This window comes from Daldinia childiae (genome assembly GCF_008694065.1).
Source record: "Daldinia childiae strain JS-1345 chromosome Unknown Scaffold3, whole genome shotgun sequence".
Taxonomy (NCBI): Eukaryota; Fungi; Ascomycota; class Sordariomycetes; order Xylariales; family Hypoxylaceae; genus Daldinia; species Daldinia childiae.
The window spans coordinates 278,606-547,308 of record NW_022984644.1 but is presented as its reverse complement, the minus strand read 5'-3'; the positions used below and the strand labels follow the sequence as shown (position 1 = coordinate 547,308).

Sequence of the window (268,703 nt, the reverse complement as noted above, 5' to 3'; positions counted from 1 at the left end):
GGGACGTCCGAGAGCTTGGTGAAGCATATTTATGACCAATCAGCGGTCATCTCGGTGGTCTGGTAGTCCTCAAATGGGTAAGTCTGACAGCTTTCCGGTCCCGAAACCACGCGGGCTTCCTTTGCTTACCATTCTCTTGTACTCTCAGCTTTCTACCAATTCCCCTGCTTCGCATTTAAGTTTAGAGATTCCTAAATATAATTAGACAAGATTTAACCTTGTCTATTTCATGACGAACGTTTTCTCTTTCAAAGCTCGACTTGAATCTCTTAGTAAACAGTATTGTACAATCGAGCTTTTACACATCTGAAAGCAAGCTTCTTCATTATAGAAAGCCTGGAATACCCATATCAAAGACTGACGTGTAGTCTGCCGATCACATTCGACGTTTCAATATTGAAGACGTAAGCATATGCTCATCGGGAAAGAAAATTTACAGGGCAACAAAGATGGTACATAGTAGGCTATACCTGAGGCTGAAATAAAAGCAGTCTATTGCGACACTGTTGTACACGACTGGTGCTACTCCCCTGCCTCTCGACGTCGAAGCCCTATGGCTTCCCTCGGAACAACCGTGCCGGGATTAGACGCGTATACCCTCCATTAAACCCCCTCAGTAAAACTCCTAATATAATATGCATGAGACCTGAAAACGCCCTTGTTGGAATTAATAAATAGCTCTTCGAGGAGCCACTGACCGAAAAACAAAGAAAAGGTGGCATTAACCACGTTATCGTGTGACGATATCTCGGGTATCGTCTAAAAACTACCCATCACCATCAAATCATGTGGATATTATGTGGCGGCGAACAACAAAACTGTCAACCTAAAACGAGGTGGGTCACCGCCTCTTGAATTTAGACAGCGAACGCCTACCCTAGAGCATCGTGCCAAACGTCTCGTCAGTCTGGATCCGCTTCCGTGGGCTGCCGTCCTCCGTGGTAGGCTTTCGATGACGGAACGTAAATCCAACGAAGAGGCCCTTGCCCATTTGCTCTTCTCGATCGGCCATGGTTTCAAGAGCCTGTTGTTTATCGTGGACTTCTTTGTACTTGGCCATGTCAGCTTCATTGGTGAAATCATCGAAGTACCCTGCATCCGTCTCGGAATCCAGCTCGGGTACAAACGGGGCTTTCGACTCTCGAAGGGTGTTCCAATCTACTTCGGCAAAATAATGATGCTCGAAGATATCCTTAATATTGGAAAATCGCTTGGATCTCGAATTGATACACCTAGAACCAGTTAGCCTTATTTTTCATCCCAATACTCGCGCGAAACTTACGTAGTGATAAAGTTCCAGGTACGAGTACTTAAGAAATAGTTCGGATCCTCCCAGACCGGTCGCTTAAGCACTTCTTTCCAATGCTTTAGATTATGCCACGTCTCATCGGCCGTAGAGCCTGCGAAGGGAGGAAATCCGGTGAGGGCTTCGAATAGCATGCATCCCAGGCTCCAATAGTCGACAGTGTAGTCGTACTCCTCGCCGCGGAGTACCTCCGGAGCCATGTAATCTGGTGATCCTACTATGGATTTCGCATAATTCGTGTCCCTCTCACGCATGGTTTGATAACCCTCTCGGCGCTCTGCCACGGTTCGTTTATCCATAGCTTTACCAAACGGCACAGTAGTCTCAGAAGCCTTCTCGAGTCTGATACGCATCGAATTGATCTTTGACGATGCAACATTGCCAGCCGCCAAGCCGAAGTCGGTTAGTTTGACGTGACCAGTGGAATCAATAAGGAAGTTTTCTGGTTTCAAATCTCGGTGGATATAACCCAGTTTGTGAAGTGCATCCACAGAGCAGAACATCTCAGCGATATAGAAGCGAGCATGACGGTTGGATAAGACGCCCGTGTTGTTGAGGAGAGTTCTAAAGTCTCCACCAGGTACGTATTCCATGGCAAGATAAATATTCTTGTCATCTTGGAACGAGTATAAGAGGCGGACGAGCCACTCGCTGTTGGCAGTGGTAAGGATATCTCTTTCCGTGAGGACATGGCGGATCTCGTCCAACTTAAAGAGCAGCTTCTTGCTCATGACTTTCAAGGCGCATACCTCCTTGGTATCCTTTTTTTGGGCTAAGAACACTTGCCCGTACCCTCCTTGACCAACCTGGGTTAGGATTTGGAAATCACCTTGTCGAAGGCGTATGCGACGCTTGCGGAGATTTGCCCGCTCTCTACCAGTGTACCTCTGCCACAACTGGTTGTATTCTTCTTGATCAGTTTCCGGAGGCGCTGGTACCTCAGCCTTAAAGGCGTTTAGCCGTGATTGTCTGGCACCGACATAAGTGAGCAGGTCGAAATAGTAGTCTAGGAAGTCTTCAAGCGGTCAGTAGTGTAAACATGGTTAACTAGGCAAGATAATCTTACACAATTGCGTGACATTAACTAGACGGCGGACGTTGGGCTTCTTCAGAAGCTCCATTTCTTCAGGAGTAAGACCGCGAGATGTGTTAAATCTCTTAGTCGTAGGCGTTATTGGCCGAGAATCTCGAAGCTGGTAGAGTTCTGCACGTGATATCGCAGCTTGGTTGTGCTGATAGACGGAGTCTCGTACCGGGATTCTAGACGGTGGCGTGTTCTCCTGTCCCTGCTTCTTTAAGGGAGTTCCCGCGGGCTCCCCTGTCTTATGAACGATACTGTTATCCACAGTGGGGGATGCAGTCGGAAAGTATCCATCATCAGCTGGTTGGATGTTGCTTTTGGCTGGCGATAGAGGGCTAGCTCCGTTCTGAGGTCTTCCAAGTCGGACAGGGCTATCGAGAGAAACAGGGTTGAGTTTCAATGCATCAAATGTAGTAGGAAGTTCGTTGGCTCCTGGAGGTATCGTCTTTTTGCTCGGGCTACCCTGAGGTGTCGAGACGGGAGTGATGAATGTATTCTTGGTCGGCGTACCTGGAAGGTCTGAAATGGGTGACTTTGCGTCTTTTGGACCTGGAGAGGGAAACATGGTGGAAAGGAAGCTTGCCATAGCTGAGGACACCAATGAAAAAGATTATAGTAAGTTCTGGTGTTGAAGCGTCGAAAGACAATCGAATAAACACGAAGCCCGGGGCAAGGGAGGGGCTCACTGTGGGAGCAGTTAACAGAAAGATGAAGATGGATCCAATTGATAAAGTATAAGACCAATTCTCATTCGAGGGATTATGCAAGATGCAAGAAGAAAGATCCAAACTCCATGCACGATGGTTGATCACTAACAACCAAATGATGCTTGTTTTTATTACATGCCGGTTGGAAGAATGAAAGGTGGGATACGTTCGCAATTGGGCTGCAATGAGAGGATGGCGGGGTCTTGAATTCTTGGGGAACAATAATAATAACTAGACACAATAATAGATCAAATTATGTAAATCGAGATATGTACTATGTAATTGTCAAAAGTCAACATTGTCACCCCGGCAGCCGCTAAACTACGAAACGCACCTGGTTGCTGAGATCTTTCCTTCCCTTAACCCCCTTGCTTAGTGCACCGTGCTACGGCTACGTGCCACGGTTGGCTACCCAGTATGTACGTACCGTATGCACCTAACCTAGAATAGACTCGGCTGCCCTGGCGCTATCCCCTGTCAATTTCAAGCCACCCTGTTGGAATCGTCCTGATTGCCCGGCTATCTGCTTATCGTTTAGTTCGTCTTATCATCGATGGGGAATAGTAATACCGTTTAAATTATTCGAATATCACACTGTGCATTGATGTGATGCAATAGCGCTGCACAAGGCTGAAATATCCTGCAAGAACCCATATTTCATAACTACCTCCGTACCTACTTCAATGTTCCCTGTCCCAAACGGCGCGTTTCCACTCGATTTATGCTGAAATGTAACGCAGTTTCTAACGACCATCAATCTTTCCGCAGTAGCTGTATATACCTTGTTGTCTGACTACCATGCCGAAGGAGAAGAATTTCAACCCGGTGCAGGCCCAGCGCAAAGCTGACAAGGCTAAAGCACTCAAGAAAGGTAATTGCGTATCGCCATCATGACTTTTGACGATATTGAACACCTACTAACTGTCTACTTGTAGGCAAGGCAGAAGCCGCCACCCGCCGAAATGAGAAGCTTGCAAAGCGAAACCCCGAGAGATTACAGAAGCAGATCGATGACCTAAAGAAGATTACCTCTAGCGGCGGCAAACTCACCAAGTACGAAGAATCGGTACTAGAAGGATTGGAACGCGACCTGAAATCGGTTAATAAGGCTAGGGAAGCACTGGGTGACAAGGCGCCATCTTTTGGCCGTAGCAGTGGCTTCAGAGGCGACGGTCAAGGGAACAATAATGTGCTGGGCAAGCGAAGAAGAGGCGGTGATGACGGTCTAAGCAGCGATAGCGACGTGCCAGACGATGTCAAAAGTATCCCTATGCCGCGAGACACGCCGCCACCAATTCCGAAGGAGATACTAGACAAATGGTATGCGAAACGCAGGGCGGCACGAAATGCAAACGATACACCGCTGGGCGGTCAAGACAGGCAACCGCCGCCAACCGCGCCGGTAGAATCTAAGACGGTATATGAATCGAAACCGATAGTACGCGATTTGCGTAAGGAAGCCGTTAGCGCATTCGTGCCCACGGCAGTTCGGATGAAGATGGAAAAGAGCAAAGGCCACGGTGGTCTAATGGAGCCTGAAGAAGCAGACCGTTTAGAGAAAGAAGGCTACCTCAAAACTACTCTAACCCAAAATGACGCGTCAGAATTCACCACAACGACAGGGCCCCAAAAAGTTTCGATGGAGGAAGTGGAAGACGATCAAGATTGAGCCTATCGAAATTCAATAACCATCTAACTTATTCTCGCGGGTGGCCGTCAGAGTCGGGTCCGTTCCTATTAGTTGAAAGTGCGGCGGTTTTTTTTAGCTAAACGCTATGAGTGCTGATAAAGTGCAGAGCTTGATTGTTACGCTTTGGCTAAATCCAACCTAGGTAGTGTTCCCCTGCTTCATGAAGGAGGGTCGTGCCGTCCCTTCGTCGCTGGTGCCTGCAGCCAAAGACGATTCCTGGTAAGAATAATAGCTTATCAAAAGGTCTGTTGGTTCTAGATACCTAAGTCTGGAGCATTGGGTATCACTCCGGCCAGGGGTAGACCGGTAGTTTAAAGGTTTTGTGGAGGTGAATGGATCTCTAGCGGTTGTGTAGTACGAATTTTCGAGACGTAATCTATATGCAAAAAGAGTGCGATATCACGTCTTTCACACCTTGCCGCTCGACGACTGGCCAAAGTGGGTTCTAGCGGGGTTGGAAAAGTGCGGTCTGTTGCCTCCGAGGACGGATGGTAACCTTGATGTTCCTGGGCTTCGGTCGAGATCGAACGCTAATGTGGACCCAGATAGTCATCGATGTTAAAATGTGCCAACATTGGATCCCCGAGCACCTGGCTACTATAAAAAGCTTGTGGACGTGCCCAACTAAGAGAAATCATGATTCTTAATGGTTTTCAATGCCATTCGATAACACCAGTCTTGCCTATGTATAAGATAGAATCGGCGGCGCAATGGAAGATATAGAAAAAGCCAAACAATTCCCACAACAGACCCCTGCCACAGAAACCCCTGATTCGGCTTATCTTGAAAAGGATCAAGGATACTTCGATGCAAACCAGAAGCCTGATTTGTATGCACAGGGCTATGGGCAGACCGTCGACAAAACTAATACTAACACCGGGCGTGAGACCCTCCTCGGAGATGAAACATATCCAGAAGGAGGGCTAGAGGCATGGATTGTCGTCTTTGGATCATGGTGTGGTCTTCTTGCCTCGTTAGGGCTGATGAACAGCATTGCAACACTCCAGACGTACGTTGCGACGCACCAGCTCTCTAACTACGACGAGGGTATCGTTGGATGGATTTTTTCTTTGTATACAGCATTGTGTTTTCTCTGCGGCGTGTATATCGGACCGCTTTTTGATAAATACGGACCCAGATGGTTAGTTGGGCCAGGTGGTATAATCGTTGTCGCAAGTGTTATGCTGCTGAGCATCTGTACAGGTATGTTCCCCCTTTTCTTTCCATCTTACCTTATGGAGAATATGCATGCTGACTTCGTTTAGAATATTGGCATTTTATGCTTTGCTGGGGCATCCTTAATGGAATAGCGACATCATTTCTATTCACTCCGTGTCTCACAGCCATTGGTCACTTTTTCCATGAGCGCCGTGGGTTCGCCTCCGGGCTCGCAAGTACGGGCGGTGGACTAGGCGGCGTAATTTTCCCATTAATAATGCAAAGTCTCTTCGACAGGGTGGGATGGGGATGGACAATCCGCATCCTAGGTTTTATTTGCCTTTTCCTACTTACTTTTGCCGGTCTCTTAGTTAAGAGACGGTTGCCTCCGGCTCACAACGCAAGCCCGCATCCGGACTTTCGCATTCTAAAGGAAAAGTCATTTTTACTCCTTACCATCGGCGTTTTCTTCCTGGAGTTCGGGCTTCTTATCCCGCTCGCCTACATCTCGAGTTACGCACTCGCGAACGGCTTTAGTGAAAGCTTTTCATTCCAGATTTTGCCTATTCTCAATGCGGCGTCGGTGTTTGGACGTGCATTGCCCGGTTGGTGGGCGGATAAAATCGGTGCCTTCAACACGAATATGATCTCCCTTTGCGCCACAATATTCGCGTGTTATGTTGTGTGGTTGCCGTTCGGCCACACGACTCCTGGGCTCGTCATATTTGCCGTCATGTTTGGGTTTTCGACGGGCAACAACATCAGCATTACTCCAGTCTGCGTGGGAAAATTATGCCAAACGCAGAACTACGGTAGATATTATGCTACCTGTTACACTATTGTTTCTATTGCAGTCCTACTCGGCCTTCCTATTGCAGGTTCCATCGTCAAGGCCGCTGATGGTAACTACTGGGGTCTTATCGTGTTTACAGGGCTTACCCAGGTTATTTCTGTCGTCGCTATGTACGCGGCCAGGGCGGAGAAAGTGGGATGGTCACTTTGGGCTAACTTCTAGCTAAGGCGAATTTGGCTATCTAAGGTTTTCTATGACCTTGGGTAGCATGAAAGGCTGAGTACCTCGAAACAAATTCCTCGGTATCTGGTATCCGGCCGGTTTTGGGAATAAAAATTTGGGGTACGGCACAAATAAATATAGAGGGGAACCGGAAAAGTTATGGGATTATTAGAAAAATTGGTTAATGAACATTGTATGTATTTTGGTAGATACTTGGGGTTTCTGTATATTTGTCTATACATATGCGTATCTCCGCTACGAAGGGGGTTCTAAGGATTGGAGGTTAATGGGTAAGGTCATATTAGAATATCTAAGAGGTGGTCTTAGACAAGCGAGCGTCGGACTCGAGGATTAATAATTATGATTATCTCTACACAGACAAATAGAAGAAGAAAATTGGAATACAGAATTGAAGTGACAAGGTTGAAGCGATATATTAAGGTTAATATTTGCATATAAGTGAATGTTGAGAAAAATTATATTGATACATGTGAAGTGGAGCATAGGATATGTACCTTAGGTAGGTACGAATAGGTATACATAATAATAGAATAAGGTTCATAATAGCGTTAGTTAGCAAGGATGTACTTCGTACCTAAAGTAAAAATGAAAAGGGCTGCAGGGATCTCCGCACGAAACCCCATTCCTCTCTCTTGGGTTTCTCTTGGGGTCTAAGCTTCGATATTGATCTCCCTTCATCCGATGCATAACCCCACATAATTAACTCACGTCAGCGACGAAGACGAAGTCGAAGTTTAATTGTTGATGATTAAACTTGTTGACGACCCATACAACCAACCATACAGCCATACAGCCATACCATACTATACAATTATAATCTCTCATCCAAGACGGCTAGCTGGGGCTTACTATATTTATGTGTGGTTCATTGCTGCATGATCGTGCATATCTATCTCCGAAATATCATCCCAGAGATACGTATTAACAAGTCTCATCTCACCAAAAACCCTCAACCGATTTTTTTGCGGCAATTTCTACATTACCGATAAGACTCACTTCGGCTGTTCAGCCACGAGGTTATTCCTATAGTAAGTCTATCTTTATTTACTCGTGATATAGGGTTATAAGTTTGTAATGTAATCCGTAACCGGTGCTTTACGTTGTTTTCCTTTCTATTAATGCAATCAAGCCGGACAAGCGGCCCTCCACACGGCTGACCCGGGGGGGAGCCGGGGGCCGAGGTTTCGGTCTCACCTCATCTAAATCACCCGGAGTGCCGGTGATTACTACATGTATCAGTTGCCACATGCCGCGCCAGCTTCGGTAGCACATGCATGCTACGATTGTATCCCCTGTCCAGTAATTAGCTCACATATTCTTATCATAATAAGAGCCTGTGACTTCTATATCTACTCTACTTACCTACATATATTCATCCATAAACCTATACGTTCTTATACGTTGACGATTCGCTTCATTGCTGCATCACTCTACCATGATCGATCCTATTATTACTAACACAATGGCGTCACAGACCTTAGACTTAGATCACCAGAACAAACACTTATTTAGAAAAGAACAAGATTTATCACATCCTTTGAGTCTCGCATTTAATCTATCAGAATCTCGCTTTTCTACTAGGTCGCCATCTATATCCTCCACTTCAAGTCAGGACACCATGTCGAGCAGCACTACTAATACATCTGCTTCATCGGACCAAGTGGTTGAAAATGCCTACTTCAGCTCTAACCCACCCCCCAAGGCTTTACCGCAACATGTTGCGGCCGCTGAATCGTTTATAAATCAACATGCGGCGGCTAACAGGCGAGTCGTTCTCGTCACCTCAGGCGGGACTACCGTGCCCCTCGAAAAGCAAACAGTACGCTTTATTGATAACTTCAGCGCCGGAACAAGAGGTGCCACGTCGGCTGAGTATTTTCTAGAGTCTGGATATGCTGTTATTTTCATGCATAGACAGTTCAGTTTACTCCCATACAGTCGGCACTATAGTCATTCTACAGACTGCTTCCTAGACTTTCTGCATGAGGACCCAGATGGCAGTGTCGTCGCTAACCCGTCGCACCAAGACAAGATGCTGCGTGTGCTACGCAAATATAACGCTGCTAAGCGACAGAATCTCCTACTGATGCTCCCGTTCGTTACTATCACCGATTATTTACACGAGCTACGCGCAGTAGCACAGCTCATGCGCCCACTGGGTCCTAACGGCCTATTATATCTAGCCGCGGCAGTAAGCGATTTCTTTGTACCGGAAGATCGCATGTCGGAACATAAGATTCAAAGCACAGATGCCACAGACATGCTCAAGAAACAAGGGCCGACGACAGTCACAAAGGAGGCTAGGGACTCGTCGAACCAAGAAGAGGAAGCGTTCGACAACTTTGACTCATCACCAACCGTGCCGCGGAGCAAGCGTCTTATCGTCGATCTAGATCCTGTGCCTAAATTCCTCAAAAATCTCGTAGACGGCTGGGCGCCCGAGGGTATGATTGTCTCGTTCAAGCTAGAGACTAACCCAGCGATCCTCGTCCATAAGGCCAAGTACTCACTCGAGCGGTATCAGCACCATCTCGTTATCGGAAACCTGCTGTCGACGCGAAAGTGGGAGGTCGTCTTCGTAGCGCCCAACCAAAAGGATAAGTGGATCCGCGTCCCCATCAACCGGCGCAAGAAGACGTTGAGCGGCGTCGAGGAATTGATCGGCGCATCAGACCAAAAGAGTGGAGAGAATAAGCCGTTAGATCCGGCGACTCTACCAGAGGGCGAACCCGAAATGGAGATTGAAAGTTTGATTATACCTGCCGTCGAGGAGCTACACTCGAAGCACATCGGGTTAGCTGCTGAGAGGAATGGGCCCAAGTAATAAGTTATTCGTTCCAAGTGAGTTGCTTTGTTAAATCATAGGCGGCGTTTTGTGTATATATTCCCAATGTCGATGTCCCTGGTAGAATCCAGTAATTTTATTTTTCTTGTTATAGCGTATCTATAACAAGAAACGAATATTTTCCAAGATTCCCATAGCTTTCTCGAATGTGAGTTAAGTCATTTATATGCAGTTTAGAATGACGTGATGTTGCGTGAAATTATATGGTAGTGGTATAGTTACTACTCGCTCTCCGATCATCAATGACAGTCTTTATAAGGATAGACATGTCCAGAAGCTACGAGTAAACAAGATTTTACAAATTAAAAACTTGGATATATCTCCAATAATATAACTATTTTATAAGCACTTGACTGCTCCATTACTGTCCTGTAAATGATAGATACCTGTTACCCCTGATGAGAGGGACCCACGATTGTAACGGTAACGAACAAGGCACAAATCATCATAAGAGTTGACTAGGTGATACGCTATTATGCCACCTAGCTTGCTTAATATCACAAATAAATTCGATCGGACTGATTAGAATCAATAGGGCTAGTAGAAACTACGCGTTTCACTAGATATATTATCCATATATTATCCATATAAAAGGTCCCTAACTTATAAAGGATTGTGATCCAATTCGGGGCAACCTACCAGACATAAATATACCATTCTAGGGCTTTCAGACTAGAGGATCGTTTTCTATGCTACTTATACATACTACGTCCTCGATAGAAACGGGTTGTCCTCCGTTTTCGGTAGCCTAATAATGATGTGAAAGAAATCTACCGGATTTGAGAAGAGACTGGAGGTCGAGTCCAAGGGACGATATATTCCGCTTAATGTTATGCGCTGATAATTTAGCAAGCTGTTAAGCACTTGAATACACATAGAAATTCACATGGACACGTAGACAAAGCCATAATACCCAACACCGCCGGACGCAGACTTTTGATGCTGCCTTCTTTGTGTCGTAATACGAACAAAAGTCCTGCTAAACTCGGGCAAGCTTTCCACCCCGCCATGTGCACCCGTAAGTTTCCTATTTTGTTGTTTGAGAACATCACATAGCATCGCCATGGCGCAAGCAGCCGGACCTTCGTGGGACGCAGATCTCAAATCTGTTGCTGCACAGCTACATGATAGACTGCTTAAAAAAGAGAAAGCAGTTAGTTTTAATACCGATTTCGATAAAGCCAAAGTCGAGAGCATTATACATGAGTTGTTGAATAGCTTGGTACCCGACTTGGCTAAGGTGCGACACGATGCTCTGGAAGAATCTCTAAAAACCGCTCAAGAAAGGCTCCATTTCGCAGTAGAGGACAAAGAGAAAGCTGAAGAGACCACTTCGACGTTGAAAACCGAATTGCTCGACGTTGAAGAGAAATACGATCATGCAATGACCGAGACTAAAAAAGAACACCAAAATCAGTTAATCCTTGTTGAGACTGAAAAATTTAAAAAGGACGACATGATCCAAGCGTTGAAAACAAACATAAGAGATATAGAGAACGAGAATAAACTGTTCATAGCACGAAAAGACCGTGACTTTAACGAACTAGATAAAAACTTTAAAAAACTGGCCGAGCAAAAGAAGCTTGACGATAAAGAGCTCAAGCGAATACGGGAGCATATGCGGCTGAGAGATGTAGACTTGAAACAAGAAAAGAACTGGGGGGAAGAGCAGAAACGTCAACACGATGAAAAGGATGAGGAATTGAAAAAGGCAAATAAAATGTTAGGTTCTGTCCTTAGGGAACTGGAAAAGGCCGAAAAACAGGTTGCTGCAAATGAAGAGAAAGAAAAAGAACTCAAGAATGAGTTGGATGAGAGAGAAAGAAAGATAGGGACGCTCGAGACAAAAGTAGCCGAATTTACCAGACTTAGGAGCGGAAGCGTCAGGAGTACGAGGACCTCATCGGACGCATCACAAAGGGGGGCAGGTAACCTAGGCAATGAACTCGAGGCTGAAAAAGATAGAGAAAATATCTTGCAACTTGATGCGCAGATTGTGGATCTTAACGGGGAATTGGCCGGTGTGCGAATAGAAGTCAAGCAAGTCCAAAAAGAGCGCGACGACCTCCAGGCACAGTTAAAGAAGGCCAATGTTAAGATCGACGAACTCAACAAGGAAGTCACTCGCCTCAAGCCATTCGAGGACCAAGCAAATACCCTCGCAATACGCGAGAGGGAGCTTCAATCCCAAGCCAAGGCCAAGGGGCAAGAGCTCAAAAAGGCCGAGGACGACCTTAACAAGGCAAATGCCGAGATTAAGAGGCTTCAGCGAGGCCCTGGGAGTAAAGCAACCACCCCGACGGTCGTCCCGGCGGCCGGACTTGACGCCGCAGTCGAGGAGTGCGAGAAAGAAAAAGCTCAACTCGGAAAGCATATCGAACAACTCGAGCAAGAGCTCGAACAGTTGCAGGAAGACCTCAAGAAGAACCCATCAGAAGACGAAATCAACGAGCTCCGCCGCCGCCTCGCTGAAGCAGAAGAAGAATTGAAGAAAAAACCATCGGAAGACGAGATCAACGAACTGCGTCGTCTCCTCGATGAAGCGGAGGAAGAGCTCAAGAAAAAACCATCGGAAGACGAGATCATCGAACTACGCCGGCTCCTTGCTAAAGCACAGGAAGACCTTACGAAGAACCCATCAGCAGACGAAATCAACGAGCTCCGCCGGCTCCTCACACAAGCGGAAAGAGACCTCAAAGCCGAGCAAGAAGCCCGCGCCCAGCTCGAAGAAACGCTCAAAAACTTGAGGCGAGAGGCACTCGCCAAAACTGCAGAACACGAGCGCGAAACGCGCCGCATGATCGCCGATCACGCAGCCCGCATCAAGAAGCTTGCCGCCGACTTCAAAGCAAAGCAGGGCAACACCAACGATATCAGCTCGGCCCTCGCCACGTTCTGGGAGGAGCTAGCCGAGAAGATCAGCGCGCGAAGCCAAGAAGTACAGGATATGTTCGAGAAGGAGCTCGCGGTGAACCACACGATGCGCGACCAATACGCGGAACGTTTGGCCCGCATGAACGAGGACATCAACCGCAACCCGCTAGCCCCGGAGACAGCGCTCGCCAGGCGCCGCGTCGCCGGCGTCGAGCGCGAGATCGAGCGCATGAACGGCATCATCGACACCATCACCAAGGAGGCCACCTGGTTCGAAGACGTGATGCCCGAATTTGCCGTTGGCGCACAGCACGCCCGCGACGTACGGACGGCAGCCGGCCAAGTAGCCGCCGCAACCACAGCTGCCGCCGAAGCCGCCCAGGCCGAAGCCGCCGCGGCTGCTGCTGCGGCTACCGCGCGCGCCGAGGCCGAATCGGCTGTCCTGCGCGCCCAGGCTCAAGCCGCTGTTGCACGAGCGGAAGCAGAAACGGCAACCGCGACGCAGAACCGAGTCATAGCCGAAACCCGGCGCGCGATGTGGCGGGATGGATGGCAGGGACTAAGAGGGCTATTCTGGCGCGACAGGTGGAACGTGGTTGCGATTGCGAACCTCTGGGTCATGTTTCTGATGGTGTTGCTGATGTTGGCGCACGCGCGGGAGATGGCGATTTGGAAGTCGGCGAACGCGCCGTTGCAGAGAGCTTTCTACGTCAATACGGTAGACCAGTCTGCTCTTTGTTTCAGACGGCCGTCGTGGGCTCTGCTGTGGGAGTTTATTATTGCGCTTTTTACTGGTCAGTTTTTTATGAAGATAGGTAATTAGGATATATTACCTACCCAGGTATGTACCTAATGTTAGGTATGGGATAGGATGTATGTTTTTGTAAGGGGTTTGTGGTCATGTTTGGAGTATTAGTTGGGATGTTAAGAGCTAAACCGAGGTTCATTTTGTCAAGTTAGAACTACGGGATATGCGGTATATGTATGAATGGAGGTTTAATTTGATTTAGTTATTTCATCTAGCTAGGTACCTATCTTTGGCATAAAATACTTAACAGGATTATTTGTCAAAATTTTTATTTTTTTTGAAGACATATCATATTCTAAATACTAAAGATGCGAGCTGACAAATGGATCGTATTTTAAGCATAATATTGGAACCGATTTGGAATTGAGTTTTGAATTAAAACAAATCCACTCCCCGCCGGTGAAGCAATTTATACAGTGCATATCGTAATTTATACGCCATTTATACTATAACTTAACCATGTTTTACACTGTTGAGGGTCCCATGATGTCAACTGTACGTCGGTGACCAGTTTCAGGAGACTTTACTGAACAGGGGAGGGGTTTAGTAACACCTAAGATTAATCATGGGTTATTTACATAGGTAAGTATATTTAGAAATAGTATCATAAGGTTGAATTCCAAATACTCATTATACCTAGGTAATGACACCAACTTATGAGAATGAATATTTATCAACCTCGGCTGAGGATATTGAAACCCACTCTCGATTCCATTATTATAAGTAAACCATCAAGACAAACATTCTTTGTCACACAAGTTCCACGACGTCACCAAGAATTAATATATAGAGGTTATCTAACGATAATCAACACTAAACATACCTTATACCCACAAACGAGGCTACAACCAAGACAAATACAACTCAACCACTCTCTCAACATGTCTTCTAAATTAGTCCCTTCCAACCCAAGCGATGTGGCCGTCATTCGGAATATTACGCCAAATATCGTGACCGTCTCTGTACCATTCGCACGAGTCGGCATCTTCCGCGTCGGTGGTCGCGGCACCATAAGTAAGCAAATCTCCAACTCCGGCTCCGAGCCTAAAATATCCTAACCAATCCCAGTACGCCTCACATCCGGTACCCTAGCAGTCTACTCCCCCGTAGCCTTAACCCCCGAGACGCAAGCCAAAGTCGCCGAGCTAGGCGGCCGCGTCGGGTACATCATCGCGGGGGATATAGAGCATCACATCTTCCTATCCGAGTGGGCGCGCGCATATCCCGACGCCAAACTTCTCGGACCCAAGGGCTTACAGGAGAAGCGCGAAAAAGTACAGGATGACGCCCGCATCGGGCACGAACCCTTTGCTCTCACATGGGACGCGTCGAATCGGCGCGACGTCGCTGGCGTCAGCGACGAGTTCGCAGCGGACTTCGAGGTCGAGTTTGTAGACGCGCACCCGAACAAGGAGGTCGTGCTATTCTACAAGCCAGACCGCGCGCTGATACAAGCGGACTTGCTATTCAACCTACCTGCTATCGAGCAGTACTCACGGGTTCCCGAGGCCGAGAAGAGTTCGCACGGCTTATTAAACCGGATATTCCTATCTATTAACAGCACGGCGGGGGAAGCAAAGGGGCTGAAGCGGTTCCTGTGGTACGTGCTTAGCAACGCGGGGGGAGATCGTGCGGGCTTCAACGAGAGCGTGCGGAAGATCGACGCGTGGGAAGCCGAGATCATTGTGCCGTGCCACGGGGAGACTGTGGAGAAGAATGGCGGGGAGCTGTTTAGGAAGGTGTTCGACTGGCATCTGCAAGGTCATAAGTGAGACTGCAGCTAAATGTTGGTGGCTGCTGATCACAGGAACTGTTGGTGAAACATGCCGGTTGGAGCTGAGTCGCCACTCTAAGGGTATAGTATATTGGCGTATGAGGAGTATATGGGGTGAGATATGTTCAAGATGATACCAGTGTATGTATGTATGTATATCTGTTAAGAATGCGTAACCTAATGCGAATCATGTTCACATATAGAGATGAGTATTAGTATTGGTATAGTACCTACATCACCCCTGAATCTCGACCCCGACGCGGACATATTTGAGCTCCCGGTTATATGAACTATCTCAGTGGACTATCCAAATCTCCATCGCCATCCATCCCAGCCGAGACACCATATCATCATCGCTTACACAATACTTACCATAACGCGCTTACACAAGACCTCCGTCCCACCCACCACCCGTAACACCAAATCTCCACCATCCCAGTTACTAGGTACTCCTCACGCGCACACACATACATACATAGGTATATATATACATATACACATACACATACACAGAAATATATATACCTTAACATAGCACATACCTTACCTTCGGCACACAGCTCACGTCACAACACATGTGAATCGCAAAACTCCGACCTGATCTAAGACAGCGCAGAGAAGGAAAAAAAGAAGCAATGGTGGAATCTCATTAGAACGACTCAAGTCATTTTCCCCGTTTCTGTTACCAATCCCTCCCATCGAACATTCCATAGCTGATCTGTCTGCCCAACCTAGTACATGTATGTACGCCTATATGTTCACCCGTACAACCCAAAACGCCCATGATACCCAGCCCCGTACTATCGTAAGGAAGGATTTGAGACATTCGAGAACAGTTGCCCTATTCGGAGAACTGTCACCGCTGCGCGTGTCTCTACGTAGTTTTTGTGTTCAACTTCTATTATCCGTCGTCAACGCAGCGAAGGAGAGCACGGCTCAACCATTGCTCTCTCTCTCTCTATCTCTCCTGTTTTTCTCGAAGTTATTAGTTTTTTTTTTCCGTTGATCCCAGTCTTAGTCTGATGATTGGAAATTTCGTATTCGTCTCCGTTCATCGTAACACCGCATCAAAGCGTCTTAATGTAGTTTGATCGATCTGATTCGCTTCACTTCACTTCGAAGAGCTCTTGCTATGATCCCTCGTCCGCTCGTGTCCGTGTTCTTCTGGACTCGAGTCGTCCTCGTCTGCGGCTTCGCTGTCATATGCATAGTCGTTGGAAGTTATCTTGAATAGGTCTTGCTTTGCCGGATGACCCTCATTCAATACCTATTTTCAATCTTCAAGTTAAAAAATAGTCCATACAGTATACTAGTTAGCTTGGATATAAGAATAAAGACGTACTGTGCAGAGTTTACATCGCTGGCCGAAATGTGCGACTTTGTTCTGGCAATTGACCGATCCCTGTTTTGGCTGTGTCAACGACGACGTCATCTTTCACTAAGAGAAAATTTCGAGAACTACTGACATAGTAGTTTGCACAATAGCAATGCATCTTGATCAGTTTTTATATTCAACGTTCCAGCACTGGGATGAAGTTGGAGAAGTGTGTGTGTGTGTTGAAGTGAAGAAATGTGTATATGAAGAGCTAACTCGATGGATTCTAGAGTCGTCTAGGTAAAAGTACTGTCTGTATTCAATATTCAATTACAACTTGTAAATGTTTAAGTAAAGTTAAGTTTCTGGTATTTAGCATGTGAAGAAGAAGAAACTTCCGTAGAGCATAAAGCTTCTGACGTGGGAGAGAAGAAGCCCCTTCTTATAACCGGACAAACTAACCACGCGAGATAAGGTCACATATAATATCTACATAAATACTAGATGTATATAATAAGTAATGCGAGTACTTAAACGTACGTAGATATTAGATACATAGATGGATACCTAGATGGATACTTAGGTAGATAGCTAGGTCAAACCCCGGTGGCTCCGATCGTGATGGTTTGCTTCAGCTCTTCCCTGGAGAGTTCCACAACAGCACACTAGCACGAGCTCCCCCCCGATCCAAACGGACCCTGTCCCGTCGAAGTCAAAACCTGGGGGGCTTAAGGTCATAGCTCCACTAGTCAGTCCTTTCCGGGTTTCTGGACGAGTCCATATTCCCTCTTGCCCCTTCGTGCTATGTACGTACGCTGGCGCGAAAGGCCCCGACAGCTCGGTACCTTATATACGCTTGCTCGCCAAGCTTGCTTTTCTATAACTATACGAGCGAGTAGTCATCGTTGTACTACTATTTATTTTACGCAAGGGAAGCGGGAATGAATACCTAGTTTACTTAGGTACGATGTAGAAGAGCTAGGCCGATAACGCAGCCAAGCAGGCCAAGCTAGAACATGTACGTGTATCTATACAACTATACGCCTATACGCCTATACGCCTATATATGTAGATATGTATGCTTATAAATATACGTAGGTGTATTCATATTCTACGGACGAACCTAGGCCTTTACCCTCGCACGACACGACCAGTTCGTCTCATCATTTCTCTTCTAACTATAGGTAAACAACTCCTAAGAGGCAACCTATTCGACAACTAAGCGCAAATGCCGCAAGAACCCGTCTAGTTTTGCCCGGTTTCACCACGCGAGCTCTCGGAGTATTTAGATTTAGCCCCGTATTGCGATCTCATACCGGCTTGTCGCACGATCAGTGCACGTACTCGAAGCACTTATACACATATAACATATACACCTATACATATATACCTATACATATTTGCATATACGTAACGCAGTAAATGGCAACTAAATAATTCTTGCTGGCGACTATTGCATTACTCGGTCTGGGAGGAAATTCCCCGAAATATGTTCTAGAACACCGTAGCTTTGCGATTTAGGAGGAGAAGTCTTTGACCAACCTAACGATGATGTCAAGCGTAACATTGCACCATCAAATACAATGCCGCTCTAATATGTCAAGATAAGCTTCTAGCCTCTTATATGCCGGGACGCCCCTCTAAGTAGTCATCAGAGTAGTAGACACAACAGAAAACGGCAGAAAACTCAGATAAGTAGACCCAATGCGGCGGTTGCAGTGGGAAAGCAGAGTTTCAATGGCTCTTCTATAAGTAGGTATATGTGTAGCTATACATACATTACTTACATGTGCATACATATACATACACGTACCTGGCCTATACCCACAAGTCTAGCGATTCCCGCGTTGCATCGTACCTATTGCAACCCATCGACCTACGACCTAATTTAGCATAATCTTCAAAATCCCATATCTCCTGTACGACGATTCTAGACCCAGATCTTGGACGGGTGAGAAGGACCGGAGCGAACACAACATCGACACCAGACCAACGTACGAGGCTCTCCAGATCTGAAAAAAATAAATCTCATCTCCATAATATCTACGGTATAGGTAGGTCGGATAGGAGGGCATGTACCTAAGGTAGACAGATAATAGTTTGCGAAACTAACTACACTACGCTGCTGCTGCATACCGGCCGGATGAGGGAATGCTTGCGCTGCCGGCTTGCGTTACCGAAGCGAAAGACAGTTTTGACTCGGTGAGACGCGTGTATGCCACCATACCACCAAAAACCACCAAAAACAACCAACTATCCAAGCATGTGAAGCAAAGCCCAGAGCACTAATCCACAAATATTCCATGACTTACCCCGTCACTACGCACATATCCTACAGTTAGTGTACACATCAGCGGTAAGAGATAAATAATAATAAAAAATAAAAAATAAGTTATGGGCATCCATCCCTTAACCTTCCGCTAAACCTTAAGACTTGAACCTCGTCAAGCTTAAGCTGAAGATCGACGTCTCTATAGCGTGATCTTCGGAACTCACTTCCCGTAGACTAATATCATCGTCGGGTCGAGGGGCCCCTCTACCGCTTGAACCACCTATATATGAAATACTGGACACCTACTTATCTTGGCTCACCGTTCCCGGCAGATAGCTTTTAGTCTAGTCTCCCGGTGACCTGGTTGGCACTCGAGTCAGGAAATCAGCTAGAACGATTTCGATTTCGACTCCGTAGATAAACATTCCCTAGACATACCTCTCGGATAGGGAGTAAGGCATAGTTGGACAATTAAGAAACTCCAGTTAGTCAGTAGGCCAAAGCAAGGAATCCAGCCTTGCAAGCTTTGCACTTAGGTAGGACCAAACACGAACAACTCCACGAGCACAGATCTAGAACACGAGCGAAAGAGGTAGTAGCACTGTCTTCCTAAGCCTTGGGGTTGGGTCCATAGTCTTCGGGTATTGTTGTGATTACGGTAGGGATTTCCTACTAGGTAGTTTCTAGGCACATCCTCCCTCTCCCTCTCCATCTCCCTCCACAATCCTAGGCGAACGTCCCGAGTCGCCTCTTCTGTCTTTCCTCCTCTTTCTTTCTTATGTTACGACAAGATGCTCGTTATTACTTGTCATAACTTCAACTTCACCTAACGCAGCGCAGACTGTGGCATATAACGAGTCCCCCTTTCCGGATTCTTCTTCACCTCTAAGTACAAGTTAGAGAGTTAGTTGCTAAGGGCCCCAGCAAAATCCAAAGTCCGCAGCCGACCTGTAATCCGGAAGCTTAAGGCACAATTAAAAACTATTTCCTCGCTACTGAAGACATTCTCAAAAATGAGGTAGAAAGGAAAATGAAATATGCTGGCCAGATAGACGAGAAACCCCCGGCCGCATATATGAATTCGCATGCTTATCCAGTATCTCCTGGTCCTACACGGTCTGGGCCGAGCTAAAACCCCAAATGATCAGATGAGAGCTAGGCATGGCTTACGAGCAGGCATTTCGTCTGCTTTAGGGCCTTGATTAATAGATATAGTACGAAAATAGAGATCAAGGCGCGAGCATCTCAGACTTCCGATTGTTTTTCCAGAAGTCGAGAGCCGCGACTACATCGCCGCCGGCTTCATCTTCGTAGGCGAACAGGATCTACATAGGAGTTAGTAATTTCGTACCTCATTAAACTAATCGAGTTATAACTCACCTCATGTGTACTACTGTGTAGCATCCGGATGTTCTTATGTGGGACGATATGGACTGCTCCACTTTCAATGTTCCTGAGCTCAATGAAATTTGGCTCGAACGCCAAAATCCACGGGTAGGATAGTGCAAATGCTTGTGGCGTTCCCTCCCAATCAATACGCCATTCCGGTCTCGCTCTCCAACCGTTCCGGTTGACGAAGAACGAGAACTCTGAGTAGTTGAGAAGGAATTCTCCGTTGAGCCGTTCTATATGGATCGGTTTCACACCTTCCTTCCTTGCGACGAAGTCCAGCGACGTATCGGCCTGGTCTAGTAACGACTGCGTTTCAAGCGTTTCAAGAGAGACGACTTCGAACCCTCTCGCGCATGCCACACAGAGCTTGCTCTTTAGGAAGTGAACTGAAGACGATTCTGTCGGGATGTAAAACTCTTTAAACGCTTTCAACTCATCCTGACCGGCGTTGAACATCTTGCCGAACCCTTTCTGCTTCTTGCCCTTACTCATCGAGTCATTTGGTTCGTACACCTTGATCGTAGTCGAAAGTGCACTAGACTTGACACAACAGACCAGATGCCTACCTAGACAGATACCTGTTTTGAAGAAATTACAGTTGCTTTGGATCTTCTTAGGCCTCTTCGCAAGTGCTGGCTCGTTCGGATCCAATGCTGCAAGCGAGTATGATGATAATGTCTTGTTCGATAAGACCAGCAAAAGACCATACTCTTCCAATACATCAACCTGCGTGACGTGCTGCGCTTCGATGACGCGCTTAGGCACCTGGTCTTTAGCCTTACGATCAGACACGTAGATGCCATGATCAGTGCCGATAATTAGTTTGCGGCCACCATCTGTTAGTCTAGTTAGCAAAGGTCAAACATCTAGTGCATCATACACTCCTTACCGAAAGGCGTCACAGCGTTGACAAGGTTGCCAGCTTGGAAGAAATTAGAAGAGAGGGTGTTAACGTTGAAGAAGTCAGCTCGTGCTCGGAGACGCTGTTGAGCTGAGTCGATGAACTCGAGCCACTTTTTCCTCGCTGTCTGATTCGATGCGTACAAAACTTGCTCGTAGTAATTTTTGCCTAGATGTCGGAAGGTGATAGGCCAACCTTCCGTGGCCTTCTTATCGGAATCTTTGCCGCGGAAAGGCAAGTTCGAGGACGCTCGTTTTATTCCTGCCTGAGGAATGACTTCGTCCATTTCTTTAATAGAGAGCAGCTCTAGCGGGATTGGCTAGATAGTTAAGATTAGCCACTGAATTCTGACATATTAGAGATAGTTGATTACTTACCCTTCTGTAGGCTTTCACTTCTTCGCCCTTGCCAACTTGCTTTATCCGCACCAGGAGAACAGCATGGTCAAACAGGAAAGCCGTGATATCCGTAGGATCTGTAGGAGACTTCTTGAACTGGGTCTTGAATACTAGTTCACGGCCGGGTTCTGTCAACTTAAGGTCGACACGATCGGCAGGGCGGAACTTCAGTTGTTCGTGTAGACGGCGCAGGTTAAACCGGTTCTCAGCTTTACCAGACTCGGCATTGACTCTGCTCAGCAAGTCACGAATCGTAACAAGAACTTTCGGAATATCCTCCTTATCGGGGTTGCCATCTTCCGTATATTTCAAGACATTCTCAAGGAGCAAGGGATAACGAGCAAGACGTGTTGTAGGTTTAGTCAAGTAACCATTCAACTCCAACTTTCTCGACTCCTTTCTCCTTTCGATCTCCTCGACGAATTTGGCAAAATAGGGGTTGCTCGATCGCTCGTTTTCAAACTCAAACTTGGCTTCAAGTTGCTTCGAACCGTACAAGATGAATGGCTCGAACTGAGGAACGATTTCCAGGAAAATATCACCGAGGTTCTTGACTACAGGATTCTTTTGTTGCCTCTCTGTCAAAGCCTTGGCAAATCTTGAACTAACAGAGTGAATGCTAGGATGATCGATAATGTTGCTGAAAATATTCTGCACAACGTTTTCCCTCCTTGCAGCGGGAATAGGCGAGCCCTTCGAGCGCAATGGCAAAATCCAGAAATCTCTGAGATATTCGAGATCTTTGACAAAGTCTCTTTCGGTATAACAAATTTCGGAAATAACTTCTTGCCTCTTCTTTTCCCTATCACCGACACTCTCGGCGATCTCCTTGGGGACGGTATTAATCCAGAGCTTCTGTTCGTCTGTTTGGTCCACATCGTCGTTGATAGTAGCGTCCTGGTCTTTCCTAAGGCCAACCTGTGGCTTGAGGTTAAGTCGAGACACCTGTTCTAATCTTCGTGGACAGGCGATCGAATAGCAAAGCTGGTCCCTTGTGCATGTCGGAGAATAACATTCGGAGAGCAGGACGAATACACCATTGACTGGGTGCTTCTCTTCTGGCTCATCCATAAGAGTCTCCCTAAATTGATACATCTCAGACGATGAGTCTCGTAATCGGTGTTCGTAAGTGACATCGTGAAAAAATTTCTGCGCATCAAGAGCTCGACCAAGGAGTAACGCTAAGTTTCGATCTGTAGTTCTAATGATATACGACAGGACATCAACGGCCTCAGAACCGCTAAAGGCATTCTTGTAGGTCAACTCGTTCTTCGTCCGGTCGCCCGTGATTATCTTTTGGCGGAAACATTCGGCGACTCTCGAGAGAAGGGCAGGGTAAACCAACGGCGGTCGGATCTTGGCGGTAGGAGGTCGTTCACCCTCAATTGATTTCGATAGGGATGGCCGGTGAACTAGCTGCTGTGGCTGCTGCTGAAGCTGTTGTCGAGCTTGTTCGGAAGTCTCAGGGACAATGGTACTAGCCATTGACATGGTGCGACTGTGGTCTCCGGCAACAGTCGAAGATGCCATGCTCATTGTCCTCGTTGCAGTACCCGGCGCAGATGTGTATCCGTTAAACGTGGGGTATCCGCCCGCATTCCCATTCGTTGCGGGAGCCTCGTTCGAAGGCGCCCTCATACGGTTGGGAATAACTCGGCCGCTCATCATCTGATGAGCATCACGATCGGGAGGATAGCCAGTCATCGACATCGATCGATCGTCATGACGCTCGGGGACTACTCGACCTTGTGCGGTTGTGCGAGACGACATCGTAGTCTGCGGAGGAGCCCGGAAATTATTCGGTTGGTTTTGATAGGGGGCGGGCGATGGCTGATATGCCGGCTGCCGTGGCATGCTAGCGAGAGACTGAGATCTATACGGGTCATCACGCATAGCAGGGGCAGATCCGGCTCCTCCCTGATACATTCGGGGAGCTGGGTTTCGCGGAGGATATCCTGACGGGGCAGGTCCCCTCGAGTCGAATCGAGGCTGTCCTTGGGGCGGAGGGCCAGGATAAGGCCTTTGATTCGGTCCAGGAGGCGGCTGTCTTCCATACTGCCCTGGCATCGGGGGATAACCTCCAGAAGGGTTTCGCTGACTTTGATAGTAACCATTGGCCATACTCGTATCCATAGTCCTAGTTCGACCAGTGTCTTCATAGCCCCTTTGTTGCTGGGGTCGTGGAGGGGGCCGTCGCTGCATATCATGCTGCATGCTTGACACGGACGACATAGTCTGGGTTCTACCCTCTTGCGGCTGCACGTTCGGCGTGTAGCCTTGCGACGACGAGGTCATAGTCCCGGTTCGTCCTGGAGGGGGGGCGGAACCGAAAATGTTGGAGAATGCGGCATCTCGCTGATTATTCGAGGCCGGGCCATATCGCCGTTGGTCGTATGTGTAATCAGCCATTCTCGTAGTCCTAAAAAGGGTGAGGTTACGTAGTCAGCAACAGATTCGTCGTCCAGAGGTATAAGAACGAGGTTTAAAAAAAATTATCAAATTATACGGCGGTGCCGGTAAGGTTGTACAAACACCACTTCGCATACGCAGGTGCAGCTTCGTATCAATACAAGATCCAGGGGTGTAGCGTCACGTCACTTACTCTTACAAAAGCCTAGGCGGCCGGGAGCCTAGACAAGAGACTGGGATAGTCCGCAGATGGAGATAAAGGGGTGATTGCCGACACTGACGACGGACTCACCGCCGTGGGTGGACGGCCGTGATGTGCGAGCGATATCCTACTCCCTTTTAACTTATCCAGCCTTTTCGTTCTTCCAGAGGGTTTTTTTTTTCTTTCCCCCTTTCGTCTTTCGCCTAAAAATGTACAGGTTCCCGCTAAGTTAATAATTGGATGCAAATCGCTAGTGGAACGGGATAACAAGTGATTTGGAGGGGAGCGATGAGCAAGACGTCGGCATCGAATCGAATAGGTGGGTTTTAGGGACAGGAAGGGAGAGGTCGGGTTAGGTAGGATTTGAATGGGCGCTGTACGGTAATCTGTACAATATGTACAATCTGTACACTGATTGATATGATCAAGGATCAGAAGAGCAAGGACAATTGGTGTCTGCTTCAAACTGCTAAGAACTGGACCCCGGCACCTGGGCACCTGGGCAGGACTAACAATAGGCCCGGGTTATCATCGGCTAGGGATTTCCAGTTAGGTAAGGAGTTACAAACTTGGGTACCTCATAGGGTCGGTCAGTTGGTCACATGGAAGCGTTACTTATAGTCGTTAATTGAAATACCTAGGTACCTGTAGCAATTACCTTTTTTACAGGAGCGTTGAACATCGCCATATAAAAAATATAGGGACCTATATACCTATATATGTATATATATTACGTGTTCGCGACTATAGAAGGTGCGATAGCGTGTACGTCTTTTAGTTTGACCGAATTATAGTTCAACGGGAATTGAAATAATAGATCAATTGGCTACAAACTGTATTACAATATGTACTAGCGGAAAGTGAATCTACAGCCTGCATATCAACATATGCACTGGTGCAGCTAGATGACGACTTTAACATTTCGTTGCAACAGAAGGGACGCCACGGACCATCTTCTCCTGCGCATTCTAATTGAACGAATACGACAGACCCGTAAACCCGTGTAATATATTGACTCGACTCAAATCCTATTGTCAGCTAATTTGAGCCATTGAATCTGTTTCGGGATTCATCCATCAAAAATGAAAAATTAGGACCGTAACTACAGGTATCGTTAGTAGGTATCAAAGCTTATTTCTGGGCTAAAGAAGATAGCTCATGCATAATTCACTGGATGATGCGTAACAAATCCGCGTATATAAATATTATGGGGTAGTTATCAGCTAGTGAGCATTCATTGGTTCATTTGGGTAACATAGTTCATAGTTAGAACCGTTAGGTAATTAAACAATCACGTGGTCTCGGGTCAGTAAGGTTCCATGTTCGAAAGCCGCGTTTGGTTTCAAGGCAAGTTCAGCTGGTTTAGCTTCATATTCTATCGAGGCTCGACAGGTTCGGCAACGACAACTCTCTATATTCCCCGAGCCCAATTATTTCTCTTCCCTCAAACAGTTTGTGGAAATTCAAGAATAATATCCATCATGGTCGAATCAGAGATCGCGCCTAAGTTTGCCCCCTTCTTCGGCATGGTAAGCTCGAGATTCCATCAGTTCCGTTGATTTGAAGCTCCCTTAATTACCAGTCTTAATTACCAGTACTGACAACATCCTCGACAATGTAGGCCGGCATTGCGTCCGCCATGATCTTCGGATGTATGATCCCCGAATAGCGCATCGTTCCTTAATGATACCGTGTACTAAGACAATAATAATATAGGCATTGGGGCAGCATACGGAACAGCAAAGTCAGGAATCGGTATCGCAGGCGTGGGTACCTTCAGGCCAGACTTGATTATGAAGGTTTGTTAAAACCCTAGTCCAGCGCATTCCGTGCTGGTTTCCTTTGCCGTAGCAACTAGCTTTCTAATATGACGATTACTATAGTGTCTGATTCCCGTTGTCATGTCCGGAATTATCGCAGTTTACTCGCTTGTCATCGCCGTCCTAATCGCCGGTGACATGGACCCACCGTCACGACAGAGTTACAGCTTATTTACGTATGTCCCGAATACCATATTTTGAACGAATAGGAAAGCTCGGATGAAACTGATGTCTAAAATAGGGGCTTTATGCATCTAGGATGTGGACTCTCGGTCGGATTCACGGGCCTGGCTGCTGGATACTGCATCGGGATTGTTGGTGACAAGGGGGTCCGCGCGTACATGGAGCAGTCGAGAATATTTGTTGGCATGGTTCTGATTCTCATTTTCGGTGAAGTTTTGGGACTCTACGGGTAAGTCCAGACCTCTACAACATGACAAAATATCCTTACTCACCGCACATAGTCTCATCGTAGCACTTATCCTCAACACCAAGAGCAAGGGCTAAGCTATTCGAACTCGAGCGGTACCATATTTCATAATGGTCACTAAGTGTTCACATAAAGAAGCATCAACAAACTCAGTCTGTAAGGACAAAGTGTAATCAGTAGCTACATGGTCGATGGCGTTTTACGGGTATGTAGAACTAAGGGTAACCATTAGAATCGTTGACGGTTGGTAGGTCAATATTCGGTCAGATGTACGACCAAGGCCTCCATTGATGAATAAGATATTTTGAACTACAAGCTGGAGATTCATCACAAGCAAGGTTCTTCAAATATGTGTTAAATTGATGCTAAATAGGAGCTGGCTAGCTACTGCATAGCCCAAAGGAATGTGGAAAGAAATGGATAATCAATCCCCTCGCAACATATCTCATGACCTCATCCATTCATCCACATAGACATCCCGAATGTTGAAACCTAATCAGAAAAAGAATATGTCCCCTGAACCTGTCTAGCATGCCTAACCGACGCCAAAACGGTAGCGCCGCCCAAATGCGTATGATGAAGAGACGAAATAAAATAAGGCGCCAAAAGGAACGGAAAGAAGTGTAACGCAGCCATTACCAGTCCTGGCCGCAGTTTCCTCTCCAGGGGAGATGATCAGCCCAATATCGCAATCTCTATTGCGAGGGAAACAATTCTTATGTGACAGGTTCAGTAGGCTGTTCATCGACCAAAGCGGCGAGCGAGTCTCCCACGACTATCGATGTTAGTGCGGAAGCTGCTCCAACCTCGCTCGCGTTCCTCTGCACCTCTCGTCTGACCTAATGGTTAAAAGTGTTAGCACTCGGATCCTCGATATCGTGTTAACCAAAATATCCATGGGGCTCATCAGCCGAGGTTTCTATTATGTATAAAAAATTGCATCAAAGCTGAAAGTTTTGAAAAACCTACCCAGAAACCAATCCCAGTGTCTGTCCTCGCGAATCAGAACATCATCTCCATTCTGTCTTGCTAGTCTCTCGCTTCTCGCCTTCGCAGCCGCTTCCTCTCCAACCAGGTACGGATCTTCGAGAGGCCGCACTTTATAGGGGTCAGCATCGTCGGCCGCAGCCACAGCGTTCATGCGTTGGACTGCCGACCGCAAGGCGCTTTCGACTCCCCCCCAGTGAGACCCATTAGCAGCAGATACGCGACGGTGGGCAACCCTCTGATAGTGGCGAGCTGTCGGGTTGCTGCTCATTGAGGACCAGCTTGGGACTTGGAAATGGCCGAGGTGTGGTACCTCGCTACGACGGCGCGGAGAGGGTATCCGTGGTAAACCGGCTCCCGGTGCAAATGTTGAGGTCATGGGAGTTGGCGTCGGGGATGGGTTCAGCATGGACGTATACCGTGGCGGCGATGCCAACGGCGAGCCTCGCGGCTCCGGTGGTGTGTACTCGGGTACATTTTCGTTCGTAGGTATCGTTGAGTGATATGACGGCGCTTCGGACACTATTACAAATCTCTTTGTTAGCTCTTCCTACCATACGTCTAATATCGGTGAAAGAAGTGCCCTCACTATAAGAAGGGGCTGCTGAACGAACAGAAGCCGTCTCAAAATCCTCGGCGCTGAGAATTTCCAAACGGGATGGCCCGTTATAGATAACTGTTTCGGTTGCCATTGTATAGACTAGATATTTGAGCCTCACGAGTGAAGGCGACGGAGTGGTGAGCGTTAGGGGGGTAAGTTCGGTGAGAGCACTTCGCACATCTGGTCGAAGAGCCCCCTTATTATTCAGGCCTAACACTCAGTGCGAGAGCCAAAACATCAAAATTAAATGAATCAGAAAATCACAACCATGAAATTAAGCCAGATAACAACTTGAGACAAGATAACTTTCTCCGGAGGGTTAGGCTAGGAATGACAGCTTGACTTAAACAAAAGACCAATATAGGTAAGGGTTCACAATGAGGAAGACTAGTCACGACGAAAGCGAGCACACCACCACTCAGCTTCCTTCTCCAGGTACGTATGTAGGCAGGTAGGGTTCAAGCTAGAGAAAGCTTGAAGAGATAGATGAAGCGTGGTGTGAGGTGTGATATGAGGTGTGCTATGAGATGTATGCTGTGTATGCACACGTGAGAGTTGCAGAGAAGAACTGCTAAGATAGGGATGGTATGGAGGGACAAGAACGGGAACGGAGTGAAGCACACAACCATCCACCATCCACCACCCACCACGATGGATGGGGTTTACATATGCAAGATTCTACTGGCCCCGTTCCGTCTCACTCTTGGTCTCGCTGTCGTGCTACCTTCTATACAGGGCCGAGCTGCGTCACGAATATCTAACCCGTGGAACCTGCAAGCCCCGACTATGTTTCTCCGTACAGTAGTAGTATTAAAAGAGACAGTTCGTGGAGTTCGTGGAGAAGAGGATACCATCAATGGAGATAATTTATCTAAGTAATTTGCCGATACCCAAATACTATCGAGGGGATCAAGCATCCATCCTATGCGAGTGTTTGGGGGGGGGGAGAGGGGAATAAGTTAGGTAGGCTAGGTCCACTACATGCCGCTGGGTACATGTAAGTTGGACAACGGAGAGGAACAAGAGCCCGATACCTATTACGACTACAGTACAAAGGAATTACGACAGTTCAGCAGTCCCCACTATACCTATTTAAGTAGGCCACTATCCATCTGATTGGCTATACCTTATCTTATCAACCCCATGCTACCCCGGTCACAAGTAATGATTGGATGAGGGTTGGAGGGGGTATCGTGACTGAAGCTAAACGGAGTCTTAGAACGGTTAAGACTGTCTTATTATCTTGACCGCAACGAGAAAAGTCCCCTTCCCAGGGAGAGACCAGCGGGGTCTATCCGGCACAGATTGTCGCGATGTAGCGGGGTATTTGCCTAGGTAAGTAGGGCTATGTATGTATTTATAAGACAGGGGTATAAACATCATTGACACTTGGACAATAATACCGCATTTCTATTCAGGGCTGAGGATGACGATATCGTACGGGTTCGTGAGAATATTATTATTATTTACTGAACGGTTACATCAGTTGATCACCAATAAATTTCGTTATCTGTTTATAACCGTACAGTATGTATAAGGCTATATATAATATTATCCACTTCTGAGGATTGACGACTCGGAGCTTTGGTGTTCCTGGCTAGATCTTCGCCTGCATGTCCTAACAATGCATAACGGCCCGCTTAGAAACCTGCTCGGACATGATTGGGAAGGGAACCGAGAGAGACAGCTCAGCAATTCGTGATATCGACATCAGCACAAATCAACAATAAAATATTAACTAAGACACACATCTCTTCAGCTGTCTAATATTAAAACACGAGTCTTATAACACTTGATTATATAACCTAGCCGTTTCATTATAGGTAAACCCGGATTTATAGCCTACCGATACAGATATACACCCATCTTATGCACAAGAAACAAGAAAGTAACCGGGCTATGGACTTTATGGGGAACCACGTCTTATAGCTATTACATCATTTAAAGCCGAAGTATCACCACTCTTATTATACTATTACGTCGTTGTTATTCATTTATTTCTAAATCTACACACCGAATGTTCAACTCTTAGAATTAACACGGTCCATAACGGATTTCCCATATCTCCGAAAGACTTAGGTTAGTTGTCTTCGTTACGAAGCCGAGTATGCCGTAGTAGTTTAACCAGCTACATACTACTACCATTATGTTGGCGGGTCTGGGCTTTTAGATCAAGACGAACTATACGTCAAATGCATAAAAGAGTCCGCTTTTTTCACGTTCCTGAATACACGCATTTAACAACTCTCTTAGCTCGGCAGTAACCTTAAGAACGCCTACATGTGCATCTATTGGTGGTCGCCATCTGCCCTCGATCCTACCCGGAGTCGATGTCCTTATCTAGCAATCAATCATCTGCAGTCCTCGCGTGAGACTTAATTCGCAACCCTTAGAAATTCGAGGTTCTTAATCGGGTGCAGATGACACTGCTTCACTGTAACCTTGAAAGGCACGATTTAGACGAAATAGCGTTGAGCACTCAAGCTCATCTTTTCAACAAAATGATTCTCAGATTTACTATCACGCCGGCCTCAACACAATGTTTCTGTTATGCCATATCACTCAAAGATTCTGCTTGTTCATAAGGCAAAAAGATCCGCCAACATTCTAACCAAGTAGCCCTAACCGTTATCCCATAAACTATTCGTACAAATTCTACGCCACCGCCCCTTTGTCATTATATATCGTGTCTGAAATCCACTAACCTAGATCTTATCCAAAAACCAGCCCCCGGGTTTCCCAAAAGCCCCGTTCCCACCCAAACCCAATGCGTGCTTATATGCACAGTACCAAGTAGATAGTAACTTTTAGAGAATAGCAGAATAGTAAAGTAAAACTACCATAGTCGTCGTTGATAATATACTCGCTCCTGGCCTTCTGATAACCGTCGTATCTCTTCTTTAATCTTCTGCCTCCTCTCAGCTCTGCTGATTGGCTTCTCCTCGGACTTCTTCTTCTCCTTCGGTGTAGGTTCCTCCACGGCGTTCGGAGTTCCCACAAATGCCCCAGCAATATCGTCTTTCTCCGACGCAGCCGGCTCTTCCCACTCTGGCTTCTCTAACTCCTCCTCTGGCACAGTAGGCCGCACAATAACGATATCCTCCTCTTCTATACCATTTTTCTTACGACGGTGCCGCAGTCGTGAATCATTTATCGTATCCTCGAGCTGGCTAGGCGAGTTGTGGTGTTCTGGAAAGTAGACTTTGGGACTTGGTCGGGGTATCCGGTTGGGTTTGATAGCTGCTCGTAGGTCGCGCAGTGTTCGCTGCTGAATCACATAGCCGCTAACAAACAATGCTGCCGTGCATAAGACAACTAGAAAGAAAAAAATGCAGATCATTGTCAGTTTGACCGTTGCATCTGTTTTAGGCTGTTTGCCCATTTTGGAGGGGCTTATCCATACCAATTCCTGACGAAATTATAACCGAGACTTGCGACGATGTCAAAAGCATTCTTGTTTGAAATTGTAAAAGATCAATATATAAGGTATATATATAATATAGAAATTCAGAAGTACAGATATAGGTAAAGATAGCAGCTTATGAAGCGATATACAATAGGTTGAACGATTCCAAAATGTTGGCTAAGAACCACCTTTTGAGAACCGATTTCCTGTTTTGTCTCGAATCTCGTGTTTCCCGGGCAACGCACATCAACACTCTCGGCCGGGGTGCCGGCTTGGCGATCTGATCCGATCCCGATCGCAGATCATACGGGTAACACCCTTACGACGAACTTTTTAAACACGTCGGGTACGTTGATAATTAGGTATTATTTATCATGTAGGAGCTTGATAAATTATATTTTATATATTTTATTCTTAGTACGCCCCAAATACTATTATGCCAGCCCCTTTTTTCATATAAGAGTTTGATAGTCACTCAACCGTAAGCATGTGTCTATACAGTCAGTCTCCTAAGAAAAAAAAGTCTCTTCTAAATAGGATACATCGATTCAAGTCAAGTCCTTACACGTCTTATTTCCCTTTGTATTGATCTTTGTACAGGGGGTTGCACTTAATACGGTCTGTCAAACTTCGTCAAGACATTGGATTCGCCGAACTCATACTCTTCGCGTACTCCGTTGGACAACAGTTCAGCCATGGCTGGCCTAGCGTATAGCATAGTGTCAAGTACAACTTTGCATATGCCGACTATCCGGCTTCCGGTATCATTCCATTATTAGACAGCTATCATTGGTAGGTACGCGGGGGAAAGATGTGTTAATTGATACTATCTAATCGGAACTAGCAAGTCGCATTGTAGTCTCCTGAAGCTGAAATCCCTCGTAGCATAACCGGAGCTGACTTCCATATTTTCTCTCCTACCTGAGGGAATAGATCACTTTCTCCATGCGGATCGGCAGCATGTAATCTTCAGTCCTAGTACTCCCTACCCGGCCGTTTACTAGCAATGAGCTAATAAGTTGAAATCCGTCCGACACAATGCTCTCGAGGCTACCTAGCATTATCCAAACGGGATTAAGCTCGAACATAACTTCACCCTTCTCGAAACCTGATCATAAGTACTGGAAGAACTTGTCTGCCAACTACCGCGCTCCCGGGCTTGCTGATGTTTTGAATCCTATATAATGCCATTCATTAGCAAGGCGGCTCAACGTAAGGCAAGAATGGGGGAATGGAAACAGTTATCAAAGAATTCTACATCAGCACCGAGATACTCCCATTAGCCACCGTAGAGTAGCTCAGCACGCATATTGCTCAAGCCTAAACCTCTAGTCTCTTCTAGGCGGAATATAGCAACTCTATAGCTCTTAAACGAATCCAGCAACACGAGTTCCAACCTTGAATCTTTTATTCACTATTCTTTAGGATCTCTCCGACTTCAACCATTATTCCTGCCAAATCTGAGTCTAGAACACACCTCTCTTGCGCTGCCGTGATTCGTTGGACGAATATGTAGTCGATTGGGTTGAGCGCTACTACGTCCACGCGAACCAAGGACGAGCGTGGAGATATCTTCGACTTAGACAAATCCATCTCGAGGAGGCAAGTTTAGCCGTCATTTGTCGGATTTTCTCAGATTACGCACATTTAGGGTCGTTCTTTACCATGCGCCTCACTACTGTTCTCAAGGACGAAATTATAACGTCATTCTCATGAGAAGCCTTGCGCAAGAAATATGAAGACTCTTGTGCTCCATCTTCATCATACCAGATACCGAAAGTATTAAAAGATCTGAACGGTGATGATCTGGTGAGTTTACGCTTTGAAGGTCTTGAACGTCCTTAGCGTTTTAGGGGGGTTACGCTTTATGGTATCGTGACTTATACAAGACTAGCAGGGACCTCATACGGCATTACAAAGCTATTATATGCTGATCAATGGACCGTCGTTAGGGAATCACATCCACAGGCAAACAGATAGCTTCAAACATAAACGTCTAACTGTTGGACATTAGTAACAATCTTATAAAGGTGGAACCAACATCTTGTCCAATTAAGGACTCTCCCAGCGCTCTGATTGGTTCGGAAACATAAGAGTTCACGAGTCCCTTGCATCGTCAACCTAGAAGGATAAGTTAAATGGAATCTATGGAGCTAGACTCCATGTTTGTCAATGCTCGGCAACTCCGAAGCTGGCGATCAGTTGGAAGAATTGAGATCTTGTTTGAGTAGCCAAGTTCCAACGCCCCCGTGTAGATTACAATTTACGACATTGCCAACACACTGGATATAACCCCCTTTTAAATCTGCTTAAACCCTAGTCAAACGGGGATATTGCCAGAATTATAATACATTTGAGATACATTTTAGTTTCCCTCTCTCTTGAGCCCCCTGTCATACAGCATCATACTTGACATCTATCTGTGTATCCTTCACGATTATTAGTTTGCGGCTCGAGGAGTCGTCAGAGTCGCTATTGTTATCCCGACACTCTGGGTGTGGCTGGGGTTCTGCTTGGCAAGTCGTTACCAGTGAATCACCTCGACCTGACCGCCTTATGCTTCCGAGCCGTACGGGGCGGGCTGCGGGATCAGGGGCTGCGGGAAGTGCTTGCCTGTCGTTGAAAACGTCGAAAGTAGAACCTCTTTTAGCTTGAAGCTCGTAGGTAGGATTATTGTCGCCTGCATTAGCCCCGAAGCCGTATCTTATGAGAAGCGGTCGTATCGGCGGGAGAGAGCCCGCGATAATGCCAACGCCGCACTCAATAATGGACCAAACCATTATGAGACACCCCTTATCTGCACAGTTGTTAGTTGTTAAAGTATAGGTATGGGGCGCGTAAAGAAATTAGATGTAGCATACAGAGACCATCGGCAGGATCTGCGTTAACGTGTACATATGTGCGTACGTATGGTAATCGAACACAGGTGCATATACTGGTCCTGTAGTATAAACTATGAGTTAGTCTGATTCTATGGTAAGGTAAAGACAGCTCTTGGGGGATAGGATGACATACAAAGCACCGAGAGATAGAACAAATATAAGTGATGCCTTGACTCTTGGCTTCATATTCAAGTTCCACAGAATAAGCGCAGGAAAAATCGCACATAGCCAGTCAGTTATGATGGTGATCGTTGCCATGGCGAGAGACATATTGCGGACTATTTCAATCCCGCTACAGTCTGCAGGTCCTCCCTCCCAGCTGACGTCAATAGGCTTGCATTGGCCTAACACAGTCCCAAAACCTATGGCAGACCCAATGACACCAACAATTATAGTAATCCATAGAGGGATAACGTAGCGCTTGTCTGAAGTGATCCGTAGGAGAGCGACGCAAATACTGGTTTTGATAAATGGAAGAGACACCATATAGGATGCCTCATAGATGAATATCCCTAGAAGGTAGAATACTGGTCAGTATTTTAGTTGTGAGATTATGTTGTAATATAGCTGAAAGTATTAGGGACGTACACCTCAGCCCGTTTTTCTTTATTTCGCCCGTTGGGTCTACCTTAGCAAAGACATCGTCTTTCGCGCCCCAGCCTGACAAGCAGCCCATAATGGCTACAACGCAGGAGAAAATATAGATAATCTGTAGTAAAAATTACACCATTCATCAGTATTGATATCCCCAGGATTATCCTTAGACACCACCCGGAAACTTACAAGGCTTATCGCCGTCAAATAGTCGTCGCAACCGATAGCCCCTTTCCTAACTCTGGCCCAGATTCTCAGAGAGACGGTGATGCAAGAGACGGTAAGTAGGACTATAGTACCGGCCAGCGCTCCAGAACCGAGTCCTTCTGATATGTAGATCAAAGAAGGGTTTGCCATGATGTCTTTAATTCTAAACCTAAGGCGTTGAAGCTGGCGAAACCTACAACCCTAAGAGGCGGGTTGGAGATTCTCTATATAGGAATATTTCAATGCCCCAATCCTGAACAAGTACTATGAACAGACCTAGTACTACGCATATTTTTAGTTGATACAATTACTCTTCTCTTGGAACACACAAACTACGAATAGGTAGCCATGATAACCTTGCTTACATTTGGTTGAGATTTTTTTTGGTTGCCGAAAAAGATCACACTTGGGCAATCTTATCGGCCTATAAGAAGCGAGAACGACGGTATTCAGAACCTGTTCTGCGGAAACAAGAGTAGTTCGGCGCATAAGCATAAGTTTTTTTATTGTCAAAAATAAACGTTGAGGAAGATACGATGACTTCAGAGGTCCTCAAGTTTAAGCATGGGACGGTAGAGATATGCTACCACTGTAACAGCCGCATGGACTCGGATCTTAGTCCCCGGGCTTGGATATTGCCAGTTTGTACAAATTGTCGTCGATACTGATTAGGGTTAACCGGCATGGGGCATGTTGGTTTGAAGATGTTCTACTATGGCCCTAGTTGTCTATCTCTTGTTTGCACACCCGAATGGGACACCGGATGCCCCATCCGGTCCCGGGACAGAGGATACGACAAGGTTCAGGCTGTTACTCGTGGTTAGCTCACCCCGACGCAGAATCAAACTATCGGACCGCTGTCTACCATGTTGATATTAACCCCGCGATCAGATTCCAACGCGCTCAGGGATATTACATATTTAAGCCGGGGCAAGAATGATTCCCTACGTTAGATCGACAATACCTATATGATACGCACTGACCTGAATGTAAGGGAAATAAGAGGAATGTGGAATATTGATTAAGCGAATTTAGTTTGGAAGATTAACTGTCATCTGAAGTCCAAGTAGTAATAAATCTTATCCGATAGAGTGGTAAATGGACGACGAATATCGATCCGGATGAGGGTTATGGCCCTGGGGTCGGAGTTTTACTATATGAAGAACGACTAGATTGGCTCCCACGATTTCCTCTAGATATCATGGCAATTGCTAAGCGACAATAGCTGCTGTCAAGTCTTCTAATCGAAGTTGCTATGGAACACTAGATAATTTATCTCATTCGCTTATATCCCGCGATAGCGACATTTTTTGGAGTATAGGGATAGTAATAATTCTTGGCCGCGATCAGATCTGGATCCTATCATGTATTCTCGTCCCTTGTTGATATATGAAAGGACCTTGGCCAATGCCTTAATTTTATATAGATAGGCATAGAAGATATCAAAGTTTCCCAGGACTCATGTAACATCTACAGGAGTTCGTAGGTGCTTCCTTACATAAAAGTTTCTTTCTCCGATTATGCTATAGCCTACGCCAAGGATATGCAAAAACCCAAATGACCTTACCTTAGAAGCAAGGCATAAGTCGATTTGCCATCCTGTGATACCCTGAGCAATGTAATGTGACCCGGTTCCCATTCTCAGAGCCTCTCTTGTGCCCCAACGAAGAATTCTCATGCTGCCCTATTAGCGGAGCCCCTTGACACGGGAATGAAAAAAATATTTTTTTCCATCTCTTTTTTGAACATCGATTCTGTGGATACAAGAGGGCCGAGTATGTTTGTGAGTGCTCCACATAGATGTTGTAACACAATGTTAAAGCGTGTACAATAGATCTAGGTCCGAGAACTCAACATGTCTACTTATATAAAACCACTAAAACGAGAGACCACTAGATCTTGATTGATGAGTACGTAATATCAGTCAAAGCGTTCGGTGGAGGGGGTTTTATACTAGGTATGGGGTTATAGTATGGAATAATTTCCTTAGCAGTGGAGGATTATTTGGTAGGGGAAATTCCACTAACATATCTTCTTACAAATAGCTTATGGTACAATCGAGCTAATTGCTTTCTAATATTATTACTATATTAACGTTAAAATATATCATTCTATGACGTAAATAAGTTAACGACATAGGAGTGAAGAGGGAATGAAACTAAGTTACATCTACCTGGCCTGTCCTTGAAAATTTCGAGTAGCATAGTCTTTACTATCTTAGAATTTCATATGAAGATTTTATTTCAACTTTGAATATAAACGATTATCCAATTATATTGTAAGCCTCTTGTCTTAGGTACTTAGCAAACTAGGTGAAATAACCTCCCTGATATTGGACAGGTGATGATATGTGCCATTGAACTTCTTGAATCTGGAATATGACAGGGAAAGATGGTTATCCCTTAAAAATTTTTTATTTCCCCTTTCTAAAATTTCCTCTTTTCCGCCTTGCACCCTTTTTATGAGAAAATTTCTTAGATAATGCTGCTTCGTTTTTGTGTTTTATAACATAACATGGATTTTTTGATAGTAAGGCTCTCTAGGAAGGTTAGCTCTTACGAAGCTTCATGCGAGAAGGCTGGTGTTGTAGTATAATGTCTATAAATTCAATTTGTCTGCTGGATTGTCTATCATTTTCAAAGGCCACAAGTTTACAAAGAGGTGACTAAATACACAGCAATAGTTTCTAAGAAAAGCGTCCAATCTTTTCCCTCGGATTACTACCTTATGATGAAAGTTCATTAAACCCGAGACCAGAGAGACATTAATTAGGGGTTTTAGCAAACTGTTCGTAGGGCTGAAAGCCGAGGCCCCTTACGGTGGACCATTATTACAACTGTGTCAAAATCAAGAAAATAGGTGGCATTATGTCTAATAAGGTAATAGTAAGGCAAAAATATAGTGTAAGCTCAATTAATATGCGTTATATACACAATTAACACCCCTTTTAACCTTATACTACAATAACTTTACGAATATATATTCAAATATTTTTCGAAATATACCAATATTTTAATTTAAAAATAGTAAAAATTACTATTTAAATTATATGTAATTTAACCTAATATTTGTAAAGATATTAAAATAGTTATATATTTAAATAGGTAGGTAGTTTTTTTTATTTTAAAAGTTTAAAAGATTAGTTAATTAAATATTGCTTTTATTTTAGTTTTATATATACAAAATATATAAATTTAATAATAATATTTATTTATACGTATATATATATTTAAATAATTTTATTAATATATTTTTTTAAAAAATATAATTAATATTATTTTATAGTTTTAATTAATACGAAAATAATGATATAAGTTATATGTATATATTTTTTAGCTGGCGTGTTATGTTAATATTAAATAAGTTTTATATAAAAAGGTTAGGTTAAATCTTATATAAATAGGTTAGTATGTAATATCTTTTATGATTATTTTAGAATTTTGTATATATATTATATATTATATATTATTTTTATAAAATAAATTAAAAATATTATAAAATAATTTTAATAATTTTTTTTATATTTTAATTAAAATAATAGTATTTTATTTAAACTTTTAGAAAAAATATTTAAAAGGTTATTAATAATATAAATAAGTAATAAGAAAACTTGTATATATTTTGTATAGTATATTGTGTACTTTTCATATTAGCCTTTTTTGGATAAATCTGACCTATTTTCTTGATTTTGGCATAATTGTAATAATGGTCCACTGTACCCCTGGAAGATTTACGTTAGCTCTCGTGCATAGGAGGTATCTTATCGATAAAAGCTATAAAGTACCAAGGTAACCGATAAGAGAATATTATCCAAGGTTGAAGCTGCAACAATAAGAATAGGAACAATTCAGCTTATTCAACTAAATTTCTTGCTGGCGTTACCTTAACTTCAACTACGCAAACAGTACTCTAGATCTAGAAAACAAACCATCCGACACTAAACTGCCCCCCTTAGCTACACCTTTCCGACAACAACCATGAGCTCCAACACCCACCGCGCCGACGAGCGGCGCTTCCTCGACGAGCGCGGCTCCAACGCCGCCCTCGCGCCCAACGGTCTCAACCCCGCCACTATCATGGAGAAAGCCGTACGCGAGCGCATCATCGACAGCTACTTCTGGAAGGAGCAATGTTTTGGCGTCAACGAAGCCGATATCATCGACCGCGTCGTCGACCACGTGTCCTTCATCGGTGGCACCTACGGCGGGAACCAGAAGCCGAGCCCCTTTCTATGCCTGGCCTTCAAATTACTACAATTAGCCCCTGATGATACCGTTCTCGGAGAATATCTACAGTATGGCGGGGACCGCTTCAAGTACCTGCGCGCTCTGGCTTGTTTCTACGTGCGGTTGACGCGACGCGCCGAGGCCGTGTATACGATTCTGGAACCGTTCCTCGAGGACAAGCGGAAGTTACGGCGGAAGGGGCGCGCGGGAACGAGTTTGACATATGTGGATCAGTTCGTTGACGACTTATTGACAAAGGACCGCGTCTGCGCTACGAGTTTGTGGCAGATGCCTAAGCGCGAAGTCCTCGAGGACTTGGAGTTACTGGAGCCGAGGACTAGCCCGCTTGGTGACATTGAGGACTTATTGGAGGATGAGGATGTCGATATGAATGGAGATACTAATGGAGACGCGAGAGCGGATAGTGATGAAGAGGGGTTAATTGAGGAGGGAGAGCAGCTTTCGGATAGGGGGCGTAGGAGATCGACTTCTGGGTCAAGCAGGAGAGGAGACTCGAGGTTCCGTGGTAGAGACCGATCGCGAAGTGGCATGGATGTTGATTCTAGTGGTGAATCTGGTAGGGATGACCGTTGAGAGAATACGACTACGAGGAGTTACGCGATTGGCCCTAGAGACAGGGCCGTACAAATTACTGCGAAATATCACGGCCACTTGACATGCAAATTTGCTCTATATTCATAATATGAGCAGATTGTAAGAGTTCGAAGAGATCTTGTCTTAAAGTCTATGGGGTATTGTATAGATACTCTATACGCTCATCAGCATTCTCTATGACTCCGAATCAGGGAGATGAGAGGTATCGTCTAGTCTAGTATTGAGTTGGTCGGAACTCAAAAGAGGGATTGTTGCAATATACGAGGTGCCAGAACGTCGGCCACAGAGAGCAGTCGCGCATCATCCCAATATTGCCCAACGAGCTGCATCCCTCCAAAGTTTAGCAGTTTTTGCTCCTCCTTTGTTGGATCGACGGGGATATCCATGGGAATACTGATGGCGGGCAATCCTGCAAGGCTAGCTGGAACCGTGAAGACATCGTTCATATAAGAATCCAGGGGCGTTTGCCTCATGACGTCCTCGAGTAAGGGTGGAGTCGTCGGCGCGGTGGGAGACAGAAGAAAATCGACTTGAGCGGGGCCGAATTTGTTTTCTAGCTGTATTGTATCTTCCATTTCACTGAGGTCGAAAGGTTGTTGATCCTCGAGAGGGTTTGATAGTTTGAAGACCCGGTCGAAATCTCTTCTGACAAGACGACGGACTTTCTGGGCTTGTATGAAATAGTTGTCTATGGCCTCTGAGCTGAGCGTGTACGACCCCAGCAAAATGCGACGCTTTACTTCGCTTCCGAAGCCGGTTTCCCTCGTCTTTGCATATAAGATGCCTTCGAAAGAGTCGCTAGCTTGTTCACTATTCCGTTGACCGTAGCGAATGCCATCGTACTTGGCAAGGTTAGATGCTGCCTCGGCCGGTGCTATCACGTAGTATGCAGAAAGTGCATTTTTCGTAGAAGGCAATGATACTGGCACGATACGCCCCCCTAATTCTTCGATCTTTTGGGCTGCCATCAACCAGCCTTGTCGTATGCGCGGGTCGAGCTCCTCGATGTTGTATTCTATCGGGATGCCGAAGGTTAAGCCCTGTATTGTGCCATCTCGGGATGGATCCCACGAGTCGTAGCCTCTTCGCTCCGCCGTGCATCTTTGGCGCACGTGAGAAGGTAGAGACGTTGGGTCATTAGGGTCATGTTCTAGGTGGAGCTTTTGCTCTACGATGGCCGCGCCTATGGGGTCTACGGTTCTAGCAAGTAGTCCGACCGTATCTAGGGAGTTTGCGTAGGGCACGACGCCCCAACGGGACAACATGCCATACGACGGTTTGAACCCCACAGTACCGGTATATGCAGCCGGCATGCGAACAGATCCTCCCGTGTCGGTGCCGAGAGCTAATTCGGCTTCTCCTTTCCTTACGGCAACAGCACTTCCTCCAGAGCTACCTCCAGCTGAGTACTTTTCTAGGCCGCAAACATTATGGATATCCTCAAATGCAGATGTTGTAGAGTGTGTGCCCATGCCAAATTCATCCATACCGGCTTTGGCCGTCACAGCTGCGCCCCTCTGCCTTATTTGTCTGACTATGGTGGCGTCGAAGGGAGTCTTGTTCCCATAGAGAATGTTAGACGCACATGTTGTCGAGAAACCTAGTGCAGAAATATTATCCTTGACTGCGAGGCGGACTGTCTGCCCGTTGCCTTCAATGGGTGGTTCATTTCTAATCGAGGGGTCCGTATTTGCAGTGGCTTGCTGGAGACAGCGGCGCTGCATAATGCCAACCCTCCATTGCGAAGAGATCACCCTACGGGCGGCTCTGATTTGGGAATGCCTAACATATGTAGACATGTGGTCTCAGAGATATTCGACATTCTAAGCTGGTGTTAGTTTTTATATTATTTGGGGGAGTTTGAACTGCGTTACTTGTACAGTGTTTGTTATCGATAAGGTAGTGTATGTATAATGCGGACAGGACGGGTACCTAGACTGGTTCAATACAGGTACTACATACCGTAGATCCGCTATCTTTAACGCTAAGGCAATAGACCCGTATAGAGCTCCAGCTATCACCGGTGACGCATCTTAAAGCTTGGCAGGTACCCGGACGGTCAACGGTCTCTTGACCTATCAGCCTATGAGGTTTTGGAGCTCTTCCGTCTCGTCCCATGTAGGTACCTATTTAGGTACTTACGTAGGTTGCGTTCCGGTACCTGGATGACAATTATTAAACTGACAACTCACATGTACTACCACTAAAACACATCCCCATATCCATACATCAATATATTTACACGGGCACCTATATACCTAAGTTAAGGTTGCCTTTTACATATGTCTATATCATATCCCTGAGGCTTGACGGCTATGGGCATAAATCATATCATTAAATAATCAAAATGATCTCAAGGATTATCCTCGTCGCGTCCCTGGCGACAGTCGTTAGATCCTCTCAGCCTGGAGCTCCTGCGCCGGTCGCTGCTCCGATGAGAGATCTCGAATGGGGACAGATCAATTTCATCCATACTACAGATATCCACGGCTGGCTTGGTGGTCATTTACAAGAGTGAGATACCTGCATAGATATTAGCTAGTTAACCTACTATCGCTGACTTTGTTTACCTCCAGACCGCAATATTCAGCCGACTGGGGTGACTACATTTCATTTACGAGTCATATGAAAAAGAAGGCCGATGAAAAGGGCGTAGATTTACTGGTCATCGATACGGGTGATAGGATCGAAGGAAACGGCTTATACGACGCTTCCAATCCGAAAGGCAAATACTCCTACGACATCTTCGGCGAACAAACTGTTGATGCCCTCTGTACCGGGAATCACGAGTTATACCACGAAGACTCGGTCGCGCGAGAGCACAATACGACCGTTCCGAAATTCAAGCACTCCTATATCGCCTCCAACCTCGATTACATCGAGCCCGAGACCGGCAACCAGATTCCACAGGCCCAGCGCTACATCAAGTTCACTACCAAGAACCTCGGCTACAATGTCGTCGCTTTGGGGTTCCTGTTCAATTTTGATCGTAATGCGAACAACAGCGTCGTACAACCTGTCGAAGAGACTATGAAGGAGGAATGGTTCCAGAACGCTATAAGAGAAAAGCCCGATCTATTCCTCGTTGTTGGCCACGTCGGCTTGCGCATGAAGGAATTCGAGCAGATCTTCAAAGTTATCAGAGACCAGAACTGGTACACTCCTATCGCATTCCTTGGTGGTCACGCCCACGTACGAGATGCGAGGAAGTTTGATGACAAGGCATACGCAATTGCCAGCGGTCGATATTTCGAAACTATCGGGTTCTTGTCTATCGACGGCATCAAGAAGAAGAGCGGAAGCGGTCCTTCGACCGAAGCAGCAACCGTCACCTTCAAGAGGCGCTACATCGACAACAACCTATTCGGTCTACACTACCACACCGGCCTAAACGAAACTACTTTCCCTACCGAACACGGCCGCAATGTCTCTAGACTCATCGCCGAGGGTCGCAAAACCCTCAACCTCGACGACTCATTCGGTTGTGCTCCGCAAGACCTGTGGATGAGCCGTTCTCCCTACCCTAGCGACTCTAGCATATTTAGCTGGCTCGAGACGCAAGTCATCCCCGGCACCATCGTCAACGAAGAGAGGAAGGACGTCCCGCGCCTGGCTATTGTCAACACGGGGGCTATTCGTTTTGATATCTTCAAGGGCGCGTTCACCAAGGACTCAACGTACCTTATTTCGCCCTTCATCAGCAGGTTCAACTACATTCCCGACGTGCCCTACACCATCGCTAGCAAGGTCCTCGAACTACTTAATAGCGGCGGTCAGGTATTTAGCGGCGCCCTCGACACCAAGTATCTGACAATCCCTGAGCAAGTAGTTCCGCACAGTCCGTTCTTTGAGATGGCGTCCGTAGCAACCGACGATGAAAGCAAACTCTCATTATTCATAGAGGAAGACACCCTGCAAAAACCGCTATCAGCCGCCAACCGCTTGTCTAAACAAGATGAGGGCAAAGGCGACGGCGACGACCCCGAGCTAGTAGGTGGCTATACAACGCGCGACGACCTAGGCGACGACGGTGATGATGCCGTACACTCGCCCATCAAGTTCTACGCCGTGCCCAACTGCATCCAATCTAAGATCTCGTTCCCCACCCCCGGTAACGACACAATACCTGCCCCGGACCCCGAAACCGTAGATCTGGTCTTCATCGACTACGTCCAGCCGTGGGTCATCACCGCGCTTAAATTCAGCGGTGGCGATTACAGCATCAGCGATGTTAAGGTATACTCGAACAGCACCCTGACGGATCTTATTGCGGGGTGGGTGAAAGAGCATTGGGAGAAGAATTGTTAGACTGATATGGAAATGTGAGAATGATATGATACGATACGATACAGCTTTGGGTTTCACTTTGGATTTCAGATTGCGTAGGTACTTGGTATTATTTATTTAGCTAGACATGGTTGGGTTTCGGTTCTGGGTTTGGATAGTTCGCTACATAACTGCGACTTTTAACAGGAATAAATACAATGAATAAATAATAAATGTCAAAGGACTTGAGAACGAGCTGAGATTGCTCATGTGGCAGAACACAAGTAGAGGAGTTCGTCTAACCTAGTTACCCCTAACTAGTAGTAATAGTCTTCTACAGTAAGAGGTATTTAAGGTAAGCAAGTAAACAGGTAATCCGCTACTAAATAAGGTATTGTATAACGATCTCCAAGTCTACCTTGACGCTAGCCATGTCATGATATTCTCCTAAAACAAAAACCGCTTTTGCAAAATCTAGTAATCGGGCCCCAAACCCAATAGCACATGCCTCTAGAGGTACTTCATTACCAGTACAATTCCCCACCGTCTCACAACAATTCATATAGGGTAACTAACTTAAGGAAGAAAGTAGAGCTGGGGTTGTTTAGTTGGTTAAGAAAAAAAAATCAATATTGAACGACGCTGGTGACAAACCAGAGAATGACTGGCATAGTGAGGATGAGCGTGGGGATGGCGAGGAATCCAATTCTTTCGCTGAGAGACAGGTGGAACCATATTCTGCAATATCTCGCCAGCATTTCCAACCACATCAGAGTTAATGGCCTGCGGGGCACTACCATTATGCCCTGCTCGACATCAGGGAGCGCTCGTATAATACCTTGCTCGGCATTAGGGGGTTGGTTCACATAAGGAACTGGCGGCTGGTTTGCGACACCTCTCTGTATCGGCTGGAGTTCTATATAGGGTTCCTGCTGGTACGCCGGCGGAGGCTCAAGCCCATGTCGTGCTTGCTGTCCCGGTGGCTGTCCCGGTACTATTGCAAGATCTAATTCCTGTTCGAAAAATGGCATCTCTTGGAAAACAGCTATCCAGTCCGCAGGTAGTGCCATGTTATCAGTCACGCCCTCTGTTTGCAGTTCCTGCTCAGGCGTCGATGTATCGGTACCATTTGAGTGTTCTTCCTCGCGCGAATTAGAGGTGTGAGCTTCGCGGCAGCGGTCGGCAGCTGACTCGTCAACTAAAGTCTCGGCAGACCCTAGTGAGTGATCGTTAGGTGGTTGATATTGATTATTTGTTACCGGATTTGGAAGGGATACATAGGCCCCCAATGCAGGACTAGTAGTGGATTCTCCAGTGGAACTAGAGGCTCCAGAATGAACTGGGGTTCTCGTAGGACTTGTGTTCTCTGTGTCATTAAGGGGTGTCGAAGGTGATGACGCTTCCGTAACGACCACATTCGGTGTTGACACATGTTCATCCACCGTAACCAAATGATTGGGAACGTCGAAGGCAGAGCATGCAACAGGAATGTTTCTCTTTCTATTGTTATTACTGCCCTGACGAACGGCGGTGAGGTTTTTAGTCATAGAACGTGTAGTTTCGATATCAGACCATCGGATATGACCACTAGGTGCTTGAGTAGAAATACCAACACTTTCTCTCACGCCCTCTCCAATAGCTAAAACAGTACCGCTAGTACGGCCATATATATTAGCTTGAACACCATCAATAGACACATTGGGGTCGCTGATGATATAGCTGTCATTGCTGTTGAATGGAGTGGTCTGAGTTGCAGCGTCAGTGGTGGTGATAAAGAATGCGTAAGCTTTACGAATAATCGACTTCATCAACCCGTAGAACGAGATATCCCTTGATTGACCGCGCGCATTACTGTTCACAAGCCTATTATCTTCTGCATGAACAGTATAGCTTGACGCTCCGTTGGCAAACACGACCGTCTCTACAGACGAAAGCGAGTCTGATCTATCGCGGCTATGACACAATTCACTGTTAGCTTAGGGGACAACCACGATGATTTTGGGGACGGAACAGAACGAACAGCGAGGGTGAGGGCGAATCGATAAATTCAAAGCGGTTTCGTTGTTTGCTGTATCGATATGGCCCGTGATATTCGCTTGATTCGTCTTTTCTTGCATACTTGCTCAAAAATGTTATCACCCCAAGGGGAATTTGTCCAGCTAGCAGCTTAAGAAGCTGGGACCAAACCAGCGCTGGGCTTAGTGGCTGTTGTGCAGTAGTAGATTGACCCAAGAGATGTTCATGATACCGATTCTGCTGCTCAGCTGTAGCTAAAGTTCCGGCCCCTCTGGTCATATCTTGACGGTTGCGAAGATGCCGAGCCCATCGCTCTTCCATAGATAGACCATCGAAAGCATTGTGGGGAGAGGGTGGAGGAGTGGGTGGCGGCGAGAAAGGCATCGCGCGTCCAATTTGCCCTCGAATACGCTAATGGCTATGCTATTTTACTTGGATTGGGTGTATAAAGGGGTATTTGATATATTAATGAATGAAATGCTGGAAGCCGTAACGAAAGACCCAAGAAAGATGCCGAAATGTGGTTGACGATGCTCTCTCTGATACCTCTTTAATCTGAACTTGGAAAAGTTGTTCAAATAAGTATAGCAAGAAGAAATGGGTAAGTACCTAGGTAGGTTACCTATTGGATCTGGTCGAGTAGCTTCCGCCTTCTCCTTTCTATGAGCTCTTGTTGCACTTCCTCTAGCGTGGGCAACTCCCACCCTTTACCATCTCCTACATCACCAGGTAGTGACTCCCATCCTGGGGGAGGTTCTGCCTTCCCTCGCTTTAATAGCTCCTCAAACGCCTCACGCTCCTTCTCGGCCTCATATTCGAGTAATGCATCGTCTTCTTCGTCGGGTGCATACCCGTAATATTTGGCGTCAACTGCTTTCCTTAGGTCCTCGCGAGATTCTAATGGCTTCTCCGAGTCTTGCAGCTTCTTCTGCGCAGCAGCCTCGAGCAGCTCTTTCACACCAGGTAATTCCTTCGCTCGCCCGAAATACCTATACCCTTTGCCTCCTCCTGGTATTTCCCTACCCATTTCATCGTAGACTTTGCCGCCGCCACGCATATAATTAGGGCCTCCTAAATTGCGTATTTGTACCTCCCACATGTGTTTCTCTCGCATAAGCTTATTTATTTCGTCATTGAGATCTCGGATCTGGTAGTCGCTGAGAGATGTCTCCTGTATTCGGGACATTTTCCGGCTGATTTCCTTGAGTGTTTGGCCTCTCCATTTCTCGCAAGCTGGAATCGAATCTACTTCTGTAATAACCTTGGGTCGCCGCGCTCGTCCCGCATCGATAATACCTAAATCCGCAGCTTGCGCCTCGCGGAAGCGAAAGAGCATCGACTGGGCTTTCTCCGAGTTACGCGCCTGTTTAAGGGTTAATTCTGGAATTCATCAACGAGAAAGATATATAAAATCGCATTTACTTACCATCTTGACTGTTATATCTTATGCAATTAGATCTTGGTATAGTTGGCCTGTAGATAAATTGCTAGTTACTTGAGAAAAGGTGGAATCTAGATATTTGTAGGTAGGTATTTATTGGGCACAGATGAGCACAGTGAAATTTCTCAGCCTCGTTTCCATTAAGGCTGATGACCCACATCATGGTGGAGACATCACAGCTGGTGTTGGTCTGCTCAGCCAATCATAGTGCTATAAAACGCGACGCGACCTTTCACAGCTCAGTGCACAGGGCTCTTTCTATTAATTAAAAGTACCTAGGTATCACTACGTATATCTATCTTGCGCTTTCAGCATGAACGCTCTGACTTCTAACCATTTCATCTTTTTTTCTAATAGACGCAAAAATACTGTTATTTATGTTGTCTGAATCTATTACTACATCCAAGTTGTTGATTGATATAGTTACATTATCGGATCTTTAACTATTATCTTATTAAGGAAATCATCTACATGCGCACTCAGAACAGCTTCTCGCAAGTTAAGTGTGCGATGGTCAGCTGTGCTTCATAATGGCAATCTAATATCACACATTTCCTATTTGCTACTTCATCGATATCACTTGATATTTTCGCTATTTTCTTTTTTGAACGCGCGTGGTTTTCTCAGTCATCTTAATGGCCTGATTCTTCTATGGAGTTTATGTCGACTTAAGTGGACAAGTGTCTAGCCTCGACCTACAAGCAATTCCCAACGATGTCTTTACATGAATTTAGTTCATAGCCTAGCAGTGAAGAAACTCGTCACAAAGACTGTTGGAGCCGTAGGACCTTCTCTTAGGCCTATGGCGAATGACAATACTCAAGAACAGAAATCTGAGCTAGGAGATACATGCCTTTAGCACGGCATCGGCTTCCCATCTCTAGGACCACTCAGTATTTTCAGACATTCAAGCACGGGGGCAATGACGACAAATAGCACATGGTGAGAATGACGTACATTCGATGAAGTCCATAGTTTTCAATCGGAGCCTTGCTGGGTGTCTGGAGGACTGCTTAATCTGACGATGATGGGTTAGTCTATCGTTGACGTTAATAGGTTCTCCTTTTTTTCTTTTTCTTAGCTGCAACTAGCAGCGATACAACTTAAGAATGCCCGGTGATGACCAATTCCAAAAAGCCAAATTTGCAGGCAGCCTGAACGAACCCTGTTTTCGTCATCGTGCGGAAATAGGGCGAGGGAATGGTTGTCAATGAGAACTTGAGAGCTAATCTGAGGGTATATATGTTGAACACTATCATTTCACTGCGCGTCTCAGTATACTCAATTATATTAAATATTCCAAATACTAAAACTAGGAAGTCCTAGTTACCAGTGGAAGGAGACGGTTAGGATATAGGCCAAGGATCGTTGTTGGGGATTAATAAGAAAAAGGATATGAAATACTAGAAGGCCTGTTTCTCTACAACTTCAAGATCTACTACGAGGTAGAGTACCCAAGTAGGGGAGCACATCTAACAAAGTGTACACTGGCAGATATTTCTAAGTTCTCTCTAAGATCATCGTTAATTATTATTCGAGGCCACTCATCTGTTAACCCCCGGCAGAGGTTGCTGAATGTTTAGCTTAATATATGGCGCATTTGCCATTGAGTTGGCCTACCATGTTCATGCCCACCCCGGTATACGCAGTATATGATTTACCTCTTGTGCAGACGAATAGACTGCCTCGTGAAGACTTCGGTCCATATGTCTAGTTTCTATGTTCCTTTTCCCTTCTGTCTGCCTCAACCTGTTCGATCTGCCATACCATATCATACCCCGAGTATAAGGGGCCTAGTGCTAGGTATCTATGACGATGAATAGGGCACACCCAGAAACGGTACTCCGGGAGACTAAATAAGAAGTCTTCTCCGTTCCTGCCGATGGGACTAAAGACTCTTAGTATGGCCCTGTTAGCGATGTTAGTGTTGAGAAGTCCTAAGACATTGGAGGCTTCACGCAAGGCCGGGCAATCCATAGGGGCAATAAGTTGACCGTTCGGACTTGGCCCGAGATAACGCGTCGGACAGAGCCATCCTTCGTGGTTGTAGCCCCCACGTACTGGGTCCTCGGTGCCAGGTTCAACTACTACGCAAGCTTCTGTGGATCGCCCAGTTATTATGCAGTCCCAGCAGGTGTAGATAAGGGTATACGACCAGCACATTGTGTCGTTTGTTCGGCTTTTGTTGGCTTAGTCCAAAGATGATGGTGGTTATAGTTGAGGGAGCAAAATAGATAGCTGCTTAGGTAGTCGAGGAGTTGGTTTATAAATTACCGATTATTGATGATTAGGGTTGTACCACTATGTGACTTTGTAGGTCGGCTAAGGTGAATTGTCATAGCATAATTTGGTACTACCACGGATGCAATATTAATATACTTGTGATTCAAATACCGATCCCATCTTACGATCTAGTAGCTACATTAATAGGTGCTATTCGGATAGCATCTTCAAAAGAGATGAGGTAGGTGTTGTCTCTTTCCTGGTCTCACAACAAATACATAATAGCTAATGTAAATTGTAGCCTTGAGTCTCCCATTTAGCCTGTGCCGCAACTATTAACTTGCCTACTACGAATTAGATTTGGTCATTACAAGAAGCAAACCAGCCAGCACTATATCCTTAGATAGTGGCACCGGTAATAATGCCAGCTAATAAAACTAGTGGCGTAAAATTAACTGTAACAGCTATCTATGTCAAAATACAGCTCGAGGATGATAGATAATTCAAGGGGTTGATAATACACAGTCAATACGCATGTACATTCTCACCAGTAAATTCCCATATGCGTTAGAAAATCAATATCGTATAACTTCCATGAACGGAATTTTATTAGCCGTTCATCACTAACAGCTTCTGACTAGATAGATCAACCCATCCTCTCTCTCAAAGGAAGAGGTGTTACTCTATATCAGACCGTTTTTATTGTGTCATGGTGATGCATCCACCATCCCCCCCATAACTCCTCCGAGCCCCTGGGTAATCGTATGGCTTAAAGCGCACATCACGTACCGTGCCCCATACCACTCGTTCCGCAAGTACATAATTACATATGTACCTAGTCAATCACGGGCCCCATAATTACATCAGTTGAATTTCATTCGTATCTGCCTTAGTGCCCATATATCTAAGACACCTACATCCCATCACATCGTAATATTCACTGCCTCTTCTTTTCCGAAGTGGTCGCAGGCTTGCTATATAACCAGAGAGCGCAGAAGCCCAACCATCCAGTAACAGTGACACTAATACCTGCGATCCAGGGCCAGGCGCCGCTGATGACGTAGCTGCGGGGCCATTCATCGTGGGCGAAGTGCCGGACCGAAACAGTGTTCTTCTCCTCGACGTTGCTGTAGAAAGGACGCTTGTAGTTGACCTTGAAGTTGAAGATACCGTGTTGGTCCGGCAGCTTGAATGATACTGAATATGTTGTGCTATCCTCGGATGAGATAGTGGGGTTTAGCTGGAGACGGTGGAAGGGGGATAGCATGCTAAATTCTAGCTGCAGGTCGTCGTTGTCCGGGACGGTAAAGGGTGTATACTTGTCCCAGGAGTACTCAGAGAGGGAGATAGAGTAGGTCTTGTTAATGTTAGTAAGGGGAAGCTACCTTAGAGGTCTAGAAGGAAACGTACCACGTCGTTCTTAATACGGTAGATTTTAGGGTTGCTGGCGTTGCTCTGGCCAACCTCGTTTAGGTGGTGCTCAATCCAGTTTACTCTTAGGACGCCAATCTCCTTGAAGGTCCAGCCCGCTACTCGCTTGGCGAATTCGCGATTGACAGTGCCAACCTCCTTCTTCTCGTCCACCTTCTTTACCTTAGCATCGAACCACTTGTCGCTCAACATCTCTGCGGAACCAATAACTGCGAACCGAGCCGAGTTGCGAGCTTGGAAGGTGCTCACAAGGGAGAGCTGGGAGCCGCTTGCGAAGAGCTCGTCAATGACTTCGGCTTGCTCTTTCGGATTGTAGCTGTAAGATGTGGAGGGAGCGCGCAGGATCGGCGTAAGGAGGGCACCTGAGCCGAGGGTCTGGCCTGTTCCGCTTGGGAAGGCGATGACCCCTCCGTCCGCAGAGACCGGGCTGAAGAAATCCTTAATATCCGGACGAAGAGGTCCCGGGGGCGGAAGCAAGAGCACGTCGTGCTTCTCTGGGGCAGACAACACATCGTAGTTGAAATGGTCAACAACAAGACCCTGTCGATCGGAAGGTAGGTGAATATCTAATTCGAGAAGTAGAGAGACAATAGATGTCGGGGCTGGTTGAGAAGCTGAGAGAGCTAGGAGGATGTTGCCATTTGCATTGATAAAATCAAGGAGGATCTTAGGTGTTAAGTTTGGGCCGAGTCCTTTCGCTCTGTCAGTCAATCATATTCCTTAAAAACACCATAGTGCGGTTGCTATGCAACAAGTATACCTTTTGACTTAGTCGGGAGGAATAGAACATGGTCGTAAGACTTCTCGCCTAGGTGGAATAAGCTTAGACCTTCGCTCTTGGGAGTTTCGTAGTTAATCTGAAATCCTCGACCTATTATAAATATTATGTTAGCATAAATGATGTGATAAAGTATTTACTTGAAGTATTAGCTTTGCTTACCCTCTAAATCACCTAGGAATTTAGAGTAGCCTTCCTTCTCAGCAACATCCTCGAGGAGGACCAGCAACCTATTCCCGCTAGAGCTGATCGCATGGGCGAGGGCGACAAAGAAGAGGACGACGAAGGATATTAACGACTTCATCTCGGCGGTATCTCAATGATCAATTGACTTCAAGGAGAACAGGAGAAGAAGAAAAGGAGTGCGACAGCAGAAATACCGCCGCGCATGGGACCTATATTTGTTAAATGTTTAGTTTTACTTTTATAAGTTTTGGATCGGACCAGCTGTCTGTACTTTGCTGCCGGATTTTTGGAGGTCTGGTATACGTAGCCCGTACCTGCCAAGCTCTAAATGAACATGGGTGCACAATTACGTCGTCCTATCAGTGCACTCCATAGCACCGGCAGAGAACACTCCGATTTTCCGAGTACCTAAGGTAACGTCTTTATAGATAGGTATCAATGTACATATGTACATTAGGTAAGCATTTTATTGTTCTCACTCAGGTTTGAGTCATTAGCAACACCCAAAATCCTAATAATTAACTTCACTTTGTGATTGGATACAATTATATTCAAAAAAGAAAAAAAAATACTATGTAGAATTGTAGATACGGTTTTTTATTTTTTAAATGGAGGCCGGCCCTTCCCGCAAACGCTTACGGCGGAGTACACGAAGTTGCTATCAATGTACGCATAACCACCTTGAATTATATCTGACTCTCATAATATGTTGACATATCATACCAGGTAGAAAGCGTAAAGTGAAATGTCAGCTCATTGATGAGAAGGTTGATACTTGTGCTGAATGCGTCAAGAGTGGGACGCAATGTATTATTCAACCGCCTGAGGCAGAGTTGAGCAACGAAGGCTCTCCTATTTTCGTTGATAAGGAGAGACAAGAAGCAAGACTCGAACGGATCGAATCTCTCTTAAAAAGGTTGATCGAGGCGCAAGAACAACCTCGACCGGCTCAGGCTTCATTTGAATGCGAATCTATAGCTCCAGCCTCTCTTTGGAATGATTTTGTAAGTTTTATCTAGCAGTTTCAATTGAAAGGCCCAAATCCTTAGACGATGTCAGTTGCTTCAATCAACGGCCGGCGGAACTTTTCCTCTCATCGACGATAATATCCTCCCCACCCATCAATTGGAAAACACATCAGATGAGAAGCAACTACTTGTAGCCCTTCTTCCGTCTGTGCAGGATGCAGTTACTATAGCCACAAACAGCACTGCTTGGCTATGGGGAGCAGAAACACCGCTTGGGAGTGTCCTTAGGCCAAACGATACGCTCCAGCTCTTAGACGTAGCCGCTATTTCGAACGGTAGTGCTATGCATGTTGCTAAAATACTGCTCTTATTTGCATTATACATGCAACAACTCCCGTCACGTTTTAACGTACAATTCTTAGGATCCGAAAACGTCGAAAAGACTATTGAATTGATCGTAGACCGAGTCAAACTATTCGTCATATCTCACGAAGACGAAGCTTCTTCGTTAGACGGCATAGAATGTCTCACTTTACTAAGCTCAATTTATCTTAACGATGGCGCAATTCGGAAAGCGTGGATGATCTTTAGAAGAGTTCTCGATATTGCCAGATTAAAGGGGTTTCAAAATAGCTTCTCCCTTTCCGCTCGCAGCTCATCTCGTAGCGAATTAGCCCTTCAACGGCGACTATGGCTTTCGACCATCTGCGGCGATTGCTACTGCAGTCTTCTCATCGGCCTTGAGCCTGGACTTGGTACAGCACCCTTTGGTCCTGACGACGATACCTGGGTGGATCCGCTTGCTGATGAAGACGCTAATGTCCAACGCCGTATTTGCATAAGTGTGTCGCGTATTGCGCAGAGGAATGCCGTTGGTCTTGGCGGAGACCATAGTATCCTTTGGGAAATAGATGAGGCACTGAACACATTACAAGACTCGATGCCTGCTTCTTGGTGGAGAGCCCCGTTATTCCGTCAGGATAGATCTCTTGACTCAGCCAGGGAGCCAAACCGCCTTATATGCCAGCTGTGGTTTTATCAAGCGCGAACATTTGCGCACTTACCTATCGCGTTTGGAAAAGCTACAAATGACTCGCTGAATAGCCTCGAAAGCTGTATAGAGGCATCCAGGTTTACAATTCATCGATACCTTGGATTGCAGCACATCAAAGACCAATTATCTCGTTGCAGAACCGTCGAGCAGTCTGCCTTTCTTGCTGCTGTGGTTCTTCTCCTCGCTAAAGTACAGCTCCAATATCTTGAAAAGCGTTCGGCAGCTTCCAGATACGATTCAGATCGGGCTCTGATTGAGCAAGTCATTAGCTCTTTCGAGGTTTCTAAAGAAACGGGAAGTAGGGAACGTGTAGCAAAGCAAATCTACGAGATCCTCTCCACCATGCTGGATATAATTATTAGCTCAGAGAATACCTTGTTCATGACGAGCTACTCCGGTCCTAACACCCCCTCGACACTTGGATTGTCTTTCGATCCTAACATCGTTGGGAATACTGAGGATACTTCCAGTACGTTTAAGTCTGGAATGGAAGATATAATTGCGTCTTCGATCCAACCAGCGCTTGACGTAGAAAGCCCAGCTTCGCACCTGATGAATCTATTATTTACGAAGTCTGACATAGCAAAACCCCTCAGAAATCACCACATGTAGCACTTACCGTTGGTGATTTAATAGATCAGACTATCCTTCAATGACACACTTCATAGAAATTACAGCATTGACAGTTGGTTTTCTACGGAGCAGCTAAATTTAATCTTTGCTTATGGCGCCAACTCGAAGGCATGAGACTAAAAATACAACAAGTATACAAGCCTTTAAATAACATCTACATCTATTGAGGGTTAGTGCCATTTCCCCGTAACTCCAAATCCTCTAATAACTCCCTCCCTTTTCTCGCTATACGCGTATTTTCAATGCTGGAGTCTTCCCCCTGACCATCAATAGCAAGATATGTCATAAATGCAGCCAATGTTTCAACTCTGACACTCAGATTCTCGCCTAACACTCCAGCGATTATGCCAGGAACCATCATCCCCTTAGTTACAACGGCTCCCGGCCTAACCATGAAAGTCTTCCATATGGTAGTGTGGTTCTCTGCGAATGCGAGGGTTTTAGTCTCGAGCCGGCCCTAGAAAGGTCAGACATGGAAAAGGCTTGACAGGTTGGACTCTGCATACCTTCATCTTGCGCGCTTCTTCCAGAAAGCATAACTTCTCTTCTTGGTTCTGACGGACGAATTTACCGCTTAGATGGACGTATTTAAAAAGGGGTCTATCGGGCTTCGTTTCCAGCACTCGTCCCATGCTTTCTACGAAGGCCAGGGGGTACTCCAAGTCAGGGGGTATGTTCCCTGTATTGGTTCCCATGTTCCTATAGGAACCGTATAAGTAGATAAATCATGTGTGCTCACTCTTTACGCTAAACTTACCAAAGCATACCTACAGCATCCGAGTGCGCCTGTAATATGTCTTCTGGCCATTTTAAGAAGTCTTTGATTATAACACATTCGAGCTTCGGGTGGCCAGATATGTCGGCAGGTAGATCCCGACGTACGAACGCGATTACGCTCGAGATGTCTGGGTGAGCGAGGCAGTGAAGGAGGACTTCACTTCCAATGGACCCGCTCGCGCCGACGATGAGGATCTTCATAATGGCGAAAAGGCTAAAGTTGATAATGAAGAGTAGGGAAACCAACGGATGGAAGTATGTGTCTGAAAAGCAAGACTTGGAGATTTACGCATACATATCGCGAAAATATATATGATTATAGTTGTCGCCCGAGTCGGCCGAGAAGGATGAGAACGTCGTCATCTACCAAACACTAGAGCTAGCGAAGTTTAAAATGAACTAGGGTGACTTGTTATTATTTTATAATAGAAAACAATAACACGCTGTTTTTATTTCTTCTTTTGAGGACGTCTGGTAAGTTAGTTGTATATCGAATCGGGTTGGACACTACCATCCTATTTACAAGGTACATATAGCTCTAGGTGAGATCATCAGGCATTTATGACGGTAAGACTAATGTATGATACAAAGGTGAGGATTAAAAAATAGGTATAAATAAATTCAAATTCTAGAAATATCAATAATGGTAGTAAATATGTACCACGTATGTCTCACATGAGAGTTGTGATGCTGGTGTAAACGGTCTTATACTTGGATGTACATGTAGTTATACCTACCTACCTAGGTACATAGGTAGGTACATCCATGTATCTGACTTAAAGAGGTTATGTACTTAAACACTTATATAAGCATAGACCACTTATGTCATTCTCGCAGGTCCAATCGCATCGGAGCTCATAACCTCATGTACCTAAACCTTTAAAACTACCTGTAGCATCGCCGGCCACTCTCAAAATCAGAGGTCAATTAAACCATCATTCAACCCACATCATGTATGTCCGCCTACCCACCTAATTAATACCTTATACTCACCTCTAAATTCTACCACTAATATTCCTCCATACGCTTCTACTAACAAACATTATCGTCAGATAGAGAGCAAAATGTCCGCCCCAACACCAGCCTTCTTCGCCGGCCCCCTACGATACTGCCGCTGGGCCGCCCGCGAGCGCCCCGCATACTTCTGGTCCGTCGTTATCGGCGCCGCTGGCCCCCTAATGCTGGCTACCGTCCCGCCCGCTATGAAGCGCTTGGGTTACGAGCGCACCCCGCCGATTCCGTTGACGTATCCTAGTACGTACTACCTGCTACTCAAATACCTACCTACCTGGGTCTTTGGAGAATAGAGATAGAGATAGGGTCTGATAAAGGGGGAGAAGAGAGGGGAGGTATAGATATTGAAGAAAATGCTAACGAACACCCGCAGTTCCTACCGGCCCGCGAAAGACATTAACCGGCTACGACGACTGAGCGCTATATCTATTAAGTATCTCTGGAGAACATACCTAGCAATGTGGCATAGGAGCATGGTCGTGGATCGATAGGCGGATTCTGCATGTATATATATATCAAAATCACACCCCAAGCACCTCAAGTCGTCGGATCTCGGAGCAAAGTATGAAGACGGGACTATACGAAAAGGCCTCGGGGGACATATTAAATGCTACCGCATACAAGAAGAATGTCTCTTCAAGTCTCACCAAAACCAACCAATCAAGTCAAAAAAAAAATATCATTCAGTTCAGTTCATTTTATTTTCGCACGACTAGTACCGTGTATTCATCATCTATTCGTTCACTCATTGGTTATCTGCGTCTAACCCGTCCGATCTAAGCGAATTATCCATATCATCTATCCTGGAGTCTGGGCTACCTAACAGAACAACCCTCCGCCCGCTGTATATCAAGAGTGCTAAAATCTCAAGCAAACGCCCGTCTATGCACCGATGCTTTGCGACCGCATCTTCCAGCGCACCACAGATAACCGTTTTCTTTGGGTCAGACTCTATCTTTCCCTTTGGATGAGATTCCATTCGTACTAGGTCACGTGTCAGTTCTAATTTGTGTTTCTATGCGGGATATATCGACTTACGACTCGTCCATCGTCGTCTCCGGTATACACCAGCTGCGGCATCGGGGTGATGCAAGTAATCGCCGCCTCCGTATTTGTCCCCGTCTCGCTGCGCGTGTCGATGTGGTCTAGCCGTCTTACCAACTCCAACCCCCACTTGCCACCCTTGATGATCCGTTTCCAGATATTTACCCTACCTCTCCTGTGCCCCGTAAAGATGAGATAATTCTCTAGCCACTCGTTCCCTGACCCTTCGTAGAAGGAACAAGAATATACGTAGTCATCAGGCTCGGAACATACGTTCTGGTCGAGTATCAAGTCGCCATTGATTGTGTATAATGTCACGTTCGGACCTGAGCATAGCATTATCTCCCCAGATACGTCGTTGATGCGAGCACATTCGACAGCTCGAGCGCTTGACAGCTTTCGCACAAACTCGAGACGATTCATATCCCAGAGAAACGCGTGTCCGTCTCCGGAAACCGTGACCAGCGTGCTAAAAGCCTTTGACACCGCGATCGTCGTGACTGGGGTCTTGTGCCCGAATAGCGAAGAACGATGCATGAGCTCCACGGCCTTACCTGAGGTGGTCTGTATGGTGAACACGGACACGACGCAATCCTCACCGGCAGTGATCAGCGTCTTCGAATCGGCGACGATGATACATGATACTTGGCCTGTGTGCAAGTTTTCGCTGACGCCCGCACTCTTCCGATTCTCAGTGTGATAGAAACGCACACTGTTATCCGCAAATCCCCATTCGAGATATTTGTCAAAGAAAGGGGGGAGGTTAAGGCGGAAGGGGGAGGAGCATAGGAGCCGATCCAGTTTGGGCGAATACACTAGGGATGCGACCCGCTCGCGACTTTCGAGAAGCGGGTGAGGTATCCTGGCAAGAGAATGGCTGGCCGTATCTAGTCTCTTCACTGGAAATGAGACGCTCTCTCGCGGCGGATGGGGCTTGGTGAAGACTTGATGTGGTGTTTGTCCGAAATTATGGATAATGCTTGTTGTAGCATGTCGTTCGTTTGAGTCCGTAATGTTGTCAAGATCTTTGGCACCATAGTACGAAAGATAATGGAACACATTCAAGTTTTCTACAGCTGCTTCGCCACGTTGCTTATGACCGAATACTAGGTCGATCCACAGATGAAGGTTTTGGCTCACGTAAGGACTCTCCAATGCCTCACGATGTTTCGCAACGAACATCTTCGGATCACCTTTGGCCCATGGAGGTAACTCAACGTGATTGACTCGGCCACCAGAACCTTGACGGTCGCCAAAGTTATACCCATTTACGTTCGTTAAAAAGTCTGGAAGGTAGAAGAATTCTGGTATTAGCTCTCGGACATCGGATCCGTTATCCTGCGATGCGGATTTCCACGACCCTTCGATCGAGAAGAAAAGTCGATCTGCATGGTCAAACGAGCCACCTTGAAGAAGGATGAAGGATTGCACAAACGGAGGCAACCGAATTAAATACGATGCAACAATCATGGCAGACGAGTAGTGCGTGCCATAGTGAAAAGGCGTCTCGCCAATCTCAGCTAGACTGGTGTATCTGGTCTGATAGTCAAGCTGACGTCGTGCGGTCTGCGCACCCATAGGCTTCGACAGATCTCGGAACGTGGCGGGATTGTTTAAGTCTAATTCTTCACTCGTGTAGTCTGCTAGGACCCAGGGGAAAACTGGATATTGGGTTAAGTCATTAAATGTCCGGCCTGCCATTGTATTCACGAGCATTAGGTAATGGAAGTTAGATATCTCGCCTCGTTGCCATCGTCGCATGAGAGGATTCCAGGGAGAAGAGTTGAAGATGCTGCCGAATTTTGATCCAAACGATTGAGGAGACTCTTCGAAGACTTTGAGCGACTCTAGACGCCAGGCATCCTCTGGATTGGGCAATGAGTTAGCTCCTGCGGTGTGCGGAGTCTTGTTAGCAAGCTTAGAAAATATTTCGTCTCTCATCGCCGGATTCATCGCAGTCAAAAGATAACTACGGCCGTCGGTAAAGAAGACTTCAATAGCCACATCTCGGAACAAGAACCGGCGCTTCGATATACTTATAACATCGTGCCACTTCCAACTGCGGGAGTCTTGGGAAGCGCGGCTTATAGCCTGACGGTTTTCACTAGACTTCGCACCAGTTATAATCTGAGAGAAAGGGTCACGCTCTTCTACGGGTGCCTCCCAAACGTTTACTATCTCTCCATCCGCACACTGGAAGAAACTGTCCATCAAATAAAGGGCGTTCTTTCCAACTAAAAGAATACCCTCAAATGCTTCAAGACCAATGACGCGGGAGACATTGTAAACTTGTTGGACCGTGTCGCCCTGCTGTAGGCGTCTCATCACTCTCCTATTCTTGTCTTCGAACCCGTCGTCGACATCGTTAGGATCGTTCGGGTCGTCTATCATCTCGAAGTCATCCTCGGGGATAGCTGTCTGCCCAGGTTTTGCTTCACCCTGAGTACCGGCCGGGGCATCATCAGCATCATCTTCAGCGACCTCATCCTGGCTGCTTATCTGCCCTTGGGGTATAGATGGAGGTGCAGGCTTTCTTGACGCAGGAATCGCAACAGGAGGATCAACTGACTCTCCTTTGGAAGTGGAATTTGCTAGTTGATCTATCGTTTTACGTTTGGGCTGGTACTGGTCGTGATCGGTAGACAGGTCTGGTAGAAGCCGGAGGCGCATACGATTCCGGCCTTCTGTCCTATCAAGTTTCCACTTAATAGGCTTAGGATCGTATAATACAGCTCCTGGTCGGTTAAGGTCCTTTTGCATCCGGGCAAACGAGGACGAAAAGAATATGACATCATCCTGCTGGTCCTGCATAAGACGCTGGTGTTTGAAATGCTCAGACGCGTAGATAGACTTCATCCACGCGGAATTGGCCATGTCATGACGTAGTAGGATATTGTCCCGTTCGACCATCTCCGAATGCCATCGTTTCAGAGTCTCTTTTCGTTTTGTCAATCGTGATTTAGCTGTCTCTGCCGTACGCTGGTTTTCCATATTGACGAATTCTTCCCAGGCTCGCGAGAGACCCCCCAGAAATAACGCATCGAGTGAAGGCCGATGTTCATCAACCCAGTCGATGAATGCGTCTGTATCAAGTTCGGTAAGTTTCTGGAAATCTGCTGCAAGCTGGGACTGGTCCGAGGCGGATGTCATGGATAATCGAAACAGCGACGTGCATTCGTTGGGTTTCTGTACGAGCATGATGCGCCAGAGATTGACAGCAGCGAGTCGTACGGCTCGCCTCGTATCCACTAACTTAGTATAGAGCTGATACCAGAAGAACTTCATATAGTCATCATCGGGCGATAAAGACTCTAATACAACCATTTGCCAGTAGAGTATCTTTTCCATTGAAAAATTTGCCTCCATCTCGGTGGTTTGTGGATCGTCCATTTCCGAGAGTCTAAGTAAGACTAATTTAAGAAACGAGCCTCGAATAGTCGTCACTGCTTGGCTGCATAATCTTACGGTTTTCATTTTTGCGACGTCTGGCTTCTGGAGATATTCCAACAAGAGTCCCGCAAAGTTTAACATTGATTCGGTACCGTTCATAAACCACCCTTCGAATATTGCTTCAACCATGTGGAGACTGAACCTAGCCATGTTGGTGAGCACTTTCGGCTCGCTTAGAGCTTTCCAGTTAAGCTTGATCGCCGTTGATATATGGACGATTGTGCTTTTCAATACGTAGGACTCGAAGTATGCTTGGTGTTCTTGGAATCCAGGAGGTACTTTAAGGAATAAGCCGAACCCCGGAAATTCCTTTCGTACTAAAAGTTGGTCTACGAAGACGTTGATAACAAGCTCGAGGAGACCCTCGACTAACCCATGACCGATATTTTGATCGGCAACTTTCTTCTTCGGAGACATGACATGAACCAGGCGAGCTGGACTGGATTGGGTAGACTTCTGGGATGTGAGAAGTATGAAAGATGAGGCCTTCCGTAATTGACTTCCCCGATGAGCATGAGTAATTCTACTAGCAGGTAGCGACGTATCGGTCGCGCTAGATGTTCTAATTACGGGTGCAGTACTTGCTGTCCCACCGATCGGGCGAATGATGACATCGCCGCCCTCGAAAGTGAGTGTTGAGTCTCTGGAGTTAAGTTCTATCTCTGGATTGACCGGGTCCGTGCTTACGATAGCCGGGTATAGGGCAGACAGAAGCAGCCTCACGTAGTCCGAGGATAGTGCAAAATCTCGGAAATCTGCCGATCGAGTATGTAGATCTGCCATGAACCGAATGACAGTCTGGAGTACCGCAGCGTTCCCGGCGTTACGTTCAGCTCGCGGTTCAATTGTTTCTTAAAGGGCATTTAGTTTAGATCTACAGAAATGGAAAGACACTCACCTCGTGATTCCAGCTCCTTTTGAAGTGACATTGATCGCGCTCGTAGTCTTGTCCCTACACTTTCGTGTTTAGTTATGGCCATGTTTAAATCAGGTGGAGGCGAAGCCGGATCCTCCTGGGCTTTAAGAATATCTTTTAGTGCATGCTGGATCATGGCCGTGATGATTGACAACGCATCTGGATTGGCGATTTTGCATTTCCCAAACGTTTCTAATAAACTGAAAAAATCGAAATTCTTCTCGAAGTCTATTTCTGCGACGTCATATCCAAAGAGGATACTGAAGCAAATGGGCCATAGAGTTGCAATATCCCACCACCGCTTAAGACGGTGAGCCATAATACAGAAGCCCCCAGTCTTCCCCGAAAACTTGTTAATATAGGCCGTCCCGTGGGTGACTAAAAGTCTAGCAAGTATCTTGCAGCCGTACGTTACGATTTCCGGGTCGTTTTCTGTGAGAAGATACAAAAGCCACTGGACCATCATCAGCTTGGAATTTTTTTGCAATGGCCATGCGTCAAGTACCTTGTTTGTCACTGTCTTAGCGAACTTCCGAATAATTGCCAAGTTCCCCTTTTCGCATAGTAGTTGGCTATACATATCTAGGAGACGTATGCCGACCTCTCTCTTCGTGAGCAACCGCACATCATTCCCGCCCGCTCCGTTTACAGGGACCAGCGGTCGTAATGGAACATTATGAGAGGGTCGACGATTTGCTGCTTTTGGAGTGCGTGGAAGGGATCTCGAAGTGGGATGAAACGCATAAGTAATGAATAGAGCGAGTGATTGGTGGACCTCAGTGTTATAGTTGCATTTGATGAGGCTTTTGATAGCGCTTATGAAATAGGGGAGTACAGCCTCCAGCAGAGGCTCCGACTTAATGGCATCGAGGAGCCTTTTCACAATTCCTAAAGCACGATAATGTTAGTGTAAATTGAGGCGCTTACTTGGATCCCAAGTAACTCACGCATTCGAAGCAGCCTGCGGTTGTTGTATTGATGATACTTGCTCATCACAGCGAAACTCACGAACTGTTTATAATACAGCTCTTGAACAAGAGGGCCGCATTTTCTCCAACCATCAAAATCGACTAGGAGAATGCGATATGCTAAGGGATTTATGATCACTGATTCAAGAGGATCGCGGTGTTTATAACCGACAAATTCCAGTACAAGGCTGAGGATCTGGACGCATAATTTGTCCTTTTCGATATTCGAAATCGCAAGCTTCTCAGTCAACCCCTCGCTTCCAGGTCCGCCGAACCCGAGCTTGGCTTTTAATAAAATTCCTAAGATTGCATACCCCCCGTCCTTCTCCATAGCCTCGCTATTTCGCCAACTCGAATTGATACACAGGAAGACCATCTCAATAGCACGTACTAGCGTGTCGGCCGAAGAAGCCCGCTCGATTAGCTTTAACGCAAGTGGCGTGAAGCCCGCCAATTGCCAGAGGGCATCGTCAAAGAACTGGGGAGTCGCAACAATGGGATTTCCAGTCAATACTGCCACTCCATTCGAACGGAGAAGCGCATCGTTAATCGAAGGCAATGCCGTATTAATAGCTATGCCCGTGCCATTTTTGAGTACCATTTGTACTAGAGTATGAGCAGGTCCGCGAGACAAAGAACGATATAGCTGTGACTCGCCAAAGTGTTCCTTTTCCCGAAAAATCGAAGAGGGTAGTACACTGAGAACAATTTTATGCTCTGGGACTACATGGCTAGCTTTATCCCTAATAACTTTCATGATATCAGAGTCATCTTTCCCGGTACTAACAAGATCATTACGGAGACCCAGGGCAGCGGATGCCGTGTAAGTTTGGAATCCGCCAAGGCAGTCCTGGAAGTTCCCTTGGTAATGAACTCCTAGCCGACTGGGAACCGATAGAAAATCGTCACTCAATACGTCATCGAAAAGGTGGGCTGTACCAAGAGACCATCTTGAATGTATTACTCCTGTACCCAGGTGAGAAGAAAGCTCACGCGGGGTCCCTAAAAACGCCTGGACTGGCATGACCTTGTTACTCGAAGAAGTAAACGATGCAAAACTCTCCGTGCTGCCGTTCGATAACGGCGGCTGAGCAGGATAAGAGGCCCGTATCTGCTCAACAAATTCACCATTCACATGTAAGGAAGCTTTGCTAGGTGTCATTGTTTTAGGTCGTCGGTGGGTCACCACGATATGATACCATTTCCCTTGTTTGAACGTGAAGGTTCTAAATCTGACACTCGGCCGCTGTGAAGTAACTGAAGTTTGTAAAATGAAGTTATGGGTATCTTTTTCGAGATATGCAAGAACAAAACAGGTTTGAGTTGAGTCAAACGCTCCAAAAAGTGTGGTGTGTGATTTCGGATCAAACTGATCGATCCGAACCCACGCAGCAAACGTATATCCAGCAGAAGACTGAGGGGGAAATGGACGCCCTAAACTTGGCAGTTCAATTGAAGAGTGTCCATTTTGGGACAAGTCGAATTGTATGTATGGAGGGCCACCATATTTATGCATTACTTCCAAGCAGAAATCTGATGAGTCCAAAGAGGGATTGAGTAGAAGTTCTTGTGCATCGACTAGCCGGTTCACACCGAAAGGCATCAGAGATCGACAAATAGATAGAACTGTCTCACGCTCGATATCGTTAAGAGGAGAATTTCCGTCGAAAGCAAATTTTAAGAATCGAGACAAAACGCCTGTCTCATGAACTAGGCACAAGTTGATGTTGGAAACGTCTAAAATCGAGGATAAGACCTTAAGTACCAACAAGGATGCTGTGTTTTCCGGGATTTGCTTATCGCGTGGTAGAGATTCCCAGAAGTCCACGATAGTACGAATGACCTCGGGGTTTTGTAAGGTTGACTTGGGGCCAACAGTCTTTTGGATCGCCGCCTCAATCGATGCTATATGGTCACCTAAACGAGCAACATCGTGAACCTCACTCCTTGCGCCATCTTCTCCAGTACCAAGTTCATCCGGCGCCACCAGAACCCAGGGCGCAGCATCATCCAACGTGACAGAGCAACATAGTTGATCCAGCGCCGCATCATTTACAGCCAAGGAAAAGAGCTTCCCAAATAACTGGCAGCTTGTCCACAGATCTGAATCGCTACCTCCAAGGCCAATGCTCGCTATAATTTGCTCCAAAGCATCCCAACCGCCACCCTCGACCCGCGTACGAAAATACCGTCGGTTACCAGGATGCGCACGGAAAGCGGCAGCGAGAGCACTAAATACGACATTGAGGAGCTTAAAGAAGCTTCTCTTCTCATCATCATCTCGCTTTTGGAGGTTATAGAAGCCGGAGAAGGACCGTAGTACGTCGAGTAGGTGGTGAAAGCCACGAAGATGTCTAAAGTCGTCTTGGATGGAGCTTGGTGGGGCAGTTGCGGATAGATATTGTTGAATTTGTCGTATTTGGGCTATTAAGGGCTCGAATTTCGGGTAGCCGTTATTTAGAGAAGCGGATATAATAGAGGATACGGCATCGAGGAGAGATTGGAGGACTTCGGAAGCTTTGGAGGTAGCTAGCGGTGTTGATGCGGAGGTGGACGATCGATAACGACCCGGGCGTGTGGACATGATAACGGTAACAGAACGACTAAAGTTTGGTGAGGGATGATAATTATTTGTTTCTTCATATTATAGAAACTGAAACTGCTACTGCTAGTACCCTATTGGGGTCTAGGCTGCCATTTACGCCAGAGAGCATCGAATAATTGGAGGGGAAATTCTCGCGACGAGGTTTGGAATACGCAATGCGGCAGGTTTTGATTTTGTGTAAGATAAGATTTTAGGTCTAGTTACTTGATCAGTTGTTGGCGTTGAGTAAAGGATCTGGGGCCGCTTTGATAAACCCCAAAGATCCGCGCCAATATGTTGGAGTTAATTGTTCTATGAATTCAAAGCTCTACAGCTAAGTTCAACTGTTGTTAGAAGTCGCTACCTAAGTTAGGCTGTCAGCCTCAACTAGACGTCTATTATGTACCTCATTCAGGAAGCAGGGAGCCTTACCTACTAAGGTACATGTAGTAGCTTAGATACAAGGTACGTGAGGCAGTATGTGTGTCAATATGTGTGGCGCTCGTACAATTGAATGCTTGGCGTTAAACAGCTTGAACACTTTGAACGCTGACATAATCATTTAGGTACGAAGGTACTTATTAGTATTGAATGAGCACTGACGAAATAGGGGTAATGTCACGGTTCAAAATGCATGAGCAAGGACAAATGAGGCAGCCAAATTGAAGACACTTATGCGTCAGTTTTTATGTAATTGCCTATGATTAAAAGCTAAGACAAAAAAGTTACCTCTTAATAGGAGATCCGATCGCCTAAGCGCTGAGCCTTGAAGTAGCACAATATCTACCTCCTCTCTAAATTATAAGTTAATTGTTAATATAAGCAACGGTCTTCGTATTAATATATTCTTACTTGAGTAGATCTAGAAGCCCAAAGAGCCAGTAATAAATTCCCAAGCTGCTTGATAGTTTTTGTCTGCCGGCGTCATGATTCGCAATAGCCAGGCCGTATCCCGGCCCCCTTCCCAAAAAGCCTCACACCTCGATAACGCTTTGAGCCATTCCCAATCGCTCGGGTACCATCCTGATTGGTGCCAGTCAATAATGGCGGCGACGCGAGGTGGAGATTCTCCATCCCTCGGAAAGATAAGTATGTTGCTCCTATCTAGATCGCTATGCGTAAATACCACTGGTCTGTCATCCGTCAAGCCGGCCAACTCGGGAAAGTCACGCCGCGGGTTCCAGTCCGGGTGCTGGCGGCAGGAATAACGCGCAAAAAAATCATGAAATTGTGTTATGTCATCAAACGGACCGGCCTGCGGGTCACCTGCGTCACTGAAGATAATGTCGCCTACTCCTTGACGTCCGATATGGCCTTAAACTGTTAGCATACTAGATTGTTTACGACATATTCATGATCTTACCGATATAGTACGGTTCCGTCTCTTGACGGAGATTGCGCCATGCCTCTACGGACGTACGGAGCTGCTCGCAAATTATATTTTGATCATCTTGATTAAGTGATGGCCACACATCTTCTAGTGTGTCGGCGTTGACAAACTCCATATAGATGAATGTCTCTCCGTTATCATGGCACCACCCGTACAATTCCGGCGTAGGCACTGCATCCTTCATGTGTTTGTTGAAATACCATAGGCACTGTGCTTCGGCTATCGTGATCTCTGAGCCATATTTGACGATAAGCCCCAGTTCTTCGAACGGGATTGGTGGAGGCCTTGGTGATCGTGCGCGAAAGCTATTGATCTTGATATCCTTTTCTCGGATCTCCTTGGGAGATGGAAGGTTATATCTGTTTTTCTTGAAAAATGAAGAATTAGGAAACATCATATTTTTTGCCCTAGGTAGTTCTACCACTCGCACTACACCGATGGAGTTTCTAATAGCCATGTCCAAGGAGCCGAGCAAGAATTAGAATCAACTAGTTCCTTTTTATGTAAAAAGGAAAAGAAAACCGTTAATACGAGTAGGTAGGTAGTTAGTCTGATATCGACCTTGGACCTTGGTGAACAGACAGCCTACCTATACTTCCTTGACTCCCTTGATAGTTGGCTTAGAGGCCCACAGCCACCCTTCTTCGCCCCAAACTGGTGCACATAATTGATGTTGGTCTGGCTAGCGAAACCTGGCCGTATGTTGGAGTATCTAACTTTATTAATGCTGTGGCAGGTTACTTACTCTTAAGATCGGGTTTTCCACTTCATTCTTTCCGTCTAATGGCAACAGAATTCCTATTTGAACTAAATGCAAAGCTGCTTCTTTCATCCACCACTGGCAATCTTTAACTTCTATCATCTTAGGAGACGTTCCAGCAGCACTGTCAGCCTCTCTGTTCACTTTATTAAGGCTAGGTCCCGGTGCCGGCACCTCCCTACAAGCCGCGTCAAATGCATTGAAAACGATATTCTCTGCATCACTCTGATCCTCCTCTTCGCTTGAGGTAACGGTTCCGTTCTTATTTGCTAGACTCAAATGTGTCTCTGACACCAACCCGATAGGGAAGGCATTAGGGTTCCTGTTGTCTTCGCAAACATCATAGTTACGGATATATTCATACTGAAACCCGTTGAGACGGTCGCCTGTTACATGAATACGGTCACCAATGTTTGATTGCTGATTTTCAGTGCCGATATAAGGTACCCAGAATGACCAATGCGCGGCGAATAAACGAGAAGGGTATACTAGAACGTAAATAGTCCGGGGCATGGCGTTTGTATCGTAACGGATGTATATAATAGTAGGTGATTGAGATGAATTTAAGATGATAATGATCATCGAAGATATGAGATAAACGGCAGTCCACCGTAGTACCAGCCACTTGTAATTTTGATTGGTTGAAATATGGTAACTGCATGCCAGCCTCATTCCTAAGCTAGCCCCTTCAAAGAGTTATACCATTACATAATCTTCAAGTAACTAACATATTCTAGAACCACAGTAAGAATGATAATACATATTAGTTGAAATAATGAAATTTCGAATAAAGAGTCTTAATTTACTTATACGGTTATGATAAAGGCATATCTCTAACCTAAGCTCTAACCTCTCGCCTGAGATATTGATAAAGCTGCTATTGGCTAAGATAAGCCTTTTTCTTATTGTCATACTCAAAGACTCATAATTATATTTAACAAAGGTAGTTATACCAATATAACCCTAATAGATAGTTTGGTAAATACCTGTTTATACTACATGTATGACTTCTAACTTAGAGTAGACTTTTACTAGGTAGTAAGTACCTTTGAACTCTATAAGAAAGTCATTACAGTTTGGAAACATCAACAAACTTTTCCTACATACTTCAAACCTATTGGCGTTGGGCTTTGTTAATAGATAGGTATCTGCACGTAGGTCACGGCTAATCTAGTAAGTATATATGCACTGTGCTATGCTATCATACTGAACTTGTCTAGTAAATTTGCATTGATAACATCTTGTTACCATACCCGTGTCCCGATAGGTAATACGGTGGAAGTGATAACAAGCGGTATCCGATTCATTCGAGTCAAGTGAGCATAGATGATGGAGGGAACGGATAGTCAGTATGGATTTAACTTGGGTCATTTTCGCGAGTGGGTGGGGAGAATGTTCCCCGGATGGGTAACACTAGAGTGGATAAGGTTTCACATGTAAGAAGTTCGGGATACTTTTTTAATGTGGCATATCCCAATTTCTAATAATGCGGTCTGCACTTCAATAAATCCAACTTTAGCATGATATGTAATAGTCTTAATGCTCCAGTCCCTAGAAAGGGGAAATAGTTGTTGAGTAGAGCAGGAGAGCACGTGTCGCCTCGCCAAGAATCTGTTTTGAGTCAAGTACACGCAGCTGATCCAGGGTGGCAGGGTGGCAGGCTGGTAAATTGAAGCTGCAGGGCTGGTGGGTTGAGTGGTCAGTAAGAGCCAGTAGAGCCAGTAGAGCTCGGGTGCTGAAAACAGATTCCAAGCCAATCAAGCTTGTACCTTACTACCCCTAGCTCGATTGTGTCATATCATCGCTATCTGAGGTGAATCTTACGAGCTAAGTCACCAAGTTATGTAGGTACATGTAACATACGTAGGTAACTAATTGTTACAAACAAAGTGCGTTCCAGGAGTCCGTCATAAAATCGGTTGTACGTTTCAAAAGGATGATGTAGCTAAAGAAAATGACAACTTGATCGATTTAGTCTAGTATCGCCGTCCTCGTGAGCCTTTGCACCTGTGGCAAATCTGTAGCACTTTCAGGGTCCAAAAGCTGCATAAAAGGTAGGGAATCCACGTATGCATGCTGATACCTATATGTAAGGTAACTCGGTCGATAAGATAGGGGAGAGAGCATTGATGGAAAGATGGTCATTCCTTATCACTGACCAATTGCCACTAGAACTCAACAGATTCAATTTGCCTATACCTGTTTAGGTGCTCATCGGCAACCGCGTGAGCCGGAACCGATTGGGATGGATCCTCTCCATTGCTGAATTGTATGTACATAGGTACCATGTATTGCTTAATTCCGATTCCGGCAGTTACATACCTATTTTCTCTATTTCTCTATGGTTACTACTAGGGACTCGAAGTATTTCCAATGAGAGTATTTGATAGAAATCACTTGCATCTTGAGCAAGTCGGAATTCAGCATCGAAGCAGGGGAAACACAAATTCCCGGTAGATGACGATTGAAGGATTGCTGTCCTCCAAGATATCCTCTAAGGTACGATGTACCCAAGACTCGGGGATTTCCACCAACAAGGGGGCCTAAACTCATTTAGGGTTAGTGTTAAGGTCAGCCTGCGCCGCTAGCCCCAGTGCGAGCTAGCATTTCCGCTCTTATCTGGTTGGCCCGGCGGCTGTGTGCGTCACCTGCACCACTCCAGGCTGGGGAAGGCAGCCATAGTGTAGGTTGGTACACGGTCGCAAGGTCGGTACCTTGTCACCGTAAGCTCGTGCTTCGGCTTGTGGCAGCCACCTTTATCTTTCTGGCTTTCGCTCGTCAACAACTTCCTTCTTCTTTTCTTCCTCTTCCTCCATCTCCTAATCATCTCATCTTTCCATCATCAACACAAAGTCATCTCATCTTTGTGTGAATACTACACCTACCGAGCACCATTGGCTTGGCCTCTCGGATTTCCCCTGGTATTTCTTCCCCCTTCAAGTCGCAGGCAGACTTATCATTCACTGGTGCATTGTTATCGGTCCGCAAACATCTATCATCCATCCATCCATCAATAAATCATCAATATGAGGGGCTTCATCGCTCTCTCTCTCGCCTGCGCTGCAGCTGCAGCGCCCTCGTTCAGCTACGAGACTATCCACGATGGAGCAGCTCCCATACTGTCCTCCGCTACCTCCGAAGAGGTTCCCAACTCATACATCATCAAGTTCAAGAGTCACGTTTCCGATTCTTCGGCCGCTGATCACCACTCGTGGGTTCAGAAGATCCATGGTGATAAAGAGGATGAACGATTAGAGCTCCGCAAGCGTGGTCAAATCCCGCTAGTCGGTGATGTCGTTGACAGCTTCAAGGGTTTGAAACACACCTTGAAGATTGGCTCCGAGTTCCTAGGATATTCTGGCCACTTCGATGACTCAACTATCGAAGAGGTCCGAAGGCATCCCGATGTAAGTACCAATCTATCATTGCAGTGTATGAGTTATTTAGAGTAGTCATACTAACTTGGGAACAATAGGTCGAATTCATCGAGAAAGACTCGGTTGTCTATGCTCTTGCAGACGAAGAGCCGGACCTAGAGAAGAACGCGCCATGGGGTTTGGCACGAATCTCGCACCGTAAACAACTTTCTTTCGGTTCATACAACAAGTACCTCTATGCCGCTGATGGTGGTGAGGGTGTCGACGTCTACGTCATTGACACTGGTATCAACACTGAACACGTTGACTTTGAAGGTCGTGCCTCTTGGGGCAAGACTATTCCTAGCGGCGATGAAGATGTTGATGGCAACGGTCACGGTACCCACTGCTCCGGCACTGTCGCTGGTAAGAAGTACGGTGTTGCTAAGAAGGCCAATGTGCACGCCGTCAAGGTCCTCCGATCTAACGGATCCGGTACTATGTCTGATGTCATGAAGGGCGTCGAGTGGGCTGCTGAAGCACACTTAGAGCAAGTTGCCAAGGCTAAGAAGGGCTCTCGCAAGGGTTTCAAGGGATCCACCGCCAACATGTCTCTGGGTGGAGGTAAATCTCCATCCTTGGATCAAGCTGTAAATGCTGCCGTTTCCGCTGGTCTCCACTTCGCCGTTGCTGCGGGCAATGACAACGCCGACGCTTGCAAGTACTCCCCTGCTGCTGCTGATAAGGCCGTTACTGTCGGTGCCAGCGCTCTCGATGACAGCCGTGCATACTTCTCCAACTGGGGCAAGTGTGTCGATATCTTTGGACCGGGTCTCAGCATTCAGTCGACTTGGATTGGCAGCAAGACTGCCATCAACACTATCTCTGGCACATCCATGGCCTCTCCTCATATCGCTGGTCTCCTTGCCTACTTCCTCTCTCTGCAACCTGGCAAGGATTCCGAGTACGGTCTCGCCGACATTACTCCTGAGAAGTTGAAGTCCAACATTGTCAGCATCGCCACTAAGGATGCTCTTTCCGACATTCCCAAGGACACCCCCAACCTACTTGCCTGGAACGGTGGTGGTTACTCCAACTACAGCAAGATTGTTGAGCAGGGTGGCTACACTGCCGAGACCCCCGCTGTTAAGACCATCAACATTGAGGATCTCGAGAAGGCTATCGAGCACGACCTCAACGTCGTTTCCGGCACCGTCGTCAAGGGTGTCTCTTCTCTCTCCGGCAAGGCTGAGGAACTTTCTCACAAGATCCACCAGGTCGTTGAGGAGGAGCTTAAGGAGTTTTTCGAGGAGCTCCGTGTATAAAGTAATGTAGCAAATGTCGTCCTTAGCTAGTAGAGCTTGCACGTACTGAATATTGGGCATCGGCAAGTATGGCATAGATCATTGAGGAGTAGTGTTTTTTTTTTGGGCATTCGGTCAACTCGGCCTATTTATATTTGTACACGCAGAAATGGTCTCGGTAGTATGGTTACGTCTTATTAGGCTTGTCTCGTTATGGCTGGAATAGCAAATTTGTCATTGCCATTCGCAATTCGAGTTGTATGTTTTTAGTAGTTAATGTGATGAAGTAATCTAGGTTCTCTAAATGACATTTGTAGAATATTTATCGCATATCTGGTAAGAACCTTATGTATTTAAGAATGTTCCTTTATAGCCTTGTACTCTGTTAATATTCGACCGTCCTGTCGAGATGCATGTGAGTTACATATATTGATAATCAGCCTACTTGTGATACAAGCCAGCGGGTGCCTACCTCTCAGATTAAGTACCTACCTAATCTATGTAATTAGAGGTAACCGAAGAGTAGAAGGTATAAGGCATGTACATAATGCATGTAACATGTAGGTACACTGCCGTATAAGTGCGGCTCCTATGTTGAAGCAACATCCATTGTATATTGTAGGTAGGGAAGGGTGGACTTTCCTCGATATCCTCGAGGTCCTTGAGGTTGCTGCCCTCCTCCTTTGTAGAGTCGAATGCGAAATGACCTTCACTGATTCTACCACATTTTTATCTTCACATATTCCCATCTTAGCACATACATTCATCCAACTTCAGCACTATCATCTCCAGTCGAGATCTTTCACGTTGAAAACGGTGACTTTTTGGTTAGTTTACATTTCAAACGTGCTCCTAAATTAGTTCAACTTCGCTGTTGGATTGCACCATTTTTTTTGGTTTCCACATGTGGACGCCATTAACATCCGTCTTTGGATCCTGTTCTCTGCCTTTATTATATCTAGATAATTTATTCTACCCGGGCCAGAATGCACCGTCGGAATAGCACAAAGTTCCATCACCTCGACCGTCGAAAATCGGCTTCCTCTGCGAAAAGCGTTCATCTGGAGCATATCCATCCTGAGACGGCTGAGCGCGATGCTCAAGCTGCTGCTTCGCAAGCATTTGCGAGGGCTAGGGAACGCTCTACTACAGACACAACTTTATGGCCACCACCGCGGAACAGCGATCCGATCAGGGTCGCTGGCTCTAGCAATATATACGATAGACGCAATAGTGACTCTCCCATCAAGCGCCAACAAAGCGTTCGGTTTGTACGAGAGAATACCACACGCGGTACACGAAGCAATACCGTAGTCGAAAGTATGACACCAACCTTCACAACCAATACATCCCAAGGTAAGACTGATGGAAACAATATTGAGCCTCGACTAGCAGGTAGTGCCTCGGCGGCAGGAATGGTCTCTGCAGCCAAAGGCGCAGCAGGTGACTATATTAATGCACTCTTTATAGGCGAGGAGTATTATACGCCTGAAGACGACATTGCCTCCGTCCCTTCATCCTATCGGAAACTTCGAAAATCCAGGTCGATGTTCACCTGCTCTGAAGCCAGTATAGCTTCACGAGGCGACGACCAAAGCCCATCATCCATAACAATAAATCAGCTCCCAACGATGTCCATGGGTTCCTTGAATAGGGGTATTGGCGAAAATATGCCTAGGACAAAACTCAAAGCACCCAAGTCCATGTCTTTCTTAAGGGGTCGCTATGACCAGTCGATGTTGTTCTCTAAGCGCCGTGGAAGTGTTCCTTTGGGGCTATCTAGTAACGGAAGCATTAAAACTCGGACTAATATAGAGATTCCCACGAAGTTACAACCATCAGTCTTCTCTCGTTCAAAGTCTATCAACGCCGAAAAGGTTCTCAGGAAGAGCATGAGAGATGGGAGTAATGATACCTTACCAATAGATGGGAAAATTCCCAAAGATGGTAGTCTAAGAAATCGCGCGCGGAAGGTCTCGAACAGCTTTAAGCATAAATTAAAAAGCTTCTTTAATTTGGTCAAAGGAGATACCGATGAAGCCGAGTTTCCCCCTCAGCAAATTGAAGCTTCAAAATCCCATATCATGGACCCTAACTCTATGGGTTATACAGGATATGACGAATTTCAGTTTGAGCCGACAAGTGACGAAGCGGCTATATCACGCGTTCCTTCAGGGGTTCCGTCATTACATGCCGTCCCATCATACCAGCAACTTCGTTCACGGCAAGGCAGTGTCGAGAGCCTAAGAAGCGAAAGAGGAGCCTCGGATGAAAGGTCTCGAGTAACAAGTTGGTCGAACTCAGACACCAACACACTTAACACGTTAACCAGTCAGAAAAATGAATGGGACCGACAGCGTCTATCAGTTATAAAAGAAAATGGGATGCATGTCTCTTCATCATCAGCAAGAACTCATGCCAATACCTACGGCGTCAGTCCAGACGCTAGCGTTCGTTCTGCTCGACCACCACTGCCACCGCAGCCGGTAAGCATTGACAGTCAAAGAATCTACTCTGCGCTTATGAAAAGGCTGAACGATACGAATAAACATTCGCGAAGAAGCGAACCTCAAAGGCAAGAAAATGTCGGTGGTTTCATTGATACAGATGCTGTACCTTTGAGAGGTAGCTCTCGGGATCATGACAAACAATTGTCTATCTCGCGAGCAACCATTCGCCACGTCCTTTCCGACGAATTCTCCGACATGTCTTCGGCGAGAACAACTAGAGAGAACCCGATTTCAAGTGGTCTGGAGCTTGACGCGAAACTAGACGAATCCCCTTTCCATTCTCCTAGTAAATTAAACACCAAGAGACAGGAGCTTTCATCCTTTACATCAATAACCAGAGGAGATGAAACCAGCGAGCTCACCAATGGAGATCTTTCACCACCCTCTGTACCACACGTCGATAAACTCTCACCTCAGGCGAGAACATTGTCGACTCGTAGCTCGGCTTTCTTTGCTAGTCCCACGTGTCATCTATTCCGCACTCGAAGCCCATACAGACGTGCACTCCAAGATTATATGAAAGCCGAGCCCCAGAACACACGTACCAGGTCCCCAGAGTTTAATCCTTGGATGCGTTCACTGACGAGCATACCCATCAGATGCCCGAGCACATGCGAGTCTGAAGTGGATAAGAAAATGTATTACGCGGAAAGTGTATACTCTTGTACAACAGAGGAGCCATCGACTGGGCCCTTGAACAACAATCTATCTCATACTGTAGATAATTTGCCAAGACATTCAATCACACATGGAGACGCCACAATATTTGTCAGTCCTCCTGTCTACCGGCCTACTCCGCCGCCGCCACCTAAACAGAGAGTCACATCTTCAGCAAGTTCCGTGGAATGGAAAACGTGGCTATCTGCTAATGTTTCAAAACTCGAGGGCACGTCTGGCCGTGCGGACACAAATGTCATGGAATATGCCGTACCATCGACTCATCCATCAGGTCATATTCGCGAAGAAGCCCAGATAAACGACGAGGACGAACATCTTCCATTAGAAGTATATAAGCCTACAAGACCGGACAGTGCTCTCGCAGCAATTGAGAACAATGCGAGAGCCTCTCCACAGACCCCACGACATGTTCCCAAGGGTTCATCGCCAGTTTATGACTGCGGAAAAGAAAATGAGGTTCCGGAACGACCTGCGGTCCTTTCTAAAAGTATATTACGTACTACACCATCATTAGCAAGTATGAAATCGGGTACCCAAGAAGTAAATACATCTACAAAGAAAGGCGTGTTCGATCCTAACCGCCGGAAGTCTCTCGCGCACGCGCCCTCGCTCAACGCGTTTACGGGCAATTCTACCCCAACTTCAACTAGGAAATTGGTAAGAAGACAGCTAGGACATAAGATTCATGCTACGCCCACAACAAGCTCAGGGCATGGATTAATAGTGGATAAAAGCTCGGGAAAGAACAGTAGCTCGACTAATTCGATGCGCGTATTTGGCACCACGGTATTGAAGAAAACGGAAAACGTTAGCCCAAAAAGCACTGTCGATGTTGATGTTGACCCATATGGTGTTCAAGGGTCCGGTATCCTTGGCCCAGGGGCTGATCTGAATCCAGAGTCGATAGGAAGCAAGAAGATAGTTGATCTCTTCCTTAGTAGCAGGCGTAAGCGCATAGCGAGCGGCGAAGATGGTGGTGTATTCTCATAATAGACGTATACAAGAGATATTGGTTGGGTAACCTTGAGTTGGTTGAAAGGAGAACGGGATACTTGCCTGAAGCACAGCACTTACGTGGCTGCGACTTTTCGAGCATCTTAGGTATCAGGAAAATTAACTCACAGCATTGTACGGTACGACTATAAAGACAGACGTATCGATAGAAGGAGTGTATAAAAACACTATACGACCATCGTTTAGTATGAATGAGGAAATGGCCACTTACGTCAAGACTTCCCGCTAGAGTAGCTATACAATTGTAATAGAAGCAAATTAATTCTGAACACTATTCTGGGCAAGTTTACTTTTGTTGAATTATCTGAAAATGGAAATATTTATATATTCGTATGAGGGTGTTTCCACGTCCTCGTAATCCCTCGGGATCCCTCGGGTAGAGATATTATCTCAGCAGCCCCTAACTATTCGACTTGGACACAACTAATATGTACATATTTTCAAACATCAAAACCATGGCAACTTCTTAGCCACTAGTAAAACCTCTAGACTGTACAATAACTGCCAGGAGTAGTGGGATCTTCTTCGAGCGAAGACTGTTCCAGCGTCATATTCTACATCGATCGTTATTGACTTGGCGAAACCGCTCCTCTGGCTTAATGTCAGAAGAATAATACCTGAACCTAATGGCTAGGTACCTACCTAAGTTGGTGTGGCCATATATTATGCTGGGTACGTATCACGTCGAAGGAGCGTGTGCGTCGATACGTCGTATTGCGGCTCCTTTGCGTAGCACCGCTAGCCAATCACAGATGACCCCGGGTTCTGACGTGCGTTCCGTAGTTTCAGAAGCTGGTAGTGGATGATAATGTGGTTGTGTATCACGGGAGGGGCTGTGATCCTCCGATGTAAAGCTTGGTGGTATGTTATGGCTTGTGGCGTCGCTTGGGAAAGCTTGTTATGGTTGCATTGGTAGCGAGCTTATTCCTGTCTGAAGAAAGGGAGGCGGATCGCCGAGATCTTTTGGTTTGGATCAAGATTTCGTGATGAAACGAAAGTTATACCCTGCCATGGCAGGTATATATATATATATATATATATATGGAACTAGGCATCCAATTGATGCATATCGCTCTGAATATTATTTATCACATAGATATGGACGTATGCATATAGTATACCCTAGGGCTTGCTTACTCTGTAAGCAAGCTAGTAGATACATATCTGCATGGTTTTGGTTGCGGCTTGTCAACGTCGTAATATCGTTTTCCGTGGCGGCTTACCAGACAGGACCAAATAGGAGCTATGATGGCTATTTTCAGCCACCTGTCTCAAACTAGAATAATATATTGAATCAAGAAACAAGTAGCGGCTGTATAAGCCAAGGATACTTTCTGGGACGGGGGATACCGTGTCTCTCTTTTATAAAAAAGGTGTAACGTAGATGCATAACAGGTAAGCATATAATAAGTATACAGTCTGCCCATAGTACTCTGCGTGATGAATTTTTAAGAGTTTACTTGAATTTTGGCTGTTTTCCCACGTGGGACCATGGATGTTGTCGACATAATTCTAATATCATATGATTACGAAGTACCCTAGTCGTGAGTCTCCATGGAGGACAATCATCGTTACCGCGTCGACTATAGCGAGAATGTCGCGCCGAAGTACCCGGCAGGGAACCACGATGGAATTGAGGTAGTTCCTAGCGATTCTCCTTTCTACCCTCATCCTATATATACTGCTCCTCCGGCAAAAGGAGGCGAAGAGTGGCCCTCGGTACCGAAGAGTTGGGCTGATGCACCGGTGTCAGCAATAGCGTCACCGGAGGAACATAATAAAGAAGAAAGACGACGGGTGTTAGGACTCACTATCCCGCTATTCTGGACAGTTGTCGTCATTATAGTTATTGTTCTTGCAGCAGCTATTGGAGGGGGGATAGGCGGAGGTTTAACAGCGCAACAGAGATCCAACACCAGTGCATTAAGGTTTGTAATACACGAATTATATCATATTCTATATTCCCTCGCTAAAACGAGTTTAAAAGTGATACGGAAAACGCGCCCCAAGCATCCTCGACGTCGGCCTCGCCGGCTTCTGCAACTACTACAACACCGGCCAACGGCCCTCTTCCCTCAGACGGCGGGTGCCCCCTAATCAACGGACAAAGGTATACGCCGTATGCTGTAGATGGTAAACCCATCCCACTCGCGCAAGGCCTTGAGGGACAACAGTTCCGACAGCAATGTTACACGAACTATGTCTCGTCGGGAACATCACAGACGCACGATATCCTGCGCATATTTATGCCGACTCTTGAGAACTGTATGATGGCTTGTGCCGAGGCAAGTTGTCTTTTTACTCTCTCCTGACTCCTCTGGCGATCGACGTGGGCGTGTCTCGGGGTTCAACAAGCAAAATTGTCTAGTTAGGTCTTACTAGAATATTACCCGAGACATTCCGCGCCCCTTCGGTTTTCTCAAATTCTGGTGCTGACTGATCATCGTATGCAGTACAACTCGGCATACTACGCCAACTTGGGGAACGGGACCGGTGTCGGAGGCGGCTTCTGTGTAGCTGTGACGATAGTTAAAGTCGATGCTGGATTTTGCTATTTGAAGAACGGTACCAATACGAATGATACTCTGGGCCATCCGGATATTTATTCGAGTGCTGTGTTGCTTACTAAGATCGATATACCGGATTCTTAAGGGATATCGCGACGACTGTCTTATGAAGTGATATCAATTATAGAGAAAGGCGGATTATAATACAGCTCCGTATTGCAATAGCTAAGTAAATATAATGTACTTATGAGATATGGAGGAGTACACTGTCAGGTTGTAATTAGATAGTGACATTTTGCCGCGAATTGGCCCATAAGCTGTCTAGGGGCTCATTAAAGGGGGGGAAGGGAGGGGGGCATTGTGTAAAATAGACATTTAATGCGGTATATTAAAATTTTTGTTTCTATTGTACAGCAGAAGACATGCCGTGAAGCTGTTTATACAGGTCATAAGTTCATAGCGCGTACTTTTCGACCTGTCCTTTTCCAAGCAAGTCGTCCAAATACTCAGAATCCGTAAATTCCGACCACACACCATCCTACATCCAGCAAGCCGTAACAGGCTAACTGCTGGACTACCAGATCATATCGTACACATGTCCGAGCTTAAGATCGACTTTTACCTAGTTCGCTCTGCGCCGTAGCAGTAGGGCCGCCTTTAACTCGCTGGCCCTCAGTAACCCGCTTTTCTCCCTCGGTAATGTCGTGGAGGTTCTGGCTGTTGATGGGCTCATTGGCGTGACTCTGGGCCTGTGCCGTAGGACCCCCCTCCACGGGCTGGTCTTGGCCCGTCAACTCTTTCTCCGCGTTGTGGATTGCGGATATGGTGTGTGAATCTAGCTTTCCGGTGTGTTGCGGGGCGGGATTGGCTGCCTATAATAAGGGAAGTTAGTTACGGGAGAGTTGTAGTTATCCGGTTTGAGGTTTGGGCAAGGACTTACAGAGGCGATGCTCTGAGCGAGAGCTGCGGGACCGCCTGATACGGGAACATCACGACCTGTTATTTTCTTCTCTCCCTGCGTGACATCGGAAACCACGTCGGAGGAGACGGGTTGGTTGGCGTGTTTTTGCGCTTGAGCTGTTGGGCCACCGGCTACGGGACGGTCTTGACCTGTGAGCTCCTTCTCCTTGGCTGTGATTTCGGAGATAGATTGCGAATTGAGAGTTCTGTTACTGGCCACGATGAATGTCTTCGGGACAGCTGGTCTAGGGGTCACGATGTGTGAGCTGATATTGGGTAGTCTAAAGAGGTTGGTGATTATGAATCGAGACATGATTTCAAGATGAGTTTGTATAAGTGATTGTTGTGAAAGCGGGGGGGAAGTTTCCTGGTAAAGGTTTAATATGTCCCTTTAACAATTAGACCGCTGGGAGAATGCTGAATTCGAGCTATATCTATATATTTAGATCTATGATGATTTGAACGTCATATAAGACCAAACAACCCCATATCTGACCTCATGGGTTGATCCCATCCGTTTGTACCTGCAGTAGCGCCATCGGGCAAGCCAGACACACCGGTTCTGCTTTGATGGATGCTTTATGGATTCGTAGTTTATTATTGTAGATAATTAATGTTAAATAAAATCTACTAATTTTCAAAGAATCTAACTCATGTATTTACAGGCCAGTTAGTTGTATATTTAGGTACCTAGGTAGTCTTCTCAATAGGGAGCAGAGATGGTAGCTTTAATAGATGACGTCAAGAACCGGTCTGGGACTTATCGCCGAAACTTTCTGGTGTAATGATTGACGGGGGGCAATGTCAGGCAGAGTTATCTTTAGGCTACTTGTCCGCAAAACCTTTCTTTTGTAATTATAACATACCATTTAGAAAATAGGCTCATATTGGAAGGTTTCCACGACACGATACTGAGTCGTGTATTACTCTCTACTGCATATCAAGTAGTTAAATACTATAAGGCTCAGCTGTTTTCATATAAAATATGAGGGATTAAGTACTTAAACTATAGTTAAAGGAAGTACAGTTATCGCTGTTTGAAATGGTTATAGAAGCGTTCGGTCAAGTCCTATGTTATAAGAGATAACCCTGATCTTAGTTAACCTTAAGTAAAGAGAATACGTGCGAATTATCTAGAACTTTACGACTTATTATATATTGTAGCGCTTTATTGGACTCTTACAGGTTTATAATATTACTATTTCAAGAGTATATGCACAATCTTAGTCTTCGATCGTAATGGGTTCGACCGCATCCTTCTACCTCGGTAGTGGCACCAAACAAGTCTCCGTATCAGTTCTAAGAGACTCTTCAGGCTAAAACTACGCAGGCTGGATTCGTTGGTTCCCCTATTTACCCCAATGTCTTCGACGATAGAAATAGCTACTCCCCGCAATATTCATCTCGTCCGCATATTGGGGTTGCATTGGCGATTTCCCATCTTAACCGCGATGATCTAGATTCCTCAGACAGTTATACTGGTACACCATATATAGCCACATGAGGACGACCCTGAACTGGTAGTCAGTGTTTAAATGGTCACAGAAGCAATTCTCCTTTGAGCAACAATGGCTTCTAGGGTGGTAGCGAGCGTTATCGCGCTCTTGACTATGAAAAGTGTAGTCGCTAGGGACTTTCCTAACTGCCAATCCGGTCCTGTAAGTGGATGAGAAACTCTTAACATTGTCATCGTGAAACGCTAATAGTTGTATAGCTTACTTCTAACCAAGTATGCAATACTACTCTTGACCCATGGTCAAGAGCGGCTGCTGTAAGAACATCAATCTTATTCGAATAACTAATTATGCCTTAACTCATCTCTCTATCTAGCTTGTAGCTCAGTTCAGTCACGATGAGAAGATATCTAACTCCTGGGACAATTCGCCAGGAGTCTCGCGTCTTGGTGTACCTTCCTACGAATGGTGGAACGAGGCACTCCACGGTGTCGCCCGCTCTCGTGGCGTACAGTTCGCCAACTCGGGGAATTTTAGTTACGCAACATCGTTCCCTCAGCCTATAACTATGGGCGCAGCTTTCGATATGCCATTGATACGGTCCGTGGCCGAGACCACGAGTACCGAGGCCCGCGCGTTCAGCAACGCTGGCCGGTGCGGTCTGAACTTCTGGACCCCAAATATTAACCCGTTCCGTGACCCCCGTTGGGGTCGAGGGCAGGAAGTACCTTCTGAAGATCCATATCATATGAGCCAGTATGTGATGCAACTCATACCGGGGCTCCAAGGGGGTCTGCATGGAGACCCATACTACAAGCTTGCGGCCACATGTAAGGTAATAAAAGAGCTTGTATCCCTCTACTAATAGCTAACGGTACGAAATTTAGGCAAACATTATGCTGGGTACGATATGGAGAATTGGAAGGGAAATCGGCGATATGCTTTCGACGCTAAGATCACCAGTCAGGACTTGCAGGACTACTATCTTGCTCCATTCCGCGCGTGTATACGTGATGCGAACGCCCAGTCGGCTATGTGTAGTTACAACGCTGTCAACGGTGTACCGACCTGTGCAGACCCCTGGCTACTCGAGGATGTATTGCGCGGCTTATACGGATTCAGCAGCGAGGACCGCTGGGTCACAGCCGATTGCGACGCTTTACAAAACGTCTGGACGGATCACCGCTACGGCTCCTCAGCTGCAGGTGCCGCCGCAGCCAGTTTGAATGCTGGCACGGATCTTGACTGTGGTCAATTTTGGCCTCAGAATTTGCCCCCAGCTTACAACTCTCGGCTCTTTAACGACACTGTTCTTGACCGCTCATTAATCCGACGCTACGCGTCTATGGTACGACTAGGTTGGTTCGACCCGCCAGCACAACAACCATACCGGCAACTCGCATGGGACTCCGTAGCGAAGCCGGAGGCTAAGGCACTTGCTCTACTAGCCGCACAGGAAGGTATTGTGTTATTGAAGAATAATGGTAGCGCACTACCACTAGCTAAGTCCATAAAGCGCGTGGCTGTTGTTGGACCCCTCGGAACCGCAACGACGCAAATGCAGGGAAACTATTACGGCATTGCGCAGAGCATTTCGACAGTAGTTTCAGCGTTTAAGGCTGCGGGATATGATACCTCTAATACGCAGGGATGTGCTATCACAGGGACTTCGACATCTGGGTTCTCCGCAGCGCTGAATGCAGCCAATGTCGCAGACGCGGTTGTATTCGTCGGTGGCATCGATACTAGTATCGAGGCTGAGGACCGCGATCGCGAGCAGATCACATGGCCAGGGCAGCAAATAAATCTGATCAAACAGTTGGCAGCAGCCAATACCAACAAGCCGTTTGTAGTTGTACAGATGGGTACTATGCTCGATAGTTCAGAGGTAAAGGCACAGACGGGCGTTGACTCGCTTTTGTGGGCTGGGTACCCGGGACAAGACGGCGGCGCGGCGGTGGTTAGTATTCTAACTGGTGAAAAGGCACCTGCGGGAAGGCTGCCGGTGACACAGTATCCGGGAGACTATGTAAACCAGGTTCCAATGACAAACATGAACTTGCAGTCCAGTACTGGAAGCCCTGGGTAAGTAGCCCCTTTATCCAATCATCTATCCGTGATGTTCAGTGAGAAATTTCAATTAACGAATATTACAGACGTACTTACAAATGGTACACTAAGGAACCTGTATTCCCCTTTGGCCACGGGCTGCACTACACCAACTTCAACGTATCACTACCAGCTGGCCTTCCCACTACATTCTCAACCGCGGATCTCATATCGAACATCTCCTTCACAGAGACCGGCCCCGTTGCTTCCGGCAACTACCCCGACCTGGCGCCATTCCTCTCGATCCCTATATCAGTAACTAACACGGGTAACATTACATCCGACTACGTCGCCCTCTCATTCCTCAAGGGCGAGTACGGCCCCGAGCCCTACCCACTTAAAAGCTTAGTAGGCTTTACCCGGATCCATGACATCAAGCCCGGCGAGACGGGGACAGCGACGCTTGACCTTAAACTTGGTGCTATATCGCGCAGCGATAAAGACGGTAGCTTGACGCTCTGGCCAGCGAAGTATAAGCTAGTGCTTGATATTGACGACCGTGCAGCGTGGGACTTTGAGATCACGGGAGATCAGGTGGTGTTGGAGAAATTACCGCCGAAGAGGTCGTAAAAAAAGATATGAAATAAAAAAGAGACGGGGAAGGGGGTCGCCACTTGTGAAATATGTAGTAAATAAAATCACAATCTAGGTAAATATTTACGAAAAAGTTGCACATGTGTTTAACATACCTATGTATTAATATTAGTGATACAACAGGGCTAGGCACCTATACAATCTGCGAAGCGAATAAGTCTACCTATTTCCCGAGTTAATCAACACGGCACAGTTGGTACCCAACCTCCTTCCAGCGATCGTTGCCTACACAAGGGTGGCACCAGAAGACATCATCTGGGTCTACAGCGCGCTTGATCTGGAGTAGGCGGTCATAGTTGTCTCCCCAAAAACTTTGTTGCCAGTTTGGCTCTCCGGGGTTGTTCTATATCTCTTGTTAGCTACTATGTTACTCATAAGGAGGTAAGTTAAGTACCTCGTTTAAGTATGATCCCATTTCAGGTGCTAAATTTCTGAGCGGTTCTATTTTAGCATTAATTTCGACAAGGGCCTCCTCCCTGGCGGTCTGATTTAATGGTTGAAAGCTCAACCCGGTGACTTGAGGTGAGATAGAGTGTTAGTCTTTGGCCAAGAAGGACTGGAATATGAGTTTAGCTCACCAGCGTGGATGATGGTCTTCCTCCACGACGGATTTACAGAGTCGCTGCCTCCCCTCGGCTTGGCATTCTTGGTACCCTGACCGGCTACAAGGAAGACTTCGCCGTTAAAGGTCTTAAAAGCCTCGCCTACAGCGGTTGCGTTCTTCGTCAAAGCTTCAGCGTCTAAGAGGTGAGAACCAAGCCAGAGATCGGTACCCGCACTGCCTTGATCATAATGGGTGCTGAACCAGTCCTGTAGTTGAGAATAGGTCTGAGGTATCACTGCTGGGGTTATTTCTGGCCAGGTCTTGTTCACATGCTCTATGATCGGTTTCCATATATCAAGCATGTCATTTACATCTTGCGTATCCAATAATAGGAAGAAGCCGCCCATACCGGCTCCAGTTGTTGGAACGCCGGGGTACGAGAAGTTGCCCGAAACAATGCTGTAACCCGATATACCTTTAGAGTCTAGGTAAGGGTATTGCGAGAGCAAATACCCCGCCACCTCCGCAAAGTACGGCGCATCGACCTCGGGACTCAATATGCTCACTGTGGCTGCTACAACTTTTGGCGAGGGATATGTGATAAGTGTAACCGAAGTCATAACTCCGAAGGTTGAACCACCTCCCTAAATTAGGCGATATCAATTAGTAGGCTTCATATGATCGGTAGGGGTGGACATACACCTCGCATAGCCCAGAACAAGTCCTCGTTCTGGCACTCGTTTGCCACAACGATGTCTCCTGCGGATGTCACGACTTCCATTTCCAAGATTTGGTCCGCACCAAGTCCATATCGGGGAGCGAGGATAGAGTGTCCACCGCCGGTCAGATATCCACCAACACTGACCGATCTAGCGTTACCACCAACTATGATCTGGCCTATCTTGCCGAGCTCCTCATAAATGTTTGCAAGTTGAGACCCGGGTCCTACGGTTGCAGCCGTGCTGTTGAGAGTGAAGTCGCACCCTTGTGGTTGGAATGACGTGTGCGTCTCCAGGGCTTGCATATGGTGCGTCCATATCGAGAGAGCTCCCGGAGCTTGTGATCTGCCCTGGTAATCATGGCCAGTGCTTTTCACTACTATTCTAATGTTATATGTGCGTGCTGCAATGCGCCATTAGACGGTCAAGTTCGTAACTGTGGCTCGCTTGGCCTGCGGAGAACGTACCAAAATCTAGACTCAACTTGACGTCTTGAGCGGTTGTCGCGTTCACGACATATGCAGGGTATCCGTCAGGACTACATGGGGCATTTGGGTCAGGAAGGCATGTGTCATTGTTGTACTGATTCCACATGCTTGAGATTGGATCATTCTGGGAGAAGTCGTAGGTAAGCCATTCTTGAGCGATAGCTGTGCACTGTTCGGTGTTGTAGGTGGGCTGTTTAGGATGGCAGACAGCTCCAGGAGGAACCGCTTGAAGAAGCTTTCCCCCGGTAGATTGGTTGAATTGGGTCCAGGTATCGGCGGACGGCCACTCGGCAGAACCGGGGGCGGCCTTGCAAGCTACTGCCGGGTGTTGTCCGCCGGCTGTTCTTGGCTGCCTTGAGAAGGCATCGCTATAAGCGAAGACGGACGTGAGAGCAAAAAGTCTCAGCGAAGCTACCATAACGATGTTAGTGAAACATACGACTAATTAAGAGGTGATAGTAAACTCACCCAGCAGTTAATATGAATGGATGTGACGAGCTTCATATATCAATTTGCAACTTCATTTTCAGCTCACCCATTCCGGCTTCAGCTTACGTATGTTGTGGATAGGTGACCAACAGCTACGCTGCGCCGCATACCCGATGTTCACTAATAGATGATAATAATGCATCGTTAAATAATCCTACCTATTCCGAATGAGGGTTGTTATTGGAGCTATGATATTTTTATGAGTTGTGGCTATGTAGACTCCTTGTATGTTGTATTGGCAGAAGCCGAGGCGCTGACCCCTTTTATAGGTATTAAGTACCTAAACCGAGGACAGTAAGTTAGACTGTGCTAATACACGGTACTATGAGCACATAATTCTTAAATTTTCGTTTGTTATTAGGTTCAAATTATATTCCCCAAAAGGATTAAGAAGACCCTGGCCTCGGATGGAACATGCAGCCAACCTTTAAATCCGGACTTTTCAGCCGTAAATTACGCATGAGCAAACAGCAACGGATAGTACGTACCGAAGGTTTATACCTTAGGTCCGAAATACTTAAACCCCCTATTCAACTATAAGACTAACTATAGATTATTATTAGGTAGGTAGTTATAGGGTTATGAGTGCCAAGTAACTATAAACCACCATGATATAATCGCAATAATATGGCACTTGGCCAAAGATAACCGTTAGTAATAAAAATGAGCTCATAAAAATATTGGAATTTTAACTCTACGTCTACAGGTACAAGAGCTATTTATCTAGGTACCTAACGTAGGTACCCGTAGACAAGTTGTATTGTAGGGTGGGTATATTGGATACCTGTTTAATTCATAGCGTGGTTGAGCAGTAAGACGGACGAAATAGCATTGACTCTCCCGTTCTCGCTCTCGTTAAGCATAGAAAGCTACGGAGTATCTCTGCGGGGTATTAGACTCCTATATTATACTAATTAACTACACTATATTATCTCCATCATAATTAAACCCAGCCAACTATGCGTCATAAACATATCTCAATTTCTAGGTAGTTAAGTAAACAGTTTGGAAGATACCTCCGCGCCGATTTCCCGTTTCAATTTCGGAGTTAGCAATTCTCTATAATGGGTCGCTATTGTTACGCAGGCTGATTCACGTCAGTAGTATCAGAACTACCTTCTAAGCCGTTGCACTTTTTCTTTTCCTCCAGGCCGAATTCTGTTTCTAGGTGTGTCCGTAACAATATCTCTTTCTCAAGAAAGCAGAGCAGGAATCCCAGTAGCGCGAAAGCTAGAGAGACCTGCCATATCAACTGCAAACTACGCGTGTAAACATCAATGACACGACCTTTCTGGGGTTATGGGAAGCTTCGTATGAAATCAACATTAGCATATTCGTATGCACTCCCACCAGATAGCCGGGTCTCTATCTGCGAGTCGTCAATGCGCCAGGACTCGGCTACGAACTTGGCATTGAAAATAGCCGCGGGGATTGAAACACCCCAAATCGAACCATAAGCGCGCACGAACGCAAACGCAGCAGTAGCGGCAGCTGTATCGGACTCTGGAAGATCAGCTTGAACAGCCGGGAGGTTGGTAGACATCATAATGCCAAGGCCGAAAGCCGCAATGATTTGAATAATAACCCATTCGGCGGTAGAGGTGTTTCGATCGAACCGTGAGAAGAGGCCAAAGCCTAAGGTTATCAGCGCAAAGGCGATGATATGCAGTGGTCGATATCTCCCAGTTTTCGTTAAGACAACACCAGCGATAGCCCCGGTGACTACCGATAGAAGAGCGGTAGGCAGCAACGCAAGACCGGATATAGTAGGCGACATCCCAAGAACGGCTTAAAAGTAGATGGGTAAAAAGTACAAGACCCAAAACAAATATACGAAGTTAATGAAGGCGATTATCAAAGCCGCAGCGGGTGTGCGACGCTTGAAGACTCTTTCAGGTAGTGTTGGATAATCCCTAACCCGCGGCGCCCCTTCGTATATGTGGAAAAGAACTAAGCCGAAGACACCTAGGAAAAGAGGGGCGAGGATTTGATATGATTTCCATTCATAGCGTGTTCCTCCCCAAGAAAGAGCGATAAGAACAGAGACGACACTGCCAATGAGAATAGCATTTCCGGCGTAGTCGATTTTCTTGAGCCTCTCGACGATGGATGTCTCTCTATCGTAATTTACTCGGAGGAAGAGTAGGTGCAATATCAAGGCCGTTCCGGAGACTGGGAGATTAATATAAAACACGTGAGTATTAAAGATCAATTAGTGATGCTGACTGGACTACCAAAGAGACTCGAGATAAACACTTACCCATCGCCACGTAGTGCTATCAACAATAGCACCACCCACCAAAGGCCCAACGGCGGTCCCCAGAGAGAAGACGCCAAACACGATACCCATATACGCACCGCGCTGACGCAGAGGAATAAGGTCGGACACAATCAATTCTATGAGGAGATTAGCACCGCCGCCCCCTATTCCCTGTACTGCGCGCCCAGCTATCATCATCGCAGCATTATTTGCTCCACCAGCGATGCCGCTACCTAGGGCAAAGAGACTAACGACTGCTATCATCATCCACCGGCGCCCGAAGAGGTCGCACATTTGGCCGATAAGGGGCAGAAACGCGGTACTATAGAATAAAGAAGGTCTAAGTTAGTAAAGGGCCGTATGATTCAAGAGGATATGAATATGGGTGACTTACCTTGTCAAGAAGTACGCATTAACAAACCAAACGTATAAGTCTCCAGCATTGAGTTCGCGGGCGATAAATAGGAGAGCTGTTGAGACTACGGTGGATTCGACGGCTGCTAGTAAAGTTGTGAAGCAGATAGCTGAGAACACTGCCCAGAACCGCCAACCTTTCGGAAGAGTAGTCAATGGGGTACCATCATCATGGTTAACCGAAAGTTGACCTTCAGGTGAAGAGCCCGGTTGGGCTTGCAAGGGCCTGCCTCCTAGACCTTCGCTTCCCATATCTTGAAATAACTCGATACAAGGTACACAATTCTATATATGAAATTTGTAGATAGGGTTGGTGAGAGTAGGAGATTCAAAGTAGACTTTATATAACACAATTAACATCAGCTAAAGGCAGTTTTGAAGTCCCACAAGAATATTTCTAAGACTTCTAACTTTCCCATGGCAATATTTACCAATATTTTCCCTGAAATAGGGGAAATAAGTTCTCAAAGATATTACGAAGGTTAGTAATACAGCCGTTCTGAGGCCTAATAGGGATTTCCTAATAAGGCAAGTCGCCGGCCGCGATCCACATTTACTTCTTATCGAATCTTTAATATACCTAGGTAAGGGACAAATTTACCTATAAGAACCTTAGAACTTTAGGTACCTACATTGGGAGGCCAGCTGAACCCCAAGGATGTACACCGCTTTCCTGGCAGTAAATATTAGACTCATCTCATGGTAAGGATTCATATCAACCCAACTAACCATCATAACCACCATGTCTTATTTAACAGAACTCTGTCCTGCATGCCGCAGTGTCTTATGTAGCGGAAACGAAATATGTGATGAGTGGTATGAAATAGTTGAACAAAATCCTGAAGCGTTTCGATCAGCCGTCAAACAAGACTGCGCTATCTGCTCTATTATATGGAATCTAATCAAACAACAGGTAAAAACCTGGTCCCAGACTTTACCTGAGGCTTGCATTGAACTTCGATTCAGTTGTTACTCTATCGAACCAAAGGGAATCCATCTTGATATCAATTATACTTATTCCATATCAAATTTATACGGTTTTCTGTCCTTTAACATTATTCCAGCTTGTGGTGCGCCTAAGATTGAACCAAACACCTCATCAACCAGCTCATTGACAGCCGCATACAATTGGTTTCAGGATTGCTGTTCCACCCACACGACATGTAATTTGAAATTATTTTCAAAGACCGGGTGGTACCCGACTCGTCTCATTGATATCGGCCAAAAGGAAAGTTTTCATTGGAGGCTTCTGGTTGTCTCCGAAGACGGGATCTCTCCGCAGTCAGCTCCGTATATGACACTGAGCTATCGATGGGCACCAAACCCTAAGCCGATCCTCTTGGCTTCTAATATCGACGAATTCCGTCATGGTAAACCAATTAAAGATCTTCCTCAAACATTTAGGGATTTTATTGTCGTCGCACGAAGATTCTCAATTCGGTATATCTGGATCGACGCACTTTGCATTATCCAAGACTCCAGGGGAGACTGGGAGATAGAAGCACCGACTATGAGATTTGTATATACTAATTCTATATGCAATGTTGCGGCATCAGTATCAAAATCTCCCAGTGAAGGACTTTTCCGCTCACGGGATACGGACAAACTAAAAATGAGAATAGTGCCCTGTTCACTATATTCCGGCAAAGAAGAACCGTCTTATATCTATGAGGACTTCTGGGACAAAGATATTCTTAAAGCACCGCTCCATAAGCGAGGATGGGTCCTCCAAGAACGTATACTTGCCCCCCGTGTCCTATATTTTGGAAAGGATCAAATCTTCTGGGAGTGTCTAACTCGACGGAAATGCGAGCTTCTCCCAAATGGTCTTCCTTTAGAAATACCATCCAGGAGAGATCTTCTGGACCAATTACATTGGGCGGGTGCCTCTAACTCGCGGAAGATGAGCGATACCCTATATAACCTTTGGATCAAGTATATTGAAGAATATTCTCAATGTATGTTAACGAACCCATCGGATAAATTGGCTGCAATAGCAGGCATTGCCCAATTATTCCAGGATTTCACAGGTGACGAATATATTGCTGGCTTATGGAAGTCAAGACTCGTTGAAATGCTGGGTTGGAACGTTTCTGCGCCGCGAAAACTTAAATCCCTAGACTATCGAGCGCCATCATGGTCCTGGGCTTCAACGGATGGAGATTTCACTCTTCGTCTCGACTATGAAGTTCACTTACCTAGTCTAGTTAATGTCTACCCGCATGAACTATCTGATGTGCGTTTGCCTAAACTACTTGATGCGCGCTTCCCTCAACTACTTGACCTCTATATCCGAGCGCGGGGTCCACACAATATGACAGGCATATTGGAAGCCTCTATTACGTTAAGAGCTAATATCCTTGTGGTCACATCTCGTGGTAAACAAGAGCATAATGGAAATTACTCTGCATCTGACGAAACTGGTCAAATTCTTTATATCTGTTTTCTCCCGGACAGACCGAATACCGACCTAGGAAAGGGAGATAAATTGACTTTAATGCTTCTTCGTCCTAAATTTAGGGAATTCTTGGGTTACCTTGTTTTAGTGGAAAATTTTGTTCCAGCTAGCTCAAAGGCTCAATATCAGCGTGTGGGATATGCTTTATTCGATAATAAGAATTATGGAGAGGAATATGAGGATGAGTATGATTATTTCAAGAGCCGCAGTTCAGTTGAAAACATTACTATTGTGTAGGTAAGTTTAAAAGGTAATAACTAGTTATTCCAGTTAACTACAATAGAATATACTTACTTTGAGATAGATAACTACAATTTAAGGATGACAGTCCCTTCCACTATGGATTCGAACTATGTCGACATATTGCAGGTAGCAAAACATACGAATTCCGAGAGTATTAGAATATCATTTTACCAGCTGCGTTACCCGTTTGTGCAAGTTCGTACGTATGTGGGAGCCCTTTTTTTATACCTCCGTAGCTGGGAGATGTTGCAGCTATTAAATGGTGGCTGAATATCGGAATAAAGTGTTTGATTGAAAATTATCGTAACATACATATCATAAGTTACGCTGCAGAATAGATTTCTTGAGATCTTCGAGCATGCCGATCAACGCATTCTCCCGAGTCCGAATCACATTTCGCGCTAGATCCGGCACAATAACCAATGACGTGCCACCAAATGACTGGAAATCGCCCCTGTACCCAGACGTCTGCTTAGGGAACGTTACTTCTGCGACTAGTTCCTTCGCCCGCGCCATCATCGCGTCCATAGAATTGACGAAGAAAATGGATTGGGTCTCCGGCTTTGAGGGCAAGGAGAACGAGCCCACGGTGAAGTTAGGCATTTTAAACGGATACAGGGTAGCAGAGTTAGGAGCTCTGTTCGTGATAAAAGTCTTTATAAGTCGAAGGATCCTGTCGTAAGTTTCGATCAAGCGTAGGTAGCATGAGTACATGAGTAGTTCCGAGGCGGCGTCTAAAGAAAATGGTTGGAGTTTATCTTCGAGCGTATTCTTAGCGGCGTTATTCTGAGGGGGTGGTAATCTCGAGCATATCTGATTTATAGTTTCTATAAATAGTTGCATTATGTGGAAAACGTCCTCTATATCGAACTGTTTGTCCCCTAATTGTGTCTGGGTATCAGGAGTGTTGACTTTGGGGTTCGTATTCAAGTAGCGCATTAAGCGAATATTAAGGCCCGATAACCTTTCAAGTAAAGATATGAGATCTAAATAAGGCTCCTCTATATTTGATGGGCCCTCTATCAAGCCTAATCGGCTGGCATCCAATCTCACTGCCACCAACGATGGCGATTCAGGGGTATGATATGGCAAGGTTGGGGGGCTTGGGATAAAATGCTGCTTATTAAACACGCCATTCGAATCAAACACATCTACATCCATCTGAGATGGCTCAGTATCAATTGATGGTGTTTGATCGCTGGCCTGAGGAGGCGAAATCCGAGTCCGACGTCGTGATGTTGCCGGAGGACCAGAAATGCATGTGGCGTTAGCGCGGATACAGCGCTGACACGGTTCATCGTCGTTATCCCTTTTGCATTTTGATTTAGATCGGTGGCATCGGTCACAAGCCCGTCGCAGCTGGTTCTGGCGTATAGGTTGAAAATGAATCATAATGCCGCCTGCTAGGTATTAATTAATGTCTTTAAAGTAGTGAGTTGATCATTGATGCATCCTTCATATTTTGGCGTTGGTCTGGATTTATTTAAGGGTATAGTGTTATGCACATATCAGTCATAATTATTTATTATTTATAACAACAATGTCAGGGGTCTTCTTCAGAGTGTCGTATACCAATTCTCAATTGGATATTCAACGGTTAGAAGATTGCTATGAGGTAGTTAATTAATATTTCATAAGATATAATCCGTGAATTTCCATGATAGCCAACACATTATTCAGAGTCTTGATGGTTAGTGTTTCTTCAACCCCTATTCGTTACTCCAACGCAATATTCGCATTCCCAACAACCATTAGACACTAAACTAACGTCAGGTAGAGTTGAATGCATGTCCAAGTCACTTTTATCTTTAAACTCTTTCTCTTTCCCATCTTGCCTCAGCTTTGTCAATGCGACAGCGAGTCTGCATATTTGTTCCGGGTCCTCGGACGCTTGTGTCCACAAGGTGTACACGTCATCCCCAATTCCAATCGCCTCCGCCGTCTTCAAGCTCCGCGGATCTATAAAAGGCGCCAAGCAGGCTCAGATATATTGTGCCGTATCGAAGAATATATTGATACCGACATCGCGTAATAGCATGAGAACCCTACCTGTAGTGTTTATAACCGCCTTTAGTCAGGACCTCAATTATCTCATCCCAACTACTTTTCAAGACATCAAGCTTGTGATATCCAATTGGCACACTCTCGCCGCCTTCATTTCCGTTTGCCTCAGTGCTGTTATGAGGCTCGGTTTTCTTCTACTTTGTCTCTAGCTCTTGTGCTTGCGTAGTTATTGTAGCCTCGCTCTGGGACCGCTTTTCGCCAGAGTTTAGCTCGTGGGTCTTGTTCTGCGAGCAAGTTATCACCATTGTCACTTGGGTTTTATCTAATTATAAGGCTATTCTACTATACAAAATGATAGATTCTAAAATATATAAGTTCGTTCTCAACTTCGATAGCGATGTCATAAATCATTACATACATTAAGCACGTAGAGAGATTCAAGGATTGGTGATTTATATCACATCACTATGATGGTATCAAATCCAAAGAAGACAAGTGAGGCAGAAGCTATCCCTATTACATTATATAATTATTTACAATATTTCCATCTTCTCCAATAGTGGCAGCATAAGACAGCTTTAGGGACTGGCTATCATCTTATTCGGGATTACTATAAAAGTGCCTCATAAATAAGGTCTTATACTTAAAGCTCAACATCCTGTAGAATCTATTAATCGGTTTAATGAACCTTTCCGCATTCGGGGTAATAGTCGATTGTCGTAGAACATCCGTCACCCCAGTACTTTTTTCCGCAGTGGTGGCAGCCGCTCTTCCGAATATCCTGGTAATCCCACCACATATCATTGCCAGACCTAGAACAACCCGGGTTTCCTGTGATGAGGATTCCGCAACCGAAGTCGGACCCTATACCGTGACAAACTCCTAGATGTGGCCTTCCGCTTCTGCAGGAACAGGTTAGCTAACGTTTTTTTCGAATGCTAGCAAACCTGATCAAGAGTAAAAGGTAACTTACCCAACAGCTCCATAGTTGATATCATCATTCCTGATAAGTATGGAATTGACGGCTTCATCGCAGGCTTGTACCTTCAGAGTAGCGCACATGATACTTCCCCAGCAATCGCATTTCGGCTTATCCGACCCCTCAAGAGTCCGGTTCTCATACTCATAAGCGAAGCTAAGGCCGTTGGGGATTGCAGAGGCATTGAGCGCGGCTACAAAGGCCGTTGAAACTAAGATGCTCAAACGCATATTTGTGATGATAAGACTTGATCTCTTTTTATGTGTTTTCTGGTTTGAAAATATTAGTCGGGATTGAATATGCCGTTGAAAAGATGTAGTAATTAGAGGATGGGAGCTTCGAGGCCTATTTATATGTCATTTCCTTCATGAGGCTTGCGGTGGCCTTCATTAGTAGGTACCTATAGGGTTAAAGTTATGACACGCCCTCACTAGATATATCCACCTAGGTACCTACCTAAGCCATCTATAAGGTTCGTAGAGACACTATCCTTACCCAAGTTTGATATTAGATCATAAAGTAGATAGGTATGCAGGTGTTATCTAAGATTCGCGGGCTCCTGATGGCTTGGTCCCTTTCTACTGCCGAGGAACTCAGAAGGGGGCTGGCTGGCACTGACTTCAATATAATATTCAAGCTAAAAATTAGCTCACGAGGAACTCTTCCTAAATCTTAAACGAGGAGGTAGCATTTATACGCATAGACCTCGACATGTTGGTGATCTTTGTCAATGTAGGCTTCTACAAGGTACTTCGAATTAGGATAAACTCGAACGACTTTTAAATCTTTTAACAGGTACGATCACTTCCTTGGCCCCAAACCCCAGTAACATAAGATAAGTATCTGATGGGACTTTTAATTTCAATTTTAGGAGGGTGGTTTTATGTTCTTCTATAGGTAATCAAAGTCGATTTTCGACCAAAACACCCCATATATATCAGTTAGTTATACAGGTCGCAGCTAGGTTACGAAGCTTCTTCAAGTTTATTAACCCACTCCTTCCAGACCGCGCCGATATCGTTTTTATAAATCCATGACATGTCTTTCCCACCATCCGTAATAATCTTGTTCTTAACGCGCTCATCAAACGTCGGATTCCCTAGCACCTTCAATTTTGTAGCACGTTTGTCGGCCTCGGAAGAAAGGTGCGTATACATCCGTGAGTAGTATGGTAATCTAATGGCGTCAAAGAGCGGTAGGGCTTTGGTAGTATCGTTCTTCCAGTGTGCCAGGGCCTGTGCTAAAACCCAACCATCCTCTATCGCAAACCCTGCTCCAGATCCGAACGCGCCGGACAAAGCGTGTGACGAGTCTCCAACAAGTACAACTTTGTTGTCCCACGCTGTGAGTCGAGCAAGCTCGGGACCAGCGAAAGCAGCAAACTCTCGCCAGCCGCCAGAAGGAACGCGCGCGAGCGCTTCTCTTATTTCGGGGAGATACTCCTGCATTGTGTTAGCGAGATTAGGCATAGTTAGAGGACGGACAATACCGTAAAATGCGACTCAACATGAGCATTCTCAACTGGAACACCCCAGCTTTTCTTATTTGCGCTATGGATTGCTGGATCTTGCCATGCCCTAGCAGCTATCTCCCATAGGCCTTCACCAACAGGAGAAAAATAGACATGCGTAGTCGGCGTATGCCACCACCCGGTAATCTCGAAGCGAGGATCTAAGTCTTTCACGTCGTCCCAGGATAGAAGAGTCCTCCATATTGTCGTTCCTGTGAACTTAATTTCGTAATTCGGCCAAGCCGTATCTCGGACCACCTATTTGTCTCCTATAAGAGACTCTCTTTTAGACTGGATAGTGAAGAGTGTCTTACAGATCTAATACCATCGGCACCAACTACTAGATCGGCTGTTACAACACTACCGTCTTCGAAATGTAGCTCAACACCCTCCTGACCTTTATCAATTATACGTATCAATCTCTTCGAGAGATGTATTACGCCAGGTTTCACGTGCGCCAAGAGAGCTGATTGAAGCTTCGTCCGCTGAGTTCGAACCGGAGGTCTCTGATCAAAATTCCTCGGCTTCTCACGGCGGTCAAGTTCTTCCCCAGAGCGTCCATTCCTTCCAAGGGTTTAGTAATGAGGTTTAACGAGTACACCGGTACTTACATATTCAAAACTACCCATGTCGGGTGGCCGCTGGTTAATGTATCGGCGACATCAAGGAGCTCCAGCACGTTCCACGTATTCGAACCAATACTTATACCAGCACCTACTTCCCGCAATACTGTAGCCTGCTCATAGATATTTACCGAGACATTTGGAAGCTTAGAGAGGGCGATAGCAGTTGCGAGGCCGCCGGGACCGCCACCGATAATGGCCACACGTAAGTGACGATTGGAAGAGTTCACAGTCATCTTAAAAATAAACAACTATCTAGGTGAACGAACACCTAGGTATAACCAGAGTCTTGGATATTTGTATAGTCCTTTTACTATACAACTCGGCCTCTATAAGTGACTTATAGAGAATAATTACAAACTTTTACAAAGCAGTATAACGTCAATTATCACGTGAATGACGTGCGAACGACTTACTCCTCTCCTGGAAGTTACTGATAAGACCGAGTTCATCAAGTGGCCTTATGGACGTACGACTTAGTGTATAGCTGGTTGAGTAAAGAGCGAATGCTATACTGAGGTCTATCAAGGACATTCGGTTTTCGCCGGTTTGTGTGATAAATCGTAATTACCCCTGTCTCGATATAAGCAACTCAGGCCGACCTTCAAATCCAACCCTAGATGTACAGAGGCTGAGATGATTGGCCACGGAAAATATTGAAGTTTTCTTGGCTTATGTTAAACAATTTTTTTTTGATCTTGGCAAACCTCTATAATAGTTTTGTCAACCACTGATAAATACCAAGTTCATCACATCGAATATCATCTTAGTATAAAATCCTAGGAATACGCCTTGACTTATCTAATGTGCGCAACGCTGCGCTAAATTTACTGGACTGGAAATATGCTTGGCACTTAACCTCTTACCTTTAGGTAGGTAATTAACCTTAAAAAACAAACCTAAGTCAATGAACAGGTATGTTGATGTTTTGTGTAGGTACCTACATTATAAACTATAATAAAAGTTGATGAATAAGAAGGAAGAGTAAAAATAGAACCTTGGTGGTCATCATGGCTATCGCATGTACAAACAGTTAGTAGCGAAAATTAAAGGCCCAGTTTTGACATCCCCCCTAAAATTAATAATAGTCTTTTTTTTGATTATCCTTTTTTAAATAATTACAATTATACGATTAAAATAATAATAAATTAATTAATTTTTATATTAATTTAATTGTAAAAGGTTATTGTATTTATTTATTATTTTTTAAATTTAATTATTGTAATAATGCGTTTAAAAAATAGTTTTAAATACGATATTTTTTAATGCGTTAAAATACGTGGTATAATTAAATTCTTTGAATTTTATTAATTTTTAAGTTACGGGATTATTTAAAAAATATTTAAAGAATTAATTTACGATTATTTTAAGGTTTTTTAACGATTGGTTTATTATATTTATATTTTTAAATTAAATTATATAAACGAATTTAAATTTATTTTTAATTATGAAAATTTATTTAAATATAAAATTTATAGCGACTTTAATTTTTAATAATTAGTTTACGATTTTTAATTTAATATAAATTGTGGCTGTAATTTTTTATTTACGTATAAAAATGTTAAAGTAATAAATAATTATATAAAAGATTTTATTAAACGAAATAATTTTTTTATATATGATATTATACAAATAAATTGGTATTTAATAGCTTTTAACGTTAAAATTGTTATTAAAACTTTAATAAAAATTATATTTAATTATATGGTTTAATGGTTTGGTTAATATAATTGTTTTAACGTTATAAAGTTTGGAAATAATGAATTTATTAAAAAATAACGTTAAAATAAAGTTTAAAAAAAAGTTGATTTAAGGTTATGGTGGTTATTTAATTGGTAATAAAAAATATTTTCGATTAACAAATGGTATTTTAACTTTTAATTTAAAATAAAAAGTTATTATTTACGTAAATTAAAGTATTATAAAATTTGGTAAATGGTATTTAAATTAAGTCAAAAGTGTTGTTTTATTATAAATAAACAAATAAATAAAAATATATATTATAATTTATTTATAATTAAATTTAACGGGATTTATAAATTACGTTATTTAAATAAAAATGGTATATTTTATAAAAAATAATTTTAGGAATAAATATTAATTTATTATGTAATTGTTATAAATATTAATTATAAATTAAAATTATATTAATATAAAATGTTTTTAAATAATAATAATAAAATAAATTTTTATATTTATAAAATTATAATAAAATTCGTTATATAAAATATTAAAGTTTTTTATAATTATAATAATATTATATTATAGGAAAATAATAACGGTGTTTATACGTTTATAAAAACTATAAATTAAAAATATAATATTAAAGTTATAAAACTATTAAATATTTATTATTATTTTAAAATAATTTTTATTAAAAACCGAATTATTGTTAAAATGGTAAAAGATTATATAAAAAAATAACCTTATTTAAATATTCGAAAATTATAAATAACCGTTAAAAAAAAGTGGTTTTATATAAAACAAAAAAATATTAATAAAATATATATAAATATACCTAACCGTTAAATTTAATTAAAAACTAATAGAAATAAAAGAATTAATAAATAAAAATTTCTTATTTTTTTTATATTTTTACAAATTTTTACGAATTTTTTAAATTGAATATATTGAATATATTATATAATGTTAAATTTGGGGGGAATGCCAAGATTGGGCCTTTAATTTTCGCTGGGGGCTGACAAACCAGCTGATATCTCCGAATTGTGGATACATTATCAAATTCTTGTAATTTGATTGGTCCGATCTAATTACCGGACCAAATCGATAGTGACTTGATCCCCTGTAACGGCTGTAAGTTGCTGAAGTTGGCTGCTGCAACCTCAGATTCTATATTCTGTAACCATCCTTAGAATAATTCGGCATCTTCGCAACAACTTGTCCACTGGCCATGAACGCGTTGAAACAGTTTTTTATGCGCGCAAGTATTCGCACAAAATGACTCTCAAACCTTTGAACGTCACAGACGTTGAGAGGGATGGATCTTTCCTTTCCCCCAGCCGTTACGACGATGATGCCTCATCGCTACACAGTCGAAGTGACCAGGATACTGATAGCGAGGATGACGAAATACTAGCTGCCGCACGAAATAGCAAGGAGTTACGCGCACGCGATCGCATGGTATTGATGGAGGAGGAAGAATTGGATAAGCTAATAATCGATTCGAGGGCCCGAAAGGAACGAGAAAGGAGAGGGAGCAGTCTTCAGAGACGGGGGAGCAATATTGCGCTACCGAACCCGATACGCTTACTGAGAAGTTATAATAATACTCGATCGACGAGTGCGATAGATGATAACGAGAGTTCGGTTGAAGATTTACACCATGAGAAAAGGAAGAACAGACGGACACGAAGGAAGGAAAAGAAGCATCGCTTACTCAAGGAAGCGCGCGACGGCGAGGATGGACAACTCATGTATGAGATGGAGCAAGGGGGACTTAAGGACGGGAGCTCTACCGGCGATAGTAGTGAGCGAGAGGATAGCGACGAACTAGATCGCAAGCGCTTAATAGGAGTATCTGACGCCAAGGCTGCAAGGACGAAAAAGTGGAAGAAATGGCTACTCATACATGCTACTATCATAGTTGGTGTCGCGTTTCTGACCCTCGTTATTTGGAAGCTTTCTATGGGCAAGAAAGCAGCTACTCTTCCTCCTCAGTTGGTTAGCAATGGTACAGCTTTGTTCTTACCGACTACCCTCATTATCAGTTTGGATGGGTTCAGGGCAGATTTTCTAACTCGGGGTCTGACGCCAAGGTTGAATGCTTTCATCAAAGAAGGCGTGTCGCCACTCTATATGACCCCGTCGTTCCCGTCTGTGACATTCCCTGTAAGTCGCCCTAGCCAAGGCTTGGCTATTGACTAATTGACTAATATACTTATAGAATCATTATACCCTTGCGACTGGCTTATACCCAGAATCCCATGGTGTAGTTGGCAACACGTTCTGGGATCCGGCCTTAGAGTCCGAGTTCTATTATACAGACCCTGATAGGAGTCTTGACGCCAAATGGTGGGGCGGTGAACCCTTTTGGGTGACTGCCGAGGAACAGGGTGTTCGCACCGCTGTGCATATGTGGCCAGGAAGTGAAGCTCACGTCCTAGGCAAGGATCCGAGCTTTTTGGACAAGTACAATGGTAAGGAGAAACTACCTAAAAAGGTCGACCGAATCCTCGAGTTTCTCGATAAGCCGGGCGTGGAGAACCCAGATGCGGATCCCACGGACATAAGGCCGCAAATCATAGCCGCGTATGTTCCTAATGTTGATGCCGATGGTCATCGCTTTGGCCCGAACAGTACTGAGATACGATCGACTATCAACGAAGTTGATACAATGCTTGATCAGCTCTTCCATGGGTTGGAGGCAAGAAATCTTACTGACATTGTAAATGTCATTATCGTGTCCGACCATGGCATGGCTACCACGGATATTAGCCGGATGATACAAATCGAGGACCTAGTGGACCTAGATAAAGTCGAGCACCTCGACGGATGGCCCCTAGTTGGCATTAGGCCTAAGAATCTAGACGACCTGCAGCTGCTGTACGAACAAGCTGCCGAAAAGGCCAAATCCAACCCCAACTTCGATGTGTACCTGAGAGATAAGAACATGCCGGAGCGGTATCACTTCAGCAATAATGACCGCATTGCGCCGCTGTGGATCGTTCCAAAGACCGGGTGGGCGATTGTTAAGCGGGAGGAATTTGACATTACGGACGCAAAAGCGAAGAATCTTGTTTACCACCCCAGAGGTCTACACGGTTACGACCATGAGCATCCTCTGATGAGAGCCATTTTCGTCGCCCGTGGGCCTGCTTTCCCACATCAACCCCACAGCAAAGTGGAGGTGTTCCGTACGTCACCCCTTTCCTTATTTTAGTTTGATTGGATACTAATTACGTGCAGAAAATATCAACGTGTACAATATCCTCTGCGACTCCATCGGTATGCAGGCCATGCCGAATAACGGGACACTACATCTACCCCTGAAAATCGTCGGCCTTCATGACCCGGAGACGGTCCTCGAGGAACCAGCTGATCCTGTTAAGCTCGAGACAGCTTCTACTACCGAGGCAACTTCTACCGTAGATGTTGCAACGGAAGCAACGTCTATTCTCCCGGCAGAAACTAGCTCTGAGGTTGGTCAGCCTTCTGCAACGGTCGGTGTAGATCCTATACCCGAACCCGTTGGTGATAAGCCACAGGAGGAAACTCCTCCGTCGAGTGAAGATAACAAGGACGAAGCCGACGACTCCGCCTGGTGGGAGAATGCCTGGGACTGGGTGAAGGATAAATTCGACGGACTGGTTGATGCGGTTAACAGAATCGGCGAATAGTTTTGATCGTTCTTAAAGCTACCTATATACCAGTTTCGGGCCTTGTTAGTCTTTTATTTGAGCGTGTCTGCTATTTAGCGATGGGCACATCCTATGCGTATGGGAGGTATTCATTTGGAAGGGCACTGGCGCTGGAGGCGTTTTATACCTGGTTTAACCCAGCGCGGGAGGATCTCCTCGGCTCGGATTTTTGTTGGTTTTCTTTATAGAAGCATTGTCTAGAACTGTATTCACACAGAAATACTGATATTAGCTTTCAATTCGAAATAGAAAAATGTGTGAGGTGATGTAATATGTAGTAATATTGTCTGTAGTTGACTAATAGGGGCTATATATCAATTCCGGTTATTTGACCATTAAGATCAAGCTATGCTTTATTTAATCTTAATGTTCTATATTTTAAGGCTGACTAGTTATACTTAAAATGTTGGTCTAGTTATCAGATTCTGACTGAAATAAAGGCAGCTAGCTAACATCTATATTTTTCAGCCTAATGACAATTATTAGCCCTATTAGGGATTCAGGAGTAATTAATGTAAATCATAAAGTGTCACTATCAATCCTCTTCAAGCCCCTCTAAATTCTCAACAAATACACAGAAGCTACACACGGTAAGAGGCTTCTTCTGTCTAGTTACGGTTAATGTCTGATAGATTTCCTGACCATCGGCATGCAACCGTGTGTAGAAGTAGCAATCCGTAGGTGGTCTAGTAGACTAGAAGGGCTGACTCGTAGTCTTGAAGAACAGAGATTCTTATAGGATTCGGTATTATAGACCGAGGATTGACAACAGCAATCCAAGCTATGTATATATTAAAGTGTCTTTTTATTGGTTGACAGGCGACATATCTTTGTCATATATAGGAAAAGTAGTTGCTTAGGGAAAAGAATATGGAAATCGTTCTATGTAATATACCTATTGCTTTTAAAATATGATGTGTATTAAATCTATTATATAGGTATATATCCCTATTTGCTCGTTTCTGGTCTCGTAACCGCAGAGTTTCAAAGGCTCTTGGATGATATAAAATTAGTATTAAATATATCTCGAGGAGTGAGTTCGTAAGAGCTAATAATCACCTAGGTATTTAGTAGAACGAGTCCATCGAGCGTAAAATAGGTATATTTTCTCGTTCCAACAATCATTGGAGTTTCCATTCTTACATTAGGTAAGGTATCAAATGTTAAAGTGTTGTTGCGGTCAGGAGATGATGCACTTATGCAACCCATGATGCAGATCAAGTGGACCTTCAGCCGCAAAGCGCCACAGCTCTGCACCATTGGCTGTCTCCACCTCCTCCAAGGACCCTCAATTCAACTTTATTTACGTCATGGCCCCTCCGGTCCCTGGACTTGGGAGCCCCACGTCGTACGAGGCTGATAGAGTTTTCCCCATATCATATCGCGATAAAACTTTAATCAGCTTAATTCAATCTCTAAACCCAAATTTCTCCAATACCTATTCAACCGTCGCCAACGGCAAACTCAATGGCGCGCAACTACTCCACATAATCCTGGCACACGCCGATAGGCGCGATCGCACGATGAAAATTGGGTTTGGGGTACATTTATTTCTTAAGCCGCCGTAAATCAGGTATATAAATACCTCCACAATGGCAGCGCCTCTGAAAGCCATCGGTGGATTTGTCCCTCGCGCCGTCTTTGAGGTCTCGCCCTCTATTACGCGCTCATATTTCTTGGGCCATCACGCCGGCGCGCTCACCTCCATGCGCAAGGTTCTCTCCAACATTAACCTGATCCTCGAGTGCCGCGACAGCCGCGTGCCCCTCACCTCGACGAATCCGCTCCTCGAGTCCGCGCTCGCCGGCCGCAACCGCATCGTCGTGTACACCAAAGCAGACCTGTGTGCGCCTGCCTCCGCGAACCGTTGGATTGACAAGCAGAAAGAATTGCTGACGAAATTCCACTCCGGCTCGCTTGGGATCGTCGCGGAAGAGGGAGAGAGTGGATATGGGGGGACAGAGGTAGTGTTCACAGACGCGGGCAGCCCACGATCGATTAAAAAGCTTATAGACACGGTTAAAGAGCGCGCCATAGCGTCAGATTCACTGACAGGCTTGCGCGCGCTCGTCGTCGGCATGCCGAACGCGGGTAAATCATCGCTACTCAACGCGCTACGCGCCGAGGGCGTGCAGCTCCCGAAAGCGGCGCGAACAGGCGCGCAACCCGGCATCACGCGCAAGCTTAGCACGCCCGTCCGCGTGATTGCTGAGGACACCGCTGCAGGGCTGGAAGGTGGTGTCTTCGTGGTCGATACCCCGGGTGTCTTCATCCCCTACGTCACCGACGTCGAGGCCATGCTCAAGCTATCGTTAGTCGGCTGCGTCAAGGACGGCCTAGTCCCCGCCGAGACCGTCGCCGATTACCTACTGTTCCGGCTGAACCTGCGGGACCCGGAAATGTACGGCGAGCTTAGTTCGCCGACGAACGATATCCGCGAGTTTCTTGATAATATCGCTGTGCGCACGGGCAAACTGCTGAAGGGCGGCGTGCCGAGTCAAGAACAGGCTGCGGACTGGATTGTACAGCAGTGGCGCAAGGGCAACCTGGGTCGCTTTGGGCTCGATGATGTTAGCGAGGAGACCTTAACTGCTTTGAGGGCGAAGGCGCTGGCTGGCGGCGAGCAACATTTGAGTATGAACCAAGCAAGGAAGAGGGAAAAGGAGGCTCGGAAGGTGAGAAATACCGCTAAGAGGCAGGCTGCTGAGGGAAGTTGATGATTCAGATGAAACATGAACTATAAATATATATTTAAAGTCAAATTATAAAATACATGTATTTGTCAAAGACGACATATGGAACCTAGGCGTCTACGCTACTATATTGATAATCCGTATCGTCATTGTACATAATGTACCTAAAGTTCTACAGCAAGGAAACGCTATTGAGATATAGCAAGGTATCAGAGGGGGTATATTGTAGATACAACACCGCGCCTGTAAAATAGCAAAAAAAGTCCCACACCCTCTCCTCGTACAGGTGCTCCGTGTCCTGAGACCTTGTCCCAAGTTCCTCAGAGCCCCCGACTCTCCCGATCAATCCATTTGAAAATTTGTTAGTACAGCTAGAAAAGTAGAAGCAGAACACCAGTGATAACCCTCCTTTTAATCCTCTGAAAATAACGCCTTGGTTTCCCATTTGCGCAAAACAACGCCGAGCAATGCAGATATAAAGCCTACCTAATGTACCTAGAAGCTAACCTTAGAACGCCAAGTTGACTGTTAAATGAAGCCGTCAATAACTTCAGGGCACAAACTCTTGCTGCCACTTGACCAAATCCCGTGTCAATATGTCCATCATCTCGATACAAGACATATCCTTAAATTCCTTTAGCGAGGAGAGACTGTGGCTGACTCCGTTGGTTACCGATCCGTTCGTAGTTATACCGATATTTTCGTGTTTTGTGCTGTCGCCGTTTACCTTAATTGAAGGTATTGTGGTGACGGATCCATTGCTGGCGCTGTTCTGTTGTGTACCAGCTCCTGAGTCTGATAACGGCTCGCTTGCGAGCTCGACCTGCGTTCTTGTGATGTATTCTAAAATGTTATTGGCGCGCCTCTTCATATCTGTCATAGTAATCCTCGAATTCATGCCGCCCTTTGATTTGCTCTGCTTCCCGGTAGGCTCGTGATTCGATTTTGTATGTGATATGCCGTTCTCGTCGGCGTTTCTTGTAATATCGCGCGACACCGACCTCGCTGGTGATTCGTCATGATCACGATTATCGCGGTCTTTAGTATATTGATTCCTGCCTTTCTTTTTCTGGTTGGTTGGCTTTTTCTTATGGGAATTTGTGGGAACCGGGACTGTAGGAGGCGTATCAGGAGGGGGCTGTGATGAAATCGGAGGATCTGGAGGTTGCGCGGATTCTGTTGCCCTATTTGCTGCTGCGCGAACTGCTAGAGGCATTTCTTCCGAGGGGTCGGAGTCTAGGTTTGGGTTAGCTAGTCACGTCTTTGATTCTGCCGTTGGGATGTTACCATCAGCTCGCCGACGTTCAGCCCGGCCTTTTCGCTTATTGGCAGCCTCGACCCGTCTCCGCTCTTGCTCTTCACGGCGTTCATCTCTTTCGGCCTTTTCGCGCTGATTCCTTGCTGCATTCCGAGACTTTTTTGACGATCCGTTTCGGATCGTTAGTTCATCCTCGGACTCTTCAGGGGCGGCGGATTGAAGCCTCTCAATTTTTGGGGAAGGAGATTTGGAAGTTGTTCGCTGTCGTTTAATACCCTCGACCTTCCTACGTACTTGTTAGCCAAAGCACTAAGCCTTGTTAATGTGTCAGGGACGTACTCTTCACTATCATCTCTACTTCGCTTGGGACGTCTTGATGGTGGTTCTGTGGTTTCGGGGATTGCATCTTCTTTGCTTGCTTCAATTGCTCGGCGTAGTTGCTCTTCTTCATCGTAAGCGGCATCTCGACTGTTCATAGTAGAACGCCGCTTCGATGTATGCGCAGCTGCTGAGGAGTGTGAGTTTTTAGTTGGATTGCTTTTAGGGGAAAGCGCACCATCTTTAGCTGTGGAGGTGGCTCGTGAAACAGCTCGTGAGGGTCGATGGATGGGAAGAAATATCGAGTATTTTTGCCTGGGTGCCATAATGTTAATGTGACGATTGTAATGGATTGGTGACAGGGAAGTCAATTTTGGAAGGGGGAAAGGGAGTTGGAGACCAAGATCGGCAGAGGCGCGACCGTCAGCACTCCGCCGCAGCTGAAGGGTCGCCCAATGCGACTGTCCTCAATTTGATTTTAGGATTTGGTGATGAGACTCACCCATTGCTTGCTGTAAATATCTTATGTAAATCTTTTCGGCATCTTTCACAAAAGTACTGGACATCTTCGAGATTGGACTCTTCGGCAAAACCGACACAAGCACCATGCTGCCATGTGTTGCAGAACTCGCATTGTACATAAAAGCCAGCCATATCATCCGTAACTTCGATAGCAAAAATTCGGTCATGGTCAATTGTATCTCTTGGATCATGCTTCAAGTTCTCGTCAAAGGGCGGTGGCCCTGGGTATTCATCATGACCGCAGATGCAACGTACGGCCTCGTCGTCCTCTTGAATCTCGTCACCAGCAGACGCCATATCGAGTAATTCTATCTTGGATTGCTTTTCTCGGTCGTCTTCTTTCCCGCGCGTACTCCGCCGACGGAGGATGGGGTCGTCGTTCGTTATAATTGTTGAATCCTCGGGGGGCTCTGAAGATAAAGATCCACTACCGGTCGACTTTTGAGGCGAACCGGTTTTAGTGAAGGCTCTTGTGCTCCGCTCGACACGGCCAGATGCACTAGACGCACTCGAGCTATTATGTGATTGTGATTGGGTTGTTCGCGCACGAGAAGAGCGTCTAGTCGGAGAAGTACCGGCCATAGCTTGTGGGCGTGGAGTATGGGCGACTGAGCGACAGGTCGGATTGAGATCGGGGGGGCTTAATGTAGAAAATAGGTTAAACGCGACGGCGATCTAAGCAGAGAATAGAATTGGGAAGTATTCTCTTTAGGTCTGAGCAAGGAATATGTGAGATTATAGGTGATTGGGTCGCGACAAAGACCGGATGTGGTTGGAAGAAGGTGAGGAGACAAGAGTTGCTCCAGGGCGACCGCGAAGGAGCTCTTGAAGGAATTCTGGCTACGCGAAGTCAGAGGAAACAGGATAAGGACCTTGCAAATATACCGTCAGGTCTATCATGACTGAATTCGATATTCGTATAAAAAAAACTGCGTCAGTTTGTAAAGGTAAAGAGTAATAGAGGGGGAGGGAATGTGTGTTGGTTAAGGCGAACAAGAGGGTCACTTTTTTGGAGGAGGTAGGTAGTAGGTAGAGCAACATTGTATTAGGTATTGTTCCTAGCTGGCCCTCGCTCGGGCGCGGGCAGACTCGCGCGACCAAGCGACTTAGCGACTTAGCGACCATCCAGCAGGGGACCCGGCAGCTCCTCAGGTGCTATGGATGGTAAGGTTTTTTTTTTCTTTTTCTTTTTCGGGTTAAGTTCTTAGCTTGGATCCCCAATTGATCCGGGCCCTCTTTCTCATCGGCCTTCCATCGGTCCGTCCAATCCATTGGTGGTGACTGTACAGGTGAGCGCGGGGCACCGTACTCATATGTTGCTGTTCACACCGTATTTTGCCCGATTAGCATTAGATATGCATGCATGTGTCGATACTCCCATACGCATATGTATGTACACGAAGGTGGGAGATTTACCTCATCTCATATGCCGGAGGAAGAAGAGTTATGCTAGGTACGCTTTGGTTGTGGCGATGCATTGTTCACATTGGTGCGCTCTGTTGTCTATTGGCATATGAGATAGATTGTAAGATACGTATGCATGTATCTAATATTGGTATTGGAAGATACTTCGATAAGTTTATGTTGGATGCATTTTGGCTTTTGGGTTTCGATGCTAGAAGAATGCGATTAGGTAGCGTTGATTGGAGATGGGGAAATTGATAGGAGGGGGATAATGGACGTCACTTTACCTGATGTTCCTGGTGTGGCGGGCAAGATGGAGGTGGGATTACCTGTCTTGCCTGTGTCGGGACGAAGTGGAACACAGTATTTAGGTAGGTAACAATTACTTTAATGTACCATTTATTATGTACCTTAGGTACTTGTGTTCCGACCAATCTGACTTCCAATACCAACCGCACTTCAGTTCGAACTCATTTACATAAAGTTCACTAAGATTACTAATGGGGTAATTTCAGGGTTGATTGGCCCTTGTACCTACGTATTTCGTGTATTTCGTACAGTACATCGATCCCTAAACCCTTTCGTGTGACAGTGTGGGCAGCCATCGCTCAGTCAATTACATATCGCCAGCACAACTGATCTCCTTACCTTGTAGGTACCTGCCACCTTACTCAACGTTGCCGAAACTTATTAGGAACTCCCACCTGATTCTTCCTCATACCAAAATCCCAACAACGAACAAACATATTTTTGCTCTTGCTTTTGCAACGTCTTTGCATACCATTGTCACGGCATCAAGATTTCTACTTGGCTTGTACGAATCGGTCGTTATCGTAAATCCATTCTATCAATCTTCCCCGCCAAAAGGGGGACCTTCTTGAATACGGAACACTACGGAGACTCGTCTTAGGTTGTATTGGTCATCTAAGCCCACCACCTCGACCAGCTTCCGTGGACTGTCATTTCTGTATGTACAAAAAAAAGCCTATTCGGGATCTTCTGCCTGCAAAAAGTAGCGGCATGCTTGCCAGAGGCTCAGTGGCACTTGCTGGCTAGGGTCTAGCAGCTGGCTCCGATAGAATCGTCTACCATTTACTTAGAGGTCCGGTATTAATTTTACCATAAATATATAGAAAAGGAGAAGGTCGCTGCAACGAACGCAACTACGAAATTGTGTATCCGCCGTCTTTAAACCTGTATCGATCGCTGTACGATAGCTTACCGCGCAAACCCTTTTCCCTTGCTCCAAGTAGAGGAGTTGAGCAAAGTAGGAATACATTGGAGGAGACAGCTGGGCTGTCGGTGCTACAATTGTAATAGCGGGATGTAATGGGTACGTCGTTTCCCCGGTGAGGGATATCCGCCATAGAAAAGAGATGATTGCTAGAGCCGACACGCTTGTCAGCCTGAAAACTGACTGGGCATGTTGATATGGTCTCGAAAGCTGCCACCTGCCCTTCCGCGTCACACTCCCGCGTCGCTGTTGGAGGAATGGCTAGAGACCCATATCTCAGCGAACCGAGCCTCTAACAAACCCCGCGTCGCATTCGACATATGACCGTCAAGGACGCCTCTAAATTTCTTTTACTACCATGTGTTTCTGCGTTGTATCTCCGTTGAAGGCCGTTTGGCTAACACTCTCGCGATTTGCTCGCGGAGCAGGGCCTTCAGAGAATATGTCTCCCGAGTCTTCCTCACTATTTCCTGACCGGCCTATTCGACCTCTTCCGAAACGTCGACTACGTGAAAGGCTTTCTCCAGATGTCGCCGACAGCATTCAATACCCTCCCGCACCTCAAACTTCAGCGCCCTTGTTTGTCTACCCATACAATGCCAAGGAAGATTTGGTGTCGTTAGGAGCTGAGCCTCCAGGTGTAGCACATCGAGAGAACGCAGCTGAATTAGGGCAAGAAACCGGTCTCCGTAGAAACGGCCTAGGTAATGAAAACGACGGTAATTCACTAATTGGACAAGCTCGGAGAGCTTTCGTATCACGACCCCTCCACGATTCGTCGGGACATGCGACTCGTGCCCCTCTACGACAGGGTCAATCTCGACAACCAAATCCGCAGCCACCACCTTCTACTGCATCCTCCGCAGACGGTTACGATTCCTTTGAGAACAGTAATAATAAGAAGAAGCGGAAGATTCCAACAGCTGGTGAGACAATTTTGAATGGGACGCACGTGTTGAATGATCTTGGAGCGCTAGGAGTATCGTCGCCCGTAGCAACAGGTGATGAGGGATCTTTAGATATCTCAGGATCAGCTTCTACAGCTTATTATCAATCCGGTGGTCTTGCAGCGGGCGGGCAAGGAATTTCCGGTCCTGGCAGAGGTAGGTACGGCCGGGTACGCAATGGTAGGAGCCCTTTAAGAACCCTGTCAGACCCGAATAGCAATTGGGGAAACCGGACCCCTAATAAACTCAGACCAGGTGGTGTACAATATTCATCGCCGCCTGCAGGTAAGCCTTGTTCCGTTGAATTTCTTCACTTTTGATCATCTTCGTCCAGCGAAAAGTCTACTTTTTTTTTGGGCAGCAATCTCTAGACAATAACATGATATTATTCAAAAACAATTAATCGCTAACATATCTTGTTTCGTTATAGGCGAGAATTCCGGAATTATCTCCAGTGCTATCGCCAGCGCAGAGAAGCTTCAGGTACCTCAAGGCCAAGAAAATATCAGTCTTTTACACCAAGAAACATCTACGAAGTCTAGTCCAACGTCATCAGCACAGTTTACTTTCACGTTTGATTCCCAAAACCCTGTTTCCTGGCCTGGCTCTGATCCAGCGCCGTCAAATATGGGACCCACAAATCATATGAACCAGTCTCATCCGGGCTCTCGAGACTCGTACAATGGTCATGGTGCTAGATCTCAAAATGGATCAGGTCCTCCGCCGAACAGGCCAGGAAGTATGCAGGGAGGAATCAACACAGCAACCAACGAAGCAGGCAAAGGAGCAGCCCAGGGTAATGTTCCACCGAAGAAATCGAAGCGTCGCGGTAACTCCCTCTTGCAGGCAGCTAAACAACGCCGTAAAGAAACAGAATTCCAGAATTTCCACCACCCACCAGCACCAGAGGATATTTGGATATGCGAATTCTGCGAGTACGAACGGATCTTTGGCCGTCCACCTGAAGCCTTGATTCGGCAGTACGAGATCAAAGACCGTCGGCGACGCCGGGAAGAAGCAGAGCGGCGTAGGTTATTGGAGAAGGCGAAAATGAAGTCGCGCAAAGGCAAGAAGGCAGGCAAAATGGCAGCGAAGAGTAACTCCAATGCTCCTGATCGCAATCTCACGTCTACGGCTGGACACGCTCCTCCTCCTCGACCTCATGATGAAGATCAAAGTCTGCATCAAGGTCAAATCCATGAAGAAGATCAAGAAAACGGTTATGATTTTGAGGATCACTACGAGGAAGAGGGGCTGGAAGTAGATATGCCTAGTCATCCACGAGCACGCGGTAGTAAGGGTGGTGGAGGAGTGGATAGTAATTGTTTCCAAGGCATCTACGTGAGCCAGTGACAAGCGTCCGACTCTTGTCTTCGATTGGTTGGACTATTCGGTATCTATCGTGTGCCACGGTCGCCTTCTCAACTCCTATTGCATTTTCGAAACACTTCTTTCGCATCAGTTCTCCAGGACCGCCAGCCTAGATACGTCACCTGCCTGGAGTTCAAATCCCAAGTGTCGTTTCTCACCTTACTATCGTTCGACTCGTATGTTTCTCGCAACTCAGGGCCATCTATCAACCGTAAAGTCTCGCTGTAGCGCTTCAATTCACCTTTTCCAAACTCGGAAGAATAGTAGTCACGCAGCGGAGGGTAAATTATTCTCATGAGCTAAACCAAGCAAGCATTCACGAGGTTGATGTCTACGGACGAGAATCGTTGTCAATATCTGTAGATCATCAAAAATGCACGTGTCGTGCTATGATCAGTACCCCTTTTAAGCGCTGTCATTAGAAATGCCTCAGGGCGTATAGACCAGATAGATCATAAGAGACTATCGATCACATGCATTGGCTTATTTTTGGCTCACTCTGTGCTCTTGCTCCTTGGGCATATGTAATATGTTTGGCTTCTGTAGTTCCAATGCCACAGATCTTTTGTCTAGGTACCTAGGTAAATACAATACCCATTAATATTGGTCAAACTCGGGTAATAGTCTATCCAAAGGGCAAGTAAGATGAATTAAAGGGCCAAACGTAGTGGAGCACGTGTGCGATGCTTCCATTTCACATCCATTGGGCTAGGTATATCACTACTATAATCTGTCTGACGCTTGGTAACGTCACCTGTGTGACATGGCTCTGGACCTACATAAATATACGTGTAGTCCGAATTTTGACGTCTATTCCTACCTAACTGTGGCATCTTTTAGTAGTAAATAGATTCAATGAATGTTTAAATATAAAGAATATAGCCCGGCTCTCCATTGAAAAGACAGCGCTAAACGATAGCTAATAAAGCATTTCTAAAATGCTTATATTATTATTCCGTATGGGTATTAGTAGTATATATATGTACCTAGGGTACATCTGCGTTAGTTAGTCAAATGACGTAATTTACCTAAAGTCAAATTAAAAGATGAGGACCCGCTATCCACCTTGCGGCAATGCGCATTGAAAAAGTAGTTCACTATAGTACCTCGGAATAATAACTTTAGGTACCTTAAACATTGAGGAATAAGGTGAGTATCTAGGTACCTATAGGTATTGATTTAGAAGCCTAAAAGGCACTTAGGTATACAAGTATATCGTGTACCTGCAGAGTTTTCAATTGGACTTTTGCATACCAATTAATATAAAAGTTACCCAGGTATATAATTTGAGAATGGTTCACGTAGAACCAGTAGTGTCAAAAAGACGTGGCCCCATGCTTAGAAATTAAGTATTGATTCGTTGGCTGTTGAGGCCAATGGTAAGATGGGTACCTATTAGGCTGAGTCTTTTTTTAGGGGTCTTGAGGGCTCCAGTATTAGCCACGAGTATCTAGATCCTCAATAGATAAAATTGTTATTGCAGCAATATAACTAACTACCTACATGTAGGTTAAGGGAATCTGGCAGTCTAAGTACATGTATGTAAGTGCCAGAGTGGAGTTTGATGCGTGGGAAGCAGCAGTAACCCCACGTAGATATTAGAATGACGGCACTGTACCTATTCCGTCTTAAGTTGAACAGCTAAAGAGGATAGCGCATAGTATCCACTACTTAGTGTGGCTTAAGGTGCCCTTTCCCTTTGTGTCATCATCATACCTCGACTTCCCAGGATTCCCGTTCCTGAGAGCTTCCCAAAGTCTCTTTTTTTTTGTTCCAACGCGCCGGGAAAATCCATTTCAGGTTTCGCTTACTTCCCGCGTTTCTTCCAACACAAAGCTGTTTTAAAAATTTTGGATTTATGATCGCGGCTTCATACAGATCAGATCTATCTACGCATTAGTTAATAATTGTATTCCCATGCAGCCTTTATTATAGTCGATTCAGACCAGGCCTTGAGCCTGCGGGTCGCTCAGTCAAGATGTTCGGCTCGTCGCGAAGGCATCGGCCGCCAAACCCTGTAAGTACCTCATCGACCTGTCTCTAGTTCATCTCGAGTCGTCGCATTCCATTGTCTTAGAGCGCCAAATATCAATTACAATATTGCACGACTCGTGCTTCTTTATCCTCTGAGGGCGCTAGCGTAGATGTCTCTCAGGTCGTTTCGTGGTTGGTTGATATGAAGGGGGTTTCCCCATTGGGTTGGATGGGACGATTCACTCATCATGACGACGTTCATAACTCATGCCATCGTTTTTTTATTTCCACTTGATTACATCGCAGATGCTAATATCCATTCCGAATTACATAGCCTCTGAATTCTAGAACCGCGGACCCAAACGCAGCATCGGCCGCCGCATCCGCCTTCATGTCTGCTTCAAACCACAAACCCAGCAGGTCACTCTCGTCGGCTGCTGCGGCCGCGGCGCTTCGAGCACGTCCTCATACGCCTACAAACGTAGGTGAAGTTCAAACAAAAAGGACGATACGTCGAAGTACCTCAATATCTTCAGCAGGAAGTGCCGCTGCAGCTGCCAATAGTTCGCGCCCAGCGGAGCTTAAAAGAACGAGCAGCTCAAGCAGTATGGCAGAGCGTACATTTCGAAGTCCTTCGCCGCATCGAGCTGGCTCGATACCAGCGACCGACGAACGCCCACCGGTGCCTCAAATACCTCTGGATCATAAAAAGGTTTTACGCCAAGCTTCCACAGGCGTGGGAATGCAGAATTTTAAGACTGCATCGCAAAAAATAAAGCCAGGACAATCTTCATGGTATACCGAACCATCGGGCGACCCAAGTAATGTAAGGACATCTGATCTGCCGATGAAAACACGCAAACCCGAACCGTTAAAACCTCAAAATATCCCTACTTCGTCTCAGAGGCCAGATAGTAGGAGTTCTTCAGTAAACTTTTCATATCCGACTGTTTTTCGAGCCCAGTCACCACCTGCATCTCCTACTTACACCCAGGCGCCGCAGTTTGCAAATTCATTGCCTCGCGGGCCCGCTTCGCCACCTAGGTCAAATAGAGCTTCTATATCCTCGATTACAAGCGGGAAGTCCGATCTGCCGATGGTATATGACCCAAATTCTAGGAGAATGATTCCAAGGTCCATGCTAGACAATGACTCCTACGTCAAGGAAACGGGAGAGAAACAGTCCAAAAAGAAAAAATATAACGGGACTCAGAGAGAAAGCAACTACCTCGAGAAAGCGGCAGGCGTAAAGACAAGAGGAACCATCATTGACGTAGACGCAAGTGAACGCGATCCGCTAAAGCGAGAAGCACCAATCGTCGAGACACCGCCAAAAGCAGAGGAGTCGCGGACATTGGAGGGTTCCACAGTCAAAGCTACAACACCAGGACCGGTACAGCATCAGGAGGAGTTAGATAACAAGAACCAGTCATCAAGATTACAAGGCGCATACATGGCGAGGATCGAGAGCCCGTCTCTCCCCCAGTCAACATCCAACTATTCGGGTCGAAGCTCACCAAATTTAGGGTCAAAATCAGACGTTCTAAGCGAACCTGAGGATGTCTCTGATGAAGACAGCGCTATAAATCAGCCATCTCGAAAGGTACTGGAGGCGTTAGACGCAGTACCGACGAGACAATCGATTTTTGAAAGACCTCAAGATGCACCGCTTGCGGGTGAATCAGCTAAGTTAGCTGTTGGACAAAGTCAAATTAACAGATTTAAGGAACAAGCCAACTCCCCCATCGAATATGCGCCGGGAAATAAGTCCATATCCGCGAAAAACAAACCAGTTATAGAGCTTTCCAGTAAAGAAAGTTATGCACGACGATCAAACTCAAACAGCCCAGCTCGACAAGCTCATTTCTCAACAACTCCATCAGATAATCTCGCAGTACGGCACATCCCTTTGCCAAGATCGGCGTCGCCTATTAAGTCAGCTCTCAAACGTACTAGTTCAACGTCAAGAGAAGTGTCTCCCTCGGAAAAAGGCTCAGATATTTCAAGATCTCGCGACGTGTCTCCACTACAAGAGGAGAATACAACGCCTCGCAAAAAGTCGGTCCGCGTTAGTTTCGATGACCGTACTATGGCCACAGTGGTTGGTGAATCTGCAGGAGATATAGACGAGTCATGCCCGCCAAGTCCACAGCAAACCAAGCGGCCTTGGTACAGTAATATCGGACGAAGCAAGAGGAAAGACTTTGCTCTCGAGGACGACGAAATTATGAAACCTCGGCCTGCGTTGCCAAGCTTCGGAAGTATTAGGGAAAAAAAGCCAAGGGAACCCGAAGAACGACCTCTTGTACGCCCACAAGAATTAGCTCATTCATCTGATTTGCGCTCATCCGCCCCAAACGCGCCTAGCAACTCTGGAACCCCTGATGAGCTGCTGTTAGGGCAGTCAAGCGATCAGGTTGTAGGGTCGATTTTTGTTCGAGAACAAACCCCGCGAAACGCCCCAAATATCTCAAGGTTTAGGGAACCATTGCCACCCGTTGTGACCTCGGTGGAAGGAAGTGGTTATATCTCAGACAGCATCAAGAGCTCCGATTCCGACGATGAACTCCTTAATAGCATCGGAGGTGCGAGTGATGCAGAAGATTTTCCTAGCACACAGATTACCCAACCAGATACCCAAGATAATTCTCAAAGCAACTCAACCATTCTTGAGAAAAGGCTTGTCAAATCGGAGGCAAGTGTACCAAATGCAATTCAACTTCCGCCGCATGATATTCCCGAAATTGCTGTAATACAACCCAGTCCAAAAGGTCCGGAGCAAGGCACGTCCGCTGCAAGCGTACTAGAAGAACCCTTCTTCGACGTCCCAGGTGGGTTCCCAGATGATGGATCAGACAAAACACGTGATATTCAGCCTTCGCCGCAGAGTATCAATAGCAAAGCTAATGGCGATGCTTCCCCCTCACCTATTTTCGAGCCAAAAGCAACGGTACACCCTATCCAACCTGATGTACTCCCTCAAACTACACTCACTACAACAGCTCTATTAGACGCAGTGGATAATGAGTCTACAGACGACTCTGCAAGTATTTACAGTGATGCGTACGAAGATCCCTGGAATGCCGAGGGAGATGGCTTCTTGTCTTTGAATGCCGTTGTCGAGAAGCCTATTGACAAAACCGCACCATCCCAACTGTCAGAATTACCTGGCGATGCCCCACAAGGACCTCATGAGAAATATCAACTCCCAGCTGATAAGCAGTTTGGAGCCGCCGCCAACATCTTGGAACCGGTACGTCACCAAGATGATTGGGAGCAGGCAAAAGCCTTTTGGCGTAGTTTAACAGCCGAGAAGAGGCTTCAGCTTGAGCGGGAGGCTATGGAAGAGGCCGGAGCTGAAGGGGACGAGGACGAGATTGAACGTCCTATTCGAAAGAATAGTGTTAAAAAGACAACTGCTCAACAACGAACAGCAACTGAAGCACAGCCTAGATCGTCGACACAGCCTGAAGATGTCTTTTCTGCCAACTCCACAAAACATTCTGCAGTCAAGTCTAAATCTAAATCTACCCAAGAACCTCCTCATCAACCAGCGATATCATCGCGGATGCGCATGTCCCTGCGTGGAGAAAAGCCCGGACAGGCCTTAGATGGTATGCGAAAAACAATGAGGTCTCACACCGGAGGACCAGCCAAGCAATCTCATCGCCAGACCACGCAGAATGAGAAATCCACGCCCGTCTATACAAAGCCAATTCGACAACAGGCACAACAACCTCCTCAAAAATTACCTACTAAAAGAACAAACAGCTCTTTCCCTAGTGATAAACCTCCTTTACAACGCCATGGGTCTGATGCTAGCGATAGTAGCTTTAAGCGTAGCCGCGCCGCCCGTAACAGCGGATTCAGCCTCCGCAGTTCTATGCGTCCATCATCTGCTAATCCAACTCAAGACATAGCTAGAAGTTCCGGACGGTTCAGTCTACGATCACTCTCGCCAACAGGCTCTTCATTCCGGCAAAATTCAGCTACTAATGCTACGGATGGAGCACCAACCCCTACGATGCGGCGCACCCTACGATCTAGTAGTGTGTCAAGTCAAGAAAGGATCCTCCCATCTATCCATTTTCCCTCGTTTGGTCGGTCGAATAAGAACCCTACAACAAAGCGTTTCAAGAGATCCAGTCGCTTCGGCGACTCGAGTGACGAAGACGAAGGTGAAATTGCCGGCTTCCGCAGCCGCTTTGACGATTCCAGTGACGAAGAAAGTGTTCGTCCCAGTACTTCAGCACAGGCAGGGCCTCTATCAAGAGGTACTCTTAGAGGATCTGCTACTGGCGCAGCTAGCTTTCGAAAATCTACGCCTGTGCCAGAAGTAGACGAGGATTCACCAACGCTACCCGACAGCGATAATGAGATGCCCAGTCCTATGCAGAGCCTGCGAAGTAAAGCCCCTATCGGCGGTGCAGGTTTAACTCGTTCAAATTCCGAAGCTCTGGGGACTGCGACACTAACACGATCACGATCCGGTCGTGGCGGGTTTGATACTTCCGTATCAGCCCCTACTACACCCAATCGGGAAAGGCGAAGCTCCCTGATGGGGATATTAAGACGCAACAAGCGAGCCGATCCGGCAGGTAAAATTCAACGTTCCGGGCTTGTGGAAAGCGCAGCTAGGCGCGATACTAGATTAGAGCGAAGTAGTGAGCAATTAAGAGACCTTCGAAACGACAACTCTTCCAGCCTAAGGCTCCAGAAACGATCTTCCGTTAAAAGGAACGACAGCTGGCCCTTGGGCGAGCCATCTGGGAACGAGACTATAAAACGATCAAGCTCGGCCGGCAATCTACTTGCTGGAAGCGGCACGGGGGGAGCCGCTCAGAGGCCCGAGCTGAACGATAGACGAAGCACAAGCCTAGGACTTCCCACAGTATACCAGAACGAACGAGATGAGGTGATTGTTGACGGTGTAGAACATAAGAAAAAAAAGAAGTTCGGTGCACTGCGCCGGATATTCGGTCTAAACGACTAGAAAGCGTTTACTACCGAGAAGAAGCAACGTAGGGTATTGGTGAAAGGAGGACGTCGAACCGCGTCGTTATGGTGCGCCGGCTATCATTACGAATCGCGACTTTCTATTTGTTCACCAAGACCGCGGGAGTTTAGGAAAAGGGCAAAGGGCTCGGGAGCACATTGAGACGGCATAAATAATTTCCAAGTTGATACCCGTTACCCGTGCGATTAGCATAAGCTTGCAGATAGACTTGCCCGGCCCACGATACTAATAGGGCGAATGATTTTGTTTCTTTTGTATAGGATAGGAGGAGTACACGCATATGCAGAGTCTCTTCGGAAATCACACGCTTCTAGTGGGGTCGATACTCTTCGCGGGATTTTTTATCATTTTTCAAAGTCGAGTGTGTGATACCAGCATCCACTGGGAGCTACTTGCAGAAATGCGCAATCAGGCTAGAGAACGCGAAACGCGCAATGAAAACGAAGGGGGGGTGGGAATCAATATATGTCTTATCAGATAATGTAATACAAGACTCGCTTAACATACATGGTTAACCCTCTAGCCTGCGGGGGAATAAAGAGAAAAGAAACGTAATAATTTATTTGGCGCAATCTGTTTGCGGGCACTGGGGAAATTTGGAAGCTATCGTGAGACCAAGCTTACCTTAGGCTCGTGTGACGAAAGGCTCAAGGCCGGGGTAGGGCTCAACCCCCCGCGCTGGATTTGTATGTGTGGGTGGTACATAACGTACTAACAATAAAAGAATAAAAGAATAAAACCCCCTTGCTGGGCGTGGGACTATGGGAACAATATTTGCAACCATCGTGACCTCGGAACATCGGAGGCGGAGGAGTGCGGCTCTACTATGAACCGAAAATATACCACTGCGATGGGCTGAGTAATATAATCCGAGTCAGGGTGACATTACTCAACAAAGAACAAATTCAAAATGACACGCGACGAATGAATCAGTAAGGTCAAAGAAAATGGTGTTATCATTGTGCATTTTGGATGCGCTGTTAGAAGTCTGGGAGGCTCAGAAACTAAACTCGAACAAGACTTTGATCTACAATCGACAAGGGCAAAAAAGCCTGTTGCGGTGACAATGGCAAGACTAATAAGACGGAGACTTCCCACAATCATAAGGTTTAAAAAAGAGAGAGAAAGAAAGGAGAGGTCATAGGGTAAGGTAAGTGTAAATAGGGTAAGGTAACGAAAGTAACGAGTAGCAAGTTAACGACAGCAAATCCCACGAACATGGACATGGCTCCGGCTTCCGATGGGAAGGATGGGATGGGATGGGATGAGACGTCGTACAATAGCGTACAATTAGAAAAAGCGGCTGCAGGTTACATTTCGATATCGCTCACCGGAAGTCGGTACTCGAATTATCCTCTTTTAGTACCATGTCTTCTTTTTTTTTTTTTTTTTTAGTCGCTACGTGTACGGCGTAGGCGGATATTCCTGTTGGCTACCCATTCCCGGGGGCGTCCTCCCACTGATGTGGGTTGCAATTTAGTGTAACTACTGCTAACTACTGCTTTAGCTTTCCTCGCTTGCTTCGAGTTCTGGGTATTTGCGGGGCCGCACTTCTGCGGTGTCCTAGTAAGAGCTTAAGTACTCGACTCGGGACGCAGAATGATCTGGGCAACTGCCATATGTCACATTGCATTGGCTGTTGAGTTGTTTCCGATTGTTTGAGGTTTTCTTTGGTGCTTCGGTGTACGTAGTACTTGTCTACATACATGGGTGTATGGATTAGGTATGCTTGGATGTATCTATTATGTACATAACGTTAGGTACATTACATTGCCATTTTACGTACATACATACAGTACACATGATGCGGGGTGTACGTAGCCCTCTGCATAATACGAATGAGCAGACAATATTTCAGCAGCTCATATCACCAGATAGAGCTCTGAAGGAACGAAGAAGGACTTGGTCTGGGTTCTAGCCAGACTAACTCGTCAGTCTTGACAAGTCTAGAATGGGCCTTATAGAGGCTAGTCTCCACCTAAACCACCTAAAAGTCACCTAAGCTTAATCGTACTACCCCTCCAACCCTCCACTAGGGGAAAACCGAAGGGGGGGATAGAGAGGGGTGTTAGGGGTGAGCTTGGACCTACATACATAACTGCTACATACCTGTTGCATTTGGTAGTACTTATAGCATGTACCTACCCTATAGAATACCTAGGTATAGAAGGTACGTAGTACTACGCTATAAGATAGGTACCGCATATGCTAATAGCCAGTGGGGTATAGATCGTCAAAGGCTGGAGAAGGCGAAGAAGTCCAAGAAAAAAAAATAAAAAATTGTTAGTGAGCATCCAAGGAAGATCGTGAGTTTTCTGGTCCCCTGACCTCCTGGGCGGTGGTTTAGTTTTTCCCACTCTCGTGTGTTCCCAGGCCCTTTACCAATATTTTTCCTGTCGGTCTGAACTTCTTCCTCCTTTTATCTCTCACATTCTCCTCTTAAAAACCCAAGGCGATCCCCAATTGCAAGTGAATTGTTACTTCTAAAACATTGATTCTCCTTAGACCCAAAAGCGGTATAGAGCTCTATTTGAAGGTAGAAACCCGCATACGTCATTTTCCTGACACAGTCTAATCCATTCGTCAACCCGTGCAAACTGAAGCTCAGTTTTATTCCCTAGGCAACTCAATTCACATCCACGCCTAATAACATAGACACATAAACAATATTCTCTTATTCTCTCTCATTCTTCTCCCCCTATTTCGTATCCAACACATCCTACTATCATATCGACAAGCTTATTTTTTGTCGACCCCCACAAATATTTCTTTATCCTTTCATCTAAACATCTCACGTCTCACATCATACACACAATGTTGTCACGAAACCTTCTCCGCGCGTCGGCACGAGCTGTCGGTGCTTCTGCCAGAGCTGCTACTCCTCGATCAACCCTTCCTGCTGGCGCAGCTTACATCCACAACAACAACAATCCTCTCAACAACGCAGACAACAAGGACAAGAAGGGTTCTACGCCTACTCCCGGTGCATTCGCCCGTACAGACGACAGCATCACCGTCGAGTACCCAGAAGAAGATGCTCTTCCTTCTTCTACCCCCGTCCAAGGCCGTGGCGGTTTCCACATGAAGCGAACCCTCGCTTCCTTCTCGCTCGAGGGTAAGGTCGGTGTAGTTACTGGTGGCGCTCGTGGCCTCGGACTTGTCATGGGTCAAGGCATGGTTATTAGCGGTGCTAACTTGGCAATCGTCGATATGAACAGTGAGTTTGTTCCCTCTGCTATTCTTTCATGTTCTTCAACCATTACAAACCCTCCCAATTCATCTTTCTGCTTCGACTCTGTTTTGCTTTGCCTTCCCATTGCCCCCTGACTCACGCTCTGCGTTCTGCACTCCACTTCCTTTTCCAATTCCCACGTACCTCTGCAGATCTGCGGTGAGCTGTAACGGAGCGAAATTGCTGACAATTCATTCTTAACCAAACAGAGGAAGAAGCCGAACGCCAAGCTATTGAGCTAGTTGACGTGTTCCGCAAAGAAAACCCTGGCGCCACTAGAGTGCCCAAGGTCACCGCTCATTACGCCGATGTGTCGGATGCAGACTCGGTTCAGAAGTGCATTGACGAGGTTATCAAAGAGCACGGAAAGATAGACCACCTCGTCACCAGCGCCGGTTTCACCGAGAACTACAACGCTGTCGACTACCCTATTGACCGCATGCGCAAGTTGTGGAGCGTCAACGTAGATGGCACATATCTCTTCGCTATCACCGTTGCCAAGCACCTAATGGAGCGCAAGAGCCCGGGAAGTATGGTTTTCATCGGAAGCATGTCCGGTGCCATCGTGAACGTGCCGCAGCCTCAAGCGTAAGTTGCTCCGCTATCCAATCGTCGCCGTTGGCTCAACGGTCGAGACTAACCAAGTTTGATTTTTTAGTCCGTACAACAGTGCCAAGGCCGCCGTCCGGCATTTGGCCGCTTCCCTTGCCGTCGAGTGGGCCCATGCCGGCATTCGTGTAAACTGTATTTCCCCCGGTTATATGTTGACTGCTCTGTAAGCAACGCCGTCCATCATTTGATTATTGCGAATCGCGTATAACAGCGGCTAACAAAAATCCGCAAATAGTACCGAGAAGATCCTTGACGACAAACCAGACCTCAAGAAGCAGTGGACCTCTCTTATCCCTCAGGGTAAGATGGGTCAACCAGTCGATCTTATGGGCCCCGTCGCATTCCTGCTGTCGGATGCCAGCGCATACGTGACCGGCGCCGACGTCCGCGTCGACGGCGGTTACACTCTTACTTAAAAGGTAAAACCACGCTCAAAATTCATCTTCCAGCGGGGTTTAGAGGGTATATTCGGGACAAAAGGATATAGATAGTGATTTTTTTTTCCGGGGAGTTGGGCGGGGATTTTGTTCTTCCAATAATAGAGGCACCCTTTCAATTCCACGAAGATAAAAATCGGAACAGAGGGGGAACTCGTCCCACAGAAGAAGCCATAGTTGGTTTGTCCTCGCAGGATAGGGTTGATGATGATGATGATGATTTGCGTGTCAAATGTATCAAGTAAAGGTAGATAAAGGCACGGAATCGGGCGCGACTATTGTTATTTTCGCGCTTCGTCGGTCAAGTCAGTACATGAAAATATATTGTGTGATGATCAATCTTCTTTTTACCCTGCACGTTCGGTTTTGTTCAATGCTGATGTATTTGACGTACGAGAAGCGTAACGATTCGGTCCATTCTGTGTAAATGATAATGGTGAAAAAAGAAAAGGAGAAAGATTTGACAAATGAATCAAGTCAAGAGGAACAATTGAAAAGGGGAGATGGAGTTGTTGTTGTCGTTGGGCTCCTCTTTCCGACCAGTGAAAAGCGTTCCGGCGCATTTTCGTGCGGCTCAAGTTCCTCACCGTTTTCGAGGCTCCCTTTAGCGATTGTCCGGGTTTCCCTTCGCGGTAGGTATTATACCTATCCTCTGTTGTTTATTTTAAGGTATTTCCCGCCCGTCGAAACAGAATTGGAATTGGAACATACCCGCTCCCGTACGCTTAATATATGTCATGCCGGCACTTGTGAATAGATGGAATAGTTACCCACACATATGTGCAATGGGGGGTGGTGTGGTGGTGGTGGATGGGGTTGGATTCGGTTACGTGGGGGTGAGGAAATAGATACGTTGGTAGAGACTATGGATTCGGGGAGGTAAGGGCCCACTATCGCGGGGTGTTGTACCGAGGGAAGCTGTTTGTAGGTGAAGATGCGAATGTTTTAGGTAGGCATTGGAGGTAATTAATTGAGAATTCTTGGTGAGAATGTTAGTGGTGGTACCTGGTAGTCTTTTAGGTATCTATTTTTATTAAATGTACCTACCTAAGGTATGCAGGTATTATTTTATACATACACAGGTACTAATGGAACACAAGAGAGGTGCATCAGGTACCTTGTATTGAGATATAAGTCGAAGGTATAAGTACATGTATCTCATCTACTCAAAAGACACAGTATTAGCAAGTTGACTGAATATTTGAAGCTCTTTCACTTACAATAGGTAGTTAATCTAAATATGACTATTGCTATTTGAGATGTGTATGCTTATAAAAGGTGAGATCATAGCGAACCATTGTCAAACGAGTAATCTTGAGTTTCTAGGAATAATCAACGTCTCCCGAATAGATAATCGAAATCATTTTACCAAAGAGGTTACACGATCGAGATGGCTGTGCCACAGGTAGGTACCTAGGTAGTTCAGCTGTTCGACTACCTAATACGCCGTATTTGCGTCCGTTTAATTATAGTACCCCACTAATTGATTATGCATATCAGAGATATGAAACCATTGAATGTGAATATTAAAAATGAAAAGTAGTTGTTCATAACGGGGGTTCTCTCTCAAGAGGTTCGACTTTGTGTTTTTTTTTTTTTAGCAAGTATTAGGCACGTTGTTTTATACATACCGGCCCTAGTCTTAAAGGCAGCTTGATAGAAACTCAAGAGGTAGGTAGTTAAAACATATAATAATCATTTATCTTTAAAGCTAACATACTTGATCGTACAATAAAAATATCAATTGATTAATATCAAAAAGCTATCACCCTTTCCCTGTCTAACTTTTCCTAAAATTAACGCATAAGGCCCCAAATAATTAGTCGTACACAGAATTCGGTCAAGCCGCGGCGGCATTAGTAGCAGTAGTCTGCAAGAATTCGAGGTACCAGATCTTCAAGCCGCTAATGAGCGCGGTGAGCGCGAACGTGTCGCCTAGCACCCCCGTGGCCCCGCTCTCTAGGAACTGGAATTTGCAGAACTTATTCATGCTCATTTTGCCGTTGAGCGTCCACACCGCGACGATCTCCTTGCCATCGCTTGTTAAAGCCCGCCCAGGCGCCGTCCCGCTTAGCCGCACTAGTTTCCATCCGTTCCCCCACCTATCCAGCTCCTTGACCTCTTCTCCGCGCGTGCGCCGCCACTCGAAGTTTTCTAGTCGCAGGTCTTTTCCTATACCCACTTCGATAGATAGTTCCTGCCATAAGCGAGTCCAGGAGTGCTTTTGTACCATGTTGATGGTTTTCGCCGTCACCGCGGAGCCGGGCCCGGAGCTCGATTCGCCCGCCGATGTTGAGGGGCCGGCGGAGTCGGTAGCGGGGTCGGGGAATATCTGAATTATAGTACGCTTCCCGCTACTCCAGCGGCTCTCATGGCCCGCTGTTGCGATGATTGGGTCCGATTCATTCGGCCCCGAGTGCATTTCTAATAGCGGCTTCGATGTCCAACCGCTGTGCATGGTTACCGCGTAGAGCGGGGTGTCGGCATGCTCCCCTAGGTGAAACGCACTTGATGTGAACTTCTTCTCGAAGTACGCATTAATACACTGCGGGAATCTATTGCTTACGCCTGCGATGGCGCTCGCACCTGAGTTGCTACCCCCAGGTACGGCTACGTAGGACGGCGCTTGACCATCATGCGACGGGGGGTGCGCGACAGTGTCGACTGCAGTGTAAGGCGGTGGCGCCACATCTTCTTCCCTAGCTTCTTTTGGGTTACCCATATTGGCGGTGATCTTATTTTTTCTATGTGTAATAGAGTGTTTATAATGACAAAAAATTGTAAAGTTCGCAAGAACATACCTAACAAAAAGGGTTTCAGAGGAAGGATTATAAGCTGATCGTCTATCTGCTTAACTGCATACAAGATAATCAACTTAGACGCGGAATAATAACTTTAATGAAGCTGAATTCAGCTGAAACTATAAAAGCATGGCGCAATGAGTGGCTGCGTAAAACTAAGTGTTACACAGCCATTCTATTCTTGGTTGATCTTATCATTTTATTTACTCCGGTCAAGTACCTAACCTTTATTATATAATACATTTCGTTCGTGGCATATGCTCAAGACCCAAACCGTCGCGTAAAAGCTAAGTTCTTAAGACAACTGCCAGTTATACAAATCATACATTCTCCTCAACATCTAGCCTAATGAAGTAACAGAGTATTATTATACAGGGTATCTTCTCACTTAAAAGTTGTACTCGGCATTTCCGCAGACATTTTGGCTTTGGGCGTTCTCGCTCCAGTTGTCACCCGACTCGGGAATAATGTCAAAGTTGATTCTCCATTGCGATCCGAATTGCGCCGCGGCAATGTAGTTAGCCCAATCTTTATGGTCGGTCATCCTACTGGCCCAGTCCTTGCCGATGGCGTCTGCAATTGCCTTGATGCCATTCTCGTCTGGCTGGGTACTCATGTCATACTTGTACACCTTGTACGAGACCAAGAAATCGTAACCAGACCCTCGTCGCTCCAGTGTGCCATCCGCCGACCGGGAAGGGACTGAAAGCCGAGCTACACCTGTCATGTCAGAGCGCATATGCAATTCGTGATCGGCTACGTCCCCGTTTTCATGGCGTAAACCGAGGACTTGGAGCTTAGTCGCCGACGGCTTGCTGGTTTCGTCTCGGGAAGCTATGGGCATAACTTTCACGGTTTCGAAGTCCCGTCTATGTAAGAGGAGTCTATCTTCAACTACAACAACGTTAGCAACGACCGTTCGGGAAAGACTTCGGGGTACTCAAACTCTATACAGTTTCGTTGGAATAGACGACGGCTTTTAAGCTCATCCTTAGCTTTTTCGTTTCCATAAAGGGGTAAGTCCTTGCGATGTGCAACCCCTTCTGCAATTACAGTAACGACGTCGGCAACAAGGTAGGCGAAACGCGAGCAGTCGTTGTTACCGGGAAGATGCGTGCAGACGTCGTACGCCGTGAGGCCGCTGAGACCATACGCTGCGCCGGCGAACAAGATCTCGGCCTTGTACTCTGGAGCAGCTTGCATCACGGTTAGCCCGGTGCTCAACATGATGCACCATCTCGGGGTGTCCAACCGCTTGTCTAGCGGAAGGTAAAACTTCACATCTCCGGTAGCACGCCGTGACAGTTCTGTCGTTTGATGTGGTCGCGCCACTGCTTTCCCTCCTATGAGAGCAAGGACAGGCAACAGGCTTGATGACTTCATGGTGGTGATTTTGAATTAGAAGAAAAGGGGCGATCTGAGAACTGGTATGAGATGGATCTTGAGTGAAACGATAGTCTTGATATTTGATATTGTCACCCAGAAACACGCAGAGGCATCAGCTATATAATCGCAACACCGAAGAGATCTTCGGAATCACTATTAGTAACCAACAGCTCATCTTTACCAGTTCAGTAAAAACATAAGGCTGTTGGAAGTGTTATAGTCAGCTACGCTATGTAAATAGCCTAGGTAATCAATTAAATTTTCTATTCTTAAACTGCGTTAACCATAGTAATTAGATTATCGCAGATCTCTTAAACTAAAGTTTTCCGTGTGCCAAGACTTTGAAGATCAGGACTCCAGATATATAAGCGATTTACAAAGAATTTGCCGGTATAGGATGCATTAAATCCTATTATATCGTTAAGACTAATATTTTTATAACCAACACCAACACCTCTCCAAACACGTACACTATCCACTATTCTTAGTTATCTTCTAATATCGTCGTTAGTATATATTAATCTAACAAAGAGTCAAACGGACTAGAACAGCGATCTTCTAGTTCGTGGCATAAAATATTCATGTAACGCTGTTGGGTGGGCATGCATAATTCAGGAACATCCTATATCAGGTAGAGAACGCAAGCTCCTTGTAATATCTCCGTCTAACCAGGCCTGCGGGTTTATGATGACGTAGTCAGTAGAAACCCCTGGCTTTTTGCGGCTGAATCTGAATAACCCTGGTCAGATATTTGGTAGGAGTTGCCTGCAGACTCTGTGCCGTTAACCAACATAAGCAGCACGCCAGTCGGTCAGCCATACCACCACATACTCCTATTTTTACATATGTATTATCAACTTACCTATACATCAGGTACTTAGTCGCATAGTTGTAGCCATGTGACTCAATAACCCCTAAAGAATAAACCATGCGGAAGCGAAAGCGAAAGTATACCAAAATCAACTAGGTTACTTCCTATGACTTTAAAAATCTATCGTTCTCAACTACACTACACTACAACTATACTATACTACACTAAGCTGCGTATCGCTCTATTCCTAAATTTTGGTCTCTCATAATTCCACGAATACAATCACCACCCCATTTTGACTACGTTTCGGCACGGCTCAACTTACACTCCCCCATCAAACTACATAATGTCGGTAACCGGGAAAGACCTCCTATTCGAATCAGTCGTAGCGGGCGTGTCTGCATCCTTACTCCTAACGACCTTCATGGCATACCTTATATTGGTTCGCTTTATGAACCGGATACCTTATGATTGGTCTAACCTCGGTCGCGCGGCATTTAGTCTGTTCTGCGGTACCTGCGTCCTGTATGGACTTATATTTAGGTATGAAGAATGGGGGATACTCCTCGGCCGACTTGAAGTAATGCTAGAAGAAGTTCTCTGAGCAGACAATGGTTTCTATGGCCTTGCCTGTTAGATGATCAATAAAATACTCTCTTCTCTAAGATATCTTGGAAAACATGTAAACTCTCTTAGTAGACGTGAGAAATATATAATAGTGATTCAACCACAGTAGGTATTTGTAAGAGGATATAATCTGATAAGAAACCGATAGCTAGTTGACTTCATTTGTGTCAAGATTGATGGATTTTTTTTTTTTTTCACAGCTCTCTCTACCAGTTCAAGTCTCAAAAACACTCACCGTATTCTAGTTTTTAACAGACACTACTATCTCGTATTTCGATTTAATAATCCATTCCTCTATCTAGTTTTATCTACAAATTAGTTTTCGACTTTTTAATGTGTCTTTTGCATAAAAACTAGAACTTCGAAATTGAGTTTTCAAGGATGGTTACTATTTATGTGATACCTACCTCCTCACGTATTTTAGATATATTCAAAACAGCAGAGAACCTAAGCGAATAGCAGGTACGTAAAAGTAAAGCATAAGAGGCAGGTATGTTCCAAAGGTAAAGATATTTGTTGTTGTAGGAAATTACAATTTAAAGAGTGATAGCCCCTATTCGCCAGATATCCAACCAACCACCCTACCGCTATGACTCTAGTTATATAGAATCCTTTATACAAGACTAGCTCCTAGAAAAACTGAAAACTCAAAATATTCACCCACCCAATCACCCTTCATGAGAGGCCATGACCCCAGCAGACCTGGTTGGCAATGTTGTCCCGTCCGTAGTTCTTCCCCCAAGGCTCCATGCCACAAGCGCCAGCTTGAAGGGTATGGCAGTCAGTATCAATCTTGCCCATCGCCTCGTCGATCTCACCCGAGGCAATCGGGTTGTCGCCTCTCCAGCTGCAAGCATAAACGATGACGCTGCCGTACTTGGACGCGATACCCTTCCCGCCGGGGATCTTGTCGCCCGCGCCGGCTCGCGTCTTGAATAGAGATGTGGCTTGCTGGTAGTTGACGCCGTCTAGCTTCGTGTTGGCTAGGCACGAGGTCTGAGGCGAGTCTAGGGAGCGCTTCTCTTCCGACGGCTTCTCGAATTCTTCGAGAAGGGTGTATCCGCTCCGCTTGTGCTCGGTTGCCGTTTTGTTGAACTCTTCAATCAAGGTGTAGCTGCCGCCGCGGCGTGCGACGGGGCCTTCGCCTAGGTCGAGCATGTAGATTCCATCGGGCTCGTTTTCGGGGATACGTACTGCGTTGGCAGTAGCGGCGAGGAGAGCGGCGACGATGGTGAAACGCATTTTGTAACTTGTTTTGTTGTTGAGCAGAAGTCTTTAGATAGGTATGTGAGTTGGGTATAAATTAAATGAGTCTTGAGACTTGTAAGAGTCGTTTATGTGTTTTATGATATTAGAATGAGATTGGATCATTACCGGCGAGACTAGGACCCCTTTATACCCTTCTCGCCGTCCAAATCCAGAGATATGACTTCTAATTTTTGACAAATTAGATAGGTAGTTGGTAATCTTGTCCTCGTGAAGATATTTCGAATCATGATACGTCATCAGCCAAGGCTCAGCTTCGGTTGTTATCATCGATTAGTATGCGTCAAGGAGTGTAATCGAGTCCCGTGTGCATAGACGCTGTCATTATAATTCCTTCAGGCTGTGAGAATAATAAAGATTGACATAACAATTTGAATCCGCTTACTAGCGACTAACAGAAATATCCCTGTGATTTAGTATCATGTATGCAAATACTCGCGGCGCAGCTTAGTGGAACTAGGGGCGACGGCTCCTATAATCGTAGATCTCCTAATTTAGTATCTATACTTACTACTCCCAACACCATGTTTATCATGGGCTATTCTGAGTCTCTAATAACATAAAAAAATTCTTTAATCGCCATACATGAGAATCCTTAAAAAGAAAAGGTGTTTAGATGGATAGGTAGGTACCTAGGGTACCTATGTCCTACGACTTCTCGTCATATCCTATTCTTAGCGTAGGTATGGTCATGAGATGATGTTAGTTTAAATACTTAGAGTCCTCACCTGGCTTGGGACGACTCTTAGGATATCGTGTAAATACACTTTCAAATACAGAGAATTCATTTTTAAGGAGCTGTTTTTAAGCGGACTTCTTGATTCTAAAATAAACTACCGTTACGCTTTATCAAAGACTACTACCATCACCTTTGCCCGCCATGAAAACTCATTCTATTATATTATTAGGTCTCCTAAGTTGCTTTCAAGGCACTATGGCATCTACCATAGGAATTTATCCAAGAGATGTGGTTGAAGGAGTGAGTATCATAATAGCCTCTATGGCTAAAGACTACATAATGCATGCAACTGACTCATCTCTTCCACATAGACTTGCTCAAGAATCGACGGGAGCCCTGGACAGTGCCAACCACGAGGCAATGGGTTTGACATCGATTATCCACCACAGCAATGCGATATAGACTACATAGTAAGGCAATATTCGCAAATTTATATTTACCACAAAGCTTACAGAATTAATAGTGTACAATGAGTGGGGACCCTTGCTACTGGGACAAAAACGCCCCGAAAAATCATCAAGTTATTTGTACTTAAACACCCCAGGGAAGTCTAGTGAGTGATGGGAAAATAGAGAAGTAATTGGGGGTGGGACAGGAAGGTTATTGGTGCTGTCATGTATAAGTACTACTATAGTTTATACACTGTCTTGCATTAATTTCGATATAACCATGTCTTTATTAGTATTCCAGTAAGAGCTAAAAGTTCTACCTATGTTGATTTCAGAGGTATCTGTGAAACTACCAGTCTTTATTTCTTTAAAGGTTAGATTTGGTGTTATAACCTAAATGCGCTCAAAAATAGTTAGGACCAAGAAAATACTCCTACAAATATCTAAAAATGAATTCCATTATTAGAGTCTAACTAACTCTTTGATATTGAGGGAAGCTAGCTTACTATGACGTCACATGTATTAGTGTATTTATGTTTATTTTATATCTACCTGTTATGGGTTAGCGAAAGTGTCTGTTGGTGGGGGATTTCGGAATCCCTCAAGTGCCTCAAGGCTGCATAAAAGCAGCTTGAAGAATTACAAGGGAGGAACCAACAAAACATTTCAACCAGTGAGGTTCAAGAGAACTTTTGTAGCCTCGTAGGAGTGTATTTCGAAGTCACGGACTGACCCGCCGATCTGAAAAATGGTAAAAGCACTACCGGTCCCCACACGTCCCATTTTCGCTGCTGATCATCTTGAGAGATCTTGTAACAAGTCAGCCACGTGGATACCTAGGTATCTACCTACATATGTATATATATACATGGATATAACCCCCTGTTCTCGATTAGAATCCATGTAGGCCCAGGCTGTTGGTGAGCATGCTGAAGAAACATGAAGTCATTCGTGCGGTATAAACACGCTTATCATAAGTTATTATAAGATATTTATTTGCGCTTGTTGTTAAGACATATCTAGGTTACTTCCTACACAATCTAAGTAATTTAACTAACAGTGACTTATGCAAAGGGGCAAGACTATTTACAATCTCTAATACGGTAAATTATCGACCTGTCTATAAATATCGATATATATCGATCAGTGGCCAAGCATGTGGGTTAACTATCATACGTGCCTATCTACTTCCTTGAGGATAGTATGCTGATCCCGCTATTACCATAGTGACTAGATAGATGGCGATCATTGAAACTTAATAGGACAACATGGCAAAGCTGAATAGTTGGATTTGGGAATATCTTCTAACAAGCAACATGGTCGAAACCAACACTGCAACGTCGCGTGTATTACTGATTCGAGGTGGGAAGCCCTTTCATTGACATACCCGAGATATGAGGTAAACTGCGTGCTTATAGTAAACATCTGATAGATCCTATTTTAAGGCTTACTCCTCATAACCAACAGTGACGTACGCAAGGGTTTGGCTAATTTCAAGCTCCGAATTTATATATTTAACCAAGCCCTCTGGAACCCATTCTCATAGCATATTACTTGAAGTCATCATACATTACCGCCTTGAATAACTCCAGAAATAAAGTGTTTTCTAATTTATTACATATTTGACAAGCCCACTATCAAAAACATCACGTTGTACACCATGCAGTTCGGTTCGCTTACTACCCTTCTCGCAGTCTTCGTAGCTGCTACTAACGCGATACCCAGCGTCCCTCATAACGCCGAAGTAAGTTATAAAAGTATTCTCTTGTCTTATAACGATGGACTAATATTTCGATAGCGAGGGACGCAGATGGTACGCGACATGCCGACTGCACCTGATGGCTATTTTGATGTTCGCGGCAATGTTCTTCAGAGTATTGGTGGTAACGGCCAGGTTCTTGCCGAGAGAGAGATCGACGTTAGAGACGCGGAAGACTTGGTCAAAACCGCAGAAGCAAAGAAAGTAAAACGTGAGCTGGGGATGTCTCCTGCCATCGCTTCATTAAAGCGTGAGGCATGCTCCCTTAATGAATGTTCTGATAATGCCGACTGCTATCAATGGACCGATGATTCCTTCCTACGGTGCAGTAGGTGCATCCGACAGCAGTATTGTATTTCGGGGTACGGGGAGAAATGATGTGTGATAAACTGCTCGTGGAGGTGAGCGGTATGATTCGGGTATAGGGGATACGAAGGGTTGCTCAGACGGCGAGCGATAAGAACTGTCACGAATCTGATACGTACTATTAGAGTGTTGAGATGAAGCAATATTGATATTAATTGTGTTGAGATCGTGAGAACGCGCTATGCACGAGTAGTTATTCCGTATAGGAAAATGGAAAATAAGGGTTTTAGGTCATCTGACAGTAATGATTAATTTGACATATAACTTCTTCTCTTAATTCAAACCACTCAAACCATTTAAACTATTCAAATAGTAGTTAAACAACTCAACCACCACTTACAGATCCCAAACCTATTACCCCGGTATAAATAGGTACCTAAGGGCTTCCGAATTTGAAGCCACATTTAGTCTCGTATTCCCGCATGAATTCTGTCTGGCTCGAACCAGACAAACCCGCCAGCAAGCCCGCAGTCTGTAAGCCACAAAGCCCGTTCTTCCCCGAGATTATACCTACAGCATATTCCTTTGTCACGGCTGGCCCTCCCGAATCACCATCGTAGCTGAGACCTTCTGCCGAGCTTGATTGATTCATTATGCAGATCGCGCCGACAAAGCTTCTCCAACTTTTACACTGATCCCAATAATCGATGGCCCTGTTCTTGTTGACTGCGGATCGAAGTTCAGCCGGATACGTAGCTGGCGATGTTGAACTAGAAATTCTGCCCCAGTCATACATGGTGACATCTTGGTAATTGCCCCTCGTCAGTGAGACTTTCTAGGGACTGGTATCCATTGTTGACTCTAATTCGACCACCGCAAAGTCGTAAGGAGAGGGGGGCTTCTTCAGGGTCGGAAGTTCCCGTGTACTTAGGATTAATATGAATGCTGGAGCCTTTGACCGAAGTGTCTGTCTGAGTTATCTTGTGTTGAGGAATAGTTCTAGGCCAATAATATGAATACAAACTGTATTTATTGCCACGAGACTTTATCGTCAAGATCAACAGAACTCACTCATACTTGGTTTTGGAGTATATAAAAAATTGATAACTAGCGAAATTGACCACGGAATACCTAACTTCCCATTACTACATCACATCACGTTAAGATCAACTACGAGATTAGGTTCGATCGGCGTCACCGGCCATTTCCCTTCTCCCTCTTTGAGGAATATCAATATTCGATTCCTCAAAAGTCTGCAGCGGAGCAGATCAACTCTGGGAAAGCTTCATTTCCGGGCAGCGTCTCTCCATACTCCTTCAGGCGAGTTTCGAGGCCAGGCCAGTAGAAACTACCTAAATTGGCCTATATTTTCAGCCAGCCAAATTATCGCCATCCAGCTCCCCTCTAAACAGGTTTGGTGCTGTGGAGCTATAGCTTCTAGAAAACATGCTTGGTCTCGGTCTATTTCGAATATGAAGCATTCTGACTTGGAATGAGACCTCGTATCACGAAATAAGCCTGCTGTTGGTCTCTAATATGCTCGGGGGAACGGAATTGGGCCACAGCGTACTGTATGAACCCATGCTCCTTCATTTGGCGAGTTCTTGTTGACTCATTATGCCTTGCCGTTGCCTGGCTTCCTCGTGGATTGCTACACTTCACTGACCGTGCCTGGCTTCACAGAAACTCTGGGTAGCATGTCGTGGCTCAAACTCGCAATATTTGCCCTCTGATAGCGGAGTGATGCCTTATTAGCAGCAATATGGGTTGTCGAGCTGAATGCGCCAGGGAGGGCCCAATCGGTATCCTTCTGATGGGACGCACATCTGTGCCAATGGCAAATGGAGTCATCCGCCAAGTTGCGATAAAAACCACTTAGGAATAGTGACACCCACAGACACGGAAACCGGTAGGTTAGCAAGGAAAGTTAGGTTTGTTTATGTTCGAGATTACAGGGTTGGAGAATATAATACCGTTTCGTATATGCCTGTTGTCACGAATGCGCGCCGTAAGATGTCAGTACGGTTATCGAAAATGGGAACCCCATAGACGCGTTAGAGTTCGAAACAGTTGTTTTCTAAGCTATGGCCAGGGTCCTGCGCTATGTCTCGAGGGCTGTCCCTTTAGATGACGCTTCCTAGCAAGGAGCCGGTAAGCTGACATTTCTCATACCAGCAATATGGCAATAACAACGTCGTTGTGGATAAACACGTCAAATTGAGCTACCAGATTACCAAACGTAGCGACATGCTCGGTCGGCGAGACCTGTTCAAAAGGGTTGTTCAGCAGCAAGAGCACCATGCGTGTAATTTCGTAGGCCTACGTAATACTTAGAAATTATCTCGGGATACGGTTTCGAAGAAAAATAACAAATGATGGACTTGAGAGGTACAACGGGGGGAGGGGGGGATGGCACTTTTACAGGATCCTGTCAGATTAGTCAGCACCATCAGGTGACCTGAACCCCCTATTTTCTTGTAATTACACGTGCATAGCGCATTCTCGCGATGTTAACACAATCAATCAATCAATCAGATCATTAGGGATTTCATCAATATTGCTTCATCTTAATGTCCCAATAGTACGTATCGAATTTTGCCTCCAGTGTCGATTTGGATACTTTACTCACTGAGTCTAACCTCTTTAACTTTATATGGAAATTCAAGACCTCGTGCAAGATTAGTGATATCCTCATCCGTTAAATTCCCTCTGTCTCCCTGAAATTCCAAAGTCCCCCGATAAGCCATCCCGTTCTCAAGCACAACGATTACATCACAGAGTTGAGATTGCGGAGGTGATTGCCGTGCTCCATGTTTTATTAAGAACTCTTGGATGCTCTTAATTTCCTGCTTTCCGGCGAGATACAAAGGCGTTTTGGATAGCTGATCTTCGGCGTTGAGATCCGCACCTGCTTCAGCTAACATCTTCACGATATCAAGATGGCCATGTTCTACAGCAGTATGAAGTGGTGTCTTTCCTTCATTACACGTCACGTTTACTTCAGGACACTTCGCATTAGTGTCGAGGTCGAGCTCGAAGTGCGCAAGTAGATTGCGTACAACCGAAGATGATCCAACTTTCGCTGCGATGTGTAGCGCTGTTGTCCCGTCCTTCCCGGTACAGTGCGCGTCTACACCTTTCTGCAAAAGCCAATCTATGATGTGTTGTTGTTTCATCATAATGGCGGCTAGAAGCGGAGGGAATGGCCTTTCGCCACGCTCGTCTAAGCTCGCGCCTCTTTGGTGGAGTAAATCTATGATTTCCAAACTACCTTTTATAATACCCAGCGTAAGCGCAGTGAACCCATTTGAGTCTTTGACATTAACTTCAACGCCACAGTCGAGGAGAGCCCGGACTATCGCTGGGTCTTTTCCTTGAATAGCGACGTGTAAAAGAGGTCTCCCTTCTTTCGAAGTATGATTGGGATTCGCACCCATCTGAACTAGATACTGTATTGCTGCCAGATTCCTTTTTTGTATGGCTAGGGATAGAGCAGTGGTTCCGGAATCGTCCTCATACTCGATGTCGGCTCCGTTCCCTAAAAGAGCCTCTACTGCTTCGAGCTGCCCTTCAAAGACGGCGCCGAATAGGGCCACTCCCTTCGCTGGAACATAGCCATTGACGTTAGCACCCCTCGCTATTAATAGCTTTATAATCTCGACATAGCCTCTTATGCTTGCCACGTAGAGCGGTGTCCCGTATTCCGATTCAAAGATATCGATTTCAGCGCCCTCGTCGAGGAGATGGGTGGTAACCTCATAGCTTCCATGCGATACAGCTAAATGTAGTTCTGTCATGTCTCCGCCTTATGTGACTTCTTTCGGTACTGTTAACCTTATACGTGTTATCCTTGTTTTTTTTAGGTATGTGTTCGATATGAGAATCGGCATATGTATTGATCAAAGAACTTTTAAGTCTCGAGGATCGATGTGCGAAGACCTGTTGCACAGTCTAATTCTAGGTTCTGCTTGATAACCGCGGCCTTGTTAATAGCATAAAAGTTTTTAAAGAAACAGACAGCAGCTTTCATTGTAAAGCTAGGGAGTTGGGTATGGTTGTATTTTCGGTATTCATGCCCGACTCAATACAAGCCTGCCTCCCTGGCATACGATTCTCCAATCCTATTTTATTTCTAAAATATTATGCTATATCTAATGCGGCGGTGCAGCGCTACGCGTCACGGGAATGCTGTGTGGTATTTTCTCATAGGATACAGCTAGGGTGCTTCGCCCGATTATAGTGGGCATACCGAGCCTCGTCATCTAATGAGGAATATTAGGATGACCTTATAATATTATTCGATTCTATTTAGTCCTACAATTTTACAGCAATCCCAACTTATGTTTATAACAGTACGCTGTATATAATTTAATAGAGGAGCTTTATCCGGCTATAGTAAACACGCCAGGTTAATACACTTTATCAGGCATTATGAGGCGATTATAAATTATGAATATTTTATAAGATACTCGCTTGTTACTACTTGATTCTATTTAACCATACAGGCTCAGGTCGGCACTACTAAACAACGGAGAAATGGATTCCAGTACCATCTACACGCCTTTGAATAAAGAAAGGGAGCAGATCCGGATCCTGTTACTACTGCCCGGAGCATTTGACGACCCTCTACGGTGTGACTTATCAATCGAATCAACAAAAGCCAGATTCGAGGCTCTATCCTATGTCTGGGGAGATGCGACGAGTACATTGTCTATCGAGGTTCGAGCACAAGAGATGCAAGTCACCAAAAATTTGGAAGACACTTTAAGACATATAAGATGTCAGAATGAGATCCGTCGTTTGTGGGTTGATGCAGTATGCATCAATCAAAAGGATGATCTTGAACGAAATCATCAAGTAGGAATGATGGATGCAATCTACGGGCGAGCAGAACGTGTCGTAGTATGGCTAGGCCAAGAAGAGCAGACCGAACTACGGGCTCTTCAAGCAATCCAGCACTTCGGAACGAATCCTGATTTACACTGGGATCCGGCAAAGGGTAAGAGCACCGAAAAGAGCGTCGAAACTCCAACACTCCAGCTATTAATATGGTTACAAAAAACCTGGTACACACGCATCTGGACATTACAGGAAGCCGCTCTCGCAAAATCACTCACTTATATATGCGGATCCTTTATTTTTGAAAACGGAGAGATAGACGGCGTTGTAAAAAGCTTTCTGCGTCACTTTAGCATTGATAGTTGTTGTGACATGATGAACATCGAGGGGAAATATGGAATTGGAAATATGGATGTTGAATTGGCTATTCCTTTGCGAAGACTAGCGAACGTAACTAGGCTTCAAAATAAGAGGAGCCGATCAAAGTTCCTTGATATTGCGTCTATGTTCCGCTATCGTCAAGCTACGGACCCCCGAGACAAAGTCTTCGGGGTTTTAGGCCTAATAGATGATCTACCCAAAGATATCATCGACTACACAAAGAGTGTCCCTGAGATTTATTCGTCGGCTACTATCGAATATATCAAAAAGTCCGGGAACTTGGATGTTCTGTCCCATGTCATGCCAAAGTCACAGAATGCACCTTATCACAACCCTCCAGAATCTAGGAACGACTTACCTTCGTGGGTTCCTGACTGGAGTGACCATCGGCCGTTCGAGTCCTGGCGTTTGTATGGTTACAGCGAACGGCAATTACTTACGAAACTGTTCAATGCTTGCCACCAGAACTCGCAGGCTTCTCCTGAATGCCCATCTCCGATGTGCTTACGGCTACGGGGGTTTATCTGTGATCAAATTACCGAATTTGGTCCAGCTATGATTTTCAAATATAAAACGGTTCAGGTAGACGTGTTCCATAATTGGCGCAAAATGGTCAACATTGATAAGGAGCCAGAAAAGCCTTACATATCTGGGTCAACTATTTTCGACGCATACTGGAGAACTCTTTGTATGAATACTGATTTTATTACAAACTCTTCTGACCTGCCTAAGAAAGCGGATGGAGATACAAGAGCTCTTCATGATTCTTGGTGGTGGGAAGTCTTGTTGCATGATAAATATAAAGATGTCCCTGGGCAAACAAGGAAATATTACGAACACAACATTAGATTGTTCGGGTGTAGTGTTGGTCTCCTGACGTCGGGTCGGAAATTATTCTTCTCGAAGAAAGGTTACCTCGGATTTGCACCGGAAGATGCGCGGGAAGGTGATGAGATATGGGTACTTAATGGTGGTAGGGTACCTTTGATATTGCGCCCCTCAGACAAAAATTCAGAAAAAGATTCTCAACCTAAATATATTTTCGTTGGGGACTCCTATGTTCATGGAATCATGGATGGAGAGTTCGTTGATGCTTCGACAAAAAAGGGGGAGATGCCAAGGCCAGTTGTTCTCATTTAGTTGCATGCTTGTATTGTTAACTGGTTCCCTCTACGCTAGAACCCGACTAACTAGACCCAGAATATATATACAAGAAGCAATAGTAGTTTAGAAATGGTCTAGATGATGAGCCTTCCCTTTCTACTAACTGATATCAATATTATTGGATATAGGGGTTAAGAGAAACCCTAGAATAGGGGTACTTTAGATCGGAGACTCAACTAGCCCAACTATAAATCCTTTCGAATCCAATATCCTCTTCTCGTCGAATTATCTATTTCAACTTCACAAATCAAGCTAGTTCTATGCTGATTCTAAGCGTTAACAGGGGCTTTCGTATACATATAGTCTCATTCAGGAGACCCAGCCAATTAGAAAATGTATGTAGGTAGCCGGATAGGTGTAGTCTGTGCGCCCGACGATATAAGGAATTCAAACAGTTGAAAGTTGAAACTCAAATCGGCTTCGCCGGAGACATGCAACAACGTCATCAAGTAAGAACTGAGATAGCCCGTGATGCCAATTGCGCCGAGCCATCATCGGGCGGTTAGTAATTTACAATTATTCCCACCGGCATACCCTTAAAATACGCATGCATGTATTATGCGACGTGTGATCAATGGACCTCGAGTTACCGACCATAGCCATACTTTGCCGTCTTACATATTTCGGTAAAGGTATTTATTCTAGCGATGAACCGAGGGGAAGACACAGGGTTTACTCGACTAGGGTAGCCCGGATATTGCAATGGTTGCGTCGTCTCGACTTTAAGACTGCCCGCTGAGCAGGGCGAACGTCAATAAACCCCAATGTAGCCTTCGACGTAATAACGCGTAAAATCCTCTGGATGTCTCGGATCCTCCATTAGCCAATGATGGATCCGTCTATAACACTACTGTCGGCTTTAGCGAATCTGACGTCGTTGCCCGTCGTGTATGTTGGATCCTTTCTCTGTGTCCTTTGTTTCGAGAGAGACGGGTATGTTAATCCCGTAGCAAGACAAAGCGATGCCTCCCTACTTAGTGACCTAGTACTTCGTATGCACTTCCTAGCAGAGCTGCTACGCTAAACAGTTATAACTATTATACTCAATCAGGTATCTGCTTGCCCTGAAAGTCTATCTGCGTTTGCCAAGTAGCTAGTCGGGAACTTGACTTACATTACAGTTAGATCCGTTGAATCTTGCGGCTCTAGCTGATGGTGTGGGTGTGAAACGGTGAATAACTCGGCGCATTTTTGCTGCGGGATTTTCCTCGGCCGCTGATATACGGGATAGCCTAGTTGTCCCTGTTCCTGACTTGAGATATCTGTCAGGCACAATCCTCTAAAAAGGAGGTAGAGGATTACACGTGGTTCTCGAGAAAAGTGCTTTGATCGCGAGCTATGGATTATATGAGTCAGCAGAGGCAACCTGGCGGGCCTGCCGATGACGACGTCGAGGCTCAGGGAGCTCGTCACTCAAATGGAGCCAATTATAGCAGTGGACAACAAGGTGGGGAGCGTTCCGTTCCGGCTGCGCCTACTAGCGAGCACATCAAGTTCGGGGATGCTCGCCTGAATGTTCCGGTTAAAAGTTCGGACTTGAACGAATATGATGCGCTCGATCGGTTTATCACGAACTTCGATGTGGAGCGCCGGGCCAGCCTCGCGAGTGTGATGGGCGGGCGACGTAAGAAGCCAAAATGGTGGCAGTTCTGGAAATCTAAAAAAGGCGAACCAGAGGCAGGGCCCGAGCCTGCCGACATTGGCAAGCCACCGGATTCATGGCTCGACACAGACATCCAGACCGGTCTGACCAGCGCCCAGGTGGAGGAGCACCGGAGACGATATGGCTGGAACGAGCTGGTGTCTGAAAAGGAAAACATGTTCGCCAAGGTGCTCAGTTACTTCCAAGGACCCATCCTTTATGGTGAGCAAGCTTGTCGCCCGTGCCACCGTTCGTATGGGTATTCTGGGATATGAACTTACTAGTTGCTCTAGTTATGGAACTTGCGGCTTTACTAGCTGTGGGCCTTGGCGACTGGATTGACTTTGGTGTTATCATCGGCATCCTCTGCCTTAACGCCTTCGTTGGCTTTTATCAAGAAAAACAAGCGGCTGACGTGGTGGCGAGCTTGAAGGGTGATATTGCCATGAAAGCGATTGTTATACGTGACGGTAAGGAAGAGCAAATCTTAGCAAGAGAATTAGTTCCAGGTGATATTGTAAGTGTGTCCCTAATCCCTTAGCTGAGAGATTATAATTCCTCATAATTCACCCGTTGAATGCCGACGGTAACAATAAACGAATAACTATAAGCTTACCATGCAACTTAAAATAGATAATCATACAAGAAGGACAAACCGTCCCAGGAGATGCCCGGTTAATTTGTGACTACTCCAGGCCTCACGACTTCGAGCAGTTTAAAGAACTGAGAAACGAAGACAAGTTTAGCGAGGAGGAAGAAAGCAAGAATAACAAGAATAACAAGAACAAAGACCAAAAGGCCAAGGATCAAGAGAAGAATAACGAAGAAGACGATGAAGAGTCAATTCATTATGGCGAGCCCCTCGTCGCCTGTGACCAGTCAGCCATTACCGGTGAATCCCTCGCCGTGGACAAATACATGGGCGATATCCTGTACTATACAACCGGTTGCAAGCGAGGAAAAGCATTTGCTATCATGACCACATCTGCCAAGTACTCTTTTGTTGGACGAACCGCAGCTCTAGTCCAAGGTGCCAAAGACCAAGGTCATTTTAAAGCTGTCATGGACAGCATTGGGACGTCGCTATTGGTGCTTGTTATGTTTTGGATTCTCGTCGCCTGGATCGGGGGCTTCTTCCACCACCTACGAATTGCTACACCCGATATCCAAAATCTATTGCATTACACCTTGGTGCTGCTCATTATTGGGGTTCCCGTCGGTCTTCCAGTGGTCACGACAACAACACTTGCAGTGGGCGCAGCCTATCTAGCGAAGCAAAAAGCTATCGTCCAGAAGCTAACGGCTATCGAATCCTTAGCAGTACGTTACTCTTAGATGTCGTATCTAAGATAGACAGTTTACTAAACATGATATCAGGGCGTAAATGTGCTCTGTTCAGATAAGACTGGCACCTTGACAGCTAATAAGCTCAGCATTCGCGAGCCATTCGTCGCCGAAGGACAAGATGTAAACTGGATGATGGCCGTTGCAGCACTAGCGAGCTCGCACAACATCGCCTCGCTTGACCCCATAGACAAGGTAACAATCACAACGCTCAAACGCTATCCCAAAGCCCGCGAGATCCTGCGCGAAGGCTGGGTAACAGACAAATTCACCCCCTTCGACCCGGTCTCCAAGCGTATTACTACAGAGTGCCACCTAGGAAATGACCGGTTCATCTGCGCCAAAGGGGCGCCTCGCGCCATCGTCAACCTCGCCAACGTCAGCGACGAGGTACGCGCCATGTACAACCAGAAAGCGCGAGAATTCGCCCTGCGCGGGTTCAGATCGCTAGGCGTAGCGTACAAGAAGAACAACGAGCCCTGGGTCCTCCTGGGACTACTATCCATGTTCGACCCGCCGCGCGAAGATACGGCACAGACGATTATCGAAGCGGCGCACTTGGGCGTGCCGGTCAAGATGTTGACGGGCGATGCTATTGCGATTGCGAAGGAGACGTGCAAGATGCTGGGGCTAGGCACCAAGGTGTATAATTCCGAGAAGCTTATACATAGCGGCTTGACGGGGACTGTTCAGCATGACCTTGTGCAGCGCGCTGATGGGTTTGCGGAGGTTTTCCCGGAGCATAAGTATCAGGTTGTTGAGATGTTGCAGCAGCGTGGCTCGCTAACGGCGATGACGGGGGATGGTATGTTTTACTTTCATTACCCCTTTTCCAGGCACCAATACTAAACCTACCGTAGGTGTGAACGATGCACCTTCTTTGAAGAAGGCTGATTGTGGAATTGCCGTCGAGGGATCATCTGAGGCTGCCCAGGCAGCGGCTGATATTGTCTTCCTGGCCCCAGGTCTCAGCACTATCATACTGTCGATCAAGACTTCTCGCCAGGTATGCGTCTATTCCATGCTATATCATATAGGTACCTTTTTAACTATCTATACCGATGCTGTCAGCCATAACTGATATGGCGTAAATGGTATGGCTAAAAGCGCCGTGCTAACTTATACAGATTTTCCAAAGGATGAAAGCATATGTTCAATACCGTATCGCATTATGTCTCCACCTCGAGATATACCTAACGACGTCAATGGTAATCATCAACGAGACCATCCGTCCAGATCTCATCGTGTTCATTGCGCTATTCGCCGATCTAGCCACCGTCGCCGTCGCATATGACAACGCTCACGTGGAGCCGCGCCCCGTAGAATGGCAGCTAAAGAAGATCTGGGTGATCAGCGTGATCCTGGGAAGCCTGTTGGCCGCTGGCACTTGGATTATTCGAGGCACTATGTTCCTGACTAACGGGGGCGTAGTACAGAACTTTGGCTCAATACAGGAGGTTCTGTTCCTGGAAGTCGCACTGACTGAGAACTGGCTCATCTTCGTGACTCGCGGCGGTCAGACCTGGCCCTCATGGCAGCTAGTCGGCGCTATCCTCGGCGTCGACGCCCTCGCCACTATCTTCACCCTCTTCGGCTGGCTATCTGGTAGTGGCGGTGGCGTAATGGAGACCACGCCGCATACATCGTTTGTCAACTCTCACAACGGCTGGACTGACATCGTGACCGTTGTCGTCATCTGGGCATACTCTATCGGCGTACTTATATTCATTGCCATCGTGTACCTCGCGCTCAACAGCTTCTCATGGATCAACAACCTCGGGCGCAAGGACCGCAACAAGAAGGACACGCAGATCGAAAATATCATCGGCCATATCAACAAGCTTGCTAGTAAGTTGGAGTATGTACCCTGCTGTAGATTATGGCTAACTGAAACCCCCTAGTTGAGCATGAGCTGGACCCAAAGACTGGTCGCGATAAGTACTTCATCGTGGAGAAGGAGGCTGCTGATGAAGAAGATATATGATTGTGGTTACGCGACAATAATGGGAACGGGAAGTGTAGGATGGCATACCATTCTAGTGTGTATATTGTCATCTTCTAAATAGGAAACGAAGGGTATGCTATATGTATTTAGAGTTATATGTACCGTCGCTAACCAATACGCCTCTGTTGGGAATAATATGCAGGACCTAAAGTTATGTGCAGATAAAAAGGGAGTTGGCTCATGTCCCACCCGTCTTCCCTCATACCGGTAGATACTCTCTGCCCCATGGAAATAAAGTCTTCCGAGGTTAGGTACCCTAAGTATCTAAGTTATATTATATTTGAATAAGCAATACTATCTAGTATCTTCAAAGCGAAAGTGGTGCCGCAGAGAGTAATGCGTAGTTAAATAAAGATATAAATAAGTATGTATGTACCATAGCTATACACAAACCCCCAACCCTTCGAGACTCGTCACCTAAGTCCCCGTGTCTGCGAACCCCCTTGACAAATGCAATAGCCAAAACTTAGGTAGGTAAAATATGCTAAAATGGGTACCCTTTTTCCCTTTTATGAAAACGCCAATCTATCCGCGCGCCCAAGTCATGTACACCGAGGTCTAGTCGCATATATATAGTTTATCGACTGTCTAATCGAGAAAACCTCCGTCCTTCATCGCTGCTGCTACCTATAATGGGTTTCGCAGCTCCAATTTTTATGCCGCGCCCCTCTTTCATCGAACCCTCTAAGCTGAGATTGCTGGCAGCACTATTGCGTCGGCGATTCCGCTTGTTGTTCTGAGCTGAGGGACTAGGAGTTGCAGGGGTAGGTAGATCTCCCACACCGTCGTAACCGCCAGCCGAGCAAGGTCTATCGGGTGAAGTTAAGGGCGGCGCATTTTCATCAATCGTGGCGATAGGATTAGGATGGATGTGAAGACTAGCTGTTGCAGCGTTGATAGGTTCTGCCGCTTCTAGAGTGAAATCGGAATGATTCACGGGATCTTCACGCGCCTCGGGTTGTACACTGAATAGAGGTTCTCCATTGACTTGGTGTCCATTAGACCCAGAAGCCCCGTCAGATTCGAACGCATCGCTGCTACGATATGTGCTAACACCATTTAGCTTTCCATTTCTAGTAGTGGCAAGAGCAATGTATAAACATTAACACCACGGGAAACTCACTGCTTAAAAGAGTTGGAGGCTGTTAAGCTGACGCTGCGCGCTCGTTGATAGCTTTCAAATTCTTCTAGCGAATGTTCTGCGCCCTTGAAATTCTCCAAGGCGTCAAATACGTGCTGAAAGACTTGAACGTCAACGTCGCGAGCCCAGAGAAAGTCAAGGTGTTCATAATGAGGAATTTCAGTTGCTACAGTCCTATTAGGTAACTCTCGCATCATTACTTCGATGTCAACTAAGGAGTCGCTCCCTCCATAGACCAAGACAATGGGAGTCTTAATATTGCGGGTTGGATACTTGGCAACTTTCGTGTACTTGCTCGACGTGTTGATAGATAGAGGTGTCTGGACATCATCATCATACATTTGGAATGACTGATTGCGAATGATCTGGAACCAATGGACGACCGACTTCGTGCTGGTAAACGAATACAAGTGTGGATAAGCCGCGAGCTTCTGGCTAACCGAGATATTTTTAGTCTTCCAGCCAAATAGAAAAGACAACCCCATATCGATGAGTTTCATAAACAGAGGTGGGTACAGTATAGACTGCCACATCGTAGCAGATGAGAGAATAGAACGTCGGCCAAAGAGGAGGAAGAGGACCTGGGGTGAGGCTTTGATAAGAGCGTCGACGATGCCATTATTCAAACCAGCAGGTGACATAGCCGGTGCCAATGCTATGAATACATTGACCTGCTCATTCAATTTAGGGTGCACCGCTAAGCTAGCAAACGCTTGCGCAGTGCCCTGGGAGAAGCCAATGTAGGATAAGGACTGCTGCTTTGTGTTCTCTAGAATGTAGTTGATCGAGTCTGGGATATCGTGAAAAGCGAACTCATCGATTGAAAAGTTCCAAAACTCGGGCGTAGTAGGGGGGTAGTTGATCGACTTTTTAGAGTACTTGTTCCCACGGTTGTTACCCAGCTAATATTCTAGTTAGTATGTACAATTCTGTTGTATAGAGATATCACTGAACGTACCCAAACGTCGAAACCTCTTTCCACTAACACAAAGGGCAGAGACCTCTGAGCGTCGGTGAGGCAAACCCAAACTTCGCTATTCATGAGGAGACCATGGTGAAGATAAACGACGCGCTTCTTAAGACTGGCGGGCCCGTCGTTGACTTTCATGTCTTCCTCGCCTTTCCTCCACGCAAGACGATGTATTCCAAGTAGGTATCCATCTTTTGTTTGTAGTACATGTTCCTCAGCCGTGTAGCCATACATGGCACAGAGATCAACAAAATCGGAGGCATTTCGAACCGACGTCGAGATGGCTGAATGCAATATGTTAGTGTAGAAGAGTGGTAGGGGTAGAAGCAAGTCTTACATTTCCTTCTCTGTTCGGCTCTTTTCTGTGCCGGCGAAGTTAACCTGTTAAACAGCCGTCGCGAGGCTCGATAGAAAAGATTCAACAGAGAGGATGCTGCATTTAGGATATTAGTATAGGAGAAGTAATGGATATAATAGTATTTACGTACGTAACGCTAGCGTTAACACTCGAATAAGGGCCTCGAGCCCGACGAGAAAGAAGGAGCCCACGAGGGCGAAATATTCGGCGCTGTTACGCGTATTAATATCAACAAGGACACTCCCCTTTCTTAAATATAAAGAGATACTACTAACATGTCCAATCGACCAAGAAATGGTAAGGGCATTTTGGGTTTGATATGTTCGGTATAACAGCACTTAGCTTAAGTAGGGATAGAAGACGTTCGATGCCAGTTTAGCGCTGCGCTATCGCAATAAGCTGTTCATTTTCCTCCTGTCTAGCTAAGTTTCCATCCAGAATATTGTCTCTAAGGGTGAGGAATTACGATTCTTGAAAGAGATTGGGCGATGTTAAGGAAAGAAATAGCTGTCGCGGTGTAGGTAGGTCTTGGTGATGTCACATGCGAATATGATTGCAGCAAGCTAAGCTCAAGAAAGATAGACAATCGGTGTTTTAATACCCATGACGGTTAGTATCTAGGTAGTTATAAGAAGAAATAAATGGTAAATTGAAGTCAAGGTTAAGACTCTTGAATAAATATTAGAATTCTTTTAGACTAACAGGTAGGTAGATTTTAAACTTCGAGAAGGCATGATATTGAAATCATAGGTAATTAAGGTTCTTCATTTCATTTCAGACCGTGGCAATGGAGCTCATTCCCCTACGGTGTACTAGGTACATTGCATTAGATTCCCTCGATCTCCCTGTCTCCCCACTAATGATAACTTAAATTGGTTGGATGGTTGACCTTGATAGCGGAATGAACTCTGCCAACAACATGCCAGCAAAGCTACCCCTGCATTAAAGTTGCATGTGCTAACTCCCGACCTGTCCGCCCAGTTATCCACTTGTCCACCAATCGGTGTTATTGCATTTCTTTAAGCTCGGACCAACTAACTTTTCTCAACTTTCGCGATAGAAACCATCTGATCTGATCTGAGGTGACCTGGTGGAAATTGATTCATCTACAGCTTCACTCGCAGATCCCCCACATCTGGTCAACATGCCAAGCTCATGTAAAGAAATAAGTATGCGTGGACCTACTCATAGCGCCACTATGCCTCTCAGCCTATGTGGACTCCGTGGACTCTGCTGACGGCCCACTAACTACAGGAACCGCACTGGCGGAATGCCTGCAAGAGTCGGATTGCGTGATGGTACAGCGGCATACCGCAGCCGAATGTCTACGCTCACCGCTGTCCGAGACCCTCCCGACGAAGTGCCAACAGCTGAAGAAGGGCTTTGGCGAGTGTAGGAGGGGAATGATCGATATGCGCAAGCGGTTCCGCGGGAATCAACCCATCACCTTCAAGAGCCTCGAAACGACCGAGCAGTCAGGAGAAGGATACCAACTTTATGCCGGAAGATCCGCTTTCGCCGGCTCCGTCCGTAAAACCGATGGGAACGAGCCCGAGCCCAAAGACTGGCGAGAATTAGAGAACGAAAAGTATCGAAAAGAACAGGAGTCGCAAAAGAAATAAAATAAGATGTATCATACAAAATATTGAGTGGACATATCACAACAAGCATTGGACGGCGTTGAGGTTGGATTAGCATATCTGAGGGTGTCAAAACCGGTTGTTTATATCTGAGGGTGTGGCTTGCAATGGATCAACTCTGCTCAGACGGTAAAATTCATATGGCATGGCGCTGTCTCTCAGCCTTATTCCCTACGATCCGAATCAAACCCGAAGTCTATCTTCAGTCTCTAGGTATACTGATTCCACTGACATAGGCAAATACTCAGTTGGCGTCTTAAGCTCGGTTTATTATTATTATTTTTACGTATGACAGGTATTCACACGACTCTAATATGCTCTATATATCGTACAGATATGCCGATCCCTCTCAGGGAGGATCGAAAGCTGCTAGTCATAAGACGGAGATGACTTAGTCAGCCGTACGCTTCTAATGGTATCAAGCGACATCAAAATCGCTTAAAATCATCACATGTGTAATTACCTAAGCGTCACACCCCTTTTTGTAATGAAGACAAGGGTCTACTAGATCGGCCTTGGCAAAAATTCAAGACTCCATAACGAAATTTCATCTCTATGCTTCCGAGGTCATTTCACATTTCACCCCTTCACGCTACGTAACGTCGTACATTGTATAAGACATAGTATGACAATAGGTGTAAAAGCTTCCATGGCTCCTCAGCTATGGTCGCTATATAAATAAGTCTTCTCTATCAGTAGACTTATTTTAAAGCCGTCTATGTAGAATTGAATGTCTAACAGGTTATTTACTACGTACCCGTATTAGGCTTCTTATCCGGATGGACGTGAATTTTACATTCGTGAACCTTACTTAGGCAGTTATTCAACGACGTCATACGCGTCCCGATCTACTTACCCGATCTACTTACGTAGTACTAATCTCTCAATGGGTCGTCCAGAGCAACCACCGCCCCGGCCGCAGCGTCGACATATAACTACCGCGAGCACCATCTTTACGACATTGCTTATAACGCTATTATGCTACACGCGTTATAGCGAACAATTACTGCCCATAGTATCAACTATAATGACGCAAGACGCCCAATCCCAATCTCATGTCTCCCTCACGAAACCAACTCTCCTCGCCTCCTTACCTCCCTCCGCCCTACCTAAACCCCACGGCGGCTCTGACTCGCCTCGTTTAATCATGATCGGTGATGTACATGGGCAGCTCGACGCGCTGGACGCGTTACTCTCCAAAGTTGGGTACTCGAGCGCGCGAGGCGATACGGTTGTCTTCACGGGGGATATGGTGAACAAGGGCCCAAACAGCGGGGGTGTAGTAGACCGCGCCGTGGAGATAGGCGCATATAGCGTGCGCGGTAACCACGAAGACCGTGTGCTGCGGGCATGGGCTGAAATGCAGGCCGATGCAAATACAGATACGGATACGGACACAGAAATAGATGAAGAAGCGGAAGCGGAAGGGGACGCAGAGGCAGAAGGGAAGAAAAAGAAGAAGAAACACGGACATAAGCACAAGCATAAGGGTAAGAAAGAAGACCGCAGAACGGCAAAGAGCCTCACATCAGCCCAGCGCTCCTGGCTCGCCGCGCGGCCCGTCATCCTACGCATTGGCACTATATCTCCGTATTACGGGGACATGGTGGTTGTACACGGGGGTCTAGTCCCCGATATAGCGCTCGAAAAGCAAGACCCGCAAGTAGTCATGAACATACGAACTATCATCATGCCTTCCTCCTTCTCCCCCGAGTCCCTCCTTGATTCCCTAGATTCATCTATCGACTCCTCTTCACACCCACACCTAAAGCCGAGCGAGGGCCGCGAAGGACACCCTTGGTCCAAGGTATGGAATGATTTAGAGAAAGCGAAACGGAAGAAGGGGCGCCACGGGATGCCAACAACGACAACCGTAGTCTACGGCCACGACGCCAAGACCGGCCTCAGCATACGGCGATACGCGTTCGGACTAGATAGCAATTGTGCGCGAGGCGGGGAGTTGACAGCGCTTGTATTCGAGCCGACTTCACCTTCAACCACCGTTTCCAATCCCCCAGACAGCAGCAATAACAACAACGACAACGACACCGAAAATGCAGAAATGACAGCGTCCGAACAGCTCGAGCAGGCCAAACACGGAATAACGCATCGACTCGTCAGCGTCGCCTGTCGGGCTCGCTAACAAACTTAAAGAAATAATACATCGGGACGAGAACCAGGGCGAGGAAGAATCCCATGATAAGCAGAATGAGGAAGAGTAGGCCGACAATAGTAGAGAGGAGGGAGAATAGAGAGGCCGCGAATAGAAACCCCATTGCGTTTGTAGTTGGCTGGATCAGGATTGGATCCTTAGATCGGTAGCGTTTATTTGTCGGGACTATTTGGCCAGAAAGAAGACGATGGGTAATGGTATGGATAATGGCGTAGTGGGCAGTGGTATGATTTTGCTGGGAGATCATATCTGACCCGATGTATCTGCATATTCGTAATGCATGGCGGCGGCGTTTCTGCGGTTGTGTATCAGTAAACTACCTAATTTGCATATATTACACCTAAGGCAGGTATCCAATACCAATACAGTATCTGATAAGAAATATTTCGACAGGTCACATTTTCCGTAGTATTCCATACGACATCATAGGTTAAAAAGCATTGGTTAAATCCTCTAAGTTTTAGTTTTCGACTATGGACTTCATAGTAGAAATCTGCCGGTCCTATATTCACCAAGCAGATCCCTTACGACTGAACTTGTTTTTACCCCGGAAGCGAAAGAGGCCAAATTCATCATGCATTCTAGAAACTCCTAAACAACCGATTTCTCAATGCACAATTGCCCTATGCCCCCTTTTTGCCTATCGGCGTCATAATTTACGCCGAGATCTTCTTCTTGATGATGTCCTTGAGAGTGTCGGCGTCGGCGGCGAACTTGCTAATACCCTCACGTAGCTTCTCAACAGCCATTTGCTCCTCGTTGAAGTCGAATCGGAAGAGTGATTCATCATTAATGTAGGTCTTCTTAGTGATGTCGAGTGACGCGGCGCCAGAGGCGTCGAGCTTCTTGGGGACGGCAGCGGACGAGTTCAGGAGCTCCTCGAGTAGGTTAGGCTATAGAAGTGTTAGAGTTATCATATTAGGTAGATATATAATCAAAAGTAATCACTTACAGAGATGGTCAAGTAGTCACAGCCAGCAAGCTCGGTGATCTCGCCAGTGTTTCGGAAAGATGCACCCATAACAATGGTCTTGTAGCCAAACTTCTTGTAGTAGTTGTAGATAGCCTGGACGGACTTGACACCGGGGTCGTCTTCCTTGGCGTAGTCCTTCTTCGTCGCGGCCTTGTACCAGTCAAGGATACGGCCGACAAAGGGGGAGATGAGGAAAGCGCCAGCCTCAGCGGCAGCAATAGCCTGGACGAGCGAGAACATGAGGGTCAGGTTGCAGTTAATACCGTGGTCGCGCTGTAGGATCTCGGCAGCCTTGATACCCTCCCATGTCGACGCAACCTTGATCAGAATGCGGTCCTTGGAGATACCTTGCTCCTTGTACAGCTATATAATACGTGTTAGTACAATTGTCTAATAGCCATTGTTTATTAGCATATATTGGAGACATACGTCAATAATGTGTAGGGCCTTCTCAACCGATGCCTTGGTGTCGAAGGAGAAGCGGGCGTCGACCTCAGTCGAGACCTTGCCGGGGATGATCTTTAGGATTTCCTTGCCGAACTCGACTAAGAGTCGGTCGAGAGCAGCATCGACTTGGCTGTCGATATCACCACCCTGTCCCTTGGCATATTCTACAGCAGCGTCGATCAATTTGGCGTATTCGGCCTTCTTAGACGCGGCGAGGATGAGAGAGGGATTGGTAGTAGCATCTTGCGGCTTGTACTTTCCGATGGCTAAAGGTTGTTGTTAGTATTGTTATGAGAAGAACAATGCTATGCCGGTTTGACCTGCTCGCTATTGTCGCGAGTTGGGCTTAGGATGCGGGATATACTAACTTGCAAAGTCACCTAATACGTCAGTTAGTGCCACCGCGTCTTTATTTAAGAGTAGAATTGGTATAGCTTACCAGAGTCACAGACGACGACCTAATTGACGAAAACGTGTACAAGTTAGCCAATTGCTAGCTATGAGGCGAGAAAACACGAGGTTTATGTTTCCAAGCTCATGGAGGTAATACTGCAAATGAGCTCCTCCATCTCGAACAATGAAAACTCACGATGGAGGGGTAAAGTTGATTGAGGGGTAAACTGGACTCACCGTGCCGGTGCTCTTCAACTGGTCGAGGGAGTTAGACATTTTGTATTAGTGTTACTAGAAACTCCGAATTAAGATGTATGCGATGAAGCGATCGTATTGTGAGCAACGCAAGACTAGCTGGTTGCAAATGTGTAGTTGTAGTTGTTTGAAGATGGGACAATAAGTTCAATTATTGTTGGGGGGCAAGTCGGGATGTCCTTATTACTTTATGTACCATTATTATTATTATTTGCCCGCGATGGCGATGGTGGGGCATTTATCAATGGGACAAGCGTCATATGTCCACAGTACTATGCACTACCTACGATGTAAGCTATATCTATACTAGGTTGTATGTAGCCTTGCGTACCCAAAAATTTATCAAAGCACCTGATTTTCTATCGTGGATTTTTCTTTCCTCTTCGACAGGTTCGACCTAAGCTCTTTCTTACTTCCGTACCTAAACTCCTCCGGCCCCTCCGGCCCCTCCATTTCGGCCGATTCATCCAATAGGTCGCGTTCGCCTTACTGTCAGCCACCAACCCACTTATACCTACGTCCTAAGACAACAAGGTGGCGTCGTACATGGTCTATCCATGCTGGTATTGTAAATTATAATTAAATCTTATGTACTTTAGAGAAAGTTGATTAACCTACTATAGTAGAATTTACAGTTATTGAAATGGATTGTTAAGCAAGTATTAAATAACCGAACTTTTCCTGACAAACAACCGCTTTCAATCGCTTGCCGATGGTACTTGGTCCTTGGTCCTTCGCTGATAATAATAAGTACCGACCTACAATAAGTCCACCCGCATACGGAACGTCTAAGTTACGTAGGTATTACTATGAGCCTCAGATAGTCTCATATATTAGCAAGGGCCCTTACTCAGCCAGCTATGTGGACATATCGACGTTGTTGCCTCCTCCACGTGGGGTCTTGATCCGCTATTGGGACGTCCCGCATTATCAGCGTTTTGCTTCTCTCCGCCAAGACAGACTTCACGACAAATAGTGCTTCATATATGTTGGAGGTCTCTGACCTTTAACCCGTCTATCCTATTGGTTCTATGGTAATTCTTTTTTTTTTTTTAGCTGTCATTGCCGTTGTTGCATACCAACCCAATCAAATGTACGTTGTATATGTTCACTTACTATATAATTATGAGAGCACTTTCTTACAGTTCACCCCCTGAAATAATATTATTTAGCGGACCCCTAGAGCTACTTCGCTGAGATCCTAAATTGTATGTCTACTGCTGCCCTATAAGGTTGTTATAGTTTTTTAAAAACGTTCTTTCAGAGTATTTTATGCTATAAAGCCCTGGTATAATAGTTGAGATATTTTAAGAGGCGTTGTTCTATTCAGAATTAGAAGCCCTGTTTTATATCGTGCATGTCCGAAAAACTAACATTATTTCAGGGGTTGAACTGTAAGGCCGATGCGTTATAAATTAACGGATATACTATCAGATTCTTGGCAAGGTACGGTGGACTATTAGTCCAACTGTGCCAAAATCAAAAAAGTCAGTCGCACTATATCAAATAAGGTAATAGTAACATTAAGCTTATAGTATAAGTTCGGCTATTTCTACTATATACACAATTTATAAGGTAATACATACCTTTTATATAGGGATAACTTTACTAATATACGTTTGAATTACTTAAAATTGGTATTGGTATTTTTATTAAAAAAAGACAAAAATTTCAATCTAAGTCTTATATAACTTGACTTTGAATTCGTAAAGATATTAAATATTGAATACATTACGAGCTACTTTCCTTTTCCCCCAAACTAGAGACAGTGCTTAGCCAATTAGGTCTAACCTTCACTTTAACCTTAAATATATGCAAATAGGTAAATATACAAGATACAACTTACACACTGCAATAACTTCGCGAATATATTATTTTAAAACTTATAATTGGTATCATTTTATAGCTTCAATTAATGCGAAAATAATGATCCAAGTTGCATCTTTATGTGTTTTTTTGCTAGAATATCATATCAATATCAAATAGGTGCTATGTAGAAGGACTAACACGTGATACCCTTTAAGACCACCACCTTAAAAATGCTATAGATAGGTATTTCAACAACGGATAAACTATCCAATACGTATCTTATAAACATGCAACTTAGATTGTTATTTTCGCATTAATTGAAGCTATAAAATGATACCAATTACAATACTTAAAACGCTATATTCATGCAGTTATTTGAGTATATATCGTATTATGTATATATAATAATATAAATAATGATAAATAATATAAAAAATCTTATATCTCAGGTACTGTGCACCTAGCGTTGCTTATTAAATTACCCTTTTTGGACAGCTCCCACCCATTTTCTTGATTTTGGCACAGTTGGACTAATAGTCCACCGTACAAGGGGATTATTTTTTCCCGTTCACTTTATAAGACGACCGATGTTCGGCGCTCACTATTTTCTATATGCCTCATACATAGAGAAATAATCAAATGAGAAGTAAAAATTTCTAAGCGATAGCAAATGATTACGAAAAGTGTCGTGTAGCACAAGTGCTTAACCATAAGTTCTATTAAATGTCCAGATTGTCATAGAACCAGCTCAAACCAAGACCTAATAGTTGTAGCAGGAACAAGGTATCTAAAAGACAATTCGCATTTATTATTCCTAAGAATAGGATGTGATTTTGAAGGACCTTATATCTACACACTCGTGTGATGCTTTTACTTGGCTATAGACTATACGTGCTATTTTGCTTTCATATTCTACGATATAGCTTTTTTTTTTGTCTTCCCCATGCCATGCAAATATGCTGAAGAGACCCGATACTGACTAAAGAAAACCAGCCCAACCCAAGACAAAAAAGGGGCAAGGTAGTATTATTCAGTCCTCGGTAATATCACCATACTCCCACATACCCAAGCGGTCCGCCTTGGCCTGGGACTCAACGTCGCGTAGCTTCTTCAGCACTTCTTCAGAAGCGCGTCCGCGCTCCCATGCCTTCAACTTCTTGGGTACAAGCGCGTGACCATTTGCCACGACGTCCTTATTAATCGAGTCTGTAAAGGTGCTACTCGGCTTCTTCTCGTCGAACAGAGTGATATAACTCAAGCCTTCCTTCTGATCCACGAAGTCGAAGCTGGCCACTAATTTTCGACCATCTGTGACCTCGGCAATGTAGTTTAGTGCGTCATTGAAGTAATCGGGGGCAGTGGGCAGCTGGATGAACGAGAGTGCGGCATCGGTAGCTTGTGCCTTGAGTTTCTGCGTTGTGAACTGTGGCTGGTCCAGTGCTCGGAGGCTAGACCAGGGGATCTTTTCGCTGTTGCCATAATCTATATAGACGACTTCAGCAACTTTAGCAGTCCTGTCATTCGACCGCACCCGTGCACGGTACCATTGACCATCAGCTGTAAACTTAGCCGCCACGAATTCGCCGGTCTTGGGGGGATTAGCAAGGGGCTTGTTGTTCTTGGAGTCGATGTGGAACTTTTTGAACTCGTTCATTAGAATTTCTAGAGCGGAAGTTCCCTTTCCAACTTCCTGAATTTTGATTCTCCCGTTAGCATCAATGTTGGTGACGACTATCTCCCGGTAATCGGAAGCTTGTTTATCCGTGGGCGCAGCGTCATTTGAAGCCTCTACGTTAGTAGTCTCTTCTTCAACATCTTCGTCTTGTGACGGATCCCAGTCCTGCCAGATGCCTTTACGGCCTTCCTTTGCACGCTTTTCGGCAGCTAGAAGCTCAGTGGCATTACCGGCTTTCTCCGCTGAGTATTTATGGACAGACGCAAGGCCCTCCTCTACTAATACCTTGGCAAAACTCTCGCGGTTAAGGTAGAGGTCGCCAATGAACCCACCAACTTTGTCAATGTCGTGAATATCGATTTCGCAGTCACGCTGGTTACATCGGCGGTTGGCAAGATCTAACGCCTCCTGCCCAAAGGGCTCGCCCTTCTCTTGAGGTAAACGAGGTGCTCGAGGAGCACGAACGCCAGCAAGCACCATAGTGAGCTTGACTCCTTCTCGAGGAATGATGATGGTAAATCTTGAGCCAGCTTTGCAGAAATCGACTACCGCGGGTACCTTCTTTTGACGTTGAAGAGTTGAAAGCTGAATTTTGGCTTTCTGGACAGACTCTGAAACATCGACATACGTCTTAGCTTTTGATGTCTTTCCAGACCACATACCCTTCTTCTCTTCTTTTGCCTTTTCTTGAGCCGCAAGTAACTCGTCGTAGTTCGGGGCTCTATCGGTGTCATCCTTACGGTGCCGAATCACCGAACACCAACCATCTTGAACTAGTTGAAGATTGATATTCTTGCCTTTCTCAGTGACAGTAGCTACATCACGTGCCTCGAAATCGTCGCTAGCAGGCCGATGTCCATCGATAGATACTTTAACATGTTTACCAATTAGTTTCTTTCGAAGGTATTCCTTTGCCTCGTCTCTAAAAGGGGCTTCGGAAGGCTCGTTGGTCCTAGGACCCCGAACACTACTAAGGTTGATTCGCTTCTCAGCACCGTTCTTAGTACGAACAAATATTGCGTCCGCTCCTTGGATTTTCGAGACAATCATATCGGATGAGCTACCACCCTCAGCCTTGGCTACGTGGTCCTTATGGAGGCGTAATTTAGCCGCCTGGGCCTTCTTTTCGGCTGCTCTCAAAGCTGCCATCTTCGGACCGAGTAAGGTAGAGTGGAAGTCATTGCATCTTGCAAGTCCATCGGCAAGCAAGAATTCCGCGATACTACCACGAGGGTGTAAAACGGAGGCGATGAGTTGCCCTTGCGGACTGGTACCAACTATTTCGACCTTGACATCACGCTGAAGAAGTCTTTGTTCGACGTATTGTCGCGCTTCATTTCCGAACTCCTCCGCGGGTTGAGTCTGGCCAGTCGACTGGTTAACTCTCTCCGTAGAGGGCGCACGGATACCGGCAACAAGCGTCATAACCTGCAGGTGCTTCTTGTCGGACAACTTTAGGCGCACAAGCAGGCGATCACCGCTTAGAACGCGTTCGACAACTCCATCGATACTTTTCCCCTTCCATTCATCGATATCAAGGCTGTTGATATCATTTTGGACTTCGATGATTCCACCAATGCCTTCCCAAAGCCCCTTCCCCTCGGCCTTGGCTTCTGTTTCTAGGGAACGAAGAGTTTCGAGTCGTTGCAGAACTTCTTCAGACTCTTCTTTACGGCCTGCATCTTCTCTGACCTTAAGCCAGCCAGCCTTGACCAACTCGTCCGGCAATTTGGTCCCTTCTTTGAGCTGGGCAACACCATATTCTCTTCCAGACGTAGGGATGGTATAGAGAATGGAGCATTGAACAACCTTGCCAACGACTAGCTTCCTTAGGTAATCCCGGGACTGGAAGGCGAAGGGTTCGTCGCCATCTCTCTTGAGATGCGGGCCGGTAACGAAGGCCAATGAAAAAATACGCTCCGCATTCGGGTTACTCTGGCTAGTTAGCACTAGAGTGTCGCCGCTTAGGACCGATTTCACGTTAGCAAAGAATTGTTTTGCCATTTTGCTAGTGAGGAGACGGTTGAGTTATGCAGGATGAGGTTAGGAGGGAAAGGAATCCAGGGAATTCCTGCAATCTGTCTAAATAGTCAGCAAATAGTTAAATACTTGTACTAGTAAGTTGCCTGGTAGCGCGCGTTGTAGAGGTCTCGGAGGCAACACTAGTTGCGTGGATATAAGGGTGAAGAACGGTGATAGTGTATATAATATTACATATTTCGGTATGGCGTGACTAAGGAGTGATGAGCTCCCAGTTATAGCTTTCTATAAAGCTACGTAGTTATATTAATATTCATCATATGGAATTGCAGTTATGTAAAATATTCCGTATGGTGTAAAGGGCTAACGTCTTTTCCGGAATATTTACACATTATAGGTACTGAACTGCGAACATTCATAGTCGTTGACGACGCTAAGTGACGACCTATAAGAAAGATAGGAGTAACCCAATGTCGTGACAAGTGGCATCTCACTAAGACTTTGATGGACCACGTGTTTGAAGTTACATGTTCATGCATGCTAGCAACTGTCATAATTTGGAGTAAAACGGGAAAGGGCATAAAGATCTGAGATTGTACGCTGTTCGGCCAGGTATGATATCAAAGAGAGTGTATCGGCAAGTGACATGGACACCGCCATTCGCGCTTGGTCGATATTGGAGGCGCAATGTTAGAGTTGGGGGTAAGGATGGGGAGCTTGTGTTGATGAAGTATTCGAAAGTTGAATTCAAGAAGGGACGTCATTGGACTTACCCAAGCGTGGGAGGTAGAATATTCCTCGAAGTTTAAGTTAAGTAAAGAGAGTTAAAGCATTCAGGGTCGAGTGTGACTAGGTAAGAAGAAGCCAATACATTCAGAAAGTGTTGACTTTAAGCTCAAAAATGCATATGTCGTGTGCGCTTTGGATTTTGACAACTTTCATCAATTTGTGGGGAAGGCCAAGTCTCTTGAACCAAGTTGTGGCTTATTGGAAGCTGAAGGACCAGTCGAGGCCGAGTCCAGGGGCACATATTAGGGGGGGAATTCCCCTTAAGCGAAAAGATCGCTGAAATGATGCGGCAGCTGGCGGGGGATGGAAGATTTAGTAAACGGGGCAGACGGGGTCAGTCTTTCCCCATTTGCCCCTCCTTTGTTTAAAATACCTATGAGCGGGGTACTTAAGGTATTCAATCTCGATGCGTTTTGTTAATGAAAGAGGTAGGAAAGTATAAGATAGTACCTAAAAAAAGGATTGGAAACAGCAGGCGTAGTGTAGAGAGGTACGAATAATCGAAAGAGCTTGGATCAGGGGTTCAACTAGTTCATTATTCCCTAAATAGTATCAAGCTATCTACCTAAGTACTATGGTAGTCAAGGGTATGGAGGGGTAGTAAACGAAAACAACAGCTACTTTAGTAGCTTAGGTAGGTACACGATCTACGTTTATAGATGCATGCAATTAAGATGATCAAATATACTGTTATAAGTACAGCTAGTTGTGGGATTGTATAGACAAATCTTTATTGATGGCTTAAATTTTCATTTCCAATTGCTAAAGATTGTATTTTTCAAAACCTATGATCGACTATAAATCGTTCAAATTTATTCAACTATATTGAATTTCATCACTAGGCTTCATATCATTTGGCACATGTTTAGTTTGAGATACCAATGACACCTGACAAGGATTATGTTAGTTTAGGTACATTGTTAATCATAAAAAGTAATAATATCAGAATAACTTACCGCAAGCAGGTCGAGGACCAGCGTTACCAGTCTTAAGGGACTCCTCGTTACCTCCCTTGCCGAGGTCATCAGTACCACCGTGGAACACGACAGTTCGCTTCACCCAGAATTAGCATATGCAATAATATAACGTCGGAAACATTACGTCACTTACGCCAATAATGCTCTCGGGGCCGATCAGCTTAACAAGCGAGTCCTCAATAGAGCCCTTGGCGTTACCTTGAGCGTCAGTCACAACGTTGCCTAGGTCACCAACGTGACGAGTGTCGTCGGTTCGGTCGCCGTGAGTCTTGTTGTGGGGGTTGACTATATTGAAAATTAGTCATTTCATTTCTGCTTAAACCCTTCAATGTCTCTAAGAGGGCGGTATTACGTACAGTGAGGGCCCGCCGATGTGCAACCGTTGGTGTTGTCACCGAAGGTGTGGATGTGGAAGCCACGCTTGGCGTTGGGGTCGTGGCCGGTAACGTCCCATGAGATGGTGGTAGGGGCAGACTCGGAGGCCTGCTCGAAGGTGACGGTTCCAGTGACCTTGGAGTCACCACGGACGACAGCAACTAGAGATGTAGATTCTTGTCAGCAATGACTCGGACCGTTGTATAGGGCTGAACTAAAAAGGCATGCGGTAGGGGTTTCCGTAGGAAAATCTAGTAGATGAGAACTCGTATGATCCCAATGGTTCGGTTTGACCTAGCAGACGGCTTTCCATTGTGTCCAACAAGGTGTCCATTCATCACAGCCTTGGTGTACAGCAGGGTCTACTAGTTGACGAAATGCGCGCAATCGTGCTCATGCAGCCATCCTGAATCCGGAAATGATGGAATTGATAGTAGTTTAAATAACGGAGACTATTCCACATACCGGCTTTGACCATTTTGACTACTTTTGCTTTGGTTTTCGGTTGTTTCGGTTGTTTAAGGCTAGAATTCCAATATAAGGGATGGTGATTGTCGATTTTTTAGGAGAGGGGGAAAAGAAGAGGGGGGAGCTTCTCACGGTCTAATTTGTACTGAAGAGGAGAGGGGATCTCGGAAAGCCACTCCTAAAGCCCGGCTATCCTTACTTACATAAACAGTTTCATTACGAAAATAACCTTACCATCTTCCATTCAAGTAGCACAAAGCACGCTATCTCCAGAGCTACGAAAATTAGGTACCTCATGCTGGTCCTATACTACCTACTTGAGGTATGTACTGGTAAGGTGGGGGTTCATCATAGCGTGCTCTGCATGGAAAAGTTGCCCCGCTTCGCGTCATTGGCGTCATATTTGGATGTGTGATGCTTACAAATGATATCATTTTCTCGTATTAAATTCGGACTTTATCCAACTCGCACTAAGTCGCAACCCCGTTACCAATTATATATCTCGTACGGTTGACCAGATAGGGTACTGTGCCAAAATGAAAAAAAAGATCGCGCACTAGACTAAAGTTGGTAAAAGGTCACGGACCACAATTTAATATATACTTTGAAGCCTCATACGGTTATTTTTATAATATAAATATTCAATTAATCAAATATAACCGTATCCACACATACCCATACTTATATATACATATAAATTCAAGGATAGCTTCATAAATACTGGTCTCAAAATGACATAATATATATCATTTAATAGCCCAATTGATGCGAAAATGATCATATCAGTTTCAGTAGTATATAATACGAATCAGGTATTATATGACTTACCCAATAATATTATGTTGAAAATTGTCCCAGCAAAGGGTATCACGTGCTTGCTTGCGAGGCAACACAATTCAATTATATTTTACCTTTATAAAAGCCTAGCTAGCATGCAACTTAAGTAACTAAACAACATGCACCTTAGATTATTATTTTCGCATTAATTAAGGCTATCTATTAATAGTAATTATATTATTTGAAATTGGGTAGTGGTAAAGTTATTTAAATTTGTATATGCCTACCTAAGGTTTTTTGATAAAGTTGGAAAGATTACGTGTGGTGTGTAAAAAGTTGATCTTTCCATTAGTGTTTTGTACTTTGTATATATATTTATATGTAAAGATACTTACTAGCTATACCTAGCTAAACAGCCTAGCGCTGCGCTACGTAATCATCCCTAAGGTAGTCACGTGATACCCTTTGCTGGGACAATTTTCAACATAAGATTACTACCTAGGTAAGTCATATAATACCTGATTCGTATCATATACTACTGCAACTGATACCATCATTTTCGCATCAATTTGGGCTATCAAATGATATATATTATGTCATTTTCAGACCAGTATTCATGAAGCTATCTTTGAATTCATATAACTACCTAGGTATAAATATAAGTATAGGTATGGGATTTTTGAATATAATTATATATATTACGTATAAGGTAATAGGATATGTACTTAGGTAGCATAGGCATTCCTCCACTTTAAAGGGTAAAGTACCGAGCTAATTGGATAAATCCGTGTTTAACTACCCGTTTAGGCTTAATTTTTATATTTTTTTCATTTTGGCACAATACCCTGTCTGGTCAACCGTATCTCGGACTTATTTAGGTGATTTTTACCTTCAGAAACAATAGCCTCTTCAAACGCGTGAATCATTCTATCGTAGAGCATGTCTACAGCTTCAGGCGAGTCGTTAGTCCCCGTCCAAATTACCCTATCCCGTAGAGGAAATAGAATTTGGCGTAGACTTTCGGCGAGCGGTTTAAGGGAGTGGAATATGGGAGCGAATTCCTCCAAAATATTCTGAAAACTATCCTGATCCATGTCAATAGACTTTTGTATCGCTAGTTTCTCCCAGTCTCCATTGCTCCATTGCCGAAGCTTACTTGTCTCTGGGGGATTCTCTTCATGGTTTGTTATTATTGTCCAGAGGAAGACGTAGAGAAAAGACTCTAGGTCGTGCCGATAAGTATGACATTCGCTCTTTAGCACGCCAATAGCCATAAATGGTCTGGTACCAGTAACTCCTGGCTCTGTTTCTGACCTTTCTGAGAGCTCTATTGCGGAATCGAGGTCTACCAGGACCCCCTTCGCCTTTCCTTCATCTTGGTCATCTAGAATGATCATATTCCCTGGTGATATATCTTGATGAAGAATATTGGCGTCATAATAGAGTGATCGATGACACTTGATAGCATCACGAAACACTTGAAGCAACTCTAGTAGAGACCGAAAAGTGTGAAGGGGTCTGCCTACAGGAGAAGTAACGAGACAGGCAAAAATACGATTCTGAAAAAAGTTATCGGTTTCTTCTGTACATTCGACAAGTCCGTTGACATTACAAGTACTGTCCGTTCGTTGCTCTTCGATACTTCTATATCTCTCCACCCTAGTAAATTTTCTGTGTGTCCCCCACCGGAGGCCTTGACGCAGAGAAGCTGTACTTTCAAATTCTTGGTAATAATCAATGGAGATGGCGCCCCAGACGCATTTCTTCTGGGCCAGCTTCAGAAGCTCGTCCTCCGGACGCTCCCTAGCCCAACGCCATTTGAATTTCAAGACATAATCCCATCGATTCGAATCAAGCATTCTAGCCCGGTAGCAAGTTGTGCCAGTGCCAATAAGTCCTTTACGGAACGCGATTGGTTGGCTTTCGAGATAAAGCTTTCCTAAAGGCTCAAGGACAATGTAGTTATTGGCCTTATTCGACTCAATGATGTTGAATTTCCCCAAGTCCTGGTCCGTCATGCACTGGTAACTGAGAATAATGAAGAGAAATTGGATAAAATCTTTCCGGATATCGAATACGTCACTACAATATAGGCCAGATCGATCAAAAACCCAAAGTTCGATCAGCGAACCGCGTATATAGAAGCCATGTAAGAAGGGCCGCGTAGGCTGGCTGGCAAATACCCGGTGTGCGGACTGGCAAAGATGTAATAGACCATCCTGATAACAAACATAACCACGGTGGTAAAACTGGCCAATAACCTGAACATAGTCCCATCTCATCGGCACGTTAGAGATCGATGAGGTGGCCATGATCAGGAGAAGACGTGCACTTTCGTTAGCATCCTCTTGTCCAGATGCTATATTGCCGCTAGATACAAGCCACGAGCCTCGAGTACCATCAGGCTCTCCATCCGGCTCCCGCGATACATAGCTAGAAAACCATTGTAGAAAATTTTCGGGTGTCGGGGCAGTTGGTGGAACAGCATAACGACCAAGAATTCTTCCAGCTGTCTGAATTTCTAATACAGCATCTTGATGGACGTACTGAAACTTGCCGAAGTATTTTTTGATAAATCCACTCATGGGGCCGTGCATACGGGAGTCTATGTTGTGAAAGATTTGGTCGTCCGTTACCGTGGTCGGTGGATGATTTACCGCCAAATAATTATCCATAACTAATAAAACCTATCTAGCGCCAAGTGCCATATGACTTCAATAGGTATCAGTGGTTTGATATTACAAGATCTCTGGTGTATAGTGTAAATGGTGGTGGTTGAGGTTGAGAATATCTAGGTATGCCTGAATAGCAACCTCAAGAACTGCCTCTTGTGTCACAAAGCCGGTAAGTTATATTTATCATGTTTGTAATAATTTAATTACCTAGTTACATTAGTCTAAATTACATGTCGGTCATATGATTTGTTTGATAGAAAATAATCAACTTAGAAATATTTAAAATAACGCTAGACTGATGGTTAGAAGGTAAGTACTTCAGAAAAGTTGCTATCCGCAAATTGCGTCGCTGCGGCTTACATGTCTAAGGCTTGCGTTGCCGATACCACAGATGCAATATGATCATGGAATTTTCGACATGTAGCTGTGATACTTACCTGGTTCTAGACTCTTTATAAGAAAAATCCCGAAACTGTCCCATCTATATAGGTAAATAAGCAGCTTACGTCGCGTGCTAGCAAACGAAGGATGCGAAATCAGGGCGATTAGTGGCTTCGAGGTCATGGCGACATGTTTGATTGCTCTCTGCAGTGTGACGCCGCGGCTGTAATGCATTCCAAAGGCAAAGCTACCCGTCTATTTCTTCGTAACGTTAATATTAGGGTGTTACGGCATCACTCCACAGTAGGGTTGAAGAGTAAGAAGGTTTAAGTCAAGTCAACCTTTCTAACTGCAAGGGATTTTCTAATTCAAGAAATAAAGTGGGCTACTCGGACACCGGTTGATTCCAGTTACCGGGAGAACCTAGAATGTCAAAGGCCCGTTTGATAAATTTAAATCATTGGTTTCAGCCCTATGATTATACTATGTATAACGCGGCTCCAAAAGCTAACCGTAGAATGGAAATTATCATCTTACATACTCCACACGCTTTGGAGGTTAGTATTGTCTTCTTTCTCTTAAGGAAAATGAAAGAGGATCTTGGCGGCGGACAGATGTGCGATATGGCAAGGAAGACGTGGCAGCGTACCACTGGAAGTGCTGTCCGTTATAACTAACTGCATAATACCAAGCAAGCTCGGATGTCGCGATGATACGTTTGACCTCAATATAATTGGCGCGTAAAAGAATAATTATTTTTGGTTAGTTGACTTAGTGCTTCGAATTCGACAAACAATCTTCAAATTCGACTCAACGCAATAGCTACCACCAATAGTGATATTGTCCGTATATAGTAACTCGTGATGATTCACCTTACGGGAGACAAGTTTCACATTATTGACCGACTCTTTAAAAGTAGCTAAATACTATTATAGCTGGTAGTTGCAAGTAGTAGGGTAGTTTATTATTCTCTCAATAAACCTACCTTATAAGACTGGGTAATGTACAAAGTAAACATTCGTGACTTAGGCAGGAATTATGGATAACTATGTCCAGTGAGTTTGCAGATAGACTGAAGGGATGATCTTACCCTCAAGTCCTATTGATGTATTGATTGGTCATTTGCCGAGCTGCCAATTGTTGACACACGGACCGACACGGTGCTACGCTCGTTCCATTCCGCATAGTGTACTTACATATTATAAGTCATATATTGCACGTGGATAGATCGTGGGGTTTCTTACTAGTGTCAGCTACCTATTTCATAGCTCCTCGAGTTAGATATAACTAGATTATAGGCATTTATAAGAATGAATAATAAATAACTATATATTAGATTAATAGTAATAGACTCGATAGAAGCCATTTTCAGACTATAGAGTTAAAGTAGCTTAGGTAGTTATATGCTTTTAAAAGTGAAGTTCTGAAGGATTGAGAGTATCCGAGAAAAGGAACACACTGTGACAGGGTATGTGAAAGGTACTCGTTTGCTCTGTTTATCGGCTAATAGTTACATGCATACTCCATAAACCTTTTCGACGTAGCTTGTCGAGTCCTTCTTTCATTAGTAGATGTAGACTAAAGGTTCATAGATGATTTCAAATTTTAGAACAATGGAAATGGAAATTACATATTTTTTCGATAATGATGATAGTGTTGCACAGCCCTGTTAAAAGCCTCCATATTCAGATGTACAATTGTGGCTTGGTTTCATTGCGGCAGGCGGGTCTAAGGTATCTAAGGTTCAATGTTGTTTGTGGAGGGGGACCACTCTCCACCTCTCTACCACTAGAAGCTGGGAGGGGACCGCTTTAAGGTTGCCGTTGATTTTCACGGTTCCACCACCGGACCACGCTCTTACCGACCCTTCAAAAAAAGAAAGCGAACAGCTGGAGAATGGAGAATAGCCCCCATATACACTTCAATTCAGCCTAGCCCACCTTCAGGTAACTCAAATGTTCTTCCATCAAACATCCATTCACATTCCCTACATTGGCGCACATACAGAATGGTCAAGGTCGTTTTGACCAATTTTTGGCTTCGCAATCCCTTCCTAGTCATTACGACTCTTGCTCAGCCTATATCATTATAATTCCATTTCTTATATCCACTACGGGCTTTATCATCAACTCCGACTTCTATTACGCCTTAATCCTACGTAGTAAAGGTTTTACGATATCAACAGCTTGACGATTAAACTTTCCGACCCTTTCAATCTGCTGTCCTATAACCGGCTTTCCAGATTAATCCAGACGATTATCGCATTTTATTTAGTAAAAACATTCGTGCCGAATACTTCCCACCTGCATCGTCTAGTCTCTTTTTAAATTCCCCGAAGACGAACTTTGTCGTGAGCTTCCTCTAAAACTAGGACCTATGAGGATGCGAATTGTCAGATTTCAGACACAATAGAGTTCTAGCTTACCGATGCCTATTCATGCGACAACATCCTATCAGTCCATTCGTTAATACCCAATATCTCCACCCTGCGGTCGGCGGTTGCGCAACGACCTAGTTGACGCAACTCAATATGTCATTTCGAGACAACGACCAGCGCCGGTATGGCCATATCCCTCCTGTACAGTACCCCGTCGCAAATCAGTCTTCACAAGATCCGTTAAACTATCCGAACCGACGGTCAAGTTTCAATAACGGCGACGATTCTGGCGCGTTTACTTCTCCCCTAACTCGTCCAAGCTATCAGCCAACCTTGAATACGAATGTCGCAGGGCTCTCAGGCCGCGATGAACTGTTCCTAGCCAGCCCGTCTGATCCTAGCAGGCCTAACTATGGCAATTCAAATGTCGCTATGGCGGGATACCAACACCAATACCAGCCTCAGTCACCACCTACGCCATCAACCTATAACCCGCAAGCCTTTGCTCGATCTCATTCTAACTCACTACCGTATCTACCGCATCCATCACACAGGTGGGCTCCACCAAATGCGCCGCCCGCTCCATATAGTCCTACAAGCGCAACGCCTAATAACTTCACACCTGCTCCGTATAATCCCGCCGCGTATTCTGGAGCGCCAGTACCTCAGCGCCAACCGACCTATACTGGATATACTAATAATAATAATAGCAATAACGGTCAATCCTATGGCTCGCCGCCGCTAAACCAGTCGCCCTACTTCCAATCCCAACCTCTATATGCTGCTTCCACCCAGCCGAGACACACCTCTACTCCACCAACCACTTACACTGCAAGTTACGGTCAAACGCCTTATAGCCCGGCATATCCACCTACTACAAACACAATAGCTTCGACTCTCACGACTAGCTACGATTCTTCGCAGGGACGTTACACTACAAGCTATCCAAACGGCGGCACAAGCCCACAGGCTACGTTTTACTCATCAGACTCGTCCACATCTTCCCAGACGCCGTACCCGACCCATTCGGAAATACCTGTAGGGCCAAACTACTCTGCCAACGATCCACATTCGTTTTTGAATCGTACATCTAGGTCAAATTCAGCAGCATCGCCACGACCTTCGCCCCCTGTCCATTCGCAATTATCAACCGGTTTGGCGCGCCATCCGACCAACGCGCCATTGCCTAGCCGGCCGGTTGACGATGTTGCCGAAGAGCAATACCCATCTAATGGCTCCCATGCTCCCGATATGGCACAGGAATACGCTACACAAAACAGCATTATGCAGGACATCGAAGCTGAGCTCAGGAGGAGGAATGGTTCAATCCACGGTCGTCCTACAGCTTTTGACCAGCGCAACGGCGCCTTAGCCGATGGAGATCTACAGAATCTCCGTCGGTTAACGTCCAACGCGAGCTACCATTCAACTGCCACCACGATAACGAACCAAGAAGAACCGTCTGGGGTAAACCGATACTCCTCCAATGCGTCAACATTAAATAGGAATCACTCAACCAACCCATATGCCTATGAAGATTATGACGGAGATGAAAGCGATCCGGAAGGCGCAGCCGGGGCTTGGGCATTGCAACAGGCAGAAGAGGATGATCGTCGATTTAGTTCAGTAAGTGGGTCATTAACCTATTTCAATCCACCGGAAGCACCCACGCAACCTACTCTCCCCACTCATAAAGAAGAGCCAAGTAGCGATAGTGACTATGCTGGAATGGATTTGGGGCTCATGGGTGGAGGTTATGCCGGGAACCTAACGTATGACAACAATCTCGGATCGCCGCCTGCTTCCGAAACGACACCGGCGGAGTTACAAGCTTTGCCGACCCCTCGTAGCAACCATACATCCCAAAGGAGCCATGGGAGCAATAAATATCCGGCTTTTGAGCAGGCTGAAGTGGACTATGAAGGTACTGGTGGCCTACAGAAACCCGCTGCTCATCGTTTGAGCTTCGATGAGGGGGAAGAGCGCGTTTCCCTCCACTCAAGGCAAAGCGGTAGTGAGTCTCCTATAAAAGAGGACTATCCGGACATGTTTTACCATCCTGGCCTATCGAATCGTCCTCTCCCGGCTATTCCTGCCAGCTCGGACAGCAGTTCAATGTTATCTATTCAGTCGCCCACTAAAGCTGGATATCAACATGGATACTCCCTCAGTGTGGACTCACCTCCATATTCTGGACCAGATGCTCTATATGGGCAAAATGCGCAGCAGCTTCAAGTTGAGAGGTCTATCTCCTTATCTAGCCATAGTACTTCACCTCACGTCCAGCCACCGGGTCGGTCGAAGACGGATGCCACCGAGGAGCGTAACGCACGGTTGAGGCACGTGAGACAGCAACAACAGCTGGCGGCTCAACAAGGATTGCCGTATGAGGGTTACGAAACAGGGACAGCTTCATCGATAAATTACGACGTAATTACTCTGCCGAGCGGTCGGCGTCGAAATTTCCAACCAGAAAAATTTACAATTGTTGATGTCCGTTCTTGCACGGAGCCATGGGCTTTGAGTGGCATTGCTAAATGGGTTCGTGAGATGGCTGAAGGCGAACCCGACCTAAAGAGGAAGACTCTTGAAGACGGTCTTGTCAGACTATTCTGCCTGAAGGTCCCCACGATGAACGTCGCAGACGCCGAGACTCTGAGTACCCAAGTTACCGATTCTATGTTGGAAGCCGGTATTCTTGTCCCGGAAGAAGAATGGCTCAAGTTTGGGCCTGGCTCTATATCCGGTGTGTTATGGCAATTAACCGGTTCAGGTTGTTACGCGCCAAAACTTCACGAATATGACGATGATATAACGGGACATGAAGTACCAACACGGTGTTACTCACATCATTGTACCAGGACGCTTAAGAAGGCCAACTTAGATGATCTTATGTCAAATGGCGTTAAAACACTTGACTGGGTGACGTTTTATAACATGACGAAGGAGAGTACAGAAAGCAAGTCGAAGAAGGAGATCTCACGACAAAATGTTCTCCACGAAATCGTTACTTCAGAGGAAGTATATATGGACCGCCTTGATGTCCTCCGTGTTCTATATCGAGACCGGCTCCTCCAATTTCAGCCTAGGATTATTGCTGAAAGTAAGATCGAGAAATTCGTCAGCGACGTGTTTGGCAAGGCCGATGCGGTCCAGGAGGTCAACATGGATCATCTATTAGCACAATTGAAGTACCGACAAAAGGAGCAAGGTCCGTGGATAGTAGGCTTTAGCGACATCTTCAGGGAATGGGTTCGAAAAGCTAAGACTGCGTATGTTGATTATGCTTCCGCCTTTCCTTACGCACGGTATCGAGTGAAGAAAGAGGCGGAGAAAAACTTCCTATTCAAGCAGTTTCTCGAAGAGAACCGGGCGCACCCTCGGTCACAGCGTCTTGATTGGACCAGCTACTTAAAAGATCCAATTACACGCCTGCAAAGATACTCCCTCCTCCTAGAGACGGTATTAAAATATATGGTACAAGAGTCTGAGGAAAAGTCGAATCTTAAGAGGGCTATTGAAGAAGTTAAGTCTATGACCCTTGAATGCGACGCGAAAGTGGATGAGATGCAGAAGAAGGTGACGATGATCGAGTTAGATCAGATGCTGGTTCTTCGACCGGGTTTCCATGCCGATCTCCATTTAGATCATCTAGAACTTATCCTTCAGGGCGATCTTCAAAGGATGGGCTCGAAAGGTATGCGATGGGTCGACACGCACGCTTTGCTGTTCGACCATTACTTGATCCTCGCCAAACTAGTCATATCAAAGGATGGTAGGCAAGACAGGAAATATGATGTGTCGAAAGAAGTGAGTATTTCTCCACTTATAATAATTAGCATTCGTTAACGTTTTTAGCCCATCCCTATGCCTTTATTATTCCTCGAAAGCAGCCAAGATGACCCAGTCTCTAAGCAAAAAGGAATCACTGCTCCGTTAACCCGAGCAGCAAATTCAGCCTCTGATACCAAGCTTAATAAAGTAGCGTCAAACGGCACTGAGCGGCCCGGCCTGGACCATACAGTCACGACTTCGTCCATCGGTACTGGAACTGTCACCAGGCTAGCGCCCGGTGGCTCGGGGGATACTGAAGGAAAGATACTCTATCCTTTCCGTGTTAAGCATCTAGGGCATGAAGTATATACTCTATTCGCCCAGTCGGCTCAGACGCGGCAGGATTGGTGTGACAGGATTATTGAAGCCAAGACTCGACATGCTAAGGCACTACATGCTCAAAACGCCGAACCATTCCGGTTGCGGGTGATGGCTGATAGTGCTTTTGCCTACGACCCAATCGCAGCCATCGGCAAGTATGTTGGCGGTGTGCATATACGTGGAACTCCCCTTGATAGAGCCATTCGGGAGGTTGAAAAGACGTACGGATCCGGTCGTGGCCCTCCTCCAATCTCTCGAGCAGGAGTTAATTGCGCGGCTGGTTTCTCTGCCTTCGGTAAGAATATGGTTGCGGTTGGCACAGACGCGGGCGTGTGTGTGTCGGAAGCTAGTGATCAACGGCATTGGAATAAGGTAAAATCCATATTCGCGCGCGTCTTATACCATTTACTGACTATTTTCCTAGACGGTTACAGTCAACCGAGTCACACAAATCGCGGTCCTTGAAGAATTTTCTGTTGTCCTCGTATTGTCCGACAGGAATCTTATTTCTTACCCTCTCGATGTGATATCACCTCCGTCTAACTTTCCTGTTCTGGCGAACGATAACCACCGTCGGTCTCCCCAAAGGCTTGCAAAAGATGTATCGTTTTTTGCTACAGCCCGTATGAAAGACCGGATGCTGGTGTTCTACAAGAAGAAGGAAAGTTTACATACCACCTTCAAGGTACTCGAGCCGGTGTTCCAAAAGGCGACGGAAAAGAAATCGCGTTTCTTTGGTGGAAGCCGAAAGGCTGGCGTGGGCGTGACGGAAAGTTTCCGAGATTATGATGAGTTCTTTTTCCCTACGGAATGCTACTCGCTCAACATTTTCCATACGTACATTGCCGTCTCAACGGCCAGGGGTTTTGAGCTCTTAACTCTCGACAAGAAGATACCTACGTCGATTCCTGATGTCAAGCAACCCGCTATTGCCGACATTGCTTACCGCATTAAGGAACAACGACCTCTAGGCATGTTTCGCCTGAACGATCAGGAATTTCTGCTGGCATACGAGGACTGTGCTGTATACGTGGACAAGTATGGCGATGTTAGTCGTAGCGTCATCATGGAATATTCAGGAAAGCAAAAGAAAGCAAGGGGCGCCACGATGTATGGGCAATACCTGTTATTATTTAATGAGGATTACGTCGAGGTGCGCAATGCCGAGAATGGCCGGCTGCGCCAGATCATTGCCGGAAGGGACGTGAGGGTTCTAGACTATGGCGTTCGGGGTCCAACGGGGGGTACATCTAGCGCGAATGGGTCAAGTCCATTCCCTAGCGACGATAACGGGTCCGAATCTAACGGCACGGTCAAGATCTGCATGGCGCATCCAGAGGTTTCGGGTCAGCAGATCGTTCTAGAGATGTTACTAAACAGCGGGCATTGAGAGATATCACGAATCGCACGCTTTGGTTATGACCGGCGCCGCATGGACAAACACTTTAGGGTTCGGTTAGTATAGGGGGTTGCATATTTGTTTCTGTGGCACGGCTACCCACATGGGAATGGTTTTTTTCTTTTTTTTCGAATGGATATCCGGCTAAGCCAATGGCCAAATTTCCTTTTCTTTCCTTCTCCCAACTACTCGAAGACGGCTCAGATGATGAGCCATCATGGTGATGGCTAGAGCGAAATATCATTTGTAGAAGCTCTGAAACACAATACCATGCCGTCCACGATTATTCAGCCGTTTTCGAGTCTTGCCTTACTCTATTTTTCTATTTATGAAAGAGGTGGACTCGAAGCTATCCCTTGTAATAGGGTAATCCGTAGACATTACCGCTACAATTCTATGATATACCCCCTTTGATGGCATATTTCTATTGCAATGTATTTGCGTATTTCTCAGTCTTCAAATTTAATTTATGCCCGTTTAGGTGATTTAGATAGTTCAAGGTGCACATATATGGGTGCCTGTTAAGTAGGATTGTACTAATAGACGATTTCTTATATGACCGTCGATGATGTATGTATTGAACTCCCTCGTAGATAAAATCGGTACGCTGTAGGTTAATTTAGTCTAGGAAGCATCGTATCGTATCTAAAGCGACCAATATAACCAGCACAGCTTATTTAGTACTAAAAAGTATAGTCCATCGTATGATAACGAATTGTATAGAAGCCAGTTGAGCGCGATTAAATATGAATATAGGTATTTAACGAATGACGGTTGAAAGCTATTCCCGTGTCTATATCGAAAGCTTAGACTATCCATCCTTTTACCCTCGAGCACTCCCCCCTCCCCAGTCCCCAGTTGTCAACTAAATCTTAAACGAGCGTAGAAAATAATCACAATACATATCCCAACCCACTTAAAAGGTAGTCATACAGCTACATTCCTCGTCCTACAACTCGCAACTTACTTACCTCCAACATCAACCCACCCCCTCTCTCCCCCCTCAGCAGTAATAGCCACACCATCCCACCGTACCCGCATCGTCGTCGGCACAGGGGAATACGCGCTCTGATCAGGCGTCATATACACCCTCAGTCCAGTCCATTCGTCGCCACCGCCACGCACAGCCTTCCGCCCAGCCTGGCCCCGCCACTCCTTGAACTCGAGGCTCTTGCACTCGCCCCGCGGGCCGGGTGCACGCCGCAAACCCGGCAGTTGTACCAATACCTTAAACGTGGCCGCGAGTGCGACCCGCGTCAGTCCCTCGCCTAGGCATTTGTGCGGTCCGGCGCCCCAGGGCAGGTACGAGGATACCGGGCGGTCGAGACGCAGGGACTCGGGGTCAGGGAAAGCGGTGGCGTCGTGGGAGGCGGTTACTAGGTCAATTATAGCGCGTTGGGTTGGGAGGAGGGTGTATGTGCGGGTGGAGGAGGGGCGGGAGGTCGGGGGGTTCGGAATAGGGGATGGGCTGGTTGGGGAAGATGGATTGGGCAGGCAAGGGATGTCGTCGGTGATGGTTTGGGCGGCGCTGGTAGGTGGGATGAAGCGCGCTACTACGACAGTACCGCGGAGGCGAATGCCTTCTAGGAGGCTGGGTTTGGTTAATATTGGATATAACTTTTATATCTAAGCGAGAAGTTAGGGGAAGGAGACTTACTAATGCATCAACTTGTCGTCAGCTTCAGCCGTGTTCTCGTGGGCCAGGCGGTACAGCTCAGGGAGGTGTTGGCTCCCCGTTCCTAGGAAGTAATCTAGACATTGCGAGAGTAGACCCGACATGATCGTAGCTCCGGCAGCGCTACAACGTCTAAAGTTAGTATGATATGCCGTCCATGAACTTACTTCTGCTATAATGCTCAAATGGTCCTCAGATATAAGCAGCTCACCTAATCGGCATAACAGTCCCTGCAATACACTCCTCAATCGTTTTCCCCTTCTCCATCATACGGGAAAGCAACTGTCGGCCGTAATCCGGGAGCCCAGGCCAGTCTTCCTTACCCCCAGCATTCGACTTATCCTTTCCGGCAGATATAAAACCCAATCGTGCGGCCATTCCGGCAACCCAGTTGGTTTTTGCATCTGCTTCAGCCTCCAGGCGTACAAGTTGTTCTAGTCCCAGAGCAAGCTCACGAGACAAAGTCCGCAGTTTGAAAGAATTAGCTGGATCGCTGTCGAAGAATACGGCGGAGAACATGGCAGACAGTAGCCCGTATAGCTCATGCTCTGTGTAGATGCCGTGGGGCGAGGTCTCAGCCGTTTTAATCGGTAGCCCGAAGAACTCCGCGACGAAGCGCGTGTTAAGCGGGATAATAACATCTCTGACAATATCAACTTCAAAGTTTTTGGCCGGCCCCGGTGCTATAGTGGGACTGGGTGGTAACGTCCGGCCGGCTTTCTTAAGCAGATTTTTGGTAGTCTGGTTAAAGAAATGCTTGATCTCGTTTTCCCACTCCTTGGGCTGGTAGAGACATCTAGCTACATGATCCCGACTATGCTGGTTGGCAGTACCGTCACCAGCTAGACAAAAGTCTTTTGCGAAGGTCTTCCCTGGTGGACTGACAAGATAGGATATACCTTCGCCCCAGGGAACGTAAAAGTCCTTGTTGTTACCCAACACTTGACTAACGGCTTTGTGGGATTTGATAACTACCGGATCTAGCTGCCTCGTGGGTTTCTCCCACTATAGCAAGGAAGTTTAGTATTAGCTACATTAGGAAGCGGTATGACCGAAGAACCCCTATTTCGAGGGATGGGGAAAGGGGTTCAAAAGGGAAATTATCTTACCGAATATAATTCAGATGTGCCTAGAGCTTCATGTATGACCTTATTCTCCTTCGGTACAACAAAAGGGAAATGCGCATGGATGCTGTTGCGCGCGAAATGGAATGGGAACGCGCGGAATATCAACTTGTGCATCACTTGTCCCTGGTCAACTTTTAGGTCGAAATCGGCTTCATTGAAACTAAAAGACGCTCAGCTTCACGTCCCACTGAGAGTAATAAAGTGAGATATTATGAAATGGTATCGTACATACCCCCAGTTCGTCAAGTTCGCAGGAGTATAATCAGTAGTATAGAAGCGATCCCCGCGAACGAGCGCCACAGCATCGGAAAGGATGGCACGACTCGTGGTGACGTTTACGCAGAGTCCACTGCCGGACATAGGCGGTTTGGGCTTCTCAGCTACGACTGTGACCAGTATGTAAGTGCTTATTTATTCAAGTAGGAGGGTTAAGGGTTTATGATTATCCTAGAATAGGGACAAGGGGTTTCTCAATACACGTACGCCCTGGATATAGCTCAACCGCATCAGGTGAGTCGTAAAGGGACATTAACTTCCCCGCGACCGCAGGGTCTGGGTTGATATCTTCGAATGTATCATGCTTCTTCAGGCCAAAATGCTGTCGAAACTCATTCAGTGTGGCTACATGCCATTCTCGTGCTTGCGTAATTCCGAGGATCTCGATAACTCGCAATGCGCTCGGTACTTGGTTCGCCCCAAATGCGCCAGCGACATCTTCGATAGAGGCGGTTAGGATGTCGACAAGCTCGTCATCAGGGTAAGTTCCGTCTTCGCCCCGGTTTAGACCAGCGAAATCTCGCTCATCTGGGTTGTTAGGGATACCACGCCGGGATCTTGCTAAGGCTTGTAATACCTCGTCAACGCTCGCTTTAGCAGGATCCGCGCCGTCGAGTATTTTACGGAAGTCATCAGTCACCCACTTCTCGTCACGCGTCGAAAGGGCACTGTGCCATCTATAAATGAGATTGAACTCGACGGAAACTTGATTGCCTGTAGCCTCTGGGGCCGGCGAACTGTTGAATATGTTCTTCTTCTCTTGCGTCCGTGGGTCCAGGCCCCATGTAGTGCCAGAGCGGTTGACATTCAGTATCGTTCGGACGTAGTCCTTAAGGATAATGTTAACATAGAGCCCGCATGTAATAAGTCGTCCTGTCTGAAATAGGTCGTTGTCGTATTTTTCCCAGACTTCCCAATTGCCACCTTCGCTAGTAGCGACTGGCTTTGTGAAGCGGCCGTTCTCGTTAATCCTTATAGATATTAGCATTTCTTAATTATTATATAACTTTTAAGCTAAAACTAAATAGCTAGAGTCTTACCCCGCCAGTTGAGTTACGACATAGTTGTGAAACCGATTGAACATCTGCGGATAGTCATTAGTATCAACTTTCCAAAGTGAAGTTAAAAGTTGCGAGAGAGTTTATAGTCCCAAAATCAACTATTGGGTATATTGTTGATCCTCCATGACAATCCCTTAAGATGAATAGGTATACACTTCCTAGGAAGGTAGGTAGAGGGCAAGAAATTTAGGAGCACTAACGATCAAAAACACTCCTACTCCTGGAGGGAATCCAAGAAGGTTCCTCGACGAAAAACAGTCTGGTTTAAGTAATCCGTCTTTGAAAGTCCGCATTGCCTTTTGCTCTTCATCATTACGACCATACAAAGGCGAAAGATCGAGATACGAAGAGGTCAAATTAACGTTTGCGTCTCGTGAGTCCTTAACAATTAGATATCGGCCAAGAGCAAGGGAGACTATATGTTTGGATAACTTACTGTCTGGAAAATGTCGTGAGTAATGATTGTAGCAAGGTAGAACAGCACGCTAGATATCTTGTTTGGATGTTCGCGGAACGATGCTCTATCCCTGGCCATGATACTGTCGTAAATAAGGCCTGGGTCAGGCAAGTTAGGCCCCTGGAACACCTTAGCAGGAGTCGTTCGTGTGTAGCGTGTGTTGGCGGCCCCCATAGCAGGAGCTTCAAGGTTGTTATAGGAGCCGTTTGCTGTACGGTAACAAGCATCTCTAGCTAAAATCTGAGCAGGAGGGTGCTCAAGCGAGTTCCAGAGCGTGTTGACGAAAGCATCGGTAGCTTGTTTACCTTCCCGGGAATTAGGGGGCAGTTTAGCCAGCAAGGTGACAATACGCTCTTGTAAAAGTTCGTTGTCATCCTCTTCGCCGGAAACCGTGGCATCCAAAACATCTTTCAGCGTCTTGTAGTCTTCGACACCCAAGTGTTGTAAGTCCTGAAGAAGACCGGTCTCTTTGGGTGTGTCATCATTCCCCGGAGTGAACTGGTATTTGGGAAGAGGTCCAAGGGCTCTGGTAATAACTTGAATAGCTTGGGCAAAGGGAGAAGACATGATTTGAGCGTTAGAAGAGGCTACATTGGAGGTTACTGATACCACGGAGGGGGATATGAACTCCCTTGTCCACTTATACAGGAAGAATCTACGAGGTGCCCGTTTGGGACTTAAGTTTCTCGGCCGATTCAACTCCATCCTGATAGGCCTTGTTGATGCAACTATAATATGAAGTCGCCATTATCATGTGGAAGGCTGATAAGTTACATCCCACGTGGTAGACTGGTGGACACAGTGAAATACGGGAACAAGTAGTGAAGCATCTAAACCTAGCACAGTGTACATAAAATACTAAGATAGAAGAAATGCAACACAACCTACTACCTACCGTAGCGGCAATATGTGGTTACCTACCAACCGAATACAGATAATTAGAGCAAACAAGGCTAGTGTAACACACGATGAGTTGATGATAGGCCTGTAATATCTAAGACATAAATGCGACTTTGCCTACCTACCTACCTATAAATACCAACACCACCAACATTAAGTAAGCAATAATACGACACCAGCCTTGGGTACCTCTTAACAAATATCTCCTTTTTACCCCAGATATATTCGCTAAATTGGCACTTATACACCATCAGATACAATAGTATAAAGACTCTAAGACATTATTTTCGGAACCGATGATATTTATACTTGGGTTCGCACCAAAAGAATATTATATTACATTATGATACGACTAAGGAATAGTTTTAAGCTGCAAACGTGAGCACCGCCTTACTATTCAACACGAGGCAGCTCGACAACTAATGTGTTAGTACAAAAACATATTGATCATATCATATATGGTTTGAAGCTGCAAGCCACTAATCCTCTAACTTATTATATCAAGTATTAACAAGCAGCCATCGTAAGTGGCTTCCTCCAGTATCCTTGGCGCATGATTATTCTAAATGATATGAGATAATTACTGAGGGGCATCGACCATACCCAAAGTAGACTGTTTCCTCGAAATGCTAGGATAGCGTCATAGCTATCATGCAGCCACCCGTCAAAACCATATGTATCCCCTTTGATAAATGTACTGAGGTAGGAGGTAACTAAGGATTTCTTAGAGTTGTGTTTGCATTTGAATGTCTTGGAGGAGCCTATCAAATAACTATATGTATTAAGATATATTTTCTATGTGACTCGTGTTCCACATTTATATTGCTATGAGATTCAATATCATGGTACCTGTTATCCTCACGTAAGAGCCTACTAAGTGTGAAGACGGTTCGGACCGACGCTTAGCTTTATACACCTCCACTTACGCGCAAGGTAATTGAGAACTGCGTGCGTAAGCAGATATTTCATTCGACTTTAACTTCTACGCAAAAACAAGGTGGTGCTATAGTCTAATATAAGGTCATATCATAAAGGCTTTAATCGGACTTTACGTGTAGAATTACGATTCTCTAAGCCAGTTTTACAAGGTCAAATTGACTTAAAAAAATATGCCTGTTCAAGGCATAGAAGTCACCTTATACCTCGCACTTCAGGGTATTTTAAATAACTAGAGTACGAGTAAAGAGTCTTAATATTCAAAGTAACTACTACTTAATGGTCGATTTAGTAAGGCTTAGTTGAGTCGAATTATAACTCCAATTTTGAGTAGCTGCATTCTATGGGATCCTTCATAAGAAGATATATACCTAAGCACATAACCGACATGTCAGCATTCCTTGGGTGTCGTAAGTTTTGTCTTTTCGCCAATAATAAATGAAATTCGGCACCGAGAAACTAGGACACTTTTATCAAGGATCCTAATTCTAAATAGTATGATCTAAGCTGTTGACAAACTACTTCAATAAATAACTCAGAAATCAGCTAGTGACAGGTCAATATCATTACTAACTCAGTCATACTTGTAACTGATAATATGCATATGTACCTGTTGATTCATTTCATTTAGTTCCCTCCTTAACCTGGTGTAGTTTTATTACTTTGCGGTGTTTTCAATTTAGTCGGCTGAGGTAGCAACAATATAGACTAGCAACACCAAGACGTTTAGGCATAAAAGTATTAAAGGGGATATCTATGTATATCTATGTACGACTTGGCTGCATTACAAGTGATAAAAACAAACCTCATACCCCACCTAGACAAATCATTACCACGTATACTAGAGGAACTTAATTTTTACTATACTCATTTAAATACCCTCTCCTTCCACGAACCACGAGGCGTTAAAATATAATCGAGTTATATAAATGATCATATACCTAGGTTAGGTACTCACGTGACAATGGCGACATACTAGGTGAGTATTGCGAATGCTATAAGCGTTGGTAATCGATCCATGCGGATCCCAATGCCCCTCCTAAACGCGATTACGTATCCGGCTGAATTGAAAATGAAGCTTAGTTGTTACAATATTTATTGTAGAAGATATGAGCGAGGAACGTAGAATCAAGTCCGTGGCTGTTGTTGGCGCGGGTGCGGGAGGTGTGTATAAATGCCATCTTTAAGACTCTTATATACCTTAGGTACCTATGCATATCAATATCTGACATAAATTCATATATATAATAGGGGCTATCGCCGCGGCAGCATTAAAAGCTGAAAACTATTTTGAACGGATTCGGGTATTTGAGAGACGGGAGACACCTGGGGGAACATGGTATACTCATGTCCTCTATATACATCACCCAGTAAGCACGTTTGCTTACAAGTTACAACCTGCAGGATTTACGACTCGGACCCGACGCCCGCATTAGAGGTGCATCCGGGAAAGTTACCTCCCGATGTCGATCCGCCGCTGGAAATCCCGAAGGAGCTCCCTCAGGTCACACCACCTAACCAGCAAGAAAGGTTTTCTAAGACGCCTATCTACAATTCTTTAACGTGGGGACTCGACTCAAGTCTATATTTGAATATAGGAGTCAACATGTTAACACCGGACTAGAACCAATGTGCCCGATATCGCTATGTGCTTCTCCGATAGGAGGTTCGCCTACGGGCCCTTCCCACCGCATCATGTTCCCAAGCAGTACGTCGAGAGTTATTTCTCGCTCCACAAAACAGACTCGTTTCTGAGTCTGAGTACTACTGTCGAGGATATCACCAAACTGAAGCCCGATTCGGAAAACGGTCCTGAAAGATGGAGATTGACCCTCCGGAAGTACGACCCGTCTCGTCACGTTGACTTCTGGTGGGAAGAGACCTTTGACGCCGTGATCCTAGCAAATGGGCACTACTCTGTACCTTACGTATGTTATATAGACTCACTTATAAGCCAACCCCCAAGCACTATCTACTCTAACACACACAGATCCCTTACGTCAAAGGCCTCCAAGAATACGCCCAAAAATTCCCCGGCCGCGTGTCACACTCAAAGTACTACCGGTCACCCTTCCCATATATCGGGCAACGCGTCGTCATCATCGGAAACTCCGCATCAGGCCACGACCTAACCGCCGAACTAGCCTCAACAGCACGACAACCCGTCTTCCAATCGCGGCGCTCCAAATCCCGCTGGGACGGCCCCGAGCCGCCTCCGGGCATCGCATGGAAGCCCGTGATATCGGAGTACGATGCCGAGGACGGCAGCATCCTATTCTCGGACGGAACGCGGCTAACAGACGTCGACGCCGTGATCTACGCCACTGGATACAATGCGTCCTTCCCATTCTGGAACGCCGCCGCAAACAGCAACGGGGGCGAGCCGCTGTGGGATTACGCCCGCGGCAAGCTCGTCGGGAACTACTGGCACACATTCTTCCGCGCACACCCCACGCTCGGAATCGTCGGCGTGCCCCGCGTCCTAACCTTCCGCAGCTTCGAGTACCAGGCCATCGCTCTCGCACGGCTGTTCGCCGGGCGCAACGCAGTCCCGTTACCCCCGGCGGCCGATCAGGAGCGCTGGGAGCGGGAACGGCTGGAAAATACACGGCGGGAGGGTAGGAAGTTCCACGATATCAATTGGGACCGGGGGGAGACAGCAGAATGGCTGGAGGGATTGTTCCGGATCGCGGGGCTAGGTACGCTAAGGGGAGATGGGAGGGTACCGCCGCCGTTGACTAGGGAGATCGTCTGGGCGGTTGAGCATTTGAGGAAGTATCCGGAGCCGGGGAAAGGGAAGGATGGGGATGAGGATGGAAAGGGAAAGGGAAAGGAGAATGATTCGGTTATAGATGCTAGGAATGATCAGACGAGTACCCAAGACGATGGATGGGTATTAGTTGATAGGCGACATAAAGATTTATTAGGATTCATATGATGGAGTCTTCAAAATTGAGCAACGAATTGCATATAAGTACATAGCTCACTAAGATCCTGAGGTCATATTTGTCTACATAGCTCTTCGAGATTGAAACCATGATAGTTAGGTAGGTAATTTAGAGTATAGATCGAATAATACGCCTGAAGATAAACCCTATATTCTGTGTCCAATTTTATGCGCTCATCTTGTGATATTGCTCTTAAATGAATAAGAGAAAGTTATCATATACGTGATTTATATTGTAGGCCCTAGACTGAAATTTTGAAATAATTATCCCGTGAAGGAATGTCCTCATGTACGCTTAACCAATCATAATAACGCCGTCCTGCTATCCCTATAAAATGCCTAACCTATTGCCAAAGATAATTGAGTTCAAGTGAGATTACGCACGTGCGTATCAAATACGTCGTTCCGCCAACCGCCCGCCTCAAACTGCTCAATACGATCGCCAGCTCGAGATGCCTCCTCGTTCCATATCTTAACAACACTACCCGGGGTATAGACACCCTTAAAGACACCACGGCCCGGCTGCTCAACACCCACCCTCGTATATAGATCAGGATTTTCCTCGGGTACCAACCTAGCCGCAACAGCCCTGATGAAGGTCCATAGATCCTTCGGATCGGCGATCCGTGTCGCGCGTAGACGCTCCCGAGCAAACAACAACTCGCGATTCGCAGCATGTAACAAATCGCTAATGGCAGAAGCAAGCTGGGCTTCCATTGTCGCCTTGAGGATCGGTCGAAGCACTGGCTTAATGATCCAGCCCAGCCAGGAGAACTTGCTCTTCCGGAGCTTGTAATTTAACTTGTGTACTTTTACCCGCACGCTGCGTAGTGTTACCATCTGTTCTAAGCGCTCGCGACATATCTCGACTTCGAGGTGGATGTCAATGCCGCGCTCATCTAGCGCGAAGCTTGCGATGCCCTCATCGGCTAGACGGAATAACCCACTATGGGCGCGCAACCAGAAGCCGACCTCATCCGCACGTGCTGAAAGGCCGTCGATCTTAATGAGCATGAGGTTCTTCATACTAGTATTTGTCCGGAAACGGGCTTTACGGATCTCAACGTCATTATAATTCTCGATCTTCAGTCTGAACGGAAGGAATGATGTTTCGTTCACAGTAATTCCGGGCTCGATAATGAGGTTTTCTAGTAGAAGGTCGATTATTGGTGTGCTGACTTCGAGACGTGGGATTGGCACATGTTGAACTGTACTGATGAGAAGTGGAATAAATACATTCAGCGCGTCGTGGATTAAGTCAGTGTTTGTTGTCGAGTTGGTAGGAGAAAGGACACCAAAAATACGGAGCGTTGTTGTTGTTAGATTATGGATATCTTCGTCCTTTGCCACACTTTTGAACGTGATAGATAGCTGCTGTAGGAGATCATCGACATCCTGTTTCAAGCTACTCTCTGATCCGACATTCTTGCTCTTTTCTCTTAGCTCCCGGAGCTTTTCATCCGCATTGGAGAAGAATTCCGGGTCCATAAGGAGCTTCTGCAAGCTGTCACCGAGGTCCTGTAGTAAATTCTCAAACTCGGGATCGCTGTCTTTATGGCTCATAACCTTCTTCAAAAGCTCTTCTGACCTCTCCCATTCATTCTTGTCACCGAAGCTCCTAACAAACTCCCAAAGATTGGTGAGGGCACGATCTGTCTCCCGGTTTTCCTGAACATCATCCTGGGTGATATCCATTAGTTCCTCAGCGGCTCGCGAATAGACTATAGCATAGCGTTTTATGAGTAATGAGAGTGTCGATACGGAGTCCGAATAGTCCTTGCGCTTGCGAAGGTTAAGGACTACTTGCTGCAACCGTTTTAAAAGCGTCTGGCCCTCATCACCAGAAATCTTATCTTTAGCACTCTCGACCGTAGCGCTTGCGACCTCGGCACCGTGGCTCGCAACAACTTTGCCGGCATCTTCGAATTCATCCTCTAAATCTTGGGCTGTCGGTGGCTGGCCATCACTAGTAGTTCCTGACTCGGCTATACTTCGCTGTTCTTCGTGTGATGGCTCCAACTGCTCGCCTACTTCCTTAGCAGCACTACTCAATGCAAATGCCGAATCTCTGAAAACCTCGCGACCGACTATATTGAGATCACTAAGGAATGTTCTAAAATCGGGATTCGTGAGCAGTAGAGAGCCGACAGTGCGCACACTTTGGTACGCAGCAGCAATATCGGCCTTGGCTTTGGTTTTCTTGGCCCTTGCGCTGAGATCTTCCACATCGATTGATATTCGGCTTTTTGTTAAGAACCAGATAAGATCTTGAAGTTGATCCTTGCCATTTTTATTCTGTAGAAGAGTAATGAATTGCTGTAGCCATAGCTTGGTGAGACGTATCAAACGGCGACCACTATCGGACAGGTCTGGGTTTTCGGGATTCAATACGTCACTTGCTAGAAGAGTACGTAAGTTGATAGTGGCTTGTTCGGTAGTTGGCATGTATCCTTTGGTCAGAGCCCTTAGCATCTGGTAGCTTTGAAGCTTCCGATACAGCTCCCGCTGTAGATGAGTGTCTTGCTCATATTGAGGGAGCAGTGGTTCTCGCTCGGGGTCATTGCTCTTCTTTCGTAAACCAAAGCAAGAGGACAACATTGTCGCTAGCTAACCTTGAGCAAATTGAGCATGCCTCTATGGAGAATTGACCTTCTTCTCCTGCTTATTCCTGGTGAAAATGATAATATGTTGTAATACATTTGGTAGTAGTAAGTGGTAGTAGTAGCTTTCGAAACGTTTAGTCTTGAAGCAATTAAATCTTGACGAATGAATGACGTCTACGTGGAGAAGAAGGACGAGTTTAAGCTGCCAGCTCAGGGATTAGAATTAGGTAATTGTAAGAAGTTAAACCGGACTTTCCCCGGTTATAATGCACGCCAAGACAAATATATCCTTTTTAGGTAATATATACGTACATTGTCGAGGCTAGCTCAAAGCTTATTTTTGATCCCTTTTTTCTTATTATGGAATCTTCATTTTCTCTCGTTTATAACTCCATACCCCTAACCTAGAGTTGTATTTCGGGCCGCTTTGCTACGTTAAAACAGAAATGTTAAAATCAACGCTTCCTGCCCAATATAGGAATGGTTTACGAGATGGTTGGATGGTTCAGGACTATTATCTGACCACCCCTGACCTTGTTAGAGATTCCAGATCGGACCGTGGGTAACGCAGAGCATCGTGGCAGTGCACTACGATTCCGCCAATCAACCTAATGCCTTTCATCCACGACTTCATATAACAGGATCTAGGTACCTAGGTATATCAAAGTCTGTCAAACGAGGTTTCCAGTGCGGCTGAGATACCTAGCCCACAACGACACGTAAGCCACCCAGCCCGTAGTATCGATGGGAATATCTTCAGGGAAGCGAGATGGTAGTACGCAATCCTGGTGGTAGCCGAGGTTCTAACTCTACATACAGACATCTTTTCTGCATGTCCAAGGGGCTGTCTACATCGACTTGCCGCGAATTAGATCATGATGTTGTTTATCTCACCTCGCAGTATCTATACAGAAGTTGTGACTACGCGCTCGTAGGCCCGCGGGGTCCGCTCGGCCGCCAACGGGTGCGATTATAGTCATCAAGTCAGAAGTGTATACGCCATTTGAATGCATGTCGTTAATAATCTATTCTAGATATAGCGTGCCTATGTCGGTGGCTTTCTATTTTAGTAGTTATGATAAGGAACAAAATATGCCCCCAAAACTCTAGAAGAATACCTCGACATTTGTAATATACAGAGTTACGTAGAAGAAGACTATCCACTCTGACGATAGGCTCGATAACGAAGAACTATCTCGACTAGGCAATTCGCTGACCCACAGCCTTACCTTGCATTCGCTTCTATGGCTACCCGCGACTATGACTAGACATACCTCTAATAAACTGGACTGACCTTTTTTTCTTTTAAGGCTGAGCCGCATAGGAAGTAGGTATCTAGGCTGATATAAACATTTGCGAAGTCCACACACTCGGAGTCCGCGGTCTTACCAATCCCGTACTGTAGTCTTTAACTAGCACGCTTCCATTCCACTGTGGGAAATGTCTTCACTCTTTACTATATATAACTTGCTTTCGTCGTAGAACTCTTTATATCTGTTTATCTTAGAGTGGTTACCTTGCTTATCCTTCATCGGCTTGAATCTGATATCCCTATTCGCAATGAGTAACCAAGCTGAGTCTGGCACCAACGCCGGCAACCTCACAAACGTCGCGATTTCCTTTAAGGACTGCACACCAGAGATATGTCCTTACGATCTATCTTTTTATGCGTACCGTATCGATCTAGCACCAAACGCAGTTTTCCTAGCACTGTTCGCCCTCTCCCTCATCGGCTTCCTTACCGTCTTCGCCATTACGCGGCGTGGCGGTAACTTTACTATTGCTATGGCCCTTGGCCTCATCTCCGAGATCATAGGTTACGCTGGCCGGATCATGAGCTGGCAGAACCAGTGGTCTGAAAACGGGTTCTTGATACAGATTTGCGTATGTGATACCCAACAGTCCCCCCTTTTCTCCCTTTGCTGGTCTTGTACCAAGAGAGACTCCTGATCGAGTTGACTAGGGAGCTGTTTACTACCTAAATCACTTGGCTTTCGTAAGGAGGCAATTACTGACTCGTATTGTTTAAGTGTCTAACCATAGCTCCAGCCTTCCTCGCTGCCGGCATCTACCTGTGTATCCGGAAGATTGTGTTCGCCTTCGGACCCGAGAACTCGCGAATCCCGCCTAAATACTACACTCGCATCGTACGTATCATATATTATTTCCCATTTAGTTTAAAGAAAGAGTCAAAAGGGGTAAACTCGTATAAAGTCGAAGTCCACTAACTCCAACCCATAGTTCATCCCCTGCGACATCGTCTCCCTAATCCTTCAAGCCGCTGGCGGTGGTCTCGCCTCCTCCGCTTTCCACACGGGACACTCCACAGATACCGGCGACAACATAATGATCGCCGGTCTCGCCTTCCAAGTCTTTACGCTCTTAGTATTCATGCTTCTATCCACCGATTTCCTAATCAACACTTTGCGTCGGCGCCGAACCCTCGGCTCGGCAGCACTAGACCAGGACCCAGAGCTAATCGCGATGCGCAACTCCTGGATGTTTAAGGCCTTCCCGCCCGCGCTAGCGCTAAGCACCATCTGTATCTTCTGGCGTAGCGTGTTCCGTGTTGCGGAGCTAAGTAACGGATGGTCGGGATCATTGATGGGCCGTCAGGACTTATTCATCGGCTTTGAGGGTGTGATGATCACTGTCGCTGTCTTAGTTCTGAATGTCTTCCATCCGAGCCTGTGCTTCGGCGAGATTATGGATCGGAAGTTTGAGGCTGGCGATAATGGTACCCGTAAAGAGATCCGCCAGAGCGAGTTTGAGATGCTACCCGAAACTAAGCCCAGTACTGCGACTAGTGTTACTGATGCTCCTGGGAGTAGTTTGAATACGAATGATATTGAGCGTGGAGCTTGAGTACGACTTAATTAGGTTGATTACGGCGTTTTGGGTACAAGAGCCAGTTGGATATACCTTTTCTTTGATACATCTAGAATTTAGATTCGAAAATGCCTTGAGTTGACTTTTATTATTTATGGAGGGCGATATGGACTTGCTATAGATAGGTACCTAGGTATTTTATAAGATAAGTGGACGAAATATAAAGATCATAAGTTCCCTCAGGGCTTATAGAAGAATAAAATAGCGGGAGAACAGTCACAAGCTCCTAAATAAAGATATAAAACATTCGAGTCAAGAGAAATGATGTATGCATTACTGAGCTATTCAGCTGTTTTCCTAGCATAAGCTGCAGATACTTCCCAAACATAGTTCCGCGAGTACTCGTGGCTATCCTCTGTGAGAGTATGGACTGCATCTAGATAAAAATAGTAAATGCAAGTGCTATCTTGCTCAACAGTCAGTCGACTCCAATTATTATGCTGTGAGCAGCCGCCCTGATCTTCTGCTTAAATTCTTCTGTTTCTTTCTTTCTTTCTTCCAATAGGCCAATTGTGTGGCCAAAAGTCCATCTCCTAAAGTTACTCTATCGGCATTCTTGTCTGGTAGATCTCACATTTCCAGCATTTCAGCCCCCGATCAAAAAGATCGTGGGCGTCGTAAAGCCTGTGAACAGGCGCCCAGCCCATAACGGTTGCTGGGTCCCTTATCACAAGGATAAATACTGCCATGAAACCTCTCATGGAGGCAAATAAGTAGGCTGAAATAGTCATGGAAGATCATGATCTGCCTAGCTAATGCAACACGACGAAGCGGAGAAAGGGGGATAAAGGATAAAGGGATAAGTATAAGTACGAAGTCTACGAGGGCTGATCGATTGTGCGTTGCTGCGTAAGTAAACTACGAGGTTGCTTAACTGCTGCCAGCATCGAGTGGCAAGACTTTGGACTTGTCCTCGAGGAATTCTTGTCTGTGCTTAACGATGGCTTTCGTAATGCGATCGAAGTCCTTAACTTTATTGGCCTTCAGTTCGTTAAGAACTTTCTTCAAGCCCTCAATGAATCTGTTTCTCGTTTCACCGGTGAACATATCGGCGGAGCCGAGTTGTGTGATGATCTCGGCATCTGAAACAAAGTACCATGAAGTCAGTTATCCAAAGGGGGGGATGCTTCGCAGACGGGATCGAGTGTTTAGGAATATCGATTCAAAAACTCACCAGGAAGCACCATGTTCTCAAAGTGCTGGAACTCGCAAGCATTACCATTGAGACACTGTTCTCCCGCTAGCACACGCGGGCATATTGGCCGCATGGGGTCAATCTTGGAACTATAAGTCATTGACTTCAGCCCACCCGCTACTTCATCGAAGTACTTGGGATGGAATCTATATGCACGGAAATATCCAAGAGGACTATGATAAGAAAGCAGGTCCTCTAGTTGGGCTGGCTTTTCAGACTCATCCTGGCTAGCAGTCAGTAAGGGGTGCTCATAAGAAGAGCTGTTCTGTACTTCTCCACTCGGGTTTTCGGGTGCGGACAAAGCCGATTCCTCGCCCGGTTGAACCGGGCCAGTCTCATGAAGTACTTCACGATTGAGTTGCTCGTCAGTGTATGGGGTAATTTGTTCTTGTGGTGCGAGTGTCTTTGTGCTGGTGTCCTGAGGTCCTAAGGGGTGGTCATGGGTAGGAGATGCCGGCATAGATTGTGGCCGGTAGGATCCATCGTTGCTTGGAGAAGGCTCTCGGGACGGTCGCTCGGAAACATCTTGCTTGAACAGATCCTGTCTATCAACCTGGACTTCTGAAACATCGGCTATTATGTTAGGGATAGCCCGGCTCTCTTCGGTCGATGCATCCGTGAAGTTATTCTGCGATACTCCATCTATGCTAGCCTCAGTATGAGATTCTCCATTGACTAGAGCAAGTCCTTGAGATAATTGGACAGCAGCAAGCTCATTATCAGTCAGAGAAACAGACTGAGATGGATCCAAATCAAGTTGTGCATCATTTGATTCAACTGGCTGGTCATGCTGAGTTATGTCTCCCTCGGTCATAGAAAGATCTGTCGTATCTTCGGAGTTTGGCTGCTGCTCACTAGGAGGCTGTGATTCAACGTGACCTAGTTCCGAAGTTGTGGTTGCTGTAGTTATATACGTGTTAGTATGTAACAACACAAGGAACGGCGAAACACTAAGTATCGCGATCAAACTCACCGGAGGGGACGAGTTGATTTGGCGTACTTATTTCGATAGGTATTGGCTCTGCAGGGACCGCCAACCGCTCCACTTCATCAGCTAGTTTGCGCCGTTGTTCCATACTCGCCTGAATTTCGAGCTCAAGCTGAGCTGCTTGGGCAACGGCTTCCCGTAATCTATCCTGCTTTTCTTTTAGGGTGGCCTCCACGGTTGGCAACTCATAGCTCACGATCCTATCGCGTCTCTTCACGTCGGCGGCTCCAACTCTTTTTTGTACCGGGGAAGGTTCCGAAAATTTAAGGGGTGTGGTAGATTCTACTACTGAAGGTTGGGTCTGAGGTGATTGAGGAGCATTCGTCTTTTTGGCAGCCTTCTTAGCTTCTGCTTCAGCAATTAATCGCTTCGTCTCCTCGATGCGTTTATGCAATAAATCTAGTTTGGCTCCGTGCACAGGTGGTGTTGGAGCCGTACTTGAGCTAGGACTTGAACGTTGTTTCCGGTTTTGAGAATCAGACAGCGGCGGGAACGCCGCGAGTGGAATTTGTCGAGGATTGATTATCTCACTAAACGAATTGGGCTCATCGGTAGGCGAAGCAATGTCCATTTCAACGTCCTCATCATCACTAACATCAATAATTAACGTTTCCTGAGTGCGGGTTCGCTTGAGCGCGCCGGTGGGGGTTGAATAATTATCAAAATCCGATGCTACCGGTCGTTTTAGGTTGCGGTTGCTTGACTGCGCTGGTTGAGTAGTTAGAAATAAACCTGGGATACCTCCATCCCTTGGTAAACTCTTTTCCGTAGACATAGAACGCCTATCTGCTTCTGGCACAGATATCGCGACCGTGGTAACATTCGTGGACGATTCTGTGTTATTTTTTGATAAAGAAATCGTGGGTGGGTTACTTGTGGGAAGAGATGGAGGCGTCATGGGTTTAGCTGTATTATCAGCAGCCAGCTTTTCGGCTAGGGCTTTCTCCTGCGCTTTCTTCAACTTGGCGAGCTTTTGGTGAAGAAGTGCGTTATTCTCGGCCCGTGTCTTTTGTTTTACCGGTGACGCACCCGTAGAAACTACAGCGCCTAAATTTGTCGAAGCTGGTTGAGATGGTGGTGTTGATGCAGGAGGTTGGACCGCTTTTGCGGTCTTCTGTGCCTTTGCCGCTAATTTCCGAGCAATTTTGTCTTTCCGTTCTTCGGCGGCAGTCTTTTTAGTAGGTTTTGTATCACTAGTGGTGCTGGTATCTACTGTAGTTTCGACTATTGTAGATGGCTTCGACTTTGACATAATTGGCGACTGAATTTTGGGGTTCTGTGACTCGGGTGCAGTCTGAGAAAGATTAGAGGGCGCAGCTGGAACCTGCAAGTCAATTGCGGTCTTTTGAGCTGTAGCAGGTTTTGGTATTGAAGCCTCTAGGCCCAAATCCGTGAACAAGCCTTTGATAACCTTCTCATCGAGTCCTTCCTCGATATAATCTTGATATCGGACCTTAAGGGGCCATAGGCCAAGGATAGCTTCCTGTGCCTTCTTTTTTGCTTCTGCTACAGAACGAATAGGACGGATTATGGGATCTTGTTTTTGTTTGGAAGCTGTTTCATTTGCCAATGGGGTTTCAACTGATGGCTGCTGTAAGTGTGTCATATTTATCCCTGGAAGAGATTGTACTTGATTCTGGGTGATTGGTGCTTCTGACAGCCGTTAGATACGATTAAAGAGAACCAGTATATACAGAGCAACTTACGCTTAATTCCCTGAGATACGGGCTTGCTCACTGACACCTTGCGCTGGATCTCTCTAGGAGACAAGTAGGGAGAGTACGAACCGGATCTCTCGCGTTCTTGGTAAGAAGGCTCCCAGTCCTCGTCCGGTGAATATGCTCGTTCGGCCGTAGGAAGCGACGTAGATGTGCTATTAATGACAGCTTCACCTCGAGGTGTTGTGCCATCATATATGGAAGACCCGTCGGCATCCCCAACGCTTCCATTTTGGTTTTCCATCACACTTGGGGGTCGAGGAGATGGAGGAGTTGGTATGGCGATATCAATATTATCTTTAGGCTCATATAGATCTTCAAATTCGCCTTCGCTAAGCTCTCCTTCTTCTGGTGTCTGCTTTTGTGTCTGGGGTGGTACAGGCATCTCTCGATTCTCTATAGGACTTTTCTGAAGGTTACCCTGCTTAGCCATAAAAACAGGGGATTTATCTCTAGCTTGCGTGGGAAGCTGATGTAATGCAGGTTGTGTCTGAGGTTGCCATATACTATTATTTTCAGATCGATATGGCATAGGTGGTAGAGAGCTACCCATTCCAAGGCCAGGTATATTGCTTGCATTGTATTGGAAGGAGTTATGAGCGGTTGCATAGTTGCCCGCAGTGGCGACTGGCTGTTGGAAAGCCCCGTAGTAAGGCGGTTGAGCATTTAGAGGAGGAAGTGACTGTTGGGCGAAGGGCGGGAGAGGTTGCGAATGAGGCTTCTGGCCCTGATACGGGCTGTACCTGTAAGGATGTTCTGCCATATTGAACCAGGTCGACGCGATGCATGAGGAAGCCCGTCCCTAAAGTGGAGCAGTAGTTCAATATATCAGCTGAGAATAATGGGGAGATCCAGGCAACGAATAGCCAGTCGCATGAGAGTCGCGTATAAAAGAAAATATTTGCAATGGTCAATTAGTCTTTGGGGATAAGAATAGATGAAGACGTCGGATGGAAGGTCTGATTGACATGGCAAGGGACATCGACGCGTCTCCTTCAAAGCGATAGATTGATCAGCGGCAAGAGATGATTGAATCTAAGGACGATGAAAAAGCCTAAGAGTCAAGGATTTCGGACCACCGAGATCAAAGACAATGTATTACCAAAACTTCTTTCAGTAAATGAGAAAGAATAGTTAGCTTCGGATTGTACTTGATTCGTACTACTTCGTAATGATGAGAAGTATTTGATGGATTTCAAATTATTGTTTGCCAGTTGATCGTAGGAAAATGGTCCAAGCGCTTCAATACCTAAATATTACCTAATCATTTTTAGGGTGAAAAGAAAACTACCTGAATGCGATCAGCAAAGGTACCTAGGTACCTTTGCACGAGGTGCCCAGTCGAATCCATACAGACGGTACTAGGTTAATCCGTCAACCGATATATCCCCACTTTAAAGTTAGATACCTGAGTACATAGGTAACTTCTTAAACCCCCACTACCTAATGTACCTATGGGTGGGCATCATGTAGGCTGGTAGGCCAGAGCAACCTGGTACCTTAAAGCCTTGTTTTAGCCAATCAAAAAATTGGGCAGCCAACACATTATGCATGGATATACGCTAATTTCTGCCAAGTCTAAGGCCTGTTTACTTCCCACACGCCCGTTGCCATGTGCTTCTGCATGTCAACAATTGACTTCCGTCATTTTGTAGCATCAATTATCTTAAGACAACACCCATTCAGAAGGAATTGTCTTTTTTGGGGGGGCAAGATACCTCTTTTCATTACTTTGGAGGCGTGGATTTTAAATTGGTTTCGTTCGTTCAATACCAGTAATTGTTTGTCTTCTATGGCATCGTGTCTTACGATACCAATCTCCGCAATTTATGTAGTAACGTTTAAGTAACGGCTACAAACGATAACTACAAGATTTCTTCCTGATGAAGTTGGAACTGAGCCAATGATATATTGGGATCCTTACTTTAACATTGGACGCTCCCAACATGTCGGTACGCAATAATCCTTTCGTTCGAAAGGCTTCACCCTCACCCTCGCCGTCGCCGGGTCCGAGCGGTGTGGGTAGACCAAAATCTGCTATATTCCCCTCCCAGTCGAATATCTTAACGAGAGTAGCAACACCACCTACACATAATCGCACACAGTCACAAGCATCGATAGCTGCTGCCAACCTCCTACCAGTTGGCACAAATGGCCCTCGGCCGCATCGAGTCGACTCGAAAAGCAGTGGCCCAAACTCAACAACATTCGCACCGTCGTTTATTAAAACAGAAGAGGACCGGCGGAGGAGCTTGGACCCTGTAAAAGGAATCGAGGGCGAAAATGACTTTTCCGGCAGGAGATATGTCTGGCTTAAGGATCCACAAGCTGCTTTCGTCAAGGGCTGGATAGTCGAGGAGCTTGGAGAGGGCCGTATATTGGTGCAATGTGACGATGGCAGCGTAAGTCTTGCTCTCCCGCGTAGTCGATGATAGTTGTACTGACTCAACTTGGTAGCAACGTGAGGTTGAAAGTGAAAGTGTGGATAAAGTCAACCCGGCCAAGTTTGACAAGGCGAACGATATGGCGGAGTTGACACACCTAAACGAAGCATCTGTTGTCCACAACCTTCACATGAGATACCAGACCGACTTGATATACACTTACTCAGGATTGTTCTTGGTTACAGTCAATCCATATTGTCCTCTACCAATATATACGAATGAATTCGTCAACAGGTATAAAGGCCGAAGCCGGGAAGATACCAAGCCACACATTTTCGCCATGGCTGATGAAGCGTTCCGTAACTTGGTCGAAGAAGGGGAAAATCAGAGTATATTGGTCACCGGTGAATCTGGTGCAGGAAAAACTGAAAATACAAAGAAAGTAATCCAATATCTTGCCGCGGTAGCTCACTCAGAATCTCCGGCAAAGGGTAGAGGACAGCATTCCACCCTCTCCCAGCAAATATTACGGGCTAATCCCATCCTCGAAGCTTTTGGCAATGCGCAAACTGTTCGAAATAACAACTCCTCTCGATTTGGCAAGTTTATTCGCATCGAGTTTACTCGGAATGGAGCGATTGCCGGTGCATTTATCGATTGGTATCTCTTGGAAAAGTCGAGAGTTGTTCGCGTCAATCCTCAAGAACGAAACTACCACATTTTCTACCAGCTATTAACTGGTGCCGATAGTCAAATGAAACGAGACTTCTTACTCGACGAATTTGAAGTACAAGATTTCGCTTACACCCGTGAGGGTCATGATACCATATCCGGCGTCTCTGATCTTGACGAATGGGAGTCGCTACTCGAAGCGTTCGATGTAATGGGATTTTCTGATAGTGAACAGAAATCCATTCTACGTACTGTTGCTGCGGTCTTGCACTTAGGCAATATCACTGTCGTCAAGGAAAGTCGTATGGCTGATCAAGCCCGTCTTGCGCCCGACGCTAAGGAGGTAGCAGCTAGAGTGTGTAAGCTTCTAGGGATCGCCTTAGAACCATTCCTACAAGGGCTGCTTCATCCCAAAGTCAAAGCAGGTCGCGAGTGGGTAGAGAAGGTTCAAACTCCTGAACAAGTACGACTCGGCATCGATGCCCTAGCGAAAGGCATATACGAACGGGGCTTTGGGGACCTTGTTACAAGCATTAACCGTCAGTTTGACCGAACTGGGCTCGGTATTGACGATTCACATTTTATTGGCGTACTTGATATTGCAGGATTCGAGATTTTCGAAGAGAATAGCTTCGAGCAACTCTGTATCAACTACACCAATGAAAAGCTACAACAGTTCTTCAATCATCACATGTTTGTCTTGGAACAGGAAGAGTACGCGAGAGAACAGATTGAGTGGCAATTCATTGACTTCGGCCGCGATTTGCAGCCTACCATTGACCTCATCGAATTGTCAAATCCTATTGGTATCTTCTCATGTCTTGACGAAGACAGCGTCATGCCAAAGGCCACAGACAAATCATTTACGGAAAAGCTTAACTCCCTGTGGGATAAGAAGTCTAACAAATATCGTCCGGCACGTCCTGGTGCTCGACAGGGGTTTATCTTAACTCATTACGCAGCTGAGGTTGAGTATTCAACTGAAGGTTGGTTAGAGAAGAATAAAGATCCCCTTAACGACAACGTGACGCGACTCTTAGCTGCTTCTGTAGACAAGCACATCGCCAATTTATTCCTAGATTGCGCCGACTCAGATGATGACAATACTACATCCCGAAGTAGGGTCAAAAAGGGATTATTCCGAACTGTCGCGCAAAGACATAAGGAGCAGCTAAGCAGCCTTATGTCCCAACTTAATTCTACTCATCCCCACTTTGTTCGTTGCATTCTCCCAAACCACAAGAAGCGACCTAAACAATTCAACGCATTACTCGTCCTTGATCAGTTGAGGTGCAATGGTGTCCTCGAGGGCATAAGAATAGCCCGAACCGGTTTCCCTAACCGACTCTCGTTCACAGAATTTCGACAACGATATGAGGTTCTCTGCAAAGATGTACTTAAAGGACACATGGATGGACAAGCAGTGGCAGCGCTAATGCTAGATAAGCTGGGGATAGACAGATCCCTTTTCCGTGTCGGTCTCACCAAGGTATTCTTCCGAGCTGGTGTGCTTGCCGTGCTAGAAGAGCAACGTGATGCCTTGATTACCGAGATAATGTCTCGTTTTCAGTCTGTTGCTCGCGGCTATATCAAACGTCGCTTGGCTTTCAAACGGCTATACCGCACGGAAGCTACTCGGGTGATCCAAAGGAATTTCAATGTCTATCTTGATCTCTGCGAGAATCCTTGGTGGCAACTTCTTATTAAGATGAAGCCATTATTAGGCACAACGCGCACGGCCATCGAAGTGAAAAGACGTGACGAGAAAATTCGACTGCTAAACGACAAAATGAAACAAGAAACTGAGAACCGCACTCGACTCGAAGAGGAAAGGCGCAACTGCCACGCAGAATTAATGCGAACGCAGCAGATCCTTGAAAGCGAGCGAGCGTTGGCCCTAGACAAGGAGGAGATATTCAAACGGTTACAGCTTCGCGAGTCCGAGCTCGAAGAAGAGCTCAAAGGTGCCATTGAAGATCAGGAGAAGCTCGAGAACCAACTCGACGATCTTCTCAGTGCGAAGAAGAGAGCTGAACAAGAGGTGGATAGATACAGAGCCCAACTTGAGCAAGCCGCTGCCCTCATAGCCCGGCTCGAGGAAGAAAAGTCAGAACTTGACGTTCGAGTTGTCAACCTTGAAGTAGAGATAGAGACTCTCTCTCGGAAGCAGGCGGATAGAAGTGCGCAGGAGGCTATCCTCGAGGATGAGGTCAAGATGCTTCAGAGCCAGCTGTCGTTGAAGGATCGCAAGCTAAGAGATGTCGAGGGAAAACTGCTCAAAACTGAGCAAGATGGAGACATCAAATTCGCTGCCACTCAAAAAGAGCTACAGTCTCTAAGATCACGAGAGCAACGTCTAACAAAGGAACATCGGGAAGCGCAGCAACAGCTATCCGAATTATCGAAGACCTCGACAGATTACGAAGAGCTTGTGAGGAAAAAGGAAAGCGAGCTTTCTATTCTTCGTTCAGATAACAAGAAGTTTCAGATGGAGCAACGTAATTTCGATGAGCAGAGAAAGACACTGGGATCCGAGAAAGAGAAGATGGCCGACCGTCTACGTGAGGTTCAGGCTGAAATGGTTGCTATGAAATCCCAGCATTCGCAGCTCCAGCGCGAAGCAGAAGATGCGAAACAATTACTTCAAGCAAGACTCTCCGAAGATGCACAAGCGAACCAGAATCGAGAAGTCTTAGAGTCACAGATCAAAGACTTAAAGGATGAGCTATACAAAGTTCAGATGGATTTAAGTCGGGAACGCCAATCACGAGATGACGTAGCCCTCCTTTCTGAGCATAAATATCAGGCCTTACAAGAAGAGCATGATCGACTCAAGGAATCAAAAATAACGATCGAGAAGGAGCTCTATCTTCAGCAAGACACTCTACGGCGAACCATGGAAGCCCGAGCAACTGCTGAAAAGGAACGCGATGATGCGCGCGATGAGATTCGGCGGCTACGAATAGCGAAGACTCAAGCAGAGGAAGCACGACTAAACGCGGAAGAGGCAGGTGAACGCAATGCCACTCGTGTAGCCCGGGAGCGAGAGGCTAGTCTACAGAAAGATCTTGATGCCACGCAAGAGCGGCTTACATGGTTCGAAGGCGAGTGTGAAAAGTTAAATCACGAAATAGAAGATCTTAATAAGTTTATGATCTCATCCGGAGAATACGGTCTCAAGAATGACCAGGCCAAGGAACGCTTAGAACGTGAACTGGTCACAGTTAAGGGACGTCTAACTGCCTCCGAGAACGATAATCGCGCTCTGCTCAACAAACTGCAGCAAAAGGGCCTTGAAATTGCGCGATCCACCTCGAGGGCCAGTGAGGCCTCGAGAGGACAGATTACAAGCCTGCAACGTGAAAAGGCAAGGATGGAGGAGCAGAATGCGGTACTTAACAAGCAACTCGGAGATGCATCATTGACTATAGCTGGCCTCGAGAAGAGGGTTGAGAAGTTGCAACTTAACGTGGAGGATCTCAACCACGAAGTTGCACGCGAAGTCAAGTCCAGCCGCAACGCCGAGAAAGCTTCATCCAACTATACGATTCAGCTTGCCGAGGCAAATCGAACAATAGAATCCGAGCGTCAGCTACGGACTCAGGCTCAGACTACTGTCCGCGCTATGCAAATGACTCTTGACTCCCGGGATAAGGAATTGGAAGAACTTCGAGCGCAAATGTTACGAATTTTGAAGGCTGTTGACCCAGAAGTCTCAATTCCAGCTCAGGGTGATGGAAGTCATGATAAAATCATGAGTCAAAACTTTGATATGCTTAGGAAGATTGAAGAATTGCAACAAAACCTCCGTATACAAACCGCTGCACGTACAAATGCGGACGCACAATTGACTGAGCTACGTGCAAATCGAGCAGAGTCACCAGTACGACCTAAACTGGAGGAGATGCACCCTAATGAGGCACCTTTCAACGGCTCTCCTACGCAGAAACGAAGTAAGCTGAACGGAAGGCGTAACTCGGTTCTTTCCACGCCTACTCGCCGCGTTGGTAACGAGAACGATGTGATTCCGGACTCTGGTAGATCAGACCGCACCGCCGATATTCTCAGCTTCAACAATAGGCAAGATCTGAAGACCGAGGTTGAAGAGTTGCAGAACCAACTTCAAATATCGCAGATGCAAAACCGTCACCTCCAAAGCCAGCTTGAGCGTGTCACGCCCACACCAGAGATGAACCTTGATAATAGCCCTTCAGCTCGCCGAATGAAGAAGCTAGAGAAAGCCAATAACCGACTGCATGATATGCTTGACGACTCTGCCAAAAAGGTTTCCCAGTTGGAAAAGTCGATTAGGAGTGGCGAGTTGTCCGTGCGAGACCTCCAAACCAAATCGCACGAAGAGATTCTCGACCTACTCAATAGTCAAGAAGACTCTAGGCGTGCACTTCTCCACAATCACAACGATGCTATTACTGAGCTAGCTGACGTCAAAGAGCATTTCGAGAAAATGAGGCACGAACGTGCAAGGTTAGAAGTTGAGCTTCGAGATACAAAATCAGATCTACAAGAAATGGCTGTTTCCCGAGAACAGGAAGCCTCTAACCGCAGCCAACTACTCCAAGAGTTTACCGATCTACAAATTCGCCTTGATGCTGAAAGCTCTCAGTTAGCAGATGTGACTTCGAGCCTCGAGATGTATAAGAGTCGTGCCGACGAATATTTCAGCAAGCTAGAGCAGGCCGAGATCGCTGTTCTGAAGGCGACGCGGGCAGAGCAGTTTGCTAAATCTCAGGCTAAAGAAGCAGAGGAGGCCTATGCTGAGATCATGTCACAGCGAAATAAATCAGATGGAAGCATGGAGGATGTACTGCGCCAGAACCAGCGTCTTGAGGAGAAGCTAGAAGATCTGTCCACAGACCTCGAGGCTGCTTTGCAGTCGAAGAAGCGTCTCCAGCACGAGCTGGAAGACTATAGAAGCCAGAGAGCCATTGATCTTGAGGACAAGGAATCACAGATGGAGCAAACTCGCAAGAAGTATCAAGCAGAATTTGCTACTCTTACTAAAGAACTTGACATAGCACGGGAGGAAAAACTCTTCAAGCAGTCCGAAATCATTCGATTACGCGAAGAACTTGACGATCTCCGCTCCAAGTGGGACGACGAAGTACTGAACAGCACGACATGGTCAAAAGAGAAGGCACGTCTTGAGAGTACGCTTGCTGACGTTGTTTCATCACGCGATGAAGCCGTTAGCGCCCATAACGAAGCCCAGAGCAAAGTTGTTTCACTCCTTTCTCAAGTCCGAACCCTTCGAAGCTCAGTGGATGACATAACCGCTGAGCGCGATACTTTAATAAGAGAGAAATCTAGCATCGAAGCAAGACTCAAAGAAGCTAAAGCCAATCTTGAAGATTTAGCTAACAGCGAGAGTCCAGCGATGCGTAATGCTGCTAATACAGACAAGGAAATTCTGGAACTAAAATCTAGCCTAGCCCAACGGGAAGACGTTGCTGCTGCTGCGGTAGAGAAGATGCGGCGGGCTGAGTCCCTCGCTACTGAAGTGCAAAAAGAAATTGCGGCCGAACGTGAGCTCAGCGCCGACCTATCTAAACAAAAGGCAGCCCTCGAGAAGAGCCTTAACGAAGTGCAAGTACGACTTGTCGATCTGGAAACTAAGGGATATTCAAGCGGCAGCCAGGATATCAAGTTTTTGCACAAGCGTATCCAGGAGGTTAGTACAACGCCAGACCCTGAACATGAGCCTCCCGGCAACGTGACAATATCACAATCTCCAACAAGACCCCTATCCTCTTTATTCCGCAAGCTTACAAAGCGTACCGCTAATACTCCACCAACATCATAGCTCGAATCGCAGCTCGAGACTCAAGAGAACGAGCGGTCGAAATCGCAACGTTCTGTCCGCAACGTAGATCGAATAGTAAAGGATCTGCAATCTCAGATAGAGCGTAAGGACAAACAAGCTGTGCAGCTCAACGACGACGTGTCACGACTACGTGACAGGGTAGAGAAGCTCCTCGTAACAGTCGATGAGCTCCAGGCTAGTGAGAGCGATATACAGCTGTCGGCGCGTCGAGCTGAACGGGAATTAAGAGAGGAGAAGGAGAAGACTCTACGGTTAGAACGTGAGTTAGAAGGATGGAAACATCTACGGATGGAAAAGGGAAGCGTTAACGGCAGCGTGCGGCTTAGTACGCCTGGCCTAGAAGGGACGCGACGGCTCAGCGCGTGGCGAAACGGAACCGGAACCGGTGGCGACGCGGACGAGACAGCCAGCCTTGGCGGAACCGGCATCGAGGTACCAAAGCGGACAACTAGTATCGGACGGAAGCCAAGCCTAACGAAGGGCTTTTTGTGAAGCATGGAAGATGGGGGGGGGGGGGGGGGGGGGGAGTTACAGGCAGCATTGTTAATGTATCAACGATTAAGTGGCGACTTATGTATTTTACGGAACTACGCTTGTACTAATCATGATAATGCATCGAAATGAGGGAAGGATGGGGGTGGATAAGATAATGTTAAGGCATTGAGCTGGTATTATTTCATGTAGCATGAATGAGTGGCTCTGATGGTAATGTGGATTGGTGGTCTAGCTGCTTTGCTACACAACACTGAAGCTTGCTACTGTTTATGTTTATCCCTCACCATAGGGCCGTGCTCCTCTATCTATACCTTCTTGCGAAGCATGGTATAGGAATGAATATAACCACACTATTATACATACAGTATCAAAGGTTACTATCAAGATAGATCCGAGACATACCATTAATTACCCGACCATGTAATACACAGCAGCACAGCAGGTAACCTTGTTCGCCCAAAAGTGCGACTTGTCTCATATAACCTGGGCGTACGCCGTCCTCGTCAGGAATCAATCATGAAATACCCTCTATGGGATTCCTCTCTCGTGGTTTGCTGGGAAGCAACGCTTGTCAAGCACGTATCCGGATACGTCGTGGTTAGTAGTACTATAACGGTGTTTAGCCTCATAATTAACTAGCTGGCTGTTTGTACGCTTGCACAAACGCGAGTTTATACTTACTTATAAAGTAGAAGATCACTGTCATGAGAAGATCCTGCGCTTCGGGGATTTCTAGAGTAGTATCTTGACCTAGAGCAAGGTAATATCATCTGCTACCTAGGTACCTAGTTAACTTAACCAGCCAGCCAACTTAGTTACACACGCTCAGCGTAAGACCTCTCCCCCTAAAGGGCTAATAACAATGGCGTTTTCTCACTTCCTAATGCTGGACCACATAGCCTACCAATGCCATGAAACATCCATCCACCAAACCGAAATGGGCAATATCCTCGGCTCCCAACGCGTCTTCTACGTCGGGTATGAGTACACCCGGAGCCCTGTGCGTGACTCCAGCGACGATACAAGTGACGACGTTGTCTATGCCCAGTATGGCTGGCGCCAGTTCTTCCGGGAATTATTTGGATTCCCACAAAGTGACGGTTCACAGGAATGGGACTCGTCGGGGGGGTGGGGAGGTAATGTGGTGGGGGTACAGAGGAGGAAGGGCTGTGTATGAGTGTTTTTCTCTCTTTAGTCGTTCATCTATCTACTTCTATTTTCTCTTCCCTCTCCTTCTCCTTTATTTCCCCCTTTCTCTTATGCGTACCCGGCACCCTCGCAGGGGAAAAGGGGGTAAAGGAGGGAAATAGGAAGACACAACCAACTATAAAAAGTAACCCTGACAAGCTTACCAGATAACCCGCGACCACTGGGCGCTCAAATTCAGGCCCGGAATCGATGCCTCGCAATTACCGCGACGGATTAAAGGGTTCCGGACAAAGATCCCGAGCCGGTGCAAGGAGAACTGCGGCTGAGTGATGCGTGCACATTGTTGGAGATCTTCGAGGGCGACCAATATCAATATTACCATCGTGGGATAACAATAAGGTTTCACCTTTCTAAGCTAGATAAATAGCCATGACTTAATGTAACATTTTGTTAGCCGTTCGAAGGAGGTTAGGAAGATCTACAATATAGTCCACGTGGACGGGGTCAAAAATTATTATCACAACTATGAATAATGTATAATAACCCATAGTGATAAGTGACCTAGCATCCCTACCTATATAATAAAAGGACATAAAAGCCAGGCTCTATTTAACTGTTGGTGTTATATAATAGAGTAAGATTAGTTACTATATAGGAATGTCATTATAATTCATACCTTTCATGCTGGTAATTCTGTCTACACTTAGTATACCTCGGTGATATATTTTATGAAAGAAATTGATTGATTATTCATATCTTCTGAGATGTTCACCTGAAGAGTGATCTACGGGTATAGTACAAGCAACCGTGATAGAAACAGTCAACCATTAAATGTAAGTGTCGAGAAAACCCCTGTCCTTCCTTGAACTCCTGCTTCTTCAATAAAGAAAAGATGCCGACAATAAGAACTCGCCGATGATAACAACTGAGTTGTGATAGTATCACCAAACTACGTCCTATATCCATCATATCGTCCATTATGGGCCCTGCGAATATCGCGATGTTGTTGCTTTCCATGATTTAGCCGTCGCCTGCTGTGTGCAAGTCCCTTGAACATTCTCTTACTATAGCTCAGCCTCTTTTTCGGGTCCTTCCTTTGGCTTCCTGAGTTGCTTCTTCTTTCTGTTCCCCCAAGGTTCCCACCCTTTCCAGGCCGGTTATGTAAGCGTCCCATCGGTTTGCAGATTCCAACCAATATTCTCTCATGAAAGACAGTCTCTGTTTTCTATAACCCTCTGCCCCAGTATGCTGAATAAAATGAAAACCCCCTTGAATGTCGAGAATATCGCGCAAGGTCGGCTTGTTTTTAACCTCATCTAAGCGGCTAGAGTCTGTTTCCTTTATTAGACCATTGTAGAACCTTATAATGGTATATACATTGTCAGGGGTAAGGATAGCAGAGATATCCTCCCAGACCTTGGCTTCGTACTTGTGCGAGACTTGGCACTGCACATCCGTTCCATTCCAACGAATATCGTGTATTCCGTAAATATAAGAAGTCAAGATACCATCTGCACTGTATCTTGGTATATTCTTAAGTATTTGGCCTTCTGAGTTAGGTAGTTGGCATTTACTCCTTGTCCGAGAAGAGATAGTACCAAAATAACTAGCAGCTCTATCTAGAGTTACTCGATCTTCGCCTAGAATATCGAGACCGCAGACTTCGCGCAGGGCTTTTTCTGTCGACCTAAAGTTATTCAACTGCTTAAACCATTCGGGTCTATCTGTACCAATGCGTTGCCTGCGGGTCGCCACTATAAAATACAATAGTTAGCAATGGCTTATATGATAGAGTGAGTCTGGTAAGATAATGCATTCTGGAAAACATTACTCTACTCTTTATGAAAAACTAAGTGATGGACAAGGGCTAAAACCAGATGCTAGCTTACATGCTCCGTCGATTTCCTTTATCAACTTATCAGTGGTCTCGTCCGGAGACTCAAGGACGAATCCCAGTCGGAAGCAAGGCAGATTCCGTATGGTGTGCAATCCGTCAGGATATTCCAAGACCCGGTTGAGATTCGTGCGCAACACGTCGGCGGCGACTGTGCCTGGAGGTAGATCGGATATTTCTTCAATGAAGGTAAACTCTTCGAGGCTGGTTTGACTAAGAATTACCAACGTGCCGTGGTCCAGAGGGTATGTAGGGCTGTCATGAAATATTCGCTTGCTTAGAAGCCAGCGGTCAAACCAATTATCCACCTTGAAGTCGACCCGACGGATTGCTTGACGACGAGACGGTATAATAGCCGCAAGATATTTACGAAGCCCGATCAATTCCGTAAAATAGAACTTGTTGACCTTGTAGAACGGCTGAAAGTGTTCAAGCTCAGCATATATGGCTCGGCATACGCGAGCAAGCGAAACAACAGCCGGCTGTTGTCGGCATAGGCGATTTTGCATAGTAGGCGCGGATATGCAGCATATGAACTTGTTTGAGCGGGACTCGAATTGCTTTGGTCGAATCTCTTCACTGACATATACCGTATATTCGTAAATCATGAGTCGGACCTTTAGAAGATGTAAGCAATATTATTAGTAATAGTTTACGACTGAGACAGAGAAACTAGACATACTTCTTTAGGGAGCATCGAGAAGAACTTAGAAGCGTCGTTCAGCTTGGTGAGACGGTAGTTGGGATGCTGCTCATCGCTGAGGTTAACAATGGCTCTTCTATAAGAATCCATAGTTGTCGGGCTAGATAGGCAGTCAATCGGTGGTTGACGGTGGTTGACGATGTATTGGTGAATGAATGATTTAAGTAAGAGAAAAGATTGGAGTCAAGAAAGATCGTCGCACTAACAATTTATGTCAAATTTATCCTCAACAGAAAACTTAGCAGTAAACTATGAAGTGGGAAGGTACCCGAGGTAGACTACCTATTGAAGGTACGAAACATAAGACGAGGGAAGGGACGATGCTCATACTAGCATTCACGTAGTAACTGCAATAATTAAACCTAGCGGTGTTGCCACCGTCGAATGTCAGGCAACTTGCATCTACAGTGCAAGTTACATACTTCGAAGGTAGGTGGCTTTTACAACGAAGGAAGGGACGGCAGGTGTGAACGATAAGGTTGGGTTTAATGGAGGCGCATTGAATTACCTCGGGAATTACCTAGGCAATTACCTTGGGTACTTGTGTCACTTATCAGAATCGGTTTGTCGTCAGTGCTCTAATATTTACCTGCGGGTAAGTACGAGGCGTATTGACGGAAACGGGTAGCAAGACTTTGAAATTGTGAATAGCGACATATCTTCTGGAGGAGACTCTGAGGCGAGTCATTATACTCCCATCCAACCCTTAGTTAATTGAAATAAACCAAGTCTATAGCAAGGAGAATTAGGGGCCACTTAAGACACGTAATAAACAGATCACTTTACGAGCAAGCACAATGATGAAGCTATCTTTCAAGAAAATATATAGTAAAGTTCAAGCTCAGCTATAATTTATCGGGGTATTACTATTACTACAAGTCCATCCGTGTTTTTATACACTCCACCACCCAAGCCGTACCACTTCTCCCAACTCGCCGTCATCGAGATACGGGAGAAGCTACTCCACCGAACCACCACGGTGTGACGGTATATCAGTTTAAATTAAAAGAAAACCCATCTTTTTTGCCAGGTTCCCAAAGATATGCAAGTTCGTTCGTAAGGATCGTAAGAATCTTATTTTGACGGCAGTGGCCATGTTGTACTGTACAGAGAAAGAAACTTGCCTACGGTGAGGCTACTACTAGTATTGTATTACTCGCATGCCTTATAGGGCAGCGGCGACGACCATACCGGCGAAGCCGAGAAGGCCCATACCGGCACCGACGTGGGCAGCGCCGGCGGTGAAGATCACCGAGCTGCTCGGGGCCGAGGTTGGGTAAACGACACCAGTGCCGGAGGGGGCAGCGGTGACCAGGGTCGAGGAGCCACCCAGAGTAGGGTAAGGGGCAGCACCAGTCGGGGCCGGAGTCTCGGCGGTAGGAGTAGCAACCGGGACGGTAGCGACGTAAGTGCCAGGGACGACAACAACACCGGTGGAGCTAGGGCCGTTGGTAGCGGTGCTGAAGACGATACCGGGGACGGTCAAGCTGGTGCTGATGGTCACAGTGCTGCTGGAGCTGGGGATAGTCTCACCAGCCTCGTTGGTGCAAGGAACAACAACAGTGGTGGCAACCTCGATGGTGGTGACAGCAGCAGGGGGAGCAGTAGGGGTAGCAGTGAGGATGGTGGTGATGGTATCAGCACCAGTGGCAATACCGGGGTTGCTGGGCACGAAAGGAGCGCAGATACCCTGGAAGTAGCTGATAGCCTCAGAGATGACCTCATCAGACTCGCCGTGGGCGTACAGGCAGGTGAAGATGTTCTTGACGAAGCTAGCGTCAGGGCAGTAGCAGGCAGAGTCGGTGTTATCCTTGCAGCCAACGCTGAACATCCAGGTGTTCAAGCAAGAGGGAACAACGTTAGGGCAAGGGAGAGTCTCAACCGGGCCGGCAGGGGTGCTGCTGCTGCTGGAAGCAGGGGAAGTACCAGAGGGGCCAGTAGGAGTCGACTCCACGGAGGACTCGGTGGGCTTGGCGGCAGACTCAGTAGGCTTGGTAGCGGGGGTAGAGACAGCCGGGGTAGAGACACCAATAGTCTCGGTAACAGGGCAGATGGTGGTAGAAAGGGGGACGGTAACGGTAACAACCGTGTTCGAGCCAGCAGGGCAGTTGGGAACAGAAGGACCACAGCTAGTGATGGTCTGGACCGAGGTAGTGAAAACAGTAGAAGTAGTCAAGTAGCTGGTAACAGAGAAAGAAGAGACATCAGCGGTAGAGCTGGTGGCCTCAGTAGCAGAGGTAGTGCTGTTGACAACGGGGTAAGGGAGGGTAGGCGCCGAAGTGCTGGCGCTTCCAGCGGGGACGCTGACGGTGGACGAAACACCAATGGGAATGCTAGTGGTGGCAGACGAGGAGCTAGTCGACTCGAAGACACTGGCAGAGCTGGAAGAGGCGACGACAGACGATTCAGACGCGCTGCTGCTTACAGCAACAGAGCTAGTAGAGAGGCTGCTAGCAGGGTACGAGGCGCTGCTACTTACGGCAACGGAGCTGCTGCTTACGACAGCAGAGCTGCTGGGGAGGCTGCTAGAGACGCTGCTGCTCACGACAACGGAGCTGCTGGAGGGAGTAGAGGGCTTAGGGGGTTTAGGGGCCTCGCAGTCGAAGTCGATGTGGTGGATGCCGAAGTCGCAAGAGTCCTTAGGCTTAGAAGGCTGCTTAGGGTAGACGACAGTGACGTCGGTAGCACCACCGCACTGGGTGTTCTCGACGACGGTACCGGAAGCCTTGCAAGAAGATCGGTGCTTGCAAGCAGATCCGTCGGGCATAGTGTAGTGGAACTCCAAGTCACAGTCGAACTCGGGGGAAACCTGGAACTTCTTGATGGAGGTCTTCTTGACACCCTTGCTGTTGTCACAGCTGATCTTGGGGCTCTTTCCCTTGTCCTGGTGAGCCTTGCCGGTAATGCACTTGCTCTGGAAAGTCCGGGCAGTCAGCTCATCCCGCTTGCCGAACTTCTCGCCGCAAGTGAAGCCGCTCCACTTGAATCCCTTGTATGCGTCGAATCCACCGAAGGGGAGGTCGGACCAGTCGATACCCTTTACGATGTCGGGGATACACACGTTGTCCGTGTTATCGGGGCAGCTGAATTGGGGGGCATTGTGAAATCCGAAGAAGCCCGTGGCCGTGACCTGGCTGATGCCAGCAGCCAGGGTAACAAGCGTGAATGAATACTTCATTTTGATTTAACTGTCCTGGATAGGTAGTGATTTGTGAAATTCTTATAAAGAATGTAGTTTTTCCTATAATTACTGTATAGCAAGAAAATGAAGGGCGGAAGTAGGAAAACGAATGACCTAAACTTCCAAATAAGAAAGAAGCGACAGTGATGTCTACCTTAAGGAAAAGAAAGTAGTGATAGAGAAGGAGTCTTTCTGGAGATAGATGAAGAAGAGATTCACCACCATATATACCAGATCTTAATGGGCAGCCGTGAGCCATTCGTTTGGAGAGGAGGTTAATAGAGTCGTGCGGGTAGAGGTCCAACCCTGCTTGACTGGGATCTAGGATTGGCTGGATTATTCCAAGCACCCATTCTGAGGCCTGTGGGCTCTTGTCCCCTGTTCCAGGATCGAGCAAGACCTAGCCCGCAGGGTGGTCTTTGACTAGGAGGAAGATTGCCCAAAGCGGCATGGCAGAGCTCTCATGGAGGTCGGAATGTCGAATGGACTCACGCTAGGGACCCGCGTGAAGTTGAAAAAGTCTTGGAACTCCACCTCAGTTAGACTAAGTTGAGAGCACAGAGCGCGCGGTTGCAAGCCAGGGTGTCTTAGATCCTGGTGTGGTATTTTCAGGGGTTTATCAAGGATCACCTACAATCTATCCGTTGTTCCTGGCCAGTCAAGTCGACCCCGACATGTCCTTTTTAGCCAATGGTAGCCCCTGTTTACAATGAATCTGGCCAAGAAACTGCCATAACATTCATGAATTCTTTTGTAAACCAGATACAGATGTCTACTCCCCTCTATCCGATTGCTACCATAAACAGGTAACTACTGCCGTTGGGGTTTGTTTGAGTAAGCCGCCAGAAATAAACTGGCTGACACAGGGTTTAGCAGTTGATTCTAAAATGGTGAAAAGAGGATGGCTGTCGTGTAACGAGAACGCCCTCTATCAGGCAGAAAGCAGTATAGCCCTAATACCCCATCGTCAGATACTGCCGGTTCCTAGATTGCATAGATGCATGACATTAGACACTTGCCAAAAGCAAAGCGAGACTGGCTCAGAATTTGAAGAACCCCTTACTATTAGAAGAGATACATAGTAACAGATGGTGGTTTGTTCAACTTGAAACGGGCACAGCCACTTTGCCTCTAACCTGAGGAACTGGTCCTAATGCAGGTACAAGAACTATCAATGAGTTGCATCTGCAAACTGTAAACTGCAGCCAAGGCCAAGGCCAAGGGTGGCAACGTGGGACCACCGATTCGATTACAGGTTTTTTTTATCGGACGCTCAGATCTGTTATAGTCCCTGCAACGATCGGTCTTTTTCTACCAATAATGCGTTAACCCCACCTATGATAATCCATCAGTCACTGTTAGGTAACAAGATCTACATTCGCCTCACTGAGCCTTACCTTTATTATCAAGTATAATGTTCGTTTTCTTTATTACCTTACTCAAATACTAAAATTGGCTGTTACAATGCTGCATGAATGTGACCTCGTACTGCTATAACAGGCCTCCATAAGATCTTTCTACTCAACGAAGTAAGCGTCATAGAAGAAAGTAGTTCGTCAAGCTATCAAAATAGGAGTCGGATAATACGAAAAGCAAAGAAGCATACTATGTAAAACAGCACCGGGGGCTAACGTAGTTAGGTAGTAAGGAGGTAGTTTCTGTTAGACTCGTTAAAGTCTTCCTGATCGGAAAAATAGCACGAAATAAGAACCTAACTACGAGATGTTCCGGCCAATTTTTGTGGCTAGAGCGACTAGAAGTCAGGAAGTCATATCCATGGATGTCAACTAAGCTTTAGCTTTATGGTTTGACAAGACAGGGCAATGACAGGGTAGTTAGTTTAACAGGGGGTTAAATCTAAGATCTTGGCACCTCCCTAAGAAGCGAGAACCAACACTGTTAACCCTTTTGTAGTTTAGCTCTCTGTACTCCGTTAGGAATTGTCGAGCCCTGCTTTATGTTTCACTCTCCAGCCAGTAACAACTTCCGACACCCGCCAGCGTTGAGCCCAAAGTCTCACCATTTTCTTTCTTGTCTGCTTTTCTCTACGCGATTTAACTACATAGTAATTAGTAGCTATGTTAGAGTTGAAAGGGCTAAATCTAAACCCGCTGAACTATTCTCCCTTTCTCCTAGATCTCTAATGTCCTCCGAGATTCCGAGCTAGCTCGATGATCTAGACAAGGAAAACCCTTGGCCGGTCGCTACATACCGAGAGCCGAGCTTCTATCCACCTTCATCTAGTTTCCCCTATTCGGACGACAGGTGGTCCACTACGGGGTAAATACGAGCCGCACGCATTACCTGAGACCTACCCTTGGCTGATGTGACGGTAGGTATTGGTCATACAGTATCGTCCCATCTTCGGCTTGAGAACCCTTCTCGGAAATCTCGTTGTTACAGATCATGTTAACTATTATTTACACAGCCACACACAGGTAACAAATAGTAAGGCTAGATCTTCGCGCTTAACAGAATGGCGTCAAAATAAGTGCCTATCAAAGGGTACTTTTGAAAAAGATTCTCAAGATATATCAATCAACAAAATACCAAAAAACATAGCCATATGAAATAGACTCTAAATTTCATTCTGATATAAGTTATATATACCTAGGTACCTTATATATATATATGCTCGAGGATTTTGCTGAGTTGTGTGGATAAGAAGAAAGTGAGCCTTTTGGTACGTTACCTAGTACTTACAAAATCGGCACTTTTTTGACGCTGTTCTATTTCATAGCAGTTAAGAGATGTCAAATTCCACAAATTATTATTTCCTTGACCTCCCGAAGCTAAGATAATTCTTGATAGGTCCAAGCACAATTTCCTATACGAGATAAAAACATGATTATTAGAACGGTTTATTCCGATAGACTGGTTAAACTTTCGGCTTCTTCATCTCGTTAAAGAGAAAGCTACAATGATGATGTATGTGATCATAACTGGGACTGTGCGTTCAATCTTTGAGATCAGTTTAAGCGACAACCTTGGAACCTAACAGGGATCGACAGGCACACATACCATTTTTGGAATAAGCTAACGCTATCGGTACCCATGGATGTTGGAATGTTGGACAGCATATCTACCGTCCAACCATTCTTTGGGGTCTGATCACCAATAGTTTCCTCGTGGTCGGAAATCAATTACCTAACAAATGCCATATATGGCTACGGATTAAGTCCTAAACTGAAAGAGTAACGCTTCTTTCACATTTCTTTAATGCTATATCAGGCTATTCATAGAAGAGTGAAATAAGAGGGCTTTCCGAAATCCAACTATGCAACGCACGGTTACATATTCTATATTAGCAGAGCTACCCGAACATTCAATCAATACAACATAACTACCTAACTATACAGAAGAACATAACACTTACATACTTAGCTTCAGGCCTAAGGATTTATCGAATGATAAAACCTAAGGAACCTAAGCTTAAGGGTCGAAGGAAGCGACTATTTCGAAGCGACCTTATGATAAACTACGCACGGAGCACCTCAGCTATAGTAGCTAAAAAACTAAGAGATGAAAGATTCTCTACGCGGATATTACTACGGCAAATAAGGGAAATTAAGCGGTACTTTGAAATATTCGGAACTTCGTCTATTAAGGAATCACTCTCTAAGCTACTAAACTGTCGAGCTCTAAAAAAGAGCCAAAACGTGCTGTCAGGCATTATTCAACTATTATTAGCTGCGAAGTGCTGCGATCAGCGCTATAAGCAAGCCTTCTGTTCCGGCCTCTCGGGCGTGTGCTGATCGCTATTATAACCCCTACTGTAAATCCGCGGGAGCTAAACGCTGACGACGAAAATCCTACAGGAACAAAACCTAATTGGTCCCTGCGAAGTAAATCAACGAAGATCGATCTGTGTCGAGATCCCTTTGATTAATTGTCGATTTGCACTCCACTATTTCAAGCCCCAGCTTCAGATTTACAACTCCAGCCAGATGGCCCAGAAGCCAAGTTCGTGGTAAAGACAAACGCAGGTGTGTCGGGAGGATTTCGTGCTTGGCGACGATTCTCCCAGTGCCGCTAGCATGGAGTTTTCATAATGCGAGCGGTATATTTACGAACGGCATATAATACCAAGGCCACCTCCAACAATATAGTCAATAGTCAAACAGAAACAGAAACAGAAACTAGAACACGGCATAGTTATTGATTAATCTGACTGATATTATTGACTGATGGCTGCATGAAGAAGACATGATTAACCCGAGCTATCCGTTACAATGGTTGAGATGAAGAGGAGGTGGCTATGTATCCGGGGATAAGCAACCTCAGAACGGTAAGTTAAAGCTACCTGATCCGGAGATATCTATCGTATGACGGATAACTGCAGGCATAACAGTAAGCCAAACGCATCTAGAATTTCACGTCTGGGATCAATTGTCAATTATCATATTATCATATGTTTGAGAACTTATCCATGGGTTATCTAAAAGGAACAAGTCGAGTTGGTGACGACGGCAAATGCGTATCTCCTGCCAAACCCGTCAAATATAAGGCTCGCAGGATGCACTATTATAATCCAACAGCTCTTCCCCCTTTCATCTACCTAGGTACCTAAGATATCCAAGAATGAGCTTGCTTATATCTTACTTACAGGTAAGCTACTTACATCAGGTAAGGTAAATAGATATCGTTGAAACTGTAGAGATCTTTCAGTCCGTCACTCGGGACCGAACCTGACTTCCAGGCATCTAATTTTGATAGCATCTTCCTTGACCTAGCACAAAATGTGCCGCGGTGTAAAAAGAGGCTTCCCAGTCGGGTTCTATTGAGCGCCCGGCATAGAGTTAGCGGCGCTTATGGGCGTTTCGCCACCACCCGTTCTATTCTAAAATGTCCTGTCTTAATTTCCACGGACCAGCAATAGATCTAGCTTAACGCTGTACTACTACACATACATGCATTAGGTACGAACAAACAACCGCCACGGGAGAAGAAGAGGCACGCTTCGGTACTCGGCGGTTGCGTTCACTTGACCTGGTTAGGCCAATCAATCCGATGCAGCTCACCATGCGGCCTCATTTTAAAAGCCCGTTTCTATTTTCTTCTCCCCTTTATAAGCATGCGTACCTTACGCTAGCAGTAAGGTGCCTACCTAGGTAGCCTACCTATGTGGTCTAGCCGCCACCACCAGCTTGCATCCTCCGCAGCCTCTCCTCCGCCGCCCGGGCTCTTCGTTCCCGATCGAGCTTCATCCTCTGCTCGGGTGTGAGGCCCCTTACCTCCTCCTCGCGCTTTTCCTGCGCCGACTTCTTAGTGCCACTATCTAGCAGACTCTTCCCACGCCCCTTGCTATTACTATCGGGAACTTTGGGCCCTTCGCTCTTGAGCCGTTGCTCCTCGGCTTTGCGCCGTTCTGCTTCTTTCCTCTCATCCTCTTTGCGTTCGCGCTCATCTCGCTTTTCTGCTTCTTCTTTCTTCATAGCAGGCGGCACTCGCGCGGCTTCCCAATCCCACTTTGACTCGCCGAGCTCGTCGCGCGCTACCCTGAAGGCGTCCCTTGTTGATCGATCGCCGGCTAACTCGAAGGCAGTCTTGCCTTCGTCGTTCTTGATTGTGGGATCCGCGGCTCCTTTTACTAGTAGTCCTAGTATGAGGGGAGCTGAGTTCTGGTTCGCTGCAAGGTGTAGAGGAGTTGGTGCGTGGTAGTTTTGGGTCGAGTCTGCTGGCTGAAAGAAGAAATTGGCGGATATGTCGTTGCTCTTCAGGTATGATAGTAGAGCGGGCAGTTTCGATCTTCGTATGAAAGCTTGTAGCTGTGACGTGTGTAATAGTGCAGTTTCTTCCTCTTCTGTTAACTTAGGCGCAGTCGGCTTCGTTGGTTTAGAAGTCGTCTTCACGGACGGTTCTTCCTGCGCCTTTGAAACCTGAGTTGGATCGATTTCGCGGACTTTTAACCGCGTCAGCTCGATGAAAGATCGCATCAACTCGTTTTGAGTTGCCCTTCGTGTGCTAAATGGGAAGCCCCGTATACGCGGATCGTTGGCTCGTAGGACTTGATCTTCGTAGGGACCGAAGAGCGTTCTACGGTTTGTAGATCCCGTCGCCCGTATGAATAATAACTCTGCCGTGTCAAGAAGGCCCTTCCAGTCTTGCAGAAGCAATCGGACTTCGTCTGTTAGGGCTTGCTCGTTATACCGACGGATACTTGAACCGGCTGAATGAGCATTGCCCTTCGCATTGTCGTTTGCTGATTGCGAACCACCTTGTTTCCTCCTCGTAGTATATCTGTGAAATGTTTTATGCGCCAATACTGTCGCTTCTCTATTCAAAGGACCCACGGACCCGTGCTTCGTTTGTCGCGGCGCCAGTGATACTACCATGGCTGCGAAATGTCCGCCGCCAATCATGCAGAGGAAGATGTGCGGTCCTTTATAGACGGAGGGCGCAAGGTTGCCGTCCGGTCTCGCTTTGGGCACGGGTATTGGTTCGAGTTGCTTTTTCTTGATCGTCTCGACTATTGTATTTTCATCCTTGGATTCTGCCAGCGCGAATATAGCACGGTAGATGCCGAAATAGGTATTCTGAGGTAGGAGAGGGGAGCTAAACCATAGTAGAGGCTGCGCGCCCCCGCCCCTTTGTTTCTTTTTTGGATTCCCATCTCCGTCATCTCCTTGGTCGTCGCCTGTAACATTGTTGTAGTTTCCTCCCGAAAGTGTAGCTTGCTTCTTCAAGAGAGTTGTTAGAAGGTTGCTCTCCTTATCGCCGTTTTCCTCGTCTTCGTCATCAGAGTCCGACGAATCTGAGCCTGAAAGACTCTCGTCGAGATCCGCAATCAGCTTCTCAAATTCGACTTCGGAGACGGGGCTTTTCCCCCGCAGTTTCTGCTTTAGGTTGTAGTGGTGCAGGTCAGACTTTAAGTGGCCGCGCTGGTCTTGTACGGTGCCAAACGAGAGGGCGCATAGCGAGCATGACTGTGAGCCTACTACGGGCGACGGGTTTCCAGACGTCGCATCTTGTGTTTGTGATTGCGTCGCAGATTCGGTCAATTTGTTGATCGTATCCTGGCTGTCGATGGCGGCGTCTTGTTTTAAGGAGATGCTGTTGAGGACTTGGTCGGGTAGGTTATAAACTATTGGTGAGATGGTTAAAAAAATGTACTATAGCTTTTTGCGACGATTGGGGGCTAAAATGGGAATTCACCATAGAGGGGTCGTCGCAGAATATCGTCTGCTTTCTGATCCATTTCTTGCGTCGCCAACCCGAAATGTTATTTTGCTTGTATATGACGGAATTGCGGCTTGAAAAGAGATAGGACTTAGAAAAGAATGGAGACGTTATTCCAGATCGTTATGACGAAAGGTGGGTTGAGATGGGAGGACGGTTTGTTTAGGATAGCTTTGGCGGGGTAGCTTCTTTGAATATAATGTTAGGTAATTAAATATTTACATAAGATAAGATATAGCCATGTACTACTATAGGTACTTTAGGTAGGTATATAATGGATCGGTGGTGACTCAACCGGCCACCTTAAAAATCTTTAATTCTCACTTATGACAAATCGGAACAATCTCGTTATGAGTAAGAACTTAGCCTCATAATCTACACTGCCTCTCTCAATGCGAACATAGATGTGGCCTTGGTCAGTAGCACACTATAATTTCAACTCTCTTAACTAACTATCTTAGACGTTGAAGCAAAGTAAAGACTTAGGGCTACTAGTAAGACAACCTCGGAATAAGATGATATCCAAATTCAATTAACATGTACAGAACAACTATCCAGGGCTTTGTCTTGTTGATTTCTATCCCAAGAGACACCTATCGAGTCGAAGACAATAGACTGGTTTACGCCGTGATGGTTTAGTCCCTTTGTCTTTAAACAAGGTTGCTATGGAATTTTCAAGATAACAATCTCTTTATAAATAAGTCCTTCATTTTTTCCTCTTGTTTTAGAACAATGTAGGTAATAATATCCTAGAACAAAAACTCCAAATTACTCTAATTCACCTATAAATGTCCTCTCGAATCATCGTTTACCGTCGTTTCCACCATGTTCTCTCTATAAAAGACACGGCAGAAACAACAATCTCCTGGGTAGAACATTCAGCCTCCAATTCTTCCTAGATATTTAGCAGTGTAGTAATAGTACGCTCTTTATTACGCTTCTACGTATCTAGGTAAGCAACGAGATTCATCATGCCGTGCGACTGTAAACGCCTCACGCTCCGCTACGCTTGCCGCCACAAGGAGCAAGAATTTTATAGATGTTGGCGATATAACCTCATCCGGAGTTATTTCTGCCTGGGTCATGTACTTTCAAGCTGCGACCCGGTGCGCAGTACACAATTATTACAGCGAGTATGTCATGACTGTCTCGATTTCTTCGCTGAAGAATTTGGCAAGAAAGCCGCTATTCATGTAAGCCAGAAATTCCTCGAGTATAAGTTCAATAACGGCCTTTATAATCAAACGATCGATCCTAGAACTGTTCATCGTGACGCATATACCGTCTCCAAGACGGCTCTCCAAAAACTAGCTGAAGGTGCCACGCAAGCCAAAAATGTTACGGAAGCTAGACATTCTAGGGAAGCTAGACATTCAAGGGAAGCTAGACATTCAAGGGAAGCTAGACATTCTAGAGAAGCCAGACATGCCAAACATGCCAAACATACTAGAGAATCTGAGAATACTGCAGAAGCTGAAACTACCAGAAGGCGATCGTTACAGGTCCCGCGAACTCCGAACAACTCTCCAGTTGGACTTCGACCGCCACCGCCTTTGGTCCACCGAAGTAGACATCATGATCAACGTCATAAGCACCCCAAAGCGCAACAAGTCCATCCAGATTCCTTCTCTTCGAGAAGGAATTCCGTAAATCGTAAACATCTTGCCGTCCCAAGCGAGTATTCTTACCTTATATCTGCTGAGACTGGCCCGTTTGTATCGAAGATAGGGACTGGATACCCGGTCAGCGCATACGTGACTGACACCCCTATCGATCTTTCCGACCTAGTCAGTGACGACTTTGATTATCCTCCCAGCGCTCGCGGTAGACCACCTAGTGGGCCACCGGTTCAACCAAAACCAATTCGTCCGAAAACAAAGCCATGTGACCTTCCGTTAAAGCGATCTGACTGCTCCCTTGTCCGACGAATAACTGAACAGGCTGAAGAGCTCAATATTCAAAGTCATTCTGACCAGGAAAATGAAACCATATCTAGTCTACCTACTTTTCCCAAACTTCAACGAGCACCAAAAATTCCCACCTGGCGTAAGGACACCCCCGCACCCGCTGCTGGTATTGCTGGCGAAGAGAGAATAGTCAAAAGTGTCAATTTTGCTGACGCATCGAAAATTGAACTCATTCCCCGGATTCACACTGCCCCCGCTACATTTGTACGGGCTTCACCCTCGGTAGACTCACTCACGGTTGAAACAGGCACATTGTTGGACGTGGTCTCAGGTAAGTAATTTTGACAATTTTCTTACATGAGCCCTCCTACATTGTCGCCCTTTTCGATGATCAAAACGTGAACGAGCCGCTAACGCTCAACTCCAGTCCCGCCAAAGCGAACTTCCGGCGTACGTGCACTAGATAGCGCGGCATTCTACCATGAACGTGGTGTACCGTCAACTACCTATATTGAAGAGAAAAATCAGGATGGGGATAATGACGATCAGTCCACCATGCTTGTTTCTATAAATACACCCTCCCCTGCCTTTTCTTGCGCTGTACAATCCTGCTTTTGCAAATATCAAGATTCCAACGATAAGGTATGTGTTACCTGCTTCGAGAGGCAGCAATTTAAAGGTAAGTTGCAAATGCAATGGATTTGACTGTCGCACACTGATTAACAAAAAGGTAGGGGCAGGCAGGGTAAGGTCACAATGTTTCATGGCTTGCTAAACTTTAGCCGGCGTATACGGTTCGGCGTTCTATGGCGGTCTATGGCGTTCTTACGGTGAGTTATAGGCGTACTCGTTGATTCCTCTTTCTTGACTTATGCATCCCATCTTAATTTATTTCCTTGATATGGAAACAGAGTAAGATAAAAACAAAAAGGAAGATAGATCGATATTCAGTAATGGGCTAAATATGGGAAAGTTATGGTTTTATGGCTACTCTTGTAGCACGAGATTAGCTATTTTCGCTTCGAAAATGCTCTGGATAGCGCCTTTATATATACCTATAAATTAATGTTTATGTTTTCATATATTTCTTTATTGTCATACGTGAACCGTTCTGAGCCATTCCCTTAGATAAAAAAGATTAAAAATACCAGCGTATACAAAACATAGATAGTAATAAATGTATAGAAGATATCACCACTCATACCACAATAGCATAAAATTAAAAAGACTGAAGTATAAAAACAAAATGCGGAATCTGACCGAAAAGTACTGGGGTATCATTGAAGTATGGAGAAAACAGCCTTAACCTACACCAGAGTAGTTTTTGGATCCGACCTAACTCATCTCCTTAACCAGCTTTCGTACTAACTTCTTCTGCTGGTCAATAGTAAGGCTCTTTTCATCTGTCTCCTTTACTGCTCTTCCAACCATCAGCACAGTCTTCGTCTTCTCACTGTTGACCCATATCTTCCCGTTCCTACCGACCGCTGTCTCGAAAGCAAGACCCGCGGACCCTAGCTCCTCTAAGACAACTACCTTGCCCTCTTCGGCGGATTTACGCATTAGAAGCCGTCGAGCCATTCCTAATGATATATCAAATAGCATGCCGCCGTTTAAAGGACCCAAGCCGTCTGCCTTTCCTGTGCTTGGCGAGACGCATTCGAGCTCAGGATCCATGTGTCTATTGGCAAGGCAGACTCTCGCGTAGACTAGAGCACCGGGGTTCAAGTTGGGCCGCGTCTTCTTCGTGGCCATCTCAAATGCTAATTGTGGTAGTATAGCATTGGAAGTATAGTTGGACAGCATGACGTAAAAGTAGTCAGCTGCTGAATGATGCATGGTACCGATGACTAGGTCACCGACCGTTGGTACGTACTATAGGAATTATCAATCAATGATCTTGTATGTAGGTAAACTGATGACTTACTCGCCCTCCGTTGTATTCAACCCATATCGAATTCTTCCTAGGATCAGTGACGAGTTGGCCAGCGACTGTAGGTATCAACTCATTCGGAGGGATATGTCGAAGTCCAGGACCGAGTCGTAAAGCTCGTTTTGGATGCGATGGAATCAATGAAGGATTTATCTGGTCCCCGGGGAGGACAAATACTCTCTCACTTTGTGCAGTTGCCATTTTAAGTTGTATTGTTGATGTTCTATGAGATGCAGCTTCAAAAAATTTGTGGCTGAGCTACGAAAATATAGTGAACCTAATAAACTCGAGTGAACCTTAGTTGCTTTTGGCTTTACTTGTGGCTGTTAAAAAGCTTTGGAGGGGTTATTGTGGCTAGGTTTAATCCGCTATGCGGAATCGGGAATTGAGATGTGGGGGTGTACAGTGGGCAGGGATGTGCTGCATCGAGGAACTACATTTTTTTTTTTCTTGGCTTTAAAGAACAAAATTTTGGCAAGGCGCCGAAATCCAAAATCTCACACCCCACCAGCGAACACTACTATCTCCAACACTCTTGAATTATTTGGCCCCGACTTTAAATTGTTCCTTACGAACCTGGCTATTTTTTAAAAATTTAAGAAGATCGCATCCATGACTGAGAAGGGAGCTGGCCAACTTGGCGTTTCGCCAAGTGATCGATGCGCCATTGGTATATCCTTTGGCAATTCGTACAGCTCTATTGCTTCCACAACTGATGACAGTCCTATTGTTATTGCGAACGAAGATGGAGGTTGGTAACACGCCTTTATATTTGCGACACTTCGCTAATTAATCCTATAATATAGACCGACAGATTCCCACCATCCTATCATATGTCGATGGAGAAGAGTACACTGGAAATCAGGCTAAGGCCCTGTTAATCCGGAACCCCCAGAACACAGTTATATCATTCAAGGATTTCCTTGGTCAAGAGTTAGTCCTCCATTTATACTAAATGGACGAATAAGTAACTTACCTTCGGAACAGATTCAAGTCCATTGACCCTACTCACTGTCACGCCGCATCTCACCCCAAGGAAGCGAACGGAACAGTTTCTTTTACCATTCAAGACAAGGTCGAGGGAGAATCGCCTTCTACCATTTCCGTGAAGGAAGCCTCTACCCGATACCTGCGTCGTCTTCTACAATCTGCTTCGGACTACTTAGGAAGGAAGGTTACTTCTGCCGTAATATCGGTACCTACAAACTTCACAGAGCCCCAGAGAGAAGCCCTAATTCAGGCCGCAAACGATGCTGAGCTTGAGGTTCTCCAATTAATTAACGAGCCTATCGCTTCAGCTCTTGCCTATGACGCAAGGCCGGAGGCTAAGTTGGAAGATAAAATAATCGTGGTGGTCGATCTTGGTGGTACACGCTCAGATGTTGCTGTGGTAGCTTCGAGAGGTGGACTGTATACAATCCTCGCAACGGCTCACGACTATGAGTTTGCTGGGGTTCATCTAGACAATGTTCTTATGGAACACTTTGCCAAAGAGTTCATGAAGAAAAACCCCAATGTCGACCCTCGAGGAAACGCTAGAAGCTTAGCGAAGCTTAAGGCCGAATCCGAAGCTACCAAGAAGGCTCTTAGCATTGGTACCAACGCCAGTTTCAGTGTCGAAAGCTTGGCGGACGGTATTGACTTCCAGACTACTATTAACAGACTGAGATATGAGACAATTGCTCGTAAAGTTTTCGAAGGCTTCAACCGCCTTGTTGACGGCGTTATAAAGAAGGCTGGATTGGACGTCCTCGATATTGACGAGGTTATTCTCTCTGGTGGCACATCCCACACTCCCAGAATCGCAAACAACTTCCGCGCGATATTCCCAGAGACCACTACTATCCAGGCCCCCGCAACGAGCGCAACCGCCATTAACCCCTCGGAGCTCCAAGCTCGTGGTGCTGCTCTCCAGGCCTCTTTGATCCAAGAATATGAGGCGGAGGACATTGAGCAGTCAACGCACCCTGCTGTTACAACTGTCAAGCATATTACCAATGCGATTGGTGTTATCTCATTATCCGACGATGGCGAGGAGATTTTCACACCAATCATCGCACCCGAGACTGCTGCACCGGCTCGCCGAACAATCCACGTCGCAGCCCCCGCAAATGGAGGTGACGTGCTGGTGAAGGTGGCTGAAGGCGGCACTCACATCAAGGTGACGAAGCCGGAGCCGAAGCCAAAGGAGAACGGCAGCAAGGAAGATGACGAGGATGAAGACGACAGTGACTTCGACTCCGACGAAGAGGAAGAGGAGCACAGGGAGAAGATATGGAAGATCGGCACTACCCTCGCCGAGGCCGCCATTCGGGATGTCAAGAAGGGAGGCAAGGTCGAGGTCACGATCAACGTCGCGCCCGACCTCGCAGTCACCATCACGACGAGAGCTGTCGGCGGAAAGGGTGGCGTCAGGGGAACTCTTGCAGCCCCGTAAGATAGTTCACCTATCTATCTTACCTACCTAGATAGGTAATGTTACTTACTGCTCTTCGCTTATTGGCGTCGGTCTAGTTAAAAGGGAGGGAGGCATTGCGACGCTCGGTAGGCACTATTCGATAGATGGAACTAACTTGGGCGGAATCTTGTTCTACCCTCTCAGGCAGAATAAGCATGGGCTAAGCATGGGAATAGAGTAGACGTGATGCATATACGCATTTTAACTAGTTATGATGTTTATGCATGCTATGACTTTGTACATCTCGTTTCTCGTCGTGCAGGTTAATTCCTGGTTTCGTAGAGTGATGTGATCTAATTTAAGAGGTAGTTGTATTCTCCGTCCATTAATCTAATCTACCTAGGTACCCAATCTATGTGCAGCCGGTTTGTATCAACCTATTATATATGCATAACGCCAATCCCATCCCATCCAATCTGTCCTTCACATATACAATGCCCACTTCTAGATTATGAAGTATGTCTATCCCATCTCAACCAAGATTTTACGTATGTGTGTGAAGTAAATTAGTTAGTTTAGTTCCAATACCTGGATATAAAAAACAACCGTACGCTATGTCCCACGAAGATGATACGCTACCTATCCATGCCACGCTACGCTATACCCCAACACACGCACAAGCTTTAACCTTATACCACGGTCTCGGGTAACGTCCAAGCGACTAGGTCCTCGCGCTCCTCGTACTCATCTACTTCTTTCGGCCGTCTGAACCCCTCGCGTCCACGGTCACTGCCTAGCGTTGGCGCTAGACTTGTTAAGCTCCCGCTGCGGCTGCGTACGCCATCCGATGCTCCGTCTACGCCGCCGTCTTCTTTAAGTGGCTTCCCGGGTCCCCGGTACCGAGGATGTCGTCCACCTTCCTGGCGACCATTAGTACTGCTGCTGCGCAGCCCGCCCGTCAGCGTTGGAGAGCTGTGATCGCTACCACCGCTGTGCGTACGCAGATGGTGTTGGCGCATACGGCGGATATCGGCAGGCCGTAGTGTATTACCACCAACGCCTTCGTCGTCACTTACGTTGCCGCTGTTATTACTGGTACTGCTGGCGACAGATCCAGAATGCGAGAGGCGGCTGCGGCGGATAGGGGGCTTAGAACCGGGGCGCGTAGTAGCGCTCCACCCATCGCCGCCCGAGAAGATGTCCTCGATGCACTCGTCGGCCGGTAGCTCGCCGGGTTGACAAGCCCAACTTGCTGCTAGCGCGCGGCGATACATGTCCTGCAGCTCCGAGGCATCTCGGGACTTGCCGAGGGAGCCGGAGTTTGTTTTAGTGCTGGGGGGCGTAGAACCGTCTTCGGGTGCCTCGACCGGGACCTGCTCGCTACCTGTCATAATGCCGGCTATGCCGCCGAACATAGGTGCCGTCTTGAGGGGAGGCGCGACGTAGTTACGCTCGCCGTCAATCTGAATCATTAAGATGCCAATTTTAAGTGTGCTGTTAATCTTGCTCTCCTGCATTAAGTATCGCCGGACGATACCCTCCTCAGCCTCATCGTCCACCACGTCATTTTCTTCTGGGTGTGGTAATGGCGGCGCTGTTGTACTTGTAGGACTAGTCCCTCCTATGACACCAGGTGGAAGACTACCGCCCGATTTGCTACTGCTTTGTCGTCGGTGCGACATGCCCTGTCCGATCTTCTCTCGTGCATGATCCAGGCTTGCGCTGGCCCGCGCACCTATACTCCGGCGAGGAAAGTTTTCGCTTTCTTCGACATATTCGCTTAGGTTCAACTTGACAATGCCAAGGGGAATCTTCTCGTCGCGACCGCCGGGGATCATGGGAAACTCCTGCAGCACCTCGAATTCGATAGGGCACTCGGAAAGGTTGTTATTGCGATCGATTGAGATGCGCAAGGGTATAATCTTAGAATAGTTATATACAACGCGATGATTGATCTTGTCGATGGAGCACTTGGCCGTACGGCCGCGGTGCTCGCCATGTATCGAGTTTGGAAGGTACCATTTTATCGTAGAGGTGCCGGCAACCAATGGTACATTATTTAAATCGTAGATAGTAAGGTGAAGCTCGAATTTCGGCTAAAAGAGGAACAGAGATATGCATTAGCACGGTGAAATATAAGTCAGGGCGAAGTAAATAGTAATATATATGTATTATATACCTTCCGGGCCTTATTAACTATTGGAAGAATACGCATGTTAGCTTGAGAAAAATACGAATTTGGCGCATAGCAATGGGTGTCGCAGTCAAAGTAAGAGACATTATTATGATAATTCTCCTAGTGAAGCAAAATAGAAGGAAGACAAGGGATAGTAGTAGTATGAAGGAGAAAACACAAATGTACTAATAACGACAATGACAAGTTGCCGAATGTAGGCAGAGTTACATCTTCGCTTATTGGATGAATGAGAGGCAACCGATAATATTAGAGAGAATACAGGAATGCGGCTCAAAGAAACTGTGTGACAAAAGCGTGAAGGGGAAGAAAGAAGGCGGCGGCAGCGGTGGCGGCGGCTAGGGGTTTACAGGCTTACATACTTAAGGACGACATAGTCTTAATAAAGACGCATTCACCCCAGCAGCGGAATTGCTGCACATGCTAACTAGTAGCAAATGCGAATGGCGTAGGTGGTGTGCTGGTAACATGCAGTCATGATTCGGAGCGAAACATCAATGTAGCCCGGTTTTGGTAGCCCGGTTAGGTACTAGATAGCGGCTAGAACTGTAGTTTCGGCTGTATCGGACTCCGAAAAGCGAACAGGTTCTGCTGGGTTTCTATTGGAATCGTATAAACGAGGCAAGACGAATTCGAGATAAGGTAAGCCTGGTTAGGTAGGGAGGGAATTGAATTAGATTGACTTAGGGGGGGGGGTTACGTTACCCCTAGCTCTTAGTACTAGAATCAGCCACAAAGATAGGGCGACGTCGAGATCAAGGAAAACGAGAAAAAACGAATAAAAGCAATGCTCGTTGGTTGAAGTTGGTCTAATGATGGCTGTGGAAACGGGAAATGTTCCGGACCTTGTCGAATTCAGCTCGGACGTTAAGAGCAAGGTACTTAGTATCATGTACCTAAGACTTGTAGACGTCATTATTTGTGTTTAAGTTAGCCGGACTGAAGCCATGGCAGTCCCAATCTACTAGTACCAAATACAATATTGGTATAGAACTGCAAGTACTCTAAGACGTACCGTTCCTTAACCTTAAATATAGCGGAGCCTACCTAGTAGCCCCAGCTGTCTCGTACGCGTATTTTATAAGCTAGAACAAAATGCTAGAACAAAATGTCAGCTGCGCCCGATACCTACCAGACCCACTAAGAACCCTTCTAAAATTTAATACTAAAATTTTGAAGCACATGTCCACGCGAAGCATAATACGCGTTTAGCAATACGCGGTATCCAACCCTTGATGCATATCATCATGCACTACCTAATGTGATAGTGAAAGATTTTGAATACGTGTGTTTTTATAAAGTCTTTTGCGTTGGTTCAACCTTAGCTCCATAGCAGGTAGCAAGGGCTTATCTATCCTATCCTACTTTGGAAGCGTATTCGCTTCCTCTTGAACTACCGTCAAATCAAATATACTGCCCCCTTTGCGTGTTGACTCATATGGCTTACACATAGTATCTAATCAGACAAGATGCCTCCGAAGCAGGCGTCAAAGGCCAAGCCTCCCGGGGATTCGGGTAGTAAAGCGGCTTCAGTGAATAAGCCGAAGTCGAAGTCAGGTCCCGAGACCTCTAAAAATTCAGACCAGCCAAAGTCTAATAAGAGAAAGGACCCTCCGCAGCATGATGCAGGATTCAAGAATCAAGGGAAGGGCTCTGATCATAAGACCCGAGATACAAAGCGTGCAAAGACCCATGAGGTTAGGAGCATTGCCGCTCAGAAATCTCATGCTGCCTTGAATGATGGTGAGCTCAACGTTCAGTCCTTCGTCGGCTCTCTTTCCTTCGAGATCAATGCTTTAGATGAGAGTATGAGACGTACGAGGACGTCTCAAACCAGCCGAGCATTTCAGCGTGTGCCCTTCAGGATGAGACGTAGGGCTGCAGCCCATAACTATAAGAAAGTACCGAAACGACTACGGAAGAGGGCCAAGAGAGAGATGGTAGAGGATAATACACCAACAGTCAGCTCTAAGACTAGAAAGCCAAAGACCACCAGAGCGAGGTTACGAGCTGAGATTTCCCGGAAGTTAGATCTTCTCTCAAGACGAAAGAAGCTGCGAAAACTAAAGAGTTCTGGCGCTGATGATGAAACCATCTCAATAAGGGCTGCTAGACCTAAAATAAAAAGAAATGCGCTCAACGAACCTATTATTGCCGCTAGAAAATTTAGGAAGCGCCAGCTCTCAAAAACCTGGCTTCCTACTCACTTATGGCACGCAAAGCGAGCGAGGATGACACCTCCTGCACAACCCCTGTGGAGGTTTGCAATCCCCCTTACCCCATCACAAAAAGTCTACCGACCAACTCACCGCATTCAATGGGAAAAGGGTGCAATGGCTTGGGATATGAGCTATATGAGCACGATTGGCTTATCTGGACCTCGAAATAGCGTCCAGAATGTTCTCAAGTCGTTGGGTCTTACGCAGGAAGCACTGTGGAACGACAAGGCAAGGCGCTGGAGGTCAGGTAATATGCACTGGTCCGGAATGTTAACCAGGAAAAGCCCAGACGGCATACACGTTATAGGTCCAGCGACTATAATCTGGAATCCAGAAAAGCAAGTTGAAGGCGAAGAGCAACGTAAACAATTTAGACAACTTTTCATCCGTGTTCACCCATCTGCATTCTTAGAGACTTTCAACGAGCTACTACGACTCGCAAAGATGCAGAACCCCCGGCCTTATATAGAAGACCTTAGATTTGAAATCGGGAGCATTGATATCATAGGCCCCGACTCGACTGAAGCTCTGCTCGGGGTGCTTCGGCCATACTTACAAAAATCTAATTCAAAAGAATCGCACGCTTTAAAGTTCGAGTCGCTCGTCGGGTTGAAAGATCCCGGTGCTTTACCCCTTGGATCTCTCCTAGCTTTCTCAATCGTAGACCCTCGTCTTCGTTACCCTCCACGACAGGTAGCTCTTCCAGGGAACGACCAGAACGCACAATTGGCACTTCTAGACGCCATATCGGCGCTCCCCAAAGACGATGCTACCAAGCCCCATCAGCTGTTCGATAGGGATACTCGATTCAAGGCATCGAGACTTCCATCTCAGCGGTCCCTAAATCGTCGACGAGGCAATAACGCACCAGGAACCGTACTCGAGCCAACCATGGTTGATCCCCCTATCCCTACAATATTACTTGCTACCCGTCATTCCGTAGGTTCACAATCATCCGGTACTTGGACGTTAATGCTACCATACAAATGCGTTCTTCCGATATGGTACAGCCTGATGCATTACCCCTTGTCGACTGGTGGCAACCCTTGGTTTGGAGGTTTGGACGAGATTAGACATGTTACGTTCGAGAGAGGCCTTCCTTGGTTCCCTGGTGACTTGTCCGGCACGGAGGCAGGTAAAGCTTGGGAATTAGAAGAACGAAAAGAGAGACACAAAGCATGGGACCGCATGCCCAAAGGAAAGAGGGTCAACTGGGAATCACTTGACCTAGGAGCAGGGCGGAAAGGCGAAGTTGGAGTAGGGTGGAATTGCGACTACGAATTACTTCTAGATCTCAAGGGGGCGGGTGACAAGGTGGATGACCCTGATGAGATGGTGGTAGATGGAAAAGATGGAGCAGAAGAGCCAGAAGCAAGTTCTCAAGATGAGAACCAAGCAGCACTCGTAAATCCCTTAAAAAGTGTCACGCAACTTTCAAAGTCTGCCTTTGTTACTTACCAATCATCAACATCTGAGCTTCCTCCTCCAAAATCATTAGTAACGGCGAACGTTAAGATGTTGGCGCGTGGGGTAGCCACCACGTGTGCCAGGATCTATCGACTACCTGATGTAAAGCCAACAGCTGTCTCTTCGCAGGCCGAAGTACCAGCTACCGACCCTCCTCATACTAAGGCTGAGGGCAGACTACCGCTCAACATACGTAACCAATGGTTAGCGCAAAAGCCACCCGGAAATAACAAGCCCAAGAAAGTCATCACCAAGGCAGATTTGGATTTAGAGACGCGGCAGCAACTGCTCGCTCAGCAACTCATCGGCCCTCCAGCGACATTCCCGCCGCCAGCTCCCAACTTTGAGAGCATCAACGGCCATCCACTATGTCCCAATGAAGAAGATTTGATTGGGTTCGTAACAACTGGAAGTTTTAACCTTAGGGACGGAATAGGCGACGCTATAGGTAGCTTGTCATCTACGAAGGCTCTCGAGGAGCTGCGACGATATAAGAATCAGAAGGATACTGCCGCAAGGCTCTGCATTGTCAGGAACGCAGGTCAGAATGTCGGTTGGCTTGCAAGGTGGGAGTTAATATAGGTCCAGCAAAAATACCGTCCATAGCGATACCCATATTCTATGAAAAGATTTTACATTCAACATTTCTCCTTTCGATCGTACGAGACTACGGTATCGTTCCTATCAGGGGTCTAAACAATCTGGAATACAAGTCGCAGCCGTTATTGACAGCCCCATGAGGTAAGATGGCCATCGACTCTACTTCTTATTAATCCCACTCGCCGCCGACATATATAATGATAACTAGGAGTAGTATCCTCGGTATTTTATGTGAGTACTCGTTTACCTTGCTCGGCAGGTCAATCCTCAACCCTAGCCCCCTGTGTCATATCTATTACTATATAGCAGAGCAACCCCTTATTACGGCGTTCAGGGATTGATGTTTTGTTAGTCCTCATCTTTTAATCCGATGCTATGGTTTCTTCTTTGAGATTAGACTACCTAAGTTACCAGGTTCCCCAGTCATTAGCGTATCTCCTCAACCTAAACTCACCCCGACTAAAGGTATTCACCATTCCTACCATTCTATCAATCTATCGGGACAGGATTCGATGCCATACATAGGCATTATCACAAGCTAAAACCACAAAACATATCTGAGCTGTTTGCGCTCTTTCGTATGCTCAATGTAGCATTGTCTATAATGCATTTTCGTCCTGCTTTTTAGGGTGCTACCACTGGATGCACTTCCGCGCAATATGTATGTCTTCGTGCAACAACGCACTCAGCCAGCGTCTTTTCACGCCCATACATCTCCATGCGTCGTCTCCTGATGATCGACATAAGGCGGAATGCAAATACTACCCCAGACGGTACCCCCTGCGATTACAATTTGTTATGTCACCGCTCGCCGTAATTGGCGGGGTGTTACATCGCTGCAGGACGGCCCTGTCTGCTATAACCCAGGGAACCGTTTTAGGGTTGTCTAACCCTTCTGTTCGCCCAACCAGACCAACACGCTCATTGCTGACAGAGGAACCCCTAGTGTCGTCGCTAGATATCTCGCCAAAATCTCGTCGCTCGAACGCCGTGCTAGGTAAGTGCCCCGTGTCTAGCGCGGCGTCCGTGTCGATCGCATCACGGGCGCTCTTGCTACTGCCGGTATGCACGTCACATCCGAGGCATACCACCAGCGAGGGAACAGGTGTAGCACTGTCGTGCGTAGGTGATGCGAGGCTCTTTCTTTGATCTAATATGTGGACTTCGAAAATTCTAGACTGGGGAACCCCAGTACGCACGAGGGTGAGGATGAAGAAACTTGGAGGTGAGGCTGGGGTTGGAGGGAAATGGAATTTGCGTTTATCACAAGGAAATCAGAGTCGAGTGAGGAACGTCATGGGCTTCCTTTTGGAGCTTCCCTTGATGAATACAAAGCTCGGGGTTTCCGCAGGTGCTACCTGCTCAGGTTGCCTTTCTACTTGAGTAGTCCCTCAGCCTGGCTTCTAGGAACTTTGGCCCTTGGTTATTAAGCACGAGCTTATTCCCGCCTCTACCAAGGATTATATGGGCACAATAGCGCGGCTGTCCCAAGATGCCGACTTTTAATCGTGTCCTCATCTCTATCATCGCCATTGCGGGCGCTGGTAGCGTCTCGGCTATCCCGTATAATACATTTGACGGCGAAGGCTTTCCCGCTTGCAACGATGTCGCCCTCATCCACAATGCCACTAGTGTTGATGACATCGTCCAGATAGTGAAGAATGCTTCTGCCAATGGAACACCTGTAAGGGCGTCAGGGAAGGGCCATATGTGGTGAGTTAGAGTCCATATTTACGATACACCTTTGTTGGCATGCTTTATCCAATAAATCTATCCAATTTCATTCCTATTCTATGTTCCATGGAGTCATTATGTTTGTTCGACGTTCCTAGGAGAGTCCATAGCAAGTCGATTCTGATCTAAGATGTTGCAAAGGTACAATACTATGTGTTCAGATAACCCAGACACGATCATCATCCGCACGGAAAACGTAAACAAGATCTCAAATCTAGTACTCGAGGAGGGTGCCGAGACCGGGACGGTGGATATAGAGGCTGGTGTGACGTTCCTTCAGCTGGCCGAATATCTCCACAACAACAGTGCATCCATGGGGTATACATTAGTTAATTGGAATATCACCATGGCCGGTGCGGTAGCGATGGGCGGACATCGGTCTGCTGTCCGAGAGGATTCAATGGTCGCGGCTGGCGTGCTGTCACTAGATATTGTCAATGGAAACGGAGATATTGTAACAGTTGCACGCGACGAGACTAATGACGACTGGCTTGCTGCTTCGACATCATTAGGTCTGTTGGGAGTCATCGTTCGCATGAAGTTCAAGATCTACCCGGACTTCAAGGTCTTTGCGAAGCAAGAGACGTAAGCCTTATACTTCTTTCCATAACGTTCGTTCTTATTCTAATGAGGAAATTAGCCTAGATGAAGATGACGTACTGAATGGCGATATTTACGGTTTGATCGCTCCTTATGCTACAGCCAACTTTTGGGTACGTCGATATACCCCTTTCCTGTTGTATGATACATTATTCTAACGCTTCGTAGTGGTGGCCGTACATGAAGAAGTTCCATTGGCGATACTACGACAAGGTCCCGCTCACTCTCAGCACTCAGGAAGGATTCCAGAATACCTTCTCTCTCACCGACACCGAGGCCTTTGTCGCGAAATCCACTTTAGAGAGCGGGAAGTATTTGGCAACCTCGAACATGTTCTTCGAAACTACTGCTTTCGGTCTTTGGTCCGCCCCCAACTTTCGCGACAAGATAACTCAGAAGACGATCACGGAATGGCCCATTTACGGCTGGAACTACGACGTTTTAATTGGAGGTCTCTATCCTGATCAGAAACCTGAGTGGGAGTATGGCCTGCACGGCTCTACTCTTGAGTTAGCGTTCCCTATCACACTGGCTAATAAGATGCTTAAGCGCGTACGACAAGCATTTGACGACGAGGCTAAGAAGGGTATTATCATGACGAGCACTTACCGCAGCGGCATTAACATCAAATTTGGGAAGTATGTATATTTCACCAGGTAGTTTTGTAAACGCCTGCTAATTTAGGTAATGATTTAGACCTTATTATGATTTGTTGGGCCAGGTCACGTACAACACGTCCGACGGGGCCGACTGGACCAAGGGCGCTATCATGTTCGATTTCCCGTCGTTTAAGCCCACCGTCGGCGATGGAAAGCGTTTCAACGAAGATTTCTGTGAGTAACTTTAATTATGCGCACCCCATCTATCCGTCATCTTAAAATTGGGACTTTATATAGCTGACAAGAACTATTATAGACCCTAAATTGGCCAAGACGCTCATCGATGAATTCCCAGCCAGGCCCCATTGGACAAAGAACACGCGCGAGGTTTTTGGTAACGCCACGCAGAATCTGGACCCGGATCACCTCAAGAGATTCAAGGCCGTACGGGAGAAGTTCGATCCGAAGGGCATATTCAAGAGTGTTGTTGGAGAGATCTTGGGCTTTTATGACTAAATGAGTTGAAATATTGGGTGGGTATCATTCTGTAGTGTCTTGTCATTAACATCATTTATGATTCCTACTTACTTTGATGCTAGGACAGTCAGCATGCATATAGCCCATGATGTAGTTACAGATGATAATGTTAATGATTACCCTAATGGATTATTGAGGCTATACGTTTTAATGGTTAAGTGTAATGATATGCTATACTTGGGCTGGATCCATCCTTGTGGACATTATCTATCCGCCTCAGTCTATAGGCAACTACCTAAGATATATCTATACTCTTAAAATGAGAAGACAAGGTCTAACTAAGCATGCTTAAGTTAAAAGGTACATAATGGACTCCTAGTTCTATAAGAAAGGCGCTTTGATTCCTCAGTGATTCATCACCTAAGTTGTCAGGGTGGATCTCTAGGACAAACCAGTATATTCCAGCAACCAGGTACGTATATAGCAACAACCTATATCCAGTAAATAGCCCGTAGCTTTACGCGTCGTTGCGTAGAGCATCTCCAGGGCACTATAGTACTAAGGTAATTATCTCTCTATTTAAATCATGTCCTTAGAAGTCTCTCTTAACATCTGCAAAAATAACGTCTATCCTACTTACATCACATAACCTTAAGAACTACAGAAGTTTCCTATCACTATATCCTAGCTCATCCTCACATAATCGCCCATGATATGTCATGACTTCTCAGCCTAGCCCAGCAGTCAAGATGGCCACCATGCTTGAACTAGATGCAGGCCCAATTGATAGGTCTCAACATCACCATAACACAACAGCTCCCCAGCCCAGTATGGCAACGGAAGGCTCCAGTAATAGGCTAACTACAGAACTCCAAGATGAGCCCGCGATGAAAGTTGTTACCGCAACCCAAGAGACCTTAGAGGTTGACGATACTGCTACACCTGTCGCTACTACTCCTTCTCAACCAAGCATCGACGACAATAAGCCCGGCGAGATCACAGATCCTGCGACATCTCCGAAGGAGTCAACTGAGGACACCTCAACGGCACCTCAGAAGGCAGCAAAGCGTCAGCAAACCTCGACGTCTATCCCACCAACCTCCTCGCGACCGACTGAAGCAGTCTGCCATAGCCATAGTGGTTTCACCATTCAGACGTCTACTTTATGTCTAGGGGAGCAAGGAGAAGGAACCGTAACAGCACCAAAGAGACCCCGGGGCCTTTCCACGTCACCTCCGACCAGTCCTCGTGCCCTCGATACCATGTCTATAGACTTCCACCTCCCCCAGCACCATCCCCCATCCTCCAATACCCCGTTACACCCCGTACACATCGCATGCCAATCCCGCGCCTCTTCTCCTTCGCCTCGCACGCCCTCGAGAACAAGCCGCGCTTCTTCCCCAACTGTAGACGCCCTAGGACTACGGATCAAGCGTCTTAACATCCGGGGCCGTGCTGACGACGACGATATGGACTACTACATCGACTCCGCTCCGAGATCACCTGTCATAACCCCGTCGACCAGACAGCGCCGCTGCGCTTTTATTCACCGAAACTGCCCATGGTCCGCGCCGAGTACGTATAAGTATAGGTCGCCGCTGCGGTCAGACCGAAAAATCACTACATCCCGACCCGTGACGCCGTCGCGGACGCAGAGTGCTTTGCGCGAGCGGCGTGTTCTGCGGTCTGTGCCGCATATGCACATCTATTCGCCACCCCGGCGTATATTCCGAATTGCTAAGTGGATTGGTCGGCATCCTGTGCGAGTGCCTACGGGGCAGTCGACTGCTAGACAGACGGATGTTAATGCTAGTGCTGCTGCTGGTGTTGGTACTCACGATGACGACGATGTTTTCGCTAGTAAGTCTACCTAGGTAGTCTATGTGATGTTGCTGGTGGCAGATGAATATGATGCGTGAGGTTTCTATGTGCTAGTAGTAGGTGTTAATTGTTAATGAACAAGGAGCTGAGATGGCGTTCTGGTTTCTCAGGTCATAGCCATTGGGTTGCTATTAGATTATGAGATAAAGCTCAAGCTATTTGATAGATATTACATTGGTTGGTCTTATTTAGATAATGATACTATCAAGTTTCGTGGCATTTGTTACGGTTGATATATTAAGATATCGAGACTATTTGATCTAGAGGTAGTTCGTAGTCAATTCAACTGCTTGTATATACCATCTCGTATCAACAGGCTTGAGCCCATCCCTATATCGTGTTAACACTCGAATTCCTCCCTTTGGTAAAGCTCTGTAGAAGTTGGTTTGAAAGGTAATCATACTCACACACCCGTATCGTGGTTATTTATAAGTAGGTGGTATTAATACATATTAATACATGTTCAGCTGGCGACTAATGTCATATACAAGCCGATCCTATGCCTAATAAGATCGGAAAAGCATGGGTATCATAAGCATCGTTTTCTTTACCCCGTACCAGATCCTCTCCTTCAAACAACAAATATATCCTCTTCGGCGTCTTTCCCGTTTACTATTTTAGTATCGTTATTGCTCACCGGGTGCAGCTCGTTACTAGCATCGAGCTCCCGGTAGGGACCAACTGCCTCGCTTGCAGTACGGGTACGGCTATTTGATGTTTGGCTTCTACTCCAAATATTTGGGATGTGCCTTAGTAGAGGTCGCAGAGCTGCCGCAGACGCCGCGAATGTAGCCATTCCAAGTTCGATATCGGCCCAGAGAAGTAAGTCGTAGTGTAGAGCCTGGGCTTCCTCGCCCTTGGCGGTTGATAACCTGGCGATGATGACGAGTTTGACAATGGTGGCGGAGCTCGCACTATAAGAATTGTGAGTATAGGCTTACTAGTGTACTTTGCCTAGTTGTGTCTCATTTTGACTTATAAGGGCTAGAGAAGGGAAAGGGGTAACATACAATGCACCTAACCCCAACAATAGCAGTACTGATACTTTTAACTTCGTGCTCATCTTTACCTTCCTAAGTATGTATATCGGCAGCAACGCATAGAAGTAGTCGATAAAGATATTAGTGATAGTACGGAAGTAACCGACTTGCGTGCAAGCCTTGCTGCCAGCCCAGTTGGACGCGCCACCTTGGGCACATGGCCACGACGCGAACAATGTCATCACTATGGTCCAGGCAGTGACAATAGCCATCGACCCTATTAGAAGCCAGCGTAACTTCTTAGTCGACGATAGACGATAGAGAACGAGTGCCACAGCTATTTTAACGAGTCCAGCACTGATGTAGAGCGTCAGCTGGTTAGCGAATAAGAACTAAATATGGATATAATGGTATTAGCCATTGAGCTAGTTATATTTGAATAGGAAGACTTGGCTCGAGATGGAGTATATAATAAAATATGTCATCTACCTTTGTGTATTTGGCCTTGCTGTAGTACGGCTGCTCGTCCCGAGCAGCGTAGCCATAATGCATAGATGTAAAGCCCATAGCACAGGAGATAATAAAGCCGATCTGAGGGTCATGATGATATTAGTACAAAGCCCGTACATGTCTGAAATAGGCATCGTAGGTGGAGTTACATATGTTAGGATGAGAACAACGTCGTCCAAGCCGAAACCACGAGTCAGTACCTTCGTTCGAACATAGAGGCGGGCGGCTATAGCAAGAGTATCAACCACCAAGAAGACAGCCATAGCCGCGATCAGGTCATCCCGATGCCCCATATTGCCGGGTTAAAACTAGCGGCTCTGTAAACTACCTAGTGGCCTAAGCTCCGGGTACTTTGACGACGTAGAACGATATCCGCGCCATGAGAACAAATACAGAACAAATTACGTGGGGGGAGCGTATCAAGGGCCGTACTCAGGAGATGGGCAACGTGCAGCTTGTTATATGACCGGAAGGTCAAAGCGAAAAAGCTGAGAAGACATCAACGGGAAGGGAGTGTAGTTGGCCATACTCAAACCATTGTATTTTCTAAATACCTACCCCAGGGGAGGCGTCAGTACTCTACAGCGTAACCATACCTCAGGTAAAACACAGAGAACTAAGCCTTCTACAGCTCGGGCAAATAGCGTGGACTGTCTCACGAGACACACATGATAGCCTGTGTTGCGAGAGAAACATACATATAGCCTTGTCAGCTTCGTGACCGAGACTCCATGTCAGCTACCTATCATCGATACGATCGGCATAGGCCGGTTGCTAGCGGCAGCGGAACCGAGTTTGCCGTGTGTTGGCACTGGTGCAAGAGAGGAGCAGACAGGCGAGAGCTGAATGCGCAGTGTAACGCTGTCTCCTGCACCTCATCTATTTTATATACGCTAAGGTGACGTTTGTCTCTACTTTAGGTATTGCATTATGTTAAAAGACGCGGCCTGGATCAGGGTATATAATCCCTCTTGCTGCAATAAATCACTCGTAGTATTGCCTACGGATATTCTCTGTGGTCGGGCGTGTAAGTCGGTCGACTATTTAGCTTAGAGAAAATGTAGTTGTGATGAAATTGTAGAGTAGGACAAGGAAACAATGTGGAAATCTGTCTTTAGACTTCTTTTTTTGCAAACACTCGATTTATGATATGATGTCAACCCGTCTTACCCGTCAGACCGTTTGATTGTCTTCCTTGTAGTGAGGGGCAATAATACTTCGACTGCATGGAAAACTTCTAAATACTACCATATCTAAATGACCCCTTCATGTCTTGCATATAAGAATAAAATTAATATGATCGGTCTTCCGCGGGGGACATTTACAGGTTCAATTGTCTAGATATTAAGATAGCTGATAAAAGGCGTCGTTTGTCTCAGCCCACGGCAATTTACTTAAAGCCACTCGGCACTATATAGGGGGTTTGTTATGATAACAAAGAATATTTAGGGCTTACACAGAAGAGGCACAGCAAATAGACAATAATACCCCAGCAGCTTAATCCACATCTCTCCAAAGAAATACGCACGAGTGTTTCTTAGATGTATGCGAGCTCGATATATTTTCATATACATTGCTTCATGTTTATTGCTTTTTTGAAATTACAATCATGTAAATATTAATGGAATTGTAGATAGCAAATGATATTCGGTATTTTAAGTACTCAAATGAATACTACAGCATTAACCAAAGCATGTATCAAGGCGGGATATTTTCGTACAGATCCTTGCCGTCCTTGCATCCCGCAAACCTTCAAATCCGTGGACTCGGTACCCGTCACCGCTCGCTAATTTCCCAAGCACCGGGTCGCCGTTCCGGCAGGGAGCAATCAAATCCATTTTTAGGTAATTGCATCCTTTGTTAAAAACTGCCTCACCTCTACTTCCTAATACAAAGAGTTGAGACGAAATTCTTTCCTCCTCCACCTCATTTCTTTTTCTCGCCTACTTCCGTCACACATACACACACACACACACACACACTCGTTTGGCCCGGTTGAACGTTCCCGAGGTCTGTGTTGCGGTCGCCTAAGAATGAGAATACGGCACTTGGAGGATCTCGAGAAAATAATATTAGAAGGAAGAAGTTTAGACGGATCACGATGCGAGTGTTAACACAATCTCGCTTTACCGCGGCGACGCTCGCCCTCGCCTTATCTATCAACGCCGCAGCGGGAGAAGTTACAGAGGCAGCTCAGAGCAAGAACTCGACATGGATGGCATCCAGCATCATGTCCCGCAGCCAGGGTATCATGACCGGCAAAGGCGGCTCTTCCGAGCTACTACAAGCCGGCATCACGCAACGAGCCTTCACCGCGCTCGCAGCGCAATATCCCAACGACGCCTTCACCGCCGACGTGCAAGCGTACATCTTATCCAGCGCCTCGTCCGTATCCCCATTCGTCCAAAACGCCACCCACGACGCCCTATCGTACCCTCTGGACCGGCTCTCCAACGGACATGCCTTCCTAACCCTAGGAACCCCGACAACTAACCTAACAGCGGGACCAGGCTCCTTCGGCACCGCCGCCGACGCCCTGCGCAAGAGCATCGAGTATAACCGCCGCAACCTTGAGGGCGGGCTCTGGTACTTCACGTATCCCCAGTGGAGCTACCTCGACGGCATGTACTCGCTCGCGCCTTTCTACGTGAGTTACTACGTAGCGACCGAGACCGCAAACCCGTGCCCCGAGTGGAAGAACGCGACGCTTGCCGCCGTTGACGACACGTACGTCCAGCTAGACCTGCTCTGGAACCACACCCGTAACGACTCGACGGGACTCCTAGCCCACGGTTATGATGCCTCGCGCACGGCCGTGTGGGCGGACCCCAACACGGGTGCGAGCCCGCACGTCTGGGGCCGGAGTTTGGGATGGTACGCGATGGCGTTGGTGGATACGCTAGAAGTGCTGCCGGAGTCTGCGCGCGAGTACCGGGATCTCATACTCGAGAAATTCAACTTACTTGCTAGTGCGATTGTGAGTGCGGTCGATCCAGCGACTGGTGGATGGTGGCAGATCCTCGACGAGCCGGGACGCGAGGGCAACTACATCGAGTCTAGCGGCAGCGCCATGTTCGCGTATGCGCTACTCAAGGGTACGCGACTAGGATACTTCGCCTCTAATATCACTCTGTCATCGACGGCGGTAGCTACTGCTATTCGTGGACACGGATATCTAACAGACGCGTTTGTGGTTCAGGAGACGAACGGCACGCTTGGGTATAACGGAACAGTATCAGTATGCAGCTTGAACTCGACGGCAACTTACGAGGTTAGTGGTGTCTATCTGTGACTCTACTATGATGCGAGAAACTAACGTTTTTATAGTATTATATCGGGCAGCCCATCAACTACAACAGCGTGCTAGGATCCGCGGCCTACATTCTTGCATCCCTTGAAGTCGAACGTCTAGGAGCTTTATAATGGAATCATGCTCGTATATACGCGAGATTGCGTTGCATTTGCAAATTCGTAATAACAGTGGTACCTTGGGTACTAATTAGGTCTATATACCATTGCGACTTCAATGTACGCTATTAATATAGAAAATCAATCGAACCGCGTTGCATATTATATTACATCACTTGACGAATAATTTTCGGTACTAAGTGGGCATCGAATCCATGTGCACTTAGAACCATAATACAATTATCTTGAGTTTACTTTTCTAAATCCTTATTCATTTCTATCTATCTCTATGGTACTTATACCTGATAGGCGATATTATTCCCAAATATGCTCAGTTTGACTAAGAGCCTCGAGGGCTTTCTTCTTGTAGCATACCGGAATTGGTTTAGAGAAATAAATTCGTCAAGAAGCATAATACTTCTCGCTCCATTTAACAATTTTACTTGCCTAAGTAAGCAGCCTTACGAGTATACCTAGGCTTGTAAGAACGATATATAGTCTATCTATTTAATGAAATACTAGTAATACTTAGACTACGAAGTGTGCCGAATACCTAATGCATGCGAATCAAGCTATCAGATATAAATCGCCGAATGATCCGAATAGACCTGACGATTAGATTCAGAGAGGACTAATCAGAAATGCAGATAAGTTCAGCAAACGTTGAATATGTGGTTTCGTGAAAAGTAAAGAATAGTTTTATTTAGGTAGCCTAGAATTAGGGGACGGAGAAACCAGCAGGGGCCGGCTATTTATCGAAGAGGCCGAGACGACCTCTTATCGCCGGAATAACAGCCATGCGTCTACCCAAAATCCCCAGGAAAATCTTAAGCAGTCATCCTACTCGCTATTTGGTCGAGTCGTAGATACATAGCAAAGCTGCACCGTACCTTTGGCGAGCAACGAGGTGATCGCCCTCTGAGATCTGTGAGACCAGGATACCGGTTCTCTTAGATAAGCGGCCTAGACAAAAAGATCGTCAGTAAACAGGCAAAACCCGCACTCACCGGGCGAGACAGTCCAAGAGTTTGGATCAAACGCCAGAGCAATCAGACGAAAATCATTCGACTCCTTAATCTCCAAGGGAAACTCGCTAGATCCGCGTAAACTGCAGGCTAGATCGTACTCATGACATGTAGCACTTAATGTCAAGAAGCGGCCTTGGCCGTGTCGTTATCTTGCAGCTTTCGCGAGACGGATCATGCGGGACCTCATTACGAGGCCCTCGTCTTCATCAAAGATATATTGACATGTCGAGTACGTAGCCCAAATGGGCGAATTTTGGGACTGCGAGATGAAGTTATATGAAGTCTTCTGCCATCGGATATTGTCCCGTAATCCAGGCTAAAGAGGCTGAATGGCCTCGTCAGTTTTTGTGGGGCTATCGAAGACCGGCTTAGACAATTGCTGCCAATAATAAGGCAAATAACCTGGCTAGACCATTCAAATCACAGATTAGAATGTCCCTGGGTTGTCGGGTTCGCTGACGGCATCGTACCGCACTTCGTTCATAGCAATATGCGCACCCTAAGAACCCCAAGCCTAGAACTCGTAATTTCAGGAGAAACAGATGCCGTCGATTCGCCGATAATCGAGAAGTCCAACTATATCCAGCAGCCCTTGATCGAAATATGCTCCTCGGAAGAGACTTGAAGAGGAAGGTGGTTTTTCTCTCGATTTTCGCATTGCTCGCGGAGGGTTTGATATCAGAATGTCCGATTTTCTTCGGTCTTCCCGCGATACGCAGAATGGTGCTTGTGACACGAGGGACTAGTAGACAAAAATATCATAATCATACCACTGAAACTACATAGTTTTGAATTCTATGAGTCTCATACTTCCTTTATAAATTCAAGTTTTGAGCGAGGCTCTATTTAGTATCGATGTTCCGATGCCTGACTCTTCGGACCCATATCGTTCTCCGGTGTTCGCGGTGCGATCAGAACTCTTGACAGCCCTCAAGTATGTTGTAACATGGGTAGAGCTCCGGACCTAGGCTTTAATATAAAGTAAGGTTATGCCAAAAATAACTCGGCACCTTTACAACGTGAAGACCTGGGTTACTCTGTAATATAACCGTACCGTGAAACCGATGCCCGACACTGCACCTCGGAAACCGTCGTCTTGTCGTCTGCAGTCACTAGCGCAGTAAGAGAATACGACACGTTCCGGAAGGATGGAAAGAACGCGAAAAATGGTATCTCACCCGGAGTGACTGCTTGAACGGGTGACAGTCGTGAGGTCCCGAGTCATGCAGGCCTAATGCTATTTAAATCGATCTGGGTGGAGTATAGCGATACGTCAAAGATGCGCGTATATAAGAGACAGCTTGTCCACGACTTAGTTTATCATATAAATCTATCCATCGTTAGTTTATTCTCCATCAACGAAAGCCAACAATAAGATTCAGTACAACTATATTGAATATTGTTAGTAATATCTTGCATTATGACAAGCTCAACCACGTTGACTGATAGAAGAAATAGTAAAAAAAATCGAAAATGAAGGTACTCATCGGTTTTGTGGCGGCGCTAGCCAGGTAAGACACCAACTAGTTTCCCATCAACGCTTGACCTTAAGCTTCGTCATAATAACGAGAGTAGTGTCGTCAGTATTGTCAGCGCTGCTCCGGCAGAGGCCATTGTCAACCCCAAGGTTGTGGTTCCTGAAACTCATCGCCCACCATACTCGCCCACGCCAACTATCAGCTCCCTAAGCTCTTCGACTACAACATCATTCATCATCACCATCACCACACTCCCTAACCAGCCTACCACGACTGCTCCCGCTGTTTGCCCGACGGTAACACACACTACCAGACCCAGCAACTGTGATCCGATGTTGTGCCCAGTACCCGGCTGCACGTTCCAGAAAGAGCTGCTCATCCCATGCGGCTGCGCTGGAGTTAAGACCGCTCTCTTTGTGGACGGCTGCCAGACTGCTTGTCCTGAAGGTTGCATGACTCGGCTAAGGACAGTCACGGCTGCCTGTGCTACTCAGACTCCGGCGCCTTAGACTAATGATATAGGAAATGCCCGGCGGGGTGTAGGAGAGGTTACAGGTTAAAATGCGTTGAAATTGTAAGAAAATCGGATTGGTCCAAACCAGAGGAGGGACTTCTTTTCGAAACATGTACCTATCCTATGGCATGTTCAATGCTTTTGAATAGACATGTGAAGGTTTTATCGGCATGTTTTATGTCTGTCTGAGATAGTTTGTTGAAATGAAACAATCAATTCCACATCTCGTTCTTTAGAAGTCGTATAATTATCTTCTGTTCCAACAGTTTAATGTTATAAACATACCAATCCGATTTACTTCTGATGATGTTGTTTTCATCAAGATTGAACCATTGAAAGTAGAAACTTTAATCTTTAATGCTTGGGACATTCGATACCCTTAAGTACCAGCCTCAAATGGCCCAGACTTCATGCACTAATCGGTCACCAAAATGACGCTATGACTGATGAGTTCTTAGCGCCTGTATCACTGTGGCTCACTAGTCCTTCCAGCCCAGCCCTTCCAGCCAGCCTTTCCCAGTGGGTTGGATGTCCCGCTGCATCGGCGCCCCACAAACGCATGCCGGCACTCCAGTCAATCGGAACCTCGTGATCAATGATTCTACGTATGTACCCCTTTACTTACACCGTTTTATTTTACTTCATCCCTTTCCATAATTACCTACTCATTCTCGTCGCTATTCTTTTAGCCTTCTTTACTAACAATCATTCAACCATCTTCATAGCAGAAGTCAATTGTAAATTTAGGCATAATGACTTCAAGATACAGGGTCGAGTGTGAGTTCAAGTTTCACAGACTCTCTCCTCCGCTATAAGCACCAGATCAATAACTAATACGGACGCTTCTATAGATGCGTTGAAGACGCACAGACGAGATCAGTTTATAGGTATTATAACCTAGCAATGTGGTTCTCACATATCCTTCCCTATCACTACCTAATTTTATGATCATCGTTAGAAGTGGGTTTCCGGATATCGGATATCCCCAAGACCACACCAACATGCCAGCGATGAACTTACTCTCACAAAACCTACCCAAACATATCTCCAATCAGCATCTCGTTCACTTCATGATAACTAACTTACATATGTTTAGAATGGATCAAAGGGCTATTGGCGGTTCCCTTCGTATTATACTCCCAGCCTACGGGTGTTTTTGAAGCCAATGGGTTCAACGTGACACATATGTCCGAAGAGGCGCACAGGCGTTATGCCGAGATCATGAGGGACGTCGAGGTGATGATTGATGATCACAGTACGTCCACTCACGCTCGCCTTCCCCGCCCCGGAACCAAACTCCAATCCAGTCATTGACGTATATTGTTCAGTAACGCACCAATTAAATGCGAGCAGGGTCCCGTCTAAGCTCAAGCTCCTCGTCCCGACTATAGGCAACTTCTTTACCCGGTTACCTCTAGAGGCCGCCTTCAAGTTCCAGGACCGCAAGCGATATATTTCATCTCGCCGCTTCGTCTCCCCCTCCTTTAACGATGTGCGCCTCGTCCTCAATACGGCCCAGCTCATGGCCGTGACTACACAGAGCACCCTCCAGCTCGCCACTTTCGACGGAGACGTCACACTCTATGATGATGGCGAGAGCTTGGAACCCACTAGCCCGGTGATCCCGCGCATGATCGACCTCATGCGCAAGAACGTCAAGATCGGCATCGTCACGGCTGCGGGCTATACCATGGCCGAACAGTACTATGCCCGTCTGCACGGGCTCCTAGATGCTATTGCTAGTTCCACAGTCTTAACGCCGCAGCAGAGGCAAAACATCGTCATCATGGGCGGCGAGGCAAACTACCTCTTCGAATTCAGCCCCACGTCGCCTCATCTGCTATCCCCCGTGCCCCGGGAGCGCTGGCTGACAGCAGAAATGGCATCTTGGTCTGACGCAGGCATCACAGCTCTCCTAGACGTAGCCGAAGCTGCCCTGCGCGATAGCATCAAGAACCTAAACCTGCCCGCGACTCTAATGCGCAAAGACCGCGCCGTCGGCATAATCCCCAGCTCACCCACAGTGCGTATCCCACGTGAATCTCTCGAAGAAACTGTCCTAGTAGTCCAAAAGATCCTAGAGCTCAGCGTAGGCGGGCGCGACTTCGACAACAAAGTAGTGCCGTTCTGCGCGTTCAATGGTGGGCGAGACGTCTTCGTCGACATCGGCGATAAGAGCTGGGGTGTATCCGTGTGTCAGCAGTGGTTCGGGGGCGACGGCGCGCGTACACGCATCCGCCCCGAGCAGACGCTGCACGTCGGCGATCAGTTCCTCAGCGCCGGCAGTAATGACTTTAAGGCCCGTAGCGTCTCCACCACCGCCTGGATCGCAAGTCCCGCCGAGACCGTCGAGTTGCTGGACGAGCTGGCCGGGTTTATGGGCAAGAAGTTGAGCTAAACAAAGCTACCTACCACCTACCTATTTACCTTGGTACCTACCTATACATGCATTCAAATACAATTGTAATGACAGTAATGACACTCCTAATGTATGGTACAAAAGGAGGGGCATGAGATTACAAGAGGAAATGAATGTTACGGTAAAAATGAAATTTGTTCCCGGGTGCGGGGTGGCATGTTTGGCGTTTGACGGTGTGGCGAACGCTTTAGAATTTCAGGACGCGCTCGAAAGCAAGGAAGCAAAGCTAAAATATGTAGGTAGTTATTAATGCTCATCATGATAGACGGATAGTTTTGTATACCTACATACTTCAGCACGTAATTCATATAGTATTCTAATACATCGGCTGGAAATCAAGTCGTCAAGGGGATCTTCGTAGTATATTGCGCGAAGCTAGTCTTATTCTGTCCCTGGCATCACTCGCCACTTGATATATTTCATTCGGTCAATCTTATACGATACCGATCATGTAGCCCCTCTAGATTGTACTACATATCGCGGGCTAGCATTTGAGGGTACCTACAGGAGACGGCCAATACGGGCCAATGTTCAGTTTAGCATAGAAATGTCACACGAACATCGTCCTTAGTAGCTTTCAAGCACGGAGTGAAGATACATGATAGATAGATATACGAGAAAATGCTAACATTGTATTAGACTCAATAAACCAGTTGCCCGGTCCTAAAACGTATAATCTTGCCTCTGCTCATAAACAGACCTATTTCATTAAAGTGCTTACTTTCTTCATCATTTCTCTTCGCCTCTCTTGCTGAAGACAAGGGGGTCCCCGCCCAAGGTATAAAAGGTCTAAAGTGCAATGTGCAACGTGCAACATCCAGTCTGCCACGGTTTTATCTTCTCAGCCCAAATGCCAATCAAACCCGACCGATCACCATATTTCTATATGCTTCCTGAAGCAGAGAAACCACACCAACACACAAGTCAAAAAACGCTGATCCGTAGAATTCAGGGAGAATCCCGTCCCTTCATGCAACCTTTTCAATGCCAATTTCGTCGCCTTTCAACCATAACATAAGCCGACCCATAAGTTCCCATGCGCAGAAGAGAAAAGGGAAAAAAGAATCATGGGTATTGGGGTATTTCAAAGGTCATAGGAAAAAGGAAATTTATAGAGCTCGTTGTGGGTATGCTCAAAACTAGACAAACAGCCTCCACTGTCTGTGCAAAAATCTCTCCGTCGAGTAAAAATAACAAAGAAAGTGACGGTATTGTGTGCGAATAACGTATTATAGACGAGATCGCTCATCACGTTAGTAACAATAACTACCGGAACGCATCTACTACAATGCTGGCTTTCGAAGCTGCCCAAGAGGAGCGCCAAAGTTACTCGATTGCTTTAACTTTAGCGGAATTTCTTGCTCCTTCTCTTCTAATTCTTCACGAGCATCGTGTGCACCATCATCACCGGTCTCGATAATTGGCTCAGATGCAGCTGGCCTAAAATAATTCCCATGCTTAAGGACAGTAGGAGTCATATCGTGAGTGATAACATCGGCAAGCTTGTCATTAAGAGCCTTGAGAAATGGTTCATCAGCGGCTGGAAGGTTGCGAAGGGTCAATGGCCCCTTTAATTCCGGATCCTTGTCTCTTTCATCCTCGAGTTCGTCCTGAGCCTCGGCGGCTTTAGGGCATTTAAGGCCGCAACACGATGTCTGACAGTCCGCGACTTTCTCGGGCACTTGAACCTGCTTATCCTTCGCAGCACAGCACTTGGGGGTTGATGAGCCAGAACTGTCAGCTGTGTTAACTACCTCAGTAGACTCAACGGTATGGAGCCTAGATAAGGAGATAGAGTGGTTCGGTGTGTGCCCGGCATGCATGGTAAGTCTATCGGACTCGGGAGCCTGGAGCGTCTCTTTTGTCAAATCAGCTGGTACAACACGTGTACGAATTGATTCCTGCTTAGCTCCAGGGACAGGGAGTAAGGTTGACTCGGGAGATAATTCGGCTGGCTTATCATCGGTAAATGTCGCCTTCTGGACGATATCCGGCCTAACTCGGATTCCTTCCAGTCCAGGAATGACCTCCTGTATATCGATAGAGGGAACACGATCTTGCTGGGGCACTGGCGAGCTCACTCCTGGTGACGAGCCCTGCATACGTGGATCCAAGGGAATAAAAGGTCTCGACTCTGGCATCGTCGTCGATCCGTGAAATTCGCTGATGTGAAGCTCACCGGGCAAAACTCTTTTAGGAGATGTGCCGTCTGATGGGCTCCAAAAATTGACACTTGACTGTGAATGGGTCTCGGCGCTGCTAAGACCACCGCCTCTGAGAGAGCCCATAGTAGACTCAGCAGCACCATCAAACGATATCTTTGATTGAGTGCCTTGAGTCTGGATGCTCCTAAGCAGGATCACCATCTCGTCCCTCTGCTTTTCAGCTACTTCTGTCCTTTTTTTCCATTCAGACAAATCTCTCTGGAGGTTACTTTTCTCTTCAATCCATATCATTCGTTCCTCGTCAATTATCGCCCGTTCTTCCTGATACATTTCCTCGGCTCGGGTGCGACTAGCCTCCAGATGGGCACGCTCGGCACGCCAATTCTCAATCAATTTTCTATTCTGCTCTTCCCTGCGCTGTAGCAGGTTGAGTAGAGTTTGACTGCTCATATTGCCTAGTGAGGAGGTGGCGCTAGGTACCAAAGACGGAGATGTTGCAGCAGACCCAATTCGATGGCCGTTCGGGGAACTTGGACGTGGAGAAAGATACTGCTGTTGAGACTGCGCAATTACGGGAATTGTTGGCGAATGTGTATGATCAGGAGGCGGTAACTTTGCAAGGGTTGACTCGTCCAAGTAAGATAGATTATTTAAAGCGCGCGGTAGAGATAGCGGAGAAATTACTGATGCTGAAGAGTGTCCGTTAAGATGGGAGGCGAAGGACATGGGACGTGGATTTGGATCGAGCATAGCGCTCGACGGCGGGAAGGAGTCAGACGGTAATCTTGTCATAGTGAGCATGATTAAGACAGTTTCAAGTAAGCCGTAGATGAAGGAAGTAGGGAAATATCGTTGAGGTAGATATTAATGCGTATCGCAAAATATTGGCCCGGTTGATTACGATATCGAAATCTAGGTTTCCCTAAGTCGTGACAAGATTTCCAGAAACTCGGCAGGGAGATCGTTCGTAGTTGTAATCTAGGAAATAAACCAGCATCGAGCTCCTCATTCGACAACAACGGTAACTTGATCGGCAAGGGGTACGAAACCCTCAATTGAGCCAACCCGAGGGGAAGGGAAAGTATGCTTTAATTGGGGACCTGTGATGTGAGACCACCTGGCAGCTGCTTAAGCTCAAGTCTTGATCGTCTATACTCGTCTATGCTCGTCTATATGCTGCAGGAGCCGATGCAGTAACGGAAATCTAAACTCTGATTCGTGGTTTCGAGATCGTTTCGATAAGGCCGCGATAGGTCGTTATAGATGGCACGTTTAAGCAAGCTGGTGGGATAATATGCCGAGGTAAGCCCAGTTCTGCCCAGTCTACGTGTACAATAAATTTCCCTGATTGCGATATATGAAAGATTCGGCCAGCATCTATTTCATATTTCACAAGACGAAGATCTGAATATATGTGGATTTCTTTTGATTGTTTGCTTCTCGGACTTGCTCATGTGATAGGTATTTGCATTTGCTTAGTTAGGACTGGCTGTGTGGGTTTGTGGGAGAGAGTTATTGTTAAAAGGTGAAAGCAAGATGGGGCGCAAAGAGATGGGAGGTAGGTACCGGGTAGATAATAATTGTAGTACGTCGATGATGGAGGGATTTGGAAGATGAACTAATTTAATACGGGTCTTACAGGGGTTAAAGTTGAATGGGAGTATGCTTGTCTCCTTCCGCTACACAGCTACATTAGGTACACAGCTACACACGAGGCACACGAGGTACGTACATGTTATGATGTTCCTGCTTTAGAACCCTTTTTTTACGCTAAATGGCTGAATAGGTACTTGGTAATAGGTACCCGGTGGCACTTCCAGAGGGGCAATCTCCAATGAGCACACGGAACACGGACGGCCTGTCGGAGCGGATCTGCCAGTCCCGCCAGGGCTGTCCACTGCCAGGCACAGTGGAGACAGCGGGGCCATAAGACCTCCAGGGCTCTTTTCAACGTCTGCCACGTCCTTTCTTCTTCTCCACACAACCACCTAGATTAAGCCTAGTTAATAATTTTTATCCACTATCCACTCTCCTCGTCCAACCAAATTTCTATTCTCATCTTCTCTCACTCAATTCCCAATTCCAATCTCGTCAATCCTCTTCAGATCCTTTTCCTATCTGATATTCCTCAAATATTTGTCTCTGTTGCCTCTTATTACTTTTCGACATGTCGAGTGGCACACGTAGATCACCCACCTCCTTTATGTATGCATAGTATGCATAATACATGTACATACATAGGTATGGAACTACTGCATACGAATAAGTAGCTATCAAATATATGGATATCACAATTCAATTTCTATCACATCGACTTTTGCTATGGACCTACTCTACTACCGAGGGGCTGCTACCTAATATACTATGCCGTCATCTAGTGGACAATGGCAACCCTCAGCCAGCCAGGTGAAAGTCCGATCACCTAGCAAGATAAGTGCCCAACCCTACATAGGCTGCACTCGATATTTTACCTTGAATACCTTAAGTACATCAGATATGAGGTTGGCCTTCAAATATTGCTTTGCCAATCTTGTCCAATCGTCCTCCGCCAGCGCGGCCGATTATCGTCAACCTACCAACTACTCCAACGTGCCAATGAACAATTTATCAGCCTACAAGGGAACGGCCCGCGGGAGCTTCGAATAAAACCCCCCAAGATGCGAAACAACGTCAATCCTCCAATCAGAGCTTTCCCAACAGCAACTCTTACTTGCAGAATAGTTGACATGCGTTCAGCTTCTTACCCAGCTCCTAACCCCACACGTTTATTCCCTCATGGAGTCCATCGCTTAGGGTGTTTCTCCTTTACCGGACCTCCCGCCCGTTGACGCACTGTCTTGCTGATAGCTTCCTCATCTACCTACTACTAAACTACCTAAGTGCTTATATCAAATCAGGGTCCCCTTTAGTATTCCGGAAGTGTTTGCTCCCTGCCCAAATTAGATTGCCCATTAATTTATTTACCAGGTACCAATGTCTAAAGGGTCTTCTAAAGGGTCTTCTAAAGGGTCCTCTAAGGACCCTGGTGGTAGTGCCAAATACGACTTTCCCTATTTGATGGAGAACCCCTCCTCTTCCCCACGACCGCGCCCGATCTCTAAGGGGTATTCATTGGTTCATTAAAGCTCGGGAAGTTCTTCTACCAGTTCCGCCCTCGCCCACATCAAGACTATGTAATTTCTCGTGACCATTGTTTTACCTAAACATAATAACTATCATCAATAACCCCGCTTGCTAGAAGACCGTGTGAGTGCAGGCTTTCATGGGGGTTTACTGTTTTGAGATTTTGCTGATCCTTTGGACACCATATTATTTTTCTTCCCCGATCGTCACGAAACGCCAAGATATGTAGAACGTCTCTTCCGCTTCCACTATGCATCAATCTCTACTACCCAGTACTAAATGGATCTACCAAGCGAAAGAAAAGAAAAAGAAAAAGAAAGAAAAAAAATTGTCTGGCAACACCATTTACTTCTTACGAATAAAGGCCTAATAGTTCCCTCTAAATTTAGCCCTCCAGGCTGGAACAATTCTAGAAGAATTATCCCCATACGTTATGGATTCTAAGCATAGGGCTGAATAAACTTAGTCCCCTGAACTTCCCCTCTTCTAATAAAATATCAAAGACCGCTAAAGCCGTCGTCAACATGCAGTAAAGGCTAGCTTTAAGGTCACGCGAGATACTAATTTGTCTGGATTCCCATGGTAAAATTACTCCATTTCTAATTGTGCGGACTGGGTCGGGCTAATAGCTCACTGTCACAGTCTCCATATTCAAGTCAATACCGTTTTATTCTTGCATTATTGGCTAGCTGAACTCGAACGCACCTAACTATGCGCTCCTTAGATTCTAGACCAAAAAATGGCTCCCGATACTCTCGTTGAGCGTATCGTTAGGGCACACTAACAATGAATGTAGACCAGATTTCTATAACCCACGGACAATTATCCCTTGTGATCAAGACTAGCCCTTGACGGAAAATCAGAGGGCTGGGATCTAATAAGTTGGATACATAGTGAGCGCCTAAGTTATGCGGCCAAAAAATTTCACCGCTTCATATTCGGCCTCACTTGGAGGTGCCATAAATTTACCGAAAGGATCACTGCTCCATCATTATCTCCATCATTATAACTGCAAGTCATGCGACGCGTCGGCCATATAGCTGCCTAGGCATGACCCAGCAGATACACCGCTTGAAGTGCCTACAGTTTAGATTTAAAGCGAGGCAAGCAAGAATTGGCACGCATTGTCGAATTGGATCAACATACCAGACTTGACCAGACTTTACGGCGAGATTGCCGAGCTGCCAGATATCACAAAGTGTGGAGAGGGTTAGGTTAGTAGTAGATTTGGATCTGGAGCTTGCCGGCATCGGCAACCTTTCAAATAACATACTCTATCGAAGCTGTGTATTCCGTACAAGATACCTATGCAAAGAGACGAACAGCCAGCCACCAAACCGTTCTCTAAGCATGTCTTCCTTGGCTCAAGACTAGTATTGGCCCGGTTTTTTGATACCTAGTCTCGTAATGCTGCAGCCAAAGGTTAGACCACGTCACCCACTATAACATAGAAATTCAAATAGTTCAGCCTGTTGCGGCTCTCACCGCAACACGCTCTGGCCAGCAGTATCCGCTTGGTATGGATAATCTTGGCTAGTAGATAAGATTATCGTCCGAGGTTACCATCAGATATGTTGTGTTTCGTAGATAAATCATAAACAACCGTTACAGAAACAGGGCGTGGACCAAACGTGGAAGCGCTTCTTCCCGCGCCGAGGCTTGTGGCGTCTCACCGCAACGGCACATATTAGGTTAGGACATCCAATATTTCAAAACCTTACCTAACTTAATAAGATCCAAATGTGTAAACACACAACCTTTCCTCGAAATTGTTGATCAAATGCGGTCTAGCGGCCTTAACTACCACGGTTAGTTCCATTAGTTAACCGGACCTGCCGGAGTACCGGGCTCGGCCTCGGCCTCGGTGCTACTACTCCATCGTTACCGGTCAGCTTGATTAGGAAGACCGCAAACCCAACGCATAAATATTATCAGGTCAATTAGTATAGATACTTCTAGAAGAAGAATTCGGAATCCGATTAACTGAGTATCTAGATGCCTGTTTACACTAATATGGATTGAACTGTATGTGTTTTTCTCTGGAAGACGTGTTTTATAAATAGACTCGATGAGTCTAAAGTTCATAACTACAAGCCCGTAGTTCCCATTCAGATCATTTAGAAACCCTAAACTCCACATAAAATATCTTCAATCGCGTCATTAAGCTCTCATAGAGTAATTTTCTAGGCTTGGCGCAGTCTGGATGCCGCGCTACTCTTCCAAATCATGCTTGTTGTTTATTAAATCCTCGAGCTTATCAAAAACTTTGTGTTAATAGGACCAATAATTCCGGCTTGTTTCGACTGAAGGCCTGGTTGTGAGAACACGTGCGGGTATTGAATAGATAGGGCTATTATTATTTGAACCATGTCCTTTTCGCTACTTAAAGCCTAGTGTTAGGATTCTGGACGAGACATCTAAAACAAAGGATATTTCCAATATGCAAAGCTATGTATTCCAATAGCTCGGGCTAGAGTTCTTCCCAGGATAATGTACTTATATCCATGCCTTCTGGTCCACCTAATGATATATGGGTTATCCTCAGTCAATCTTGGCTGGTGTCAAAAAGCCAAACAGGTATACTATCAAATAGGTTCATATATGTAACAGATATTTTGGCTAACTACTCTATTCATTCCTCTTCCAATTTCAACGTCAAGCTTTTTGGAGAAGTATCTGGAAGATTTACTTGTAACTAGTGTGTTTCTGCTTGGTTTGTTTAAGTTTAATACATCCTGGAAGGGCATCATTATTGGGTGCCTAGCCTCTACAATGACCGAATGAGAAGCACGGCTAGACACGATTAAAGGGTTCGAAATTCCTCCCATCTTACCATTTGACATTAGCTATCTTCCGAGACTATGGAGCTCATTTTATGAGACATACTAGGCATCTATCATAGGGGCAGATCATTGTATTTTCAGCTTGTGGGATTGGCATTCTATATATTTAAGCCTATAATCTGCAGGTTTAATCCCTAATGTGACTGTAACGTCTTCTTATGACTATGAGGGTAGAGTTGATACCTAGTAACTAGTTAGTGACCACGTACTTAACCTTGCTTGCTTTACTTCAAAATACTCATTAAATTTATGATTGAGTTTACGAGACTAAGAAATCTCATTAAATAGATACATGCCTCCCTAAACGATGTTCTCTTAACTCCTATTGCTCCGTATACGAGACCCTAGATCCCGCCAAACCTAAAAGATAGAAGGAATACGAAAGAAAGTTTTAAACTATAGCTCCCAATTCAACCGTAATATAAAGGAATCTCAAAAGGAGCTTAGTTAGGTAAGACATATAACTGAATTCTGTCGTGGTATCAACTTTTGACATAGTAGATGATAATTTTGGTGGCTTATCTTCTCTATAAATATCAATATAGTGTGACGTTCTATTTGTTCTCTGTGACAACCAAGCTAACAGTATGTACTTATAACTCACCAGAATTCGTAACTTAGTCTTTTGAAAGTTTCCTTTACCCATCAACCAGGTGAGATATTATTATGTTCAAGACAAGGGTCCCGTGATTCCAGCTAAATCCGCGGGAAGAACGCACCAGTTTAAGACTCACGAGACATCTCTCCGCGTGAAGAAAGGAACATTAAGGCAAACTAAGGCTCCTCAACCTGAACTCCCGCAGAGAACTTATAGATATATAATACTTACCTAGGTAGGTAGATAATTAAGTAGACAGGCCTACTGATATGTGTGACATATAATTATCACTTTCAAATGCGCAAGTTTACTGTCGATCTACGAATCTATTCATGAATAATAACCAAATACAGGTCTAGTTATGAAAAAGCGACGATGGTTTTGGACAGCAATTGTTTAATTTACTTACTTAAGGAGGCCATTCCGTAAATGGCTCTCCAAAAAATTTCAACCACATCGACCAGTTCTTCAAGAGCCTACGACATATTCCATATTCCGAAATTTGTAGCACAATCTTCTTCAAGTCATTACCAGCTTGCCTTCAACTTACCCTAATCAACTAAAGACAATGAGTTCTTCCAACACCCACAACACCATCAACATGGAGACCCCCAGTATTCCCACGACGGAATTCCACCAACCCATTGGGTTCGTATGCTGCCAATGCCAGTGGCGTAGCAGTGGTAGCCTTTGCTCAAACCCATACAAACCCCAATGTCCCCATCGGACGACACCCCGCTGCCAAAATTGTCTCGTTATGTTCACGGATCCTAAAAAAGGGGCGAACGATGAGAGTGGAGAGCGACGAGGCTCATCGGGCTCATCGGGCTCTGATAGCTCGGATACACGTGATGGCCATTAGGTCAACTGAGCCCTTGGAGGTAGAACAGTATAAGGTGCTCCAGACCTCCTACGCTCTTCCTTCAAGTGCTAGCTACGGCTAGAGCATACAGCGGGCTGTAAGTACGTCTCTAGATGAAACAGACATCGTAGCCTTTTCCAAGATCTACAGGACACCCTGTTAAACATAAGCTTGTGGGCTTATCTTAGAGCACCGCGGCTGGTCCGTGGTTTATAGAAAAGTAGAAAAATAGCAAAAAAAAAAGGGGGGGGGGATTACTCCCCGAAATTTGACCATATTGAATTGTCCCAGCACACATGTGAGGCCATGAAACATAGACCAGCTGTCGTAGAACCTTAGTTTCTTTCTTCTTCTCCCTATTTCATGTAGGTCTAATTCTATGCTGACTAGAAGTTTGGTATAGTTAACACCGCAAGCAAGCAGAACCCCGAAGCTTACATGTACGATATTAGGGGAGAAGTAAACGCGCTACCTCAAAGACCAGTCAATAGGTTCCGTTGGGGAAACCAACAACATTTGTGGCGTACACTCTTCAATGGACGAAAACATTGCGTTGAGGGCCGTGGTTAAGTAGTAGTACTAGAATAGACTATTGAGGCTTCGTGTTCCTCTAGGAGCATGCTGGTCAGCTTACATATTACATGTGGCGGTTTCCAGACCCAGCCGAGTCGGATTGCTTTTCTAATGGAGGACTGAAGTACATAATAAAAAAAGTTGGCCAAGTGGGCTGACTTTTCCCTTTCTTTTCTCCGTGACTTACATGATGCATTGCCAACATGCATGATAAGACGACCACGCGGCCTTGGTAGTAAAGCCCAGCGGGTAGAATTTGCTCTAATATGCGTGCTACTTGGTTATATAAAATCGGGCAAAGAAAAACATTTATCCCACGTTGTCTTTGTGAGATGTAATTGCCTACCTAGGTAGATACCTTACCTTATTTTTATGTAAAGGGCGAGTAAAGAAGCGGTACCGGTATATAAGCCGATAGGGTCATTGTATGCCTTGGCTTGCTGCTTCAACCATACTAACAGCGATTGGTGGCGCTATATGGTTAGCCCTAAGACTGCAAGTGTAGACGCATCTAAAATCTAGCGTCTGGGTTGGTTTGTTAACATCGGGTCAAGGGAAACCGGCTTCCGTGGCCCTCTGAGAACGCATAGAGAATAGATACACTTGACTTGATTTACATGGGATAAGGGATCCTGACGTATGCCGGAAGACTAGCCGTGGGGGTATGCGTATAGTGTTATTCTAACCGTTCATAACGGCCTCTCTGTATAGGGACTATATACGGTAGAGAGTAACTAGAGGCATATTCTGGGATGCATGAGATTGCCTTAAGCCGTCTAGTATCAAGTTCATAATGACTCGAGGTCTGATGAACAGATAAGACTACTTGAAGTTGTCCAGTTCACCGCCCATGAATACGGTTTTAAGGTGCTCCCGCAGTAGCCCTAGCTGTGTATACTCCAGCAAAGCCGGCCCTTTACTGTCCAGTTGGACTTTAAGGATTCCATGTATAAGCCTTATTGATGATGTTCTTACGCATAATGGCCAAGATATTATTTCCATGTATATTGGTGGTCTTAGCACACGTATACATTGGGGTAGCATCCGTAGCATCCAATACAAGTTGACACAGTTTATAGTAACTAAATGATCATGTATAGTTGATCGTCCTTAGGCTATCGAATGTGTACCCCCAGAAATGAAAACTGACCGCTTCCTCGAAAGATGGAACCGATTTGCTTGCTCGCTCGCTTAAACTTTCATAACGTTTTGTGGCAAGTACCACAAAGTTTCAGACGAGTGTAGCTTGGGGAATCGAGATCATATTTGTCTCGTGGTGATCCTTATGGCTTAGAGAGAGGAATATGGTTATCATTATCAGTAGTGTTTGCCACCATATCATGGATTTTTACGCAGTTCCCGATGAGTTATCGTATATATCATTTATTCTGGGCGAAGTCGAAAGTTGGACCATCGTTAAAGTGTACGACAGCGCCTGCGTCTATTCGCTGTTTCTCCATAAGCTTTGAACTTTGGCTTCGTGGTTTGAATTAAAGGAGATCGACCCAATCCATCTCAATCTAACCCGCATATACCATAGCGTACGGCATGATAGAAATATATGAAGCTAAGATCGGATGCTGTACCCTGGACATTTTAACGAATTCTAGTATGGTGCGACTTAGTTTGATCAACTAGGCGTATCGACTTCCTAAAATCGCAGTTCGCGCAAGTATAGACGCCTCATTGGGTCATAGAAGGATTGTAAGGAGGATTTCCCTTGTAAGAATTAGTGTCACTTTGGTTACGACTAAGTCTAGAGATAGAAACTGCACAATTCTTAAAAAAAGTAAACTGCTTTTTCGGGCTACCCGAAACACACCCGGTAGAAGCTAGAGACCGTGTTGTGCCGTACTCGGGCGTCGAAACTACGTTTGACGTATATGTAAGCCCGTCCTTGGCTCCGTCGTCAGCGGCAGCGGGTGTATCACCATCCTGCCGTCATGATGACACGACAGAGTATGCCGATCGGGGTAATGGGCTTTCAAAGTGAAGCGAGATTCAGGTCTTACATCTAGTCTTACATCTAGACTTCATCCGTTTCGGGATTGGTATCAACACGTTACAGTATACGGTCAATCAGGGATAGAAATAATTGGGAATGAGAATGTGTTTTAAGGCTTCGTTTCCTCGAGAGTGGATATCAATGACACGTCAACCTAGTCGCAGGAACCAAGTTTGAAGCTTGGCAACATTCCTCTATCCGTCGATTCGCGGGCAATGTTAATGTTTGACTTCTGATACTAGTAGCATAGGCAAACTCGATCAAAAGGACGCGCGGTGCGATATGCGAGACACAATCGTCGCCTTTTGAACTTGAGGCACGTTGCACATCTCCTTGGCAAGAAACGCAACTGTCTAGACAAGCGGCCACCTGCGAAACCCGCCAGTTTCGGGCGAAACGCAAAGTAACTGCGGACGCTCGCCTCGTCTAGAAGCATATGTGCATACTTAATTTGCAACACTGCACTGTCCTCCTAGAGATCCTCTCAGCTGATGTGCATAATTGTCGCACATCCCCGGACCCCTTTTTTGTTTGCAAGGTGCGTGCATCGGAAGGTAGTTAAGTTTAAGTAGGGAATGTGCCTTTGCATTCCGAGACGCAGTCCGACCGAAGCCACTCTGGCCCCGTAAACGAATCTCCGGGCTGGACCGGCGCCATAGCAGTAATAATGGCTGCCCCCTTTATACATAAGGAGGGAAGGGGGATCCTAGGTAGCTAATTTGACTGCTTTTGCCCGTCAGCGATGCCAAGGACACGATCCCTTTCTTAGAGGACGCCAAGTATGGTCGGACCGAGCTTGTAAGCCAGTCCTTTTAGATACCAAGAGATTTGATCTACCACAATCGACTTGGCAGGGACGGCAGTGGGACTTTACGAGTCACGCAGCCGACAGCAAGGCACGTCGGACTTATTGGCAGCCTTCATAACCGGCAGCCGTCGCCATCCTTGAAAAGGAGGCCGTTGGATAGGTATGATACCTGGGACGGCTATGTAGTCTGCGGTACTTCCCGAGCACGTTGGTAGTTCTATGTACTGTCATCTTGTACGATGTACATAAACAGAAACAAAACGTGCTGGAACGCGGTCTAGAAGTATTAGCATGAGGTATTTTTACAACTTGCATGTTTCAGCAAGAGACTGATATACGTAGAGTGGTCGCGTGGGATAAAGTAAGCAGCGGTACAAGGCATGTCTTACACGCACGTCTCGTCGACCTGCTAGAAATTGTGTACGAAGGCGTTGGAAAAAGGGTGTCGAAAAGATGGGTGTCTCTAGGATACTGACAAGACGGGATGAAGCGTTGGGCAGGGGTAATTGTCACGCACTACTTTTAGTACCCGTCTTGGCTCGTGATGAACATCATGGTCTGTGCCGTCGATGGGGGCTAATTTCGCAAGCCTGCCTTCACAACCAAAACAAGCTTCCTGCAAATGACGAATAACCGGGGACTCCCTTGACCCCGAAGAAGGTAAGACAGCACACGACGGTGAGCACATTCACAAGGGTTTCTCTCGCTGGCGTGGGGAAAACCTGGAGGCGGAGAGATTCTCACCAATGGTGTTGACTTATACATATGTTAGCTTAGATGTTTTGCTGACAGTTTTGCCCCAACGTCTGTTCGTCATGATTCCCGCAGACTGGGAAGATTTCTTGCACGGGACGAGTTACTTCTATGTACATACGTGCATTCCATATACCTAGGCGAGATTGGTATTTCTAGTTGGATTTTGTTGGTACATCCAAAAAAAAAAAAACCACTTATGAATTCCGCTGGCTGACCGAGATGGTTTAATCACTAAAAAGCTTATTCACCGCCACTTCCGTATTAGTTTGCTGAAGCTGACAACAACGGTAGGCTGTGAGGCTTTTCTCTTAGTTGAACATGGATTGAGACGCCACGTTTGGAGGTTCTCATTAATAAGGGAGATCACTCAGAGATCACTAACCGCCCGGTTACAATTATAGTAGTAAATTCGAGCTATGCTAGTTACAGTTCTCATGATTGTCATCATTTCAATGTCATCGACGGTAACCGAATTGCTAGACGCTACTTGATTGCCTCGCCCAAGAAAATCCAACACTGGTTCCTTTTTTTCCGATACGTACCCCATGGGTAACCATGTCGATACGTGGCCGAGGCTATGGAATAAATCCCTCAAAGTAATTTGGACCAGCCCCTTTTACTAATGAGGACTAGAGACCTTCCCGTTAATGGGGATATGGAAAGACGAGGCGCTACCTAGGTCTTGATCTCGCTAATTTAATTTCTTGCGACTCTAGCTTTAGTAGTCAGCCAAGCGAAACAAAAAAAGGATAATTCTGTTCATACATAGAGAATGACTTGCCGATCTTGTGTTCAGCCAAGAGCCTCAGAAGGCTGACTGCTTTGCCAAGCGTGAGAATTGCCATACACTAGGCCTCTCACAAATAACACAAATTAGAATGGCCTAGCCCAATTCTCTTGGCCATTTATTTCTAATATTTGGATAGAAGACAAGATCTCAAAAACAAAGTAATCATGGTTTACTATTCATCGTAGTGGGAGGACAGTGGAGCCAAGACGGCTTGACACATTTCAACCATATTGTATATTTTCGCATCGAATTGACACCAGCTAATGCAGGAGGGTAATGCAATTGCTCAGGTCACGAGAGGTGAAGATTCTGATCCGCAAAGGGTCCCCCGATTCGTTACTACATAGTAGGTACCACGCGTAACGAAGCTGCACAAGTCTGCTCCTTTGGGACGACTGCAGAAGCACTTGAGGTCAAACGGCCCAATCATCGGCCTTAGTTGCGTGGGGGGAAATACAACGCTTCCATCCAGTAGACTACTTAAGGGCAAGGTTAAGAAATAGCCCTGTTAGATGATTAGCGGATTGCCTTATTCGATCAAGCCGGCCTTGTTACGAATGTAACAGCATAAGTAATAGGATTTGAGATGCCTGCCGCCTTTCCTGCCACTTGGGTTTGAACTGGCGCCGGCTTCAAGCGCCAGAGGCGTGACTACTATCGTGTCGGATGGGATATGGAACAGAGTTGGGTTCGTGGGAATGCACGTTGTGATTGAAGGAGATTGAAGCATAACGCCGTTCCGAGATGCTTCTCGGTTGACGGGCAATTGAGTCTTGGCCGCCACTGCGAAGGCGTCTGCCTGGTATTCAGCCGGCGTCGTGCTGGCTAGGCGATGATGCTAGGCGAAAATCTCGACCGAAGTCTATTTCTTCACTCGGTCTACTATATAACCTTGATCATTTCAGCTTGGCCTGCCTCAAAACCGGGAATGAGCCAAGGTAGATGTTCTCACTAACGATGACTACCAAGAAATAGCGAGGTCGATAGTTACCACTTAGAAGACTGAGACAATTGACAATAGTAGCCAATCATAGCGTCTAGATCACTACACGGTTTAGATAGGGATTTATATTGTCTCCGTAAACTGTTATTTTTAAACGGCGTCTGTGGTCGGTATTCTCGCCAAGTAAAGAAACGTGAAAGGCAAAAAAAATAAAATAAAAATAAAAAAGGGAATTAAAAATAAAATATTATCATGATCTTACTCCTGTCGTCATCGCCCTCTCCGTCGATAAAGGAGAAGCGCGCGAGAAGCCCGGAAGAAGCCCGCTACTGTCGGTAGTTGACGAGACACCTAAGCATTTGTGGCGAATGATATGGTATGCTAGATAATGGCTAGATAATGCCTGGCAAATCTAGTTGGTACCCTGCCGCCCGTGGCTTGGATGATAGGTTAATACCATTCTGTCGTAGTTTAAACTGGGAATCGAGATAGAAACTATGACTATATGTCGCGAGCCCTGCAGTGATGTCCAATTCAAGGGTCTAGTAAGGCATGTCGTCCATCTATGTCGTTTTGGGTAGATCTAGAGATCCTCCAGTGGGAATCAAAACCCGCTTAGGAAAGGACCCGGTAAGGTGGGCAAATCACGAAAGGGGCGGAAATGCGGCGCCGCGCAACCAGACGACGACACATACCGCAGCCGCGCTCGGAGCGTCTCGGAATGATCATATCTTCTTGATAAGCCTCGTTGGGTACGCAATGGACCGAAGACCGTTAATAGAGACAACTGTCAAGACCGAAACGGTTGGAAAGGCGGGATCCAAGAATATCTCCCTAAACACATCTGCCAATGCTCGGCGCATCAACTAATGAACAATAACGATGATCGATTGGCCTTGGCGTTTCTATCGACAGATATTCATCGGGATATCTTAGGTTAATGCCGATGCCTAGATTCATAGCACGAACTTAAGTGTTCCGGTCGAGCGAAACAAACTCATATCCCATCGGCTATCGCACCAGTTAGTTACCTTGCGACGATGAGCTATGTGGCTATTGTTGATCAGTAACTTTTGGAACAGTGTGTACCTAGATATGTAGATAAACTGGCTTCATAGATCATCATCTACATAGGTGTTCACACCTGATATGACGCATGTAGGATCGGGCGTTGAAGAGACTGGCTCGTGTCACCATTCCAACGATGGATGTTTATCCTCGTTACACGACAAAAATTTTTGGCGAATAAGCTGGCTTCTTCGTAATTGCATCTGGCTATTATTTCTACGTTGCTAAAGGGGTTCAGTGGCGTCTGAAGCTTGAACACTTACATCATCTCGATCGAAACTCGTAGCGTAGTCGATAATCATGATTCCTTGCGAATGCTTCTGGCGTCTAGTATCAAAAACCGCTTCTATTATTATTAGCGCAAGCTTCATTCTTCTAATGGCGGATGTAAAAATCACCGGCTCTTGGCGGGCGCGAGACGTAGGGTAGTGGCTGGGTCGGACGCGCGACGCCAAGGCCTTGGTCTGAACCAGCAAATAGATGAAGGTTTCTTGGTATTGCCAATGGTTTTTGCTTCCGAACATAACTGAGGACCGAATTACACAGCCAAGAAACTCACCAACGGCAATCACTTTTTTCGAGTCTTCTGGTAATCTCTTTTGGCCAACTCGCAAAATATGTAATTGGCACAAAAAACGTATCCTTGGCAGCGAATGGAAGTACTGGTAACTGCAAAGAGGGGGAATTCGTCTTGGCTTCATATCTTCTAGAACAGATGTCGAAGAAGATGGGTACACGAGATCTACCCATATGCCTACGATTTTCGCTGCAGTGTCCTTTGGTAGATACCTGTCACGTTGCTACCAGATAACTTGGAAAGCACCGGTCATCTGAGGATGAAAATAGAGCCAGAGAACGTCATATTCTGTATACTATTATTACTGTGCCCTGATATCTTGCTTCTTGATTTACACTAGACTTTTAAGACGTTCCAATCGGGTTTCACTCTTGACCAATGCTATTCATTCCTATTACTTTTACAGAATTGTAATCGAGCATAAAGTTATGAAGACATTTTGACCCTCCGGTGATTGATGTGGGAATAGCGCCCCTGGCTTACCCACTTACACGATAGCGACGCCCACTCTGAGCTGGGGCTCTCTGGGGTCTCCAAGGACCCAAGAAACAGCTAGAGATAATTCTTTGATTAAATGGTACATTAGAGCCTTTTCAAATTAACGAATAATACCGTAGTAAATACTAGCTATGAAGTGTCTCCCTCCACATTATCCCCGTTTCGCCGCAGTGGTGTCCCTAGGAAGTATACGATACCCGTTATGGTACCTCCCGCTCCCACCACGGTTTGATTACATGTATTACGACACTAGGCGTGCTTGACGTGAGTTATGCTGAACTACTAGTCGATATCGTAATCTCACGTTCTCCATTCAGACCCATCGATCTATACATAGTACTAAGGTACTGGATTGTAGATGGTGTATGTACATACATACTCGCATTACAGTAGACGATGGTCGACTTTGCCAAGGCACGCATGGATTTTGCCGCGCAATTACTGCGCACACATGTCCTACTCAACTCAGGTTCTCAAGGGAGCCAGAGCCATATTTCGACACAAAGCACTATGTATGATGCCGCTGAAGCAATGTATGCCAAGTGCTTTGAAAGTCCGAGACTCAAAATTAAAGAAGTACTAGTATCTTAGATCGCCCCTTGGGAATTGGACTTTGAGTCTTTTTTCTGTCCTCCTCCTCACTCCTGGGATTTTTAAGTTACAACTTAAGTCGACATTTATTCTCCCCACGCCGCCGTGCTACCCACTGCTCCCACTTACAGCCATTCATTTTATACACTCATAACATATTCCCTAGTACAACCACCCCAACTTCAAACCTACCTAAGTTTGATCCTGACCGGGCCACACATCAACCTTCCTGCAGGCCGCTTCCTCTAGCCCCGTCTCCGCAGGGTCCTCTGCAGCTAGCTAGTATAGGTTATCTTTACTCTCTTGTACTGGCGTACTATACTACCTTGACTACATCTACATCTACATCTACATTTACAGAGGCCTTTCGTACTTCGCACTTTGCTGCGAGCTAGGGTACCGTAGTAGTGGGTTGCTCGCATGCACATTACGACTTGGGCCAAAGATCAACAAAAGTGCCCACAAGCTTCGACTTACATACAGACTATAACGCTCACTACCATGTCAAGAATTCAGCCCCTAACCTAACTTTGCAATTGCTATTATAATACCGGCTTCCATCCCCTCCCGAATCTTTCCTTGTCTTCCTCTTCATCGCTGTTTGCCTTGGCATTCAGGGAACGTAGATCTCTGGACCCTATTATAATACTTCCGCGGTGTGTGCAACCCACGACATTGCAGCATACTACATTTATTATTAAACCATAACCACCACCCACCTACCCGTCGAGCACCTGCATCGAACATTCGAAGAAGGACACAGCCAAGCCACATTTCTAGGACCCTTCTATCTTTCCGTTCTTAGTTTTTACCTCGGACTTCTTCGATGTACGAGATTTGACGACCACATCTCCGAAAACTAGAAGGATCGGTTACTGTTTCTGGCGTCCCGTCGAGGTTACCACAAACTATACTAGGCCGGTATTGTTCAGCCGCTTTTAGGACTTAAGAGAGAAGAAAATATCGAATGCTTTTCTTCACCAACCAGCAAGAACAAAGAACAAAGAACGTCATCGGAAACCCGAATCGACCGAGTTACTTCTCCGACTACCGACTACCGAGGGTTCTCCATCCAGTCAATAAGTGAGAAGTGATCCTTAGTCTGAACTTGCCTAAGCCTAAGCCTAAGCCGCTAGTTCAGTCCTTTTGGCTTGACCTTGATAGAAGAATAAAAAATAAAAAAGGCTACCTTAAGCTAGGATATGGGCTGGTGTGCCTTACCGGATCAGTCTACCTTTTCGGATAGGAATCCAAGATTTTACGGCCCTTCTAAGTCTAAGTTTGAAGCAACACGGAAAATAACGCTTCAAAAGTTCGAATCACGGCCGAAGTCCCGCCATACGTCCCAACCAACTTTGTCAGCTGCTTCCACTTAATCTGCGACCCTCCGCCCATTTACAGCCATTTACAAATAGGTCATTAACAGTCATCATTATCCCACCGATTCTGACCCCCGCTAAAGCCTTTCCCACCTAACTTACCTAACTTACCTAGGTACATAGGCTTTTCCCACCTAAGCTAAGCCTATTTCCTCCAGCTCCTGACTTTTTTTTTTTTTTTTTTTTTGACCTGGCATCTGGCACCTGGCAAAGCAAGCCTAGCATCGCCCTGAGACTAGCGCCCTGCCATAATTACACCTAGGCCTAAGGGAGGTACTTGTTATACTTGTTGTACTTATTGTACTGGTATTGTACTAAAATTGGTTTAACTGGATCGGTACGAAAGTACCAATCAATTTATAACAATGGCAGCCCCACAAACCCAAACCAAGACCCTGCCCCCGGCGATGTCATCGCTGTTGCCCTCCGATAACTCGCATTCACCCGCTTCAAGCCAGTCGTTGCATCCCTCTTCCTTTGACACCGCAATAACAGCAGGTGACGCTGCAACTTTTGTTACTCGCATTTCGTCATCTGCATCAACAACTCCTTTAGGTATATTCAGCCTCCCCAATCCACTCTTTGTAAAATTCTTAACCTTCAAATAAATTTATAATTAACAAACTAACTTTTAAACCTACAGATATCTCTCCTTCACCTTCTATTACTTCTCTCAATACTACAAATACTACAACTACCTCTACTTCCGCCTGTTCTAATAACAGTCAGACTCCAATTGAGTCGTTGGGGCGTTATCCTCTAGACCTTACAGGTCCAATCCCCGAGGAGCACGACGAGGAAACCGAAGAGACCTGTAGTGAATCTTTTTCCAACGAACCCGATACACCAATTAGCGGGAGACAATCACGGGATTTTCGCTATTGCGAACAGAACGATACTTACCTGCGTCACGACTCTATTACTAATGGTCTCGCTGCTTCTGCATCAGGTGTTCAAGAGCATTCCGATGTTTCCCTCACTGCTGTAAATAAAGACGTCACGAACCCGGCTCTTTTATTTCCTCCTTCAATTGTTACCCTTCCTCCACCATCGCAAGTTACACCATTGTCACCATTGTCACCTACGTCTATCGCACCAGTTGTTTCTCACGAACCATTAAATAGACCATTTACAACACAATCTGAATATAGTCGACCTAATTCAGATCGGCGTCCGTCAACAACTACAGCTCCAGTAAGATTTATTGCGCGACGTTCCTCGTCCGCATTATCCAGGATGGCGTCAATTTTTAAGCGCAACAGTTACCACGTGGGGGACGGCAGTGTAACAACGGAGTTTAGAGAACCCAATTATAATGGAGAGACATCTGATTCCACTCTTGCCTCTACCAATAGGGTAACCCCAAATGCAAGCCGTCGTCGCTTCTCTTATCACCGCTCAGTCGTATCGACAAGATCTAACACCCCGCCGTCACCTGCCTCTCCTTCAGAATCGCTTCCTAATTCACACGAAAAGTCCAATAACGCGTCTATACCCACTTCGCGTGACTTTTTAGAAAACAACTCTAAAAAAGCCAGAGCGAACACGGGCCTTTCTATTCGCAACAGAGTAGTAGGGTTTGCATCGACTAAGACTCATTCACACCGACGAACAAAGAGTCTAGAACGAAAGAAGAAGAACGAGGAGGAACTAACAAGACAGCCATGGGCAATTCCCCCAGACGCCGGTACTGGCATGAAGGCCAGGAGACTAAGTCTCAGTCTTCCCGACGACTTCACGGTTGATGTTGCAGATCTCACAAAAGAGTTCGAATACCAGCACAAATTCCTAGGTCGCCACGGAAAGCACTTGGGTAAAGGCGCAACGTCAAAAGTTACTCTTATGGTCCGCAAGGGTAATCCTGGTGAACTGTACGCTGTTAAGGAATTCCGCTCCAAGAGCTCGTCGGAAACTACCGAAGAGTATGAGAAGAAGATAAAATCCGAGTATAGCATCGCAAAGAGTTTACATCATCCAAACATCGTCGAGACTATTCGCTTGTGTACTGACCATGGACGTTGGAATCATGTAATGGAGTACTGTTCCGAAGGTGACCTTTTCGGTCTAGTTTCCAAGAAGTATCTTCGAGAAGAGTCTCGCGAAATTGACCGTATGTGCTTGTTCAAGCAGCTCTGCCAAGGAATCAACTATTTGCACTCGAATGGCATCGCCCACCGAGATATCAAGCTGGAGAATCTGCTCATCACCAAAGATAGCAAACTAAAGATAACGGATTTTGGTGTTTCTGAAGTCTTCTCCGGTATACATCCTGGTCTGCGGGAAGCCGGTGGCCAGTGCGGTGTGGGTATGGGTGACATTCGTCTTTGCAAACCTGGTATCTGTGGCAGTCTCCCGTACATAGCCCCCGAAGTCCTTAGTAAGGGTGTTGACTATGATCCCCGCGCCTTGGACGTTTGGAGTTCGGCTATCGTCATGCTGTACCTTGTCTTCAATGCCAACTTGTGGGAGAAAGCGCAGGCAGGCTTGACATCCCCAAGTCAAAAAACGTATAACGAACTCAATAATGGTTGGACAAAGATCAATGCCAAGAAAGAAGCGGACCCTAGTGCAATCGGCGATGATACCTATCCCAAAGTTGCTGCATTTGAGGTATGCGTCAGACCGGCACCTCTTCGACGTCTGCTATTGAAAATGCTCAATCCCAACCCGGAGAAGCGCATCACGATGAGTGAAGTTATGTCGAATAGGTGGATGAAGAACGTGGAGTGCTGCCAGTTGGAAAGCTACGAAGATCCCACCAAGTTTATTGATGCCTCCAAGAAAGACTGGATGAAGTCGGGTGCAAACAAGATCTTCTGTCACAACCATTTACCTCCTATGAGCACGGGACACGGCCTACCTCCGATGCCTGGCAAACCCGGCTACTAAGGAGAGACTTTTCTTCTTTTCTTCTTTCTTCTCTTCGTTGCATAAACTTTAGGTTACGATTTGTGTTGATATGGTGGCGTTCTACGGAGATATCCCAGGAGATTAGGGAGCGGGCGACAAGGGATTTTGTCGCGATGGTCTGCATTTTTTCTAAACGCGGTCATGGATGATATAAAGTATTGGTGCCAACACCGTACATACTAAATTCCTTTCTTTGATCAAGTTTTTTTGCGTCGTCATTTGCGCGGCTGAACATAGCACTCACGGTTACCAGCATAAGCATTGAGGGAGGTGGTATCATAGTTGAACCCCAAAAATTGCACGAGCGGGCAGGGATCTTACGAGGCAGAATTCTGACCTTTCCAGTATCAGATTACATTATCCTAATCATAGAAATCGACCTTTGCATGGTCCTACTTATAAGGGCTAATATATGGGGTTGGTCGTCCCTCTCGATAGAAGCTTCGTCATATTGCGATTTTGCCCGCAGGAAGCCAGAATAGAATACGTTAAAGTAAATTTTAAGTACATGCAAAGTGATGTTATCGTGTCTCGTATATTACAGAATGTCTAAAGTTGGTCCCGAGGCAATGGTAAACCACCGGCGTGGTGCAACTCATAGCTAAATCTATCAAGATACTGCAGGCAAGGACTAAATAAGGTAGTACACACATATTGCTTTTCCCCCACAACATGTAAGTACCTAATCCAACGTTCCAAGGTTGTTGGCCAAGCACGGGAACACAGATCGTTGTAGGTGGCGTATTTGGCGTCTGACTTCAATATGTGTTACTCCAGAACGCCACTATCAAAAACGGTACCGCGTCGTAGAAAAAATCTTGAACCAACGACAGGTTTAATCATACGTAAGCTTAATCTCCTGTCTGATTACATTCTTCCTCAAATCGGTTTAAACATCAGGTTCGTCGCGCTGTTCGAAGAAAATGCGTGATGGTCCGATATCATGATTTGCGAAAGTGAGGATCTTAGATTTGCCTTTAGATCTTGTGAGATTTACACAGGTACCGTCGAAGATTGCATGCATGCATATAACAGAATTAATTAAATATGTACATTAATTATAAGTATACTTGTATTTTCTTACTTACAAAGCTAAACCACTTACATAACCCTAGCTCGTCGGCGTCGGCGTCTCGCGCTGATCGAGTGACCGTAATCCGTACTTCGTACATAAATCAGCTAAGACGCGCTAAATACACTAAGCGTTTTATTCAAATCTTAGAAGCTAGCGCAGTCGCGAGTCCTCGTTATTCCCGGGCGTACGGAAATTCCAATGAACAACTCCAGCGCTGGCCCGTTATTCGTTCGCATCCAATGAATCGTCTCGCCTAGCGCTCACAACTGGTTCGCCCTTCAAATTGTCTAGCGTAGCAGCCAAGCACAAACAAGCCTTTTCGCAAATGCAGAACCTGCATGGTGCGTCTACCAAAATGGCTCCCTGCCCTGGTTATGGTTCTATCTTGGGTACTATCTTTCGCATCAATCTAACAGCAGGTACAATACATACATATGGATACTTTCATACATGTAGGTATCCATAATGCACATCTTGACAGTAGGGTATGTACATTACATATAAGTACATAAATTGTGTACTACGTCAATTTATGCATGTACTACCGTACTATGGCTGTATGGTTGTATGGATGAAATACCTGGACCCCGGCTCTTAAAGTTGGCCAATCGCATTCTCCGCTTTGGCATGTTATCTATCCGGATGCGGTAATCCACTTTCCAGAACCCAGAAGCAGGGAAAGGGAAAGCGCTGGGAACTGTGTGCTACCACGTGTGGGGGAAGATCTTCTTTTGCTCCTTTTTTCGGGCACATGTTCTTCTCTTTTGCCTGCCGACGCGCGAAAAAGATTGATATGAATAATGGCAATTACAGTAATATCGCCGAAACTTCGACTGCCTATTACGGAGATAATGAATAGTGGATGAAGTTAGCGAATGACTCGTCCGAAAAGACGAGACGTAGACAGTCGAAGCCATATCAACTACACTCATACACGTGTAGTAGTGGACCTTTTTTTCCCCCCGTTACTTTCGGTACCGATCCCGGCTAACAACTTACGTGTAGAACTACTAGGGCTTCAGGGCTTCAGGGCTTTGAGGAACTTCAGAAGCTAAAACTAATATGAATGGCTAAATCATCCCCTTCCCGCGCTTGTTGCCGCTTTTGCCGCATCGCCGGGCATTCCTCACTCGATGCGGTTGGCAAGGGGGTGTTCCCTAGCCCGTGTGATTCGTGCCCGCCGTGACGATAGGATTTCTCATACATCTGCGAGCTCAAGGCGGCCGATGTGAATGGAAGGGGGGGTGATACGGAAGAGTGATGATATGGGTGCAGCTTACCTGCCAGCCTGCCCGGGTTTCGATTAAGCAAAAATCGGCGATCCGTCATCTGAAATTCCAGACTTACTACGTACATACTTGTCGCTTTCTACATAGTATACGTCCATACATACACATCTATCTCATCTCATCTTATACCATCGCGAT

General features: G+C 46.0%; 63 protein-coding genes across 67 annotated transcripts; 30 read left to right on the top strand and 33 right to left on the bottom strand.

Moving 5' to 3' along the window:
- Positions 1-877: 877 nt before the first annotated feature.
- GL218_02896 (Serine/threonine-protein kinase sid2) lies at positions 878-2,973 on the bottom strand (the record flags this gene model as incomplete). The annotated part of the gene is made up of 3 exons (XM_033579436.1): positions 878-1,232; positions 1,283-2,321; positions 2,373-2,973. The coding sequence occupies 3 exons, from the start codon at positions 2,971-2,973 to the stop codon at positions 878-880; spliced, it is 1,995 nt and encodes a 664-aa protein (XP_033437244.1).
- Positions 2,974-3,892: 919 nt separating this feature from the next.
- On the top strand, positions 3,893-4,763 carry GL218_02895 (putative ww domain binding protein 11 protein; the record flags this gene model as incomplete). The annotated part of the gene is made up of 2 exons (XM_033579435.1): positions 3,893-3,965; positions 4,030-4,763. 2 exons carry the CDS (start codon positions 3,893-3,895, stop codon positions 4,761-4,763), a joined length of 807 nt encoding a protein of 268 aa, XP_033436683.1.
- A 731-nt stretch (positions 4,764-5,494) lies between these two features.
- Positions 5,495-6,957, top strand: GL218_02894 (putative transporter MCH4; the record flags this gene model as incomplete). Its single annotated transcript, XM_033579434.1, has 2 exons — positions 5,495-5,987; positions 6,050-6,957. 2 exons carry the CDS (start codon positions 5,495-5,497, stop codon positions 6,955-6,957), a joined length of 1,401 nt encoding a protein of 466 aa, XP_033436535.1.
- Positions 6,958-8,596: 1,639 nt separating this feature from the next.
- On the top strand, positions 8,597-9,802 carry GL218_02893 (Phosphopantothenate-cysteine ligase CAB2; the record flags this gene model as incomplete). Its single annotated transcript, XM_033579433.1, has 1 exon — positions 8,597-9,802. One exon carries the CDS (start codon positions 8,597-8,599, stop codon positions 9,800-9,802), a length of 1,206 nt encoding a protein of 401 aa, XP_033436539.1.
- A 1,084-nt stretch (positions 9,803-10,886) lies between these two features.
- GL218_02892 (uncharacterized protein) lies at positions 10,887-13,520 on the top strand (the record flags this gene model as incomplete). Its single annotated transcript, XM_033579432.1, has 1 exon — positions 10,887-13,520. One exon carries the CDS (start codon positions 10,887-10,889, stop codon positions 13,518-13,520), a length of 2,634 nt encoding a protein of 877 aa, XP_033436540.1.
- An 866-nt stretch (positions 13,521-14,386) lies between these two features.
- Positions 14,387-15,277, top strand: GL218_02891 (uncharacterized protein; the record flags this gene model as incomplete). The annotated part of the gene is made up of 2 exons (XM_033579431.1): positions 14,387-14,519; positions 14,574-15,277. The coding sequence occupies 2 exons, from the start codon at positions 14,387-14,389 to the stop codon at positions 15,275-15,277; spliced, it is 837 nt and encodes a 278-aa protein (XP_033436537.1).
- Positions 15,278-20,095: 4,818 nt separating this feature from the next.
- On the bottom strand, positions 20,096-23,966 carry GL218_02890 (Rho1 guanine nucleotide exchange factor 1; the record flags this gene model as incomplete). Its single annotated transcript, XM_033579430.1, has 4 exons — positions 20,096-20,191; positions 20,247-21,094; positions 21,148-21,478; positions 21,537-23,966. 4 exons carry the CDS (start codon positions 23,964-23,966, stop codon positions 20,096-20,098), a joined length of 3,705 nt encoding a protein of 1,234 aa, XP_033436538.1.
- Positions 23,967-25,649: 1,683 nt separating this feature from the next.
- On the top strand, positions 25,650-26,495 carry GL218_02889 (V-type proton ATPase 16 kDa proteolipid subunit 2; the record flags this gene model as incomplete). The annotated part of the gene is made up of 6 exons (XM_033579429.1): positions 25,650-25,697; positions 25,790-25,820; positions 25,885-25,967; positions 26,052-26,164; positions 26,230-26,400; positions 26,453-26,495. 6 exons carry the CDS (start codon positions 25,650-25,652, stop codon positions 26,493-26,495), a joined length of 489 nt encoding a protein of 162 aa, XP_033437331.1.
- Positions 26,496-27,159: 664 nt separating this feature from the next.
- GL218_02888 (uncharacterized protein) lies at positions 27,160-28,097 on the bottom strand (the record flags this gene model as incomplete). Its single annotated transcript, XM_033579428.1, has 3 exons — positions 27,160-27,257; positions 27,388-27,927; positions 27,995-28,097. 3 exons carry the CDS (start codon positions 28,095-28,097, stop codon positions 27,160-27,162), a joined length of 741 nt encoding a protein of 246 aa, XP_033437330.1.
- A 2,745-nt stretch (positions 28,098-30,842) lies between these two features.
- GL218_02887 (uncharacterized protein) lies at positions 30,843-31,458 on the bottom strand (the record flags this gene model as incomplete). The annotated part of the gene is made up of 2 exons (XM_033579427.1): positions 30,843-31,321; positions 31,410-31,458. 2 exons carry the CDS (start codon positions 31,456-31,458, stop codon positions 30,843-30,845), a joined length of 528 nt encoding a protein of 175 aa, XP_033437401.1.
- Positions 31,459-39,072: 7,614 nt separating this feature from the next.
- On the top strand, positions 39,073-39,915 carry GL218_02886 (Pre-mRNA-splicing factor 38A; the record flags this gene model as incomplete). Its single annotated transcript, XM_033579426.1, has 1 exon — positions 39,073-39,915. The coding sequence occupies one exon, from the start codon at positions 39,073-39,075 to the stop codon at positions 39,913-39,915; it is 843 nt and encodes a 280-aa protein (XP_033437400.1).
- A 257-nt stretch (positions 39,916-40,172) lies between these two features.
- Positions 40,173-41,735, bottom strand: GL218_02885 (Glutamyl-tRNA(Gln) amidotransferase subunit A, mitochondrial; the record flags this gene model as incomplete). The annotated part of the gene is made up of 1 exon (XM_033579425.1): positions 40,173-41,735. One exon carries the CDS (start codon positions 41,733-41,735, stop codon positions 40,173-40,175), a length of 1,563 nt encoding a protein of 520 aa, XP_033437403.1.
- Positions 41,736-42,283: 548 nt separating this feature from the next.
- On the top strand, positions 42,284-44,244 carry GL218_02884 (uncharacterized protein; the record flags this gene model as incomplete). The annotated part of the gene is made up of 2 exons (XM_033579424.1): positions 42,284-42,450; positions 42,513-44,244. The coding sequence occupies 2 exons, from the start codon at positions 42,284-42,286 to the stop codon at positions 44,242-44,244; spliced, it is 1,899 nt and encodes a 632-aa protein (XP_033437402.1).
- A 2,596-nt stretch (positions 44,245-46,840) lies between these two features.
- On the bottom strand, positions 46,841-47,647 carry GL218_02883 (Pre-mRNA-splicing factor ISY1; the record flags this gene model as incomplete). Its single annotated transcript, XM_033579423.1, has 2 exons — positions 46,841-47,581; positions 47,645-47,647. 2 exons carry the CDS (start codon positions 47,645-47,647, stop codon positions 46,841-46,843), a joined length of 744 nt encoding a protein of 247 aa, XP_033437414.1.
- A 3,172-nt stretch (positions 47,648-50,819) lies between these two features.
- Positions 50,820-52,395, bottom strand: GL218_02882 (Dolichyl-diphosphooligosaccharide-protein glycosyltransferase subunit wbp1; the record flags this gene model as incomplete). The annotated part of the gene is made up of 4 exons (XM_033579422.1): positions 50,820-51,239; positions 51,293-52,005; positions 52,074-52,184; positions 52,254-52,395. The coding sequence occupies 4 exons, from the start codon at positions 52,393-52,395 to the stop codon at positions 50,820-50,822; spliced, it is 1,386 nt and encodes a 461-aa protein (XP_033437407.1).
- Positions 52,396-55,092: 2,697 nt separating this feature from the next.
- Positions 55,093-55,910, bottom strand: GL218_02881 (uncharacterized protein; the record flags this gene model as incomplete). The annotated part of the gene is made up of 3 exons (XM_033579421.1): positions 55,093-55,389; positions 55,439-55,631; positions 55,690-55,910. The coding sequence occupies 3 exons, from the start codon at positions 55,908-55,910 to the stop codon at positions 55,093-55,095; spliced, it is 711 nt and encodes a 236-aa protein (XP_033437415.1).
- A 1,764-nt stretch (positions 55,911-57,674) lies between these two features.
- On the bottom strand, positions 57,675-63,702 carry GL218_02879 (Beige protein like protein 1; the record flags this gene model as incomplete). 2 transcript variants are annotated; one of them, XM_033579420.1, is made up of 4 exons in its annotated part: positions 57,675-57,707; positions 57,762-62,068; positions 62,116-63,021; positions 63,081-63,702. In XM_033579420.1, the coding sequence occupies 4 exons, from the start codon at positions 63,700-63,702 to the stop codon at positions 57,675-57,677; spliced, it is 5,868 nt and encodes a 1,955-aa protein (XP_033436225.1). The 2 variants fall into 2 exon arrangements, with proteins under 2 accessions (XP_033436225.1, XP_033436226.1); XM_033579419.1 differs by lacking the exon at positions 63,081-63,702 and having other exon boundaries at positions 62,116-62,269.
- A 2,845-nt stretch (positions 63,703-66,547) lies between these two features.
- GL218_02878 (uncharacterized protein) lies at positions 66,548-67,532 on the bottom strand (the record flags this gene model as incomplete). The annotated part of the gene is made up of 2 exons (XM_033579418.1): positions 66,548-66,999; positions 67,049-67,532. 2 exons carry the CDS (start codon positions 67,530-67,532, stop codon positions 66,548-66,550), a joined length of 936 nt encoding a protein of 311 aa, XP_033436227.1.
- A 3,329-nt stretch (positions 67,533-70,861) lies between these two features.
- Positions 70,862-72,516, top strand: GL218_02877 (Subtilisin-like proteinase Spm1; the record flags this gene model as incomplete). Its single annotated transcript, XM_033579417.1, has 2 exons — positions 70,862-71,242; positions 71,311-72,516. The coding sequence occupies 2 exons, from the start codon at positions 70,862-70,864 to the stop codon at positions 72,514-72,516; spliced, it is 1,587 nt and encodes a 528-aa protein (XP_033436228.1).
- Positions 72,517-79,809: 7,293 nt separating this feature from the next.
- GL218_02876 (uncharacterized protein) lies at positions 79,810-80,477 on the bottom strand (the record flags this gene model as incomplete). The annotated part of the gene is made up of 2 exons (XM_033579416.1): positions 79,810-80,076; positions 80,145-80,477. The coding sequence occupies 2 exons, from the start codon at positions 80,475-80,477 to the stop codon at positions 79,810-79,812; spliced, it is 600 nt and encodes a 199-aa protein (XP_033436229.1).
- A 1,255-nt stretch (positions 80,478-81,732) lies between these two features.
- GL218_02875 (putative exo-1,4-beta-xylosidase bxlB) lies at positions 81,733-84,297 on the top strand (the record flags this gene model as incomplete). Its single annotated transcript, XM_033579415.1, has 5 exons — positions 81,733-81,822; positions 81,879-81,935; positions 81,995-82,448; positions 82,506-83,703; positions 83,775-84,297. The coding sequence occupies 5 exons, from the start codon at positions 81,733-81,735 to the stop codon at positions 84,295-84,297; spliced, it is 2,322 nt and encodes a 773-aa protein (XP_033436230.1).
- Positions 84,298-84,496: 199 nt separating this feature from the next.
- GL218_02874 (6-hydroxy-D-nicotine oxidase) lies at positions 84,497-88,338 on the bottom strand (the record flags this gene model as incomplete). Its single annotated transcript, XM_033579414.1, has 6 exons — positions 84,497-84,664; positions 84,716-84,837; positions 84,900-85,509; positions 85,566-85,987; positions 86,052-86,513; positions 87,912-88,338. 6 exons carry the CDS (start codon positions 88,336-88,338, stop codon positions 84,497-84,499), a joined length of 2,211 nt encoding a protein of 736 aa, XP_033436231.1.
- A 1,788-nt stretch (positions 88,339-90,126) lies between these two features.
- GL218_02873 (uncharacterized protein) lies at positions 90,127-91,553 on the top strand (the record flags this gene model as incomplete). The annotated part of the gene is made up of 3 exons (XM_033579413.1): positions 90,127-90,148; positions 90,300-91,471; positions 91,533-91,553. The coding sequence occupies 3 exons, from the start codon at positions 90,127-90,129 to the stop codon at positions 91,551-91,553; spliced, it is 1,215 nt and encodes a 404-aa protein (XP_033436232.1).
- Positions 91,554-95,884: 4,331 nt separating this feature from the next.
- Positions 95,885-97,288, bottom strand: GL218_02872 (3-hydroxybenzoate 6-hydroxylase; the record flags this gene model as incomplete). Its single annotated transcript, XM_033579412.1, has 4 exons — positions 95,885-96,361; positions 96,409-96,687; positions 96,744-96,993; positions 97,041-97,288. The coding sequence occupies 4 exons, from the start codon at positions 97,286-97,288 to the stop codon at positions 95,885-95,887; spliced, it is 1,254 nt and encodes a 417-aa protein (XP_033436233.1).
- Positions 97,289-100,010: 2,722 nt separating this feature from the next.
- On the top strand, positions 100,011-102,409 carry GL218_02871 (uncharacterized protein; the record flags this gene model as incomplete). Its single annotated transcript, XM_033579411.1, has 3 exons — positions 100,011-100,901; positions 100,957-101,926; positions 101,979-102,409. The coding sequence occupies 3 exons, from the start codon at positions 100,011-100,013 to the stop codon at positions 102,407-102,409; spliced, it is 2,292 nt and encodes a 763-aa protein (XP_033436234.1).
- A 1,613-nt stretch (positions 102,410-104,022) lies between these two features.
- GL218_02870 (Mitochondrial GTPase 1) lies at positions 104,023-105,147 on the top strand (the record flags this gene model as incomplete). The annotated part of the gene is made up of 1 exon (XM_033579410.1): positions 104,023-105,147. One exon carries the CDS (start codon positions 104,023-104,025, stop codon positions 105,145-105,147), a length of 1,125 nt encoding a protein of 374 aa, XP_033436235.1.
- A 526-nt stretch (positions 105,148-105,673) lies between these two features.
- Positions 105,674-107,803, bottom strand: GL218_02869 (putative histone deacetylase complex subunit cti6; the record flags this gene model as incomplete). Its single annotated transcript, XM_033579409.1, has 4 exons — positions 105,674-106,359; positions 106,411-106,667; positions 106,721-106,849; positions 107,202-107,803. 4 exons carry the CDS (start codon positions 107,801-107,803, stop codon positions 105,674-105,676), a joined length of 1,674 nt encoding a protein of 557 aa, XP_033437029.1.
- Positions 107,804-110,301: 2,498 nt separating this feature from the next.
- Positions 110,302-119,144, top strand: GL218_02868 (uncharacterized protein; the record flags this gene model as incomplete). The annotated part of the gene is made up of 4 exons (XM_033579408.1): positions 110,302-110,962; positions 111,062-111,091; positions 111,237-111,933; positions 116,108-119,144. The coding sequence occupies 4 exons, from the start codon at positions 110,302-110,304 to the stop codon at positions 119,142-119,144; spliced, it is 4,425 nt and encodes a 1,474-aa protein (XP_033437028.1).
- A 2,838-nt stretch (positions 119,145-121,982) lies between these two features.
- GL218_02867 (D-arabinitol 2-dehydrogenase [ribulose-forming]) lies at positions 121,983-123,428 on the top strand (the record flags this gene model as incomplete). The annotated part of the gene is made up of 4 exons (XM_033579407.1): positions 121,983-122,385; positions 122,610-122,988; positions 123,059-123,175; positions 123,248-123,428. The coding sequence occupies 4 exons, from the start codon at positions 121,983-121,985 to the stop codon at positions 123,426-123,428; spliced, it is 1,080 nt and encodes a 359-aa protein (XP_033437027.1).
- Positions 123,429-125,289: 1,861 nt separating this feature from the next.
- Positions 125,290-126,171, bottom strand: GL218_02866 (uncharacterized protein; the record flags this gene model as incomplete). Its single annotated transcript, XM_033579406.1, has 1 exon — positions 125,290-126,171. One exon carries the CDS (start codon positions 126,169-126,171, stop codon positions 125,290-125,292), a length of 882 nt encoding a protein of 293 aa, XP_033437026.1.
- A 467-nt stretch (positions 126,172-126,638) lies between these two features.
- Positions 126,639-127,633, bottom strand: GL218_02865 (uncharacterized protein; the record flags this gene model as incomplete). The annotated part of the gene is made up of 2 exons (XM_033579405.1): positions 126,639-127,144; positions 127,222-127,633. The coding sequence occupies 2 exons, from the start codon at positions 127,631-127,633 to the stop codon at positions 126,639-126,641; spliced, it is 918 nt and encodes a 305-aa protein (XP_033437025.1).
- Positions 127,634-129,749: 2,116 nt separating this feature from the next.
- Positions 129,750-130,316, bottom strand: GL218_02864 (uncharacterized protein; the record flags this gene model as incomplete). The annotated part of the gene is made up of 1 exon (XM_033579404.1): positions 129,750-130,316. The coding sequence occupies one exon, from the start codon at positions 130,314-130,316 to the stop codon at positions 129,750-129,752; it is 567 nt and encodes a 188-aa protein (XP_033437024.1).
- Positions 130,317-133,128: 2,812 nt separating this feature from the next.
- Positions 133,129-133,605, top strand: GL218_02863 (uncharacterized protein; the record flags this gene model as incomplete). Its single annotated transcript, XM_033579403.1, has 2 exons — positions 133,129-133,212; positions 133,267-133,605. 2 exons carry the CDS (start codon positions 133,129-133,131, stop codon positions 133,603-133,605), a joined length of 423 nt encoding a protein of 140 aa, XP_033437023.1.
- Positions 133,606-136,154: 2,549 nt separating this feature from the next.
- Positions 136,155-137,330, bottom strand: GL218_02862 (Ankyrin-3; the record flags this gene model as incomplete). The annotated part of the gene is made up of 1 exon (XM_033579402.1): positions 136,155-137,330. One exon carries the CDS (start codon positions 137,328-137,330, stop codon positions 136,155-136,157), a length of 1,176 nt encoding a protein of 391 aa, XP_033437022.1.
- Positions 137,331-138,069: 739 nt separating this feature from the next.
- Positions 138,070-144,887, top strand: GL218_02861 (Plasma membrane ATPase 1; the record flags this gene model as incomplete). Its single annotated transcript, XM_033579401.1, has 8 exons — positions 138,070-139,022; positions 141,270-141,781; positions 141,853-142,076; positions 142,193-142,879; positions 142,937-143,708; positions 143,764-143,909; positions 144,031-144,751; positions 144,805-144,887. 8 exons carry the CDS (start codon positions 138,070-138,072, stop codon positions 144,885-144,887), a joined length of 4,098 nt encoding a protein of 1,365 aa, XP_033437021.1.
- Positions 144,888-145,485: 598 nt separating this feature from the next.
- On the bottom strand, positions 145,486-147,684 carry GL218_02860 (putative lipase C16A3.12c; the record flags this gene model as incomplete). 2 transcript variants are annotated; one of them, XM_033579400.1, is made up of 6 exons in its annotated part: positions 145,486-145,981; positions 146,032-146,951; positions 147,008-147,303; positions 147,357-147,452; positions 147,508-147,587; positions 147,653-147,684. In XM_033579400.1, the coding sequence occupies 6 exons, from the start codon at positions 147,682-147,684 to the stop codon at positions 145,486-145,488; spliced, it is 1,920 nt and encodes a 639-aa protein (XP_033437020.1). The 2 variants fall into 2 exon arrangements, with proteins under 2 accessions (XP_033437020.1, XP_033437019.1); XM_033579399.1 differs by lacking the exon at positions 147,357-147,452.
- An 837-nt stretch (positions 147,685-148,521) lies between these two features.
- GL218_02859 (uncharacterized protein) lies at positions 148,522-148,999 on the top strand (the record flags this gene model as incomplete). Its single annotated transcript, XM_033579398.1, has 2 exons — positions 148,522-148,546; positions 148,632-148,999. 2 exons carry the CDS (start codon positions 148,522-148,524, stop codon positions 148,997-148,999), a joined length of 393 nt encoding a protein of 130 aa, XP_033436154.1.
- A 1,045-nt stretch (positions 149,000-150,044) lies between these two features.
- On the top strand, positions 150,045-151,160 carry GL218_02858 (uncharacterized protein; the record flags this gene model as incomplete). Its single annotated transcript, XM_033579397.1, has 1 exon — positions 150,045-151,160. The coding sequence occupies one exon, from the start codon at positions 150,045-150,047 to the stop codon at positions 151,158-151,160; it is 1,116 nt and encodes a 371-aa protein (XP_033436155.1).
- A 686-nt stretch (positions 151,161-151,846) lies between these two features.
- Positions 151,847-153,279, bottom strand: GL218_02857 (Transaldolase; the record flags this gene model as incomplete). Its single annotated transcript, XM_033579396.1, has 6 exons — positions 151,847-152,083; positions 152,143-152,526; positions 152,593-152,876; positions 152,979-152,990; positions 153,050-153,068; positions 153,241-153,279. The coding sequence occupies 6 exons, from the start codon at positions 153,277-153,279 to the stop codon at positions 151,847-151,849; spliced, it is 975 nt and encodes a 324-aa protein (XP_033436163.1).
- Positions 153,280-156,097: 2,818 nt separating this feature from the next.
- GL218_02856 (Nuclease domain-containing protein 1) lies at positions 156,098-158,746 on the bottom strand (the record flags this gene model as incomplete). The annotated part of the gene is made up of 1 exon (XM_033579395.1): positions 156,098-158,746. One exon carries the CDS (start codon positions 158,744-158,746, stop codon positions 156,098-156,100), a length of 2,649 nt encoding a protein of 882 aa, XP_033436164.1.
- A 1,630-nt stretch (positions 158,747-160,376) lies between these two features.
- Positions 160,377-161,341, bottom strand: GL218_02855 (Superoxide dismutase [Cu-Zn]; the record flags this gene model as incomplete). Its single annotated transcript, XM_033579394.1, has 5 exons — positions 160,377-160,399; positions 160,468-160,564; positions 160,622-160,773; positions 160,845-161,024; positions 161,329-161,341. 5 exons carry the CDS (start codon positions 161,339-161,341, stop codon positions 160,377-160,379), a joined length of 465 nt encoding a protein of 154 aa, XP_033436161.1.
- Positions 161,342-162,935: 1,594 nt separating this feature from the next.
- Positions 162,936-164,783, bottom strand: GL218_02854 (uncharacterized protein; the record flags this gene model as incomplete). Its single annotated transcript, XM_033579393.1, has 1 exon — positions 162,936-164,783. The coding sequence occupies one exon, from the start codon at positions 164,781-164,783 to the stop codon at positions 162,936-162,938; it is 1,848 nt and encodes a 615-aa protein (XP_033436162.1).
- Positions 164,784-167,694: 2,911 nt separating this feature from the next.
- GL218_02853 (Rho1 guanine nucleotide exchange factor 3) lies at positions 167,695-173,086 on the top strand (the record flags this gene model as incomplete). Its single annotated transcript, XM_033579392.1, has 4 exons — positions 167,695-168,185; positions 168,252-171,351; positions 171,400-172,068; positions 172,121-173,086. 4 exons carry the CDS (start codon positions 167,695-167,697, stop codon positions 173,084-173,086), a joined length of 5,226 nt encoding a protein of 1,741 aa, XP_033436158.1.
- Positions 173,087-174,058: 972 nt separating this feature from the next.
- On the bottom strand, positions 174,059-178,258 carry GL218_02852 (Linoleate diol synthase; the record flags this gene model as incomplete). Of its 2 annotated transcripts, XM_033579390.1 has the most annotated exons (8): positions 174,059-174,686; positions 174,753-174,893; positions 174,982-175,775; positions 175,880-176,057; positions 176,130-176,277; positions 176,381-177,144; positions 177,214-177,257; positions 177,671-178,258. In XM_033579390.1, the coding sequence occupies 8 exons, from the start codon at positions 178,256-178,258 to the stop codon at positions 174,059-174,061; spliced, it is 3,285 nt and encodes a 1,094-aa protein (XP_033436160.1). The 2 variants fall into 2 exon arrangements, with proteins under 2 accessions (XP_033436160.1, XP_033436159.1); XM_033579391.1 differs by lacking the exons at positions 174,059-174,686; positions 174,753-174,893; positions 174,982-175,775; positions 175,880-176,057; positions 176,130-176,277 and having other exon boundaries at positions 176,678-176,701; positions 176,751-177,144.
- A 2,378-nt stretch (positions 178,259-180,636) lies between these two features.
- GL218_02851 (Thiol-specific monooxygenase) lies at positions 180,637-182,465 on the top strand (the record flags this gene model as incomplete). Its single annotated transcript, XM_033579389.1, has 5 exons — positions 180,637-180,691; positions 180,779-180,866; positions 180,932-181,090; positions 181,152-181,455; positions 181,518-182,465. The coding sequence occupies 5 exons, from the start codon at positions 180,637-180,639 to the stop codon at positions 182,463-182,465; spliced, it is 1,554 nt and encodes a 517-aa protein (XP_033436156.1).
- Positions 182,466-182,840: 375 nt separating this feature from the next.
- On the bottom strand, positions 182,841-185,072 carry GL218_02850 (uncharacterized protein; the record flags this gene model as incomplete). The annotated part of the gene is made up of 1 exon (XM_033579388.1): positions 182,841-185,072. One exon carries the CDS (start codon positions 185,070-185,072, stop codon positions 182,841-182,843), a length of 2,232 nt encoding a protein of 743 aa, XP_033436157.1.
- Positions 185,073-186,637: 1,565 nt separating this feature from the next.
- On the top strand, positions 186,638-187,942 carry GL218_02849 (Sphingoid long-chain base transporter RSB1; the record flags this gene model as incomplete). Its single annotated transcript, XM_033579387.1, has 3 exons — positions 186,638-186,961; positions 187,108-187,224; positions 187,319-187,942. 3 exons carry the CDS (start codon positions 186,638-186,640, stop codon positions 187,940-187,942), a joined length of 1,065 nt encoding a protein of 354 aa, XP_033436975.1.
- An 894-nt stretch (positions 187,943-188,836) lies between these two features.
- On the bottom strand, positions 188,837-192,252 carry GL218_02848 (uncharacterized protein; the record flags this gene model as incomplete). The annotated part of the gene is made up of 4 exons (XM_033579386.1): positions 188,837-189,048; positions 189,141-190,040; positions 190,135-191,655; positions 191,856-192,252. 4 exons carry the CDS (start codon positions 192,250-192,252, stop codon positions 188,837-188,839), a joined length of 3,030 nt encoding a protein of 1,009 aa, XP_033436974.1.
- Positions 192,253-193,813: 1,561 nt separating this feature from the next.
- On the top strand, positions 193,814-201,257 carry GL218_02847 (Myosin type-2 heavy chain 1; the record flags this gene model as incomplete). The annotated part of the gene is made up of 3 exons (XM_033579385.1): positions 193,814-194,269; positions 194,325-200,612; positions 200,745-201,257. The coding sequence occupies 3 exons, from the start codon at positions 193,814-193,816 to the stop codon at positions 201,255-201,257; spliced, it is 7,257 nt and encodes a 2,418-aa protein (XP_033436982.1).
- A 2,223-nt stretch (positions 201,258-203,480) lies between these two features.
- Positions 203,481-205,096, bottom strand: GL218_02846 (uncharacterized protein; the record flags this gene model as incomplete). The annotated part of the gene is made up of 3 exons (XM_033579384.1): positions 203,481-204,163; positions 204,299-204,920; positions 204,986-205,096. 3 exons carry the CDS (start codon positions 205,094-205,096, stop codon positions 203,481-203,483), a joined length of 1,416 nt encoding a protein of 471 aa, XP_033436981.1.
- A 1,075-nt stretch (positions 205,097-206,171) lies between these two features.
- Positions 206,172-208,184, bottom strand: GL218_02845 (putative adhesin protein mad1 protein; the record flags this gene model as incomplete). Its single annotated transcript, XM_033579383.1, has 1 exon — positions 206,172-208,184. One exon carries the CDS (start codon positions 208,182-208,184, stop codon positions 206,172-206,174), a length of 2,013 nt encoding a protein of 670 aa, XP_033436984.1.
- Positions 208,185-213,316: 5,132 nt separating this feature from the next.
- GL218_02844 (uncharacterized protein) lies at positions 213,317-215,385 on the bottom strand (the record flags this gene model as incomplete). The annotated part of the gene is made up of 2 exons (XM_033579382.1): positions 213,317-215,271; positions 215,343-215,385. The coding sequence occupies 2 exons, from the start codon at positions 215,383-215,385 to the stop codon at positions 213,317-213,319; spliced, it is 1,998 nt and encodes a 665-aa protein (XP_033436983.1).
- A 3,223-nt stretch (positions 215,386-218,608) lies between these two features.
- Positions 218,609-219,407, bottom strand: GL218_02843 (Exosome complex component RRP40; the record flags this gene model as incomplete). Its single annotated transcript, XM_033579381.1, has 2 exons — positions 218,609-219,148; positions 219,201-219,407. 2 exons carry the CDS (start codon positions 219,405-219,407, stop codon positions 218,609-218,611), a joined length of 747 nt encoding a protein of 248 aa, XP_033436977.1.
- Positions 219,408-219,818: 411 nt separating this feature from the next.
- On the top strand, positions 219,819-221,643 carry GL218_02842 (Ribosome-associated complex subunit SSZ1; the record flags this gene model as incomplete). The annotated part of the gene is made up of 3 exons (XM_033579380.1): positions 219,819-219,957; positions 220,013-220,139; positions 220,194-221,643. 3 exons carry the CDS (start codon positions 219,819-219,821, stop codon positions 221,641-221,643), a joined length of 1,716 nt encoding a protein of 571 aa, XP_033436976.1.
- Positions 221,644-222,293: 650 nt separating this feature from the next.
- On the bottom strand, positions 222,294-223,819 carry GL218_02841 (uncharacterized protein; the record flags this gene model as incomplete). The annotated part of the gene is made up of 2 exons (XM_033579379.1): positions 222,294-223,700; positions 223,784-223,819. The coding sequence occupies 2 exons, from the start codon at positions 223,817-223,819 to the stop codon at positions 222,294-222,296; spliced, it is 1,443 nt and encodes a 480-aa protein (XP_033436980.1).
- Positions 223,820-225,267: 1,448 nt separating this feature from the next.
- GL218_02840 lies at positions 225,268-228,066 on the top strand (the record flags this gene model as incomplete). 2 transcript variants are annotated; one of them, XM_033579377.1, is made up of 1 exon in its annotated part: positions 225,268-228,066. In XM_033579377.1, the coding sequence occupies one exon, from the start codon at positions 225,268-225,270 to the stop codon at positions 228,064-228,066; it is 2,799 nt and encodes a 932-aa protein (XP_033436979.1). The 2 variants fall into 2 exon arrangements, with proteins under 2 accessions (XP_033436979.1, XP_033436978.1); XM_033579378.1 differs by having other exon boundaries at positions 226,462-228,066.
- Positions 228,067-229,576: 1,510 nt separating this feature from the next.
- GL218_02839 (uncharacterized protein) lies at positions 229,577-231,533 on the top strand (the record flags this gene model as incomplete). The annotated part of the gene is made up of 6 exons (XM_033579376.1): positions 229,577-229,797; positions 229,960-230,403; positions 230,459-230,531; positions 230,587-231,056; positions 231,115-231,251; positions 231,334-231,533. The coding sequence occupies 6 exons, from the start codon at positions 229,577-229,579 to the stop codon at positions 231,531-231,533; spliced, it is 1,545 nt and encodes a 514-aa protein (XP_033436354.1).
- An 848-nt stretch (positions 231,534-232,381) lies between these two features.
- On the top strand, positions 232,382-233,368 carry GL218_02838 (uncharacterized protein; the record flags this gene model as incomplete). Its single annotated transcript, XM_033579375.1, has 1 exon — positions 232,382-233,368. One exon carries the CDS (start codon positions 232,382-232,384, stop codon positions 233,366-233,368), a length of 987 nt encoding a protein of 328 aa, XP_033436355.1.
- Positions 233,369-234,697: 1,329 nt separating this feature from the next.
- GL218_02837 (uncharacterized protein) lies at positions 234,698-235,158 on the bottom strand (the record flags this gene model as incomplete). Its single annotated transcript, XM_033579374.1, has 3 exons — positions 234,698-234,712; positions 234,845-234,946; positions 235,015-235,158. The coding sequence occupies 3 exons, from the start codon at positions 235,156-235,158 to the stop codon at positions 234,698-234,700; spliced, it is 261 nt and encodes an 86-aa protein (XP_033436360.1).
- A 1,808-nt stretch (positions 235,159-236,966) lies between these two features.
- GL218_02836 (Unsaturated rhamnogalacturonyl hydrolase YteR) lies at positions 236,967-238,288 on the top strand (the record flags this gene model as incomplete). The annotated part of the gene is made up of 2 exons (XM_033579373.1): positions 236,967-238,136; positions 238,193-238,288. 2 exons carry the CDS (start codon positions 236,967-236,969, stop codon positions 238,286-238,288), a joined length of 1,266 nt encoding a protein of 421 aa, XP_033436361.1.
- A 3,757-nt stretch (positions 238,289-242,045) lies between these two features.
- On the top strand, positions 242,046-243,691 carry GL218_02835 (IMP-specific 5'-nucleotidase 1; the record flags this gene model as incomplete). Its single annotated transcript, XM_033579372.1, has 4 exons — positions 242,046-242,070; positions 242,145-242,180; positions 242,390-242,548; positions 242,622-243,691. 4 exons carry the CDS (start codon positions 242,046-242,048, stop codon positions 243,689-243,691), a joined length of 1,290 nt encoding a protein of 429 aa, XP_033436362.1.
- A 1,304-nt stretch (positions 243,692-244,995) lies between these two features.
- Positions 244,996-246,327, bottom strand: GL218_02834 (uncharacterized protein; the record flags this gene model as incomplete). The annotated part of the gene is made up of 1 exon (XM_033579371.1): positions 244,996-246,327. The coding sequence occupies one exon, from the start codon at positions 246,325-246,327 to the stop codon at positions 244,996-244,998; it is 1,332 nt and encodes a 443-aa protein (XP_033436363.1).
- Positions 246,328-264,527: 18,200 nt separating this feature from the next.
- Positions 264,528-266,180, top strand: GL218_02833 (Serine/threonine-protein kinase HAL4/SAT4; the record flags this gene model as incomplete). The annotated part of the gene is made up of 1 exon (XM_033579370.1): positions 264,528-266,180. One exon carries the CDS (start codon positions 264,528-264,530, stop codon positions 266,178-266,180), a length of 1,653 nt encoding a protein of 550 aa, XP_033436356.1.
- Between the last annotated feature and the right edge of the window lie 2,523 nt (positions 266,181-268,703).